Source organism: Pecten maximus, chromosome 14, assembly GCF_902652985.1.
Source record: "Pecten maximus chromosome 14, xPecMax1.1, whole genome shotgun sequence".
NCBI classification, from domain to species: domain Eukaryota; kingdom Metazoa; phylum Mollusca; class Bivalvia; order Pectinida; family Pectinidae; genus Pecten; species Pecten maximus.
Genome location: NC_047028.1, coordinates 27,649,418 through 27,937,775, shown reverse-complemented (window position 1 = coordinate 27,937,775; position 288,358 = coordinate 27,649,418). Strand labels below are relative to the sequence as shown.

Sequence of the window (288,358 nt, the reverse complement as noted above, 5' to 3'; positions counted from 1 at the left end):
TTATGAAAAGAGAACGAAGAAAGTAAAGGATTTCAATCGGAGACTGCACAGACCGGTGGAATTATAAACGACAATGGAATCGGAACTCCTGCGGAAATGACACAGTTGAGGTTTTATTTTTGGGAGAGGCAAGTGTGTAACGTACACACATACGTATGAATGCACTGCGATCAAGGTCAAGTGTATGCAAAGTAGATTATAATGTTCAAAAGTTCGAATCTTCTTGGCTTCATTCCGACAATTTTTGACGTTATAAAATTATTATTTTTTGTTCGTAGGTCTTAAATAGGCATATATATATATATGGACTAAATGTCATTTATTGTCAAAATAATAACAATTTATTACACTCTGTCGGAGGTGTATCATCTTTAAACTTTGTAAATGCTTTTATAACTGTTTGTGTATCTGTGGTTTCTTAGACAGTTTTAGCTTATAAGAAGAATAATAGCTTCCAAACCAACAATCCTAATTCGAGAACAGCCATTCTAAGTTAACAGACGCAATTGTCATTTATGTTTATATATCACATATAAGTGTATATAATTTCTTTTATTTGAAACACTAGAAACTTCGGTTATATCGGTAAGCTCGTCACCACAGCTGCATGCAAGGAATTGGTGCATTTCGGTAAGACCATGGTAATGCTTTGGTCTTTCGTGTATCATATCTACTAACTAGCTGCCTTCAGTAGGTCCTAACCACTGCCTGCCTGGTCACTCGTACTCGAAATAGTTATCACCACTAATTCATTCATTTAATTGCCAACCTGTGCGATTCAAGATTAATGTGTAGGTATACAAGCAATAAATGGAACAACTCCTTAGTTATTACATGGACTATCAGGTACCAGCCATCACGATCGCGATAGGAGGCAAAGTTCTTGTTGATCAAATAGATGCGTTATTTTGATTTGCTGACCAACAGGAACTTGACATGACACAGTCCACTGTGACGATTTACAAGTTCGGGAAGAATCGAGGTAGTATAATACCGTTCAAGTTTGTATTATGCATTAAGTTTGGTGTTGTATACAAAATCAGCGATCACTGGGGCTGGATGAAATTAAGAATTTTACTCAAGTTTTTGCTAAAATTCTCATAATTTCCCTTTGCACTTCTCTAAAGCCCTGATCTTCTCTCTAGCATGTTATTCCTAACCGAGAATTATCCCTGCGACATATTGATTACATTCGTTTGAATATTATCCGTGTTTGTTCAAATAATATGACATGTATTTGTAATATTGCACAAAAAAAAAAAAAAAAAAATGAAATAAAACCAGATTTTGTTATGGAGTTCTTGTCAATGTCAGTTTATTTTGAATTTCATTTACATGAATCTTCCACTCGGGAGACTTACACAAATATCGTTTCTTGAAATTCAATTATGGGGGTCCGATATCATAATCCAAATGTCTGCTGTAACGCGAATATAAAAATAAGTAGAACATCATGGCGATTAGTGGTACTCCGAGTACTTAACGATGATTCCAAACTATATCTTCCTCAGTGAAATGCCGTAACGTTACTTCAAAGGGAATTTTCGTATAAAATTCACCATTGGGAATATAAATGATCTTGCCGTCGTCATAAAGTAAAAAATGTCTTCATCAGCAGAAATGATTCAAAAATTCTTTGCCAATTTGTAGAATGTTGCACTTGATTAAAGTTGGAAGAAGAAGTTTATGATTCATCATTGGTTTCTGTGAAATATACTTTTTGTCGCCAAGCATTAATAACAGAAAGCCATAAATCGATGTATGATGAATCAAGGGGAGACATTTTGTCTAATGTACAGATTATTATATAATTTCTCTGTCGTGCTTTCAACGTCACGACAGATGTTGTTCTGAAGTACATGCATATGGAGCTATGTACTAATCTTAACAATTTTTATTGTGATAAAAATAATCGTATATAAAATAAAATAGTATCCAGTTAAGTGGTAATGTTAATCAGGATTAGCAACACTGATGTTTAGCTTTCAGTATATTGGGAGTGGGACTATGCTTCACCAGTTGTCAGTATAAAGTGACCCGGACGGGGGGTTCTATTGGGTGTCTTCGGCGGTATGCTTCAGCAACACCGAGGGCGCTTTGTCCATGAGTTCTGTGAGCAGTACATCAAGCCAAGTTTTGACTAAACTGATCAAACTCTAAACATAATGACACGGTCAAGGTCGCAACTCGTTCACTAAAGACAATAACGATAACCAAATCTCAATTGGTCTCCAAGTCCTCTAAATAGGTTCAAATTTACGATTCAGGATGTTTTTCATACAATATAGAAATAAACTAGCTAATCCACACAATGACCACAGTTGGAAAACACAGACAATGAGGTTTTCGTCAGGGCGACACTTGCCGATGTTCGATTTAAAATTGTCATGCCATATTCCTAAGCCGATGTTTTATCCGAGGGTGTTAACTTTGGGATAGAATAGAGGGGGAGCAACGCAAATGTAGATCGATACTAGTTTTAAAGTAAAACAACCATTAGTCGGCATTGAAGTATTTACATAAGGGATCAATGAAGTCGAAATTGGAAATAATCTTATTTTCTGGGTTTTATGAGACAAACCTGTCTTTTTACGAGGCAGTGGTGTCTAAAGTGAGCTTAATGGGAGGGTTTGAGCCAATTAAACTTAAGACTTTAGGAACTATATTTTCTCTCTCCAAGGGTTTAATAGTGATCATCCCGTTTAACTATGCTCTTGAGAGGGGGATTTAAGGGCGTTGTAAACAACATTCTGTCCTAAATACAACTAGCTCAGAAGGCTACTTTGATTAGGAATTGATTTTTTCCCCAACACCTAACAAGAGCCTGTCCATTTTTGTAAGGAAAACATCACAATGTTAAATACGTTCCCTTTTGCGACGGAGATACATAATTAACTTCCCGAGTGCTAAATTTTAAATGTCTTTCCTTAGGCCTGAGATTTTCGCACTTTCTGTAACACGTTCTACGGTGACATACCACAGATGTCTATGGCGGAATATATATATGTCGAAACCTCCCGTATTGCATGAAATGTATGACAAATTGTCATTATGCCATGGTGCCTTACTCAAAATAAAGTGATGACGCGGCCCTTGTTAAGGTATGTAGAAATTTGAAACTTGTAAGCTCTATTGCAAGTGTTTCGAAACATGCAATTTTGATTGGTGCATATGCTTGACATAGATCAATGACTGATATGTTATTATTTTCGAGCATATCTATCATCATTTGAAAGTTTGGCGACGAATTATTTGTTTTTGTCAGTCTGTAAGATGTGTTATAAGCATTAGGTTAGCTTCCAATTACAATAAGCCTATCTGGTTGACATGATCTACTTGTAAATCTCAACAACAATACACATAAAGCCTTGGTCTAGATATTTATTGGGCCGTTCTAGATACTTACGTATGCACTGCTATTTCCTACGGGTATTGTGTTTCATTGTTGAAAAACAGTCCAATTTACCGTGTTACTGCGTGTTACATCAGGAGTGTGGAGTACTAATATAAAGTAAACATTTTGATTTCCTTTCCTCTAACAGAATCATCGCATAGTTAAATAATATTATACAGCACATGTGTTTGCAAAAGATTCAGTAAGTTCCAGAAAATTCGTTTTTTGTTTGTTTTTTGTTTGTTTTGTTTCAACTGTATTTTTTATCCCAAAAATGTAAAGTAATAATAATTAAAGGTCTTTCCGTCTCTTCGTAATATAGAGTTATCTGCTCTTGCGAGCATATATTAATTGTTGTGTCATTAATTTTCCAACAAATTGATGACGTTACTCTCATATATAATCGACAGAACAAATTCCTGCACATAAGAGCAGATAACTCTGTATTGCGAAAAGACGGAATAGGGATATATTCACAAAACGTACCATCTTCAAATGAAATCAACCAACATATTCATATCTAGATATTGTGTTAAAACTAAATGGAACTGTTTTTTGAGTTATTGATAAATATATCAGAAAAGGGACGTTTTATTAGGAAATAAAGAAATATGTACGAACGTTTCAGTATTACCTCCCTATTTCCTTATGCTGTACAAGTCATGTTTATTTTCGCAGTCGTTAGCATGTTGTTGGGTGTCACGCACCTTCCAGGTATCGTATTAAAGTCTGATGCGCTATCGAACGCTATTAAAAGCGTCCGTCAAATACCACATCACTCACAAGGAAAGTTCTTTTATAACTTTTTTTCTTTATGACCTAAGCTAATACACAAACAGAATTGCAAATAACATCATCTATAAGTGTAAAATTTTGTGACGTCAGCTTAACAGTCATGTCATGTATGATGTCACATATGTTCGAAGGTTACTATTTTATTGTCGTCGTAAGAAAGCGCAATGTTCTCTATCCTATAGAAATCTGACATTTGCCTTTAAAATTCGATTTTTCCAAGTATGGTACAGTCTAAGTGTAAACGTTTACAACTCTAACAAACACGTCAGTCATATTCATCTGTTTGATTTAACACGTGATATGAAATCAGACGTGTTTGAGTTTTGCTGATATGCCTCGTTGTTCCCTTTTCACCGCCCTAGTTATCATTTGAGCTTGTGACTTACCCTGGATTTGACCTCGTACTTTATAGCAGGTGTCTTCGATGAAGAAGTAGGCGATCACTTTTTCAGAGCACCTGGTCTTAAAATCCATTGTACTTTTTTTCCAGGAGTCTGCAACAAGTATATTTTATTTATATTTTGCCCCCTTTTAATCGATTTTGACTTTAAATTACTGTTTCGTTAGTATGGCGGTATTTTTTGTTGTTTAGATAATAGCATACTTATATACAATCGAGATGAATGAAGCAGGCCCTGAAGCACGGTGTGTGTTTTCATATCCGTACAGTTGTTTGGTAAACACCAGCTATCAAAATCAGCCAAGAGGAATAGCAGTTACAATAGAGACAAAATGATGACTATCCTGCATCGGTGTCTGGTTTAAATATACCTACATATATAAGCTGTGATGGGGAACGTTACACTAAGTGACCTCATCAGTCATTCCCAGACTAAAGTTTCTCATTGCTGTCTCTGATAGCTAAAGTTATCTTTGACTGAATTGCTATTTTCTATGTGATCTATCTTTTTCGTCAAAAAGACCCACATAGCTGGCGCACTGGCTCGAGTACAGATTTAGTCGCAAAGGTTGAAAAAAGTTTGGCTATAGTGTAAGATAGCTTGTCCTTTATGCAATGTTTATTTGACATTTTTGGTATAGGTAGTCTAAATTCTTTTGTACCTAAAATCCGCGCACGAAATAAAAGACGCTTTGATGAATGATGTGGAGCATTGCCAGATTCATTTCAGGTACTATTTGTATGCATTGATAAAATACCGATGTTAAAATTTGGCGTCAATGCAGAATCATCAAGAGTGTTTACATGACATGACTATCACCCTGCATCAACAATCACGTGTTTGTAATTCGACATCGGGAGCAATATTCGCGAACATTACATATCCTCCTTTTCGATAATTATGTACATACACACATAACCTTTATCTTTCTTTTATGATGAAAAGGAGGAACTTAAAAGTCAGGTTATGCTAATATTTATTACCTCCTCATATGATCTTCGTGTTATTATCGGGGAAATCAAAATGGAAAGGAGCGGTAGGGTCTAATTATGGGACGGATGAGGTTAAATAGAATGATATCAACATACATACAACGCATAAAATAAAAGAAGACATATGCGCATGTTCATACAAGTTTCTAAAACAAAAAACCTCATTGAAGTGCCATGTGCTTTGCATGTAGTTCTGATAAAGATTGACAGAATGAATGCAATCATCAAAACGAAAAACCGAATATCCTTAGCTAGCTAATATGCGAAACTCTTTGCCATAGCATACGGAAATATATCTTAATCTTATATTATGTGTATATAACAGACATTTACAAATATAAGGTGTTCATGTCACTGATCTGCATAAAACATCAAATTAACAGCACGTGGCCATTATCATGGTTGCCATTACCACACGTTTACGTTGACTGCATTATCGTCATTAGGAGAGCTTACCACCAACAGACATATGGTTTAAACATCGCTTCAGAAAACCAATACAGTAAAACCGATGAAGGAAACTGTTTAATTAAAAAAGACGATTTGTGTAAGAGTTTAAGTTTGAAATTAGGCCAATGTCTTAATATATTTGTTTTAAATGTTAATTATACCTTAACTCGAAATGAGCTCCAAAAACAACTGATAATGTCCAAGAAAAACAGGTACATTTTGTATATATATTTATAGTGCCTTATGTCTACAAAAGGAAACAAATTCCCTACACTTTTCAGATATACAATCATTTGTCTAAAAGAATGTTTTTAAAAACCTACTCAAATCTACTAGGATTGCAACCAGTTACACTTATTTTGTTCAGGAACAGTGTCGTTCTAGATATGTCTTTAAATTAGGAAAGTATTTTGCAACCTTTTCTTTTAATTAGACAAACTAATTAGTTTGAAAACATGTTCTGTTCAAAGCTAAAACCTACTAGGTTGTAACTATAACACTTATCTTTTCATGCGAAGTGTTGTCCTAGACATACTGATGTATACTATGCCTTTCTAGATTCCGATCTTTATATCTAACGCAAGTTAGGAGCTTTACTTTGTGATCTTTAATGGTTATCTTATCACAAATCCTGTTGTCATCAAACCACATCTTGAAAAAAAAAAGCTTTTACCTTTATTTTCATTACCTAGAAAAACCAAATAGCTTGAAATGTAGGAAGTGTCATCAAGTACCACTGGGTAGATTTCCAATATGATGCCAACGAATGTCATAACAATTGTCATGAATCAGCAGTGTAGCAACACCTTTGCAACGAACAACGTTGTGGAATTGCGCAAGAATTTTATGATGTAAGTGATATATGATGTAACTAAAAATGACATGCATAAGGTTTCACCAACAATCCAGCCAGTTCTTTTCTTTATATGCTTCAGCCAATATGCATTTTGCCTGATGAACCATGGAGCAGACAGGAATGAATATATTTGATAATCCTGTAGCTTTTTTAGCGCCTGACTAAATTAATTGGTTTTTAGATTTTCTGCTGTCAGATTTAAACTACTGAATAAAGGTCCATACCAGGAATTGTACTATCTTGGTAATATAACTTGAATAACACAGATATTTAAAAATTGCTGTGAAAATCTACGGTAAAACAGTAGACAGAAACAAGACATTTTGTTTTATAATTACTTCTTCAAAGTAAAAAGGTGCTTTTGGTTTAGCATCCAAAATGATTCGCTGCTAGCGTCCTGGTTCATTTTAAACTAATGTCACTGAATTAATTTAATCATCTGTCAAAAATATTGTATATTCGGAATAAAAAAGCAATTTTTTCTGATTAATGACATTTTTCAGCTATTGTACCTAAAATGCAATATTGAAAATGGAATACCGACTTAGAAAGTCATATACCACCGAACTTGTCATATGACTGTCTTTAGGGACTTGCCTCTCTATTGTTGCTTTAATTGGACCTCGCTTCAATATACAGCTGACTTCAGAACCGGAATAGGTAGTAATCGATGACAATGTATTTATAAATAGCGTGCCCTACTAGGGACCAAAAGTATAATTGCCGTTAGACTAAATTACACGCTATTTCGATCTGCTGAAGAAGTAATTGGCATTAAAGTTTCAACATTTTCTAGAAAATCGTTTCAAAATATGTCCAATGTTATATGCAGTAGCATTGATATACTACGCTGAGATGTATTCGTATAATTATAGGCGTTTACTCCTCGGATGGTTATCGGATTGCCATATACGTCGGCTGCTTTTAATTACAGTGCCTTCTTAATTACCATAAAGGTACTATGTAATATATAGTAAAGATACAAAGGGAAAATTAGAATTAGGTCGGTTTTATCGCTTTATCACAGCATTTAACGACTTAACCCACTTATCCACAGTGAGTGCCATTTCGTAGCCATTCCACAGAAATCGATGCTATTTCGCAGGAACATTGCTTGACATTAGAATGGGCAAGTTGTATTTTTTGATGAATACATTTCAGTGCTGTGCGTAAAACAAGGATTACAAACACCATTTTGAGCATTTTGCTTTAAAATTGTAGCCAATTATGAAATAAATATGAAGTAAAAACGTAAAATCAAATTGAAATTTACATTATAACAAGTTAGCAATGGTTTTATGCGTAAATTAATAATAACACAGATTATGTGTCAACTTGGTAATTTGTTTATTATTATGATATCCATTCCATTCATTTGCGTTTAATAATATCACTGGTTTTGTTAGACTTTATCTGAAGCATAGATATATAATACCTGTTTGTTTCCGCGTTCGCATCATCACATTAGCTATGGTCATATGATGACAATCTCCGCCAATGACGGGACAATGACGGTTAACATTCGCAGGATGTGACGTCACAATACGACAATTGACGTTGCGTATTGATTTGAGAAAAAGAATCCCATTTAAAACCAGTAAAATTGTACATAAAACATGTTTTAAATAGAAGTACCATTCCTGCGAATGGTACCATGCCGCCACACACTGTAAGGTTAAACTGACTACGGAGATTCCAGTATTTAACCATATTTCTTTAATGGAACGTACCATTGCCTTCGTCAAAGACATACATTTCTTTTAAAACAATTTGTGATATCAATCAATAATTATTTAGATTTTCCACTACAATGTTTTTTTTATAGTTTTTTTTATCATTACAACAGGTTTGGTCATGTAATGACGGTTTCTAGCTATTATGACGTGACTTCTTTCGTTCTATCTCAATACAACGTCATCATGTGTTCATGGTAGCACACTAACCCCTAACGGCACATTACAGTGACAACAATGGCATGATTGCCGTCGAGCAGAGAGTTGTAGCAATCCATATCAAAGACTGCGGTTTGTCTCAGTTAGGTAAGAGCCATCAATTTTATCCGTTGGGCGGACATATACCACCGAGGCCAAAATCTAAGTTTTCCCAAGAGAGTTTTAAAGAGGAAAAGTGGACGTATACCACCGAGGCCAAAATCTAAGAAGGCCAAAATCTAAGTTTTCCCAAAAGATGTTTAAGGGGAAAAAATGGTAGCTGTATGTGGAAAAACAGAGGGAGCATGTAAGTCCGCCATTCTGTGATTTGTACCACAGATTTATTTTGGCGCCCAAAAGCAGAAGAGAAGGCTGCTTAAAGTAGCTTACAGAAATGATTAATTTGTCAAAGGGTTTAAGGTATAAAACAATTTTGATTATGCGAATAATGTAGTTTAAATGCAATGATTTTATTTTTTTTATCTTTAGCTCATCCCTGATGAATGCAAAACAAATCAGGAAAGTTAATCATACAAATATAGATGTTATATGTGCACAACAAAGCAGTTATACTCAAAGGGCGGATGGATCATTTTTCACTGATACCTAATACCTAGCTCTGTTCTAATTTCGAAAGTTTCGGAAGTCAGAATGAGTGATAGTAAGATCTAATTTCTCTGACAATATTTACAGTTTAACTCGAACATTACGACATAACTACACTGCCTGTTGTTCAGAGCTGATATTAACGTCATCTATCATGTCACGTGATCTTCAATTTAACGTTTTGATGGGATCGATTAGAGCACGCGACAGACAAGACCGAGTACACTTCAGACACAACGGCGGGGTTGTCGAACTTTTCACTGCACTTCAAACTATGAATATTAGACAGGTTTACACACAAATATACAAACATGACAGAATAATTACAGTCATACAATATGATATGTCATTAACTACAAAGTTGCATGCACGCATTAAAAATGTAAGTTGTTTTACATATCAGCTTGAATAACTTAAAATTAACTCAAACATGATGTTAGTCCTCGGGGAAAAACAATATGGCATACATAACCTTATCATACTCATTGTTAAACAATATATTTATACACAGCATGTGAATGGACAACAACTGTTGGAAAGTGTTAAAAAAACATTGTGAACCATTACAATATGGAAAAGTATTCCTCAAGCATAAAACTTTTTTTTATTTAATAAATATGGATTTTTAACTCTTGTAGGTAATCAAGAGACCGCAAAGAAATATATGTTTTCCGTTATATTGAGTTTAAATATATATATGCTGCTATCGTTTTAACACAAGTACTAGTTGTATTGTATTTAAACTTCAATACACCTCTGGTATACAGTTTGTGTATGCAAGTGTCTATGAACGTTGTCTTTGTTTTTTGTATCATATGTTGAAAATTTGAATAAAAATGTTAAATAAATGAAAAAAACAACAACAACTTAAACTCAACTTTAATTGTTGTGCTATCATATATGAATAATGTAAGCTAGTCTCATACATTTGGTGCATTGGCATACAACTGCGAATGTACCACGGCTCTTCTCGTAGAAAATAATGTGCAGAAAAAGTACAATTATTAAAATCATTATTTAGCGAAAGTCTTCGAAATCACCGAAACGGGAATGTCGCCAAAATAAGTGCATTAACTGTTTTTTTTTCAAGGATTTTGGTTTTCAGACTGAAATGATTAAGTGTAATATGACGTACGTATATTGTAAGTCACCACTCCTTGCCCAGGGTCGCGTCGTCCTTGCAGTGACGTTGATACTATAATTAACCTTGACGTATCTGATTAGTGATGTACTCTATGGGGATTTAAATTTGCAACGACCACCATGGATCTACTTTGGTGTTGTCATAATCTGATAGGATTGTTTCAGAGAGGTGAATTAACGGCGAAATCCCACAAGCGCACTCTCACACATTCATCAAGTCAGATTTTGTGCAAAACCTTGCTCTATTTAAAACATCTTTTATGGTATTTGTGATATCTAAAATCCGATCAATGTTTTGGTGGTGCCATACGCCAAGCCAAATATGACTAACAGGATTTCGAAGAAGGAACACAAACCGTGTGTGTGTTAATGATAATTTCTCAAAATTTGCAAGCTTGATTTTATCGACTGTGTTGAGATTTATTCGTAAATTTGCTGTCTAAAGCAGAAGAAAATTTCGTCCATGACAAGCACAATTTATTGCAATATAATCGTTTCAACAATAGAAGATATACGTCAATCCTGCCCTTATAGAAGAGTAGCCCATTACATACACATCAATTATACCTGCGAACACCAGAGCGCTTTATTCTTGATAACGCCAAACCGATGATTCCTGATACTCAGTTCAGTTATAAAGACAGTGGTCCAGGATTGATTTGATTTGTTTGGGGTTCATGTCCTTGCGGCAGCTAAGGTCATATGAGGATTACATTAGAACATAGTTGAGCCACTCAAGGAAGCTTACAATTAGCACGATAACAAATAAATACATACCCAGATAATTGGTTTACATTGTATTTGGTTTATTTTGTTTAACATCCTATTAACAGCCAGAGTCATTTAAGGACATGACAGGTTTTGGAGGTGGAGGAAAGCCACAGAACCCGAAGAAAAGCCACGGGCCTATAGTCAGTACCTGGCAACTGCCTTACGTAGGTTTCGAACTCGCAACCCAGAGGTTGAATGCTGGTGATAAAGTGTTGGGATACCTTAACCACTCGGCTATGACGGGATACCTATGAGAACCCACAGATTACATTATACCGACAATGAATAAAGATATCCATTACCTTAACAATGTTATTTTATGAAAGAATTGGCAGTTAAGACAATACAAGTCTCTCATGCTGCAATGCCACCGAAAATAACGCGACAGCGCACACCTACACACAAGATAATAATACATTTTAATATGAATTACCATTTTAGAATTCATAAGCAGATTGCAAGGAAGCAAATTCATTATGTTGGTGTTCCTGAAGTTAGGGCTATATACTTGTATCTGATGACACCAATGCATGATGTGTAAGATGTAACTAAATCGGATATCTACTTTTATCCTCCTCTTGCAAAAGAATTTTCTCTTCATATTGTCTCTTTTGGCACTTCCTCTACTGGATTTTAGTTGGGAGATCGCCTGTGTAAGGAAGGGTTTGGTTACTGACCGCGTGGCCTTGATATCTCCAAATTTTAGAAATGGTACCTGGCAATTCTTGTTGACTTTCTATTATACATAGGGATGCAAAATGAAAGAATGCAACGCCATTCCTGTCTCGGTAAAATAGGCCAAGGGAAATGACAGGTCCATGTGCCTGTGACATTACAGTGAATTGATTATTGTCTTCAAAAGTAAAGATTGTGTTGATTGGACGATTAACACAAACCAAATGATAAAGGGAACTCTCACATTAGGCGCCTACAGTACTTCGCACATGCAAGTGTTTTTTCTCTCTCTGATTATCTGACCTATACAGGCTGCGATAAGTTCATTCATGCGTTACTGTTTCAAATATTGTCATTGTCGCCTCGAAAAATCGTAATAAAATTTAATCTTAATAACAATTTTAAATAAATTTTATTTAGTTTACAACAATTGTTTATACTCATATCAACTTACATATATCAGTCTTGTTGGCCAGGATGGAAGTGAACAAAGAGTATGACTGTAATAGGAAACAAAGTACTCGTCGAAAACACTTGGTCTGTCCGGTGACCCCATACATATTCACATCCGATCTGTGAATCTACCTCCCTCCGGCTACCAAGTGTGTTACCACTGGGTCGAACGACCACCCATATTCTTTAAAAAGTAACAAACTGCCAATACGACAATGTTGACTATTTATTTGATTACTAAATTAAGACATTTTAATATGTTTTTTGGAAAGTCCGATATGACCCAAACGTTCGTGTTTGTGTCCATATTACTTGTTTGGTATACCTTGCTGATCTTTAAAAGATGTATACATTATATACAAACTATAAAGTAAACATTGGTAACTATACAAAATATGCAAAATATCAGGATTTGATATATAACATTAAACGGGATTTATACTTTGGATTTATCTGTGTTAACGAAAGCAATACTATAAAGATATGTTTTAAACTTTTGTCCATACTTATATGAAAACACAATGAACGGTGGAGACAACAGTATCAGTAGGCTATATACAAAGTATTGGAAAAATGCCCAGGAAGTCGGTCAGAAGATTATAGAGTGTGAAGGATGACTTCCATAAATCATGGAATGACCGTAACGTACAAATTAATATGTCCGCAAGACGATTTCTTGTTATCGACCGTTTTAGTGTTAACGCCATAAAACACCACATTAGCAGAGTCCAATGTCATCGCCATCTGTGGGAAGAAAACAAACGATTATTAGCCATTACCGGCGTACCCCTGGGATGGCCTGTGAAATTCTTTAAAAGGTCTTATGATTATATGGTTTCTGTTATTCCCACAAGGTGTAATGTCAACGTGTGAGTGCGGGAGGTATATTTCTGTTTTCACTCGTGACATCTAACACCAGACAGTATGTAAAACACCAGAGCATTCCGATGGAGTGATGAACGTTCGGGACACGTTTCTACAGTTTCGTACATTCGAAATGATATCTTAGCTTTGGAATAAAACTGTTTAATGACATAATCACTGTTATAAGTGCCCCAAAGATCACAAAAACAATGCGAATGTTCAGTACTAGTAATAACTTTTGTCATGATATTAAAAAGAATTACATGAAACTGTTTTTTTTTAAGCAACGCTCAACTCCTCTTAAACCTTATCGTTAAGTCCCGCCTGCTCATATACGAGGTGTTCAAATTTAATATTCATCGTTTTTTAATTGAGAGGGTGTATTGTCACGTGTTGTGAAAATATTTACTCGTTAGTGAAACACATTAAAATTCATTATTGCCACGAACACATGTATTATCATTGGCCGTGTGATGCTGAAACTGTTAAATTGCAATATTAAGAAGCAATCAGACGCAATTATCACCATGGATGTCTCGCGAGGAGACGTGCAAATATCTAAAACCCGGCACGCGGATTTTATACCGTATACAACAATGTAATGACGTCAGGGCAACAATACAATGCCTAAAAGGGGATTGCTCTATCACACACATGGGTGGGGTAGATAATAGCCATCTGATGTATCAAACAGTTTAGATTTTAATATTACAATTGATTTGATATCAAACGTCAGCCAGACGTTATTAATGATTTAACGTCCATGAAGAAAGACAAACGCGAGCAATTGTCATTGATTAACTAACATGATTTAAAATGATAATTGTAGTGATACAGTGAACTATCCTAAAAGAAGTTCATCACCAAGCAACAACTGCATTTGAATAAAAGTCCTGAATATATTGGTGAACATTGTAACCCTACCTTCATCATACCATTCTCCCCACAGATATTTGTGGTAATACACTGAAATAAATATGTTCCTTCAGAAACTAGTGATGGAAAAAAAAGACAAAGAAATGTGATAACAATTTAATGGTTATAATGATACGAATGTTGTATGCAAAAATTTGTGGTAATGCATCACTGATATAATCACCATGAACCATATCAATATTATATTTCAATAGAAGACACTCGACCACATTGATGATCGCGATTCATTTAGTGATCCTAAAACCAAAATGCTCTTCACGTCATCACTGTTGAAAACTATTCCTGTTTTTACCGATGACGTTTGACGGTTTTCGGTTCAATGACGCATCTCCGATCCTGAGCCATCAACTGAGGAATGTCTCAACGTAACCTGAGCCAAGGTAAAACTTGGAGCTATGCTATTTTTAAATATAAATGTCCGAACTATTGCGAAATAAACGAACGTTGGACATCCAAGGTCAGCTTCTCAGACTAAGTACCAGACAAAAGGCCATGGTCACATAAGGCTATCGTCATCATGGTAATTTATGGTTATTCCATGCCCAGGGTCAGACGTTGCAATTGTATTTTAGTATATTGTAATTGCATTGCCTACTATTTCGAAATCTGTAATTGAATAGATACATTTATACCCAATATATGTAATTAAAACTATGAAAAGAATGCTTAATTTCCATTTCTTACTTACGATTACGTCTAGTTTTCTGGTGTCTGTTTGAGGTTCAAATAAGTATTAAAGAATATCATGCGATAAAAATCAACAACTACAATGAAGTTATTCTTAAGTATGATGGAATAGTTGAAACATCACGGTATGTGTGATGCAATATGACTAGGAATTGTCATGAGTATTGATAATTAAATAATTGCTTGTTGTTATGCATTTTCAGTGCTAACAGGTTTTGACAATTCCCTTTATCACTGATGTTTGAGGTTACAAAAGTTGACGAAAATGATTGTTTCTACATTTTAAAACGATTAAAACAGACTTTTATTTGATTTCTCTAAACATTTCAGTATTTTAGGATGTTTATCTCCCTGGATCAAATGTCTGAGGCGTGAAGCTACACCTCTGAATACGCGACATTTGCACACTCTTTGTCATTAGAGTACCTATCTAGACCTTATATTTCGAAAATTATTACTCTACTAACACATTTAATGGAATTTTGTATTTCACTTAAAACCCATATTTAAAGGGAAACTTGGAAACGGCAATTACTGCAGAAGATAAGCGTCCTAATGTGAAATAATTATCCATTAGAATGTCTTATGTGAACAATTAGCAACAGTTACACGGTTGTAGAATTTAGAAATAGCGGGTTTATACTACACCTTTGAGATTTACTTTTATCAAACACAGAAACATACAGCATTATAATTCAACCAGTCCTAATTGATATGTTTAATATGGCACAAGGGTTATTTATTCTAGGACGGCCATTTCTGCTGTTCCAGGCGTAATATGATTTTCTGCCTATGATTTTGTCTTGTTAACAAATGCATTATTTCCCTTGGGCCTGCTAGTAATGATAGAAGCACTTTGCATGAACATTGTTTTGTATATATAATTATAATTTCTGATAAAAACAAAGTATATCACGAGAGCCGATGCAGTTCCACTAAAAAGGAATATCAACAAAAGACAATAGAATTGTGTCTACTTTGCTAATATGGAAATACAAACTAGATGAAATATATTGTAACGCGCATTTCCTGGTATGGAAAAATCTGCAATATTTTTTGTTCGCAGATTTTTTTTTAAAATTACCATGTGTTCTGCCGCGGATGCATCAACAGTTTATGGAGTGTTTGTATTATGTTAGATTTTAACACAGAAGCGTGATTATACTGAAATGCTGACTGAAATTGTAGGGCTCACTCGTACTTATCAGATAATGAAACGACTTTATTATAAGGCTAGAAGAATGAAAACGACAACCAATTTTCTTTGCTCATAACATTGAAACATAAACATGAGGTAATTACACGTGTATTTCTACCCACGTGTAATTAATTCGGGATTCGAGTAATAAACTCGACTCATACATATCATTAAGGTATTTAAATTTTTTATATTGTGTACTTTTCCTGAGGATGTTTTGTTGCTATTTTACGTTTTGTTGTACTATAAAGTGAGAGGTTATCAGACGCCATTTTCTTCCTTTGTCATCATAATTTCCGTTTCACATTGCATTACACTTCCTCTGTTACGAAAACATTTTGATAAACAATTACATATGCTATTGCTTTTTCTTCTTCTTTATAATCAAATGGGATTGGACTTTTCACTGATGAAGTATTGGCAATGCCAAATATTCTTAGTGGTATAAATTATTGTATGAAAGCTATGGTAGTCAGTCCCAATTTGTTGTAATTGATTTTCTCTAAAATGCTTAATGATTGCTAAAATGTGGCATAATTAAGTCGAACTAAGGCACAGGTTATGCTCTGTCCGGTAAGTGTTTTCTACAAATCGTAGCTATTACATCAACATCATGAACAATCCTTTTCTTCTACAATAAACGTTTCTTGTACAAAATATTTTAAGCCAAATACTATCGAATCGAAACATTATGGTGATTGGAATACATCTTCTGCAGGTGTTGCTTCCGACATTTGGAATATGTATTTTCTCTTCGTTTTAGATATCTCATCATTTCCACCTTATTTTTGGTTTTTGAAATGACCGGCCGTCTGCATGAAGATGTTATGGTTTCTGTCTTCTAATCTAGACAAAGCAATGTCTATTTCATTAGAGGAGACAACACGTTGAGAATATACCAGATGTTAGGAGGATTGGTGAGTCTGCTTTCAGTACAACACGACTTGGTAGGGTTTTATGAATTTCGTACACTGGTTGTGAAGATTGAGTCAAAACCATGATAAAAATATTTTTGGCTGAAATGTCAATCTGCCAAGGATAACCTTTTCGCTGTTGTTTCCTTTAAAGGTTACCTGAGCTTCTCCAAGATATAATAATCTGTTATCGGTTTATTTAGATCAATACCATCACAAAATCACTCAAATATTTTATCAGATATTCAAAAGATGCATAATCATTTAAACGCGTTTTAATATCATTTTTTCTGTTGTGATAGAACGCATATGTAAAACCTCCCACAAACATATCCATGAATACCATTGCAATACAGCAAACGAAATATGTATGTGGGATGTTGGCCTCTTTTTTTATGAAAACTTTTTATCTTATGCCGGTTGATATAATCTCGAAAAATGGCTGGTCTCGTTAAAGTTAAAAAATATCCAAATACAGACCTTCGATGCGATATGCAGATGGCGTACTACGAACAATAGAGTTTGAAAAAGTGATGCTTAAACTAAATTGGGACTGCGTTCAAAAATAGTTGCCCGCTCTATACAGACATAAAACGTCACCTGTTGATGGTCATATATGTAGAGTAGACTGGTCCAAGGCTGTTAAGAGCCCCCAAAAACCCACAAGGAATTAATTGTCCTCAGTTCCACCAGGTCCATAAGTCAATAGTATTTTTAGATTTGCAAGGCGTTAGCGAAACACTTGTCTGAAAAAAACAACATTATAAACCCAGATTTAACTTTCTTTCTGAACCTCCATTCCCTTCACTCTGTGGTCAGTTGACTAATTTGAAAAAAAAATGGCTTAAGTCTTTTAGGAAGAGTGGCGTTTTAAGAACTTAATTTCCCCTTGGATGATCTACATTTTGCCATTGCGGTTTAAACCAGCATTTTATTTCTTTAAACACATGATTGTAGACACCCATCGGATAAGTATATCAGATCTTGGACAATTTAGTAACAACACAATTCAGCACATGGATAAAACAAAATGATATATTATCTTAAAGAGCGTCTTATCTTAAAGAGTTTCTTAACATCATGTTCTTTGTTGGCTTCCTGAAAAAAGCAACACAGAATATCGAAATAATTACGAAAATATAATTCGATCTGGTTTAAACGAGGGCAAAGTATAACAAAAAATATAGATTTCCATCGAGTCTACAGAAAAAGTACAAGCAGAAGAAGACTAGATGTTCCGGACAAGAGGAAGCGCTCGTTAGTTAGTTTCACATTTTATTTTTTCCCGCTTACTTACAGATTGATCGATGGAAAGTTATGCTGGTGCCGCTTCTGTCCTCCTGCTTTGCCGTCACCCACAGGACACCTGCATCCTTGTGCACCTTGATATAATTCCAATATATGTACATTTATTTCATTATATTTCAAATGTTTTCAATATCCGAAATTTTGAAATTGATGAAATAATTGGATAAATGGACTCGCAATGTATGTATATCTGATCTGACCCATATGGATTTATTTAATAAATATACATACTATATACGTTTTCTCTGAATTCATATTCAAAAGTGACATTAACAAACGTGTCTTTTCTGCCATTGAACTTGAATTTAGAAACGGACACAATATAATTATGACGAGTGAGGAAACTTCAAAAGTACGTTAATCGCTATTGTCTATGCGAATATGTACGAACAGAACATCTCTGAAAGGGTTTCTTTAAACATTAAAGGGGATTTTCCCCCGTGACAAATTAAAATGAACAAAGGCGTTGGAATGTCGACAATACTTTAAAATTGCATTGTTGTTGGTAGAAGTACGAATTTAACGGACTTTCTTCAGGTTTAATACAGACTGTAATAATACAATCCACAAGGGTAACATTTTCATTGGATAATATGTTCAAGATCATGATATTGTGAACAAGCATTGAGAGTTTCCCCGAATTAAGGTTGATGTATGTATTATATATCGTATTATACGTCGGTTGTCATAGAAATACAAATGTCACCATGGTAGAGTCACGTGTTCTGTGGACAACAACATGAATAGTCCGCTATACATCTGGTCACAGGAATGTCGTGGTGTCCATTAAACGACGGTATTACTCCCAAATGTACAATTTAATTATGTGTCTATGCCTTGCCATATGTATTACAAAAATAAAATCTGCCGTGGAATGAGACAGGTATTCTCATTCCAATTAACAACGAATATAAACTTACGCGGATACCTTGAAAAGTACAAAGAAAGTAGTATCAGACGTTCTGTAAGGACATACATTATCCGCTTAATAAACCCCAACACACCTGCCAATCCCTCGTAAATCTAGATCAAATCTGGTAATAGCATGTTCTCAAAATGAGAACCGGGGTTGTGAACACGTCAAGTTTCGTATCATACAATGTAGGTAGTACACAACGAAGACTTACATTTTGTAAGTAAATCATCTCTTTAAATACTGTTTTGGGGCAAGCCCGTGGTTATCAGTAATAGAAATATCACAAATTGGAAATAAGGGAAATGAAACCATACAATCAACTGTCCCTGGTGGTTATGATGTAAACAAATATCAATGTGCATGTTGATAGGAAAGTCTGCAATACCACGTTTTCTAGAAGCATTTAAGTTTTCGACAAAACTGTTTTGTTATCAAAGCATCATCAATATATATATATATAATACAGTTGAAATTTAACTCTTTTGCAAGGTATTTGTTACCTTTCCTAGCCTGATAAGCTCTTCGATGAAGGAAAATCAAACACTTTGGCTAATGAATGGGGAATTGCACAGTTAATTCCCATCTTAATTATCTAAAATCCCTATAATGTTTCACCTTTTGCGTCTATGAATTTTCTGATTACATGTAAAGGAATGTTTTTCCTTAGGTGTTGATTGGGATATGGTAGGGTACTGATTGAAATAAAAAAAGACAATTTTTTCCTGAAACGCATGGTCAAAGTAGAACAAAAGCCTTCAAAAGTCACATTCCGTGAATAGCACTGATGAAACATATCCCAGAGAGACATAATTTCCGGCAGAATTTACGACTCAAGGGGTTGTTGTGATTTTCTTTTGAGTTCAAACACAGCACTGACAAGAAGTGGCATACCGTCAGTTTTAGTAAAATAAAATCCGTCCGTTTGCCCCATGCGAAGTAATATCTCTGACAATTTATACTACCCACCTGTTGACATAAATGCTACCACATTAGACTATATCTTGATAACATAAGGACAACTAAAGACATGTTGCAGAGTTGAGGCTTGTTTGAGCAGGTCTCACGTTTTATGCATTTAATAAGTGTGTTGAGTCTTATATCAGACTCAGCTGGTTTGACATTTGGGCATATTGTGTTTATATTGCACTTGTTACCTGAAGAGACATACTTATGAGTTGGGCTTGCTTGAGCCGGTCTTATTCATTTGTTGTTTTCGAGAACAAGGTATCTTCATACGGTCTAAGTATCACTGACGCTATTCTCAGAGAAATATCATTTGTTGAAGACATTAGCATGAGTGTCAGTTATCACATTTGGTTGATTGAGATTTCTAAAGAGTGGGATTTTGCAAGTAGGAGGCTTGCTTGGGCCGGTCTACCCTTTTTAATTCTGTAATCTAGCCTTGTGTGCTAAATCAGTAAAATTTAAAAAATATGTAATACATCTGTCGAAGGTCCACACAGAAAAATATGTCAAATTTACGTGTTTTGCCTATACAGAATGGAGTTCTCGTTTAATGTAATCACAATTAGCAAGGTGTTGCGTCATTGCAGCATTGAGCTTCAGAATCAACTGGTAATTATCGCACTTATTGAATTGGTAACGCGTTTAATTGTATAGCTTTAAACCTTTATTGAATAGATATCATATTATTGTTTCACAAACAAAGATTACATGGAAGTATGGCTGACCTAGTAAGTATATTGCACTTGTTAACTGAAGAGACATACTTAGATTGGGGCTTGCTTGAGCAATAACAGCCATGAAAGATGACATACCAATGTGTCTGTGGAATATATTGGATTGTCATTAAATGCGGTCATCAAGTTGGAAAATGATTTGTTTTTTGTATTCTTTGATGTCCTATCGAAAGCTACTGTCCTCTTATGGTGCCTTCCTAGTGTACAAGATGTATGCGTATGGTGAATGTGTCTGAGAGTATGCAGTAGGCTCTTGTTCTTTCTCCTTGTGAAAACGAAGAACTGATGACGACTTTGTAGTTCTGTCTCAATGATGTATGCTGCCTAATGAATTCCGCCCCCCCCCCTTTTTTTTATCAGAGGCAAGACATCAACTAGCCAACCATGTTTTAAACGCCACTTGTTTATACAAATTTTGATCTTGTTTGTACGACTTTCGGTTTCTTTTATGCGACCTTTGGTCTCGTTTATACGACTATTGATCTCGTTTATACGACTTTTGTTCTCGTTTGTACGACTAATTCGTAATATTTTAACTTGTAACGTAGTGCGCCTTTTGAACTCATTTTTACGACTTTTAAATTCGTTCGTATGGATTATTTACATCCGTTACATCCATCTTCTTAAAATGGCACGATCAAGCTTTCGTACCACATAACACATACAAAAAATAGTGTATTATCTATAATTCTCCGCTACTTCATATAACAGTTTTACTTTTTTAATTGTTTTTATTGATTTACTTTAAGTAATCTTAAGAAAGCGCATTGGGTTTTGAGAAATAATGATCACATACGCTTCTTTGGGATGCTTCTTTTTTGACCGGGGTGCCCCTACTGGTCGGATATTGAGGACATTGTACGTTAGTCGCCTACGGAAGCGACAACAGTGAATATGCTGTCTTCGTTTTCAATGCCTAGTGACAAAATGCTGCTTGCGTATATGTTCATAACTTTCGCGGGAATGCGACGTTTTCAAATATGCTAATATGTGCCTATAAAACATGGAACAGATTGACAATTGACAGGTAATCTCAATTTTTTTTTCTGTATTTGAGTCTTATCTAAATGAGACAGATATTGCATTGATAAAACATCAGCATCAAAGACATATCGGAATGAGCTCCCAACTGTACTGGCCGACTTGTATGATATTTCATGAATATCAGAATTTCCATTAATATTTCTAAAATACATGTCACATGGTGAACGTGTGACCTGAAGTATTTAATGTTATTAAGAAAACAGTAATATTGGTCCTGATGGCATATTATACCACATCTCGCTGTCTTAACTTTTGATAACATGTCGATATTTCTACGTCGATGAGGCGTAGAGTTCATCTTTTCCTTAAATTGTATCTTTTATTCATTTAGATTTTCTATCAAAACGGCGTATTGATTTCTGGTATTTTTGCTCTATTACCGAAAATAACTAAAACGCAACAATTATATATAATTCCATTTCCGTTTGCTTGTAACTCATATCCAAGCGATGATGCTTCCGGCAGTTAAGGCATCTAGTCGATAATCAAGATTCCATTCTGCTAAAATGTGTGGGCATCATCAGTAACATGTTTAAACTGGATTTCAATCGACATGACAAATTGCTGTGTGTATCAGTGCATAAGCGGCATTCCAGATTCTAATTGCGGTTGAAGTTTTTGGTTAGTTTTCATAGGGCTTGTTAAAACTATGAATGGCATATTCCGGAAATCAAAAGCTGTATTTTTATGTTATATTTTTATAACATTGTCGTAAAGTACACATAAATGTACTTGTGGGGGTTAATATAATACATGTATATCCCGGGTCATCACTGATTGCTCATTCCTGCCCTGCAGGTAGGGCGTAAGAATTGTACCTGCTGCCCCCATTGCATGACCGTAAGAGGCGACTGAATTTGGGATCTTATCTTTTCTCTTCTTTCTTACAAACTTTCTTCTTCATAATGTCTCCCTTGACAATGCCTCACTTTTGGCCTTTAGTTGAGCGTTCGCCCCTGTGAGGAAGGCTTTGGGTTCTGTCCCCTGGCCGAGACATACCAGAGTCTTTACAAATGGTAGTTGCTACTCCTGCTTAGCGCTCAGCATATTAGGAGTGGGACGACTGGTTCACCCGTTGTCATTTTAATGTGACCGGGTGGGGTGTGCTGCTGGGTGTCTTCGGCAGTATGCTCCAGTGAGGTAGCACTATAAATCGGCAAAAGTCCCAGCCTACCACAAGGAGACTTCACACAAACATACCGCAGCCTCCCAAAACACACATACGCACTCACCACACGCATACATGTAGCACGCACGGGATGCCGTCCTTAAATGACCTGTTAATAGGACGTTAAACAAAATAAACCAAACCAAAGCAAAGATTGCTCATTGTTCTGGATATGACTGTCTGGACTGTCATCGTAACTGCAATGAAAATAAATAAATAAATAAAAAAGAAAAAAATAAGGTTACCTTTAATAAGCAACACAGTCTTCGCACATTATATGAAGTGACGTACCCGATCCTTTGGCTTACACATGCGCTTCAATCTTCCTCATATTGACCCACGCGCTTTATAATAAATTGTACACGAGAAACAAACAAAACAACAACAAAACCACACACATGATGCGTGAAATCGTGACTGTCGTTACAGTGGACACCGACACATGATATCCCATGTGATCAGAGTAAAGACAAATGCACGTGTGGGATAAATCTATGGTATATATATGTTTGTAGTTGCTCGACGTTCATACCAGATTTTAAAGATGGATCCCGCCATCTGATAGATATTTTCCGTCATAATAATAATTGACGACCGAAATATGCTTTTACCAGAGGGGGCATCTCGAAAACTTTCAGAAAGCTGCAAACATGTTTTAATCTCAAATTGAAAGGTTGTTTGAACTGTGAACAGGAAATGTTTCGATGACACGTGCTACATTAACATGTTTGCAACGAGACGTCTTAATACGGAACAAATAAAAGACGCTGAACATATCGATAGAGATTTTTAAAATGTTAAAGCAGAATGCATTCAACTGTTTTCTGAAGTGTCAAAACTGACTCAAAACACAAAAAACACTGAGAGTGAAATAATTAAAACAAGATACAGTTTTGTGTCCGTCAAACGGTCATCGGGCAAGCCTCGTCCGTCCACACATCCTTACGATGCCGTTCCCAGAACACAACTGTGCGACAAGATCGACCGCATTTTGTACAATTGGTTGATTTATATTGATGAAAATCAAACAGAAAACCTGTGCATAGAATAGAAAATATGTGACCCGAGCGACAAATCATATCTTTTTCTGTTTATTGACGGGGAAACTGCATTAGTATAGGTCACTTCAAAACATGTTCCGTCCTCGCTTTTAGTTTTAGTGGATACTATCATTATTTTAATGATAATTTGAAGCTTTATATAGCACTATATCACAGAAACATAGCCGTCTTAGAGCAGTTTTCAAATTATAATTCGTGTTTATTTGGCCTTTAGCAACCAGTCTATACCTTTCCCAACTCCCCTGGGAGCTGCCATTTCGGCGTTCACATATTACAAACGACATTTCTTGCGCTGTCTTTCAACGTACTCATTAAGAACAGAGTCGAATTGAACACAATAAAGTAATGCATCTTGTTCAAGGATACAACACAACACCTCTGCCGGGACTCGAACTTGGGACCTTTCGGTCATGTAGCCTTCCATACTACGAGCAGAACTTCGTGCCTCTTTCCGGGAGTGCGGGGGTCCTGCGACTAATCAATCGTGACGCCTAGTTATTAAACAAGAACCACCCTATGTATGTTTATATGTATGCTGTTTGTACTTGATATCCATCAGACTTAATCGGGAAATAACACTTAATGTTTGCACATATACTAGGAAGAGAAAAATGCTGTTCTGCAATTATTTAAAATGCATTTCTAAATTGATATCAACCACGTAAATAATACAAATCGTTAGTCTTTTGTGTGCACATATTTGCGATAGATAATATCTGTCAGTAATTTCTTCAAACATCCACAGTGATCATGAGCGCACATCGCATATTGTGTAGCGCTGTGCAATCTCACCACTCAAACCCAGCGATGTATAGATTGAAAAATCATATGTGATACAGAAAACGGCAACGTATGCAAAACATCGTTAAAACACCAAGCTAAAGAACAGGTATTGATGGACGTATAACTACTTTATATTCATAAATCTTCGATAGAAATCAGATTTATATTTTGAAACATCAGGACACACTGGCTAGCCTGGTACGGCTAACACCGCGCTACACGACTTTAATTGCGCGTCCCGCAAGGCTTCCGGCGGCTCGCCGACTATCACTGCTATCACCTTTGCCAGCATAATACATCCTAATTGAATTTCGGAGTTCTGTCTTATTCATTTCAAATGTCAATTTTGAAGTCAAGGCAAAAAATCGAATATACAAAAATGGTTGTATTAATTGGCTAGAGGATATAACTTGGGAATTAATGCTATGACTTTTCGTCCGGGTAGACAAAGGCTGGGTCACACACATCCGGGCTATTCAAACTGACATACATCCGGGCCTTTCAATTCCATATTTGCGTCAGTCAGGAATAAGCCGATGGTTGCGACAAGTGAGCGATACAAAATTGGCGTTAAGGACACAGGCTTAACAAAATCGTTTTGTTTATGTGCAAAATAACAATCTATCCAAGCGTAAAATACCCAGACTGTACTTTGTGAACAGGATTTAAGATCGCTTCATTTCCTTGAGAGAAAGTAATTTCAGGTAGGGCATATTCACTACCCTATGTTTCCATAGCATGATTTTCAAGCGACGACACACTTGGAAATCTATCTAACTTCTCAAAACTCGTTTTTCCTAATGACTCCATTAAACGACCACACGATGGCCTGCAGCTGACAGTTCACCCATGTGAGGAAGGCAATGTTTCTATCCCAAGACTGTGGCAGACCAAGGTCTCTACAATTTGCATTGCTATAGCGATGTATATATATAATTATACCTACATCAGTTGATAGAGCTAACACCGCTCCTAGTTCTCTCATCCGGGTAATCGGTATAAACACAGATATGTAGCACACGTGACTACGCCATGTTTAATAAAAGAGTAATACGCCAATTTGAGAGAGCAGTGGATATATGTCGTTCTCTGCAATAGAAAGCAAGGAGCTTTACACGGGATTGTCTCTGCTTGACACTCGACATGAGCAAAGGCTGCATAAAAGCTTTATTACGGGCCACTCAACATAGACTCATTATTGTGTCAGTATAATGGACCGAGAGGAATATGAAGCTAATGTTCCTGTGACACGGCATTTCAGTGATATCACACTATATCACGGGCTATTCAATAGGCACGGCTTTAAATGACATATGTTGTATGCATAGCATGTAGCCATAATAACGTAGGTAAAGACTGGTATCCCATGATCCTTTCGTAATTGTTCTTATTTGCGCATGAGCCGAAAAGTTCAAATGTGAGTAAAGAATCTGACCTTGAACTTGGTGTTTTAAACAAATGAAAGGATTTATGGAAATGAATAAAAAGTATTGTTTGTAATTGAGACTGGAAGTGATTTCAACATTACAGTACGTCATGTTAAAGCGACATCACGGAAAAAGAAATATGTTAGACTATTTTTTTTTATTATCAATATTCCAGATATACATATTATTTATTTTAAGTGTATCACCTAATGAACAATAACAATTTGACTTTGTAAAACATGTGAATAGATAATTATGAAAAGGAAAATATCTCGCTGTTGAACGACAGTCTGGATATGCAATTGTTTGCGTCATATATGATAACGCATGAGCACAATACACCAAACACATACAAACAAAAATGGCTTCCCAAGTGAAACGGCTGCAGTTGGAAAGGGTTAGTGTGTCCATTACAAAACAAAAGAGAGCCAAATGGACAAAAGAAAACCCTAGAATTTCGCCAGTGAATTAAAATGCAGAGCATCTTCAAGCAAACCACAGTCATTATGACGATGCGCGTATCCTGTCGCACTGTTTGCAAGTACTCTACGAGGGCTGATTGATAAGTTGTGAGCCTCGCACTGAAGGAGGTACTCAAGGATTTTCTTTTCAAAACTGCCACATGATGCTATCGGCACTGAATTTAGATTGGGTTTTCCGACTAAATCGAATGGTCAAGCTGGACATTGGACGTCTGAATGAATATCAGGGTAGCATAGCAACATAATTGGCAGTGTATAAGATATATACAATCAATTAAAAGTGATGTTTTTACAATGACGTCATTTTAGCGTCCTTATTATATATCAATGCATATCGCAGAATAGAAAATGATAATTCCAATGCACGTGTGATAATAGGACCGCCATGTTTGCATACTTCGTGTTAGATGATATATTGTATTAGGAAGTGTAACTATTTCCTGTATTTTTAGATTAAAACAATATTTATTGATATTGAGGAGATATTTCAAAATCGTTCTTTTTCGGTATAGTGAATGTACAGATAACTTTTGAGATATCTTTATCTTCAGTGGTTATGCACGCATAATGTCCGCGTTCAGGTATAACATTAACGCTAGATTTAAAGTTATAAATGGCTATATAATTTAGTATGACCGTGATGACAAATTTTCATATGATTGTATTGCAAATAATCATATTTTAATGTTGTTTGAATTGGTAAACTACAGTAGAGATATAAATCATTGTTTCATTTAATTATTAGGTAACCTCATGGTAGTTACATTTTGTAGCTCTTGACTTATTTCCCTTTTACTTGGTAAACAGTGAATCCCCCGTTCATTTTTGAAAGCGTTTTGAGTTATCCCTCAAAACAGCATATACTATTGATGAATCAGTCTATTTTGATACATAGAAACATATCAGAACGTTTTATGTTTGAAATATTGTATTATGTGTAAACTATTAAAATATGTGTAAATTATTATAATATGTGTAAACTATTATATAATGTGTAAACTATTATAATATCTTTAAACTATTATAATATGTTTAAACTATTAAAATATCACAAACTTTTATATTATGTGTAAACTATTATATTATGTGTAAACTATCATATTATGTGTAAACTATCATATTATGTGTAAACTATCATATTATGTGTAAGCCATTATACTCTTTTTAATATATAAAAAAATGTACCATTTATGTATCTTTAAATGAACCGAATAACATCTGGTGGAAAATCTTTAAAACATTAAACCTTTTAGACGCTGGTGACTTGATGAAGTTTTTGATTCCAAATCTAATTAAATTCATTCAAATTCTAGACAAAACATTGCCGCCAAAAACAAACAATGTCGATACCGGAAGCTGGTCTGTCATTTGTTTCCGGTTTCGTTTTATACCAATTTAGACCAGTTAAATCCGCTTCACGAGAAAGCTTGTCGCCTCTGCGGGGACCCGTCTGCCTTGGAAATTGGGCTGTAATTAATGAAACGTTGATAAACGTTGGAACTCCATGACAGTAATTTAACCAGTCAAACGTAAAATTGATAGCATTAAGGTTTTGAGAATATTGTCTTCCTTCCAACGAGTGAAAACCGTCGTGAAATTCGAGCACACATGCTGAAAATTGAACAAAATAAATTGACAATTATTTCATGTAGAAATACTGTCAAGTGGAAATTTAAAAAAATGGAAAACATAACGCAGATAGTTCTAGATTAAAAATTGGATTGGATTTAATCGATCGTGTGTAGCCAAATATCCTACGCCTTCGTTTTTGTTTTAGTTGTGCGTCAGCATTTCTACATTATAGACATATGGATTAATGTAAAACAGAAACATTCTTTGGCACCGAAATTGGAAGGATTGAAGTCGGCGTGTCCTAAAAAGTACGTTTATCTTCAGCATTAGAAACGCTCAAAAGATGCGTTCATACAAAAGATGAATCCAACCCTTACGCAAGATTGAGCATTTAAACCCCCATATCAGTTTCTTGTATATATATATATAACAACAGATTACGGAGTTGGCTTTCCTTTGGGAGAAATCATGGATTTTTGATGACCAACACCACATCGTAAATGGAAAATAAAATAATATCCATGTCAATATTAAAGGTTGTTTTTGATAAAAACATTTTTATCCTTTGTTACGATACGATAATCGCATTAAGTTCTTCTATTGAATTAAAGAGATTTCTTACAGCATATTTACCAGTTCTAACACATATGACTGTCGATGTTCGCCTAGTACATACATACTCACAAATCTCTTCGGTTATGGTCACAGTAAACACTTCGAATGGAGGATAGTATTTGAACAAATGTCACACAAGATAACCTATTTTAGTGCAGCCAGAGATTTTATTAAAATTCTTGATACATCTGTATTTCCCCCCTAGGACTAATCAGCGATGTTACGGGCTCTAAGTGTTCATAACTAGGAGTAGAGGAAGAAAATCACAATAGCTCTTTGTATTCAGCTTGACGTCCTTAATGCAAACGATGTTCTTCTAGACAAATTATTGTGGTAAATCAGCGTTGCATCATCGAGGATTCAATGCAGACATCTAATTTGGACTCTAGTTTTCATCTTAGCAAATTAACAATGAAAGATCTCTGTTGAAAAATCGTGCTTTACGTTAAGTTTAATGTGTGTTGTTTTTTTTAAAAAGAAAGCTGAACTAGTTAAAAACAAAAACCTGAAAAATGTTCTACTCATCAATAATCCACTGGAGTAAATTACCACACCGAGTGACCTGAGAAAAAGCAGAAGCGTTGTTGGACACCAAGTGGAGAAGTCAGATGATATATAATGCATTTGTCAATCGATCTCTAATCGTACGTTATTAGGACACTTTTGCACGTGACGATGCGTCACAGTCAGGTGAGAGATTCATATATGATTACCTCTTTAACTATTTGGCAGGTAAGACGGCGATGATAAATGAAGAGGGAGCCAACGGATCATTATAGCACCACTCTCCTCATTTATCTATCATTTCTAATTTTGTCGCCATATGCTTGATGAAACACACCAATTCCAACACATGAATGTCGAGATGTATCAGCTCGTAACTTACAAATACTGCCATGATAGAAATCGCTCGCGCACGGGAACAATTTAAATAACGACAAAATTTGACATTATCGCTAGATTTTGACATGCGCCGTGAACATTTAATTGACTTCCGGTAAGTCAATGAGGCTTTACTTAACAAAATTGCTGGGACATGGTGCAAAGACAATTAAGTTAAAGATTTATTTTCGATTTTCATTAAATGCTTTTGATAAAAAAGAACAAATACTGAACAATGGGAGGACGACAAGGTTTGGCCTAGCATTGTTTTGAGTAGCAGTCTTCAGTGAATTGGTGAGGTTAAACAGCTCTCTTCCTTTATATATAATCCATATTAAACATTGGGACCTTGCAGTCTGGTTTAACAGATGTATGCACTTTGAAATATATTGAGGATATTCTGAACCTTAACGACACACTGACTCATACACGGATCTACTATTTCATTTTATCTTAAGACGGATTATAAGTGATATACTTGTGTCTAATCCCATTTGTGTTTTGACAATGAAATATGTTTAAATCAAATTTTATCTCCATTCACACGATTAGACACACCTAATTTCAACGTAAAGAGAATGGGCCCATTTTATGAAATTACTTAGTATGTATCGTTTATTTAATTTTAAAATACTAAGCCATTTGAAAAGTAAGAGGGTATGTTTGTGATCCGACTACACTTGGCCAATGCAGTATGGGTTATAAGTCCTTCAATTCAGCTTGAAATTTTCAACTTCATCTTAAAATCTTCAAAGGGCAAACATGGCGAAAATTAAACGGGGACGAAAATTACCAGGTATGCAATATAGAAACTTTCACATGTAGGACGCCAAGTGAGTATACGTGTGTAGCGGGACTGGACTGGGTCGATCATCGGTGACCAGGTAGCTCAATTGGTAGAACATCCGGCTAGCGTTCGGAGAACCTGGGTTCGAACCCCGGTCTGGCCGCTACATTTTCTCCTCTCCTGTTGCAAAATTGGCGCCCAACTAAAATACCCACGGTGGTGGTATAAGGGTCTCGTGTGTCTTCGAGGGCGAAAACTTGGAAAAAAGGAGGGAGGTGTGTAGCGGGACTGGACTGGGTCGATCATCGGTGACCAGGTAGCTCAATTGGTAGAGCATCCGGCTAGTGTTCGGTGGTCCCGGGTTCGAACCCCGGTCTAGCCGCTACATTTTCTCCTCTCCTGTTACACGTGTCCCTGTTCCGTCAGCTCCGGTCTTTTGGAAGATCTCGGCTGTTTGGCACTGATTGTAAGAGTTATTTCCCAATGTGTGGGAGTTCTCGGCTGTTTGGTTCCGTTAATTAGAATGAGTTCCGGTCTATGGGAGTTCTCTGCAGTTTGGTACTGTTAGTCAAAGACGTTTTCGGCCGATTGGAGTTTTCAGCTTTTTGGTATTGTTGATGATTCAGTTCCGGTCTTTGGGCATTTTGCGCTGCTTGGTACTGTTGTTTAGAGTCAGTTCCCATCCATAGGAGTTTTCAGCTGTCTGGTACCGTTATTCAGAGTAATTTCCTGTCTATGGTTGTCCTCAGCTGTTTGGTACCGTTGGTTAGAGTCGGTTCCGGTCAGCTCTTCAGTTCTGTTAGTCTCAATCAGGCTGTCAACTCTAACGGGCGATCTCCACTATTTTGCACTGTTGGTCACGGTCAGCACCGAATCTATGTGAGATCTCTACTGTTTAGTACATGTACTTTCTAGTCATCCTCGACCCAAGCACTTAGGTATCCTTGGTTTAGGTCAGCACTGGTCACACCGGAAGTTTCGGCTGGTTGTTTTCGTTGAAACTGGCCACCTCCTCCTGAATATAACTAATAATTCGCTACTATTTCTAGGGATATTTTTTTGCGTATCTGGCCGTTTTATGCTTTGTTGGAGTTAGATGTGCCTAGATTTATTTAGCCGATCCCCGCCCCTTCATAAACCCGCATTTCTTCCTAACTCTATGTAGGATGATGTTTATTTACGGATATGATTACTGAACAGTTTACATAATGTCGTCATATGATTTACGGCGGCATTCCTCAAGCTGTATGAAAATGAAAAAAGTCTACATACGTCCCTAGTGCAATTGTTTGATTCCGATACAGCTGTTAACATCAAGATTAAAATTTCTCTATCTAGATCACAGAGTGGTTTTTGACTACAGTGACGTTCCAAAAGTATTCGATCACGTCATACTATTTCCTACATTTTGACCAATTTTCATTAATTTTTATTGACATATGTATATATATATAGTTCAAAAAGATAAAGAAATTGTGCATTGTTTACATATATAAACAAAACAGATTTAACACGACAAACAGTTGCAATCAATAAGGCTATTAGCGCTTTCAGATATATATAGGGGATATCTAACAGTATTTTCAGTAATACCAAATATATTTCACGAGTAAAGCTAATGCACTCTTGAAAAAACATCAAGACATCAGTCTCACTTGTGAGATATATTTGGTATTTAGATAGTTAGATAGTCTGTTTATTACGTTTTTAAAGCATAAACTACCGGGACAGCTCTTTATTTCCCCATTATCGATTGTAAACAGTGTTTTGATTGGTCAAATAAAAAAAAGTGATATTTTTTCACTAGTGCACACTACCACTTCTATAGCCTCAATACGTTTTTATTTCACTGGTAAAAAATGTAAGAAACATAATTATTTGCTCATTTCTGTATAGTATTTGGTAAGCTTTCTTTAGCTGATTTCAAGAGATATTACATGTCATAGATTTCAAACTTTAGCAATTGTATCGTTAAATAAGGGGAAAAAAAGAAAAGAAAAATGACGTCAAACTTTTTTAGGTTCATACATTCAGCTATTTTAGGAAATCAAGCATCGGGAAAGTATCTAAAAAAATAAGTGAAAGAGAAACCAATTTGCGAATAGTGTGTGGTATTTTAAGAAAACCCATTTAAAAACGAAGTCATAAAATTCATACATAGTAAAAACGTTACGTGACCGAGTACTTTTGGCACATCAATGTAGGTTCATCCCACGCATGCTGTCGCCAAAAATCTTGTAAAGCTGTCATGATAAGCCTCCGGAAATGCCATGTTCATAAAACGGATAAAACGACTCTTCTGCTATGGTTATACTTTATAAACTGATTGTGGGATGTAGTGATTTCAGAATAAAGGGACAGTGCGAGTCGTTTGTGAATTAATAGGTAACTTGTAAGTATAGTGTAGAAATAGTTTTGTCTTCTCTGAACTACATACCGGTATGACTGGTATATAGTCTTCAAAGGAACGTACTCTTCCGTTAATACAGAAAGCAGGTCACTATTCATGGGCACAATACACCTGAGACGATGTTCACGAATGACGATTTGATCTTAAAGAATGTATTCTTTACATGTGCATTCCAAGCATTTATTGAAACCATGGAATAATCAATTTTTGGTTGATAAAAAAAGATACGGCATTCATACGGATACTTGATATGATTGAACCAATTCTTTTGCTATATATATGCAAATAATCGGGATGAGATTTTTTACAAATTAAATACCGACAGCTGTATCTATGTCTATATCGGCTATGTTTGTTTTCGGTCGACCACGATAGTTCGGCATCAAGTTAATGTTACTTTTTATTCACAGTTGACCCTGATAGAATTTCAGTATAGCAACTCTTATCAGAGAACAATCGGTGAAAGGACATGTAATCAGATGTGTGGAGACAGCAACCTGGGTTGTTTACACGGCGCGTTAATGGCCGGAAGGAACTTCGTCACGTGGTTTTAGCTTGTGATCGCGTGAAATACATGACGGCCATTTTGTTATCTAAATGATAGCCGGAAATGAATTGTCGATGGCGCGATAGCTTATACAGAGGGTCAAAAGTCGGGCGTTACTGGTGTGAAAACTCGTACTTTTTTTTAGCACAATCAAGATATTAAATTCTTCATATAAATGTCATGGTTAGGAAAAGGGTCATACAGTTGACATATTCAAACATATTAGCATATTTAATATATATGAAATAAAATACCGGGGTTTTCGTTAAACAAATAACTTTTTATTGACTTATATTTCATCCAATACATCGCAATATATATACAAGTGTCATTTATATACTTTACTTACTCCTTAACCACATTTTCAGTGTTGGGAAAGAAAATGCCTGCCGTACCCCAATGTATGATCATACAATATCACTTCTGCCAGTTCCTACGAGTCGATTGCTTTCCTCGTTCACACACCTGCATCCCTTCCAGACCAAGGATTGGCTTGCATGATGCAAAATGTTTAGGATACACTAAAGCATCCTATATTGTAACCGTTTGTCTTTGCTTAATATCGCCTTATTTATGATGACATACTTTAAATTGTTGTTTAATACAAGAACTAAAATTGAAGCAACGCTACGAATTCAGCAATATTACTTTGTTGAAAATAATGGGTTACCCAAACACGAAGTTCTGCTCGTTCACGACGAAATCAGTAATACTATTTTGTTGAAAATAATAAGAATCAAAAATTGAAGTACTGCTAGTATTATTGATCGCCACGAAATTAACATACACTATCTATGAAAACCTTTTAACCTATCAACACTGCCATCACTAAATACATTATTGGAGTTGTGGACAAAACATAAATAAAAACGACGAGGTACTAAAAGTGGGCTTGTAGTGGAAATATCAATCTTAAACTCATTTGTTCTATCAATGTTAAAAAACAACGGCGTTGGTGAAAGTGTTAACATGAATGGCTACAAATAAAAACATATTCGCTTGAGTTGCTCACATGATAAATCTAATGTAAAAAGTATCTTCTTAATTGGACGAAGGCGTGTCCTGACTTATTTCTGTCAATCATCTATCTTAGAAATGTCAATATTTGTTGGTATAATTTTCTCGTATAATTGGACATTTTCTGTTACTTTGACAGTTTCGCTTTAGGAATGCCTCTAATTGTTTGAATGAGTATTTCAGCATAATGATATTTCTGTTAATTGGCTATTCTAATTGGTCGTGACACATTTCAGCAAGTGTTTCCGTATTTATGCCCAGTGTTTGAACTCCAATTCCGTAGCCACTTTCTCTGTCCAAACGAATTATCGCTCTGTTGATGATAATTGTCTTCTTTTTACTCCAGATATTTACTATATGATAAACCCAATTGACACACTGAAATACAGCACTAGAAATAACTGTTGTAAGCATACCTCGCTAATTGATGTTTTAAAATTGCAGTGTTAGAGTTCACCGCTAAATTGAGGGTATTGCTTTGAAACACATCACAATTTGCAACATTTTATTTTGAAGAGTGTAAAAAAGGAGTGTGTGTGTGTGTGTGTATTAGATAAGCATATTTCAATGTGTCTATATTTAAATGTTCGTATTGATAGAAGAGCATCTTTCAATACGAATATTTAGTTAAAGTTGAGCTAAGATAGCTGAAACTCTAGCATACCGCTCCTTCAGCCATCTAGGTCTCTTAAGCGACGCAGGGGCCGTGGTGGCCGAGTGGTTAAGGTGTACCGACACTTTAACACTAGCCCTCCACCTCTAGCAGTTCGAAACCTACAATGTACACGTGGGGCAGTTGCCAGGTACTGACCATAGGCCGGTGGTTTTTCTCCGGGTACTCCGGCTTTCCTCCATCTCCAAAACCTGGCACGTCCTTAAATGACCCTGGCTCTTAATAGGACGTTAAACAAAAACAAACCAAAACAAACTTAAGCAATGCTAAGGAAATGAAGTCTGGGAGGCGATTTAGGATACTCGAAATGGGTTCAAAGTAATATCCAGATAAGCTTGGAGAAGGGGAATATCACCATAATTAAATACATTGAATAATATTCAATATCGGATTGTAACAGAACATAACGTGCATGTGTCTATTCTTAATCGCGCTACAAGTAAAATTAATTAAAACATGGCATTCAGGTTATGGAAAACCTTGTCCACAAGCATTTGTTAGTACCTGCAATCTCAAAATATTGTAGGGAAGACACAAGTGATCTGAGCATTTTATTTGAGAGTTACAGGTATACACATGTTCAGTAGATCAAGATAATGAGTAGAAGTGAATCAATTCATGTAGATTTTTCGTCTTTATACAACTTTTCATTGATGCAAAAGGTAAAGATAAGTGAAAACAATTTCTGTTTGCGGGTATCAAAGCATATGTAGATCACTGACATGCTGTTCTCGATACAAATAAATGTGTGATGTAAAACTCGTGTTTCTTAATTAAGAACAATTGACTGTTTTTTTGTAATATACTAACAAAGGCGTGGGTTTCATAGGGCACTTAACCTGCTTCTAATATTCCAATGACGAAAGTGAGTCGAATGACCCAGATTCCGTACATGCATCTTGGCTTGAAATGACAAATGACGAATAAAGGTTTTTTGATCATGGTGTCGATAATGAGAAAAGAAAAGAAATCATCTTCAATTGAGACGTTTTCAAGACGTTTTGGCGCCACATTCAGATGAATAACTCTCTTTACCGTAGGAACACGATGAGTTACATAACGGTTTACCGCTAAAACTACAATCAATGGAGCTATCCATTTGAATCACCTGCAAGTAAGGGTAATATAATTCTAGTCTAATGAGAATTCAAAAGAGACATCGTGTTTCAAATGTCGTAAGCGAACAAAACACACCGAGAAAAACGAGTCTTGATAATATGTTTTAAATGTTTGCAAAATTACTCCCAGATGGCATTTTTGCGTCTCACAATGAAAAACAGTATGTTGCAATTATTTTTTGAAAAGGGAAAGGCTTTGGTATGGACCAACATATATATTGTTTAGATAATATTTACGAATCATGTTTAGAAATATAATTAACATAGATACAAAATGTACGTGTATTACAATTCAAATATTTTACGGGATAGTATTTTGTTTTGTTCTTTTGAACCCACATTAGAATTCTGCATTTGGCCTACAATGCCAATTTAAGATGTATGCCAACTTTGAAGATAAAGAAACTTCGAAGAATGGGAATGTATCAGGGAAAAAACGGAAACAAACAAACAAACAAATAAACAAAAAACAAAAAAAAAAACACACACAAAAAACATCTTCGACAATTCCTATAATATCATTCTAAACTGCATCTTTGTTAAATAATGTGTATTGTATTATCATCAGCCGTATTAATGGATGATTTAAATAAACACGTTTTTGTTTTATAAAACCAAGTACGTTGCTGAACTACTATTTTACCATCATGAAACATACCGCGTCATAAGAATGACAACAAAGAATTGAATGTATATGGTCTTTTTTTAATTATTTTTAATTTATGTTCACGGAAAGAAAAAGAGGAAACCGGAGAGAGAGAGAGAGAGAGAGAGAGAGAGAGAGAGAGAGAGAGAGAGAGAGAGAGAGAGAGATATAATCGAAAACACGTCATTACACACCCACATGTTTGAGAAGGACGTATTGACAAATGGTGATGACAGCCCTAACCCACGAATTTTGTCTTAATTCCTATCTGCGCCCTCACCCGCGCCACATAGTGAAACAAATTGTTGATATTTATTTTATGACCTACCGTTTATATAGGTAAGTGTCAGATATGCGTTGGTAATTCCATCGACGATGTGTTATTTTATTACTTTAGAACTTAATCTGATGTATGCCTGGATGTGTGTCGTTAAGCAGATCCTCAGGGAAAGTCATTTAGCCTAGCCTACATATTCTACTGGCATTCAAAATGTATTATTTTGAAAACTTAAATGGACATTCCTGACAATGATTTGAATATATAAATGTCGTGGTATACATGTTAATTGTACTCTAACGAAATTACATCAATTGCAGATGCAGGGCCGATATAAGCAGACACCCACCAGTCTCAACAGCACTTGCAAAGCTTTGCATTGCGACTAATTGCAAACGACATGCTGGAACAACTTTAAATATCAATGGTTAACATACCTCTTAAATCATAATGTTATAAATCAGCTGCCTCAATAGTCTCTGTAATGTTGTAGTCGATGGAGAATTGGTTTCACTTGTGAAGTTCATTAAGTAAAAGTGTAATCAACTTAACACTTTGTAAGTAGTGTATCGCTAGATCGATGGTATATTGCTTTACAAATATTACCACAGTTTGTGAAATTTGCTTTTAATTAAAGTTTGTACAAAAACACACGCAAGATACTGTATTAGCATCTTTCAATACAAGCTTGGAGTTAAATGCCACAGTATTTAATTAGCTCAAATCATATTCCTTAATACAAAAGAGTAGTGTTTGCGTAGTTTAAGGCGTAAGTACCGAAATGAAAGTTTCCATAGACATTAAATATGTCTGGTTGAATACATACATTGGACAAGTGGAAAGAGTTAACGTGATCAACGGTACATTTCTACTTTTTAAGAACGCTTGTACATCATCTAATGCAATTTTGTCATTATCTAGAATGTCACCGATACAGCTGAGACCAAAAGAACAATACAAATGGCATGTCTAAACTATGATTATCCATTCATTCCAATAACGTTTATTTTAAATTCGTCTCCCTGTAAGCAGACTATCGGTTTCCCGATTGTTATCTATCAAGGCAGATGTAATTATTGTGTTGGACATCTCGGATACATCCTAATTAAATGTCCGCGTAATTGTCTCCTGATATTAGACATTAAATTACACTCCGGTGTCGAGTTACCAGAAACAACAAACGGCCATTTAATATTGCGAAATCTTAGTCAATGAAATACTTCGTCGCCGTCATTAAGAAGCTTAAACACAATCTATCACGACATAAAAATTGGCAAGAAAGAATTGTTAATGGAATTGAATGACAGGCAGAGCAGTTCAAGGTCAAATGGGATCAGCAGAAGAAGTTTAAGTAAATAACTTTGATCTGCTCAATGTTCTTAGAGTTAATAGTATAAGCATCACGTGATTTCGAACATTAAGCGGCGGTAGGGTTTTAATAAAGTCTTGTTTGAATGGAATTCGAAGATGAATGCAATTTATCTGATTACGCGTAGCTATGTCGGTTAGATTTATTACAATGAAAAAACCCCGGCTTCCTGTTGATTTGGTAAGTGGTAGTATATATCATGGTTACTATCAGATCTGTAAGATGGGTTTTTAATCAGATAGAAAGAAAAATGGAAATGGAAAGAAATGTATAAAAAAATGATTAATTCGTGGATCTTAAACAACGTAAAATGTATATCCATTACACATTGCGTTGTCGATAATAATTATATATAAGATACACAATGACTTTCATAAAAATTACATTTATTTTTCTCCTCAGAAATATACACTTAAAAACGCTAAATTCAATTTCATAAAAATAGTATATTATGTGCTTTCCAGCTATCTTTGTCGTTACCCTACATGTATCCGTATATTGGCATGTACAGATACACAACGGCGCCATCTTTTTCATGAGCAAATCATTTTGGAAGAAATAATTTAGATTTAGATTATATTCCAAACGGTTATTTTTTCTGTTTCAAACCCTATTTCATGAAAAAAACGAAATGCAAGGATATATGCTCCAATCGGGACACTCCGTGATGATTTCAGCAATAGGTTTTAAGATGGGGCTGGTATAGGTAACGCCTGTTGTCCAATTCCCTTTGTGCTAAGATCTGCGCAATAAAATATCCTGTAATGGAGATGAAAGAAAATGAAAGTGCTACATAGGCTACAAACAATCTTCTTATTTCAAATCTATGTTTTAATATATCTATTTCCTTAAATTTTCATCAATAAGGCAATTAACATTTCATGACATAAAATGATTTCTTTACTTTTTACATCAACATAGTAGAAAAGTGTGTATCTTGATAAAGTGTTTATCATAGTAAAGTGTACATCCTAATAAATGTTTATCTCAGTAAATTGTTAAGCTGCTTAAAGTGTTTATTTTTTATTTAAGTGTTTATCTAAACGTACATATATTACAGAATATTAGAGTATTACCAAATACTAAAAGAGGAATAAAATATACTTAAAGATCAGACATTTTAGTTAGGTTTTAATTATTTTTTTCGGACAATATATCATTTTGCGAGCAATTATTTTCGTGAACTAATCATACTCACATAATTAAGATATCATTTAACTACCAAAGTATGAAATTATAAATATCTAACATTACGAGATACATGTACGAGATATATATTTGTGTCGATATTTAACGAAGTAATTAACAACTATTTGACTGCCATATTCTTAATGTTCTTCCTACATATGTACATGCATTTCAAAATTGCATAATGGCACTCACTAGTTTTGGAATGAATTAAATTTCAGGACTAAAAGCACTTACAAGATCTAGGAAAATAGGTCCCAAGTAAAAACTGTTTGCACTTATTTGTTTTAGAATTATAAATTCATGGTAAAGAAGATAATTCGTATTTGATAGAATCCCATATCAGTAGTAAGATACCGAGTGATTGTCATATCTAAGTTCAATGCCCTGATTCCCCGTGTATTCAGGGCCGCGTTGGCCGAATGGTTAAGGTGTCCGGACACTTCATCACTAGCCCTCAACCTCCGGGTTGCGAGTTCGAAACCTACGTAGGGCAGTTGCCAGGTACTGACCGTAGGCCGGATACTCCGGCTTTCCTCCACCTCCGAAAACTGGTACGTCCTTAAATGATCCCTGCTGTTAATAGGTCGTTAAACAAAGCAAACCAAACCAAACCCGGTATATTCGAAATCTGTTTTAATCTGTGTACAAGCATAATTAACAGATTACTTTACTGATTCATAATATCTTCCCTTTCATCTTTAAAAGGCTTCCCTTCTCAAGTGTGCACTGAAATCCTAAACGTAATGGAGCCGAGCTCTTTATTCCAATGTCGGCATAGAAGATGCTGCATCCCACAGTTAACAACAGACCGAGTATAACTGCTGAACAAACTATCCGATATTCCACAGGTGTATGATCAAGCGGCGCAGTGGAAACACATTCGCCTGCAACCTAGACGACCGGGTTTCGATTCCCATATCGCACGTGAAAACGTATGGGAGTCACCTGTTCGACCACATGTGTTTTCTCCGGATACTCGGATTTTCCCTCACAGTTAGATCCCTTGCGAATATCCATCCGGAAAAACAAGAATGATTTCACTTGTTTGGCAAACGACGGATATCCATAATGATATGGTAACAGCACTAGGGAAAGATGTCCCTTCATATTCTAAAGTGAAAAGGTGGGTGGTGGAATTTAAGCGCGGCGGACAGAGACTTGAGGACAACCCCCGTCCTGGAAGGCCTGTAGCCCCAGAAAAAGCTATTTCAGGCATTCACTTTCAGTCCGATGGTGACGTTATGCATGCAGTGGATGACTTTCTGATCACTTTTTAAAAAAGTTGCATTGAGGCCCTTACACATCAACTGGAAAAAGTGTATAGATACTGCAGGGGCTTATGTTAAAAAATAATACAATGTTCCCGGCAAAATTCAAATCCTTCAATATGAGGCTCACAACATATCAATCAGCCCTCGTATAAACAAAAATTTGACTACGTCCACAAAGACTCGTATTTCTGTCTAATCTTCATCATGGCATCCCTTGCTGAAATATATTCCGCTATTTCCTATCATCACTTCAGTCAATTGCTAATAGAATTCGCCACATATCCGTTTACACATTCAATCCAATGAATTCCTTATTCAAATCTATACATTTCCTCTTCGAGAAGCTCTCCTACACAGTTCTAGTTTCCTTCCATTTAGTGTCAAAATCACTCGCTTAACTTTTTTAGCACTGCCTCATAAAAATGGATATTGCTTTTTTGTTACCATTGCTCTACCAAACTTAGCGCCTCTTCCATTCAACTGCTGTATTCGCTTTGGCAAGTGCAACATTTTTGTCCAAATTTGATAACCACATAAGCTCATTTCTTCCTGTCTGTTTTTTTTAAACTATTGCGAAATGCCATTTAAAGTAATTCCCCTTGACGTTTCTTTACTATCTCCAATAATCTTTTTCTATTTCGCTCAGTCTCAAATCCTATTTAAAGTGATCTTTCCTTCCCGTGTAGACAGGACAAAAAATGTCCATGCACTCTACAATAACACAATAACTGTGTATCCAGGCTTACGTGTACTTGGAATCTACCACAGGGAGATGTACTATTCAAATTTACATGCACATGACCACCATTCTCTTAGAAACATTACTACAATAATATAATCACAATGCACGTGCATTTCTGTAATACATTCTGTTTAATCAGAAGAGGCGCGATAGAGGTGTGTGAGAGAGAGAGATAGGGGTGTGGGGTTAGGTTGGGTTGGGTTGGGGGTTGGGGCGGGGACATTTGGCATTTACGTGTAATTGTAGAATTCTTTAACAAGGCGCCCACATTTAACTAACATACCATACATTTTGTATCAGAAGAGGTACTCTGTATCCTCCCATGTATTTCCTGGATAAACCCTCTTAGTTCGATGAGCGATTTGAATGTGTTATCAACATATTTCTCTTTCGTACTTGCATGTTTTATGACCGTCTTTTTTCCCATTGTTGTTTGGCACTTTTTGTAGAAAGGTTTTAAAAATAATATACCAATACATCTATCAATTACATATATAAGGTAAATGTGCACTTTCGCCATTACTTTCAATTCCGGACACGTTTTGTAAATCTCAATATTGCAAAGAAAACATGTAAACAGATGAGTAATTTTGTTTTAGCGATCCACCTCTAGGGAACGGTTAAAGAATTGTGTATACTTTATATAGCTAGAAGTAAGTATTATATGTTTAACACAGACTAACCCTTAGTGATGTTACTGCTTTGCCAGATATTTTTTTAGCAAATATACGAAATCTGCAGATGTTGTGATTTTAACCAAAAGGCTGTCGGTATGATTTACAGAAACATTGCGTGTGTCGGCTTTTATATTTCTACATCCCTTTAATATATCGCGTGGTATGAAGCCACTGCTGCCGATCGAGACAATGCAATATCAAACTTAAATTTAACAATAATTTGAATAAATTAAATAGCACATACTGTCCAAATGTTCGCAGGGGTTACAGAGATACGGAATCTTGGCAGATTATCACGACATCTTACGGTTATTGAATTAGAAACAAATGTAAATCTGAACACAAATTTCCCACATTATTGGCGTCAAAGCCCTGGTGTGATTTTTAATTCCGTTTTATCCACGCCTTGTGGTTGCTATCGCGATCACGAAGGTTCCTGCCACTGCAACCCGGGATTCGCGCGCCAAGATCAAAGAAATCATCGTCCTCAAGGATAGCTGGTCACGAGCACCGACTTCATTCAAACATTAACAGTCTCTCTTTATCTCAGTTGCCAATGTGTCAAATAAGTGAGACATTTTATTCTTTTGTTTACAAAAAATAAAATGTTATCTTGATGAAGCTTAAACTGAAATTTCTAATAATGTTGCCAAAGTTCAGGAACAAAACAAGTTTAATTTCATTGACACAAATTGAAATTAAATATAAACTCTGCAATTGCCATAACTAGTATGTCCATTCATGGTGGATATCAAAGACTTACATGAACCCTTCTTCCATTGTCTCATTTTCTACTAGTTTCTTAAAGCAGATTATTTCTAATATCAACGAAGACATGGTCGGCATCATGAGTTTATCATGACAGGTAACGAACATATTCCCATATAATTTAATTCCAATTCAAAAAATTGACGATATGTTGTCTTTAAATAACTTGAACTGTATTGACCATGCTGATCTGTATACCCTACTCGACATGCGCATCATTAAGTACGTTTCTACACCATATACTAACCTTTATCGTTACCGATGAAGAAGGATGACTAACCGACATCTCATTGCTAGTAATTATAATCACTCAAAATCTCATCATGTTTAATACATTAGAGCTCACAAAACTCGCTTCTGTATGTAGGGGCCGCGATGGCCGAGTGGTTAAGGTGTCCCGACACTTTATCACTAGCCCTCCACCTCTGGGTTGCGAGTTCGAAACCTACGTGGCGCAGTTGCCAAGTACTGACCGCAGGCCGGTGGTTTTTCTCCGGGTACTCCGGCTTTCCTCCACCTCCAAAACCTGGCACGTCCTTAAATGACCCTGGCTGTTAATAGGACGTTAAACAAAAACAAACCAAACTGTATGTACGTTAAGAAATGCCAAAAAAGTATACAGGGTCGATGCCTATTATCGCGACGAACATATTACCGTGATGTAACAAGGCACATCATATTGCGAGCGTTTTCATGGCGTCTTTTTCAGCGATTGATAATCTGCGTCAAAGTAAGTATTTATTTACATAACAAAAAACAAAAGCTTATGGCCACATTTAAATCAATACTAACCTTTCAATAACCTGCATCCATCTACGACAGCGTAATATGTTCGTCACGATAATAGGCATGGACCCTGTACAGGTGATAGTCAAGGAGCACATGTTGAACGGTGTACATTATTGCTACCCAGCATTATGTTTTGTCTTATGTAACCCAAGTTAAACACATTGCTTTCTTTGATAACAATTTCGAATTCTGATAATGATCGAACTGTCATGCTCCCTCCGCATTGACTACATACCGATGTATTCCGAAATGTATATGGTTTTCTGTGGTATATATAGCATGTTGTCAGACGGATATGCCTGAACACATGATGTCGGAATATAAATGTTTTTTTCCAAGTATCCTTGTGATTGCCAATCACGCTACTGTTGGAATATATCTTATTACAATGTACATGTATTATTGTGTTTGACTTTCAATGTCTTACGTATAAGTGTAACCTGTCTTGTGTTGGATAACCTATGTTCTATTACAGATTGTGTAATAGTATTTGTATTTGACCTAGATTTCTCCTCCGGCATCGTCTTGTATTCTTTGGTTACAATACAAATATATGCCCTACTTTCATTGACGTTCAACTTTCGGTTTCAGGAACTATACCATCATTTCCCTTGGATCTACAACAAACACGACGACTTCATATTCAACCTTTACTTCAGAAAAAGATATTCTCATGAATATTAGCTTGAGCAAAATCCAATTCCAAAATGATATATAAACACAAAAACATCACGCTGAAATACAACGTCCAAAATGTACATACTAATGCACTACGAATTTCGCCAGGTACAAAGCTGAAAATCAAAGTAATTCACTTCTTAACAAACATGAATATTTTTTCAATGTTTGACATCTGTAGCGTAACGTAATGTACAAAATACGACCTTGGTCGACGGACTTAACCACAGCTGTAAATAATTTGAAATATCAAAGTTCACTTTTTGCATCAATTTCTGTTCCGCTACCATCGGAATCACAACAACATCAACAACACGAGAATGCAGACAAAATAAAGTTAGAATCGCTCCATTCAGAAGTCAGGCACTGCTAGTTGTTTGAAATCGAATTACGCTAATGCTTTTACCAAAATGTTTAAAACTGATTTCTGTTATTGAAATGGTTTGAAATAAATTCGTTTTAAAACTCATTAAACTCTAAACACGTGTCATAAATTACAAAAAGAATGCCAATAGAAATGCATAGGCACGACGTTAGAAATTATTGTAATTACTACATTGCATTAGTGTTTAAACGACGAGATGTACAGATGGCAGGGAACGCCTGACACACCACGGAGATGTGGTTCCATGTTATCTTTCGAAATTTCGTGATAGTAAGAAGGATTCGGATCTACTTCTTGTATACTGGATTCCTAGACCTACTAGCATTCCTTATAAACAACGTTTTATTGCTGGCTCGAGTATTTATGCAACAACGCCTTCATTACTACCATCCTTAGTAAAATTAAGTTGGGTCTGCAGTCATGTTTTGATAATGTTAACTCCAAAAAGGAAATGAATTGAACATATTTTTATGAATATATAATACAACCGCGCTTAAAGAGCGGCTCGCCCATCAAAACGTGTGATCTTTCTACTCTTTAGACTACCATTCCCTGTTCAACACTTCAGAATTGCTTCGTTCTCTTGTAATGCGAGAAGGAGAACGATAATATAACTTAATAGTTGTGAACTATACGGAACATGACACTCGGATTCATAGAACATAAAGCGAAGATGAAATCTTGAGAATGATGGAGTTTCTGATCAACATCTTTATTTAGTTCCAGATCTTCCAACAGGCAATTAGCATAACAATGGTAGCAAGCGTTGCCCCTCTGTTGTCTGACATGTTTTTGTTTTCATACGAAGCTGGCTATATTGAACAGCTTATCAGAATAATGAAGGAAGGTAAGTTCAAGTCTCATGCCCTGATCGCCCCAAGTTTCAAGTTTTATTCAAAACGTTAGGCCATTGGCCTGTATTAGTACAAACTCGAACTCACGGTCTACGATAGCTAATCGCCTAGCCAGAAATGCATGCAGCGTATACCACCGTGCCTGACCCTGGCTCCCAAAAGGACGTTTCAATGGCGCCGTGATGGCAGTGTTAACCAGGCATGATCTTAGTGACAAGATGTTTATTAAATGATATGAATACCTTGATTGCAACGTCAGTATATACATTCATGGATACGACAGGAAATTGAAATCTTTAATCTTCGAGTAAGAACACATAGAGTATATGATACATTGTGTTAATGAATAAATAAATAACATAGAAAGACAAATGACAAAGTAAGACAGGTATCGAACTCACAATCGGCTGGTCAGAAATACCCGCAGCTTACTCTATAGCACTGCATCAAATTTACGTCCTGAAACAGTCAGTTTCAATGGCGCAGTGATAGCCGGCCCGATATATATTAAATTTATGTATTGTCATTTAGGAAATCATTTAAATGTTAACTTTGTTCAATTTACAACAACTACGCAAAACGTCATATCAACTTATATTTATCACGTGTGCAGGCTCAAATAGAAGGGCGTGAGAGGTCCTACCGTTGAAGGAAAGTGGATTGCCCGATGTTATCCAACGTGGCATGTGACCCCATACCCTTTGACGCCCGATCGCGGAATCGCACCATGGACGACTACCTGAAAAAACTTGTGTTTTACCATTTTACCACGCGATAATAATAACATGTTGTCAGACATTTACTACATTATGAAAAAAGAAAAGTACAAGGGTACTTTTATCATCTTTCGTATGCATGCACGTTATCAGAATAAATCTAATATAAACATAAAAGAATGTATCTTTCATCATGTAGTCTCGAGCATGGATGTATTTGATGTTTTATTGGCGAGTGTCTGAGATTACCCATGATGCCTCATTTATGTAACGTCATTATCACTGGATCATCAGACCACATATATGTTTTATTGATAACTGGTGATTTCATATCGGTATAAACAGCTCTTCCAAAGCCTGAACACATTTCTACGTTTCTGAAGCATTGCACAAAATGACACCATTACTTTCCAGAATGGCTGTTAACGTAACAAAAATGAAAAGTTATCGTGATAATGGATAATCTGATAACCGTAGCTGTACAATATATACTAATCTTTTCGTATTAAGCATTAAACACATCAACAAACTTTCGCAGATCAGAACAATGAGAATTTGAAGCATCCTTTTATCTGCTACAGAAAAAGCGTATGAAAACAGTGTTTTGCGCACTTATATCAACGCGAAATAAAAACAAACGCTAAAATATAAACATTTCCAGTGCGCAGATGTATGTTATATTCCCATGGTAATGTAAAAATATTTAATCCGAGGCAAATTTGATTGTCAATGTTTTCTACTGTATCAAATGTACATTCTTTATGCAGTATGATGTAAATGTTGTATACACTGCTAATGTATTAACGAATTTTACAGACTTTAAATGTAAACTTTATGTATTTTAGAACGATTGTTGAATTTATATTAATAATAATAATTAATATGTTGGCCCGGATGGAAGTGCTCTAGTGGTCTTACTGTGGGAGGGAAACCACCACATTCAGGTGGCAATCGAAAGTCTGTAAACTACCCTTATTTCAGACTCTGATATTTCAACTCAATAATGATATATCTATATGGTATATATACAACTAAAATATTTTTATATATGCCGAAGTTGAAATAACAGACACTAACTGCGTGTATATGTATACTTTGTTTGGGTGTTTGAGGTGTTTAAGGTGGAGGTGGAGGAAAGCTAGAGTACCCGGAGAAAAACCATCGGCCTACGGTCAGTACCAGGCAACTGCCCCACGAGGGTTTCCAACTCGCAGCACAGAGGTTGAGGGCTAGTGATAAAGTGTCGGGACACCTTAACCACTCGGCCACCACGGCCCATTATAATGAATCATAAATTTCCCCGTTTTCACTAACATAACCACGTTGGTACATATGGAATGTCGAATATCTATCGTAGTTTCTTATTTATCTAAGTGAATGCGCATCACTTCGAACAGCGAGAGAACACATTACAGAAGAGAGCGGTGATGATGTTGTTTTAACTTATGACAAGTCATCTTGTCATTTGTATTTCATAAAAAGACATAGCGTCACCTTTTTTGAAGTATACAATGCTAGACCTCTGTAAATGTGGCAATTTTTACATGTCGTTAATTTACTTCATATTTTACACAATCGTGAATATGAGCAAATATTTTTCGGAAGAACAACATGTGAGCTGTTCAATGAGTTCAGGGAACAGTAACATGTGTTAATTGATTTTGTTTTACTGATTCCGTGCGTTTCATTTGATGGCAATTGCTTCAGGTTTGTTCTTTTAATGACTTGACATCTATATATATATAGTACTTATTTGCCTTTGCGTATCTTTTATATGTCTAGAATGTTGGTTAAAATGTATCAAGGGGTAGCTAAAATGGTATGAAATCAAATAAAGACATGGAGGAAGTATATCTTGTCTGCTGCACTTCACGACTCGAATACCCAGAAGATGGATACGTAGTTTTTAATATAGAAAGGGGCACATGCGACATTCAAAATTAATATCCCATATGGACTCGTTTTAAAGCTACAACTATGCTCAAAAACACTTATTTTTAGGATGACAGCGTAAATTAAAAGATATCAAATCACAAGGGCAGTCAGTTTGCATGTAGATTCGACAAATAACCAAATCAGAAATATTTACTGAATGTTCTTGTAGACCGATAATTTTTATAAAATCTTTAATTGCAATTTTATTTATTTTTTATTACAAGAAATGGAACGCTTAATTTCTTCCGTTGGTTGTCAATATAAAACGTTTGTATGCGTGTGTGTACATTTATGAGAAAAAGCATGAAAATGGGGAATCATTTTTTTTCTTTCCAAACTTCCCTCTTTTGCAGAATTTATAGCATGGTAAATTGAAGACAGCAAATTCTTGAATAAAAAAGGAAGTTGTTGCCAAGACGAACAAGACAATAAATAACTGTGAAATTAATACCAGTATAAGTAGGATTATGTACAATGATTTAATGGATGGATACTAAGAATAAAAATGTCAGGTAACATATACATAAAAAGACATTTGAGGGGAGTAAAACATTCCTCCGATATCTCTGTTTCTCTTTTGTTATGCTATTTAATTAAATAAGTATTCATATAATAATCCGAATTTTTATGTTAATGACCGTAGCGACTAAACAACAACTGTTCTGAATACATAATGACAAAATTAGATGATCTGACCATACGGGAGCATTGTAAGATGTTTACTTGCCGAAATATAATTCCAATCCAAACCGCCTCGCAGCTTCAGGTCGCCATCTTTGTTAAAATCAAAGCATCTGTGCGTTTTGAAGAGTAAGTACTGCAAAGCTTCTAAATGATCTTGCGATACAATTTTTAAGATAATAATAGAAACGAAATATGGATTTTAAAATAATTTGATTTAAATTACTTATGCTTTAGATTGGCAAATAGTAGCAATTATTTACAATGAACTTTAACGTTGTACTCAGTACTGATCACGATGCTTTTATTTAGACGTTTTCTATTTCTTTCGCTTCATTTCATTTAAAGAATTGTTTTAGATTTCCCAGTAATTTCGCGGGAAATGAATTTGATGACGTAGGAAGCCCACATGCTATAGAATCAGGCATCTATAGTCGATAAGTGGAGGTTTGGAGTGGATAACACTTCGGTCCATTAGCTTAGAACGTGACCCAGAAAACACGACGATAATAAAAACAGAAGACCATTGAACATTACCGGATTATTTTCGCAATTTTTGAGACACCATTGTGCTAAATTACATAATAAAAAAAACACACACACACACAAATATTGTAAAAGCTTATGCTTATGTTATAGTTATTCGAAAGATTTATAGGAAAGTCATTTAATAACAAAAACTGTTTATATACTAAACCATGCATAATCAATCCACATACAGCAGTTTCGTCCTTCTACGACTCGACATCGAGACTAAAAAATGTAGAAATCGAGTAGAGACATCAGTGATATGTGAACAGAAATGAATTGTTATAAATTAAAACGATTACATATGTACATTATGAGCATTGTCATTTGCTGCTTGCTTTTAGTTTGGGTTTGGTTTTATTTGTTTAACGTCCAATCAACAGCTAAGGTCATTTAAGGACGGTCTCTCGTGTATGCGACATGCATGCGTGTGGTGAGTGCGTATGTGTGTTTTGGGAGGCTGCGGTAGGTTCGTGTTAAGTCTCCTTGTGATAGGCCGAACTTTTGCTGATTTATAGTGCTACCACACTGAAGCATACTACGGAAGACACCCAGCAGGACACCCTACCCGGTCACATTATACTGACAACGGGCGAACCAGTAGTCCCACTCCTAATATGCTGAGCGCTAAGCAGGAGTAGCAACTACCAATTTTAAAGACTCCGGTATGTCTCGGCCAAGGGAAAGAACCCAAAGCCTTCCCACCGGGGGCAACGCTTAACTAAAGGCCAACAGTGAGGCATTGTCAAGGGAGACATTAGGAAAAAGACTGTTGTTAAGAAAGAATGGGGGCGGCAGGTACAATTCTTACGCCCTATACCTGATCGATTATCTACAATGCTTTTCAGATTCAATCGATTATCCATATTTCTATTTCATATTTAATCGATTATCTATATTTTTCTGGATCTAATCAATTAGCTGCAATGGTTATTTTAATTACATGACTAACAACGTAATGCTTATAGATGAATGTTGTAAATCGTTGCAAAATTAATTTAATCAAGTTTTTAACATTTTGAAAGAAGGCAAATCCTCGAGATTCAAAAAAAAAAAAAACCGCAGCGTTTGCTTGTGTGTATGTTTCTTTTATTGACATCCGGGCAATTTCTATAAACGTCAAATAAAAATGATGGAGAACTTTTACGTTTGATTGATGGTATCTTATTGGCAAGACTGTATACGGTTAGGTAACGACGAAAATGATGGAGTGTATCGCATATTGCAACTAATTCTTTTTTTTTTAAATTGGAAATATGTCTTGGAAAGAATCCTAGGTGATGTTTTTTAACAAAGGAATTCCGTCATGTTCATATTCTGATATATCTAGGGAAGATAGAAAAAAAATGTTAGATCAATCAACATTTTAAAATTGTGCAAAATATTGCAATTGATTTTTTATCACAAATTGTTATGGCGTGTATTTTGTTTTCGTTGTGAGGGTTTGTTTGATTGATGCTTCAACCTCTTTAATCTAAAAAAAATACCATACTGCCAATATTAAAGAATTCGCCGTTCCTAAGGGAGATTTGGCCATTGCACTCTTCCTCTAATCAGGGCACTAGGCGCAAAATTTTGTAAATGGTTTCCAAATCTCAGATAAAAACAGCTGAGAATGACAGAGGATTTTAACAGATCGCGAATTCTTGATAATTACAGGCATTTCGATACATTACTTTTATAAGTTCAATCAGTATAGAGACTTGGTGAAAATTTACATTTACTTTTCCTTAAAGCGCCGGCTTATCAGTGAAGCCATTGTAAAGAGCCAGTTGCACTTTGTCAAGCCGCGTCCTGGTCCAAAACTGTCAGCATAACGGCGCAATGAGGATATCCTATGGTAGTGTTGAATTGGTAAAAAGGAGAAATATTACTTTTTGTGATTCCTCAGTTTAATGTATTTGTGTACTTGAAGCGTTGATTTATTTGTTTGCAACTCAATTTCCATTTATTTTCAAAACTGCGGGAAGACTTCCATCTCTGATTTCATCCAGAAATCGATTGTGTAGCTGTTGATGTCTCCGTTAGCGCTCAGCGCCCTTGCCGACAGAAATCACCCATTTATCTTATTCCTCGAACTCAATTTGAGATGGAAATAATACGTAAGTCTATAGTGATCATTGTTAAGTGGGGCAAATCACATCATCAAAGGTAAAATAAAGTCTCTGGTTTCTGTAACACAAGACTAATTTCCTTACCTACTTCCGATCACCTTCCATAAGTCTGAGACCCGATGATATAAGCTGAACAGTTATAGGCCTCTTGTGGTGGTGCCAGTGTGTCTAACTCACACAGTAAGATACGATTTTATTCTAGTTCGGAGTAAAACCCCTTAACTAAATGCAAAGTTATTAGTCCCAATTTTGTAATTGTGCTATTCTGTTTCAATTAAATTACTGTTCAGTGCTTATATTTTGAGTTTTTATTTTCGAATATTTCGGAATACGGGAAAAATCAAATGTATAGCTCGCGAATAAAGCCTCAATCGAAAATGCATCGACCAAAGATTGATATTGGCATGAAATTTACAATGAAACGGTATATATAAGTATCTTGACTTGTTTTTATGCAGAGATCTGGTTTAGTTTGGTTTGCTTTCTAATTGTTTAACGTCCTACCGACAGCTATGGTCATTTAAGGACGGCTTTCCCTTTGTGGATGGTACATGCGTGTGGTAAATGTGTGTGTTGTGAAAGGCTGCGGTATGTTTGTGTTTATCTCCTTGTGATAGCGCGGAACTGATGCCGACTTACATTGTGTATAGTGCAACCTTACTGAAATTACCTGACGACGATGTCCGTTGGAAACCTGATTTAGACTGCACATCATTATTTGCAACCGTTTTATCTCTTTTCAGTGAAGACTGCAATTTCATTCATAGATTTTATTCTGTTATTGTCATATATAATGTAGTAAGATTGTTCCTAAACGACAATTGCTCTATGGTTTCCAAAGGACATAAAAATAAATCCGAATATACTTTATATGATAATCATTATACATCAGCAGGTTAAATATTATATTAATTCGTTAAAATTCTGCCTAAGACAAAGATTAAGAATTCATTTTGTGATGAGTGGTCACAAGAGTAGAATTAAAAACGAAATGTATAAAAGTAATTCGAAAGGATTTTTTTTATATATCGGACATACACTATTTGTATTAACATGAATTACTTCATAGGTGGTAGAGTGATAGTTTACTGTGCATAATATAAGTGTCTTTGTATTTGAAAAATAGTAAACGCTAGTCAGAAAATTTAAAAATAAAAAAAATGAAAGAATACCTTTTTGTAACCAGTATTCATTACCTTTCCTCCATAAAATTGTACTTCAGCAGCATTTTGTCGCTGTGTGACGTCAGACGCCAGGCTGAAATCAGAGGCAATACATTATGACTGACTACAAGTTCTTCCTCATAGTTTGAGCCCATGCAGGGGCGGGGAAAGAACATGCCCGCTGGTCCCACACCATGTCGTAAGAGGCGACTAATTGTGAGGGCCCGTCTGCGTCTCTGTTCAGGGGACATTGGATAGCCAAAGAATGAGGCCTACTGTATCTTACTGCATGCTGATCGTAGAAGGCGATTTAAAAGGTCGGCACCATGAAGAATACGTTATTTTCTTCCGTGTCTTTGATTTGGGAACATTGATGTACAAAATTGATCTTCTGTGTCCATTGCAACACTTGAGATCTTAAATATTTCCTACTTTTTTCACTACTGGTACACTTTCTGTTTGTTTTTTACTCCGTGTCTTTATGATATCCGTCCTCATAACGATTGTTTTAGTAGATGAACCCGTTAATGTGTAGACCATTTTTGCAACAGTCGTGGATTATACAAATGCAACATGACGTCATTATGGATATTTACCAGTTGTACAGCCGGTAATGTTTACCTAAATAACAAAGGTATTTGTTTATTCTTTAGATTAATCGCAATAGAAAGAGAACAACACAAGTATACCAAAGACTAAACCAGCGAAAATCATCCTTCCCATAATATCATATTTTTATATAAATCAATCTATGTTTATCATATTAACGGTACATGGGGTAATATATATTAAAAAAGTTATAAGAAAATAGGAAGTCTATAGTCTCGAGCTTGTTTGATCCATAACAAAAACATTGAAACAAATGTATGAGAGTTCTATGGAACACAAAACACATAAGGGAAGGACAATAGTTTTTTTCTATATCATTTTCATTACGAAGACAATTTGGCCTGAAGGAAAGGCTTTCCTGTATTGCAATCGCTTAAGGATTTGACGTATGGAGTTTCGACGACTACAAATTGTTATCGTCATCGCCAAAATGACCAGCGAACGTATGTGAAAGATTTTTATCAAACCGATATTATATATTAGTCTACACCATACATGTCGATTTGGCTACTCTTTGTTTCAAACCTTAGTGTGTAAGCAGGTATAGCTTGCGATATACGAGTAACCTTCCAGTCACGGCGTGTCTATATAGCTTTCATGTTATGTCGCTTGAAAATTGTGCTCTCTCTGCCAACCCTTTTTGACATATTCAATTCAAGGACATGATTTAGTTCTGCGGCATAAAATGAATTTGCTGGTCGCTTAATCTTGACCTCGTTTCATATAACGTTAATGTCTTCCTTTCTCTGTGAAGGCAGACATGTGGAGTGATTGCCCAGTGATTCCTTTGTCGTCACCCTAGATATCATTTTGACGTTTACCGGATTTTATCCATATGTCGTCGATGAAACAGAAGACGCTGTCTCTACTGGAACGCCTGTTTATATTCTCCTTGTATTGTTTCAAAGTCTTTATGGAAATCTATATAGTAATTGTTTTTATATAATGTCGGTATTGTTTTTGGCCCTTGCATCTGCATGGTGTCATAATGACAGACCACAAATCCCCTTCGTTTGTTTCTCCTACGAATGAGATAAATCGGAATTCTTGCAAATGATTTTCATATACATTCGGATTTCTGGGACGTCATTTTTGAATGCTTCATCTTAAAGTCTGTTAGGGTACCGTGGCTGTTGTGATGCCACGTTCGCGCTGTATTCTCTTAATTGTTGTGGATATTCTGTTGATTTAGGGAATAGCTACATGCCCTTCATTCTATTTTCCCTTAAAAATGCTTTTCCTGCTCTTTCTCTTTGTTTTCGAAAACATGTTGACTGATCCTTTTACCCTCAACTTCCTGGTATAAAGTGTGGTTAGACTTCATGTTGAAGTACACTTAATGTATTTGTCAGATCGTGTCTGTTAGACCAACTTTGATGTTACCATCATATTGTTTTCGCAAGAAGTACTTAGAAATTACATAGTGCCAATATTTCTTCCTCACACGTAAAGTTTATGCTATTGATGGAATGTTTTCTGAGGCATTTACTGACGCGCTGCTTATAGATGTTGTTTCAAAATGTTAAATATCCATGATGTTTTGGAATTCGAGGACTGATTTCTAACGCAGGATTTGGATTTGACTATAAACAAGTCGTTACATAAATAAATATGTTGGTGTTGTTCGACTTACTTTACCTAAATCAAATATCATAGATCATGTTCTCTTCTGCATTGTCAAATTACTTATATAAATCTACACTTTTTATTAATGTTAATTTTCCAACACGTAATGAGTTATCACTAAGACATTTGTTGTAAGGCGTGGTGTCATAAGGCTGATGAGATAGAATCCAGATTATGTGCAAGCTACTTTGGTGAACACTTCTACTGCAAACTGTATGAAATATCTGTTATGTCGCATTGGGCAATTTTAAGGAATATAGGGTCATTTCATGAGCTTTACTATTAATTTTGTAAGTGAGTCAATATTATCTCAGCTTTAATTGTTACTTTTACGTAGATATATCCGGAAGCGGTCTCTGGTTTTAGTTGATATTAAGATATGAAATATATGTTACCTTTTAAACGAGAGAATCGATAAGGTTGTCTGGTCAGAGGCGTGATATTTCTGAGGACATTATAGTGACGAATCTGAGCAATTTTCTCTGTTGTTACAATTTGTTATTTCGGGATGACACATGATTAACATTTCTGATAAAGATAGTAAAGAAATAGGGATTTCTAGCATATACACCAATATTTCTGCTAATATGATAAATGGTGACAATATTACTCCAACTGAAGAGGTGCGAGGCATAATACCAACCTATTCGTATCCTATACATTATAATTTAATCTTGCTTTCAGCACATATACATGTAATCACTGACTTATAAATTTATGTTATTAGGTCATAACATAAAAAGTGATGTCATAGTATGTAACGTCGCTATTGATTGGCTGAAACAGCGGCGTTATGATTTAAAGGATAGTTGGTCTATGAAAGTAGATTTCAATATGGATTACATTTAGTAACACATGAAAACTATAAATCAAATGAATACTTAAGTATTCATATTAATCCATTTTTTATATAACGTCTATATATACATGTTTATGCTATGTTTTATCCTTATTATGGATAACCCATCGCAATGCTAAAACTGAAACATGATTATATACAGTGAAGGAAAAGGAAAACAAATGCCATTTAAACACTCTTTCAATTAATCAATATTCACAGTTAGTAATTAATTATTAATATACTGTTTCTAATAAATATTTTCTTTCCGTTCTTTGCTAACCTATTTATTTACTTTACTATATATTCACTCGTCTTAATGATTTTGTGGTTAACCTAGAAATGTATGTGAGTGTGAAAGGTTGAAAAGAGAAAGGAACGGAGTATAAGCCACCGAAATGTTTGAACATTTTATGAATTATAATAAGCGATATTTTCAATCAAATACAGTATGAAAAATGCTTATAATAATTAAAACATGCTAAGAGCATAAATGGCGTATGTATTTAGAATGAATGCGAAAGAAACAACCTGCGAAAGGACATATATTTTATATATATATATATGATTTTGTCTGAACAAAAATTAGTTAAAAACAATCCATTCATGAATTCATTAAGAATATTGAAATATTAAACTTAGCAAAGGTTGTTTGCACAGGGATTCCTGATAGAGCAATTTGTATGCGTCGTTGACGATATTTGATAAAAACAATCGAAAATGCTATCAATATTAACAATATGTTGGTCTGAGAAACTACCATCCTGGCCTACGAGTGATTTAAGAGTCACGTAGGCTTATTTGTTTGAGCTATCGTCATGACGTCAGAGTGACCAGAGAAGGGTTCCGTCTGACCGGAATTACCGACAGGGTACCGGTTTGAAGATTGCTTACCGGATATTGTCGAGAAAGATTCCCCCGTATCGCCTCTGGGACCTAACTCTGACCGATACTGTCCAATTAAAATATAATTCATCACACTCTAAAAATCTAGATCGTCGCCGTGAGCCTAGAAGCGAACCTCTATACACTTGGCGCAAAAATCGATTCTCAGAACAATGAAACAATGGCTTTCTTACTTGCGAACGTTCATCTTTGCAAAAAATCTTGATCACAGTAATAACTGATATCTAAGCTCATAAAAACCTTTGATAGAAGAAGAATCTGTCTATTGCATGACCTCAATGCGATAGAAGCAGGACTTCAGAGCGGCCTTCACCCATTTTATCATCATATACATCTTACTATAAAGAAAAAAAATATATAGTGTCAAACAGTTCTGAAGATAATCTAGTTCACTATACTCTATATCTATATATCACGCGATATACATGCTTGTGTTGAGTATGTGTATTTGTTTAGGGAAGCTTCGGCATGTTTCTATTTGTATCCTTGTGATAGCGCGATACTGACGCCGGCTTTATAGTGCTATCTCACTGAAGTATACCACCAAAGGCACCAAGCCAGACAACTCACTCGGTCAGATTATACTGACAACGGACGTACTAGTCATCCCACTGCAAAAATCATGAGCGTTAAGCAGAAGTAGCAACTAACATTTTCATAGACTCTGTCTATGTTTCGGCCAGGGGACATAGCCTAAAGCCATCTTCACAGCGGCGACATCTCAACTAAAGGCATGTGAGGCATTGTCAATGGAGATATTATAAAGAAGAAATATGATTTGAATAAAGAGAAAAGATAATATTCAGAATTTAGTCGCCTTTGATGATAAGACAGCGGTCTAGCAGGTACAATTCTTACTTCCTATCTACGAATTGTTGCATCCTCAATACCAATAAGAACAAAAGGCAGATACTACATTTAACGTTACCATATTAGAAATGCGACCATTGTACACGCCTTCAGCTTCAACGTACAAGTTAGAGTGTCATTATTTTTTTCAGGAAACAATTCTTATTTTAACGACAAATTAATTTAAATATTGATGTTTAGATTACAAAACTTAAAAAGGTTCACGCTTAATGCGCATGCGTAATGAAAAGTACCTCCAAGAACCATTTTATTCTTTAATTCTACATTTTAATGATACTGTAAAATTACGACCCGCGGAAGTGCCTCAAACTGGCTCCGATTCCATGAACGGTAACGTACAATCTTCGCATGCGTGGCGGCCATTACGTTTTGTTTCACGCCAAATTTTTATTTCGAAACAGCCCGTTGGGCGTGTTCACGCTAGAAATGGTTCGAAACAGAATCACCATAACTCATCCCTGCAGTGAATAAACCCGTACTGCGTCGTTGGCGAAACAACAACGAGCTAATAACATCAACGTAAAGAAATGACAAAATACCGCTGACGAGAGAAAATATTGTTCTGTTTATTTCAACCCCAAGAGGAAGTACAAAAGTCTTCAGATCATTTAATCACATGGTATTTAGGAAAAAAATAACGTTATCATTATCATGTTATTTTATCCTCAAAATAAAAGAGCTTTGACCAGAAATAGTATTCCTCGGCGTAATAGGTCGTTTCTTCCTGCTATTGTACTATAGACAGCAGTGAATGAGATTTACATAGTTTCCATTAATATATCTTCACAACATATAGTCAATCCCTATGCATCTTATCCTGCGATATACACAAAAATAGTATATTTGCCAAATATTATCAGCTATAGACAACTCACAACACGTGCAAACCTGGGAAAAGATATCATTTTGTGACTACTGACGGAGCTTTTAACAACACAAAGCTTCAGGAGATGTAGGTTAATGTAGACCAACCCGGTTTAATTTTGGGAATGTTACTTAACCTTAAGTGTCCATGGAGTGCCGACGATAAAGCAGAAGACTCTTACTAGTTCGTAGCCCAAGGTCTTATTTTACTTGTACATTTTCTTTTGTCCATATATTGCCCGTGTATCAGTCCTGAGTTTGAATGTATATTGTACTAGCAATATGTATGTATACAGTATGTATACTATATGTAAAAGGATGAATAAAAAAGATTTCAAAACTGAAAAACAAAAAACAAAAAAAAAACAAAAAAAGAAACGACACACACCATACAAATCTAGGCCAAATTTGGGTCACATTCTCAAAATAATATTTTCGGTGGTGACAACGAAATAGCCAGATATTTCAAAGACATGCTTATAGAATACGAGAAGCATACCTAGCTAAAATGTTAAGAATAATAAAAAAAAATCCATCATTTAAATTTTTCACCGGCATTTTCGTTGATTAAGTAGAAAAGATTTAACCTCTCGGTCATCTGGTATAATTTTCACATAATGGTCGCGCACAGGAGTTTAACTTCATAATTTAAATGATAAGTATGGCTAACATTTATCATGAGGTTTTACGTAAGTAGGTAAGCTTGTGATCTTGGCTGTATCGAACATTATTTAGTTGGACAACTAAAGCGATGTCAAGGTGACTAGTATTAAAATGGTTCATTCAAGCGACGAGCCCTGAATGAAATTAATATCTCAGGAGAATTTTTACCGTTGCTCTATCTCATCGACAATCTGCTGTGCTATTCAGCATCAGCAGCCTACGTTAACGGCTATCACTCGCCATGCGTCAGGTGAAATAGCCCCACCGTAAATCACAATTGTTATCGAAAGATTTTTCTCAGGAAGCCATGTTGCAGATGACCTTGAGCATTTGTCACATGAATTATATTATGCTAGAGTAAAGACTACGATTGAAGACTGCTAGACCTTTCTTCCTCTTCAAATAAATATGGATTTTGTTTAAGCTAATCAGCCCATAATTCCTAGCCTAACATACAGATACTCGCTGCTACCAACTGATTGTCAAATTGTCGCCAGTTCTGTCTCAGACTAATTATGGTATCATGGTTTGATGGCTGCTGTCATACATTGACAAGACTTAGATTTGCATTAGAGGGTGCTGTCGGTGAAGCGTTATACACATACCATTCCTGAACACCTGGTTTAGTGTCCTGGAATCTTTTCAATGTTCTCTTAGTTGATGAATATTTCGTTCATATCTTGCTATATTTTGTTTCGTTGTTTCGGTAAGAACTTCAGTTAAGTTCACAAATCTTTTTTGTTTTTTTTTAAGTATTGTTTTACCTGAATTTTTGACATTTTGAAGCTGATGGAATGTATCATCTGCAAAACTCTGAACACGCTTAAAGCTAAAGCACAAAAACCAAAAACGACAAAGGTCCTAACACTGCTCGCTGAGTAACGCGACCCCCTCCCCTACCCTCCAAGTCTTCCAATATTTGACGTTGAGAACACTTTTATTAAAGATAATTTGACAAAGCACCTTTAATATATTGTTCAAAATATCATCTTCTGCCATTATTAATAGTCGAGTATATGGCATGGCAGAAAATATAGTATAAGGAATTAAAAAAAAAAACTTGCACAACAATTGTCTGCCAAAGGAAATAATTTCAGAAATATTACGTTACATTTGTTTTGTTCATAAGATTTCGAGGGACGGATGTTGATTGAGATCATGGGGAATGTTTATGGTCATATCACGAGATTATCAGGGAATGTTCTATTATCTTGTGTGATCTAAAATCAGGCGTAACTGACGTTTGATTACATCACCTTAGCTCTCATTCTAAAATTATGACTTAACACGGTTGGACCAAGGTGTACATGGCGGGTGTCGTCAACGGAGACACTCGCCATTCAGGAATATGCACAGGTCTCTATTAAAAATCAATTTGAAGTAGATTTCTTTACATGTTTTGAAATTGGTATTCTTTAATATTTTTATTAACATAAGCGGCCACTGAGGTTTGGGTTGTCACCTCTCCTAGAAATTTCAGTATAATTTCGGACGAAGTATGGCATAATTGCATATGCATCAATAGTATCTCGTGTAATTTGCCGCTAACAGATTTTAAAACAATTTTAAACAACGGTCGCACGTTGTAACTGATCACATGCCTGTTGTTGATGACTATCTTGTAATATTGGACACTGTCTTTACTTTGCAGCATTACAGAAAGAAGGCTGATATCAAACATCTTGCTCTCCTGTGACGGCAATACTCCCCTTTTTCGGACTAAGACGGATTGGTCTATAGGGGGTCACATCTCGTGGTGTGTCGGCTGTGCAATTTATGTGACATCTTCAGGAATCTCATTCATCACAATGTCGGTAACCATGTGTTTTATAAGCATCAACTGATGACGACATCACTACATCTTGACATTGGCGCTAATTATGTCATACATTTATGTGAACCCTGTATTCAATAATTAGTTACAAGATAGAAATCCTGAAAAGGTCGTGTAACGTCCAGAGGGGGATATTAACGTCATAACAATAAATATGACATAGCTTGCAATAAGCTGAATAATGAACAAGTGTCTATTTGGTTACGCTCGTTGGTTGACTAGCAAAACATGCGAGAAATTAGAAGTCATATTCATTAGCTTACTTGTTAAGAAAATGTATTCAGTTTCACGAAAGTTATCAAGTAGTTTTACGAAGGATATCGAGCTTCACGAAAAACATCACATAGTTTCACGAAGGTATCCAGTTAAACGAAAGTTATCAAGTAGTTTCATTAAAGCTATCCAGTTCTACGAACATTATCACGTAGTTTCACGTAAGGTATCCATTTTCACGAAAACTACATACAGATGTATAGTCATTTGGGCTTCTGGTCCTTCTAAATATTCGAATTTCCTAGATTTCACCGCCTGTAAATTGAAGGTACTAAATCATGCATCAAGGGTATATATATATACATTGTATATACACACACCAGCAGCAGAGCGTTGACATAAATTCATTTGCGACATGGACGATGATACAGCGGTAGCCTCGCATGTAATTTTCACTTATAAATAAAAAAAAATCGTATATGGCCAGTGCTTGTCAACTTATGATCGGTCAGAAAATTTTAACTATCTGGTAAAATCTCCAATTGCATACATCACGACCAGTACTACAAATCCCCACAGAAATCGAACGAAAACGATCCCAGACGTGCTGGCTTCGTGCTTTTTCTTTTATTTACACTCGAAAACACTACGAGTGGAAAACTTTGATACATATGCTATCATTTAATAATGCTATACAGGTTATTTGGCTGCATCGCTATCGGAAGTATCATACAACGCTTTTTTTTTTTTTTTTTTTTGCATTTAATCACCCTTACCAGGTGAGCATGCGCCATTTCAAGGTTGTATAAATGTGGGCGGAGTTTTATTCGATAATTTTTTTTGCTTCCAGCGGTTTATTACACATTATATAGTAATATGAATTAAAAGGACGATGCTTTTTGTGGAATAACTGTAGGTCTTATGAGTTAAACATGCGATGGCGAGGTGCATGAACTCGTCATTTCTTTGTTTCCAAAAGAACATGAAATTATTCGATGTAGTATACAGGGTATGGAAGTACATTAAACAATAAGATGTATTGTGCACGTTAAACTTTGGTTAAGTTGGTAGGCTATGTATATCAAGGAACCAAAACAATGTTAGTCTGGTAATAACATGATTGTGCATTCAATGGCAAATTATTGCGTTTCCTTTGGTAACGATATCGGATGGCTGAGAGTAACTACATTATGTCCGATATTTCTAATGGCGACTATCGTGTGAATCTTACATTTCGTTGGACATGCGTTGACAACATCAGAATGGTACACTATACACATCCGTTCAGCATTAAAACAATAATCAATCCGTTTAAACTTTTACCTGCAAAAAGGTGATAACTGCATCGCTACTAGTGTTAGATATGCTGTGTGATAATGCACACATTTTTCGTCAAGTATTGAATGTTTAAGAGCACAAATACAGAGTTTAACATGTCTCTATATGTCTTGTATGCAATTTATCGTTGGCTCATGAATTTCATATGAAGTGCGACACTTTAGCAGACAACGCGATTGAATCACATTCCTGCATCGATACGTTCTTGTAAGATATGCGACAGAGGCATATTACTCAGTCATGTGAGCATTGCACATTGGATCGCAGATAATTCTTTGAATATAGACTGTCATAAGTAAAAAAATAATTGATTCTACGAAATACTCCGTAAATAATCAGAATTATCGTGGGATCTGTATCTAAACTATAAGTGAGTATGGAGTCTTAAGAACACAGCATAAACCGGTGAACAATAACAGGTGTACCAAAATAGTTAGCGTCTTCTAAAAAAAAACTATGACGACACACTATGAAAGTCGACTCAAATAAAGGTATATACAAGTTCTCAAATAGAGAAATGGGGTAGTGACAACATAAATCCAAGCGTAATTAGGAGAATAAAATACATCGTATAACGTTTAGGGGAATCATATCATCAGTACATTTAAGGATTAAGTGGGAGGTCTTAGAAAAGTTTTTTTTTCTACATGTTCCAATAAAATCTTCTACATAATAAATTAACTAGAATACCAATAGTATTTATAAAGACTATTATCCAGAAGCTGAATGAGGTACGTGAACTGATATGTTTAACTAAAATAGCATGCAAAATTTTCACAAAATCTTTAATGTAACCAACATTGTCAACTCGAATTGGTATAGCTGTAATCAAAGTCTTTATTGTATACTTCTTTGAAAGCTTACCATATTTATATACTTTCTACAAAGTCAAGTTGAGGAAATTTTAAAAACAGGCAATTTTTTTTTGGCCTGGCAAATATGCCAAATGCACAATTTCCCTAATCAACAAGATTTGCTTATTATTGGTTAAATTTTTGCTATATATCTTATATATGATTATTAGTTAAATGAGGTAGTAATATACATTTTGCAGATTAATTTAGGGTTGAGATGGTTTTCATATAGCAAGAAATGATAGTGTTTTCTGACACCCAATGAAAGTCTTAAAGTAATGTCTTAAAGAGTGCGCCAGAGTGATGTCATTATTCCTTCACTTTTAAACTTTAAACAGGGGTAAATTGTGTATTAGACATGTTTGACATTCTAAAGAAGTAATCTAAGGCTTTTGTTAATTTCTCAAACTAATTCTGTAGGAAGAATATATAAATTGCAAGGTTTTAAAGAAGTATAAGGTAAAGAATGTGATTACAACTATATTAATTTAAGTTGACAAGATTGTATTCATTTTAATTTTAGTAAAAATTTAGCATTTTTCACTTCACTAACTTCATGTATGTCAATATGACATAGTTTGTATCAAAATAACAGTACATTTATGCAATGTAAATTGTTATATTGATTGTCAAGTTTAAATTTGTCTGTGAAAATATGAATCATTTTGTTGGGATACCCCTTAACTCAACTTGGCGTTATGCAAGGAGATCCACTAAGACTGTCAGAAGTAAAAATGATAATAATAATGAATAATCATTTGTGTGATTATGGTTCATTTCCACGCCTCCACAACCTCTGAAAAAAAACAAAGTTGGGGCCAAATGCTGACCCCTCCTTTGATTAAACGATCTCTGTAAGTGTTAAGAATCCAGAATACTCTAGTTCCACTTCTGTGAAACATAATATCTCATGATAACTTGGTTTTAGTTTATATCTCTTGATGTCCTTTCAATATATATTATATTCACTGTATTCATTTAAAGAACCGGACGTTATAGTACTAATAATGATAGTAAAGAGTTTTGCATAACACTTATATCACAGGGTCCAACGTACAATGCAATGTTATTATAAGGATCTTCGTTATCAATAATTTAGGTGTGAAATGTGCTACTAATCTTTAAGGTTGTACAGTATAGCACTAACATAGATACCTAGCATTCACCCTTGGGGAACAAGGATTATGTGTTTGAGGATTAAATCATTTTTGCAAACAGAAAAACAGTATTTGCAGACAAGGTGTCGTAATCAGCAGGTAAACTCGTGTAAATGTGACTGTCATACAGATCTTAAGAGTGATTTTGACATTGTTATCATGAAATAAAAAAAGTGTTTTCTTTTCATTTTGGTATTTATTTTTTCATCTTACAGATAAATGAACCTAAATCCACGATTCCATCCAGTCTGAAATTCAATGCAGCTTGTAATTATGCCACCCCTTTCTCTGGCGTAGCCCTCTTTTCCAAAAACATCTACTAAATACTATTAAGTATCTTGAAAATTCAATTAAATTGCATGAAAGGTAAATCTCTTAACATAATCAATATTGCATTTATCGACATTCACTACATGTCCACCTTAGTCATACTGAAAAATAAACCAGAATTATATTTAAAGAGTTTTGCGTATGTCATTCCAGTTGCACTGTTGCAGTTTTTACTTGAGATTGAAAGGTTTCAACGCAATGGCGATAAAGGAAGTGTAAGAAGTTACGAGAGCACTTTTGTACCAGGAACACGGTGAACTGTTACAATCAAAAGTCTTGTTGAAGTAGCAAATAGTATCCACTCCCTCGTTGGCAAGTTTGACATTCATAAACTGCCTACTTACTGGAACACAAAGTATCCATACGGGTAGGTTTTAATATGTTATTTCTTTGTTTTTCTCGAACCTAGTTTCCAAAAGGCCGCAAGAGCAGTTTGTCAAATTCTTGTAAGTATTTGATGATCTTTGTTTCTTCAACTTTAATGTGTCATTTGGCGTTTTAATGTCTACCTTCATAGGTTTTTAATGCCTATCTCTATAACAATGATAACGCTGCCTATTGTAAGAGAGCGATATTATTGTTTCTACAGTGTATCATCAAAGGAGATACTGAAAAAAGATCTATACTGCATATCTTAGGGTTACTAGGGCTACTTAATTTCCACATGCAAGGTACCTCCGTCCAGTGGTTTGATAAGTGTATATAACCTGCGTAACATAGGGGTGACCTGCTTTTCCATATAGTTTTACTGCTGTTACAGAAAAGATAAACCGCTAATATGATATTTCATAATAACACCGAGGAGGTACTTCAGAACTATTGTCATGCTGGCGGTAAGTCCCGATACTTAATCTCTATGTCATCTTCTAGAGTACGGACCTTCATCTTGATCCAATGATGATGTCCTTGTGTTTAAAGAAGTACAAATAACACGTTAGGAAATCGTCGACGATCAATCAGAATATTGAGATGTTTCACCCCTATGCCACCATGCCCTTACTGTAATAAAAGAAAAATGAAAATTACTACGTTATTGACATAAAAATACATTTTCCACCGCTTTATTGGGAAATTAAAAAAAATATATAAACCATCTTTATTGCTAACTAGAACAATACATAGGGTGGTGACAGATTCAACCAAAACAAACCACACATTGTTGGTAAACTGCTTCACGTGAGGGCAACATTCACATGAAATTCGTCTATATTTTGGCATTCGTTTAGGCGCTCTTTTGTTGTTTTTTTTGTTGTTTTTTTTCTAATTTCACTTTCTGGGTTTCCATCGGGTGAGGTGTCCTGCTGGTTGTCTTCGGTAGAATGCTTCAGTAAGGCAGCACTACAAAGTCGGCATCACATTCGCGCTTTAGACAAACAGAAACATACCACAGCCTCCCAAAGCACTGTTTAGCACATGCATGCATCTCACACACAGGTGACGCCTCCCTTACATGATCATAGCTGTTGTAGAACATTAAACAATACAAAACTAAACTAAACAAAACAAAACTAAACCAAACTAATTTTAATGTCTGCAACATCATATTATGATCTACACTCATAACAGGAAGACTGACAACAGATATGATTGAAAACGGCTACCAAAACTGGAGACATTGGAAATGTATTATATACACAAGAGTCAAAACCATGATTAAAAAATAATAAAAACAAGTGCAGATAATGATAAAATTTAACATACTGTAATATTGTCTTCTGTAAACAAAATGTACAATATCCTCTAACCAAAATAGGGTTTGCCAAAAATTGTCTAACCCTTAAGGCTACTTCCAGGAAAACAATATATAACAATGATTACAATAGCTCAACTAGCTAAAATAAGCTTTAAGGGTAGGTAGAGGGTGGGATTTAAAAAGAAAATGACAAAAAGTCTACGCATCCAAAATGGCTGCTGAATGAGGAAGGGAATGCGGCCCTAAATGCTATTGACCAATCAGTGACCAGCCCTTACATTAATCCGATGAGCTTGAGCTCATCAGCAGCCAATAAAGAGAAAGCAGCGCGGGCTGTCCGGACACATTACAACGTACAGACCGAGTACGTAAACATTGTAACAAATGATTAATATCAAATTTTACCAAATAAGGATGAAGGATGAAATTTGAAGAAAAGTAAAACTAGATAACTTGTTAGGAGCATACATTAAGCTAGTCATTTAGCTACCTTTTACAGTATACGACAAAAGTCACATCTTACGAAGCGTACAATGTAGGGAACGGGTATATTTGTTAAGGACTAACCGCAGAGAAGGACCTCTGTCCTACCAATCCAGACATAAATGCTTTCCGATAGCCATACGCGCACGTGTATTATTATTCCCGCAAACCATCAACATGCTGCACTCTTCCAAAAAGGAGTATAAATGGCGCGCTTATTCTGAGTGAATTAGCTTTTGTAGGCGAAACGTTTACACATGCATGCACTTTTCTAAACAATTCCACATACCTGTATATTCTGTTTAGACTATTTTTGGTGAATAATTGATCGCCAGACATGAACTGTTGTGTGAGTGACTACATAACTAGATGATCTTACTCCAGGTGTTCGAAAAGCGACCAGGTAAGATGTTTGTATATGGTGACAAAAAAAAGATCATCAAGATTATCATTCCCTAGGCATTTTCTCAATTTCGCTACGTATATGTATCCCATAATTAAACGCTGGTTTGTTGACAGTAAAACAATTGTGTTTTATGCAATCATTTTGTTTAAACTGTGTTTTATTTTTCAATATTCATTTAACAATATATATACAACGTATAAAGTATACAAGAATATACAAATTCAGTATGCCTGTGTGTATTGGTGCCAATCATGAACAATTTCTTTTGTCAACAAAACTATTACTGTGGACTTGACAAGTTCATATGTAAAATATCATTTAGAATATAAAAGTAAAACTTAATTGGTACTTTAAAGACTGGATGTGTCGTAAAGTTAAAATACGTTTTATATCGATGACAAAATCGATAATCAAGGTCAAATACTGCAAAAGCGCTTATATTAGCCTACTCGAATCTTAGCATATAAACGGATTTAGACAGATAAGCGCAATGGGGAATTAGCTTACCAAGAATACCTGCCGTAGAAAGCAGTATAAAGAAAGTAAAAGTGCACTGATTAGTTAGTGGAAAAAATTGCGTAAAAGTACAATTAAGATCACCGCCCAAATTTGAAGGTACGTTTACAGCCCAAATAATATCTTCATCTCAAAATTCAGCATAAGTTGTAGCAATTGCAGACAATAAGTTTTGTGAACTAGCTGTGTCTACAGTTGGACTGTATCAGAGCGTTTACGTTTGTCCATTAATCATCTATTTATCTTCAACCTTGGCATCGTGAAACACAAACTGCATATTCCATCGATTGCAGCAAGTAAATAATTTAATAATGAGTGAGATGACGGATGAAAGAACCGTAAAGCTAAATATGCAATATCAAAATGCATTTTTAATATTACGAATGGATATCGGAAAATTAAATATATCGACTTTATTACGTCCGTTAAATATCAATAACGCATACAACGATTCCAAGTAGTTTAAATGTTATCTGATATATACAGGCTTTAAAATAATTCCTAGGGGGAACTATTGCTAGATCGTCTGGGATTGCCTGCTATATTGAAGGCGGAATAACCGTTGATTAGAAGTTTATGGGTCCAGTCAGAGTGTGACACGTTTCTTTATCACAGAAGCATGACACTCAATAAAGTTCCGTTGTTCTATAAATAGATCTTGACAGAAACCGTCGAAAAGACCGTGCAGGTTAAATTGAAAAAAAAACTTTGCAAGGGGTCCCAATTAATACTCTCGTTGGTTGTGTATTATGTTGTGCATATTCAGAGGAGCGGTCCATCTTTGAAAAAAGCGTGTACTGGGTACATGACACGTATATCAGTAGATTGGCCACGAAATGTTTTTGTGTCCCTTAAGGTACTTTGCAGGAGTGTTTATCCTATAGGACACGTAAGATTCTCTGAAAATGTTAAAACCTGCAAAAACTTTTAATGCATCGCATGACAAGTCGGTAATCCAAACAGCACTTTGAGATTAATCATTCATAAGCGAGGTGACTTAAAGAATATGGAATTCAAACCCCAAGGCTTATTGTTTACGCGCTTATATGCCTCTTAGATATCTATATATATATATATACACACATGTAAATATATCGATTCCACGCAAAAGCGCAATTGCTACATTAAATTAGGAAAATCCACAATGCTTCGTATATGCCTAGTGGTAATTAGACTTCACGATATCTACGCCACGTAATCCCCTCGTGAACTGCAAAAGGGCATGTCATGATCGAAAGCTACTTTGAGTTTGCAGTATGTGTAGAAAAAAAAGGAAGAAAGCATCTTCTGATGTTTTTACGGGAACAGAACGCCTCAATAACCATATAAACAAGCTTACGATATTTAATCTGTAGATATTATTTTACGAATTTGCTAGATCGATTTACAAACGTTTGCGAGGCCCTGATTGTATCACCAAACAGTGTGAAATATTCGTGTACATTTTAAAATCGACAAGAATTAAGTCTAATGAAGCAATGTTTGTAAGTAACAGGGATTGGCAAAACACATGCGGGGAGTAGTGTTTTACATACGACATATGCAGTTATTACAGGCTGCCTGTCGTATATTGATTACACTGCATCATATGTAGCTGTTACGGTACTGAAGCACTCGTCATTAACCCCATGCAAAGCGTCAAAACTGCGGAAATCCGTAACAGAACGTGTACATGTAGTGATACCCACAATTAAAACATTAATATTTCACATTTGGACAATTAAGAAGACTCACATTTGGGAAATTAAGAAGACAAAACAGTAAGGATGAATATTATACAATATTCAAATGATTAAAACTTGTATACAAAGTTTAGACTATTCACTAACAGTATTTACCTTGCAGAATTTTACAAAAAAAAAACATACAAGTCAATAACATTATACATATATACATTCAAACATAGTTTATTTTCGCAACTTTCCCGGCCTCTGATGTTGTACGAGATTTCTCTGACGACTACAGAAGGAATCGGAAGAAAGATTAACAAACATCCGAGATTATGGCCCGGGGTTCTTCAGTGCTTCGCGTTAACTGGACTGTACAAGTGGAACTCGAAACTGCAATTCCCATGGTTATCAGCGGTGAAAGAGACCAAGACAGGAAAGGAAAGACTATGACTTTGAGAGATTCCACGGATGAGAAAGCAGGAATGGAAGTGAAATCGGGAAGAAAAAGACAGAGGCAGAGCGCGGACTCAGGCTCAATGACATTGTGGGGACAGTGAGTATAGGAAGGCAAAGACTATGCAGAGTGCAGTCGCCGAGATGGAAAGATGCTAATGCAGAGGGAGGAGACAGAAAGTAATGGGAGAGATCAGGCAAGGCAATGGAGATGGGGATTCAAGGCGCTTGGACTAGATGGGACACAGACGAGAGGAAGATGACATGGGTAGAGATCAGAAGATACACAACATGGCAGCTACAGTTCATTTTCAGGACTGTTTATGATGTGCTTCAACACCGACAACTCTTTACAGTTGGGGATTGGTTGACGATCCTACATGTCATAAATGCGGAAATCCAGGAAGCGTAGAGCATTTCCTTTCGATAAGGCCGATACACGTGGAGACATGACCAGGTGTTTTGGTAACTTGTCACAAACTTGAGATGAAAGGACATGGGGCACAGAAGGGACCAACATTCATCCGATTCCACAAAGAGGGACATACACCATCGGGAACAGCAAGGAACGACAACTTATGGGTTATTGGAGGTTCAGAAGACTGGGAGGTGCGAGTGGATCGTGGCGGTAGGAAACTAGTTTTCCCGCAGATCGTGGAGACAACACTGCGACAACACCAGACATAGAATTATTATCAACTAGCAAGAAAAACAACTCATGATGGTGGAACTGACTATGCCATTGGACACGAGGCGTGAAACAGGGCAGGAAAGGAAGAAGTACAGGTATGGAGAGCTGACATAGGAATGTGGCAGAAAAGGCTGGCAGGCACGCAACTTTCCCATGAATGTAGGCTGGAGAGGATTCCTGGCTGAATCATGCTGGAGGATGTTCGTAGCCCTCGGCATCATAGGAGGTGTACGGAAAATTGGTCAGAGAGTTAGGTCAGAAAACGGAGCGGGCATCACGATGGCTATGGATGCGGCGTGGAGAAAGTAGCTGGAGGCCAACCGTAGGAGAATAGGGATTGATCACCCCTGCTGATCTACCATCCAGAGAGTTCCAGGACAGGGATTGAAACCCTCGACGATGGATGGACCTGGCTAATGACGACGACGGCTGTATTAAGGTACTACTACATAAATAAACGTCAAACGTTGAATCCTGGACCATGATTCAATCATATATACTCGTGGGGTACACTATTGCAAATCACATTAATGTTCTCCTCCCTGACCATGTAGTGGAAGCATTTTTGTAATCGCTTCATAACGTCCTACTACAATGTAGCCTGCCCATGTAAAGAGTTTGACACCCCTATTCAAGCGTCCATTAACTATCCCGTTATCAAGGGACAAATTTACGACAACAACCCAGAAAACACACTAGAACAGGTAGTGCATAAGAAAAACACATGTTGATCAACATTCGCAAAGCGAAATTTTAATTCTGGGCAAAGCATATATTGATGAAATGAAAAGTTAGAGCAAACTGGTAAGCATCTGGATAAATGAACCTAACAATAATGCTAAAATAGCATGGCTATCACTAGGTACAAGAATATGTTATAAGAAAAAATGTCATATGAACCTCATCGTCACAACTATACATGCAGCTCTCAATTTGAGATATATTCATAATTAAAAGGTGCGATACCATGTCCATTTCTAATTGCTTGGAATAATTTCTGTACTGAAAGTCTACTTAATCTACCGAAGCAGGCTATATTACACCGGAATTTTGTCTCACCTTTCCCCCTGTAGCCACATACCTCGTACTTCCGGTTTTGTCTCCATTTTCACAAAGTTAAATTCAGACCAAATCAGGACCCGATGCAAATTCTCCTGTTGCATGTGAGACATGCATAAGCTTGTGATTCACCTTGAACATTGCAGGAATGCTTGGCAAGGTTTTGTCGGGAGAAAGATGTTGATCAGAAAAAAAACATTCTTTGTCGAAAACACGTTATGCTGGCTCGCATGCTGTTGGCAGCTGGGTTTTGTCGTGACTGACTTTCCATGCGAAAGATACATATATAAGTTTGATTATATGTGAACCAAGGCCAATAAACTTCACTTTCCGATCGACATATTGATACAAACACAAAATCAAAGAGACACTCTTACGATATTCAGATTTGTGCAGAACAATGTCGTTGAGAAATTTATAGGTAAAGCTGTTTGTTTATAATGCTGTGTTGTGCTGTTCTTAACTAAATTTAGTAAAGTTTTGATTTGAAGTCTGAAACAAAGGCTGATATGGTCGCTGTCATTACAGATACTTGGAAATAACGAGAAACAAAAAAGAATTATGATTATATATCATTGTCTGTTTTAATAATTTTGCTTGAATGTGCAAACGATACCCTGGCTGGCTCCCTTTCACCGAAACAAACAATTGCTGCAGATATGAAGGAATATAGTTTTTTTCTCTTTTTTTCTTTCTTTCTTTTCCCCCCTTTTTTTATTGCTTCCAGTTCAATGTCTTATACTTGTCATAAGTATTACAGATATCGATATTGTTTTGCAGTTGTCGATAGTTTCTTTATTTGTGAGACAATTTTAGTGAAGAAAATAACAAGTATCGGCGTCTAAATGCTTTGAAATTTGAGGAACAACTCTTGACGTCATGTTCTAATGAAAAAACGCATGACAATAAAACAATGCCAGTTTGAATCGGACGCTCAATGTTGTTTCAGTAATTTGTGTTGATACTGGATACTAAAGTTACTCGCAAATATTTTACCAAATATTAAGCCTGTGATGTTTTTAGTCTTTTGTAACAACACGTCCGCTTGCTATGACATTTTACGCCGACATTTCCGGCGTATATATAACACGTAATCCCTATGGGATCCGCTCATGGAAATGTTGATAGGTTATTGCATCGATGGCAACAGCATGTGGTGTTTAGCTTTCCTCTTTGGTTAGAGTCGCGAAGATATAAATTATTTATTGACGGAGCCAAAACATGGTGTTCATTTTCTCAAAAGTGTTAAAGTGACGAAGTCAAGGTTCATCGGCTTGACTACAATGTTGTGACGAGGCAATAACCAGACATGTAGTTCTCTGGTGTGTTTAAAATAGCGAGGTCAAAACGGGAAGGCCAGATGCGCCCTCGTCGTCATAATTATGTCTGGAAATCTGTAAAGACAACAAAGAATTCCATCATAATAACGAAATTAAAATCAAAATTGGAAAATCATTTAAACAGGGGAAAAATAGAAAAAAAAAAAAAAAAAGATTTGCAGGGACATTTCTAAGAGATACAAAGACAACTAGACCAGGTATCACGGGGTAATAAGCGTCTTCTGCTTAGCCCCGGTTATCTCTACTTTATATATCTCTATTACTAATACCAAAGCTTATTAATGATTTTGATTTCGGAAATTCTTTACATTTGTCCACCACGTCCTCGATTATAACGTAACATTCTTAAGGTTTTTTCATCTTCCCGACACAATGTTAATGCCGTTTTCTCATTTTCCAGATTTTTTATATATAATTTGATAGCAAAGATACGTATTCTAAAATACATCAGCCTATTGGTGTCGATATTAGGTTTTTGTGATATTTGCTTCCTTGACAACGGCCGTTCAACAACACTCGGGAGAGATTAATTATTTTTATGTCAATTCGGAATACTACTATCTGAGACCCGACAGCGGTAATTTGATAATTTGATGAATATTTGACATTAGATTGTCAGAAAGGCGATACTAACGGGGTTTCAATATATTTTTAACAAATGAAGCATAAGCGAAACCATGGTTCCGATTGTAATAACTTTTATACATCACCATCTAATTCACAAAAATAAATGTCAGTCCTTTTTCATTTTCTTTAATGCACCAGCTCTCGGATGAACTGTAGGCGAGATACATGCCAGCTATTCTATACACCAGCTAGATACCCTATACCTATAATTTTCGCCAGTTTTTTCGACGATTTAACGTTTTATTCATACATATATACTGAGGAATTATTTTAATGTTCCCTGTGTAAACTTAGCACAAGGCCTTAGGGGTAAATGGTTTTTTGAAATAACGAAAGCAATTTTAGAAATAAAGTTCAAGGAAATCAATATTGCAGCTCACGAGCATCACTATTTTGAGACCTTTCTGAGAAACAAATCAATCGCACATGTCATTCGACATAGGGTTAAATTAGTACCTAATACAAAATTTTGTAATACTAATCTTTGCCAATTAGTCTTACAGTACTTCTATCACGAACCATGGTTCCCTGTGTAGGTCGAATTAGCGGGAAAACGACGATAACCAAAATATATGGGAAATTCTCTAAACTCTTCAAATTCGTTTTTCCGTATTCGATTTTTCTACTTTTGTATAATTTACCAATATAGTATTTTAAATAATATATAAAACAGCGATACGCGGATGGAAGAATTTGTTCAATATCTGCGCGTAAACCTTACGAACGGGCCTTCCAGCACAAAACTGGGTAGTGACTGTCTTGCCTTCGGGAATTCTCGTCAATTATCCATGTTGCCTAATGTTTTCCGTTCGATAATTTGTGATAACAATAGAGACATGTGTATTATCTACACTATCATGCGAATTCTTATCTATGTAATTAACTTGATTTTCTGGCCGTCTCAGAAATTCGTCACCTCAGTCTCGGTATCGTGGTATCTTGCGCTCTAATGCCGTGTGTTCCAATTGTCATATTTGGCAGTGGAAAGTTTAAGCAAACAACTCATAGAACTTTGATGGTTTCTGACAATTTTTATTGTTATTCTTGCAAGAAAACACACATTTTCACTTATCGTATAGAGATGAAATAGACGTTTTTTGTGTAAACAGCACCACACATACCCCCGTCAGCTATGATTCCATATGAAAAAATAAGACATTTATAATCTTATCAACGGAGACGCACCACATCAAAATAATTAAATGCACTCAAAATGCCAGATCGTTAAAAATTCATTTAAAAATCATATTACAGCTACAATTCACACAACGGCTACTAGATTTACATCTTTTCAGTCTGCATGACGGTTTTATGTTTTATGTAAATAGTCTGTGATTTAAATATGGAACGAAATGGAAACCTCTAGTTTACTAGTTTCTCTACAAACGCATCTATCCAAGTCGGTAAAACAAAGATGCGACTCAGTTGTTTTGGTTTTTGTTTTTTAATAAGGTGGTAATTTAATATTCGTCTACATCAAGGTAGGATTCACTGTAACCTAAGCTAGTCGGTAGAAAGTTTTGAGTATTATATATCTAGTCAAGATCTCGTCGTATTTTTCCTGAAATGTTTGGTTCCTATTCGAGCAGGTAAGAGTTTGTATTTTACAAAAGTAACCTGATTCCTCTCCAGAAAAGTACTTGAGCGCGATGTTGTTGTTTTTGAGTTCTCTTTTTGTTTGTTTGTTTGTTGTTGTTGTTTTTTTTCCCCCCTCAATGCAGTGTACAGACTGTTCATGGATGCGTCTGTACTGTTGTACTGTAGGTCTCAATCCGAGTCAGATTCAGATTCAACTGCAGTATTTGTTTCTCTTTAATGGATATCGCGATCTGGTATATTTCTGTAAACAGTTTCCTTCTATTGAAGTAGTGGCGTATATTTCCCAATTAGAAAAAAAGAGGTTGTGTTTATGTTGATAGTGTAGATGATTCAGACTCATTCTAGATCGAATTCAGAAAAGTTCACACGATCCCTGGACAAAATAATGGTACGAGGTTAAAAAAAAGCACATACATGTTCGACGTGGAACTATTTCACGTGTCCACCGAAAATTAAAAGATGTACCATTTCATGCTTTTGGAAGCGGTTCTGGAAGCTTCCATTTAAAGCTACGGGGTGTACTTTAGGAAGAAGAATGAATTCAAGACATTTCATTACATTGTTGGGAAGGCATCCAGTAGCTCGAATTCAGAAAGGCACATGATCCAAGGACTAAATATTACTTTTCCTAATCTTGGTTACAATATATATGTATAATTTCATTAATTCGATTTTACAAAGTGAAAAGTGCGAACAAATTCAGAAATTGAAAGCATACTTATAATGGTAGAAGACATATACTGAAGTACATAGTAAGCATATCATTTCAATCCACACAGGCGAAAACAACCGATAAAAAATAGTTGATAAATGTATGTGCGTTTTTGCAGAACCGTGTCCTGCCCTTTCCTGACGTGTGTGTACCTTTCCGGTTATACCGCACTAGATACTGTTGAATTGGCTGGTAAAACCTCTGACACCCTACTACTAAGCTAAACCGCTGGCCAGAGTGAGATGTCATACACAGTCGAGCTTCGTTATCTCGAATTCTGATTACTCGAAGACTCTGCTTAACTCGAAGTAGAAAAAAATGTATATAAAATATACTCGGTAACCTCATGATGATGATGATGATGATGATGATGATGAATTGTAATAAGCGTTAAACCATGATATAGTCAGGACGATATATAAGTACAATATGATAAAATGGCAACATCAAAGCTACACCAATTGTCGTTACTGCTTTTGTTTTATATATGTAAACCAGGTACGAACAGCATTTTTCAAGTTATGTAATTTAGGGTGATTTAAGTAAAAAAAATAAGCTTAATTCCTTGTAATTTTGTTTTTAATGGCTTATGATGTCTTTCTGACATCATAACTACATTTGGTGTGTCAGATCAGTTATAATGAAAGCCTCCTAGCATTCCGTATTATGTACTGTAAATGTTCGTATTTTTGAGTACTAAAATTTTGGCGCCAAGCCCAATTTAAACAGATTAGCGCAGTGATATATCGGTACATCTATCATAATCGTCATGGGAAACAAATGTAAAAAAACTCCATTTAGTGCAAACATATTTCAGCGGAATGCTTGCAACGCAAAAATCGCTAAAAAAAGATTTCCGCTAAAATATATACGTTTACAGTATATATTTATAATTAAAAATAGTTAAGGATGGATGGTGAAAGGAGAAGATGAAAATTTGTACCAAATGCTGACATTAGTTTGTATTTTGGTGATAATTAATATTTTCTATTGTCACATGCAAAATTATAAACAGTTGAAAACATTGGTCGATAGTTGGTATACAGACGACCCCCTGGGCCACAGCTGCCTTTATCACTATCTGACTTTAATATCAAACCAAGAAATCGGCCGGTGACTAGATTGGACACAATATTGTGGCACACACGTATTTGTAAACTGACAGCTGACTGGTTTAACAACAATTACAATTGTATCTGTAAATTTAACAACTCTGAGGATAGTCACACGCTATCGGTACATCAACAGTCTATAGGAATGTTGGTGACATCACTGCGGGGCTGTCACAATGTGTAATCAAGATTATTGATTACCGAGAGAAAATAACAAATTTAAAATTCAGTGTACGTTTAACGGTATTATAGCAAACCTCAATATAACGCATATCTTTACTTCTTATGAATGTGAAAGGAAACCCAGTCTAAATTTATTTTGACGTATTCTTGAAAACGAAAACGTACACAATTCTGCATATACCTTTTTGTCACATTTTAAAACCGAAAGTCCTCAATGTTATTATCCTATGTTCTACTGTCAACAACAAATAACTCTCGAAATGATCATAATGCGGTGACATACAGAGACATATAGAAACAAAATTGTTAATTAAAACTGAGCTAACCATCTTGTTTCCCAATATCTTTAAATACTAACTTTTAAAATACTACGTTGATCTTTTATTGACATCACGTGACAATATCGTTGAATATATTTCTTATCCACCTCGATGCATTATTTAATGTAATTACCCATATTTGTTCTGATGAGCGCATAAACATTTATCACATGATCAAATTAACTAGCAAGCTTAAATTAATTGGTCAACGCTGATGACGAAGCAAGCAATTGTGGCAATCACGTGCAACGGAGAGCTCTATCGTACGACACGCATGCATCATCGGTTTGCTGAAAAATAATTCATGCACGTGCACAGATTATTATCTGATACTTGTTTGTTACATTTAAACCAATGAAATGTATCGTTTCCTTGTTGGTATGTGATGACTGAATGAAATCAACTACTAAAGCAAAACGGAAGATTTTTATGAAATATAAATACATATACAAGTACTGTGCATGTTTTACATTCTTTAAAAGATATATGTAGCTTTTTGTAAATACGTGTATGTAGCATATAGCCTTAAGCTGAAATTCAGTCATTTATCAACTTGAACCTCTAGTTCATTATTTCAATAAGCATCTCGAATAATTACGAGGCTCATTCCTGCAATAAAGACCATTGAATCGAATCTTTGAATACCCGTCTTTATTTCGTTCACTGCCATTCGTCGCACGCAATGAACCTCCTTAATACTCAAATGACAACAGTGTGGCCTTTAACATGGATACGTCAGCCATGTTTACAGAAAGTTTTCATTACACCGAGAAAATAAAAGTGTTGGGGACAATAGTTTGTCAGTTCCGCATGACTGAATTCCGGAGCTTTAAAGCTCTGGGTTGATTGGCCGATTGCTTCCTGTCATTGTCGTCTGCTCAGTCAGGGTGTAGAGGGAATGAATAGCCGGTTCACACCCGGTCAACAGACAACACGCCCCCCGGGATGATCCCCATAGACTACTAATGCGTTTATTTGTACTGTCAGTCCAACCTACTGTGGATCACATGTGGATCTCAATAACAACTTACACTGTGTAATTTTAACATTTTAACATACAGTTATATGTACATGTACCAGCTACGAGGACATATGTGTTGCGAAAATAAACATCATCAAACGAAATCATTTAAATTGGAATCATATAGCAAGCCCGGAGAGTATCGCCTAACCACTGCTGTAGAGGATCGTCTGTGATCGCCTGCTGTCTCTGTGTGATGTGAGGGACGCCCGGCCGTTCAATGTCGCTTACAGTACGTTTTCTAATAACGGTATCGCCACACATCGCTTCAAACAGACGCATTTGAAAGTTCGCTGGACTTCTCTTATACCTAGCGTGGATATAGATCCAGACGCTAGCACGCGCGTAATGTACCTGTATCTGTGAATGTAGATATCCGATGGTCTTTTTCTAAACGGCTTCTTTTAACAAAGCAGCCGTAGAATTCATTAAAGGTCTACTCAGCAAATAAGCGTATTAAGACTGTCGCGCGGCTCGAACCGAGAGCTACATTATTACTAATCAAGGTATTTGAAGAAGTACTCCGAATGTAGCCAGGTTATAGGCCTATTGGTTTCAGGATTGGCAACACTAGGGGAAAGTGTTAGGCAGAGAATTAGGTCCGTACAAAGCGAGTTCTTCCCGACGCCGGGAAGGGTCGATTTGGCTCGGAATTCCAGTCGGACAAGTTTGTGTTGTGTGGTGCCAATCAGTTCATCACTATGTCCGCCAGTCATCCATCGTGTAGGTGAGAATTAAAAAAGGCTTCGGGGGTATAGACTATCTACTGATGTCTTACTTTGTGTTAACAGATCTTTACACACGGGGCTGTCACTGATAAGGCAGACTTTTGTACGGTGACTGATCGTTATAGCGGCATCTCATTGGGAACGATTCATCCCAGGGCACGCTGTATCCTCAAAACAGTACATTATATGTATACAGTCAGTATATTGCTATAGGAACTACAAGGACGACCATTCGCGGATCAGACCATTAATTCTGTGCTGTAGCTTTGGAGTGTTCCGTTGATAACTTAAATCAAACAATTTTATACTTTCTATTCTCTAGATCAATTTCTGTCGTTAAATCTTGCAGTCTGACGTTTTGGGTCACATCGGTGATAGGCTGCATCCATGCTTTAATTAAAGCTAATGGGATTTACAACAACGATCAGCAAACACCGGCACAGAAAGCGAATACAGTGACAATGTGTTCTTAACTGGATAGTTTTATGTTCACCTGTATCTAAATATCACCGAGCGTATTCAGGTAAGATGTTTTTATTAACTCGGCCTAAGATATAAAATGTGTTTCATTTTGCCTTCTTTCCCACGATGGTTGAATTCCCTGGTTATATCGCTATGGCTGGATACCCATGGATGTAGTATGTAATAACCTGCGTTTGCCTTGTGATACAATTATCGCCATTCCATTGAAATGCTTCCCTGTTATAGAAACTGTCACCCCAGGCTCCCGACCTAACGTCAGGGACCTATTTACCTGTACTGTGTATACCGGGTAACAATGCATACCTGTAACGCCTATCTTAGGGGCTCGGTATCTTCATTGTTTTCTCTCTCTATCTTCAAAAGAAAAGACCTCATGCATACGAGATGAAGAAAATGATAAAAATACAACGTATCGATTGGGATTTCTAGGCTAATAAATAGCCTTATACATATTTGTAATCCGAAAGCGTGGTAAGCTGCCAATACTGATGGTTGTACCTCAGCTCCACGGTTGAACGGTTTTAAGGTTTGGAGACTCCAGTATAGGTGGGAGGACAACACAATCGTGTACCTGTAATTAAATCAACTATCCAACAGGTGAAACTGACCTATTTTAAAGAGAAGACGTTTAGTTCGAGAAAATTACAATGTTTATCGAATTCCAATTTTTGAGGGTTGGCCATGGAAACGCCTCTGTGAGTTTTTTTCAATGCACTGTAGATAAGAGTTTACCATTGTCAGTGTTAGTCGTGTCCTAGATTCTCCCCTTTTGTTATTTCCTGTTACCTACATGTACATATTACTATGTACTGTATATGTTTCTATGGTAATGTATATGTTTCTATGGTAATGTATATGTTTCTATGTACTGTATATATTTCTATGGTAATGTATATATTTCTATGTACTGTATATATTTCTATGTAATGTATATATTTCTATGTAATGTATATGTTTCTATGTACTGTATATATTTCTATGGTAATGTATATATTTCTATGTATTGTATATATTTCTATGTACTGTATATATTTCTATGTAATGTATATATTTCTATGTACTGTATATATTTCTATGTACTGTATATCTATGTACTGTATATATTTCTATGTACTGTATATATTTCTATGTAATGTATATATTTCTCTGGTACTGTATATATTTCTATGGTAATGTATATGTTTCTATGGTACTGTATATATTTCTATGGTAATGTATATATTTCTATGTAATGTATATATTTCTATGTAATGTATATATTTCTATGGTAATGTATATATTTCTATGTACTGTATATATTTCTATGTACTGTATATATTTCTATGTACTGTATATATTTCTATGTACTGTATACATTTCTATGTACTGTATATGTTACTATGGTAATGTATATATTTCTATGTAATGTATATATTTCTATGTAATGTATATATTTCTATGGTAATGTATATATTTCTATGTACTGTATATATTTCTATGTACTGTATATATTTCTATGTACTGTATATATTTCTATGTACTGTATATGTTTCTATGTACTGTATACATTTCTATGTAATGTATATGTTTCTATGGTAATGTATATATTTCTATGGTAATGTATATATTTCTATGTACTGTATATATTTCTATGTACTGTATATATTTCTATGTACTGTATATATTTCTATGACAATGTATATATTTCTTATGTACTGTATATATTTCTATGTACTGTATATATTACTATGTACTATATATGTTTCTATGTACTGTATATATCACTATGTGGGTGGGAGGTGATAATCCTTAGATTTTCCCCATACATGTATGTGATAATCTATATGCCTTTCTTATTTTGCACCCGTATTATCGATTTTGATTTAGAAGTTTGCTTTCCTGTACATGCCCGTATTTCTATAATGATTATTTATGGTACTTTTTTGTTATACATATTTAATACATATCTGTTCCTATGATAAGTCCATAGTTATATGGTTACATGTTTTGATGAGAGACACTTGTTTTAAGATAATTAAAAAAATGTTACAGTTAATCATTATGCCTTTGATCCTCCCTGTATTAATGCTAATTTTTATTGTATTTTATTGCATAAAAGATAAGAGCATTGATGTGAAACTGATTTGAATCAAGTGGCATTAATTAGTCCTGTATAGAAGTCGAAAGATATGCGTTTAATAATAATATCGATAAGTGACACACATCAGCCGGAAGTTGTGACTATATTTTTGTATATCACAGCTAGTTTTTGAATGGCATGTGTGAGTTTAAGGAATACACTTTGTTTTAATTTCTTGAGACAACGAGCAGTATTGAGGTTCGGAGTGTACGAATTGGCAATACAATCGATATTTCACTTTTGATACATCATATGTAATGATATATATGTACTTGAGGGGTTATACACTGTTACGAACAAAAAGAACAATTCGGCTATACTTCAACGAGTTATCGTAATTTTGATATAGTCAATGGGACCCCTCGTCTCGATATATAACCGACTTTCTTCGAAGTAAATGTATCTAGATGACCTTTTAACATGCCGATTGAAAAGGTTGGCCATTACATCAAGCACTTGATCCCAGATAATGTCAATGTTTTCCTATATCGGAAATATGCGTCAATTTTTAGTTTGGCGACAATTGGTCTAACATTATCACGGACATACCCGGAGTTTTTCAAATGAAAACTTATTCAGTAGCATGTGGTGTTTTAACACACTTTTTTGTTGCTTTTCTTCATTGATCAAGTATCAACAACAATTGTTCGGGCAATACTAAGAAGTAGCGATTTTGACTTTGTGGCCATGAAAACTCAGATACTTCTTTACTTTCCAAATCCACCAGAATATTTAAAATCGTTGAATTGGAAGGATTTTTGACTAGCTTTATCAAGCTACTATACTTAAACTCTATTTGTGAACACGTACCGGTTATCTAGAAAGGCTTTGGTTTTCTGCTGTATCGATAGACAGGTAAGGGTTTTGGGAAATCGATGAAGCTGAGTTGGTCCTGTCTAGTGGCTTACACTGTACAGCTTCCTCTAATAGTGGCGGTACAGTTAAACGTTAGCCTGGGCAGATCAGATTCGTGCTGTCGTTTATAACACATAACTGGTTACATCAATGTATCCCGCCCGTGTCTCTACCAGAGGAAATATAAATCGCAGTATGACATTCTGACAAAAGATTAGGGGATGATCACCATATCATGCAATTTATGATACATTTGAGATCCCTATATTGTAGCTCAGGACACCGTACGTCAGCGCCGTCACAATCTCCATTGTTCACAAAATATGCATGTCTGATAATACCTCATTGAAGAGATATGGTCACGTGAGAATTAACGTGATGTCACAAGGCGCAAATCACGTGCATGTAATTAACAAATATAGACAAAGCTCCAAGACCTTGACATTACTTGAGAAAAGTATATCAAACCTCCTCATTACATCAGTACAATGTCAAATTTCGACTTAACGGAAGTACTATGGCAAATCGCGACATTACGAATTACATTGACTGATCCCGAAATTATGATGGAATTAAAACTGACTCGCTTTAATAGTATTGATACTAGTTACATGAATTCCACGTCAACAAGATAATATGCATATCACAATATTATGAGAATGGTGATGTCAGATCTCGGCAAAACGAGTGTTACAAAGGTAGAAATGTATATAGAAAAATATCATAGAACTGTTTTGTCAGTCTAGGTCCTTATTTGGACTACTACGTTATACTTGTGATGTATTCTTATTTTGGTTGGAAAGAGTCGACAGTGTACATTTTATTATGAAGTAGTTTTGGCAAGGTTCTTGTACTAGTTCAGTCCCTATGACCAGCTAGCACACGCTGCCTACTGTAGGCAATGTATGGTATATCATGCCAAATACAATAGCTCAGAGAACGGATACGATACAAGTTTGATATATTCCAAGTCTTCCAAAGTCTGGTCCACATGCTCTCAAATCTAAGACAGATGGATTCCTGAGAATGTTCTGGGTCCATTGAGAGATAGCATCGAGGCGTTGTGAAAACCAGTGTTTGTTTGGTACATGACATATGTTGTACACAGTAACACGGACAAAATTTATCCTCACCATTCTTGAAAATTACTTTTGTGTCATGATCGATGGCTGAAATTTGAATTGCCTTATGTTTGATAGTATTACGGTTATCCCAAAAATATTGAGTCAAAACAGTATTGGTTTAGTTGTGTTAGAGCTCGTCTGCCTGACGATCAGTCCCTAGGTTCAACCCTATTTGAATACGTCACAATAGGATGGCCAAACAGACTGGACCACCATCAACATGTACAATTTGAAGGTGGCTTGTACTTATAGTCAGGGTCTAAGTACGTACTAAACTGCTAAAGAGGCTTGGGTCGTTAGGTGTATTGTAGCACGTGCCCAGGTGCAGTCACACTTTACACCACCAACTTCAAAGCACGTCATTACGTATTAATTGTCTGTCTTAATATTTGATAGGAACTTAAAGGATACACCGAATCATCTGGTGTTAGATAGTGGACGTCAGCCACAGTTTCGTATCCGGGGCGATTGCGCCCACAATCGCTTAATACACACCAGACCAAAAAACAGCAAAGTATTTGCATGGTTAATATGAGTTAACGAACAATAATTATAGGTTTTGTTTTACGTGGACATTGACGTAGGAAGAAGTAATTTGTTAACTTTAAAGCACTTAAACATAGCTACGTCATCGTCTCGTTGAAGACGTGGACATTTTTCTGTGTAACTGTATGGGCCGTTGTGACAGGATTGAGATAGGATTACCCCACGAACGGAAGATGGAAACCCGATACAGGTATCGACATCATTTGAAATAATCATGTAAACAATACTGCTCAGTCACTTAAGTATTATACAAGTATCAGTTTTGGTTTGATTTTAATCTGCACATCATAGACAAGGTCACAATATCGAGAGCTGAGCGGTTCAACGTGTTATCTTGTGAAATGAGATTCTATTAGTTTAATTGTTTAAACATGCAAATGTATCTATCTTAGGAAGTCATTGTTTTAAGAGTCTAAATGTATACAACAAGAGGTTTACTTATTACATAAAATAGCAATAACCCGGATGCCGAGGCGGACTGCTAATTTGGGGGCAATGTCGTTGCCAACGCGATGGGCATACAGGAATTTGATCGGGAAGGATTTATGAGCTTTTTAAGGAGAACTGGGATATTTTTAATGCTGGTTTCATTAACGTACCACTCTCGGATTATATCTGGCACTGTGTCGCATCTTTGACCCATTAAACACACAGGAAATGACAATCTTGATACAGCTTAAAACATGGAGCTCGTTCGTCTCAAAAACGTCTCCTTGGCATGGAACCGGAAATGGAACTCTTCTATGTCCTCGATAAGTATTACTTGTGACTGCTGGAGAACACTGAGGCAGAAATCAAAGGACAGTCGTAACACGGAGGAATTAATTAAGGCGGATAGAAAGTTATTGCCTTTGAAGAAAGATGGTCGTAAAATGTCTAGCTGATATCAGATATTTTACATTCGAATGAAAATACGAACCAAGCACTTCGAAGTCTGCTCTGTCTTGAACAAAGGAGGATGTGACCATATATGGTAAAAAGAGCGTGTTGATATAACAATAGCAATGGCATACATGGACATTTATGGTCACCATGGAGAAGGAGGTTATGTGAGTCTCGGATATGGACAGTTAATAGTGAACTCGGCACCTGTCGGTTGCAAATTTTCATTGAATGAACGAATAACCTCAAATTAGTGTACAAATACATTACTCCTTCCAACGCATTTTGCGTTAGGCGATGCCCGATTCTAAGTCTGTTGCAATTATTGACTGTCCTCAAGTGCACTTTATTTTTTCATGAACGTTACGCCTACAAGTAGATTTCCGATGAACGAAATATTAAAAGAATCGGCTTAAGCTTTTAGTGCCAAAATATTTCTGATGAAATATGTAAGACACGGCCATGGATCAGTCTTTAGGGAATTGGAACCAGACCCTTCACGGAAGAAAAATATAGATCTGCGGGTATTTTGAGGAACTCCATTTGTGATGGCGCGCTAATTAATGCTCAAGAGATTTAAGAGGAAGATTTGGAAAACAAAGCACTTAGTAATATGTAGCACTAGGAATAACGACTCAGATTGGTGTTATATATAAACAGTTACACGATCGCTATGTAACGTTATCGCATGCATTCTCACAATAACTTTGTTTCTTTATGGCTTTGCATGTATAATACAGCCAGTCGTACATACCATGAGCGTCCTTAACGCATAGTTTATTGTCTTATACAATAGAAAACCCGTGATGAGATTCCTGTATTAATTTTCGCTGATCCTTAGAATCTAGTAAAACTGAATCACGATGACACGTATGGTTGATGGCTCCTCAGCCTCGTGGCCTTCCGTAACATGATTCCGTAGATGTTGTATTGCACCATTTTCCTGGATCAATAATGTTTCTTACCTTTGCGATGCCTCAGTATAATATCATCTGAGGCACAATGGCAATGCTTTTTTTGTTTCCTCTTTTAATCTATGGTAAACTATGTACATAGCTGTATCTTTGACAAGGCGTGTTGGTGTTATGATAGATTTTGACCCTGTGTGATAATGCTTTTGTGTGAGTTGACATTATGTGTTGACGCTGCTGTACTTAATATTCAGATTGAGTATTTTTAATCTGCTATGTACTATAGTGACCTTGTGTGTTAACAATGTGTGTGTTTTGACCTTGTTGCTATTGTGCATCTTGACCTTCTGGGTTTTTTCCTGTGGTGTTTCATGACCTTACCTGTCATAGTTGTGTTATATCTTGGCCTGCCTATTGTTCCAGTGTGTTTGACCTTGCGTGTTATAATAGTGGTGTAACCTGACCTTGTGTGTCATTGCTGTGGTATATCTTGACCTTGTCTGTCATAGATGTGGTTATTTGACCTTGTGTGTTGTTGCTGTGGTGCATTCTGACCTTGAGTATCGTTGTTGTGTATCTTGACCTTGTGTGTTAGTGATGTGGTATATATTGATCTTGTCTGTCATTGATGTGGTTATTTGACCTTGTTTGTGGTATTGGTGTGGTGTATTTTGACCTTGTGTGTTGTTACTGTGGTGTATTTTGACGTTGTTTGTTGTTGTTGTGATGTATTTTGACCTTGTGTGTTGTTGTTGTTGTGATGTATTCACCTTGTGTGTGGTTGCTGTGATGTAATTTTACATTGTGTATTGTTACTGTGATGTATTTTGACATTGTGTGTGGCTGCTGTGAACTATATTGACCATACCTGTTGTTACTGTAGTATATTTTTACCTGCCTGTTGTTGCTGTAGTATCTCGCTGCCTTGAATGCTGTCGCTGCGGTGTATTTTGACCTTGAATGTTTTCACTATGGTATTTCTTGGCCTGCTTATATTGCTGCGTATTTTTACCTTTCCTGTTGCGTGGTGGTGCTGCCTGTTTTATTTTTGTATTAATTTGTTGCCTTGAATGGTGTTGCTGCAGTGTGTTTATTATTGTGTGTTTAGTCCGTGTTGTATCTTAACTTGTGTTGACACCTATGGTGTATACTGTCCGTGTGTCGTGTTGCTTTGGTGTATTTTTATATTATGTTTTAATGCTTTTGTGTATTTTGACAGTTTTTTTTTCTGTCGACACGAATCACGTAGATTTCTTCATTTTTTCTTATTTTACTAAGTAACTAGATCGATGATTTATTTGAAAAGGCCTTCAAATCATCTAAAGTTGTTATTTTCTCTCTTTGCAAGATCTGTAAATAAAATACTTTAAATTTAACTAAATCATATACAGATGTATACATCTTCACTATGTGCGAGTGTCATATCTTCAAGTGTGTGACTTACATTGCGGTTTTTGAAATGTAAAGGGCGTTTAAAATTTGTAGATTACGTCGCTAAACTAAGCAAGCTTTCTTCCTTGAATTGCTGAATATACTAAATGTGTCTCTTTTTTAGTGCAACTGTTAACGCTGTAACCAACTATGAAGGGTTTTACTGTATGAATGACATCTGCATGTACAGATTCTTACCTTACAGTTCTGTACCACAAATGGTCACTTAAAGACACCAAAACGTCTACAAGTAATAAAACTATTCCCGGTCTTCGTCACCCGAGACATGATAAAAATGGTACTTGTGGCAGGGTTACACGTTCGAACTAAACTCCAGAAGAAAATTTCATCTTTGATATTTAAAGAATACTGAAAAGAGATGATAAAGACTTTTTAGAGTTGGCCACATAACGCTACTTAATATTTAAGGAGTAGCACTGGAACTTTTTTCAGACATTCCTTATTAATTGGCCACAAACACGAGCGTCTGGCACTACGATCGAAATCCAAGGTTTATAACTCGATATACATGTGTCATCTATTTTCTGGGAATGTGAAATCGAAGGCTTAGTAATTGCAATGTTTAAGATGATAAACGTTTACAAGTCTGCTAACCACTGTTGTATTATGTACATCTCTTCCGATCGCTTTGATAAGGCTTAAGAGTATCATGTGGCATCATGAAGGACAAATTGCTTGGAGCTCTTATTAAGCTCCTTAGAGGTCTCCAAATGAGAGAAACAGTATATCAGGCCAGTAATTACCACGTTTTGTATTTGTCTAGAGGCAGAGAAATGATTAGCCGTAGGCATTTGACTTTGTAGCGATGAATTCGCTAGGATTTTTTTTCTAAAATTGTATATTTTAGACTGAAATCTCTGGATATCAACGATGAGATAATTAGTTGGTAAGCTATCGGGTGAGATTACTGGATCTTTGTCGGTATTGTTTTGTTATTAACATCAATCTCACACAGATGAAAAACTAAATAAATAAATAAATAAATAAACAAAAAATAATAAGACAAGAAATACAAAAATGAAAAGCAATGCTATTTAAGGATTTCACTGGCCATCCGCTTGTACCCTATACGGCCATCAATAGGAAGTGGACTCATATATGCAATGTACATATTTGACCCTTAAACCCTTACATGACAACATACAATGTTGTTTTTAATAAATTTGGATTAGCCATTGATAGGTAAATAAAACAGGATGTGTATTTTCAGTAAAATGTCGCCATTATTCAATAAAGGCGTCTACACAGATAAATTGACATCCACTCACAGTTGAATTCGGGGAAAAGGATATAAGACACATTTATAGCTGTATGATCTGCTTGCATTTAACTATCTGTTTGACAGTGGTCTTATTGTAGTAAATTCACGATTTTGTCCTCAAGGGTCAAGGGTAAGCGCCATTTTACCAGCAGATAGTATATACAGTATCCGTTATGGTGTCTGTATCGTGAAGTGAAGAAGGGGACGTATCCAACCTTCTGGAACCTCCAGACAATTAGACTAGGCCTTCCAGTAGAGATAATGAAATGTTTTTCTGTCTAAACCAGTTAGCTGGCAGTAGCAGACACAAGTCTCGAGACCTTACACCTACTGTCAAAGGACTAACACAAATGACCCACATAAACTGACCTGTTTCAAAACCGATGTTTGACCCACATTTACTGAGCTGTTGGTATTCTACAATTATTACTTAAATGATAAAGAAAAATCGCGGACCACTATCCCTCACACTTGCCCGAAACATAGACAATACCAATTTTGCCGACGTGTTAGGAATGGCATGGGGATAGAAACCCCTATGAATTATGCATGAACTAAATGTTATCACTGGCGCTTTTGCAGAACCTGCCGACATTTTTAGCGACCTCTGATTTCGATGTTATGTGTTTTAGTGGCAATAAATACAGTTAATGTCTGATTTTATGGGCATCAGCCTGTTGACACTATGAGTAAACACACATAGTTATTTTTGATGACCAATACTTCAGTAATTGCTATGGTAACCGTGGACTCATTTATTTCTCGGAGATTCGTTAGTAATGGTCAGTCAACATCACTAAGTCGTTACTTTTTCAAATAATAAAACTGAACCCAAGGTGAAGGTCACTGGGATGGGAGATAGTGTATCCCGTCAGACAGATTAATAGCTCTTCCTGACTCGTTTTATGAACAATTGTCTTATACTTGTTCCTAGCTAGGAGATAATTGCTATCCTCTGCCCGTTTTTAGTCATTGATTTTGTCTTATCCTCCAACGTCTGGAGCCAAAAAAACCCGGACTTACATTTAGTGTTTTTAATTAAAAGCTAGTGATGGTACATCAGTTGGTAAATCGGTTAATGAAACCAGTAATTTCTAACATCAAAAGCGGATATCTATGTCATAAACATTTAGGTAAACATAGATATTAAACACATGTTTAATTGCATTTTACATCACCCTGGGTTCGTGGTAATAAAACTATTAAAAGAATAACCAAACCGGATGTCTAGATCATAGCCTTTGAGGAAAATAAACGTTTCATAGATATTTCTCCCTTCTTTTATGAATTCTAAAATTTGACTACACTGTCATTTTTACCAACTCTTAGTGCAATATTGTGTGCTAGGGACATTATTTGGAAAGTTAGGAGAGACAATAGAAGAAAAATGAATACAATTCCGGATTAATCTATTCCCGATTCCGCTAAAACCATACCGAGTTTAGTGCGCATACCTCCACTCCGAATCGATTAAAAGGAGAATAAATAAAATTCCGGATTAATCTGTTCCCGTATCCGATAAAACCGCACTGAGTTTAGTGTAGTGCGTAGCTCCACTCCGAATCGACTAAAAAAGATAAATAAAATTCCGGATTAATCTATTCCCTTATCCGATAAAACCACACTGAGTTTAGTGCGTACCTCCACTCTACGAATCAACTATGACGTCATTACTACAGATATGTAGGTACGGTGTTTCTCCTTTAATTATTTATAAGGTTTCTGTTTTTATGCCAATTATTCCAGTAATGTTTGTTAAACTTTAATTACATCGGGATGTTAGAGCGAAGTAAATCCTAAACGCTGTCGAGATAACACACCGTTCCTACTGATGGAGCTAATCGAATTCAAATTAGCGTTTCTTTGATGTGGCGACCATGTTGGAATCTGCACTGATGCATACAGCATCATGCGTTACGTAATTTGCTTAACAAAGAAGTAATCGACCAGGCTGTTCTTGTATTAAAAAGGTACAAAGTGGTAGAGTATTAACTGGAAAGACACAGCAGAATGCTATGGTATGTACCTGTATTGGCCACCACCCGCTATGAACAAATTGTTTGATAGCAATGACCTAATGAGCATGGGCGATGCTCTGTATTAAATTCCTGTGAATTGTTTTGTTCAGTTGTGATTACAGCCTTGAATTTCTTTCGCAGATAGGCGGTTTTAGATTACAAGTTAAATGGAAATGTATATTTCTATATATATATACATAATATTTATATACATTCGTTGAAATACATGTATGTATGCATTTGTTCAAACTGGGTACTTATCTGTATCGATATACAGCAAGGACGCCTTTGGAAAACGAAGCTGTTTTACCACATAGCATATGTACACATTAGATTTCTCCTTGTTCCAGATTTGTCATATGTTTGTTTAGAACATAACCAGACATTTCATGGTCTGTCTCAGAAAGTCCAATACAGATTCATATTACCGAATTTGCATAACTCCAAGGATGATCGTTAACGGAAAGTTAAATTAGACAGCCTTGTGATTGTAATATCTATTTCCGGCGTCACAATTACCTTCTAGAGGTTTGGATGTCTTAGGCAAGATCGGCGGATATTGCTAATGTGTTTTTGAAGGAGACCAAGTTTCTTGTGCTTATTCTTCAAACGTAGAATCATATTGTAAATATTGATCGTTTTTTGTTTCAAGGTATATGTGTATTTAGATGTACCTTGAAACAACAAACGATCAATATTTTAGATAGCTTCCGGGTAGACATTGCCCTGGATACCGCAATTAACAGAGTAATCCACTATTCTAACTAAATATCCGTTATTTTTCTATCTGAGGTTCATCAACAATGGAAACTGCGATGTTTCATGAACAATGAAATCCATGTGATGTAGATAATAGTATACAGCAACTAAAATATGGCAATGAGTTTAAACACTGGTTTGAGAAATACAAAAAAAATCACTATCAGCATATCGACATCAATAGGAATGCCATTCATGGACACATGTCCTGTTTGTTAGAGTACCGTTTATATCTTGAGCTTATTAAACAACTAAATTGATTAGTATCAGTTTGATCCTAAATGAGCAACGTGTCATTCATTCATTCAAAGACAATTTCAGTCCCTTCAGGGACTTATCGTCTGATGATGGCTCCCTTGTCCGATATGGTTGGGTGCAAAGCCACGACATCATTACAAATAGACATCTGTCGACTCTTTTGGTCAAAGTGGCTGATGTTTTCACCATAAACAATTTTGTACTGGAAATGTACTGGTCGTTTGATTTCTTCACATAAAACATGTGAGTGAATTGATATTTTATGTATCATCATAACTTTTCTATAATCAAAGCCACTGATAAAATCAGGCAATCATGAATCACCATATTCTCATTAAACTAGAGGAGCTATTACATATTTAAACATTTTTATAGCCTTTTCTATCCAAAATGCGATTATCTTTAAAGGGAAATGTCATCCAATCTCTTCTTCCATATATGGCCTGATTTATCACACGCGATTGATATTGGTTTCAATGTCTAAAAACTTCACAATTTAATTTAAAATAAAGCACTCCTATATATATATATCAATGTTTGTCTTCAAATGACGTTTACTATTATTTGAAACAACGACACCATATAGACAATTCATTTATACGATTCCTCAACTGTATCCAAATAAATACTGCTGTAGGACAAAAAAAGTGCGTACAGCCATGTAATTGTGCACTTTGTGTGAGAAAGCCTTTTATCAGCCTTGTGTAACGTCAGGGAGATCTAGTGATACGAGGGGATTGTTCGACTGGCCGTCGAATAGTGTGTAATAGGAAATGTCACCACCGATAGATCACAATACCCTCTCCCTATAGATCCTATCTCACAGCTATACAGTGATACCGTATGTACAGTCGCCCTGTCTCCCGCTATAAAACAATTCGGGAACAGTATTTATTTGTACGGCGAATTTGTTCCTAATAATAAGATATTTTCATTATTTATTTTACTTTGTTTTTCATCGAAAAAAAAATGTAAAAATTATGACTATTTTTCATCCCTCAGATCAGGAAAATACTAGAAATGATGTCATATTTGGAAACAACTTAAGACAAATTCATTGTAATATCCATGGTAATACTTATTTCAGTTTCTACTAGAAATAGGCTGATACTGAAATAAGAAAAGTAACAATAAGTAATTGGATTGATATTTTCACCACAAACGATAACATCAGTTTTAATTAAGTTCTATGGAATAATACTCCTTTCCTACAGTCAGAATGTGTCGACTCACTCTCACGAGTAGTTGGGCTACTCTAGGCCATATCAAGTAATATTTAAAACAGTAGAAGTTGAACAAAACTATTTGTAACTTTGCACTCGTACGTGCCTAAATATTGCCCGGTTAAACTGGGGATTTGCGCATGTGTATAGATAAGATATGATACCATGTATATCAGCCTGCTCACGACAATTCTGCTTGTTTACGACAACAAAATGTGAATATATAATGAAAATTCTAAAGGTTTCTTCATAAAATATCAATTGAGTTTTTGTTTGCTATAATGACCTAAGACAACAAACAAACGAACGATAAGAGCACATATACACAACTTGCCAAATATGGGCATTGCAGATAATTGGCTCTACAATGTAGATAGTATTATCTGTCCAATTATTCTAAAAATAGTTCCCGATGTAGAGTACTGCGTTAGGGAACATCTTGTGACATATGTAAGCGGCACCTTAGTTGACATCATGACCTTCATTGTATGTTCTAATCGAGTTTAAATTATCTATGACCTGTTCTCCGTGGCTATGGTGACATATGGCTTAACGGTACCATAGTGTAACGACTCAAGGCGGATCTGACCTTGTCACCTTTAACAAGTAAGCTGCTCTGATCATGTACGTCATGGCGCTGGACATGGATAGACAGGATTTATATTGGTCATCTGATCACCATTGGGGACATTTCTAGCAATGAAATGAAATAAAAATGAAAGGCAAAATTGTCTTGAGGCCTTCAGCGATAGCACCACCGACAATTAGAGACTTTTACTAGAGGGGGCAATCAATGACTGTGATTCATTCTGAACCATTTCGATATCAGTTTCTGAATCATTATAACTGCTGAAGGGAGCCTAAGTTGGAGCTATTTATCGCAGTGTCACGAGTATACCACGCTATACAAATTAAGATTCTTCGGTGAATAATTTAGATCTGAGATGAACTTTGTTTGACTTTGTGAGGTCGCTTAAATCTAAATAATTTAAGAAGTACTTGTCGATATGTCATCTGAGGGTGTTATATTTACGATTGCAAATTGTTATATACAAATACAACACGACATTTACTGATAGGATTGAAATAAAGATATACAAGATATTAGAAGATTTCAAGTCAAGTTGAGATTTAAATACAGTACAGCCAAAATGAATTTAACCGCACATTGCAGCATTTTCGTCCTTATCATTCTCTTCAGTGATGCCAAGGACCTGACGTTTTGATACTTACAAGGCGAGTGAAACCTCAAAAATGATCGAAAGAAACGTCAAAATGTGGATAGGGAGGAAAAAAGACCCAAAAGTCAATTTTGATAAATTTCACTATAGAATTTTGAGCATTTTTCAACTTTTAAAAAAGGTCTGCTAACATTGTTCACCTCGGAAAATTGTTATCTTTCTCCTTGTAGTTATAATGGTCTCTGTTCTATCCTATCGTTTTGCCCATATTTATCGCCGCCATTTTGTCGGGATAGTTGTCTGTTTCATTCGCATATTGATATTCTCTGTTTGTGTCTATATACCGTATATCGGTTGCTAAGATAATTTTGTTCACTAACTTATTTAGTCTCAGTAAGATAATTTGATCCCGTTCAAATTGTGTAATTAATCACGACTTTTAAATTAACAGGTATGTTTAAGGAGATCATTAAACCTTTATTAAACCTGTATTATCATTTGCTTTATGTAAGGGGGAGCGGTGGCCGGTGGCCGAGTGGGTAAGGAGTCCCGAAACTTTATCACTAGCTCTCTACCTCTTAGTTGGTTTTTCGCCAGGTATTCCGGCTTTCCTCCACCCCTAAAACCAGGCACGTCCTTAAATGACGCTGGCTGTTGATAGGACGGTACACTAAATAAACTTAACCAAATAAACAATAAACTAAGTGTAGTATGTATACAATTTCGGTAGATCAGTGTAAACATCAACATTTTAATCATGTCATCTTTGTACATTACTCTTATATGTGTATGCAAGCATATAACACTGAGTTCCAATAAGACGTCAGACATTTGCAGTTCTGCTGTATAAGTTAACAGCTTAATTAGATTTCCGTACCTATCGTAACGCATTAGGAGTATTAGTGTACACGTATACTTCAAGCTTATCGTGCACATAGAGATCAATATCAGTCTGACTCAGAGCTACTTAGATACAAATAGTACTGTCTCCAGGACAACAAGATATCTGGTTTAGATGAAAAATCTCGAGCTTTAATGTTTAAATATATTTTCCCGTTTCAATAAGTATGAATCATTGACACTTTGCTATAGGACGTGTTTCCTGTTTCACAGCTGAGAAAGTAAATATCAATAAATGCGTGGTTATTGGTTTATCTGATCAGAATATATTAGTATATCCAATTTAAACGAATTTTATTCACTTACTACGCTGTCAGGATTATGGGGATAGTATTTTAAAGTGCAACTCCACAAACAAATTCAATTCAATATTCAGCATGAGTTTATTTGTTTGTTTTGTTTGAGAAACATTATATATTATATGTATAAAGAAAACAAACATAATAACGAAACTGGATGAAACCAGTGCAAATAAATAATAGGTTTATGCGAAGAATATTTTCCAGTGCAAGGATCGTAAGACCATACGTTCCAATAGGGAAAGCGTCAAATGCTTCATCGACACCATGCCATGTAAATGTAGCTCTAAAAAGAAACAAAAACCGATGTAATAACAAAACTATGATTCAAACTCATAATCGATATATCAAGGACAAATATGAACAATTCTTTGAGACCCATGGAAACGTAAAAGGAGAGTAATCGTAAGAGCAGGTGCTTCGGTAGAGAATTCGTCTTCTACTCCACCGACGGCACCCGTCTTACAAATGTAGATCAAATCTAGGTTGGTCGGATGGCACAGTGGTAACACACTTACCTTTCACCTAGGCAACCGGGAACACATCTAACTACATGTGTACAATCGCACAAGAAAGTAGTACATGCATAACTAACAATAGATGTACATTTCATTAGCTCGTGTTATGTAACGAACACTATCAATACGCAATGTCTAATAGGTTCTGAAGTTGTGCGTAAGAACAATATAATTCCGATATCTTCCCAGCCAGCAATCATCCCAGAATAGGATGAAACACCCATAGACACTCAATCCAATATTGTCAAAGTGATAATTATCGGTGATACTATAATATAAAAACACCAATAAAGTGTTATTGCTTCATCTAATCCACAGTACAAATTTCGCCTACAGAGTATTAATCTGGTGCTTCCAATATCCGATACAAACTATAGCAGCAAATCTCATCTAGATCAAATCAATTTAGGTCGCCAAGCTTACAGATTTATTTGATGAAGTAATATAACCCACTTCTGACAAAATGTTATGATATCATCACAGTTGTTTAGTTTGTAGCCTTGGATACCAGAAGATAAACTTGACAGTACATTTTCTTCGTCTACCGATACGAGTTTTATACGACCTCGCGAATACGCTTTCTGTAAACGGGGACATTTACGCGAGAGGGAAATTAACGCTTGTTACGCTGACTCCTTTTGACCGCGAAAATATCCCCAACGCGTAGAATTTGGATATTAATTTTCGTATTATCGAGCTACAAAATGGTAAATCGTTCGCGAAAAAAAATCCAACGTGTTTAGTTTACATATCGAAATCGCGAAATCAACCCCCTGCGAAAATAACCAAGTTTTCAGCATGCAAAATCGCCTGCTCTTTGCAAATGCTTAAGATCACATACATTTTGACACATTGATAGACTTTATCTTCTATATGGAAACTTGTTTACATTTCTACTTATCCTTTTAGACAAACCAACGTGTCTTCCATTTCTTTTAAATGATATTTTGAATCTTAAATGTCAAAGTCTTGTATGAATTAGTTATATACTATATACAACGATTTCATATATGCCTCGTTGTACACAAATCAACACTATTTGATTAAACCTTTGATGTAAAATTCGCTAATATGATTACATCATGACTTTTACCTAAATGATAACTAGATTTTGTTATTTTTATTGCATTTCAGGTCGCTATAACTACCAGCAAAGATAATACATTTGAAGCTAATGTGACGTCAATGCCTTTGAAATACATTTCTGTCTGTGATCTACATTTAAGGTAAGCTTTAACATTATAAACGTACAATGTCAAGCTGACATCAAGTGAGATTACTTGTTTGTGTTTCAGCAAACTTTCTGAGTGAATACATGATAGTGTTTTTTATTTGCGCAGACAAATACTTTCATCACTGTCAGTATTTTCAAATTTCAAATAAAAATGTTTTGATTTGTAGTTGTGTCTGGTTAGAGTTAGGGTCTACATCATTGCATTTGTCAAGTCTGTCTATTTTTGTATAGGGAATGATTTCCATAGAGTCACAAAAATGGAATTTATAAACGTGATCTATGTGGAAAGTCTCAGTCTCAGGTATAAATTATACCTTATTACTTACCCACCTATTTACGACTCAGCGATTATAACTAGTATTTTGTTAACACCCATCACTACATATATAAGCAGCTACGTAATCTAAAATATTCCACAAACCTTGCCATGTCTGGTGCATTTACACCGTCTTTCAGCAAAAAGTACAACATAAATTAAGTGTTGTTCGTTGTAAAATATTTATAAGTATTTTGTAAGAAGACATTAAATGGCACACCAACTATACCAATATATTGTCATTAATAATGGTTTGGTTTGTATCGTTGGATGTCGTCTTATCAACAGCTATGCTCATTTAAGGACGGGTCTTACTGTGTGCGAGATACAAACTTGTTGGGGTGAATGTGTGTGCGTTTGTATTTTTTGGAGGCTGTGTTATGTTCTTGTCTACTTGTGATAGCACGAAACTGAAACCGTCTTCATAGTGCCACCTCACTGAAATATACTGCCAAAATCACCCAACAGGACACCCCATCAGGTCATAGTATATTGATAACGAGTCACTGGAGTTTTAAAGACATAATCTATATGCAATTATTTATGCTTAAGCGAATCATGCACACATACGACATATTACTGATTTTTGTTATTAATGTGTAGGTCTTATAACCAAAACCCTACTAACAGTTAGCCCTTAGCATTTCTGACGAGTCTATGAAGGATGCAATTCTCTTATGCTACAGTTTAAGTCAATCTTGGCTGTATTGTATAAAAACTCAAAATTTGCTTGAAGGGTGCTAAATCTTGTCTGTCTTTTGTAAACTTGTATAATCATTTCATATAAAGGTTAGATTCATTCTTTAAGACTGTCACGTAATATATATTTTAATTTAATGTTTATCAATATCACTAAGTGAACATTGGACGTCTTAGAACATAAACATTTACACAAAAAACATTATACAGATGCTGCATTAGCGTGCTATGGGAGACTATATATAGTTAGTCCGTCAGCACGCCATCAAATATGTCAGAATGTTGGGTTTGTACAAATGTATCTCTGACTGTTCCGCTGTACTAGGCCGTCACAGGATGTAGTCGAAGTCACGGAAAGTAAATTGTACATCTCTCCCGAGCCGCCTATGGATTTAGGACAGGATGTTATTATGCAAAATAAATGTCTCCCTTGAAATTGTTCTTATCACGAACCCTCAGTCTTAAGTACTAGAAAATATAGTAGTTTTAGGCTTTATCTAATAAAATTGTCAAAATTCTTTCCACAAAAATTCGTTGAAATGTAAATTGCTTTGTATAAACCTGTCGTCAGCGGAGTATCTGTCTCGATGGAAGCTGTTTTTTCCAGTATATGTAGATCATTTGAATTTTATCTAATAACGGAACATGCAATTCAGCTGAAATTCTCACGGAGCGCAACTTGAATAAACTCACCAATTCTCCGACTTTCAATTACCAATATACGGAGATAAGTTTCTATGTTTTTTTTTTTAAATAGCCATTGATCACATTCAACTTTCCTTAAAGGTATATTTTTACTGTTCCCTATATAATCTCGAATTACTGTAAAGCTATCTATTTTCTCGCTAATCTTATCTTAGCGCAGCCTTACGCTAAATTATGGCTGTAATAATTGAGGCCGCGGTGACCAAATGGTTAAGGTGTCCCGACACGTTAACACTGGCACACAACCTCTGGGTAGCGAGTTCGAAACCCACTTGGAACAGTTGACTGGTACTGACCGTATGCCGGGTACTCCGGTTTTCCTCCGCCTTGAAAACCAAGCTTATCCTTAAATGGACATGGCTGTAAATAGGACGTTAAACAGAATAAACTAAGCACTAAGTGAGGTTTCTGAATATTGTTAAAGCCCGACCAGAATGACCTGTCGTGTGGAACTCAGTTTTACAGACGAGTCTATAGTCATTTAGGGGAAATATGTGATTGTATATATACATATATATTTTGTATATATGTTGATTGCTTATAATGTAACAAACCTTATCATCAGCTGCATCATTTGTATTTATACTGGTCTAGATTTAGCGATAAAACTGTTAACATGTGAACAATTGATCACATAGTTACTTGCAAATGTGTAAACCAAGCATCAAAAATAAATGATACAATCCCTGTGTTGCCAATATAAAATTGTAACAAAAACGAATGGTCCAAAACAGCACCCTGCTGGACACAGTAGTATTCCTAATCAATATATTTTGTCAACACACCTGCACACAAATGGAACTAGCCACTTTGAATATTCCACGAAAAGGTCAACGCGACAGGTCATTCTGGTTTGACTATACCTATTGCAGTTACTGTGAGAGCTATGTAAATATAAGTATGCGCTAAAATTTGAATGCGCCAAGATATATACGTTTGTGGCACTTTACTTAATTAACTGTTTAGTCCTCGACGTTTTTGACTGTTTACTGAAACATTAATATATAAATTATACACTGATACATACATTTACGATGCAGTTCTTTTGATATAAGCGAAAAGCAATATTATCAATGCAGTTTGCTTTGTAGTTTACCTGATGAATAGCAATGAGTAAAAGTACTTTAATTCTATGTTTCTTCTAACATGTATGACTTATTGACACAACTAGATAGCAAAACACTACTCATATCAACAACATCGTATGAGGAAACACGCTAATCATATAATTGGAGTGAAAACGTAAATAGTCCATGTTAATATTCTAAAAGTATTGATATTGATCATTGGACATTTTTAATAAAAATGGAAATATTTGGTGATTGTAAAACAGTTTTAAAACAGCATATACCTTAAGAAATTACGAAAAACATATTAGTTCACTTAAGGAAGAAAAGCAGAAATAGGTTCTTTTAAGCTATCATGACAATGCTTGGCGGTTGGTTAGTTTTTTAAAAGAAAAAAAAAACATTTAATTGTAGTAAGGTCAACGTTATATAATTATTGGGTTCAGAGGGTTTCAGTGTGTATAACGATAACAGAAGCAACAGTATGAATGAGATTTATGCGTGCAATCGAAAGTTTGGTGTCACTCTTGTGGCAGCCATATCAGTCACCGGAGGTCAGTAGTTAGAGAAAATTGCAGGTCCGGAACCGTGTAATTATTTCCGGACAAGTAGCTCAATACAACGTTCTTATTCTAGTTTCGTTGGGTTAACTTGCAACATCGCAGATTGCCAGATACAACGATACACCTCCTGTGTCCATACGCTGGCCAATAAAGAGAAAGGGGGAAGGTAATTGTGTCAAACAATTGATAATTGACGTGAAAAACAATAGAAAAAATGCACACATTCACGTTCGTGTTAAATGTGAATGTAAAATTAGCTATCATATTTCATTACCAACGCATTATAGAGAAATTATTTTTGTTGGATAATATTTGGAAAATGAAACATCATATACCACAGTTAAGATACTCCTAAGCATCAAGACCCTACAAGCCGCCGATGGTAGTAAAGAAAATCGGTAAATATTGTCTGCATTTATATACGTTTGAACCCGCCGTAGAGCAGACATCATAATAGCCACCTATCAAAATTTCTGACCCAAATACCAATATGATTGATATTCGAGATATTTTTGTTCACCGATGCATGATTTTCATGTTTTCATCAAAATAATACCAGGACTTCTTGTTAACTCATGCGTGGCCGCCGCAGGTTTAAATAGACGATCGAGGAGAAAATAACTTTCAATTACGTACGTTTATGAGCCGGGGGCATATGAACGACTAGTAAACACCCTTTTCGCATTAGTAGAGACTTAAAGGAACATGGCAGGGGTCTTCAGGTTGTTACATACAATTATTGACAGAAAATGGCTTTTTAATTTGACGGTTGTTTCTTATCGGTGTTAAACTGTGATATTAGCATATAGAAAATGTGTCGTTATACACTTAGAACAGAACTTCCCCACACTCTTGGCTGACTGGTAAATGTACAGAAATGTAGTTATAATACATACCTATGGGTAAGCACGTGATTTAAATCACTTTGGTATAGAATATAAAGGGCCATTATTACAGTTATCTAGCTTCCGTTAAAATGGATAGTGACGTTCTACATTTATATAGAAAGTGATGGGTGAAAACTAAGCATATCATTTTGATTGATGAGTAAATGTTTTGATTTTCGTTTTGTTTACATAATATTCGAATATTACTCTTCTAATACAATGTAACATTATTTGTTCAATGTCAACTATTCCATTTTCTGAAAATGTTAGTCGCGTCCGCCTATCCTATAAAAAAAAATTAGAATTAAAATAAATGTTGATTTCAAAAACATTTTGAGTATTTGCATTAGAATAAAGGGAGCCCTGAAAAGATGCTGATCCGACAATATATGTTTCCTAGATGTTTTTGTCTAGAATTTTCATATTTTGGTTCCTAGCATTACACGAGAGCCCAAAGAAAACTATAAGACGTTGCAAAATTAAACATTTTGCATTCAATATTGTCATAACATACTACAATAACATTGTTAATGTAGGTCTATTGCATAAAATATGAGATAGAACAGAATGATTCAGTCCCCAAATATACCAAACTTCACGTTAATGTTTTATTCCCAATAAGAGCATACAGGGGGAAAATTGTCTCATACTGCCCGATACAGAGGCATGATTAATGTGAAGAGATATAAGAACAGAAGAAGGGATTAAGTATCAACGTCTGTTAAAATATGTTTGAGAAGACGCTTGCACAACCTGAACACCTGGTCTTATTTCTCCGTATAGTTTTCAAGGATATCCATGCGAATCAATATTGTGTTTGTATTTTACACTCCTTGGACAGAGATCGGGTTAGAATGACGGTTGCGTATATCAGAAACATTATTAGATAAATACCTCATTAAGAACGCATTAAACACTATTTGAACATGAAAGCGTTCATTTCTAAATTATCTCATCAATTGATTTTATTATCATCGACTACTTTGGGTTTAATTACGTCTGATATAGTTTTATTATACATTTGAAGATTCTTTGATGAGATTAAACCACCTGCAAGACGTGTTACAGTTAATTTGTAGCCATTTGTGTAAACAATAAAATGAGATGTTCAAAACACATTAATGCGCAAAATGATATATCCCTAATTGTATCCAAGGTCTGTTTGTATGTGTATTGTACTGTACCAGAACCCAATTAGTTTTAACAGGACACAAATAATGATACACATTTCGAGGAACTTCCTTAACTGATTACAATTGATTCTGTGATGAGCCTAAAGTGATTAATTTGTTTTAATTGATTTATTGGATAGAATGGATAAATGCTAGCAGGAAATAGATTAACTATATCAAATACTTATGTCTAATTGTCGACTATCCTTATATTTGAAATTCAATTACAACATTTGAAGTGAGATGTATGCCCACAAGAACGTTTGGAATCTGCCCGATGTGTCCTTACCCCAAGCAAGCCGATAAACGACAATGTTAACAAAGAAGGAAAGCGCTTGTCAGAACGGAATTATCCTACAAGCGTTTACGACACTCAGAGTCGCGATGCACTAAATACCGAGATGGTATCATTATGAGGAACTAATGACACTAACACAAAAAGCGGTTTGTCATTTTAGCATTAGTTTGCTAAAGCTTGATGACATCTTTATGCCGAGCTAACGGGCTTTTCTAAGTGTGCACAGTCCTGCCGAAAGCAGTAATTGTAATCGGGAAGGATTTTATACACTGTTCCCTCCTCTGCATATTCCAGTTGAGTAATTTCTGATGAGGATTCTCATTTCGCATATAACTATGTTCACCGGATTCCTCAATTACAATTAACAGTCTTAAAGAGGGTCTTTACAGGATCACCATGGCCATGTTAGCCTGAATACCACATCATTACTATCCGTTGTGTGTATAATCACATTTAGTACGGTACACTTAGATACAAAGCCTTGAGATTGTGTTAGAAATAATAGCAGCAGAAATTCTAACCATAAATAGTTGTTATACTCCCTAACTTTTGGAAAAATGCCGAAAACATGAAAATGTTATCCTGTTAACCCTTTGTTACCCTTAGAAATGAGCTGTAATTACAACAGGGAGAATTGACCGATGTTTCGATCCCTACATATCCAATTAAGCAAATAATCTAACCTTGCCGATACAATTTGTTATAGCGGGAGAAGTCACGTGCAGTCACGTGCGTCGGTCGACACGCCCTTTCCGTACGACAGTTCACGAGGTTGGATTTACTACATGTTCTGTCCTTCGCTGTACAAAATCTGAGCGGTTTGCCCTCACGCGAAACGTGAACTTGGAATCGCTTGCTGTTCATTTATTTGAGTGTTACAACTAGGAAGGTGAAGGTCACAAGAAAAAAATATGCAAATATCATCAAAAGTTGCCAAGGCTGTCCAAATTCCAGGCCAGCGATCAGTTGGTTCTGAAATGATTTATCAATTACAAACTTGTCTTTTTATTATTATGTTTATTTTTTAAATTTTGCAGGAATTTTTTTGAAATGCCATTGATGAAATGACATTCTGTATAGGCTACTTTTTAACATTCACGCCCTGTGTAATGGTAGAAGGAATGATTTATCCGATTCTTCGGTTTGATAGTGAGATTTGTTAACAGTAATTTGTGTGATTCTAGTATCATAACATTTATCACTCCAGAAACGCTGATGTAATGGTACCGTTATTTATTTCAACTGGATATTTCATCTGTCAAATATGTGGAAGTAACCTTGGAGTTATCTCCCTTGGTGATACATTTGTTTTAATCTTTCTAATCTCATTACTGTAGCAATAACTTATTACTTAAAACCAAACGATGAGGCTGGCGAATGTCGAGTGGAGATGCAGTCATTGCCAGATTGATACACTGCAGTTTGTCCTATGTGTTTGTTCATGAAGGTCACGGAGTAATTAAATGACTTAACATTATATGTAATTTATTTTGGATATCATGACGTCATGCAGCAGACAGCAGACACTATTTGTTTGCTGAATTACATCAATTTGTAGTATAACTAATTTCCGTCTACAAATTTCCCATGGCAATATGAAGCTCAATACATTGTATGTATGATGTACGGTCCTATTGTTACATACACAATGTAAAATAAAAGAGAGAGATATATTTCCATCATTATTCACACTACCTATCGACCCGAACAATTTTTGTAATGGGCATTATGCATATGCGTTGTGAAGATTTTCTATGTTTGGGAATTATTTTTGCAACTAATTTTGCTCTAACAACAATCTATAATATAATAATATTTGTTTAGCTAAATGAATACGTGAACTTATCATAATTAGTTGAAAAACCATTCATACCTTTATAACATCATAACCAATTACCAGGCCTTCACAATGACGTTTATCTTTGCTGAGAATTTGGCCTGGTTATTTCTGATTTATTAGTGGTTTTAGTTTTATCCAGAAACGCTAGTGCAGCAACGTCACGATGCCTTTTAACTAAACAAGCCTCATTTTCGTTTAATCATTAGGCAGCTTATGAGACAAATCTGTTTCTATTGATGAGGTTTAAGTGGGTTTTTTAGGTAAAATCCTCACGCATTTCCATTCTATGCTGGGATTATGAATATTAATTAATGTTTCAAGGACAGACTGATCAAATAGTTGGAAAACAAATAGAAACCCCTATTATCGCTTCTGCAGCCTTACGACATGAATTCCCAACCTCCACTCGGATGTCATCTAGCTTATTGTTGGGTAAATATCAGAACAAAAATGCATTATGTAATTGCCAGTGAAGGCTATGTCAGATATCCGAATGAATCAATCAAAATAAAATTGTTACATCGTTACAGAATTACTACAGAGGCTTGTTTACGAACTCTGTACAATGATTGACACATAAAATGTTACCAGGGGACTGATGATGTTTAGAGACCATTTGTTGCATGTCGTAGTGAGACAATATAGGAGTTGGCTACAATACCGCACCTGCTATTGTTAAGGAGATACTATCTAAAATAAACATCCTCGCTCTCGTTACTTGTCCATACGCTCGTTCGTGACAGTTGCCAGTTGACTCAATATTCCGTACATTATACCCGCGGGAAACAGTGGAAGATCTCTTAGATAGGACACATTGTTTGTCCAGGATTACGAAACCTGAATAGCACAATATTCGCAATTGTTACCAACTGTCTATATAGGAATGTGGCAATCCGACTGATTCAAGGTCAAGTTATGTTAATATATAGAGATTTAGTTGTGAATTGATTTTCAAAAACATCGCGTACCATATATTTACCTATATATGTCTTCCGTGTGTGGATGTGTCTACATTTGTAATAAATCTAATAAATCGACTTTCAAGATTGCAAAAATGCTTTTTATCTTCAAAATATATTAGAGAATTGTCAAGCATATAAAAAACAGCTTAAATCAGGGCAATCACAATCACAAGTTTTATGAAATATTGCAATTCTTCTATGCCATGTATATAACTCATAACATTATAATTCAATTCTTCTAATCTCTGTTGTAATTTTCAAGCCTCTGTCCCGTATAAAAACAAATGGATTGCCTTAGTACAATGCTCGTTTTGATAACTTAGACTATCGAAGACTACAATAACAGAAAAACCACCCCTTCCCTGCGGTTGTTTCAATGGGTAGGAGCTTCAATTCACTTTGAATTTAACTTAAATCCGACGCCTCTGGTTTCAATGAAAGAATCATCCATTGTCAGGTTTAAAGTACAATCCTCCCTCTCGTGCAAATACAAAATGCACATGCCACTTCCGGATCTTGAAGCCGCTGATACGACGTTTTATGAGCAACAAGAATGATACACATAGGTCACAAGGGACTCGAACAATCGCAATATGCTGAATGCTTATTCAATAAATATTTCTTTATTTTTAGTTAAATCTACTTAGAACAGCACAAGATACAGTCATTGAGCAATAAATATGTCAGAAAGCATTGTCTTCACATAAAAAGTACTCTAAGACTCTAAGTCTTAAAGTTGCACCGTCTGCTCTTAAATGTTGCTGTGATTGTTTTAGGTCGGTATGATTGAGATAAACCACTGCACTTTAACGCGAGGATGTTATTGTTGAATCGCTCGAATCTGTAACATTTTAGAATAAAGAGTCTGGAAATCCATTAACCAAACCAGATGTAGGCGGATATCCATATTAAGGCTTGATATAAGTTGTACTCGTAACCCATATAGGGCCGAGTATACCTTATCAATTGTCTTTTACAAGCAATATCACTTTAAACATTCTCGTTACCATGTATACCATTTTTCTGCATCCCAACCATATTTTGACATTTCTTTCGGTCTATATTTAGTTTCCACAGTCGCTTCTAAGATATAATTTCTTTATGCCAATCATTGATGCGACCTAGAATGTTGTATAGGTTGTATGATGCAGTTAAATTCAATGTTGGCTATATCTTATCTAACTCTCAATTGCTATTGAATGGTACAAACAGCCTGTGTATCTTATGAAGAATTCGTCCATTTGCTATGATATAATATATATATGGTAATGATTGAGTTTGAAGATAATTAAGCTTTTCTTGGCGTTTTTCCATACTATATTAAACTGATTTGTACAAATTGAAATAGAAAATATAGGTGCGCTACAGAACAAGTCTGACATACTAGGGTACTTCTTGTGATATAACATACCTGTCAGGAACATAGTCCTATTCATGTATTCATGTGAAATGTACGACAATTAGATTGATGTACTAACGTCCATGAATGGGTTGATTCGACTAGTTTCTCAAAGACGTGTTCCCAGATACCACTGTTTACGCAACTGAATACCCTGTATGTCCATATGCATTTAACGGCATTCAAAGATGATAGCTCTTTGATGTCACCGATGATGTGTTCCTCAATCCTTGGACACTTTTTTCACACGGCCGTAACTGCTATAAACAATCAAGCGATTTTATCAAAAACATTCTTTTCGTGGAATAGTTGATGCTTCAATAACCCATGTTAATACTAGTAGAAGTGGTATTATTCGTAATTATCCTGTTATGTCAATAATTTGAATGTCAGTTGAGGAGGTGGGGATCTCGGGTAAAAAACCGTCTGATACTGCCATTATTCTTATACATTACACGATCGTAGACAAGGCCAATATAAAGTTTAATATTGAGACAAACGAGGCAATTAAGCTTTAACTCTTTGAAAGGAACAACATGATTTATTTTAATAATCAATTAATATCAAGGTCAGCTATATACCCCTTTTAACTAAACCATTATGATGTCAAGAGGTAAGAAACAAAGACTAATACACTTGTATTTTTTAATGTCCGGCAATAACCAATGTTCCCCTTATATACCTTATATACAAACAGTCTAAGTATGCCAAAATGATCTGTATGAGTGAGCAAACGTTGAAAGCTCGCTGTATGTTTATGAGTACTTAGGGTAAGCGTGGTATGTATAATGAGGCAGGTTATATTTGGTCTTAAACTGAAGTTGGTCGAGGTATGGTCAGGTTGACAAATGATGGCCGCCAGGTGTCGCACTAACACATCGTTTAATTATACTGACAAGTAGCATTTAACAACATGGCACAGCAAAACGTTTCAGGCGATGTTCTTGTTCAGATTCGGGTGAAGACATCAAATCTTTAGCGCATCTGATAACGAAAAATAGCCTACAGCATTGCGCATGCGCACACCCAGAGTTCTACATCCAGAATATTCGACTGATCATGTATATTTATTTGTCGACTTTCTGTTTTAATTTCGATTTCAATACATGTAGCATCACATACATCATTTTCTTGAAAACATTAAGTTACTTGAATGATTAAAATACTTTTTAATACAGCTTCTGGCAAAGTCATTCTTGAGAAGGCATTTAAAAGATTGTCATTAAGGAATGTTTTATCGATAAAATTCCAAACCATCTAAAGTATTTACTTAAGTCGAAAATCTCCTTAAATGTAAGACTAATTGATGAACTCGGCATTGAACGGGATGATAACACTTACTCTGACAAATGGCTGTGCCGATCAAAAGCTCATGGAATTCCAAGAAACAAATCTGATGTGTATGTGGCGAAATTGACAAGTATTTGTCATTAAAATAACGTTTCCATAAAGAGATGGAAATAAACCGAAAAAGGATTTTATTCGTCTGATTCATAAACAGCATACTAACCCAAAAATAATACATATCTGGATAATAACGAAATGACGTTTTGATGTAGTTTTCTTATGCAGAGATCTTTTGATGGTTATCAAGTGTCATCTGGGCTCCAAGAATCTGCCTTACGATTGGTGTGATATCTGAACGGCGTTACCTGATTCAAAACAAGCCCATTTGGCTGTCTTTGTCTTCGGTTCTCAACGGATGACATTATTTTTGCAGCAGCAAGATTATATAAGCGTATGGGAGTGTCTGTTTGTCGCAGTGACTTGTCTGATTGCTGTATTGACTTACTAGTTTGACAAGATTACCTCATCTGGTTGTCTGAGGCCCGATAGCCGGCCTCGTAACCTCAGATGAATATCCGATGTGCGTGATCCCTATCCGTGTTTGCTTGTGTTTCTCGTGAAGCTGAGAAAACGGGCCGGTCTGTGTTGTCGTGGTTGTATCCATGGGCAAGGGTTGTATCCATGGGCAAGACACTTTGATGTAATTATTCCGGGTGACATGCGACGGGCCTCACGTATGTTGCTTAGTGTGGTTGTCACAAGCTACTACAAGCAGACTCCGCCTTTAAAATGACCCTGTCTGCAAGTGGTTGTCGTAGCTACGTGTTTGTCCAATCGTGTCAGTATTATAATGATCGCAAGAAATGGACTTCTCCTCGGAAATAAACCTAAGTCTAAATCACTTTATCATAGGCGTTGTGCCAAGGTGTTGACATTAGGTGATAATGACGTTTTGGAAAAATTAACATATACTCATATATATATTCAATATATACTTTGTTTATTTATTTATTTATTTATTTGCATTTTTTCTAAGTCAAGAATATCAATCAATAAGCATAATGTGCTCTCTTATTCGTGTCGATAAATATGTAATTATCATATCCACATCAACGGTAAGACGTGGAAACAACACTGTAATTCCAAACTCATATCGATAACACAACATTAAATGTAATGAATGAAACGCAAATTTACGTTGGGACCTCTGAAATCATTAAAGCGGAATAACAGAATAATAAAGATATATAATGTTCCGGAAGATATAGAGTCTTCTTACTTATCGACGATACCTGATAATTACACTTTCTCAAAATAAGACCTTAGGGGGATGAATATAGTAACTATGTTACAATCTTAATAAATATCTTTGTCGGATAAAAGTTTAATGAATTCCATTCTGATTAAGTTATGTTTCAGACTCCAAGGTGCTCGATGCGAAGAGCAGTACAAGGTTGCATGTTCTGTTTTGCTGTTAATCGGGTATCCTACTGTGATCTGCCTACGTCCTTTGTTGGTGGGCTTTGTCTTTGAATTATCTGTTCGAATTGATAAAAACGATTTGTTTTTCTTTTGGATATTTGAAGCAAGACTACACTACGGCAAAACTACAGCATCAGTTCTTATTTACATACAGAGACAACATTTTTCTTTTGTAGATTCCCAGAGTTGACAGTGATATATTTCTTCACTAAACTGGTATTAATTGATCTTTCTGGCTTGTCTTGATTATAGTGCACAAGGGACATATTACAAGGAGTGGTGTTGACTTATCTCTGTAAATGACTAAATGCTAGAATATCTATTAATTGTCATAAAAAGTATTTTTAGTTTGATTAATAATATCCTTGGAATATTTTCTTAATATGGAAAGGAAATAGCGATGTTAAAACTTGATCACCACCGTTAACGATTGTACTCCCTAAACGCCACCTTCTGTAAGATTTATATATGTTGGGTTCGCCATCATGGAACTTCTATATGATGTCTGGCAGACAGCAGAAACATAATGACAGGCAGTCCTTCAAAGGAGTGACGGCAAGGCAGTCTGAAAGAACATTAACAGTTAAAGTCACTCTAAAAATAGTTTTAATCGGCGTCAATCAAAAATCACGTTCGTTAATTTTTGTCGATGATTTTAGTAATTCATATGCATATATTATGAAGTTTTATTTCTATTGAGGATATGTATTCAATCTGCGTCAATGACACTATTTTATCAAGAGGTGTCAAATGCATGCAAATACGTGCCCGTCGAACATATCATATGGTATATTAGCAGTCATTGAAAGGCATGTATAATTTTGATTTTATAGATGATTAATCGATCTATATCTGCAACTAATTTTATAGCAATATCTTGCAATCATTTTGACAGTAATTTGCGTCATGGTGATTGCAATTATGCATACCTACAAGAAGATCGAATGTAATTACGAATAACCATGATAAGTTTATTATAAAACATTACATTTTGATTATTTATATAAAAAACGCCATTGACCTTTGCATTTTTTGTATCGAAATGATATACACAAGTTAATTAATCGATCTCGAGATCAAGTAACAGCAAGTCTGTCATGCGACGTGAACACGGTTTTAACGACTGCCATAAAAACGTTGTTTATATTCACGCCATCACCTGCAGAGCACCCCTATGGACTCGGGGTCAACAGGTCAGATTGTCAGGTCAAGGTAAAGGTCATATTCGAAAGAAATAATTGACCTAACATTACCGAAGTATACTTCCCGTGGACATATATTCTTGGATGTAGGTAATATGGATACTGCATTGTCGAATTGGTCTATTATGTTGAGTTAGATATACATATTGCACTGACATGTGTAACCTTATCTGAAATATATCTTAGCTAGTTTGAGAGGGGTTACAGAAATACTGGTTGTTATATTTGGAGTTATTTCGCTAGTAATCACAACTTTTACCCTGGTATGATGAATCCAACATGTATTCGAAAACAAAGTTTGTTTTAAAGTGATTTTCTCGTGAATGGTATAGATTATAGATTTTGTTGCCATTTTGACTGTGTATAATAAGACCATATTGACAACATTTCGGCTAATGTTAACATCATGTTATAATCAATTCATCCAAACCCAAAATCCAATTCTGAATCATTAATGTCCAAGGGCTCGTGTGTCATAAATTGTCAATACTTCTATCATAAACACTTAATGCAATTGACTTCACGTTGCCTTGTCCTAAGGATAAACAAGAAAAACACGCAAATATTATAATTATTCGTGATTTATTCTTGAGATAGTATTACAAACTAATGAATTAAGCTTTACTCTATATCTAAATTTTCCGTTTGATTTGTGCATTAGGTACTTGTACAATTTTTTTTTATATTTTAATTATTGAAATAAAAATCTGAAAAGGGTCACAGACTCATTATTCCAGCAGACATGTTACTTGAACGTTTTTTTTTTTTTTAGTATTTACCTTACTTTCTCTAGAAATTCTTGCCGCGGTCGTTTTTTGAGGAGAGATAATAATGCCTGTTTGGGTATAAATTTGATTATAATATCAGTTGGCGGATATATCCGATTGTAATGTTGGTGATGGTCTAAACGCGTCGGTGATTCGATTTAAAGTGTCCACAAGAGGGAAATGTATGTCTGGATGAGAGTGACAGTTTCAGATTAAATCTAGAAGTCCTGCATCTTCATATACTGTATATGCGAGGAATGATCTCTTGTACTGTTTAAGCGCAAAGCTGACGTTGATGAATCACTTGTGACCTCGGTTGTCACAATTTGTCTGCAGAGGTCGTCACCTGTCGATACTTCAAGGTCACGAGAACGCTTGCACGTGATTGAAGGGTATAATACGATCCTTTCATTTAACTCTCCATACGATGACGGTGACAATGCATTTACAGACTGTTCGTTCACAGACCGGTGGGTCAGAATCATGGTCAAAGAGCTACAGCCAGATTGTGGCTAGTTTCGATTTCAGGGTTTTAATTAAAGTTCATCTCCGTGATAAAAATTCCCTTTCATGAATCGTTATCTGTAGCGACCTTTAGCTCCAGTGATACATTGGGCACGTGTATTTGACTGGCTATTCTCATGCCGGAGGTTATTCAGACCCGAGAATGTTCATTTCCAGGCCTCAGGTATATATTCTACATTTCATCAAACTCACAATAACCACGGCAGGAAACATTCAATCGTATGATCTTTAGTTTAACTAAACAATTACAATTTTTAAACCAGTCTGAATTAGGTTTTTAGATCAGCTTAATCTCAGTTGACCTATTGCAATCGTCGTGAGTCGTCCATCGTAATAAAATTACATTTTCAACTTCTCCTCATTAACCAACAGGCCCATGGACTTCGTATTGGGTCTGTAGCATGCTGGGATTAAGGGTCACCAAATTTATTCAAATGCATGACTTTTGCCTTCATTCAAGGCCACAGGGTTAAATATGCTTACATTTTTAAATATTCCCTTTATAACCAAGAGGCCAAGCGATCTGATGTTGGGTTTGTAGCGTGCTGGAATGAATGACCTTGACCTTCATTCAAAGTCACATGAGTTGAAATGCCAAAATCTTTTAATAACCGTCTTCTCAATAACCAAGAGGTCCAGGAACCTGATTATAGCCATGTTGCATGCTAGGATGAAGGAGTACAAGTTTGTTCAAACGAATGACCTTTGTCTTCATTCAAGGTTACGGGGTTAAATATGCTTGAATTTAATACCTAATGTGGCCGTTAAAGTCAATGGGCCTTCTGTTACAATATAGATTTATCTATATAAAAAATGAAAGTTATAAGATATATAGCAAGCCTTGTATGGCGCCACTTTATGTAAAGCACGGGCACGTGGCGGAAACGCGCCACAATACACGGATAATGACATGTTTGTATTGTACTTTGGAGAATATATGACGCTGGTCATATATACATGTAACATCAGGAAACTATCTCGAGATTTATCGAGGGAGCCTTAATGTACATGAACAAAGCCAGGTTTAAACCTTCTGTTTAAGAATTATAAATGTGTTAAAATGCGTGTATATTCAGAGTTTTTACTTTTTAAATGCTGATACAATAATATGACTTCGGTATTAAGGAAAACAAGATAAACAAACGCAATGCACATACACATTTATTTTTTTGCTTTTAAAATAAAATTTTCAATGCTGTCTCTGTCGTTACCCTGACTTTGACTCTGCTGGTAGAACAGGGATTACCGCAATGGAGAACATGGTTCGAATCGTGTTAGTGCATTAGGCAGGGATGTGTTTCCCCGTTATATCACACATGCATACGATTGCATGAAAAGCAATGATTTAAAAACGTCAGTGGTTGGTTAGTAATTCTGACTAGGATTGCTTTGCGGCTTTGCGGCATAGACATGACAACGCGTCTAGTGGAAAATTTATACAAACGAATATCGGAACGAACTGTGAATTGTATATATGTTGAATTTATCAACACCGGTTAACAGGTCTATGCCAATGCAGACAGTATTGATAGATGTGTTGAAATGTGCTTTGGGCAAAATATGATAAGACCACGGCCAACTTGAGATGAACATGTCGTTATCATCGATCATCAGGTATCGATCAGCATGATAATCGATACCCTCCTGAAAGGGAGCTGCTCACGATTGTTTTGTGATTTCGTATCCCATTCTCAGCACATGAATCTGGCACGTTATAAATGGGATGAGACTGACCTTTGACACGCGCATGAACAAGTATCTGTAAAGATTTATTAGACATTTATTCCCAAATTGCATTTTCTTTTGGCATAAAAGAACTTTATCAAAGAAGCCATCCACTCGCTGTCAATACATCATGTTAGAATGACCTGCTGACATGCACTGAAGGATTTGGCCGCAAAAAGTCTGTACTTACTGACACGTCAAATTTCTCTACGACGAGACAAAACAAGTGCACTTTGCAATTGAGTACATATCGGTCAAATTTAAACGTTAGATTGGCGCCTGCTGCATTAATCGATTCTGAATCACAGCTAGAATTAAAGAACTGTTAAATTGTGTAACTGATCACTTTCTCCTTGTTTCCTTATCCTTATTTTGCATCACCAACGTTTAAGTAACATTAGGGATCGATATAATTTGAACTGATGTTTTCATTCAAGGACGGCAAATGTCGGAACTATGCAGAATTGTTTTTTTCGGTAGCTGCTTTTCTGATGATTCTGAAGAGACCTATTTTCGATCTGCACCCCCTCCCCCTCCCCATTCATACGTGTATATATTTTCTAAATGTACGTCTTCGATTGCTTTTGTTAAGCTTCCTGTTTATGTCTGTTGGTTCGAATCGTGTTAGTGCATTAAACAGGGATGTGTTTCCCAGTTATTTCACACTCGCAAAGAATTCAAATATGATTTAAAAACTGAAGTGTTTTGTTAAAATTTCCTGATTGCGACCAGATTTGCTTTGCGGCATGGAAATGACAATGCGTCTCGTAGATCATTTATTCAAAAAGAATTTCGGGAAGAACGGGTGACATAGTGAGTCCGTGGACACAAACACGTGCTATTTTAGGCAACGACTTGTGATAAAGTGTAAGCATTATAACTTGTATCCGTATATGGCTAATTTAACTGACTGGTACACGTTTTTGTCATTGTTATGCATAGCCGTTTGTGTATTTCCTGAATTCCAAATCAATTTCCGGCACGTGGTAAGGCTGTCGTGCCAAAAAAACGATCCTTTCATTCATAAATCGGTATTGTCTGTATCGCGTCCACAACTTGACATTTTTCTGTCAGGTTTTTATGGGTTAGGGGTCGAGATTTGATTGATGACCTTGGTGTTGTACCAGATTTGTTTCAGTAGCCAGACCGACCTTGTTATAGAAACCAAAGTGCCATTCACTTGCAAATGTAGTTCTATGACTTTAGGATGGCTGTGGTACAGCTGACCAACCGCAATAAGCATGTTTTAGTTGTGTTCATAGTACAAACATATTTGCACTCTTTGTAGCCATTGTTTTCTACTCTGCAATCATTTTCCACTTCGCAGTCGTTCTAATACAGCCTGGATATTGTGAGGATTTTGAGTTGGAATTTAGATATTTGACTCGATTGATCCTCCATTAACGTAAGTAAACGTTTAGTACTTAGATTGTCTTTAAAAGGATATCATGACAATGAAAGCGATAGGAAGGAACCAAGGGCTTGCATAATTGATATGTTTAAAGTTAAAAATCCGTGACAAAATGGTTTAGTTCTTTCCAATAGTTGATGGAATGAGTATTTCAGAAAATATGTGTGTTGCTTGGAAATGAATGCTTTCCTGATCCCATTACATATATATTGGAACGAACAATTTGCGATATGTCGGAGTTTACTTAGCCTGCTGGTTGAGTGATGGTTACGAGCGGATTTCCGTAATTCTTTTGTCTTCATTTATTTACTATACAGTATGGCGACAGTAGATCTATTGGGAGTTTTATTTACGTATATATCTATAGGCGCTCCTCGTCATTGTCACAATAAGTCTGGAAGCGAGACAGACACCAGTAAAACAAGACATCAAAGAGGCTTAATTAATTACAGGCTATCCAAATGAGATTTATATACTTACAAGAAATACGGTTGAGCATTCGTAGATTGAAAAATGCATTTGCAGCGCTGAAAAAAAGGTGAACTCTCTCCAACTTCGTTTGATACATTTTTCTTTCTGATAACAGCATTCCATCTCACACTTTTATAGGATTATGTAATTTGCTAAAAACAATCAAAGTGCTTAGTTTCACACATAGAGGTTTCACATATAACACATTATAGCAATTTTGAAAATGCTGCGACTCATGATAAAAACAACCCACTTCTGTAGTGTTTTTTGTTTTTTGTTTTGCAATCCGGACCGTGTGTAATGTATATTATCAAAGACGAGCAGCTGTTGCCATCTGTCTGTGCCTTTCTTTATTTTCTGCCTAAAGGTTTACAATTGGGTGTGTGTGGGGGGGTGGGGGGTGGGGGTGGGGGAGGGGGGGGGGGGGGTGTCATAATATGCATATAACCGGTATGGACATGGGATTTTGATAAATATTTAATATTTGTACACGGTTCTCCTAAATATAGTTAGCGTGAATGTACACATACGTGAAGGTACACATAACGTGAATTTTACGTGAAAAATCCCCAAAAAATTCACGTGAATGTCACTTTTTGGGATTTTTCACGTAAATTTCACGTTATGTGTACCTTCACGTATGTGGCTTAATGGCTTTAAAACTCTCTTATAAAGATATTGAGTTGTGAACCAAAAATATTTCATATTTTAAGGTGTTAAGTGACCTTCCAGACTTGTAATGCAGACAGTTCAGTCAGTCGTATTGCGGTAGTTTGAATGCCAAAAGAGGAAATATTGAGCGTTTCGGAAAACCGTACGGCGTATCAGACATACACGATGCGCAAGATGGCAGCTTATCTTTGTCTGTATAATTCCAGTTGGTGTGATTTTGTACACGTTACTCCGCCAAACAAAGGCTGACAAAGATATAAGGGTCGATAAAAATGATAATAATCCTCTATGGGTATATGTGAATAGAGAAGGAGGGTTGTTTTTCTATCGACCCTGATAGCTTTGTTATTTTTTTCTGTTTATATTTAGATGTACGGCCATGTACTGTTCTGTACTTTACAACAAGGATCAGCTAATTTACATAATTCTCGTTTCCTTGGTTGGCGTGCACGGTAGGCGCTCTGTATGTTATACGTGATTCTCATCCGCAAAACACTTTATATGTAAATATATATGTATATATATGTAAGTTTAAACCATTAAGTACATCTCAAGATAAAGTTATTGCTATAACATGTATTTTATCTAAAATTAATACCAGCCTAGTAATATATCCTTTGTCAATCCCGCAAGGTCGTATCACAACTCACCTGTTAAAATTTTACCTGTATCAACAATGTGGCGAGTATACTAACACCGCTTTATCATGTAATGTTTATTATTTACTTGTTATTTACATGTCACAGTCCGGTCAATGTTACCTGCTGACCCGAAAAAAATATTTTGTTGACGAAAAGTGTCCTTATACTTACAATGTATAATGGATATCTGTTGGAATATTCTCAAGTATAAACATTAAAAACTATTGATGAGTAACTGAAATTGCTATTTGAAAAAAAATGCTAATTGGTCATACAGTTATAATAACATTAGAATTTTCATTTGTTTATAAATAAAAATGTTCCTTTACTGTCTTAAGAAAGCTTTAGATACCTACTGGTCTCATATTATAACACAAAAACAATGCATTTCTTTCTTTTTGTTCAATCATAAATATTCTCAGAACCAATGCACGGTCCCCATGGGACATACAATATATCGTATTTATTTCACGAAAATAGTAACATTGGCGGTAATCATTTCTTTAAGTCATGCAGTGTATATGAGTATAGTAACGGATATCGACACTTAAATCAATGAAAAATGAAACTTTATATGTCTTTAAAATACACCAGAAATGAACAATTCTTTGACTGGTTGGGCACATATGGTATGATTATACCGCGAATATCAAATCAACATTTCATCTTTAATTTCAGAAATGTTTCGCCACGTATAGGTTTGATATATCTTAGTATCTTTACTTCTCTCTTGGGACGAAGAGATAGCCAGGCAGCCGTAGAACCTGTCGGTGTCTGAAGTGCGAAACTAACTATGTCCAATATACTTAGGTCTGTAAAGTAGCCATCAACACGAATAGTTAGAGCTATTGACATGCGTACTCATGTATCTAGTGTTTCCATAGAGACCAATAAATCAGACATCGCACGTGCTACCTGGACAGCTAATTAACCCCAAATATTGTTAAAAGGTAAATCTGTAATTATCCTATCGACAATCGTTACTGGTATAGCCAAGTTAGTCCTCATGGGGAGACATGCTCTAGAATTAAGACCGATTAAAGACGAGTGGTTTTATTTAATTACATCTAATGGCTGAAAGGCGAGAGGTCCGAACCCGGGTGACAGAAACCATAATCATTTAAATTATCGATTTTCTCTCGCTCAATTGATTGATGTGTAACATGCACGGATACCCCCGGGGATTCCAGATCTGTAAACAAATGTCATCGGTTAGCGAGGATAAGTGTCAAATACAAATGAACATCTGTATTTAATCGTACATGTGAGGGACTTTTCATTTTTTTCCATTTAATGATTACATTTCGATGAATTTGCAATTTAATTTCATGTGCACGCGATATGGACGCCTGATGCATATCAGCATGTATTGTTTCCATAGCAATATATCTAACTCTTGTTCATTAGGATTCTACCCAGATCATTATAATCACTGAAACGTTTCGTTTCTATTCCGGATGCTTTTGTTATATTTGGAAAAACATGAATTAATCGGCAACATGGGCAACATTGAAAAACAGGATTTGGAAGGCAGGAACATGTTGTTCTTGCAGACGGAGATGCAGATTGTATATACATTGTAGCTTGTTTAGTGTTAATCTAACAAGGTATACCGTTGTTTATTTATGGAAAGAAAATGAATAGATCTGACTGCTAACAATAAACCTATTGTCTTCGAAAGGATTAATTTTTTCAAAGTAATGTGTTTATACAAACCGTTTCCTGCCATTTTGTGCAAATTTTCATCTAAATTAGCCGTGATGTAGTGCTCCAGACAATTGCACAAAAACCCGGATATTTCTACCGGAAATTGTCCAATGGAATAGAATTGAAAACAAATAGCATTGTGCGCCTTTGAAAATCGAAAACAAACGTAAAATATAACTAGTTGGTCCTTGGTCTCACTGTATTTAGGGGAAAAATATTTCTTTTTGTTTCTTACCTGTAAAGATCAAAGCGACTTTGATCCAGTTCTAATGTTTCTACATTAGCTAACCATATGTCGAAGCAATTATACATAGTTATGTTCTTTTGTATCATCAGGCATCCAGATTACGTTATTTCTTAGTTTACATATTGGGAGACATGTATATTCCTATCCAAGTCTAAACACCACGAAAAACATTTAAAGATTAGAAAGAGAGAAATGTGTATTTAAAAATGTCGAAATAGGGATCGTGTTTGATATCTTTATTACAGACTCGTATCGCCTGATTCTGAAATCCCTCAACATTACCCAGTTTCCTATGAATAGCAAATATGAAGCATTTGTCAACAGTTGTAAAGATGAATTGTTTCCACGAATCCACATTTTACGATAATTACGCAAAATACGTCATAATGCTCCCAATAAACACATAAAATTCGACAGATCTTTACATAACCATATCTCAAAACAGTGTTTTTAGGAAAGTAATGTTCTCTTCAGACCTAATTAAACTACGTTACCGGCATTGTTAACTTGTAATAGAAATCGTCATTAGGTTCTCTACGTAATCCTGAATTAGTCCCAAACATGTATTCGTGTGATGAAATGCTGTCAGAATGTATGATTATTTTTTAAAGCATCACTGTTTTAAAATACCACTGTCAGCATTTCTACGTCAGCATTTCTTTTCGAGAGAATGAATGTGCCTTCCCTTAGCATTGTTTCAGTCGATGAAGATTACGAGGGTAGACATTTTGGAGGAAGTCAGTGATGTTTGTCGTCCTGTAGCAAACTGAAGCAGATTTAATTTGCCACATTTTACAATTATTGGTAATTCTATTAAATGTGTTAGTGTCCATCAAATTTAAAGATGTTGGCTACACGCTGCAGGATACCACTGGATTCCCGATACCCTACAGCTGATGGTGTGCCGAGATCAATGCCTAAACGCTAAACTCTAAGCTGTCGTCTGCCTCAACCCAATGATGCTTTGACTTTTGAAAAGCAATATGTCTTTAAGTCGCTGTGGTTCATGTCAAATCAGAACCTCGCTGTCATATCTTCTACAATCAAAATCGAAATTGCGCGACTTTGCAATTTTTCGATTAGCTGCAGAGCGTGCGCGTTAAGGTCGCCGTACCTGATGTACCTGGGACCATATGCTCAAATGCATGGTTGAGAAGACAGCCAACAACATCCCTGTTGGATACGTTCACCTGGATACTTGCCCATGGATATTTCATAATGGATAAATCGAGTAGATGATGGCGTGTTCAATTCACAATAGGTGTGAACGTTGATTATGTCTGGATGTTTGAACCTTTGTAAGGTAAATGATTGTTGTTGGTTATATTTTTGTAGTAAGATGTGGATTTCTGTGTCACTCGTTATATATAGTATAGTGCATAACATACAAATTAAGTACTAAAAGATGTTGCTTACTTACCAACAATTTGATTGGCTATGTTATTGTTTAAAGCCTTGGGATAGTCCATATCCTCAAAACAAAAGTATTATTTTGGCATGTCTTAAACAATGTACAGTGCAAATTTTAGATTGAAATTATGAAGAATAATGTTTTTTCCCTTTGATCTTTGTTCTGATAAAACATGTCTTTATCTTTCTACGCATCATATTTGTAGACTTGCTGTTATATGTTGAGAAGAATGACTCTTCCATTGTTTACATGTAACCCGACATCCTTTCGCTCTTACTCAGACTTTCATCAGAATGTACAAATTAAGCAACTAACCTTTAACATCTTTCGTCAATATATAAATATATTTGAATTTGATGTTTATGTTTTTCTTTGTAATATACATATCTATTTTCAAATCAAACAAAATTTGCAGCGATACACAGACATCGTATTTACCTATTATAATCGGCACTTAATGTCACTCCCCTATAATATTTGGACAGTTGTGAATGTTAGTTCTTATTTTCTCGATTTTCACGTCATAACTGCGACACATTTGGCAGCAAGTGTCACTAACGCCTGCAATGGTAAAATAGTTGTATGATGCAGCGTTGTTTGTTTCTGGTATACACCGCATATACTGCTTATTTACGTTTAACAACTCACTTATTTGACCTTCACTTCACAGTCGTCTGAAATACACTAATTCAAGTTTATCGTACGTGTATCAACGCACTTACGTCAATAGTTTGTCCTTTTATCATCTCATCGGACGATTAAACGTTTACCAGAGAGAAACAATCGCCTTAAGATAATGTTATAGTTTTACTGAAACTTACTACTCTAAAGATGTAAGTTTACTTCCGTGCAGTGACCTGTACGTGCGAGATTGTTCAGACCCTTTAGCCAGAACAAAGATGAAAACGGATATGGATGGGTATGAATTAAACGGTGTGTCAAATGATCTTTTTTAATGTCAATGTTTCGTCACCAAAACAGATCAGTCTTCATCTAATATCCCTGAAAACATAAGTTAGACCGTAAAGTACTTTCATTTTAAATGAATCGTCAACTTGTTATTCCAGAAATGTCTGTTCAACCGAAACGCTGGCATCAACTGAAGCGATTCATTACTAAAAGGAAAGGAAAAGAACATGTGATTCGAGAATAGTCTGACTTCATAAAATATTGTATAGATTTTCCTTGGAAATAAATCTTTATGTGCAATTGATGTGCCTGTATCATTAACTAGATATAAGGACAATTCAAAGAAAAAAACAAAATCAAAACAAAAAAACAAAAATCAACAAATAAAGTAAATAAATAATTAAATAAATACATTTAAAGTTACAGCGTACCTGTATATCGCTATTATCTGCATTTCTCGCAATGTCTGATTAATGCAATGGCTTATTTTCAACAGACATGTTTTCTATAACATTTCACGAAAAAAAATCCATCCATTGACACGTTAAGTCGCATTCAGAACATAATCAAATAAACTAGCGTTGGTCTATCAGTCTTTCATCTTCACCGGTAATTAAAGGCCAGTATTTTCTTTAATTAGAGAGAATTCCATGAAGAAATTTTGGATGAGACTTGATAACAAACTGTTGTGTTAATTAAATCTAATTAATTATATCCAACTCAATTGTATTACAAATTAATAATATTCTCATGTGAGTTTGATTCTTTTTTTTAAATTTTATTTATAACCTTGCCTTTATTTATTATCATGTCTTTGTTGATAATCTTAAGGTCTTATCGTGATTCTATTAGGAAATGGATTTATTTAAATAATGTGTAATGGTCGTTCGTTTATTCTATAGTTATATTACTGTCAAACATATGTTTAGAACTGTTACATGTTCTCATGAAACAGAGCGCATGATAAATTTAATTTAGATCACTGCCTCTGCTTGGGATCGAACCCGGAACCTATAGCTTACTAGTCTAATGCTAAACCGATCGAGCTAAAGAGAAGATCTCTCTAGCCGAGCGGTATATTGCGGCTAGTATTTACCAGGGCTACACACATACAAATCAGATATAATGGTGATGATAACGTTATACTAAATGACAAAAGCAAACAAAAATAACACCTTTGTGATCATTCTAAAACATTTCTTAACAGAATAAACTGCATACCAAACAGTGACGTCACTAATGTAACCTCTGACATAAGTCTTCCCGCCTTTACAGTTTAAGTTTGTTGGTGAGAGTGAATGCCTGCGGTTCTCTTGCTCCTCGATTGGAAATGTCACCTCACCAACGTAATTAACCAACAAAGTATGAAATATTAAATTTCAATCGCCCATTCTATGTATCGTATCGCTGTCCTCAATAAGGTTGTGACTGTCCCTGTGTCGCGCTATACAGGAGATATAATTACAACCCGTTTGAACTTCCTCCTCGCCATTGACATGCTAATGGCTGCTAAGCTGTTTTATCGCAGAACTCGCATAAAAACGGCTACTAATTCACTTAGGCACTCAATGTTGAGTCTTTACGATGTTGGTGAATAATTAAGTATCGTTCGATCCTCGTCTGCGCCGTAAAACAGGCTCAGATATGGATACCATCCAAAAATTGTATCCTGAGCGGGTTTTGGAACGTACAAATCCTTCACCGGGCAATCGCCCGTTCGGTATATATATATATATATATATGGATCAGTTCTATACTTGGTATACAATTTACATATTATGGAATGTAATATCCAAGTGCAAGTCAATTTTTTTCGAAATAATTTGCAAAATATTTTGTACGGTACTTTGAGAGATAAATGTCATTTCAGCAATTTGTAAAGAATTGGTCTATATAAGAATTAATTCGTTTTGCAAATTTAAGCTCAGTTTTATATACGTTTAGGAGACAGACAGTGGGGTTGTCTCTATGCCTCAGACTACATTGCAGAACGCATGGAATATTTTAACTCCTGTCTCGCATCTAAAAAATGATGTTAAATAAAATATGAAATCAAACACAACAATGGCATAATATTGATGACATCAGTCGAAATTATTTCAGAACAGAAGTTCAAATTGTACAAACACAAAAGTTATGAAATATGCTGTAAAATGTTGTCATTGCTTCAAATGAGTTACAGTTATTTACGAACCCCCGACTTGGCATGCGCAATAGTGTGATAAGAGACCCCTTCGCTTAGGAATATATGCGCTCCAAAATGTTATTTACAAATCCCTTTGCAGTCTGTTATATCATAATTGTACAATTACTTACCGAACCTATACCCAGATATGATTTAAAACCGTCACGCAGCTTTTATCAACCCTACATACCATTCTATGAAGAATATATGTTAATATGGTATTGTATGCACTTTTACGACATGGCGTTTTCTTCTATTATATTATGTATCTGTTGTTGTCTCATTCTCGACTTGGCTGTTCGCATCCTGATGAAGGGACGAGTCACAACGCTCCAAAAACATTATTTACAAAAGACGTTACGTTAAATCTATTGTCTTAAGCGGCAGTATGTGCATATTTATGATAGCATGTTAAACGTTAAACAGACCCGTTCAAATATAACCCAAAGATGCACTTATCTCGTTTTTCTAGCAAGTTTTGTTTCCAGCTTCATTACCGCCACCGTTTCTGTGTTACCACTTCAGAGACATAATAATTGATTGGGTGTTTGAACAGTCTCTTAGCCAGACACTTCCTTGCCCGTAGTTGAATAATAATTAGCTTCAAAACTCGTGACTATGAATTTTTGGAATGCTCGCTGCATACCTTTTTGTGTTGAAAAGATTTCGTATTGTTATGTTTGAATATAATTACAAGTAATGAAATGTATTCAATATTCATCGACATTCTTTTTACAACACGCGCCTGACATGTATTCGTCAATATGAAAGTTGGCAGTTAAAAACTGTACAGATATAGCTCGATTGTGATATTGACAGTTAAATACTGAACATATATAGCTCGGTTGTGATTATCTAGATATAAGTATTGTTCTGATGACAACTTGTTGTAGCTAAATGCATGCATTTTATATTTCTTCAATGTTTTCGGCTGTTGGTTATGACCAACGTAGCACTTGTACTTTAAATCTCAATCAAGAATCTATTTCAGGGAGATGAGTTCAACTCAGTACACTCTTCATTTAAGTTGTGAAAAAATGCATTGATTACATGAAAATACATGCGTGAATGTGATTGTGACTAGGTCTGTCGTGATTTCTTCAGATTCAGACAGCCTTGTGGCTAAAGACATCCATGCTCTACTGCCGTTGTGTTATTTCAATGGAGACAGCAATGACATAATAATCCAGAGGGGTTGTTTTAGAAAATGACACAGATCTTCCTTGGCGTTGATACCTTCTAATTTCTATATTTAATCAGAATCTTCAAGGTTTTTTTTGTTAAAGCTCTGTTACCAATCCCAATTCAACAATATTGTCTAAAGATAATGAAACAATTATAGTATGGCGGGGTTGTTGTTGAAGAGTCACATAGCTAAGAGAGAACTTCCTGTTCTCTGATGTTAATGTTTATTATACTGTATTAGTATTTTCTCGCCGTTTTAAGTTTTGCTCTACAGGGAAATGACTGGGGCCAAAACAGCCAACATAAGGCACTGTGGGCTAATTGGGTACGGTGCGTTCGATGACCGAGAATCTCAACATTAGCGGTGCACACTAGCTATAGTATGCTAACCATTTATTTCAGACAGTTGATTGGATCGATAAAGGAATTTAGCAATTAATAAGGATACAGTAAATCTTTAATTACTAGTCGATTAAATAAACATGATTTCTGCAACATAATAATCTTTTGACAATCACCATCAAAGAAGGCAATATAATCAGTGGCAAGTCGTAACTTACTGGGACGTCAAGATAATGAGTGACGGGATTTAATCACGGCCCGGGACCGTAAAAACAAAACCTTTATAAACCAACCATGAGAGGTGTATATCGTCGACACAACCCGAGACCGTGCCATGTGGCGAGCGGGAAACATCGATGATACAACACAAGCACGACCACAGGGAATTCTCACTATCTGAAGAATCAGATATGTCACAGCTTTCGTTAAACAAACACATGTTTTTGGCGCACAGACACAGACAACAGTTTTGCATTAAGATAAAAAAAAAACTAAACTTTAATTATGTATGTTTAATGTTCCTCGTTGGTTTGACTGATTTGTTTATTCGACACAAAGATACAGATTTTATGATAGAACTGACAAATTGAATTATTGCTTTTTGAGTTGTTGAGTCAGCTCTCCTGGCTACACGAATACCAAAGATGAATCGGGACCCAACGACCGTAAGCACTTTCAAGACCGCAATATTGTTGGCAAGTAGGATGAGTTCACCAAGTACAGTAACATAACAATAGAATTTCAGAATGGAAATGTAACCTTGATGTTGGGCTTTGTTCATGCATTTTTTTTAACTAAACACTATTTCATTAATAACCATTGTTTGTTGTCTACAAATAAATCATGTTTTACAGATCTATACACGATACCATGGCATATTTACGATCGTAAATTCGTCAACGACTCTCTCCAATGAATATTCAACTTCCTACTGGTTCATCAGTCAATGGAATTTTATGGGATTTATATAGAATGTAGCTTGCTTACATGTGGGTTTTTTTTTTATCTCAGATTCCGTATCAAGTCACGTTTTCCTTGGTGTATGTTCCATATGCATGTTTCTGTTGCCTGTATAACAGTAGCGCCGGCAAACATTTTGTATAAGCGCGGATTGATCGCTTTTTGACTTCCTAAAATTTACCCTGAGCGTTTTAAATACCTAAGGGACAAACTCCGGGTGTCCAATATCAATATCGGCCAGTCTGTGTGCGGACAACGGTGGAGAGGCCTAACGATACTGACGACTGGTCGAGGAACAATAATCACACTTTTCTTGTGGTCATCCATTGTTGTTGTCAGTCGGTAATTGTCAGACATTCTCGATTCCAGACGTCTTTGTTACCAAACTTCCCAATTTGTGTATGCGGTTGTAGACGGCCGTAAACTTGTACTTTAGAAATGCCTTTATGTATGAAAGAACCGATGTCAGAGCTCGGAACCAAACGGCGAATGAAAATCGTTTTTTTTTATTTATTTTTTGATATGATAAAGGTAACTAAAATGTGCTATGTATATAATCGAATGGCATTCAAAAATATTAAAACTACAGGGCAAGCGTGCAGCTATACAGATCAGAGACATGTTTGCAGCGTTTCAACTTATTTTTACTAAATCAGCCGAAATGTATTAGCCGAATAAAAACTACTGATGAATGTGTAAAAGTTCATATTGTAAAAGTGACAGGTATAAGTTAATCTTGTAAAAATGGAGAGTATGAGCTCATATTGTAAAAGTTGAGAGCATAATTTCATCTTGTAAAAGTTGAGAGTATAATTTCATATTATAAAAGTTGAGAGCATAACTTCATCTTGTAAAAGTTGAGAGTATAAGTTCATCTTGTAAAAGTTGAGAGCATACTTTCATCTTGTAAAAGTTGGAGACTTTAAGTTCAATCTTGCTAAAGTGGAGAGTTCATTTCACCTTGTTACAGTAATTTAGACTGATAGATGCCTGGGTGTTCGCCTGGAAAGCGTGAGGACACTAGTTCGAGTCCAAGCATAGGATGATATTTGTTACATGTAATTACTCCTTCTTGTAAGAACGTATGCGCGTGTTAAAATATGTCTCATTGTTAGAAACACAGAAATCAATACTTTTAATCCCGAAATTTAACGGTATATGTCTTTCTGCTTTACTAAAGTGGGCGAAACGTCTCTTTTTTGTCATGAATGTCGCAGTACTAGACACCAACGCGAACGAAACACCTTCGTTGTATGCGTGGGTCGATACCTACACCGGTAAATTTGCGATCTATACGAATATGTCGTCCGTCAATTCGGTAGCTGAACGCCTTACAATGTCGGCAACTCATGATTGCAAATCATGTCTTTATGCCTTTTTTATTAGATGCCATTCCGTTCATATTTCACAGATTTAGGACCCTGGTGTCCAGCTTAAATTGAAGCACAGAGCTATATTTATCGGTAACAAGACAAGACTAATTCACATATGTTGGTCATTTCAAGCCGTTATTCGTCAATAGACGAACGCCGGCAATTCTTGTTAAAGCATTTCATTGCCCTATTGCGGCTAAAGTACATGACTGTAGATAGAATTAACGAAATCTGGAGATACGTATATAAATAACGAACGTCAGACAACATTCAGTAACGTCACATGATCTGAGAGGAAATCCTGGCATTTGTGTAGAATCAATATGGCTGCATTTTCTTGGTCTGCTTCACCTGTATGTCTGTTGGGCGTCGTTAGGCCTTTATAGACAAATTGTTTAATGGTAGGTGCTCTGTTTAACTGCCGATTCTCGCCTGATGCTGACAGAGCTGGTCTTTGATAAGTAATCCTTATTCTCAAATAGATGAGCCATGTCATCGTTATATACAGTGTCTGCTTGGACATAACTTGATTTCTATAGCTTTTGGTTATTTGTAACTGTTTCAAATACGATTCTATGTTCGGAGCATGAAAATGTGACAGAGGCCATACTTTTATAGGGATATAAATCGTATGACAAAGGTACACTAGATGTCTGAAAACAACATAGCTGCCGATCGGGTTGAAATCAAGGTCCAAAAATATAGAACAATGGAAAGATCTTAAGACAAGGAAAGCGTATGTCGAATATGGAGGTCCTATCTCATACGGTAAACAGACCTTGACCAAGGTCAAAATTGTTTTAAAGTGCACGGTCAAGGTCAGCAGGTCAAATTATATAGTATCAATGGAAAGAACTTTTCTCATGCAACACACACATGAAATATATAAGATGTGTCTTCTTTAGTATTGACACAGCTCTGTCTTATAGACTTAAACGTAACTGTCTACGGTCGCCGCCGACGTCGGGGGTCTGCCAATAGCTCTCCTCGCCCTCGTCCCGGCGGGCTAAACTGAATTACGTGTTCATAAGCTAAGTCAATTTATGAACAGTATGTTAGCGACATGATAGATTATCAGCACGCGGTGTATAGTAATAAATAATTGTACTTGTAACACATAGTGTATCTTCACAGACAAAGGGTTTCATTCTAGAAAAAAAAATTCTCATCTTTTTCATATATATCATAGTCACTACATCTTGGAATCATGATAAAACCGAAGGTTCGCAGTAACTATTTTATACAAGTACAAGCCTTTTCGTAAATCTCTAGGCTAATACTTGGCCATTAATTCTTGAAGTCTATGCTGTCATGGTTGTGTCCTTAGGCAAGATACATTATCCTAATTGGTCCAGAGGGCATGCGACGGCCTTCAGTATGTTGTTCAGTGCGGTAGTCACTAACTACTACAAGGAGACCCCGTTATTGTCGCATGAATATCATAGTGAAGCATATAAACAAAAAAAACGAACTGTATTGGTGCCCTGTCTCTTTTTGGAATTATCAGGATATAGGATTGAAAACGTATACTCTATATGTAATTTCCATTCATAATATATGCATGCGTACATTTCAGAATTACACATATATACTTTTTTTTTAATTTTACAAAACAAATCAGTTGTCGAATTTCTTTTCCATTCTAATCCATAATGCATTGCGGTCTCGTCCATGAAGTGCTATGTGAGGGAATGTGTCTCCTTATAAATGCAAGTTTTAATTTTTTGCTGATAAATATATTTACAAGCATGCGTTAGTCTTAGTTCAATGTGCCGTCCTTTGTAGTAATGAAGCCTCTGAGCATGCGTCGATCATCATAACACAAGGACTGCGAGCTTGAATTCTTCTTAATGATTACACTATACCACTGTTGTTGTGCAATATTTAAACATCTTTGACATTTAAGTTAAAATGTTGCACTGGAGTGTATATATTTGTTATCAAGCGATCTTACCTCGATTCATCTACAATTAACACGTATTCCCGATGACAGTGTGTGTGTATGACTCATTGATCAAATAGGACAATCTAATCTCGCAAGATGAGAAAAAAATGTGACATTTATTTTTTTACTATTACTTCACTGTTGGTCTTCCGTGAGAAAGTCTTTCCTTACTTCTGTTTTCTGGATCAAATAGATGTACGTACACTTATCAATTATATAAGTATTCATTAAACAGCTACAGGCGAACCTCATACTGTAGGGCAGGCATACTTATTACCACTCTACTATCGAGGCAGGATATTATTTGAACAAGGAGGGGTGACAACCTGTTGAATATCATTTATATGTAAATATCATTCATACTGCGTACATAGCGTGCCGAACTATAGGAATTTAAAGTCTCACATTTCAACAGCCGGCTGTGAACGGTATGAGTTAATACCTGTGTTTATTTCTCACACACAGGTAAAACACAGGTAACAGACACACGTGGAGTATATAAAATGGACATTTCCGTGGTCATCCTTGGACTTTTTGCTGCATTTCTCCGGACAGTGGACACAACAACTACAGGTAAGACATATATTTACCTATCTTACTAACGTGCTTACAGGTTACGCCTGAGCGGAGGCCATTTTGAAGGAAATCTGGTCTTTCTGTCCGTTTGAGTCCTTGTTATGTACAATACTAATATGTGTCACACACTTTTGTATACAGTGTGTATGTTTGTCGGGGAGAAGGAAGAAATGGGGCGTCTGAATTTACTAAACAAGTAACAGTAGGTTTAAGATTAAGTACAACTTTTATAATGTAGAAAATGATGTGTTTTTATTTATACTCTGAAACGTAAAGCTAACTGTTGTCTTTATAAACGGTCGATGATAAACACTTATTGACAGTCTTTAGTCAAATCATGAACTAAGCCTATGTTGTTATTACAGATTTATTTAATGTATATTGGTTTTTAAAGGACTAATGTCATAAAGACTTATGATAAGAAGAATAAACGTTTAAAGAAATGTATTCATCATCAACTTAATATGGGTTATATCCTTACTAACACCCCACCCCCTTCCCCTCAATCCCCCTCTCCTTCCGCGCCCCTTTTCACTCCATACACAAGAAAGCACAATCTAATCCTTTCTGGTAAAATGTATCAGCAGAGTTCTATCTGTCCCAATTTACATGGTTGCAAGGAGTGACTATAGTTTTTTGGATCTCCTATCATTTTCTAAACCTCCCGTTCCCGAGTTGTACCCAGAGGCTGAACGGAGCACTGGCACCTGGGGGGGTGGGGGGTGTTCTGTCACCACATTGTCATATTCTAAAGCCATGAACAAGATGGTCACTTGGTGCCCCCTTGTCTAATTCTAAAATTAATATGACGGGAAATTAGCTGGTTCATCCCTACGCCATTCTAATACACCAGTGTAGATTGGGATCCTCATATAATATGTGACATTGGGCGATCGAGACCGTTAGACCTACACAAACAAACCAATTAGTGTTGACGCCTTTCTTTACTACGAATTGCGTAACAACTTTTCAATTCTTTTATAGTTGTATCGAGTTAATGTGTCAAATCTGCTTGTTATACCAAAAACTTTGTCCTTGACCTTGAAAAAATCTTATGTTATTTTCCACATTACTATATATACTGTACAGCTATATCCAAGGCCAAGAATCGTCTGGTTGACTTGAAAAAGTGTTTTAAATATTTAAAGGACGTATTTTAGTTCAGAATTTGATCAAAATGAATATCCTTGAAAATGAAATTAAGTTCTGGTGTTTTAGGTTCCCGGGGAAAATTCCTATAATAGGGTTATTTGTAAGGAAAAGTAGCTGTATTGAAATGCAGTAGTAAGGAAATTCGATCGATCACCTGAATTGACTACAGAGGCATCGCTGAACGGAACAAAAGTATTGAGTAGACTCCCCGACAGAATATTTACTTACAAGGACAGAAAAGGTTCCCCAATATTATTGATACTCTGGTGTTAATTTTGTCAAACTTGTGATAAACTGAGGGGATGATTCATTCTAATTCCAATAGATTTTCAGTAAATGTGTAACATGTTTGTTTCATTTCGTTCGTTTATTTAAATTCATGCTGCATTATAACAAATGAAATGTAGACATGAAGATGGTACATTGTAGGAGGGCATCATCCCCATGAACGTGCCGTATCATTGAGTAACATGGGCGAGCTTACATATAGTGTACAGAGCTGTGTCATGAGGCCTAGAACTAAACACTATTCAGTATCATGATCACTCTTATATAGGTATTAAAACCAGCTTATTTAACAGATAAATACGAAATGTAAATACTTTTGATCTAAACCCTACTATTCCAACAGCGTGCTCGGTGACATTTTTAAAGGGACATGTTTGTCAATAGCTATACGCTAGAACGCGCTGCTGACACTTCATTAACGGCGGAGATTCTCAGCACGTGGGTAAACCCCTGCAATGACCAATGTCATTTTTTAAAGTGTACATGTTTGTGAAATTGACACCCGAAAACAATTTCGTCGGGCAAATTGATGTGACATACTTATCTTAGCAAATCAATAATTGAAGAAAACAAAAATAATAAAATGAAAACTACCATTCAGCGACATTATATAATTTCTATAAATAAGTGAAATGTATCCGTGTTATTTATACGCTGTATATATCATAGGTTTCAGAGTCATACGAGTTTATTTATTATACAGAAAGACATCCAGTGTTCTACAGTAAATCAGACAACATTTTAGACGTATCGGGACGAGGTCGATCCCTGTCTGTAGTGATAAATGTCTGGTGATCATCGCCCGATAAAGTTCAAGCTCAGTTACATAGATATTAAATGATCGCTTATCTCCCCTTGGTAACATGTCTACAGCACTACGTCACGAGGGGGTGCTGTATCGACTCTGCGTTCATACATGTACGAGGCATAGGCATTCGAGTGTGATTATTATTTCTTTCCATCATGTGACTAACATAGATAACTGCTTTGGTGATGCACAATTGATGCATTTTCTTTTTCTCGTAATTCGTTTACTTTAGACATAGACGACCATACATTTAGTTAAATTTATCTGCAGAGTGCGTAAAGTGGCGATACATTTAATTTGGTTAATTTGGCAATATTACTTATCACAAACTGTCTATCTTTACAGTCTCGAGAACGAATATATGAAGTCACATAATTTACGTCTTCATTCATTTTGACCAAATTAAGACCTGCTATCAGCTATATCATGATCTTTTCTGATTGGTACGGTTTTATTACAATGTTAAACAAATTATTCAAATGTAGATTGAAACAGTAACCGGAAATGACATCATGATTACAAATCGTCGCCTTGCATCTATGACAGTGTTCATTATTATGTCTCGTGTGACATGCTAGCAACTGACACAGCAGACGGATCTGATCTCTACCGATAAACGTCTGCAATCCCGGACCGTTATCTGACAGAGGGACAGGCCTGGCTTCAGTTACACGGATTTCTATTGATTTCTTTGTTTTGTTGTTATTTGTAGCGCCATAAATAAATACTAGTCAGATCAGGATTTGTTTTCTCCTTGGAAGACACTAACGAAATAACTTGTCTGTGTAAGTGATTTATATCGACATTTCTCACACCAATATCAACCCCAGGGCTTGACTTAAGATTCACTTATAAAAAATATATGGGCTTTTTTTTCTTTATCACCACAATTAGACGAACAAATTTTATCTCTTCCCATTGAAAAACTAAACTAAAACAATACAGACTAATACTAAAACAAAATAAGACATGACTGATGTCTTACTCACCTATGACAAGATGCATTGGTTTATATTTGACATAGCAAAGCTAGACCATGGTAACACACTAGTGAATATTGATGAACGAGAATTTAGGCAACAGAAGATTCGTGAATCCTCTGTACAAAGTCTGTCTTTAACATTGACCGCCTAAATCGTCCACAAGTTCCATTGAACAACATTGGTTCCAAGCCTCCTCATCCATGTCTACCTCTAACTGACGTCAGTATGATCATGTTACATGTACGTAGTACGGGGTCTGCCATCTCTAATTATTCCTATACATATGGCCTTTTACGTAAAGTGTCAGAATTGAAACACCCACTTGGTACCCTGGAAAGGTATTCATTTTTCGTTCATATATGATCTGAGATTCATTACTTTCCGAATACCTATGAGTATATCTATTAAAAATTAAATATTGAAAGTGATTTTCCCTTTGCGGTTACATCTGTCTGACGTACTAGCTTCACATGATCCTGGCAAACTAGCTACATTACCTCTGTGCGCTTAAGCTTTTGGATCAATGATTTTAGACTTCATGTTTTTGTACCCTTTAGTAAAACAGTGTTTCTTCTGAAGGTTGCTTTGACCTTTTTATGTTTTCTAACATCAGCCTTTCGTTTTAAAATTGCTTAAGGCCTTTTTCCTGTTTTCCAGCCGGTGATCAGACAATTTTATACTTGCACTTCTTTTTATGCCATCATGATTAAAGAAATAAACAACACCAAACCATTCTGGCTGTACATTTCGTTCCTATGTTTATTCATCGGCTATGTAATTTTGTCGTTATGTCCTCAAGAGGGCGCGTTGGCATTTGTTATTGGTGCATAAGAGATGATAAAAAGTTAAAAATGACTGAGTGTTCCTTTCATCGACAACATTGAGACATACACTTCTCTTCAAACGACCGACATTTTACAGCATTACGAGTTTATGGCCACACAATCCTTCAGACTTGATGCAGCAATAGAAGATACATGATTTTATATCCGCCGTTGGCTGAATCTTTAGAGATAAATGTTATGTTAACATATCTCACCGCATGTTCTCGAAGTAAATCGGTTTAGAAGACTCCTGCCGTTAATTATCATCTTGGAGATTCTGGTGTTAATGACAGCTCATTGACCATACCAACTGGGTATCTCGCACATACAAGAAGACACCTAGGAGGCCAGAACACCAAATAAAGTGTGATATAATGCATTTATATGATGTTATATAACTTATTTATATTCAATAGTGTTATATACCTAAATTTAATCCTATCCTACCATAATTACTTGTGCTATATCATGTATGTTAACGTACTTCAATATTGCAAGGATTACCTTCTTCAAATTAGCAGCGTTAAGATAATTGTCAGATATTGGCTGACATATTCTGATAATATTTTCAACATGATTTCAAAAAACAAACGAAAACAAAATCAATATATTTATTTCAACTATATGTATGTAAGTTTGAGTTAAACATTAATATTATATTCTGCGCTAAGTACATTAATTGTCTTAGGTACCTACCACGCACGTGTCGGTATACGTATGTAAACAAATGTGTTATATCCTAATCACTGAAACCTCAAATCCATTTAAGTTTGATTGACAGGTAAATTGTATGAAGACTATACATTGTTGATAAGGTCGTAAGAGGACAGCCACGGCGGTACATGTAAATTATAGCCCGGGTAATTGAGACGGAAGTGTTGGCTCTATAAAAAGATACGTTTGTAAAGCGAGGTGTAATATGAACCTGTTTGCGGTGATTTGTGTTTTAAAAAATTGCTCTATCTGATAATTAGTTCAAGCAGTAGAGTGTATCGCGTCAACAAAATGCGGCTTCAACATCAAATTAAAAACGGTTTTCTGAAACAAAACAGAAAACAACAAAAACGGCTATTTCATCTCGGAAGATATATAGTTCAAGAACCAGGATGACTTTATACAATCCAATACCAGCCGGGATCTAAAATATTTTTGGGATACATCGTGGTATATATGAGAGACTTGAACACGAGCAAGATATAAAAATAGGGCTGAGGAACGCAGAACCGGATCTTTCTTCAATGTCTTTATCGGGAGCTAAGAAGAAATATAAAATTGGACATGTTGACTTGTCCCAATTTTTTACACTAGCTTTCTTCTCAAGATGTTGTTCTTCTTGTCCTCGTTTGACCCTTGCTGTTGTGAGAACGCTAAACCCGTATAAACAATACTAAACGATTTGATTTGACGCCATGAATCATTTTAAGATGGACTAATATGTCTAGCAACCATATGTTTATTTACTACCAATCGTCTCATAAAATTACACTTAATTTTTATGTTTTGGACATATTCCAGTGGTGAGTCGTTTAAATAGGAGTTCACAACAAGAGAAAAATGGATTTACATGGCTTGATATTTTAATGATGAAACGAAGGTTACGCGAGTTAAATCCTCTACAATATTAGAAATACCATACTAAACAATGGCTATCTGTGTCTTGTTTACAATTACTGATAAAATTGTGACGGACCTTTTATTGGTGAATTTGTGATAAGTAGGGGTACTTACATGATCACAGGGTTGTTTGGAATGTACTCGTAAATAGCTTGCTCAAGTGGTTTGTTGACAGTCATTAGGCCCCTCCAGCACACTCACGCGGTATCGAGTGTTGCAATTTACGAATTCACCGCTTGCGTGAAGTAGCATTTATTAGCCCCGAGTATGGGTCACTAACATGCACTTGCGGTCTTCGCAACACCTCTGTTTGCTCGCCATTAATGACCTGACTGTGTTTCCAAATTCCTCTACATTCCATCTGTCCCTGTGTCTTTTTATCAGTTTTTGTTCTCTCTTCTCAATAGACACCAACTGCAACATCGTAAGAGTTTGCGTTTGAACAGAATCGTGCTTCTCTTAAACAATCTGTTCTTCCGTACTGATGACAACGTATTCCGTCTATTTTCCTAAGTTGGGTGCTCAGGATTTCTTTATCAATAGCCTGCAACATCCGGCCATTTTTCACTTAGAATGGCCTACAATAAAATGATCTGTTATTGACTCTAAAGATCTAACTCACACGGCTGATGCAAAAACTGACATCTGGCATGGAAGAGAACTTCCAGGAATCAATTAATTCTTTATTTTTATTTTTCCTCTGCACAAGGTCATGTAAATAGTAAACAGAAAATTACTTACCTATCTTCATTATTTCACTGTTCAGTTTTTTAATTACAAAATGAAATTGAAGCCAAAAAGAAAAAGAAGGTAGAAGGAAAAGGAAGAATCTTATGTGCTTAACATTTAATATGGCTTGACAATGATTTCAGCTTATCTAGGAATATGAGTCTTTATTTCGTTTCTGTCTGTCATTTTGTTGTTTATTTGACAAATAAAATATTGCTTGGAGATAAAGAAATAGATACACTGTATATAGATATTTGTCTATTCATATATCATATACATATTATAGTTCCAAATGCTTTCTCGTTCAAATGTTCTATTTTTAACACATCGAAACAAGTCACAGGTACGATCTATAAACTATTTAACTTCCTTTAAGTATACATAAACATTGTCAGAAGTAAAACGAGAGAACTTTCACATGGGCTTATTTTCTTTAAGAATAATTTTCATCAAAAGCTGGCAAACATTTGAATATAAGTTTATTCATGACAAATGTCCTTAAGGTACGCCATGATGTGTAAGCGAACAAATACAAACAGTTCAATATCGGTAAATACACTTTTGTCGGTGTTAGTAATAGATATAATTAAGACGCTCAATATTTGACCTTGCTCGGAATGTTCAAACTTAGTTCTCACAAGGTGTTGGTAGAAAGAGTAATCAGACAGCGATATCTTACCTGTGCAGGTGCAAGCCATTTCATTTCCATCCAATTTTTAAATCTGCGTTGACATTATGTAGGTTTTTGTTCGAGACGTTGAATTGCCGATTTACCGTCTGCTATTATCAAATGAGGTGAATAGAATACATAATTGCTAAGATACTCACTAGATCTTCCAGATATTTATGAGAAAATCCAAAGAATTGTATACGATAGCATGCCAGTGGCTGTTAAATTGGCAACGAGAGTAATTATTCAGGTTTTTTTTCGCGAAGGTATAACGTAGATCAAATGTCGAGGACACGAAGTTCTTACATCACAATTGAAGCTAAAGAACAATGTCTGTTAGACAGGTTAATTTGCAGCAGCACATTACCATACTTCGTTGTAAATTATATAGAATTACTTTCAAATTCTAAAAGGTAAAACTTACAAGCAATATCTTTCTGCTGAATGCTAGAAAACATATAACGAAACAAAATGTAGTACCAATAATTCAACATATGTTACGGTTTGAGGACTAGATACAAAAAACAATTACTGTAGGGCTGTGGCTAAGGTTTCGCGGTCGTCCCAGTCGGAACTATTTCGCCGGTATATATATCTTCGCACGACACCGCTTTTTTAGCATTAAACAGTTACAATGCAACAGAAGAAGCGTTTACAATTTTGTGTGTGCGTGTAATATATATATTAATGAGTCATGGTATAAATATTCGCCGGATATTTAATTTCGCGCTATATTTTATGACTGAGAAGATGGCGAAATTAAATCTCCACGAATATGACTTATTATACAGTATGTGATAGAAATGCTGCGGTAACATTATTTGATTTTATTTTGAAGTATTGAATCCGCTCCGTAAGTCGATTTCTCTTAGCAGACTATCTTGAATTACTTCCTAACAGGCTGTTGTCCATTTGTGTGTCATATACTCAGCAGAAGGTTCCAGTGCATGCCTTTCATCATACCTTCTGATTTCAAATGTTTTTTGGATTGTGTTGTATATAAAGACTACGTCAACATATTCACACTTTCAGCGTTTTAAGTATTCAAAGTATTTTACAAAAAGAATTTACACCATTCATGTTAATTTTATAACCTAGTTGTCAATAGTAGCAATAATCTTTCGTTCATGAACTGAGATTGTTGAGAGTTAAATTAAGGATTTACGGCTACGAATTAAGTATGAAAAAGACGTCCTCCACGTGATGACGTGTCACTTAATTGACTCTTGTCATGTGGAACAGGGTAAAATCTATTATAAATTTCATTTCAATATTTTTCGATGACATCGGAAGTGCTTGTGCATATTTTTACGATCAGCTGGGACATTTAATTAACAAATTCTGTCTCTTTGAGAAGTTTATGGGAATGCATTTCTAGTCATTTTAATTTTTCTCATCCTTGCCACATAACATATCATGTTGAAATGATATTTCCTATCATTTCAAAGATTGATAACGGTAGACCGCTTCCCTTACAGTGAAATACATGTTTTATACTTTGTTTTCTACTAATACCTCTTGTAACTCTAAGATCATTTGGAATTGTTATTTTGCATTGCTTATAAAATTTGTACTTTCATTGTATAAATTTGCTAAAGAAAGCACTGTTTTGCAAAAGAATACATGCAATTCCTGTCACTTTTACGCTTGAATCTCCGCTTGAAATAATATAAAAACACATTTGAATCAAACGCCTAGATGTTCATGACATTTCTCTGAAGGCGAGTACGGTACCGACAATGTCGCTTGTGTACCATAACCATAAATTGCATATACGGCATCAGATGCCATTTCAGTCGATCAATGCTAATGGGTTCAGGATATATGTATGCAATCAAAATATATGCTCATTAACAATTCAATATTATAACATCAATGTATACATCACATAATAAAAATCACAAACCACACACGTGACCTAGGAATAAACATACATAAATCAACATATACAATTTTCGAAAATTACTGAACCTGAAAAGCATTTTGTCTTCAGTGCGTTTATGAGTAGGAAACATGTTACATATTTATCAGGCATGTAGCAGAAACTATCTGTAATCTGACATGACCTTAACATGCTGACAACATGTATAGAATAATAGATATTCTCAACCTTACTGATATTTTTTCGAGGTTCCGAAGCTTTGTAAATACTGACTCTGTTAACCTTTCCGCATACAACTAAGTGGATTCCTACATAGACGTTCAATAGTTATGTGATATAGATATAAAATATAACAATATTGTATTTGACGAAGAAGATTTAATTTTGCATTTCTGATATTTCCTTTCCAGTTTTTCGAGTTGGAGTTATCTGTAAAGTTATCGTATCATCTATCGTTTAGGGGAAAAAACACATATTTACTGCCTTTACCTCCTGTAGTTCAGCGTCCATCTTTCACCATATTCCCTTGCTGGCAGTTAATTATTTGGAGTTAATGTTTGGTAAGCTTTCCGTTAGTGACTTATTTGGCAGCTCAAGTGATATAAAGGGTATTTAACATACAACCTCCGTTGGTTCAGTTCCCCAGTTGTACTCTAAACTAGCTGACGAAGATGTTTAGAGATGTTGATCACCATCTGTTACATGTTTACGTTCACAGGGCCGGGTAACCGGTAGTCAATTATAACAATAAACAGACTTTTATTTCTCTTTTTCTATCAGGCTAATTTTCCTCTAACGATTTCGATAGGATACAAATCTGCCAGATCGACAATTTCCAAAGAAAGAAACAAAAGTTATGACATACTCATTCATTTAAATTTCATCAGAAAACCCTGTAATAGTTTGCGGGAAAAAACGGCATTTTTTCTGTACAGTACCAATGATGATATAGCAAGGAGTATATATCGTCTTAATTAGTTTACAATAGTATTCTGCGTTTTATTTAGATTTTTCTTAATGTGAAATAAACTCTTTTATATAAAGGGGACCTGTTGTTTAATTGCTATAGTATTACACTGGCACCGCTCGTTGTGATTGGGGATGCAGTTAATCGACATTTTTATGTTATTTAATTTATTGCATTATAGTCTAATTAGTAATAAATGTCAGTCTAGATGATAATTGTTTTCTGTAATCGGAACAATTTGGATGTAAGTGAATTTTAGTGGAGCAAATTCTACAATATAGCATGATTATATGGATTACCTGGTTTGTTATGACATATTAGCATTGATTTATGATACTACGCTTCTCATTTAAAGGAAAGGTTAAATTAATCTCTGTTAAGCGTTTTACAATTAAATTGTGGTACTGAAACTTCATCTATTAATTGGCGATTCAAAAGAAAGACAAAGAAATATTTCTAGATTAATTTAAATGATTATGAATCATATTACTAAGCAATTTTTTGGAGATTATGTTTTATATGTATTATATATTTGAGGATGACGTGTTGCATTAATTGATCAATTTGCATATCAAGCAGCACTTTGTAGTCATAAAGTGGCTATATTCGTCATTAATCAGTTTTTATACTGGTTTCTGTGCATATATTTTGCGTGCAAGATCTACTATCAATCACATCACTTGTCAGATTCTTGATGGCTTGCATTTTGTATGCCTGTACGTAACGTAATGACAGAAGTGAAAAATCATGCAAAATCATGTGACTCCATTGAAAAGAAATCATGTGGATAAATTTAATCTAGAAATCAAACCCTAACGGTTTAAACGGAAATATCGTCGCTGTGTCCGATTGTCGCACCACAAGCGATGGCGTGCGCATGCAAGAAATGTGCGGTATTTGATGTCAATATGCCGCATCCAACCGGGACTGTGACGAAGTTTAATGCTGGCTTTTTACACACGCCATACGTAGTCTACCACACTAATGAAGTCATCCATACAGCTCCGGCAAAAGCCATTATCGCCAAGATTACAAGATTTAGGGAAGGAGTATTGTCATGTTAGAATTAATTTCGTGAGGCACAATTGAGAAATATTCTTCTGCATATTCGTTATGAAGCACGTCACACCTTTCTACGAGCGATACGGCGTCGGTTACCGCAACAGTAATGAATTTCTAAAGCATTAAATGTTAAAAAAATGAAACTGTTACATCAGTTATGACTATCGCATGCTATAATTGAAGTTAGTTTCCTGACATAGATGGAAGACGCCAAGTGATCAATGTCACCCGCAGACAACTGCTGTAGTCACAAGAAAGTCGTTATGAACAAGAATTATGTTATCATCAGAAAAATACACACTACTGTTTCCATATTAAAGTCACCAACACAATATAATCATTAGCTCAGACTATTCCTCGTGTAGTGGTAATGTCTACCAAGACCTTAGATGTCCTATCCCACATCACCCTAACGACCTTGAGTGAGGGACCAAAGTATCGCTCTCTTTATGTAGTAAAGTAACTCCTTGTTAAATGAAATTCAATATCAACATTTGACAGTAATGACCTATCAAAAGAGTCCATTCTATCGGCTGTGTGTCTCTCTGTTCAGATGTGAGTGAAGCGAAGGCAAATTACGTCGTTGCGTTTTTTGTACTTTACAATGCTTTTATTAAGGAATTCTCAAATGTTATCTTGTTACTGGAAAACAGCAGTAGCGCTACTTGTTATAAATATACGCCGTCAAAGATTATGCTACACATTTTGGAGTTGTTACTTTTTTAGTGTCCATCTTAATATGGAATATAATATAATTGGTTTCTTTTAAGGATGATACATGTTTTATACACCTTGTAAATATGAAGTTTTTGTATGAAAAACATGTGTAGAAAACGATTTTAAACAAATATTTGACTTTTCAAAACTCAACGACTATGTGCTTATATGGTAATCAGCCAGGAATGAAGCAACTAGATATCATCAATGTAAACTAAAACCAACCGAATGATTACATTCGAATGTTTGTTCTAATTAGTATCTGTTGTACTGGGCCAATATGCATTGTATGCTAATAAGGTCTATGATCTGTCATTATCTGCCAGATGCACATTGACAAACACTAGTGTTAATCTGCTAATGGTTGTGTCTAGCTTACAAGTAATGTTAACCTAATTAAACCTATTTCATGTGATCTGTGTACACCTTTTCTTGTTTTCCTCTGATTGCACTTTATGTAAAGCGTTGAGGAGGATTTCCTGTATTAGGACAATTCAGCCTCCTGCAAGTTATACGTCAACAAACACAGATTTTCTGGTGTCAGTTGCAATCAATTCCGCCTTTTCGCAATAAACATGCAACAATTCTGATTAGACAGTGAATGACTTAATTGCACAAAAATAGGATTCCGTCTGCATCTTATCCAATCTCAATTTGCAGTATGCATATACAAAATCACGATTGTGAATTCTTTCCCGTGACTCTGTCAAAAGTTTATACATGAAAAAAAAATACTAGTTTGGACACAGAATTTTAAGCAAAGACAGTATATACAAAATTTGTTGACGGCTTGTTTATTGTATGTCTTTTTTGTTGTTATTGCAGATCCATGTTCCATTTCGTCGACAGGATATGAAAGTTTTATAACTGATGTACCAGAAGATACACCCGTTGGTATGTAACGATACAAACATTATCTTACATTATGTGTCATCATCATTAACAACCAAAATAAACAACATCTATTACATATCCCATAGGATTAAAGCGAAAACGACTAAAATTGGCAATTTTAAAAGCGGGGATTCCCTTCCATGTTTTCTGATGAATAGATATTGAGGAGACCAAAATGTACCTTCTTGTCCAAATGCAATGATGTTTTTTTATCTTTTTTTTTGTCTTTTACTCTTCGCTATTTATTTCAATACCCTTTCTTCTGGTTGGTTTCTCCTCGACGTTCGTCCTCATGTTACCCCTGCTGTTGAAATGACAGCAAAACCCATAGAATGAATAAATGATTAGCATACAGTATCTTTTGATTTGATGCAACACATTTGATGTTTACATATAATACATATACTTTATTCCAGTCAGTGGGTATGTTGTACTAAAGCATAGAGAAATATCGCGTTTGAGTTTTGCTTTCTTGTTGTTTAGATTCCCCATTTAGATATAGCATATACAATATCGTTCTTGCTTAAATTAACATCTCCTAGCAAACAATTCATCTTTCACTTTGACAATGCACGAAAACAATTCTTTAAATTGTTTCTTACTAATTTATATATTTTCGATAAATATAGTTATGTAGGTTTTGATGTACATACATATATTGCTATTATTTTGTTCTTCCATATTTAGGTTTTTGTTTTCGTTATTTATTTATTGTAGTATAAACAATTAAATCTTGTATTGTAAAAGGTTCTGTATTGGGGAAGCTAGATGTCTTAGGCGGCCCTGATACAGTGAACTTGGCTCAACAATCCAACAATTATCTCCACCTGGATCAAGTCAGCCGGAACATCACTCTCCAGGTGGCGCTTGACACTGATCAGGGTACCGGAACAATTACCCTCCTAGTCGACTGTCGCATCATAAATGAAATAGATCTACCACCGGTAAGTGAGATACTCATAACAATGTTCAGGAATATACATGTGTAACCTTCAAATTGCAATTTATTATATAATGTTCACATAAATCAAATCAAATGATACCTGAGACGAGCATTTGACATTTCCCCCTAAAAAGCCATGTGTTGAGTGAATATATACATGTGTATATGTTACTTATATACATATTTGAAAAGGCATTTATAGTCTGAGTCAAGATATCACTGTCGATTAGACACGAACACTGGTTGCATTTTCGGATTCAGTTGATGTCATTCAATACATTAATGCCAACCGGGCATTTATGGGATTGACAGCACTTGCGTCAATAAGTGTAACTGTGCTTTATTATCGTAGTAAGACGAATCAAAGAGGATGTCAGTCATAAGCATATTGTATATCATTGACATGATTGACATTTGTATCGGTATACCTTGTAAACTAAAACAACATAAATAACGACATAATAACGAAACCATCATTTAATGTTAAATTGATTAAACACTGTCAAAATTAAAGGTCTCACACAACTAATTCAGTCAATCAGTTACTGTATCACTTGAACCAATTCCATGAGGGAAATGTGTTTCTTACGTTTGTGGCTGTTTTACTAAGTAAATGAATATGTTTTGATGTATATGTGTTCTAGAGTATGTGTCTATTTCTTCATCGCCATGACAACAAGGTCATATCCGGGTTAAATTAAAAATTTCAACGAGAGATTAGGTGGTGTCCAAATGAAACTATCAGGTAAATGTAAATCTAACAAGCATATTAAACATTTGTTGTCCTATCGCAACAGGAAAGAGACTACTTCCAAGTGAGATCCCGATGTAGACCGTTAATCATTTAGTGGTAACAAAAATCGCGATAATAGAAACATTCCCATGAAATATCGAATCAATTGCGACAGGATAACACTGAATGTAGAGGATGCAAGCATGTTGCTACCTAGAAATGGAAAACTAATAATTGAAAAATTGAAATGATTACGCTAATCATACAGTATAGTTGTAAGCTGTAACTGTATATTACATAGTAAGTTAAGATCATGATAATAGGCTGATGTTAAGGAATATATTAATTATTTAAAGATAACACATATTCAATCAACTAATATGTGTAATTGAAGGATTTTGCTTGGTCTATGTTACCTGTTCTATTGAGCTCTTCAGTATAATCAGCTTCCTTTGAAAGCATAAGCAAGTCAGCCGACAGAGGGCAAAAACACGATCTCGTCTTCGGTGTGTTTGTTTGAGACTTGCGTCGAATTTTTTATAAAATACTCCCCTGTCTAGTTCACAACTAAGGACGGCTTATGTGAATTTTGATTTATTTATTTTTCGATTTATTTATTTATCTATTTATTTATTAGGAAGTAATATATACGACGTCAAGTTCGATCAAGCTAATAGTTTCTTGTGAGAAACCTGATTACGTAATCATGATGTGTGTGTTCTTATCTGTCATTCTGTAAGAAATCCTGTTTTACAGAACTGAATTATTTCATTCCCGGCTCTTAAAACTGCCGTGTTCACTCATTTCCGGGGAGATTTACATCATCTGAGTTAGCTCGAAACAAACAAATTTGCAGACAGACTTAGATATATCGCCATTTATTTCTTTGCCCTGCTATTTTATGGCCGGAGTGGATAGTGTTACCCTTGGTTTTTTTCTGTCATTATAGAGAAACAATTATAGAACTGTAATTTGTAGCGTGGTTGCATGATGTTCATATAAGTGTCAGGTTTGATGTGGTTATAGTATTTCTGTCAGTGTTATTCCCGTTTAACAGTAAAAATTTGAATTAAATCTTTCTGAGAAAAATATTTGGACCGAAATCAGAGACCCTTGACTAAATCCAGTGGAAGATTGAAAATTAAAACGAAGCAAAAAGTAGTCTGAACAAAAAGTTACGAAACTCGGTAAAAGTCACTATAAAATTATTTAAGCAACATTCCTATGTCAATTCTGAAAAACCATGAATACACCTCTTATCAAAACCAATATTATTTCAATGTTCCAAAAAATTATCCTTGGTTTTCAAAGCTAGGTAGACGTGATGATATAATACAATTAAATTAATATTTTTCTTGATATACTGAGAGTCTAAAGCGGAACTAACGATTTGCCAGCAATCAAATCGTCGCAGTTGTCTTAATACATACAACACAATCAACAGGGTCGTCGTTGTCAATAGACATTGTCGATTATACGTTTGTTCTTAGCTCAATGTTGCCTTTTCTAATCCACTTGGTTGGACCTCGGGAGAGATCGAAACCTAATTAGCTGACCGAAGTCAAAAGGTTGTATAACGCCCGGATCAACCGAATAACGGACCTAGTCCAATAAAACAACGATAAAAAACATCCACGTGTAGACATATGGTAATATGGCGAAATATCGAATCGGTAGACGATCACTTCGGCAGTAAGTACGATATGGTACACTGTTTTATTTTTTAACATAATTCTCACATTTGTATCACAACATAACAATGTTACTTAATTGAAATTAAAAGTATCCCAACAAACTATTTATCGAGATAACGATGTTTGCCCTAACAACTGATGAATATATTGAAGCTGCGGAGTACCTTTTTGGGAAAACAACGATCGAAACCACGTTCAGGACATTTATAGGTGTATTATTGCACTGGTACTTGACATTGGTTAATATTCAATTCCATTCAAAGTTTTCTGCCTAAATCGTCCCTATATCTATATTTCCCGTGGAATTTATTTTCGCGTTAATACGCGATGGGAGTAAATGGCGAATTCAAATTCTCGGCGAATCATTGTACGAAGACACCTATAAATGGCGACCAAGGTTATCGATAACAAAAGCCATTACTACGTGTAGCTCATCATTCGCGAAATTAAAATCATTTCTTGACCAGTGTTTTTAAAGTCATGTTTTTCGCGAATATGTCTGAAGAGAAATTTCGTGAAATAAAGAATTCGCGAAGTAGAAAATAGTTACAGTATTTGATATGTAGCATTGTTGAGTTGGGTTCCACCTAGCGTTGTGTTGACGGGTCGTCCATCGCTTGCATCTGTAATCAAGAGAAAAGTTCCAGCGTTTGCGTGTCGGCTGGCACTTTATCACGTATTGGCAGTCATGGTGCTGAAAAACCATGAACATGCTGCTATAAATTACACGGAGACCCAGACAGCTTTATTTAAGCGACCTTCTCCTTCACCGTCCAACTATTTCACTTTGAATACTTCTAGTCTCGCCGTCAATTCCCTTTGATTTTTAGCGACTCTAATTCGGGCAATAAGGATGCGATATTCCGTTTGAACACCTTTATCGCTCTCCCTACGTTTGTTTTACTGGGGTCGTTATGCTGGTATTTACAAGTGTCATGGTATGTCTGTCTGAAGCGCAATTGGATATTCAACTGAAGGAGTTGACGGAATAATGTCCTGTTCAGTTTGTTATTCAGCTTTAAAATCTTGTATTTTACGCCAAAGTACCGATATTTGTAACTCAAATTCTTACTGTCCCTGCTAACACGAGTATCAAATCGTATACAAGCGGTCCTAATAGTGATACTTAACCCGTCATCAGCAGGGCAGATTTTTTTCTCCCACAACCAAAAGTTATTGACAAAGTACTGCAAATACAATTTGACTGTAACATTTCACCTCCATTAGACATCATTGTAGTATTACGATTCTATGTTACAGATACCACTAACTGTGAGGGTTATTTTAGAGGATGTCAACGACAATCCGCCAATTTTCTCCAGCTCGAACTACATCGTCAATATCACAGAGGTAAGATTATATTGTTACGTTACACTCGTTACTTTTTACATTTTACATTCCCTACATACCACAGAAGAATGCGATTTCTCGGCGACTAGCCATGATAATAAAATCTGGGTTAGAGTTTAGTTTAACCAAGCTTTCTTCGTAGAAGAAACTTTAAGTGAAAACCAGGATGGATGCGGCAGAATCAATTCTTTTCTAGTTTTTGTGGCCAGTTTACGTACAATCGTACACACTATTTTGCATAGGAATTATCAAAATATAACGTATCTAATACTTTATAAAGTATAATTTTGACGAAATCAAATTTAAATATATTATAATATGCAATTAACGCAATCATAATTTATCGTAATTCTCCTAACGCGAAAAAAAACCCTTAAATGAGGTCACCCCTCTAATATTTACTTTTACAGTATACAGAAAGCATGAATGTAGCTGATTGCATGATGATAATCTAGGGGCCGCGGTGGCCGAGTGGTTAAGGTGTCCCGACACTTTAACACTAGCCCTCCACCTCTAGGTTGCGAGTTCGAAACCTACGTGGGGCAGTTGCCAGGTACTGACCGTAGGCCGGTGGTTTTTCTCCGGGTCCTCCGGCTTTCCTCCACCTCCAAACCTGGCACGTCCTTAAATGACCCTGGCTGTTAATAGGACGTTAAACAAAAACAAATCAAACCAAAAAATGATGATAATCTCAATAGTTTGGTTTAGTTTGATTTTGTATTGCTTAACGTCTAATTAACAGCTAGGGTCATTTAAAGACGGAATCTCAACACTCAAATACGTCAAAGAATACAGACATAATAACAAAACCATAATTCTAATTTAAAAAAAACGATAACAAGTGGGCAAAATATGGACAAAAATATAGATTTGAAATGTTCAACGAGACTAAAACCAGGTGTTCTGGAAGAGTAAGCGTCTTCTGCTTCATGAACACACCCCGTCATACCAATCTAGGTCCTGACAACACCCATCATACCGATCTAGTTCAAATTGTGGTAGGTTCGTGCTCTTCATCGACAACACCCCTCATACCAATCAAGGTCACAACGACACCCATGATTCCAATCAAGGTAAAATCCAAGTAAATTTGTTTTACCAAAATTTATATTAATTCAATTTTCCAGGACACGGCCATTGGCACAACGGTATTTAACGATGCTATAGCGACTGACGCTGACCAGCGGGGTGGTGGTAATGACCAGATATCGTACAGGATACTGCCCGGACCGAACTCAGACTATTTCGATATCGAGTACCCTCTATATCCCGATATCAAACTAAAACAGCTCTTCGACTACGAGACGATTAAATCTCTCACGGTGGAAATAGAGGCCAAGGTGAGTTTCAGTCGGGTCACTACTGTTACATGTATATATATTAAACAATTAAATTGCGTTTTTTCGTTGAAGTCAAGAACTAATGCTCATAATATACTTTGTGGTTGTTTAGTTTAGCGGAGGTAACTATGTCGCGATTGTCAAAAGTAAGAACTAGTCTACGTGGATATCAAATTTTCAAGCAACTTCCACTTATAATCATGACATTCAAAAGTTAACGGAAATATATCTATACATTTTTGTTTATATACATGTATTATATATTCCAAAACGGTTTTTCATATTCGATCTATATTCAATGACCGCGAATATAGTGAAATTATGTTCCCCGCGAAAATTACCAACTATACAGTAAGATATGTTATCCTTTAAAAACGTAAATAGGTCAAATAACTATACATGCCGATCCCGATGAAATAGGAAATACGGCCTTACTGGTGGATATGGTTGGGTCCTTAAGTATTGCTATCTAACTTGTTGAAAGAGTAAATTGGTGGGGGACTAAAATAAAATTCAATTAAAATAAAAAAAAGATATCAGTGCTTTCAGAGAATTTTTTAAGGTCATGGACATGTATTGCTGCGACTTGTTTCTCTGTGTAAAACTATCGGTGATAATGATAACCATTGCCCTGATGGATTTTTTATTCTTCTGACATTGTCTCGTTTCCTGAAGTCTTTTGTTTTAACGAGCTTTCTATTACCTGCAACTTCGTTTCCAAAAGTATCAAAAACTTAACTATATCTCATAATTACATAGTGTTCTGTTGTCAAATTAGTCTCTAGATGGCTTTCCCTTTTTCATTGCGCGATTGAATCTCATAAACGAATACTTACTTGCAAAGGTTATAGGATCACACGTATATTTATTCTCATATTTATGCTGCACTAATGGTATAGCCAACTTTCAATAGTAAAAGTTAACTGGTAATACGAAAAGAAAGGGAAGGTTCTAATAGGCAGCGGATTTTTTTAGTAAGGGGAAATCAATTGCTGTAAGACATAAATGCCCTCGCTGCCACGTTACACCCCGAAACACAGTTTGGTGAGGATCGCATCAGCAGTTCCTGAGATTAGCTAGATACATTACATCGGTACGGAACGGGACAAAACGGACCATACATGTGTAATTTAGCCGTTATTTGAATAAATATTAATTAGCAATATGATGTTGCAGTTTTTATATCAGTTTTTGCCTGAGTATACTGAGATCGTTTTGAAGTATAATGAAACGTATCAATTGTATCCGATCAATCAGTCGCAAGGAGACAGGATATTATGGGTGAAAAATTGTCGGCCCTTGTCCAGTGTACACGTCCACAAGTATTTATGTACGCGGGGAGTCAAACTGATACACCTTCTTCTCAAATAGAAAGAAAGCTCTCTGTGAAGATAGTATCGTCAGTACAGATTATCAAATAAAATAACCTACAATTAGCTGTCTAATTAGCTTTTTTTCATGATATATTTTTTTCATTATTTTAAGGACAACCCCGTGCGTGGTGCCAGTATGAGCAGTAGCGCAACTTTGACCATCAATGTTGTTGACGTTGATGACCTGAATCCTACTTTCACTTTCGATTTCTACACCGGAAATGTACACGTCAATGCAACAAGGGTATGTTAGAATGGAAACTAAGCACTACAGATTGTAATGAATACTGACCATTGCGCATGCGTAATATGCTATTCTGTACCATAGAGTGTTTGTTTTTAATTCCCGTTCTTTACATCTTTCTTGTTGGTTATATGCCATACCATCATTACGTGATCAGACAACAAACGGTCGATCGGGACATATTGCGGTATTTAGAAATGCACTTAAAATGTCGAAATTAATTAAGTATTTTTTTAATTATTTAGGGTACCGTTGTAACGATATACCCTCCAATCAAAGCTCAGGACGAAGACCAGCTCAATACTCCTGTCATCTATTATATGCTAGGTACGTAGTGCTGTTAAATATGGATTTTTAATGGCAAGGGGAGATAACCTGATTAAATGATTAACTTGTCAGTGACGGTGAAAGTTTTTTTCTCTTTCTTTTGTCTCAGAATATGTTTTATAAAATTCTTGTGTAAGTTTTTAAAAACATGAATAATCAGCTATAGTGTGTTCAGTTTAAACATTTATTTACTCTGCAGATATATTTACAGATAGATAATGTGTCATATCATACAGAATCAATATTTAATTATTCATTGCAGATCCGAAGAATCGCTTCATTATAAATGAAATTACAGGAAAGATTACTGTAGAATCCCAGCTGTCAGAGACGACATACTCCGCTGTGTTAAAGGTAGTGTTGTGTAAAGCTCCCTTCATTATGAAGTTCTACTTTTTTGAAGACAGAAACAAAACTCATAATAATGCTACTTTTTCGTTGTAAAACTTGTGACTTCCGAAGTAGAAATCAAATACTTGAGTCAGGCTCTACACATATATGTATCACTTGTGTATAATTGATTCAAGCTTGAAACAGATCCCTGTTTTGATATAAAGGGAGATAACTCTGACATCTCTTCACCAGGCGGTCCAGCGTGACAACCCTTTACGATACGGTGCAGCCTTGGTTCAAATTGTTGTGTCGGGCTACAACTCCAGTGACTCAGATGGGCCGTCTTTCCAACAAAATTTATACGAAACTACTATCTCCGAGAGCCAGCCTTCCGGAACTACTGTCATGACTGTCCCGGTGAATGTTTGTAATTCGGTACGTTTAATATCTTATATATTAATGAAAGCCAATTAAATTAATTACAAATTTCCTTACGCATTAAATTGAACAATAAAATTGGTGTGATGCATTTGACAAATAGTATGTCTATTGTCTGTTCTCCTAATTATTACATGAACTGTTTGATTAGTTGAGTTCAACCTCTACTTGACGTATTTCAGATCACAACCCTGAGTTATACTATAATGGAAAGTATACTGGAATTCGCTGTAGACCAAAGGTAGGTCATGTGTAGGCGTGACAGTGTGGTGTGATGGCTTGTTATAGCGACAACGCCTCCGTACATGTACTTTAATCTTTATATTAAATATACCACGATATACTTATTTCATTTTAATATGGAGAGGTGATGAAAAGAGGTTTAAAAACCTAGCATCCCTTTTTTCGTGTACCTTTAGATAATAGTATGTGCTTTTGATATATGTTATATAGCAAAAATCTATAAAAAAAACAAGCTGGGTTGCTTGATGAATGCAAGAGCACACGCATGTAAGCACTCTTTCGTTTTGTTTTTGTATTTGTTTTTGTTTTTTTCTTGTTTTTTTCACTTTTAACTGATAAATCTCACCAATTTCATTGGTTATATGTCAGTTATGAAAAGAAAGGAAATAACGATAAACGAACACTTAATTATCGTTAAAAAATGAAGTAGGTGCAGCTGTTTCATCTTTTTTTCCCTTCCTTTCAAAATTGCGGGTTTTTCTATGTTTTAGGGGAAACATATTTTTAGTAAAGACGCTTGATTATGATGGTCCCGACAAGGAATATAGGTTTACTCTCCAGGTGTCGGATGGTATACATGTAAGTATTATACGTCTTTGTATTCATGTAAATCTTATGAGTATGAAAGAATAAAGACAGAAAGGTAGAACCTGCTTTTAAGGAATATAACTATTACTGGTACCGTTAATGATATTTAACGATAATGAAAATGATAAAAATAGCCAAATTATAAATAAATAAATTAATCAAATAAATAAATAAATAGATAAAAGAATCAATACAAATCATTGCTGCTTGACTAAAGCATATCGATAAAAAAAAAAGATATAGAGCTGGACATCAATGTTTGGACATAAATACAACTACGCCAAATTTGTCTGTCACGTGATATGTGCTTTTTGTGACCAGGTGGCGTCAACGTCTATCCACATACGGGTCCAGAATGTGAATGACAATACGCCGGAACTGAGGAATGACGAGTATTCAGTGGAAACTGAACGAGTACAGGGAGCAATCATTACTGTTATAGAGGTATGAATTACATAAAGTATCGAAAACGATACTTTTTTTTTAATGTGAGAGGTTAGAAAATAAAAGCCTTCCACCTACCTATTTCTTACAGAATGGTATGTTGGCTGTAGGATATTTTCTAACTTAATTGGAACAGCATTCTGGTTGTGTAGGCTATATGTATAAACCAGGCTCTCATTAGCATATGTAAACTAGCCCTGATGTTTATATAAAGTATCGGGATATTTAATCACCATTTAAGGTCATGCGTGTCAAATTAGGTCATTTAAAGTCTTGCCAGTAACAATATAAACATGTTATTGTGATTTTCTCTCTCTAGGGTTCAGACAAGGATGCAAACACACAACTGCAGTATCAACTAAAGACATTCACGTCGTAAGTATACCAATTATCCTCACTTATATATACGTAAAACTCATACAATATGGATATTGATAAGATGTTTTTCATTTCTGATCACAACTGAAGTATTGTTGGTAAGATTTTTTATTCATGCCATTATACTATTTATTTATTTCTTCATTTATCTCATTTTATTGATTTTCGTTCCTTATTAGATTTGTTATACATGTACGTTTTAATATAAACTTAGTGCTACTATGAAAATGTGAAGAGTGGTTTTGGCTGTTTGCATATTTCTTATAAGCATTTCAGACAATGCCGGATGGTAGAGACTTTTTCCCTTTAAAGCTATGTTGTTGTTGTCGTTGTTGTTGTTATTGTTGCAAGTAAACAACAAATACGACAGTAATAGATAAATTTGAATTTCTTATATTGTCAAGAATGTTGAAAATTGGAAAAGCAGTCCTAGTTTAGAGACATTTTATATAACAAAACAATATAGATAATTAACGTTACGGCCGTTCCTCGATTGAATATATCATCATGCTACAAACAATTGATTAAATATTATATTATTTTAAAAAAAAACCTGATATTATCTCCAAAGTAAAACAGAAGCCTACATAATCTAATTTTAAGCAAGCATGACATTTCATTTTCATTTTAAACGCTTCAGTGTAACTCTTTCTGTCATCAATTCATTATCTTTTTTTATTTTGAGTTGCAATTTCCGTTTTCCCTTGATGTCCTATTGTTTTCTTCACACCCTGGACTATAGCTACGGACACCTTAAATTTCACACTAGGGATGATTTAGTTAAAACGAAAACAATCAACTGTTAATGGTTAAGATTAGGCTAGACTAAGGATTAAATACGTGTGTTTACACTGCCGAAATGCTACACTCTGGTCGCCCTTAATTACGTCTGTGTATGCGTGGCGTTACTCGTTACCCACATTTAATCGGCTGCGTAAAATAATCCGTGTGTTTGAATAACGTTTGCATACATATACGGTAATAGAAACACTAGCTCTCCGTCACAATCTACATAATCTAAGTAAAGGAAATAAGAATCATCAATTTTAGAGTTTTAATTAGAATTAAATTTCATTTCTCATATAATAGATATTCCTCGTTTTCTTATTAAATCATGCATGATTAGAAAGATATCAATTTTCGATAATGATCATTATAATGTCAAAACAGTAGATGGGAGTGATTTATAAATACTTAAGTGATATTATAATGTCAGGAAAGGTAGATAAGGTCATAAATAAATGTTTTATTATAGAGTAAATAAAATGTACAATATATGGTATTTTTGATTTTCAAAGATTAATGCTTTGCGTTTGACAAAGATGTTTGACAACTGGTATTGTAATTAATGACTTATTCTCGATAAAGCGTTTTTTTTTTTTTTTTTTTTTTTGCATTGTTGATATTTTTCATTTGGGTTGTGGTACGTCAAGGTAACTAACACATTTTATATACAGGTTGTTTGCAATCAATTCCGAGGGAGACATTAGCATCACAGCATCCCCGGATGAACTATTGGAAAACAGTTACCTTTTAGTAGTCAGTGTGTCTGACGATGGTATCCCACCTCGATCAACGGTTGCCCTGGTAACGGTGAATTTCCCGCCACTTGATGGTGTTGGTGTGGTTGGTCCCCAGGACGAAATGGCAGACAGAGGAAATGACTTGCTGGCTATTATCATGGGCGCTGTGGCGGCTGTCCTCTTCGTAATTATCATCATCCTCATCGTGTACATTATACGAAGGTGAGTCTAGCTGGTGACACTTCAGAGATTGTTTATTAGTTACATTCGTAATGCATGGCTACGAAGGGATGATATAATGCATTGATAGTTCAGTCCCACCTGTCGCTAACATTTTGCTATACTAATGCAGTAAAACGCTCGTGATAAATGTTGATAAATGTACTATGTTGTATTCTAAACGTTAAATCATGAAATTACGTCCGTTAATCGACGGGCGTTTAAGAATGACTCTGAACCTCTTTTGAATTTGACCTACTTTGAAAAAAATGACATACATGAACTATACATCATGCACCAGCTGATTCAATTAAATCTATATCATAACAGAAGATGAGCTGAATATGTCAATGCACTTACATATGCGTGCATGCATACCAATTAAATAAAATTTGTTTCCGTTGTTATGATAATCCAATAGGTATTCATCAAACATTTGTGTTCTATCTTTTTGTAGGAGAGTGTCGTACACTGACGAACAGCTAACCAAAGCGAGATTACAGGACGGCCTTGACCCTAAAGGGTTGACCTACAAACCAGGCGATCCCGTCTCCTGATCCAGTAGAATTAGACATGAAATTCGACGGTGACCTTGAAGAAACGTCAGATATCGATGGTGCTACAACCATACAAGATAATCCTTTATCAGACGATAGGATGAATTATGGATTTTCAAATCATTCTAACGATGGAAGTGGTGAAATTCAACTTGATACTGCTGTGATTCCATATGGAAACTCATTTCACAATTATGAAGATCGTCATACATTCCAAAATGGGATGCTGAAAACATTCCACGTCCCGGAGGGCAGTAGTAGTGGTGAAAGTAGTAACAGTGATAGCACAGGTGATAGTAACAGGGGTCTGATGAAGATCCGGCCCCACAAGTCGTCATCCCTATCAAAAGGCAAGAAACTTTCCTGGGGTGACAGCAACGACCGAGGGAGTTCGGAGGTAAGTCAGGACGATAGTCCTAGCATAAGGTACCAGGAATTGTCTCCTTGCAACTCGTAATACACAATACATGTGCAGAATCAGGGTTTCTAATGTCGATGTTGTTTAAAGGAACATTTTCGTAACTTTGCATAGGAGGCAACTTACGTGGCACCATGCAGGGTCGTAGGTTTTTTTTCTCTACTAAGGGACATTGGAGATACCAATATTGATATGCCGGCTCTTGTCATTTCACCCTTATCTTTCCTCTTCTCAAATGATTTGTATTTTATTATATATCGTACCTTAAGTGGCTCTTCTTGTTTCGTTAATCCACCAAACTGTTTTACATATTTCCCTATCAACCCTGATGTATTGCATACGATATTATAGTTTTACCATATTTCTTATTTACATAATTTAGCTGGTTAGCTAGTATAAAGCGTACTTCAATCTTCTACTGATCGCTGTAGTTAAACTACATGTACGCTTGAAAACAGCTGGGATATCTCCTGATATGTATTGCTTCAAATTGAAAGTTTCTACTAGCTAGAATATTTAAAAATTTGTAATTATGCATATTCTTCAAATATGATTTTATTCTTACGAACATTGTCATTTTATTATCAAACTGAACTTTCAATCTTCTTTCAACATGATTTCTATTTTTCTTGTGCTTTCAGGAAACCCTTCCAAAAGAAATGAGAAAATCCAAAGAAAAGCCAGAGATTACAGTCTATTTCTGATATTTCTCCATGAAGACTTGTTGGTGCTGTTTATTTGTGCAATATAAAAAACTGTCCATTGTTTACTGTGCATAATTTATGCTGTTGAGGATGAAATTCCGGAGAATTATCCGCCCATTAAATCGTGTGCACTGCCAGACCTTTAGAAAGCCTTGTGATAGCGCACACACAACCAAAGGATGGTTGTGTGCCGTGTAAAGTCACAAAATGCATGTGTAGTCACAAAAAGGATTATATCTTTTTCGAAGTGATGGTTTGTCATTTCAGAGCACAAGTACTTTTCTGATTGAAATGATGGAAAATGAATTCCATGGTTGCGAACAAGAGAGGTCCTACTCTACTTCACATTGCTGTACAAGACTTTCCGTTTTCGGATAGATCTTGGTAGCGGCATAGAAACGTCATATTGGACTGACTGCTGATTAAGTAGAGTATTTTCGTACTTACTTGTATTTAGTTTTATACAGAGAGCACAAACTTGTTATAAAATCAGGTATATATATATTAGGTTCTCTTTAACGGCCCAGATGTAATTAACAACACAGGACTATGAAGTTACATTACGGAGACAATATGTAAGCAGTGCTATTGTTTGTAACGTTACATTTACCAGTGTATTACAATGAGGATACCAATGGTTACAACAGTGTTTATTTGACTTTTGTGGGTACTGTTCATCGAGCCTAATCCTATGAAGGACGAATCTGCATACCAGTATGTGTATCTTATAAACACTTGGAGGAGGTTACACTTATATCGATAAGTATTGTCATACATAATGCAACCAATACCGCGCACGGAACATCATTTGCATGTATGAAAGATAAGCTATCAAATACTATATTCATCAAACCGACGCTATCACATGTAACAACTTATATACCTAAAAAAGTAGAAATTTGTATGTATTCCAAATGTTGAAGGGATGCCTTTAATTGTGAACAACGGTAATGGACAATTAATATTATTGGCATACCTATGTAGTGGAATATACCGATGCCAAATTATTCAATATCGAATCATCAGTGAAAAGACGCTTGACGTGCCTGCAAGCTGATGTTTGATTACCTGGCCACTATTCAAAATTTAGTTTTTCGCTGGGTGTATGAATGTGTTATATATGAGCTTACTATGCAAATGCACCTGTAATGTACCTGATAATCATCATTTAGTTCTGGTATCACTGTAAATGATTTCACATACTACTGGTTTAGGCATTCATTCTGTTATAATATTGTATAACATTCCCTTACGTATAAGATTCCATCATGTATATTCTGACATCACATGTATACTGCTGTTCGAAATAGAGACACATCTAGATTATTATCATGCAACATCTACCGTCTTGTAAATCATTTTTTGTCATTTTGTTGAATCCAATCACGATTGAAATCCATTTTTTTTTCAGAATTCTTGAATTAATTGAATGTCGGCCCCATTAACTATTAAAATGGTATGTAAACATGGTAGCTCTTCGCGTTGTTTCATAGGTTCAACACAGGTAATGACAATCTATAAAAAACATGTTTTTCTTGGATAGGTTTGAATAGCAGGAAACAAAGAACATTTTGTACGCATCACAGCAAGAATATATTTTCAGTAATAAAACAAAGGAAAGAAAATGTCAGTCGTTATAGAAAGGTTTTTGTATTGTAAAGATGTCAGTAGTCATGCCATCGGAAGGATTCTTTATACGTAAGTTTCCTATATATACAGGTGCTAGTTAAAACAAGTTTGATGCTAAATCCAAAAATGCGTAAGTTTTATAGAATGATACTATGCTGTTTCTTAACTTTAACGAAATATTTATATAAAAAGGGGCATTCCTTCGTTTGCACAGTAGAAACATGTACAATTTCTATTGATGAAAGCTATGTATGATTAAGGATTATATGAGTGGTTGTGCCTACTAGTAATGAAATTAATGCCGAAATGTGCAGAAAATGAAAATCGTACACAAATACGGTCTGTCTTTACAGTTATTAGTGATTCTTTGGAGTGAATTAAGAATTTTTAGGATTTAATACTTGAAGAACTTTGGCTTATCGTATTAATGTGAAGATTGGATCATTTACTACTTGGGGAAAATGCATATCTTCGATTAAGTTCCATTTGAAACCTAAACATTATTCAAACGAAGGAATGCCCCTTTGACATATTTGAGACAAAGGCTTACTGTTTGCGGACAACGCAATGCGTATTAAAAACAAGTGACAAATAGTTTTCGCTATTATAGAAGATAAATTTACTAAATTACAACAGCTTGTCAAATAGAACCATCAAATCAAATCGCAAATAGAAATTGAGCGAGTTATTGCATACACAGGAGACAGGCTTTTGCCATTCCCTAGTTTTGGCTGACAAATGGGATTAATTCAAAAACATTTTAAACATTCCCATTTACGAAGATTTTTATACTAAAACATTATTTCTCTATATCCCTATATTCCACGAAGAAATTAGATTCTGTGATACTGTAGAATTTGAAACTCAGCTTTGGCATATAACGTTTCTTGAAACATGATCACGTGGCTGGTTAGAATCAAGAAATAGTTATAGTATTTTGAAGTATTGCAGAATAAATCTTTTAGTAAAGAACGTATAGTTTTTCAGAGACAAGACAAAATTATCTAGCCAGACTCGTCTTCTTGTTAGTGATAGATACGAGTTAATTACTTTAAGAAATGTGGAGAAATCATCTTGAATGCCTATGATTAATGAATTGTCCTTAGGATGTGATATTACTGAATTAAATAAATAGATACATGTATGTACATAAAACCAAACGTAACAACGAATACTTGACTAATGTATTTGTTTCAGGTAATTGAGGGTTTTTGTTTGTTTTTTTTTAGTTTTAATTGCATTCAATCTTTCAATATTATTGAATCTTAAATTCGTTTCGTGTCATTGTTTTGTTATGAAGGAAATATTCTTTGTTCATATTGTCAATTAATTGTGCGAGATATCCGTAGTAGAAAATCGTGCTTGTTATTTAAGAATATTTATCGTCTTTCGTCTTATTAATTACAAAGCTCTTAACGTTGTAGAAATAAATATGATTTTGAAATATCTTTAACCGTTTTAATAATAAGTAATGTTTTCACCAATATTTTATTTTAATATAATTTCTTTTCCATTTTTTATAATGTGCCCTAAACATGTACAATGGGCATTGCAATTTTTGTTTGCTTTTCTACAGGAATGTTCTTGATATCACGTTGACAAAATAAAATTCCCTTAGCCATTTGGAAATTGTAACGGAACATGTCATTTTGAAACCGATTATTAAATAAAGTAATATTTAAAGTTGTCAAAATAATTGTCATATTGGTATTTTTAGCCGTACGTGTTATAATTAAACTGATGAGATTATGTTATTGGGATGTATCGGGGAGGAAGATGGGGAAGAGGGAAAGAAAGTGGGAGAGTGGGGAGATTGCATACTGTTATTGACTCAAATGGAAACGTGAAAGTTACGTTACATTGTACAACTTGTCATGTTTTAGGAAAATAAATTTAATACAAAAAGATCATTAAACTATCATATGCGAAATATAGAAAAAATGATATCGCATTTGAAGTTTAAATAATTAGAGATAATTTTAGAAATTTTCTAATGAGTTTTCGGATATTCTGTCTGATCTGTGGGATAAATTCCCATGGTTTGTTGGAAGTATTCATATCATATGTCGAAGTGTATTCTTGTTATTTGTCAGATTTATGACGAAGCATTTACATTTCGTCAAGGATGTCAACACCGTTTTGTCAAATATCATTAGATTACGTTCATTGTTTCGTTAGGCTTACCTGGTGTTGGGTACTATTGAATAAATATCAAGTTAATATCAATGTAGATTTGCAGAATCTAAAATGATATGTTAATACACTTTGGTGTATTAAGTACCATTTTAATGTCCATGTTTTCTGTCATTTATCATTTAAACTGGAACTAAGGTCGTATCATTTTCATCACAATGTTGCTATTTTTTCATCTTCGTTATCATTGTATTAGGTATTAATCATTGTTCATTATTGAAACATTCCGTATGTGAAAACATAAAATGATATTACAGATCAATTCTAGATTTTATATAAATCTTTCTTTTTTAATAAACAGATTTGAAACAAATGCTCATTGGAGTTTGTTGTCATGTACAACCATTTACACACTGTATATGATATGTACACACCTCCTTCATTGTCATATTGTAAATATTATCAAAGCATTTCAGTCCAGTTGTGTATTACCTACCTTAATCGAAACTTCCGCTTTTAACAGCATTATATATACACAATGAGTTGGCATCAGGAAGTTAAAAAATTGGACGAATGCGTTTATTTTGCATTTTTGTTTTGGAATCTTCTCTCTACTTGTCGTTCCTGTTTCTGTTGAATCGTATTCAAGTCGTGTTCAATTAGCTTTGTTGTTTCTTTTCAAAAAGCTTTGCTCCATAGATCATACTTGCAGCATCATCCGCATATCAAGAATGCATCAAGAATGTAAGCAACACATTAGTCAACAAACATAAATAATTATCAATTAAGGATCTTTGGTGAGGTCAGTATGGTTTCATACCGATTAGGTAGATTCAAATATTGACTGAGGGTGAAGTCTGGGGTCAATATCATAGATTATACCAAGTCTGTAAAACACCATAGTGACCGAGTTCAAAGTCATTCGGTATTTCTAAAACATAGGAACGTCAGGTTAATATCACAAAATGTTGACCTCCGCGTGACCATGTTTGAGCCAATGAGAATTGAGGAAACATCAGACCATGTCTGAATTATCTAAATAACAACATCAAGGTATTAGATATACTTTTTATTATTAGAAAATGCTGCCATGGAAGATATATTTACGCAATTATCAAGTACATGTATTTATAATACAAATGCTTACATAATTTAGCTTTTTCATGAAGCAAATACTGGGCAGTAATATTACGAAACCTCAACTGAAAAACATCATAAAGAATAAGAGAGAAGAATATTGAGCAGTCTACATATCAGTTATATCCGTTGTCACCAGGTTTCGTTGTATTTTTTTCTAATACACTTTTTTACAGAGTTCAAAGAAAGATAATGTTCCACGTAGATCAATAGTACATTGTTATTGCCACTATTGTGTCACAGTTGTATATATATATATCTGCTTGATTATAGGTAATGTAATCACATACTCCATCACTTCCGGATATATACATGTCTTCGGTAAGGTATTCATAGGTAGATTGTTGATGAATTTGCACTTTGAAGTACATTACGCAGACTTTTCAATATACGAAGAACTGATTGGCCTTATTATTAGATCACGTCAAGCATCCGCAGGTGGCATGCAAAACAAAACGGCACCATGTGAATATCGTGGTTCCTGTAATGTACATGGCATAATCTGACACGATGGATTGCTCAATCGCAATCTATTTAAGTCGAAATGCCCCTCTGCAAGGTCATCTGGATCATGGACAACTGTCGAATAAACCAAACGCCCTACCTGAAAGAGACCATGAAAAAGAACTTAATATATTGTAGTTTGCACTTGAATTGCATGAGAATTGAGAATATTGTTTGACTTTATCAAGTAGGACGCTGGCGTATTAATTGTGTTATCATTACTTAAGTAATGACATAGCCATTAATGTTGCCATTTACGGATATAGGATATTAGCTGTAACTAGAAACATAAATTATTCCTTATTTTGACAGGAAAATTTGATAAGAGGGTATCATATTAAACATCTATAATTCAGTAGTTATAGCAATTATAAATTAACTGGAAAATGATATAGTTTGGGGGAAAGGATTGTATTTAATCTTTTGCTTTGAGACGAATCTTCTCAGCAGATGGCCATTAGCCTTATCCGCAATTCCGTAATTTGTAATTTTCTGTGACCTTTCACTGGGACTTCAGTGCAAAATATTTTCGTAGCTGAAGCGATAAATAAAACAACTCACAACTTACAAATGAAATGAAAATTGTTTGTTATGGTTAGTGACATTCTCGACGTTTATACAATGTAAAACTTACCTATCTCTTTTCATATCCATAAATACTCCATTTATTTTTCTTCCATATGTACAGTCATGTGTCAACGGATTTCCTGAATAATAACCGAAGTTGCTATTGTTACATGTATCGAGGGTATATGTTCTTTTCGTTATAAAATTATAAAATGTGATTGAAATCATAGGTATATGCATGAAAAATATTCGGATCACTGCGGGTCCTTGAAATTGCTCAAAAGTAGCACTCTAAATAAATTCCACACGATATTTCATTTTGAACCACATCCAATAAAAGATAACTTTAAGGCAAAATAAATTTCGTTCCAACTTTATAGTTTACCTGCAGAAATGCTTAGCCTCATTATTTTTATGAAATTAAATACTTAATAGTTCTGTATAAATATTTTCGGTATAAAGTTATATACTTACTGTATTTCATATTCCAATTCATTCTTTTGCACAAAATAGCTTCCACAAATTTCTCAGTAAAACATCAAAAATAAACTGCAATTTTAGGCTTTCTGGCAGATTTCCTCATGTCCTGGGGAAGGTTTTCCTGTCGCAGAAAAATAAATAAATTGTTTGGTAATTCGCGCATTTATAACGAAAACATATGAATACTGATACAAGACATATTATGACAGAGATCGGGCATATCATGTTCTAAAATTAATTGTAGGTGCTTATCCAATTATAACTAAATATTTCAAATGCAATACAACAACGTCCCCAGACGAACAGTGTATTGCTGTTTTAGGAATCCATTTCAGATCATGGAATTTTAGTTGACATTTTCCGTTTTAAAATCATATCTAATTATACTTTCGGATATACCTTTTATCTGGTGCCGTGAAATGTGGTATATTTTGAAATCAAAATCAAAATCCTCAAAATTAATGTAATAGGCCCTATTGTAATAGTTCCAGGTTTTCATTATTAACATTACAATCGTTTAACATTTTTTTTCCAGAACATAATTATCTTTTCATGAAACCTTGAGACACGTTAATGAACAACACTAACTAATGTGATTACCTCCCAGTCGTATGAATTAGTCCTGTCAATATCGCCCCAGGAAAGGTTGTTAGTCCGACAGAGGGATGACGAATGAGGAGGCCGAACCTTCATTAATCCTCGGTTACTATCGCCTGTACTATCACTACTCTCACCACTACTGCTGCCCTCAGGAACATGGAATGTCTTTAGTACATCATTCTGATAAGCCCTTCGTTCTTCGTAATTGTTAAATGAATTTCCATATGGAATTACAGTTGTGTTTATTCGAAGCTCATCATTTCCTTCTTTAGAGGTATTCGAGAACCCATAATGCAATTTTTCTTCTGATAACGGATTTTCTCGAATGTTTGTTGGTATATCTATATTTGGTATTTTCTTGACGTCACCGTTTTGTTTTATATCGTTATTATCCAGATCTGAGGATGGTTTGGCAGGCTTGTATGTCAGTCCCTTGGGATCCAAACCGTTTTCCTGTCTCACTTTCGTCAGTTTTTTGTTCGTGTAGATCATTTTCCTGATTGTAAAAAAAGAAAATTACGAAGCGTATATCAGTTTATCTGCAATATATGATAATGGTAGTTCATAATAGTCAAATCATATTTAAGAAAGAGTGAAAAATCGATATAAAGAACGTAAACAATCAATTCTTATTATTATGTAAACCTTAATCAGATTTGAACTGATTTTTTATGGCATTGATTATGCTTGCCAAAATATATACTAGCATACGGAAAGACACCCAAAACATAATTATTAATACAACTACATATATAAAACAGATAACGAATATTATGTAGAAATAATATGTAATCAAGTTTATGTGATTCACAATCTATCTTCACGGTTTATGGCACCACTTGCTGAAACGACTACTTTATTAATAACATGCTGGTGGTACATTTTGAGGTTTGTTTACTTCGTGAACTCACCAACGAATTATGTACACGAAGAGGATAACGACGATTATCAAAAGGACTGCTGCAACGGCACCAAATATAACAGCAAGTAGGTCAGTCCCTCCTATCGCCAACAGGCCCTGTGACGCAAGCATATGACGTGGGAATTTGACCGTGACCAGGGCAACTGTTGACCTCTGGGGGACACCGTCATCCGCGACGCTGACCACTAAGAGGTAACTCCTCTGCTTTAGCTCATTCGGTGAGGCGGTTATACTGATATCCCCGACAGAGTTGATGGCGAATAAGCTGAATTGAAACAAAATGACAAATAACATTAGGACCAGCTGTATCAATAGTATCATGAAAGACAAAACTGTATTATCATTAAAGTGTAAGGCAGAATATATCGCATTACTACAAATGTAGGCAAAAATACAAAGCAAGCTACACAGACAGGACAAACTACATCGGAACCGGCAAACATTTACTGTAAAACTCGAAATTAATATTCCCTGTATAAGTTTGCTGCTTTAGTGGTATAAAATATAATATAATGTAATAAAGTGTTATGCTGCATATGGGATGTCGGTGAATTTATTTCCAGGAATTCTCCAATTGTCTGTCAATCCCGTAAGGTATTACTAACAAACAGGTCCTTTTATAAAGTACCCCAATGTATACAACAGTATACCACTACAGTCATAGCTAAAATGGAGACAAATATACATCACAATGTCACGTTTAATATATTGAAGGTACACGTGTTATCAACTGTTAGATTTAGAAAATCCCATTTGATTCCTTGAATGATAAGTGGTCAAGACAAATGTTCTATAATGGATTAAAACATCTTCCACTTACGATGTATGCGTCCTCAGATGATACTGAAGATGCGTATTTGGATCCTTGTCCTGCCCCTAGGTTAAATACAATATAACAATCATTTTGCATTCTAGTTCATCATGGTGTTTTAATATGACAATGATTTAGTGTTACATTATAAACTTACTGCTGAATATGTAAGATGAGTAAGGTCTGAGTATCACAGACATATGTAATAAGATCAAAATGACAGTTAAGATGCACCCAAGTGAATTGTTCAGGGTGAATATAATGACAGTTATTATTTGATAGTGCTACGTGCAAACACAGAACAATTAAATCAATAGTTTTAACGTTTTAGCTTTCCATCAAATACAGTAACACAAAACTCACAGTAAAAACATATATGTTGAAATACGTAGTCTATGCCCCGATAAGATAGCCATACAGATATTAAATCGTGATGCAGCTGCATTGAATTGTAGAACATTGATTAAGTTCGACATAATCATTTTAAACTCCTATTTGATCAATACACGGAACTTTTATTTAATTTCATGTATACTATACCTAAGCAAGTAATACCCAATAAATGAAACCCTGCAATATATAAACTAAAGATAAAATATCCTTGCATTTATGTAAACTAAATGATGGAGGGTGCATTACATTAGGAAATAAACAATAATTATTGTTTGGTAGATTGAAATAACGACTATTCCAATTGACAAAAGATTATCTATTTGACGAATACATAATTTGATAGATATTGAATATGTTATCAGTCACACTGCTAATTATGTAGATCAATTTTATACCTCAATGCCAGTGACGAAAGCACCTTGAATACGTTCTGCTACCACTGTGAATTCCGAGTTCACTAGCTGAGGAGTGTTGTCGTTTACATTGGCTATTCGGATATGTATAGGCGTTGTAGCTCTCTGGTATAAGAAACGTAAATGAGATACGTCGAATAAACATTGTTATTTTGTAGCCTTTTGTTTAAACACCATTTGCTTTATCATACAAATAAGCGTCTGTGATTTTTTTAATTAAACAGATTATCTATGTTAGTGTCTGTTGGCAGGATAGAAAAATACAAGAAAGTAAACATATATAGTGATCATTATTGCCTATTCTTAAACCCTTTCATATACCACAACACGCAAAAACAATAAAACTTCTACTGCATAGCATGAAATGTTCGTGTGTATTTTCTGTCGGGGTTTGTTGTTTTCACAATATTTCCTGAGAACAAGCTTTCGTGATTTACCCATGCAACAAAATGTAACAAACATACAAACAATATTCGCGGTTCTATAGCAACCATGAAAACAACACATTTATACACAACGAAGGTTTCGTGATATACAATATTCCTTTCAAAATTATGCCTGGATAACCTGTGTGTGTCAACTGATGGGGCAACTGACATTGATTGTTATCTTAATATAGCTCGCACTTTTTTTTTTAAATCAGTTCTAATATACACATCTATGTGGTTATTTATCAAACTAACAAGAAAATCAAAGTCTTACGTCGACGGTTTAAAGAAATATTATATTCCTAAAATCCATATATTTACGTGTAAGACATTTCTAAAGACAACACATACTCTTCAAAGTCAGCCAATTATCCCATATTTACTCATAGCGAAACGAGCAGGGACATCTTACGACTAAGCTTGATAGTTTCTTAGTTGAAATTTTCCATTTCTAGATAGTGACATTGTTGTTTCCCCAACTTCAGGTGTTAACATGTCTCAGTTGTTTCAATATTCATAGACGTGTTCACGGTATCACGATTTCAGTGACAGATGATGAATACTTAAGGGGAAATTAACCACAAAAAGATTCGAGAGATGCAGGTTGATGAAAACCATTTGGAGGTTCTATGGTCGACATAGTCACATAATTTTAAAATATTTCGTTTCTTTGTGCGATATGAAATCAGACGTGTTCAATGATTGCTGTTAGCCTAGGCCGGTGGTGCCGTTATAGATAAATTGTGGTTAATTCTCATTTTTGAAACCTCCATTGAAATTGCGGTTGTTGTCCATGAACCAGAACGCCTTAACCCTACTGGAACAACCAGCCGTATTATCCTTCAACATTTTTAAGGGCATTCATGCAAATCTTTATGTTCATACTGCTCTCGATTATTCTTCTATTTTGTGTTAGAATTATGGTTTCGCTATTATGTCGGTATTCTCTGTGTATTTATTCCTATCAATTGTAAGTAAACATGAACACTTTGAACCTTCCAAAAAGCTCCGCGTGTGGTAAATTTAAAAGTAAGCATGGATACATGCCATTGAACGAATTGGCATCGTAGAGTCATAGAACATGCATAGCGTGCAGGAACATGTTTGGAGTTTCCTCATTACACAAACATGTATGTTACGCTGACATAACAAGTCTACTCTTTTGACACGCATACATTAATTTACCAAGACTGACGTGGCAAACATTGGCACATGCAAAGAACCAATTGAAAATTAAACAACCCAATGGTCTAAATCACGCTGTCTTACATTATATATCCATATTGCAGTTGACAAAAAGTCCATCCAATTTCAGATTCATTTACCAGAATGTATTCATCAGCGATCTATTTTTACTTAATAATGGAAAATATAATAAAGAATGAGAAACAGTATAGAAAATAGCAGTTACTGCGGCCATAGCGTTGTTCGTTAATGGAAATTCCCTTTTTTGTCTTTTCCTTTCACGTTGTCTTTTGATTTAAGGTTAAACAACAAACACAACAACTCACTCACTCACACATCATTTAACTCTTAACGACTTGAAAATGCAAACAAGCTAGGCAAAGAAACAGTCGTACATGCCTGATGATTCCATTATTGAATACCAGTTTAAGTTTTGAAAGAGGAATAATTAATATATTAGAATTAAAAAAAATAATTTCGAGGCATAATTATGAAATAATGTGCATATTCTTCTGTAAATTATATGTTCATCACAGCCATATATTCCGCTTTGAAATTAAATGATTGTTAATGGAATCCCGAATCAGAATCACTAATCGGCATTGATATCTTCTTGAGGTTTGGTTCATTACATGATGATCATCACTGATACATTCCTGAGAATATTATCACTGACACATTTACAATAACTGATAAACTCCAGCAATATGTATAACTTATATGCTTATAATCAGTAATAAATTCAAAAGATCTGTATCGCTTACATGTTTGCCGTCCGTCACTTCCAGAGTAAATCTATATTCCCTGTGTGGTCCATCGTAGTCCAGAGATCGAGTTAGGAATATGTTTCCTCTACAAAAAGCAATTTACACCAACGTACTAAAACACTTTGGCTGACATACCTTACATATATCCCAAGAGATGATACTAATAATCACGTAGATATAGTCATCACGTACCTAATATAAAAACCATATATAACTTCCCATTAAATTTGGTTCATATAGGTGTAACTACACGCCTGGGAGGTAACACACTACTACCTTTTACAACCTTAATGTACATCCTGATGCAATTCGATATAGAGCGTAAGAGTACTACAGGCATTCACGCCGAAACATTATTTACAAAAAAAAAAAAAAAAAAAAAATTACCTCTGGTCGACTGCAAACTCTGCTATGCTTTCTAGTATGTTGAAACTCAAAGCACCCGCCTGTTAACAGTGAAGAGTCGATATTACGATATGCTTGTGTCAATAAAGAAAAACAAAATATTGTGGCGAAGACCAATGGATGAACGAATACTGTTAACTTATTTGCAATTCAAGAAAAGAAATCCAAACCTATATCTTTTATATAAGTGAATAATGAAGCGCAAGAATCCGCAAAATATTCAATGAGTAATTATTCTAGCCAATGAGTGAATCTTGCTGTCAATGTGTGATCGTTTTTGTCAACAATGTGTGCTTATACCATTTAATTAGTTAATATTCGGAATAATATTTGGACATTTTGGTACATGCATTCACAAACTAGTCAATTTTTCAACATGTTAAAATGTGCTGAATATAAAATGACAATAAGGGAAATGAAATAATGTTTGGACATTGTAGTCCATGAGCTCACATTTAGCTCATTGGTTAATCAACGATCTTGTATTCAATGGGTGATTGTCGCTAAATATATTCTAAAAGTACTATACTGATTTCGAAAAAGACCATTTTCGTTAAATTATAAGTGTCTAGTCTTGACATTTGAGCATATCATAATAAAATCTACATGTGTATAGATCTACTTTTTTGTCTTGATGCATACCTATTACTGTCATTTTTGTCATGTGAATTAATTAAGAAAACACTATTTGCATGCAGTTATAAGTATGATTTTTAAAATGTATATTGTAATAATAAGGGTCATTGTAGATGATAGTTTCGTATTCTATATAAAATATATATTTGTTGAAATCACTTATTTGAGCAATCCGATACGCTTACTTTGATTTTAGGGCGATTGAATGAGTCTTGAATATATTGTGTCTTTATTTTATAAATGGTTATTAATGACTTTGACCTTCAATTAGCAACGTGTATATTATACTTTTAATTGGACGATTGCATGCGTTTGTGTTGATTTATCTGTGATGTGCATGCATCCGTATCAAACAATTTTCCATCAAATTTTCATACACACAATATCATGCCTGTTGAAATATCCTAACTTATTTTAATAACAATGTTATGGATTTAAAAAAGTAATAAAACATGATCACTTACAGGGTTCCTCACAGTGACTGGCACTGTCAAAATCGTGGTTCCCGGTGGCTGGCTCTCCGCGATTGTAGTTTCGTATAAATTTTGACGAAAGGACGGTCCATTAGGTAGCGTTATGTTCAGCCCTGCGACGCTGATTTGTATAAGTGCAATCCCATACCTCAAAGGGTTGTCAATTTGGGTTGCCTAACAAAGAATCATACAAATATAATAAAATATTTGTCAGATATATTTTATTATATGATGTAATTTACGTGCATGATAAATACAATTGAATTATATTTATTGAAATCTTTTTGCCTGGAATTTGAGACTCGATATCGATATATGCATACCTTAATAAGAGCCGCATATGTGGTTGCGGCTAGCTTGGAGTCAACGGTAATCGCCCCACTCGTCTCGTTCATAAGAAAGCGAGAACTCGGATCTGTAATTGGAATAAAACATAAATATCAATTAAGTAATACATCAACATTCTCCGGTTTAATGATCAGCATTAGGTATACATTCCTCTATTCTAATTGTCTAAGACATGGTTACGTGGAGGTAAATATTTTGAGACGCTCACTAGCTGTTTCGTTTTAGAGATTTTTTGACGATATTTTGGTGATGACTTCAGAATGCCCAAATGTAGTTTTTCTGTGAATACGATCAATATTATGCAACTCTATTCTTTTGCAAACAAGTTGTATATCTAATAAATGACCTCTGATTCGGTTATTATGGTGTTATCCGACTTGAAGAGTACAAAATATAGTGGGTTGTCTCTGGGTTAATATTTCAATCGACCAGTTTGGTATAACACCATAATGACCTCACCGAAGATCCATAATTGATCAATATTACTACTCACCGTACATCTGGTATAATCACAGTGGTGTTGAGCTGATCTTGGTCCTCCGCTCTGATTGGAGGAATGACATCAACCACGGTGCCCTGGGAAATTAAGGTTATGAGAAACATCATGTGACAAAACTTTTTATAGAAATTACTGAAGAAAGTCAAATTGGTGTTACCGAAATAGTTTTAAATACTAATAGACTTAGCAAAAGTGTAAAGGTAAGGTACAATAAAAAAACAACGTCTCGCAGGCTTTTACATCTTTCGTATACAGGCACATTAGGACAGCAGGCGGTTGATGTTGGTTTTTTTTTTCTGAACTGTTCATTGTCGTGATTACAATAGGATGTCAAGAGAAACAAACAATAGTTAAAACCTAATAATCTGCTTGAACATCAATGCACATTTCTAGAAATGCCGGTATTTCTTAAATATTCGAACACTTCACTAAAAATCGTGATAATTTGAACTGAGAATGTTGCTGCCATTTACAAATACCGCCCGATTTAAGACTCGCTACATGTTCTTCACCTGTTATAAAAATCTAGCATAGAAACCACAAAATGAATCCAACGCAATATACAGTTCTCTACACTAAAATGACGTGAATACTCATAACGAACACTTACCCTAGTGGCATTGATGTTTACCTTCCCGTTATAGAATTCTGATGTGAATGTTGGAATTAAGTCATCGGTGTCGATTACATTGATGGCCAACGTGGCGCTGGTACTCATGCTCATCCCACGTATCGGATTATCCTATTGCAATTAACGCAAAAGTGTTGATTACGTCCAAGGTATACAATGGATTATAAAACTGAATGCCAAACAATTAAGTTTAATCAATTCCTCTCATTATGTATTATACATTTTGTAGATCGTTTTCGTTCCTAATCACAAAGTAAAACCTGTGTGTTCTTTTTTTGTCATAACTTTTATAGAGGTGGTTTGATGTATGTTTCATCCTTTTAATTATTGTATGACTATCTATTTAACAAAACTCTTGACCTTAAGCATGCATGTTATAACTGTACGGCATGACATTACCTTTATCTTTATACGTGACAATGTAATTTCAAAAGGCAAAATCAATATACAGAAAAGACATATTGCTTTCATTCTTGGATAAGGGCACATTTTAAGGTAACCAATGGTAGGCATATCGCCTTTTAAAAATATGCTTTTATCGTGTTATTGAATCCTCTTATCAAACGTTTGACATTTCTGTTGACCTAGTGTGTTGTCTTCGTAACCTTGCAGACTTAACCTGTTTTTGGCTTTAAAGTATCTCTCTCTGAATTTGTATTTGATGTTTATTTTTAGAGTGCTTTTTGTTCAATCCTTCTTGATAGCAGGTGCAAGGCACTTCTGTTAAGAAATCATTTGGCTATTTCAATTCTATATGCATATATTAGCATTTTGTGAATAGTGTTGGTCTTCTTTCTACGAATCAGCTGTTTTGCTTTAGTTCTTTGCTTTCACGGAAAAAAAATAAAAAGAATTATACACAATGCCATTAGATGAACTGTCTGCAGGGTTTGACAATTAACTACACATGCTGCATGATTAGTTCCTGAGATTGAAAGTGATCTTATGAATAAATACCTTCGCCTCAATGACGACTGTCATCATCTTCAGAGTCTCGAAATCAAGTGGTCTCCTGATTTTTATATCGGGATATAAGGGGTACTCGATGTCGAAATAGTCTGAGTACGGACCGGAGATTATTCGATAAGAAATCTGGTCATTTCCACCACCTTTCTGGTCAGCATCAGTCGCTACAGCATCTCCGAAAATTATTTTCCCTAGCGCAGTATCCTATAATATAGAATACAGCCAGGCTCATATTACATAGATAGGTCGTCCTGAATATTTTTGTTTAAACTTGAAGATTTTGAAAATTCGTAATAAATTCCGAAAATTAATTTCATTAAAAACAGATTAATTATGATATTACCGGAAATATTGTCACTAAATATACTGATCACTTACTTCAGTAACGTTTATGATGTAATTAGAATGTGAGAAGATAGGTGGATTGTCGTTGATATCTTCCAGAATAACCCTTACCATCAGCGGAATCTAGAATTACAAAATACGGAGATTAAGCATGGACTCATCTTATCATCAAGACGATTTCTCACTCAAACACCTCAGCAATATATAGATTCTTTAAACACAATTCATTCAATATTGCTTTTCCTATTTGCATGATTGTTGGTAGAAAGGATATTTGGGAAATGGGGTTTGATAGGCATGAGGACCCAAGTCTGAAAAGAGTTGTTGACCGGTTAAACATTTTCAATTTAATTTGCAATTAGATATATGAATTTTTTCATATCTTAAACAATCAGTCATATCGAAAGAAGCGACCTTTGTAATTTTATCACAGATAGTTCACACTTTATACATTCATGGGTTATGACATTTAATACATGTGTTTCCTAGTGTGTATATTTGTATATTCTGCTTCTACGGGTATATTTTCTTAATAGCTAACTCGAATATATTTTAAGTTACTGATCTATAACATTAAAAGCGGAGTAGTCTCTATATAAACCACGAGAACATTTCGTTTCCTCTTAATTAATTAATTTATTTGTTTGGTTCCATACCATAATATATATTCAAGTTAATCCCTATAATCGAATCTCCTATACACAATATATGAGAATATTTTCTTATCGAGGTTCCTTTTAGAAATTAAAACGCCGGCGCATTAGCTAACGCCTTTTTATGTTCAACAAATGGAAGATAATAAAAAGACCCTAGGATGAAAACCAAGTTTCGAATAATGAAATATCACTGTCATAATGATATCGTTAGCATATATCATTATGTTCGATGCCTCCGAAATAAGCACATACTGAACAGTATCATTGCTTCTTAATTTTGCTAATTCTGATATGATTATATAGTATTTTAGTAATAGACACTTATATGTACGACATACCGATGGCGAGTTGGCTTCCTTTCTGATGCTACACTCGATTTTAAGAATGATAGTACTTGTTCCATGATCTGTATCGAGAGCCGTCTTAAGGGTGATATTACGGCTTGCTTGATCAAGTAAGAGAAAATCGTTTGGTTGTTGGGTTAACTCCACTTCATTTGGTCCTCCAGATACTTTCAATTTACCTAATACGGATCCTGCAGCATGAACAACAAGATATTGTTATTTGTTTTGCTTGATATAATATGCTTCATTAGTACGTTGCAGCAATAAATAATACTCAAATGCAATGGTGTTTGTATTCAAACGACACAGAATATCGATTAAACAGGGGTAAAATACAAACAAAACATATAGATTAACATAGAGACAACTGAAAAAATACAAGGATAAAAGACCAGGTGCACCGATAGATGAAGCGTCTTCTGCTTTTTCCACGACACCAGCCATACAAATCTAGGTCAAATCCTTGATAACCCATAATCTGATATGAGAGTTATGATGATGATTACGGAACCACTAGCCATATCATCAAACATCAAGCACACCCTACTTCATACCGCATAAGGAAATAGAATATTTTAAATGAGATCATGTTATCGACCATACAATTTGTTCGTGATATCCATTAACTTGCCTCTCCCATCACCTTGTGATGTCAATTTTTCTGTCATCATTCGATATCTAAGTGAAAGTAAATCTTGTATGGTTATTGTATGCATACAATTAAGCAAAACACACTTATTTTCAAACAACTGTATGACACCAAAAAATCAATAAGGAGGGATAACAAATGTAGGTAGCAAACAATAAGCTAGATCCTTAACTAGATACCTACCTACAGGTGTATCCTCGGGAACATCTGTAATAAAACTCTCGTAACCTGTCCGTGGAATTGAACATGGATCTGAAACAACAAGAAGTTGTTTATTGAATGTCTACCGTTTTATTACGCCGTAGGGGAAAATGTCGGTCGAATTAAAAATATTGTAGATATAAAATTTTACCTGAATAGTACCTTAATTTGATTGTCTGTGTACACTGAAATCTATGTTAGGAAGTAAAAACAAAACATAAATCTTCTTAAGTGGAATTATTACGATTTCGGTCACATTTGGTATTCTCTGCAATTAATGCCTATGAATATATCACCTGTGATATGTCCATAAAGGAATATGTGCAACGTTGTTATATTTTTAAAGAATATCTACACCATACACATTCAAAATACCTTTATGTAAATCCAAACAAAACTGATGAAAATTAGTTGATAAATAGTGTTCCTTATTTGAACGAAATTCGAGTTATTAAATTTTAAATTGGTTAATTTCAAGTGAAATATCATTGATAACCTTTGCCTCTGTACACCTGACACCGATATACGAAGGTACACTTTAATGTTTCTCCTTTATCTGTGAGTTACGTTTACTCAGGTATGTATTTTCCAGTGATCGTCATATGACTTTCATAAAACAAATTGCGACAAAGATATAGGCTACCGAAGTAGAAGTCATGCGAAGTCCATGTCAGCGTCCGCAAAATAATGTATTCGCGAATATGCCTGAAGAGGGAAGTTCGCGATATTAAGTATTTGTGAAATCCTTGTGATTAATGTTACCGTTAGTTAAACACATTATTTTGTCAAAGACAACAAACCTGAAGCCAAAAGAGTGACAGTCTATATCTGTAGCATCGATCATGGTAAGATATGCCAAAGGTAACAGAGACATCGTTGAAGATATTTGATTAAATTAAGTAAAGTCCTTGCGATAGTTTTTCTACTGTAGACATTATGTATTAAAGATTAGCTTGCTGTAATTTTCAACATAGAGACAGTGAATTCATTTCCTGCGTTAGTTTCCCATCCATACTAAAACATAAAAAGGAACGAACAGATAGAAATATTAAAAATAAAGCAGACAATGTTGTTTTTGTCCCACTTAAGAGGCAGAGTTTTACAGTTTACTCGAAACAATTGCAATAAAATTCTTGGTGCACTAATGTCACTTTACACCTTAAGGTGACATGCTGTGTAAGCGGAAAACGACTTTGATATGACGTGTCAAAAGTTAGGTGACACTTGTGGAAAACACTTAAAAAGTCCAGCATTTCAACAACTGATACTCAAACAGTAATAGATCAATTTCAAAAGCTCCGATTTATATGCGGATAACCTAAATACAAATGTCACAACAGTATATTAAAAGTGAATTTCGAATAGAAACATTTTGGTTGTGTAATGTGTAACATTATCGTCGCCCCTGTACTTAATGGAAATGAATCGCGAAAGCACCTAAGTTGTCACGGATTATATATTAAGTATGGTATTATAGTCTCTATTTAAAGTAATCTTCCACAATTTGTGAATCGATGGTGATGTAATAAGATATATAAGAGACCAATAAGAAGGCATTAAATGAAATCCAATTCTTTCCAAATTCACTTTTAATGACTTATTCCTTTTATCGGCATTATCGGCAATTTAGAAAGTTTGCTTTCATGTGGAATATATACTATTTCCTGTGACTGAAATAAAATGTGTTATTCGGATTAAGAAGGCATCATATATTTTGAAACACCCTGTACAATTGTTATACGAATGGATAGGATATAAGGGAGTATAGCTATGCTTTAGTTTCTCTTACTTTAAAATAAACTTGGATTGCATTGCGGACACCAAATATTAAATGCACATTGTATCATTAACCAGATCGCCATACCTTTACCTCACAAGAATATTACTGCAAATTATTAAATCGCTCTTTCTTGCATAAATACAAAAATAAAATATATGCTTTGTTTGCAATTTTTTTTATTTTTTTTTTTTTGTTTCTAAGTTAAGAATCGCCTTTAAAGCAAAAAACTCCAAAGATTGCATGGATGAAGATCATCAATAAGACTTCTGAAATTTGGTTATTTTTATACCATGTGCTGATTTGAATAAATTGTCAAAATACGAAAAGATTTTTATTTTTTTTCAAATGTCACAGGGAAACTCAAATCCATTTGTAAAAGTTGTCTGAAAGGTGTTAATGTTGCTTGTACATTATATCACTGCGCAGACGCAACAATATGGAAACATAATGGCACAGTGGAAGTTTTGAACTTTTTCATGAACTGCATACCGTTTATTCTCACTCACCACTTAAATATAAATCAATTTGGATTTAAAACATTGCTTTGTCAGCAACTGGTGTTTATGTTTTCAAATAATTTTCGACACTTCCTTGTTGTATTTATAAATTATTGTAAAATAATTAGTACGTAAACGTGTGTCCCTTTGCATTAGATAACACGGAATGACTATGTAACACTCCATCCTGCCCTTTACACGCTTCAGCCATATTTTTTATATTATTGCTCAGTTTGCCTTACAACAGGCGAGAATGAAACATTTTATGTCACATGCAGTTAAAATGTAATGGAGTCAGTGTTTCAGAACACAAAAATACCATGTACTATGCAACACAAATTTTAATTGATTTCAACATTAAAATTAAGGCGATGATTATAAAGTTTTGTGAAGTTTAATGCTTCCAAGAGATCCGTTAATTGTATCGTATTGTTTTTATAATTAAACACACATCAACGCAAGAGAGATATTATTTAAGTTTGTGTCATTCCCAGTAGGCTACAGCGAGACGTTAATACGTTTATCACGTTCTCCTCGCAATCACGCGATCGGTAGTGTCAGAATGAATGGATACAGGAGCGACATTTCCTGTTAAAGTGCACTGTTTAATCTTCAGATTAACAATATTACCTCGGATAGCGTTACAAGCCGGCAGCTTTCCCGGCAGGTGGCCAGCATGACATTTTCGTCAAGCTAGGATTCTCGTGAAGAAGTCGCGCACACAAGCACAATTTTGTTATCAGAGTAAAACATATAGCATTTATTTCTATCGTAGAATTGGCATGTTAGAGCTCTGGAACATTTCTCTGTATTTGAGTATATTTTTTGATGTATGGCAATTAAACGACTTTTACTACCACCAACAAATAAACGCAGCTGTTATTCGGGGAAAAAAGGGGACAACCGGATCAGAGAACACATCACTAAAACAAAAAATAAACCATGATCTCCCTATGGAATCCGGAAATCAGGAGACTGCGTCACCATGATATCACAAATCAACTACTACACTTGTGTATCACAACATTAAATCTTTACGATAATTCAGAATTTCTGTATTTTAAGTTCGTATAAAAAAGAAGAGAGGAATGTTATGTCAAATTCAATCGTTCTGACCGTATAATTGGGGGAAACACGTTGAGACCATTCGTCAATATTACTGCATTTACTTCGATATTGTGTGACATATATATTGCAATCTTATACTTATACTAATATTGAAATCTGTGATTGACAAATTTTGCCCTTGACTCACTGTTTATCAGTGATACATCAGCGCATATCATGTTAAGACATATGTACAAGAAGGAATGGATAATTGATAAAATGTTAAATCGCTAGTATTAACAAACTACGATGAAAATGTGATAATGACGTTTCTAGTGTGAATGATTTCCTGTTTATAACATCCAAGTATATGCTAGGCTATCAGTCTGAGGATTTAGGCACCAATAAACTAAGGTCAATGTTTTACTTCACAATGTGGCTACACATGTTTTACGTCAGGAGGTTGGAACAATTGTTATGGCATTACAATAGTGGCATTGCTTATTTATGATAATCATATCCCTGATTCAAAAATGAAAAACCTATATCGCTATTAGATAGAGCCAAGTAAGGCGATTTTGACATGAAAGGAACTCCTTTCTTTTGCACAGAATAATACCTTTCCATATAATCTAGTTTGTATTTAATCGTTATGGTTTAAAACAAAATTAAAGAACTCACGGCTTTCCTTGCTTAAATTCATATAATAGTAATAATCATAGCAAAAATATATAGTATTTAAACTAACTATAGTTGGTCATTCAATCAAAACGGGCGTTACTTTGTGAAAATCGCATTTATACCACCAGATAATTCTTAAAGACATGTGTAATGGTATCAAAGTCCTATATAAGGATACACATTGTACATTTTGTATATCTGTTCTTTTTAGAATGTAACTCTCCTAGGAAATAACTAAAAAAGTTCCAAACTTATTTTATCGTTAATTGAATCATATTTATAATTCAGAAAGCACTGGCTTTGTGATATCGAGCGAATATCGTTCCTGAGACATTTGCAAACACTTTAAATCCTTAAGACTGACGAACAAGATGAGTGATAGTCAATGCAATTACAATGTGTATGGATACTAACCTCTTGGTAATAATTTCCCTGTTAGTCACTGCAGGGAAATAAATGTTGATTATATAACCTACTATTGTCACCCCAGAGATAAAGGTGTAATGAAATCAATTAGGTCTTCTTTCAGTAAATAATGATAGAAAACGGAATCTACGAAAGAGTGGATCAATAGTGCAAAGGTATTGATTGTTTATTTGTTTGTTTAGCTTGCCTTGGGTTTTACTTTATACATCTTAGTTGTTGTTGTTTGTTTGTTAGTTTTAATTTTTTATTTATTTTTGTTCTTGTAAATCGGCCAAACTTTTCAATGCAAAAGCTTCTGTTACTGCGGTTGTCCATAGAATTAATTTTTCCTGGAAGGTAGAGGGATGTCAACACAAGTGATCAGGCACGTACAGTAGGTTGTAACCATGTTACGTAACCACAACAGATCCATCTAGTTCAACAAGGTCAGCTAATGCAGGATGCCATTGGGGATTTCATGCATTATTGTCAACTTTTAACAACCTCCCTCGTCACCAATGACGTCGCATTAAGTTCCTCCTCTAATCGACAGCTAGTAAATATAACACCAATTACCAACGACGTGTCTACACAAGGTGACGTCATAAGAACGAACGCATTACCTGGCTCCTCTTTCCTGAGACCCCTGACCTTTTGGTGAGTCTGATCAATAAGACCAGGCATTATTGTACAATAGACATGGAAAATAAATGGATGTGTCTAAAGGCAAGAACTTCCAATATTTCACGTTCGTTAAAAATTTATTAAATTTGAATTAAATGTGAAACCATATCTTGAAGTCTACCTTCAAGGACAGAATCCATAGATTAAGGCATATGGAACGAAAATTGGTAATTGAGCACAATAACGCACACACGGGAACAGGACTGCAATGACACAAACAACGGCGTTCGAGTTCGAGAGCGCTTGAAAATCAATGCAGTAATAAAAAAAGAATTATACAAACAACAATCGTCATGCGAGCACCGAAACAAGCAACAGTAATCAAGAAAGAATTAATACAAACAGTAACATAGACAGCTTCAACACAAACAACAGTATCCAAGAGAGCATCGACATAAAAATAGCACTATGAAGAGCATCAATATAAGCTACAAATACAAACAACAGTAGCAAAGGTACTACCAATACAAAGAACAGTTTTTTAAGAGAGCATCAATACCAATAATGGTAAGCATGATAGCAGCAGTACCCAAACACTGTTTTTAAAGGCAAAAAAAATCAACTAAGAATGATAACTTGAACATAATTTATGATAACAGAACGAACAGAAACGACAGGAAACTTGAAATGACCAAAAATAAAAGAGAGCAGCGACACACAAAATATGAAAGAATAATTTCAATAACTGAAAGAAACCTATTGGAAATCAGAATGTAAATGACACAAACAAAAGCCAACATGAGAAGATTTTATCAGCAGTTTTTAGGTAACTGTTACCTAAACAACAGTACAGAGATACAGGACACATGAACAACATATCCTACAAATATTGTCATGATTTAAAAAAAATAGGAAATACAAACACAAAAGCCGTTAAATAAAATGTCCAACAAGGAAATCAACCACGTGAACATTTTCTGAAATATGGTAATCATTTGAAGTCCTGTAGTTGCAAAAAATAACATCGACATTTAGGCATAGAATTGATTTATGTCTTGCAAAAAAATCTTACGGGGCATTGTAATGGCCACCAAGAGATCAATCTCACACGATAGTATTCATATTTACCTGAACAATTTCAGTGAGTACATAGTGTCAAAAACGTTCGTCTCTGGTTGTCATTGGGGATTAAAATATATGTGCAGTCTGGGATACATCCGTTTGTCATTCCATTAACGTAATATAAACATAACCCAACATAGATTTTCTCCAGTGAAGTCCAATATATTATTGAAATAAAATTCTATTTTATTTCAAATTAAAACATTCAGCATTGGTAAATGAGTCGGATGGAACTAATGTACTAACCTATCGGAGCATGATAATACATATCTGTAAAAGAGCACCAGGTTGCTTGCTCTTCCAGACAATGAATACGAGACATACTAGGTGAGAATAATTTATATAACTCTTCAGGGAAACACGTAGCAACGTTGTTAATAGTTTCTTTCAAGTAAGAGGCACTTTCTTAAGTGGCAAAATAACGACTATCTTAAAAGGCTTCGTTTTAGGAAGGTAACACTAACATGCGTGAAGCATTAGTCATAAATAGAATTATGATTTTTGTAGAACTCTTGACCCAAAAATTGGTAAAAACATTTTGATTACTTTTATTAATTTCTGCTACTTTACTTATAACCTTTCGTATGTGGTAAATTGTATGAATAGTAGGGGATATAAGCTCTAGTTGCCTCGGGCTCTTCAATAAGTTATAGCTGTGTTTTTTCAGAAAAAAAAATATCTTTCAATAATTTTTCCTATTTCACTGTGAATTTGGCAATGTTTGATATCTATTTTTGGACCTTAATTTGTTCCATTTGTTCCACATGACCAATGTTTTATTTCCACTTAAAATGGTTTTGTCATGAACGTTTATTGGTAACTGAATGAAAAATATAGAGATCAGTCAGAAGGAAACAGCGTATTTCAGTAGAAGAATAGCAAACACCGTTTTACTTGTAGATTAGAATGCTTTATTGGTAATTGAAATAATATATAACATGTACATTAATGGACTGCTTGTATTGATATACATTTATATTTATGTTTGACATTTGACACTATTCATATTACTTGCTCTGATTTGGAGTCATTGACCTAGATTGGCATCTTGGATGAAGCAGAAGACGCTTACCCTCCCGAAACTCATTGTTTTGTGGATTTTGATTGAGCTGTACACTTTTGTTTAATGTCGGTATTGCTTTTGCCCAGGGGCCGCATAGGCCGAGTGGTTAAGGTGTCCCGACATTTTATCACTAGCCCTCCACCTCTGGGTTGCGAGTTCGAAACCTATGTGGGGCAGTTGCCAGGTACTGACCGCCAGCCGGTAGTTTTTCTCCGGGTACTCCGGCTTTTATCCACCTCAAAAACCTGGCACGTCCTTAAATGACCCTGGCTGTTAATACGACGTTAAACACAAAACAAACAAAAACAAACAAAGCTTTTGCCCAAACGTAGAGTCATTGAATCAAGGGGAAACAAAAATGAATCTATCGTCCAAAAGGTATCAATTGAATGTAAAAAACACATAAACTTCATAAAAATACATGTTTTATCAACGGGAAATAGAGCATAACTGAACTGGTACAGATTCCGCTGGTCCACGTTACTTTTTACACTAATAGCAATTTGTTTTCATGTCTGATATTTCACGACAATGTTGTCCAAACTCATTCAGTCTCTGTATAACATGGTGATTTTTTATCTTGATGAAAAAGCATTTTATAAAACTGTAACATTAAGTTGAAACTGCCTGTGAAGTCGTGATATGTGTCGAACAATTTAATCTTAATTAATGATTCGGTTATGAAATGATTATTATCATCAATGGACATTTTGAAAGCATGCTTTTGTCGATTTATCTAGCCGTCAATCTTCTCCTGTGATCGCGTACCGTCGCACTGACAGCAGACAGCCCCAATTACATCACTGTGACAGGAAGCTAATAGAGAAACCCGAAGCTATCGGACTTAATTTGACAAAAGTGACCTAATCAAATGTCAAACTGAAATATTCACACGTCACTTGACATCAGATGAAATACACATCAACAAGCTATATTGTTTTGTTAATCAATAGTTCATATTGATGGTTTTCCCATGTAGGGATGCCACAAGCAACCCACTAGATATGAGAACTACATTTTGTATCCAAAACGAAGTCAGTCCTAAACGGTAGATCTAAGGTAAACAAAACAATATCATATAGCTGTAACGTCCTTCAATGACTCGTAAATGATGCTAACGGCTAAACATATTGATATCCATGAGGCGACAGAAGTAACTTAAAGAACGTCAAATCTGGATGGAAACTGCATGTAACATCGTCAGTTAGCTTTATTGGAAAACCGTTGGCACTGTTTAATAAATACAATATTAAAAGTTTCTCGCGGTAATCAACACTATGTTGGTGGAATGCGTTTTCGTACGCACATAGTTCATACCGTCTGTTTGTACAGCAAGTACATACGACATCTCATGAATAATCACTCTAAGGACATATAATCGAAGGTTTCTCAAGATTATCTCACATTAGGTCCGGATGAAGAAACATCAAAATAACACATTTTGTTATCAACGAAAATTTCCTACGATAAAATTACTGCTGATGACACTTATTGTCGTAGGTTGCTTGATGTAACATTCTGGTTGACATGTTATGGGTATTTAAAATCAATCGTAGCCACTTAAATAGGGGTAATAAGTCTAGCAACTGATAGTACATCAGAATGGTGAGCTGCTATGGGAGGTTCAGTAGAAGAATGTAGCAAGACATGATTTTGAGCTTTGGCATTTCGTTTGGTCATGTTGTTATTTAACTTAGTGCTATAGGGAACAACCAATCAATTGAAAAAATAGACTTTTGAAACATCCCCTGTATATAGAAAGTTGATCCAGGGATAAAATATCTGGCAGCCACTGATTGGCCAGTATGTTATGAAGAAACAAAATAGATATGTAGCCTGATAGGTAACTATCCATAAGAAATGTTGATATAAATTTTGTAAGTCCGATTGAATTTTTCCCCAAAAGTTCAGGTAATAATAATTAACAGGTAAACATTTCAGAATGTTGAGAATTTTTTAAGAGGCACTTTTAAGTGCAAAAATAACGAACTATCTTAAAAAGGCTTCGTTTTAGGAAGGGTAACACTAAAATGCGTGAAGCATTATCATAAATAGAATTATGATTTTTGAGTACTCTTACCCAAAATTGGTAAAATCATTTTGATTACTTTTATTAATTTCTGCTACTTTACTTATAACCTTTCGTATGTGGTAAATTGTACGAATAGTAGGGAATATCAGCTCTAGTTGCGTCGGGCTCTTCAATAAGTTATAGCCGTGTTGTTTCAGAAAAAAAACATCCTTCAATAATTTTTCATATTTCACTGTGAATTCGGCAATGTTTGATATCTATTTTCGGACCTTAATTTGCTCCATTTGTTCACCATGACCAATGTTTTATTTCCACTTAAAATGGTTTTGTCATGAACGTTTATTGGTAACTGAATAGAAATTATAGAGATCAGTCAGAAGGAAACATCGTATTTCAGTAGAAGAATAGCAAAACAAGTTTTAATTGTAGATTAGAATGCTGTATTGATAAGATAATTGAAATTGATATATAATATGTACATTAACGGACTGCTTGTATTGATATACATCTTAACTTATGTTTCATATTTGACAGTATTCATATAACTTATTCTCATTTGGAGACATTGATGATGAAGCAGAAGACGCTTACCCTCCCGAAACTCATTGTTTTGTGGATTTTGATTGAGCTGTACACTTTCGTTTTATGTCGGTATTCTATGTTGCTTTTGCCCAAACGTAGAGTCATTGAATCAAGGGCAAACAAAATGAATCTATCGTCCTAAAGGTATCAATTGAACGTAAAAAACACATAAACTTCATATAAATACATGTTTCTGCTGACGGTATTATCAACGCGAAATGGAGCAAAACAGAATTGGTACAGATTCCGCTGGTCCACAATACTTTTTACACTAATAGCAATTTGTTTTCATGTCTGATATTTCACGACAATGTTGTCCAAACTCATTCAGTCTCTGTATAACATGGTGATTTTTTATCTTGATGAAAAAGCATTTTATAAAACTATAACATTAAGTTGAAACTGCCTGTGAAGTCGTGATATGTGTCGAACAATTTAATCTTAATTAATGATTCGGTTATGAAATGATTATTATCATCAATGGACATTTTGAAAGCATGCTTTTGTCGATTTATCTAGCCGTCAATCTTCTCCTGTGATCGCGTACCGTCGCACTGACAGCAGACAGCACCAATTACATCACTGTGACAGGAAGCTAATAGAGAAACCCGAAGCTATCGGACTTAACTTGACAAAAGTGACCTAATCAAATGTCAAACTGAAATATTCACACGTCACTTGACATCAGATGAAATACACATCAACAACCTATATTGTTTTGTTAATCAATAGTTCATATTGATGGTTTTCTCATGTAGGGATGCCACAAGCAACCCACTAGATATGAGAACTACATTTTGTATCCAAAACGAAGTCAGTCCTAAACGGTAGATCTAAGGTAAACAAAACAATATCATATAGCTGTAACGTCCTTCAATGACTCGTAAATGATGCTAACGGCTAAACATATTGATATCCATGAGGCGACAGAGGTAACTTAAAGAACGTCAAATCTGGATGGAAACTGCATGTAACATAGTCAGTTAGCTTTATTGGAAAACAGTTGGCACTGTTTAATATATACAATATTAACAGTTTCTCGCGGTAATCAACACTATGTTTGGTGGAATGCGTTTTCGTACGCACATAGTTAATACCGTCTGTTTGTACATCAAGTACATACGACATCTCATGAATAATCACTCTAAGGACATATAATCGCAGGTTTCTCAAGATTATCTCACATTAGGTCTGGATGAAGAAACATCAAAATAACACATTTTGTTATCAACGAAATATTCCTACGATAAAATTACTGCTGATGACACTTACTGTCGTAGGTTGCTTGATGTAACAATCTGGTTGACATGTTATGGGTATTTAAAATCAATCATAGCCACTTTAATAGGGGTAATAAGTCTAGCAACTGATAGTATATCAGAATGGTGAGCTGCTATGGGAGGTTCAGTAGAAGAATGTAGCAAGGCATGATTTTGAGCTTTGGCATTTCATTTGGTCATGTTGTTGCTATTTAATTTAGTGCTATAGGGAACAACCAATCAATTGAAAAAATAGACTTTTGAAACATCCCCTGTATATAGAAAGTTGATCCAGGGATAAAATATCTGGCAGCCACGCAGGTACAATTCTTACACCCCCTACCTGCAGGGCAGTAGGTGGTGACACGTAATTGCATAACAGCAATCGTTTACCCCTTTGACCTATCCATACACATTCATCGACAGAAATAAATCCTTCTTCTATTAAATCTGCTACCACCTTGTATCAATTCCCAGCAGAGGTAAATACAATCATCTCTGCTCCCAATAGTGCAATATTCTCATTCAGAAGAGAAGCACGGATCGGACATAAATCGTAGATCGTCTATAAATGTCCAGATACGAGCTGGTGTCGATCGAAACAAAGAGCGGGTCAAGGTTTCTATTGAAGCGCTTTAACACAGAGATGGGCATCCATAATAATTTGTGTTTGGCGTTGCATAATGAAAATGACACTGTTTTGTACAAAAAATGTGGTTGACAGTATTAAGTGTCATTTGTGATTCAGTGGGAATGGGTTAGTGTCATTCAATGCTAATGATGATTCAAGGAATTGCACACAACAACTTAAGCGAAATTCACCCAATTTTCAAAATGGCTACATGGGGAAAAAAACTGAGCTGAAGGACCCAACTTTTTTTTATTTTCGGTTACGTTTTATATGAGACCCTAAACTGTTGTTATAAACAAAAATTGCCATATTGAATCCAAGAATTTAATGATATACTCCAAAACGTTAACACTAAAGTCTATGGAAAAGCAATTGGTTGGTTTGTCCCTATACTCATGAAACGGGTTGATTTTAACCTGTATGTTTACTTTAAATATGGGCTGATTTAAACCACTTATTCGATGCATTATTGATACATCCTTTTTATCACTGATTTAGTGTGATAAACCACTTATACTAGTTTGTTACAAATAGATATGTTGTTTCTAGCAGCTAAATAGTTGGGTTCAAAATATGCTTATAACAATAATCGTAGTGTTATTATCTCATTATTGTGTTACCTCTGTATTATGTTGATCTACAATGTATATATTGCCCCTGATTTAATGTGAAAGACATGTGGTAAAAATAAGAACTGTGAGTTTTAAAGATACATGGTGATACTAACTGAATGGTATGCATGTCATAGTTACATACTGTACTTTTTTGTTGCTAAATGGGAGTGTTACAGACGCGTTTATTTTCTAACTGTTAAGATGCATAGTGATGATTGTAACTACCATGTTGGACTGTTTTAGGTATATATGTTAATGTTCACTGTTTACTGTCAAAGTTCCACATGTTGATATGCATATATATGCTTTTGACAGTGTAATTATCGCACTAGCATCTTATAGGTATAGTTTGTTGAATGTTCCTATGTTGGTATTCCATAAGCAAGATAGGTCATGCACCGTGAAGTATTTTAGTTCATTAATGCTATTTACAACCAGCTCAACCTTGTTTTATTTTCTTTTATCGAAGATGTGTACGTCATTACAACAACGAAGGTCATTTGAAGACCAGTGCCAATAGACTATCATCGGGAACAAATGGGAACACGTAGGTGTCCAAAGAGAATATGGCGATCAAAATGCTTGAAATGAAGGTAATAAAGCTATTTGATTGGTCGTATAGCCTATAAAGTAGATAAAGAAGAACAAGATAAAACGAATCAGAAGAGTTCCGTATGGGTAACGTTTTATGACTTCGCATAGACATTTAGATAATCGAGATTTTCACGTAATCCAGAGTATATGCTATGTCGTAAAGTGACACCTGTTTGGCGATTTAAATGAATTCAACAATCCTTACCACTACCAAGTTACAGTCTTCGTGTCACCTCGCAGACATGACAGATGCAAAGTGACATATACAAGTTTTCAGGAACAGGTAAAGCAAAATTAGAGTCACCGCTTACTTAGGTGGTGACGTTTGGTTTGGTTTGGTTTATTTTGTTTAACGTCCTATTAGCATCTAAGGTCATTTAAGGACGGCCTCCCATGCGTGCGACATGTATGCGTGTGGTGAGTGCGTATGTGTGTTTTGGGAGGCTGCTGTGGTATGTTCGTGTTAAGTCTCCTTGTGATAGGCCAGAACTTTTGCCGATTTAAAGTGCTATCTCACTGAAGCATACTGCCGAAGACATCCAGCAGCACACCCCACCCGGTCACATTATACTGACAACGGGCCAACCAGTCGTCCCACTCCAAATATGCTGAGCGCTAAGCAGGAGTAGCAACTACCATTTTTAAAGACTCTGTATGTCTCGGCTAGGGGACAGAACCCAAAACCTTCCTCACAGCGGCGAACGCTCAACTAAAGGCCAAAAGTGAGGCATTGTCAAGGGGGACATTAGGTAGAAGAAAGTTGTAAAGAAAGATGAGAAAATATAAGATCTCAAATTTAGTCGCCTCTTACGATCATGCAATGGGGGCAGCAGTTACAATTCTTACGCCCTACCTGCAGGGCAGTAGGTGGTGACACGTAATGTCATAACAGCAATCGTTTTTAACCCTTTGACCTATCCATACGCATTCATCGACAGAAATAAATCCTTCTTCTTTTAAATCTGCTACAACCTTGTATCAATTCCCAGCAGATGTAAAATACAATCATCTCTTGCTCCCAATAGTGCAATATATTCTCATTTCCAGAAGAGAAGCACGGATCGGACATAAAATCGTAGATCGTTCATAAATGTCCAGTTACCGAGCTAGTGTCGATCGAAAAAAGAGCGGGTCAAGGTTTCTATTGAAGCGCTTTAACACAGAGATGGGCATCCATATTAATTTGTGTTTGGCGTTGCATAATGAAAATGACACTGTTTTGTACAAAAAAATGTGGTTGACAGTATTAAGTGTCATTTGTGATTCAGTAGGGAATGGGTTAGTGTCATTCAATGCTAATGATGATTCAAGGGATTACACACAACAACTTAACACCTTTCAATACGAATTGAAGAATTTGATACAGTAGACACTTAATTAATTAATCTCAAAAGCACAGTTGTTTTGTTATTCTAGGACTTGTCAGTGATATTAAGGACCTAAATTGCTGATACCTACATAAATAAACATAATAAACATGTCGAAATGTCAACATTTATATATGATCATTATTTTTTTGTTTTTGTTTTTTTTTGTGTGTGTTTTTGTCTTTGAACAAAGCACTAGTAAGTTTAAAATAGAGAGAGAAAGGAGAAAGAAGTGAGTTGATTGATAATATCATGAAATGTAGCATTTTAGTTTGAAATATGAGGAAATTAAAATGCTATTGAGAACAATCATTTCCATCCGCATGAGATACAGATACATCAGATCGACTTGGTACACGGTGACGATGATAAATGTCTGCCTGATAAAATCAACATGATAAAATATCAACACTCGGTACAATCGTAGGAGTTATAAATAACCTCCAATCAAATTTCAATTCATGACCATCCCAAGACGCTCATCACTCCAGACAGAGATCATCTCACACACATCTGAGGGATCGCTTGAACGCTACGCAGCTGATACAGATCAACCAGCAATCGGACTTTTCCTATAGTTACCTATTCTAAAAACAACAACAATGGCGCTTTCTTACCATGTGTTCCCATAAAGCATCTGGAAATGAGATGTCTCCAAACAAACAAAGAGTCCTAATTTATAAATGGAATAGTAATTTATGATTCAAATTCATTAAAACGAATTCAAATTATGAACAAAATTCAATAAACATGAAGATCCTGGAAATTACGAAGTTATTAAGACCAGCTGGTCATAAAGAGTAATCTCTTCTTTTTCATGTTCAACACGTCATGTACGTATTCAAAATGAGAACCGAGGTTGTAAGAACTACACAAGCATATACGAGCACGAACACGAGCAAGGGTAGCTGCATATCACAGATACTCGATTCATGAAATTTCCTAATGCCATCACGATATCGGCCATAATTTCTGATGATTTTCATATATTTATAAGAACATCTATATATGTTTAGCACGTTTCACTTCTGTAGAGTGGCTGTGTAAGTAAAAAGAACTACACGTCACATATATTTTAGTTATACACAATGTTTGTTTGTATAATTTGATTATTTCTAAGTAATGAAAAAGATAAAACAAAAAAGCATCGTAGTACAAATTAGATCGCAACTAACACATTAATTTCAAAAAGGCACAAAGGTAGGACCCAACATACACTGTGTTGTGTGATAGGTATATATCTTGAAAAAACAGTGACATTTGTTTTGTTTTGTATTGATATGATCACATTTCTGAAGACGTTACTCCATGGCAACACCTTTAGATGTCGCCATTATTTAAGATCAGCATCATCGATACGAAGTAGGAGATATACAAATCAGATCAAAATTCTATACTTACAAAGATGCGTATTTTTGACAACAATCAACATACTCAAAGTGAGATAAAAAATTATATATCAGTTATTCAATCTTAATGTTTCAAATTAAGAGGATATTATATCAATAATATATAAACAACATATCATTATGACTCCAAACGATTTGTTGAAATAGACTGTTCCAACAGTTTCAAAGAAAATTATCTGCAGCGTACAATTGGGTTTCAACGTACGCAGGATCCATATTATGTTAAATTTGCACTGATTTATATCAACCACGTACGAATACATTGTGAAATTTAGAAACTTTTGGAATACCAATTTCCGTCACTGAACTACTAAATTAAATCATTGGGTGACTGGATTAACTTAAAGTGTCAGACGGCGTATACGGCTTAACTAATGTGTTCTACCCCTACATAAATATTTTCTTTAATATTCATCTAGATGCTCATGACGGTCCGTTATTGGTTTAACAAATAACGAAGTTTAAATTTTTAAAACGTATTTTACAGAAGTCAGACAATCCATTAATAAGGTTGTTTTATTTTTTTTTATTTTTTTTAAGAAATGCGATTACTACTAATATATATAACATTTCCCAAGGACGCGAGGAGCTCAAGTCTGCGTCTATTACGTTAGAAAACGGTTGAATAAGTGAGCTTCACCTTCTCTGTAGAGAATCGACAATTTATTGGAAATCTATTAAAGGGTTACACGTTTCCGTATATAGAGAAAGATAAAAAGAAAATTGAAAGCTATAAAAAGCTTACAGACATGAATACAGATAAGAAACCAAGGAGTTGTCTTCGAACATGGATGGTGCTTTGGAAATAACAAAATATCACAATAGATTCTCAAGAAAGAAACCATTTACAGAAATAAAACTGTAATCTTATGAACGGATATTGAATAACGAATCGTAAGTCAATATCGAAATACTTTTACCAGAAGGAATACATGATTTATTACCACAGCTAATTTGTAGAGCTAACGATGTCTGGTTTTCGTATATGAAACAGGTAACAAGCTTACTCAGGTAAGAAAATACAAAACAAGGTGAAAAAAGTCTACATACTTGATTTTCATATTCACGCAAACAGTTATTGTATTCCTGAAGATACAGATATATGCCATTTTAACTGATAAACACCTATAAGCAATATGAGAGGTCAAAACATTTTTTTATTAAAGGCAGTACTTTTAATATGACCCAGCTTTTGACGTTTTAATATTTTATAATTCAAAACCGAAAGAAAGAAAGATAAGCCACATGATGATATGCAAATGCCAAAGAAAAAAAATCAGTCAAAATATTTCACTATCAACCGTAATTTCTGACGTATTGTGCGTAACATTGTATAGTCCGAACGGCGTCCAATAAACAATGTATGTAAAACTTCTACTGATAGTCCGAACCAGCAGATAATGTCGTCGTATGCGATAACAATCTCGAATAAATCTATCGAATGTCTAAGGCATATACCGTAACGATACATACATAAATAGTGATGTTGACCTTTACTTTATCAATATGAATATGAATAAAATGACATCCAAATTTTATTTATATTGAAATAAAGATATAATCCAAACACTCCCCCAACCCCTACCCCACCCCATAAAACATAGCATTAACAAGTCATGGATCTAAAACATGTTGGTGCGGACTATACCACGGAAGAAAGTATTCTTTATATGGCGGTCAACAATTGCAACGCCTTAAAATAAAATGCGTCCTCTCTCCCCTTCTCTCTCTCTCTGCCTAACATTCCTACCTGTGGCGTCAAATGTCTTGAAAATGGAGGCAAAGAGTCCAAGAATGACCACACAAATGTCCATTTTGTTTCATGCCCTGGTAACTGCGATCAGTATTTTCTCTGCAGATAAGAAGAAAACACAAATAAGTTAACATAGTCATGTTAATATTGGAATATCAAAGATACTGTGCCACTGTAAACAGAATGTGAATGGGGAGAGTATTGATCAAACTTTCTTGATTAATTTGACGTCCGATGAACAAAAGATATCGGAGCAGGTATGACTGTATTTCTCACAAATAATCACCCACTGCCACATGTAGTATGATGCAAACGGGTAATTAAATCCCCCATACTGCTTTGGCTAGGAATTCAAATTCCTTATTACATTTTCACGATAAAGTAACAAAGTGTTGAAGCTAATGTATGTTTGGAATAAGTGCGTATGCATTGACGTACCGCATAGGGTAAACCTTTGCATGTATTGAGCAGTTGCATGTTACGATACATACGTATAGGCAAGCAATGTTTTATTGATAAAATTTTCCTTAATTGAAAATAATTCAATTTCTTTTGTTCTTGTTTTTCTCTCCGAGACAGTGAACGGAATGAATAATAAATTCATAAATAAACCTTCATATCCTATCACGCCAAGCAAGCAATTGGTAAATAAAAGCTATTATGTGTTGAAGAATGACTGAAAGTTGCCGCACTTAAAGACACTCTTACTATTAAATAGTCACATATCAAGAGTCAAAATCATATTCAGTATATAGTGTGAATTTGCAAGAAAAACATGAAAGAAGAAAATTAAAAGTCTTGGATAACAAACACAATTAAATATTTATTGTATAGTAACACGGACATGACTATTAATAGATACATGAGTAATGGAAAAAGATAGCATATACCGATCAGGCATTGTTGTGTATTGTTTACTACACGTGTGCGTCCGGGTTAATATTTTTTTCTCGTGCGCTTTCCCGCACGCTTGATTATGTAACGTTACACTTACATGAAAAACGCTTAAATGACTCAGTAGATCACAATATGACAGATAAAATCACTCTGATTCCGGCACCTGAGCTAGAAAGGCTGAAATGAATAGTCTAAAGAAAAACGTATTTAGCTGGAAAGATAGACCATGATCTTCTTCTTGATCCGACAACAAGGTCGTTTGATAAAGATTATTTGGCAGAGGTTGATAGGTTAGCAACTGAAAGGTAGTTAGCTAGCAAGTCAGCAACCACAAGAAAGTCGGCGGGCAGGCCAGCAGCCACTATACGGGTACTTTTGACGATATAAACAAATAATAAGCATTAGGTAAATAACAAAAACAGAAGTCTAGGTGGCCAATAACAACAAATCGTGATATACAGAACGTTAGAAGGTATATACTGCCAGTCACTAACTACAGTCAGTGAAATACACGTATAGTCAGAGCGTCAGATTGTATAAAGTGCTAGTCACTAACTACAGTCAGTGAAATACTCGTATATTCAAAGTGTCAGATTGTATAAAGTTCTAGTCACTAACCACAGTTAGTAAAATACTCGTATAGTCAGAGTGTCAGATGGTTTATATTGCTAGTCACTAACCACAGTCAGTAAAATACTCGTATACTCAAAGTGTCAGATGGTATAAAGTTCCAGTCATTAACTACAGTCAGTGAAATACACGTATAGTCAGAGAGTCAGATTGTATATATTGCTAGTCACTAACCACAGTTGGTAAAATACTCGTATACTCAGAGCGTCAGATTGTATAAAGTGCTAATCACTTACTACAGTCAGTGAAATACTCGTATAGTCAGAAAGTCAGATGGTATATACTGCTAGTCACTAACTAGTCAGTTAAATAATCGTATAGTCAGAGGTTACGGGCCGAGCCAACGATTTTTGGCAAGGACTAGTAAGTTTTTGTGTAAAATCAAGCACTAGTTCTAGTTGTAAGAGGATTCTATATTAATAAAGATCAGGTGTGAACGATCAGCCAAACTACTGTATAACTATTATATTGTTGTTTTTCATGTTCCTGTTAATTTTAAAGTCTTTCTAAAGAAGTTATGTTTATATACATTTGCATCTTTTGGCTAGTCATTAAGCAGGAGCTTGTAGAGTTACGGACGGTCCCATTTTTAAACGTCATACATGTTATGTCAGTTCTAGCTCTTGAAAAATGCGAATAGAAATGTAAAGGATAAATATACAACTGTAGATTCACCTCTGGTTTGAGTTCAAGGCTGAATTGGTTTTCGTGTACAGATTTCAGGAGGATACAATAAGTGAGTAGTAAACGCGGGTTCGAGGTCGAAAGGTTTCAAGTTTATTTTGATGTTGTAGAGTTAGAGGCGGGCTCGAGGCCGACATGTCCCAGGCGTGCTTTTGGAACATTTAAGTATTCATATCTTGTGTTATTATGACGATGATATTGATGCGGGATCTCATATCATCACTTAATTATTTTTTTCTTTATTTATTTATTTCATTATCTTTTTTTACCAAAGGTTCAAAAGATTGAAGACCAACTTTATTGTTATTGTAGATAATTACGACCTAACTGATCTAATTTACAAGTATATAACGTTTTCTTCACATAATATCTCTTAAATGTTTATAACAGTTATTAAGGAATTATTTTGTCGCTTTGTTGATATTCCGTATATGGCTATTATGTCGCTTTTACGCATAAGCTGATCCTTACAGATAAAACATAAGATTTTTAACTGTTCTACTCTTTGTCCAATTCGCATTAGATATCTATATCGGGTCCTAACATGTTGCCTTCTCTTTATCTTTACCAAAATTTACAATAGATGTTGAATGTTGACGGTTAGGTAATGCAAGGACATTTATGTGATTTCTCACATATTTCTCCCTAGGAAATGAAATACCATTGTCTTTAAAACATTACTTGTGTACTAACATGGTTCAATATTTGTGACTCAGCAAAGAAAAGGAATACACGGACAGACAACAGTAATTCCATTGTCAGTATAAAGACGTGTCAAACCAATGAAACAGCGAGATAAACTTTCAGTATAATTGAACAATAAAGTTGACCTCAACCTATCATTGTAATCAAATGGCTGCTGTCGGAATAGCAGCAACAAAGCACCACAACCGCAAGCGCCACCACCACTAACAGCAACCATAACTACAAAAACAACAACAGCCAAAAAAACAACAGGCAAAAAAAACACTTTTATTGGCCCCGTAATCGGTGTTTTGGGACGAAATCAGAAATGCCATCAGTGTTTTGGGACAAAATCAGACATGCCATCAGTGTTTTAAGACGAAATCAGACATGCCATCGGTGCTTTGGGACAAAATCAGACATGCCATCAGTGTTTTGGGACGAAATCAGACATGCCATCTGTGTTTGGGGATAAAATTAGACATGCCATCAGTGATTGGGGTTGAAATCAGACATGCCATCGGTGATTGCGGTTGAAATCAGACATGCCATCAGTGTTTTGGGAAGGTATCAGACATGCCATCAGTGTTTTAGGGACGAAATCAGACATGCCATCGGTGTTTGGGGACGAAATCAGACATGCCATCGGTGTTTGGGGAAGAAATCAGACATACCATCGGTGTTTGGGGACGAAATCAGATATGCCATCGGTGTTTGGGGATGAAATCAGACATGCCATCAATGTTTTGGGACGAAATCAGACATGCAACGCGTGTTTGGGGACGAAATCAGACATGCCATCGGTGTTTTGGGACGAAATCAGACATGCAACCCGTGTTTGGGGACGAAATCAAACCACAAGTCTCGTGTTGAGATCCGCCTGTCTTTCTCCAAAGGGTGTTAGATATACTATTATTGCATCCCTAGCAACCACACGATGACTCTGTGAAGTATGTGAGAGAAGATTGACCGTCCGCCTGCAGACGAAATTTTATTGGATGGTATACTTACTTTCTGTCTCATTTTTATGAAAAGCTCAGAAAAACTCAGTACCCATAAAGGTTCTGGACTTGTTTATTCTTTCTATGGCATATAGGATCGTAAATGAGTTCTTTAATTTCATTATATGGTCTAATAAAACGGGTCCTATCAGGCTTTTTGATATTCAAATATAATATTCAAATTTCGAGACGAGTTTCATAATCATAACAACATATGCAATTTAAACAATTTCAAGATAGTTTCTATCACAGTACTCGTAAAAAGTCGTAGAACAAAATAAATAAAAAATAAATTAAATGGTAGCAATTTTGTTGCGCCATTTTAAATCCATGACCTTACGTCATTGTCAATATTATGACTTCACAAGTGATTTCTGTTTGGCACAACAATGAAACGGATTTTCCTAGGAGTTGTGTCACTTTTAACATTTCTTGTGTATGTACCAGGCATATTAAGCTAACGTTTGCCTTGCAGGTCTACGCTTCTCGTTATAGCACTGTTACACCCAGGTGAGAGTGATAGAGATTTTAGCAGGCTTTCGTCCAAGTCTTTATTGTCTGGCTGATGCTGTTTAATTGTATAGTGGTATTAAACGCTTTATATCAAAGACCGGTTTCGCATATATCGGGCGCGAATCAGCTTTAACGGAGGAAGCCCGACATTAGACAATTTGTCTATAAAGGCTTTACGACGCCCAATAGACATACAGGTGAAGCAGACCAGGAAAGGGAGCCATATTGATTCCACACAATTGCCTGTATTTCCCTTTAGATCTTGTATTTACTATTGACAAGCTGGACATTACACGCATCAGTGTGGATTCTATCAATATACGCATTCTTTGAGGTATCAGATTTGTGTACTTTTATCATTGGCCTCCTATACATCACTCTCTTGATGTGATGTACTGGTACTAGCTGTCATATGTGAAATTGTTCGTGACGATTGTTAACGCAATGTTACGATGTAGATTAATAGAATCATACATTGGCCTGTTCCGTGGACATGGATACCTCAAGCTTGGTGCTTGCCAGCTAAACTCTTAAACGAGGGTTAGGATATCCTTGTCCTGTTCCGTGGGCATGGATACCTTAAGCTTGGTGATTGCCAGCTAAACTCTTACAAGAGGGTTGAGATATCCTTGTCCAGTTCTGTGGGCATGGATACCTTAAGCTTGGTGATTACCAGCTAAACTCTTACAAAAGGGTTGAGATACTCTTGCCCAGTTCCGTGGGCAAGGATACCTTAAGCTTGGCGATTGCCAGCTAAACTCTTACAAGAGGTTGAGATATCCTTGCCTAGTTCTGTGGACAGGGATACCTCAAGCTTGGTGATTGCCAGCTAAACTCTTACAAGATGGTTGAGATATACTTGCCCAGTTCTGTGGACAGGGATACCTTAAGCTTGGTGTTTGCCAGCTAAACTCTTACCACGAGGGTTGAGATATCCTTGTCCAGTTCTGTGGACAGGGATACCTCAAGCTTGGTGTTTGCCAGCTAAACTCTTACGGTATATATTGCAAAGTAATGGCCAGTTTAACTCTCACACGAAGCTTGATTATGTTTCCTCACATACCGTATTAAGAATCGTAATAAGTTGTAAGGTGTTGTGAATCTTTTTCATCGCGCGTTCATGCATACATGCGTCTAAATTGATAACGTTATCAATTTGGGACATGGTGATTGCACGTCATAGCGCGCGCCAGCTGTCTAACCCTACCCCGTGTGAGATTGATTTAACTCACCATTAACATACACGGGATCACCTTGTAAAGTATGTAAGACACATATTTGATTCATCGTGGGCGTACACTAAAGCTCTGATTTTAATATAGAACCAATTAATGGTCCTACTGTAGCCGGGTCGGAAGCTACCATGAAAAGATGTCAACCCATCTTTCTTTTTGTAATATATACCGATTTCAAAATACTAGGACTACCAGCTCTACAACTTGAGCCATCCTCAACACCAGTACATGCTTCGTGTTGCAAAAATTAACTACAAGAACATGTATCGTGGCTGTCTCAAAGACATCTGGACATTTCCGTGAATGTCTTCAACATGAGTAATCTGAAAAGAGACCTACTATCGCAGATTGGAGGTTATAGGTTCTCTGTATGAATAGAATGTTGTGAAACTTGCTAAACATCCAAGGATATACGATTCCCTTGCCCTAAAACGGTATCACGTAGAAACATGGTCAGGTAAAAAAACAGTTAACGAATTATCTAAAGGGAAGGGGCTGGGTGCAGAGAACGAGGTAATGTTTTGCTTGTTTTTAACGCATGCAAAGCGTTCCATTTGTGTTAATGGGTTCAAAGAGACCCTTTGAAATGTTTACGCTGATAAAAAAAATAATTCATTAAAAAACATATTTAATGGAATCGATTGATAACAAATTAATCAATGTTTTGCGACCCTGCAATATCATTCCATCTACGCCCCCGCTAGTGCTGAGAAATGTCCAGGTTTATGGAATCATCATATTTGTCATTGGTTTTGCAATAACTTTATTCTTTTACGACCGACAAAGCGTGTTAAGTCATATTCGCTCTGGCTTTGTACAAAATTTATCATCTTCTGATGGCCGAGAGTAGCAACGCTTGACGTGTCCGCTTATTTGTGGCAGAATGGAAGGCACTTTCAAGCTAAGAAGATTCCACAGATTAACCTGGCCTTACCATAGGGATTTAAAAAACACATCTGTGACCTACTTATCGGAGGAACATTCGGAACCGATTTTACGTTCGATTGCTTTCGTGTAAGAAGTCTCCTAGTTTATAACGATATTGATTTTACTACTACCATAGATATCACACTGGTTGCGACAAATCTGTGGGATTATACATGTACATCGCTAGATACATATTAGCTCATTTGTAAACACGAACTATTTGATGGTTATTTGTACAGGATACATATATTTCTTTTCAAGCATTTCTAAACAAGTGCACTAGATTGTCATTTCGGTAGTTTCCATCAAGTATCAAAATCAACAGTATTTAGTTAAAAAATAAAAATGGTTATTTTTATTGTTAGGAACTCAACCTGAATAAAATTACCTCTCATTGCACTGTGTAACTCCATGGCGTAAAGTAATAAGAGATATGGTTTTAATACAATTGTGGGGAGGTAGGCGTCGTGAAAACAAAATGCAAATGAAACGAAAATTATCTTATAAAACCCTTTAGCAAATCTAGTCCTCAATTATCAATTCGTCTGTTTTTTAATCGTTTGACATCTTGTCATCTCTTATTACCCTAATTTAATAAGTCTAAGTTCAGTTAAATCAGAAATATTTTTTTTATCTTCAGTATTGTAATTCGTATTTAGAACGATCATAAATGTTACCATGGTATAGCAAACCATAAGTCGTAACAGTCGTACAATTTCGGTAAATTCCGTGATATTAATAATAATAATAAAATGAAATCTCGCGTGAGCATGAACAGGAAGTTAGTGAGTTGTGTTTACATAGTTGCTAGGGAATCAGGTTCTGCTTGGTTTAGTTGAAGTTGTGCTGTGTTGCACTCGCCTCGAAAAAAGATTGTTTACACTTGGACAAAAAATGAAGTCTATCACATTATTGGATGCTGGTACACCAGCTTGCATTTAAAGTGATTAGAGTACATAATAAACATAAAAACATACAATGCTATTTTGTCGTCTTAATCAAAGGCTATATATAAATCAAAAACCCTAACCTGTGTTAAGTGAACACCTATCTTATGTGACCTTTTTGACCGGTTCCCTTAGAAAGTCACATGAAAAACGTATAAATATATTTGATTAGAATTTATTTCATTCACATTTTTCTTCAAGTTACCGAATGAGATATTATAAGACTTATCTTGACGGAAATATTAAAAGTTGGTTTCTTTTTCCGGATATGTAGTTGGAACACATATGTGTCTACATATCAGATGCACAGTAACTTACAAATAGGTTTACATCCACTGGGAATAGAGTGCGATATTGTACAGATGATGAGTGTGTTAATAGAGAAAAAGTGTATCGAATGTGAATTAATTATTTACCGAAGCCATAAAGGCTGTATTAGGAACCTTACCGAATTACTGGTAGAATTTTTTATGTGAATATCGCCGTAAAACAACTTAGCAACCATTAGCATGTCATCGGGGAACAGGAAGTTCAAACAGTATCATGATAAATTCTCTTACAAAAAAAATACGGAGAAAAATCTTTCCGGAAAACCTGACAAATTCTTTCTCGCATTTATGATTATGATAAGTTACTTTGAACGATGAAAGGTCAATCGAAAGTTCATTGTTTATACGTTGGTCGTCAATTACGGTGCAGTGTTGGCAGTTTTGTAATCGAATTGAAAGAGAACCGCAGGCTTCCATTGCCAACAACAAACTTAAATTGACAACGCGGGAGATTCAGGTTAAAGGTCAAGCTTGTGACGTCATACATTTATATGCATGGCAGTCGCCGATGGGCATGCAACACCGTTTGGTGTCAAATGCCTTGCGTTAACATTTTAACGTTACGATTCCGGTTCTATTAGTACAACTTATATAAGAATGATTTGATTAAAGAGGCCATTTCGGTACAACCTAATTTGGGACATCTTCGTTTGAAAATGGATTCAATTTTGCTTAAAAGCAACCGTATGGACATTCCCAAAATAAGTAATGATACCACTGTGAAAAATTAATATTGAACACCCTTGGATGAAGGAAGGATAACATTTTGGCAAAAATATACACTGTAAATAATATTTACATCAGTTATTGGAACAGTATCGATCACCCTTAACAGTTCGAAACCTACGTGGGGCAGTTGCCAGGTACTGACCGTAGGTCGGTGGTTTTTCTCCGGGTACTCCGGCTTTCCTCCACCGACAAAGCCTGGTACGTCCTTAACTGACCCTGGCTGTTAATAGGACGTTAAACAAATAAACTAAATAAACCAAACCCCTTAACATAGGTTTTGCTGTAGACATATATTCTCAATACAAGTGCAATATCATGAAACGTAGTGATGCCGCACTTATTGTTTAAATCAATAACAATACATGTTTTGAAATAAGTTGATTTCAAAAGTAGGACTTTAACAAATCAGTCAAATGAGGGGAAAAAACAGCATTGAACCAACTAGATGGTTATATTCTGATATTTAACATAAAGAAATCATCCAAATGTCAGAAGCATCGGAATAGCATCTGAAATTTATTTTGAATACTTTGATGAATTACATTTTGAGATGTATGAGAAATGTCTCATATTGTGACATGATCATTTCCCAAATCGATCAAACAAGGCTGTTTATGACAGGACTTGGTTTCGTGTGTATATTGAAGCCTTCAAAAATATTACCCCGTGTGTTGTTTTATAGCGGTAGGCAATGGCATATAGTCTAAAAATGCTTCGATAATGTTATAGCACTTAATTTATTTGCTAAATAAGTCTATATTACAAATACCTTACCTTTACAGTGAAGATATGTGAATGGCTAAGTATCCACGGTAACGATATAGAATATCCTGTTGGTATGTGCTGTTAAAAATCCAAATGTTGGAATATATATACATATATTGCCCTGTTTAAACACCTGTGATCTCTCTCATACCTCAGATCTCGCTTCACACCTGTAGTTCTATAATTAACCTAAAACACTAACACTGCACGCTCTACAGGTGCAAGCTTCTGTTCATACCGCGTAACACAGCACCACACTAGCACTAACCTTAAGAAGACTGCGTCACCACGCTGGGGCTGTTTTCTATCATCAATGAATTGGATACGACTGTAAAAGTTTCGATAGCCTCGCACAGAGTCTTTGTTGTATTGGAGGTCTCAGAGCAGAATGCGGTTACATACTAGAGAAAGTGGCTCAGATTCTGGTAGACATTGATTCCGGTTTGTGGCTAAGCAGTGGATATATAGGACTGGGGAGGCGAGCATGTTAAACGTAGTCCTAGCAGGTGGCCACTCGCTTTTAACCGATGGGCTTATAAATCAATCATCAATAACCGTGAAATACCGTCAGTAAGACGAGTCGATGAACACAAGTTTTAGAGAGCATTACCGGTATTAGTTTGTTACGAAAGCTCTGTATCGATACAATAAAAAACCTCCGTGGGGAATTTTACAAACAAGCGCACGTGTCTCCATGAAATAACGCAGTTCGACTGATTTCCATGTGTAACATTCCACTGAGCTATCGTAACATTAAAATCAGATACGTGAATCGTCTGCGGGCTTCAGGATTTAATTAATTCCGGAAAATTGTTGTGAAATAGTTTAAAGCATTCATTAGGTTGTTACGGTAAATGTAATAATTTCGTATCTAATGGGTTCCATTAGTTTGATTAAACTTGAGTTTTATAGATTGGTTTCTGTTTTTTACAAACTACTTTATTCAAGGATATCAACATGCAATATGATTTTTTTGACGATATTTCTATTTTTGGAACAATTAAAGATTTGATTTTATTCCTGAATTTTGTTTGTTCCCTTAAATAAACACTTTTTTCCTAAATGAAAATATTTTTGTATATGAAACCAAATTGTTAATTATAGAAGACGAAATGTTCAAGAACAAACAGAAAATACTCAAATATGATATATTCCATTCAGATCATATTGTTTGCAATCAAACCACATTGTCTTAATAAAACTGCAACTCTCGAAATCCAGGTTTACTGTTTCCGCCGGAAGTCAACATCTTTCCAGGAAATCATGATAATGGGAACATGTCTCTGGATATCGGGACAAACGGGAAACGCCAATACCTTAAGAAAAAAAAGGAGTGAACAATTTGTGAGTTGAAATCCTCATGCTGTTAGTACAGCGTAGTTGTAAGCAAATAGATTAATTGTAAGCTTTCCTTTGTTCATGTTGATACGTTGTAACGAAAGGTAACCTAGAGGTGAGTGGTTGATATTGAGGAATCTGTAGTGGCTTGATATCAAGCCCTTTCGACAACGGTGAAAGCAAAACATCGCATGAAATATGATGAACATTGAGCAGCTGAAAGTATGGAATAGCGCAATGTTAACACATGTCAGCTGAGTCGAGTAAGATCACTCACTCTGTCTAAAAACAATACTTTAAAACATCCCTGTCAAAAATTTCCTAATTATTCTTCAAAAATTGCAAAATAAATAGTAAATGAAGGAGACTTCTACATTCTCTCCCTCCATTTCTCACTAATTATCACCCCATTTCTACTTTTCTTAAACTCACATTGTCAACAAATAAAATCACTTTATTTCAATTATAATGTCATCTTGTGTAAATATTTGTGTTGAATACTGTTTTTGGGAAAGGGTTTTACATAAAATGGAAAACTTGTGCCCGATCCCTTTGTATATGTATGATACAATAAAATATGTTTAAATCAAAAATAAATCAAGCTCTTTTAAGTTGGCCAATCAACATGTTCAATGTAGGTTTTGTTAGTTAGGGGAATATGACAACGTCAAAAATAATGAACCGATTGCCAAGAAATTTGACATGAGTGATATCTATCTAATCCATTATTTTCTTTGTTGCTATAATCACTTCGCCCTTCAATGCTAATTGTCTCGATAGCTATACTTTTAGGGGTAAAGCATGCAATTTTTCTCTGGAGGTAGCATATTTGAGTGTTTCATATCCCATTCGGGACAGCACATAGTCAATCTATTTATAGAATGTTTCTAATGGTTTTGCAAGATATTTGTCACCTGTTCTGATAAGCTTTAATCAACCGCTCATAAAAATCCACACAAACAGTCATATAAGCAAAAACATAGGTCCACCTTGTTCCCATGGGAATGGTAACAGTCTGTTTGAATATCTAGTCACAGTCCTCGGCAAAATCATTGGCGACCAGAAATACAATCACCTCTGCGATTTCATCATTGAGGTATTTCCTCTGGGGTTTAGTCGTGTGATGAACAATATACGGTCCAGTTTATATTCCAAACAGGTACTTGTGATGCCGTTTGCCCTTCTTAGGTATTACAGCTCTTACAACAAGAGAATGACGGCGTTCCTTATGTTTAGAATTAGGAAAGGCAGTGTAAAAGTGAGCTCCTCGAGCAAGAAATAAAATATTGTATATTGGGATTTTAATTAAGTTTGGGATTCCAATATAAACGAAGTCGATCCGCATCCTTATGTATTTACAGTTGGTACCCCAGTCTCCCGTTACGTTAGTGTTAATCTGGGTTGCATCAATCATCGTATAGATGCAGTCAAGATCACATGACTTGATTGCTTACTTCATTTTGATCAACATCATGAAATTGCTTCGCTATATGCTACGAATGAATAAAACGCAGCGATGATAATGATAGAGAACAATTGTGTTGCTATGACGTCATTTTTGAGCTTTGTTAATCATCTTCATGGCAAAGCATGGCAGTGTGTTAGATTGGTTGCAATTCAATCACAGAAAGGAAGTTGATATTAAAATGCTTCTCTTTCATATGACCATACAAGGAAATGGATGAAAATTTAGAACATGTCTATTTAAGAAAGGCGGAGTTTAGCATAAATACATGTAAATATAGCAATTAAACGCTTGTTAGATTGTATGTTTCGTCAAGATAAATGCAAACTGGGTGACAAAAAAAATAAAATGGTGCCCGTTAGGGTGCACTGAAAATCTATCTATCACCAATATTGCATTTATCTTGACATACATACAATCTAACAAGCGCTTGATTGTTAAATAACATTAGCAGGTTAATTTTCAGGGTTTTAATAGATACCTATCACATGAACGAGAAGCATACATCTGACCTCGACTCTCAAAACATAACATGAAAGTCAAAGAGAAGCCTTACAATGCCTGACGTCTTTTAGCATATGCAGAAACTACCCAACTGTCTATGATCGATAATTCCTTCAACATCAGAAACGATATAAACAGCAAAACCATTACGATGACGATATCCGACGTTTCAAAGTTCTAAAAGATGGATTACATAATAGTATATCAAACTATATTAAATTATTGAAGTTAATGTTGTTATTTTGACATTGCAAATGATAAAGGTGATAAAGAAATGTTTCTAAACCGTATGATTACAAATAATAATCTTATTAATTCAATTTGGTTTACCAAAGTGCAGGCTGGGATATGCTTTATCTATTTCAATACGCCATATCCAACTTAGTAAAGCCAATATTTAGTATTGGTGATCAATAGAGTCAAATCGGAACTGTATTCTGTACAATTTACAAGAGACATAACTGGATGCAGTAGAACTGTAATAAATGATAAGACCTACTTATAAATCAATCAATGTTTCTTTTAGTTAGCTCTTGTGAAATGCTAGCATTGTATCCCCATATCTTAACTATTTTACAACACATTAAAATATACAATTGATACATTTATACGTAAAACCCATGCCATTGTATCCAAAAATACTGATTATCATTTAAAGGCATATCATTACAATCAGGTATAGTCAGTATACATTATTGTGTCTTATTTCAGAACATCTTTCCTTTGGAGATCTCTGTCTGATAGTATTGATACAGTTACTACAAATAAACACTTTAACTAGATTTTGGACTTTAAAAAACAACCAGGTTTTAATTTGTATGTCTTCATCGAAAGCCTTTATCCATAAGGTGAGCATGCGTATCTCGGCAAATGACTGGGTAGTTCAGTAAAGCTATAATTTCGTTAGTTTTGTACTTCAAACTTTGTCGTCTTTATATAAGCTTCTGTATCACCCTGCTCTATCTGTGTAAAGGGACAAGGCTTTCCGAAATTATAAAGGTAAAATATACATTTTTAAGAGAAATGAGTACATAAAACAGATTTTCGTTTTCATAGAACTGGTACCGACGAGCAATGAACATGATAATCAGGAACGTTCTAAGGAAGCTAATAGGTTTATATGTGTATATAGTTCCTTTCTTTAGAGCAATATATAAAGGAAAACGAAATGAAAAGAACTTCAGCATCAGTATTGATCACAGACTAATAGGTCTATATCTAGTCCCTAGTCTCGCTAAAAAACAAAAGGCTGTAGCTCTTCCTGACAATGTGCCCCACCTTAGCATTTTCTTTTGTATCTTTATGATTGTTATACTTCTGCGCCGTCTGGTGGGCGCCTCCGTGTTGTGTAATCACTATAGGTAGTCATTTTGTGTTCTATATTGGTCTCTCTATCATCCGGAATGAATTCGGCCTCTATACTGGCCACCAGTCGTCATTCACCTGCTGCGGAGATGCCTGGAGATTGTAGCGGTATCGACCAGTTAAACTATTAAAGAGCTGCATAATGACTTACTTTCTAGAAAGATTTACCAACATTTATCTTCTCATTCCAACTTGAAATGTGTATTTATTGAGGAATGTTGTGGTAAGATTTTAGTGTATCATCAAATAATGTCCTCTGTTATATGTATATTCTTAAAACGAGAACTGCCGTTGTGAACGTGAAATCAGTCTGTTTACATATGCCCGACTTCATTCTGCTTAAGGAAACAGTTTTTCAACGTGATGATGACATGGGCCATCGTTACCTTACATCTCAAGATACCGTATTTTGAAAGGTTGACATTCAAAAGTATATATCTGCATTAGTGGTCTTCAAATAATGGGCAAACGTTTGAATACATAGTTGTGAGTATTTCTATCGAAAAAAAAATGGAAAATCTACAATAAGGAATTGAAAACGGCATGTTAGTAAACTGTCTATGACGTGTTGAGTGCTCGGTTGGTACAGTAGTAGCACACTTGCCTTTCACCTAGGTTAACATTTACAAGTCGTAGAGTGTTCAAGGCAATCCATCATCAAAATATTCACGTACATGGGACTTGAAGAGTCATAAAAGACACACCAGTCAATAAAACTCAGGAAAAAGATATCACAATTTCGGATTTTGAATGAAAAAAATATCGGTCAGCTCTTTTATCTTTTCTCAATAATGCAAGGGAATAAATTGGTAAATTTCAAAATACAGTAAGAAACGAAGAAAGAAATAAAATCAAATAGGCTTGAAATGTCCCGATTCAGAGGGCTTTGTGAAACATTAACAAGATAAAAATGTAACGTTGAAATCACTTTGATCCAGTCTGTGCACATATGTATCATTGATTTTTTGACTTTTGACAACCTCAATAAACTTTTCAGCATCTCTCAATCTAGACTGGCCACCAGAACCTAAGTTCCCTTTGTTACAAATTGTCAAGCTGAATTATAATACTAGAGTATCAGTCCCTAATTTGAAATTTGGGTCTAGAATCAGACATTTCCTAGAGACCAAAATCATAAAGCTCAATTTTATTTATAATCTTAATATTCTAGGGACAGGGGGCCAGTCTACTCTCAATCTAGCATAGCATATTTGAGTACAAGTTACGTACGGCATCTCACAAACAACAATAAAAATAAGAATAAAAAGATTTTATTCTCGTCACGACATAAAGGAAATTGATTATGAAATCTGGAAATATTTGTAAAAACATGACAGGGAAAGGTGCTACTCTGGAGTAATAAAATATAGCATTGTCACAAACACCGAGGTATGTGGGATGTTCTTTGATAAGAGAAACAGCGCTACATGTGTCTGATAGTGGTACCCGTTATCAATTATCAATCACACGTTTAAATCAAATTTCATAAATGTATTATCGGAACACAATTGTATTTACAGTACTTGATATTTATTTGATGATGGGTCTTTTGCTCCTCATCGTCCAGATTAAGACATTTCCTTTGATCAATTTCGGATTTGTGGTCCTCTCTTATGATCAGTATTTTAGGATCTTAACATTACTGAGGACTTATACAAAGAATAGTTTTATTGTCAATCAAGTTATATTCGGCTCTAATGAATTTAACTCTCAATTTTGTTTTTAAGGGTGCTGTTGCTATGTGAGTTTTTTGTACAGTTCTTTGAGATGACAGGTGTTGGACACTTAGTGTGGACATTTTGAATCCCCGAGGTTTATCGTAACCTGTCTGTCGCGTTTAATCTTTATTTTATAATGACACGGTTCATAATAAAAATATAAAGTTAGTGTTATTTTGAGATATAACATTAAAAATGATTTAACATCTTTCTACAAAAATATGCAATTTGGTGTATTATGAGTCTTTGGTATCTCTCGATCTAGATATTGACATATTACCTATTTCGAAATGTCGGTCGCTCTACAGTATCTGACTCTCAATTCGTTAATTTGTTTTGAAAGATTGTAATGTCTTGTGCCTTTTATAAAATGCATTGACCTAAATAGCATAGAGCCTTATTAGGCCGAAAATAACAGTAAATAATGTCTTTGGAGAAAGGCTGTCTGTAATGCTTCCATACGCATGCAAATTGAAAGACAAGATTTTACCAATAATTCACAAACACCATGACGTAGTATATACAATCGTTTTGTATTAATACGAAACACGTGTTTTTTCTCTGTTATCTACATTTCACATCCTGTAACATGTGATGATATATTTAATGATTATTAGCATCAGTATCTAATTGATCAAGTAAAGCTAGTCATCTAAAAATACAATCTTATCGGCCAATGTATTCATCAGCCTACACACAACCGCCTGCGATTCGGCAATGAATGCAATATTAGCTAATGACATCATATCGGTTTATTTATCTGCATCTATGACTAACAGAATTTACAGGGGACTGTTCTGCGGACATGGATATCTCAACTCGAATGAAAGTGTTTGGCCAGACTCTTACGCGAGGGTTGAGGTATCCCTGTCTACGGTATAGGCTTAATACTTAATAAGAAAGATCTTAAAAAAAAGATAAACGGCATAGTTTTGATGCTGGTGGTTATAACGCTAAACTGATGGTGAAATAAATCAAGGAACTAATGCGTTTTAGCACGGATAACAAAATTGTATCAGTTTCAATCTTAACTTTGTTTCGTTTTTAACTGTAAATCTGCATTTTGCATTTACCGCTACATTGACCAATCACATACTTCATATTGACCAGTAACGCCACCTGTCGCGTCATATCCGGGACCGAAAGAAAATTAAACGGCTATGCCGAAAAAAGATAAACGGCATAGTTTTAATGCTGGTGATTATAATGTAAATCTGCTGTTGAAATAAATTAACGATGTAATGCATTTCAGCACGGATAACAAAATTATATCGGTTTGAAATCATATTTGGTGATAATAAGACTGCATTTTAATCAGGAATATAATTTTATTAATGTTTCATTTGAAAAAATACACCCACTTATTCAGCTTGCATTCAATCTTAACTTTTGTTTCGTTTTTAACTGCATATCTACATTTTGCATTTATCGCTACATTGACCAATCACATACTTCATCTTGACCAGTAACGCCACCTGTCGCGTCATATCCGGGACCGAAAGAAAATTAAACGGTTATGCCGAAAAATAACCAACTGTAAAGTGTTGTGAAATTTTTTCATCGCACTATCATCAATGTACTTGACATGTGCGTCAAAATTGATGACGTTAACAATTTGCGAGGTGTTTACGCTGCATAAAATAATGACGTTACCGTATTGTGAGTGGCGTCAAAGCTTCTGTGAGCTGTCTTTTCAATACCTCGGTAAAGACATGGCTATTGTTTTCCTACAAAAACCAGAGATTCACCTATGAAGTATGTGAGAATTAAATACTGACATTATTATAACTACATATATCTCTTATTTTAAATCAGTTTATACCCTTCATGCAAATATGCATTGTGTCTTCCCCTGATTGACAACATGACAAATATAACTACGAATGGTTACACAATGCCAGTTGTTCAACCTACGCAATACACATGCTATGATGGAGACTGTCGCCTTTAACGCATTTTAGAAATAATGTGATATTTATTCCATTAAATGTAGAGCCTATGAATCAATATTGCAGCTGCTGTCTTAATTGTCGTCTTCTGCATTCAATCAATCATTCAAGTTGAATAGGTGTACGTTCCATTCGATCTTGATCTATCGGTGACAATGCATGTCAATAGGTTATTTTGAAATGATGTATCGGCAGTATTTGAATTCTTTTATAAATTGCTTTTTTGTCGCGCCACAAATGCATTTGATGCATAAATACACGATACATTTTCCGATTAAGATATCGGGGCTCGTGGCAAAGGTCTATCTATTCCATAGCATCATGTCTAGATGCCTCTGCGGTGTCGGGGAAGATAGCGACCTCATGAAACACAAAACGATCTGAGCTTCATCTAGATATCGATCATAAAGAGATCGATGCCTGGTGATAAATAGGTAGAGAATGTATCAATATACATAGGTCGTGGTCTTATCGCCGTTTCCAGTGGAACACACTTCATTTAAAACATCTCAATATCAAATCAGTCGCCGTCCTGTTGACCAAATAGAAATAAATTTGTTTAGAATTGATTAAGTGTACCGAAATGACATCAGTTACAGAACAGCAGCATTGCATACAGACAAATTAACGCCGTGAATCTTTTTTTCATTATCTTATCACAGCTATCCATTTTGTTTTTACTAAATGTATTGTAGCTATACCTCACTGAATAGTTCTGGAATGACGAACAAGTGCAACGTACAGATTTACTGACTAAAGTTATTAACTGACACTTTAGTTTGGTTTTATTCATTATTTAATTGGTACTCATTTGATTAATTCTTATTGAAATATTAATGTAATTCAAAATTATTATACTTTTTCATTATCAGCTTTTAGGTAATATCCTGTAGAAGGAAGTTTTTTTTTGTTTTTTTTTTTAATGCGCGGGAATCGGTAGCGTAATATTTGACGTTGCATCACTTCACAACAAGACAAAGACCGCAATGTTGAATGCGCTACACAACGCCATTTTGGTATTTTCTGCTATTATCTGATACGTTTTGCTTAGGAGACTGTTGACAAAAGAATTGTCTTTAAAGATGTATATGGCAGATGTAGAAGTGAAGAAAACAAACCTTTTATTCCTTATTCACTTCAATTGATTCTGAACCGAAATTTATACGGACTTCGATGCAGTTAATAGAAGCACCATGCTGATTGACCAAAATCAAACATTTCATCACAAGTGATGATAAAAGTAGTAATGATATACATGGCTGTCAAGTAATAATTTCCAATATTTCATTTGTGAAAGTGTAATGTTTAGGCATGATAGACTTTTGAGCTTAAGGGGCATCTAAACAGCAAATCCAGTCAAAACATTGATATTTTGCCATGTCGGTTTGCTCAGAAGTGTCTTAAGCACAATATAGGAGCATTGGTTTGACCAGCTTTGACGTTATTATATGTATAAACGCTGTTATTATTTTGACCTTGAATTGCAAATGGCGGTCGTAAATGATATTACACAAATACGGCATATAAGGAGGTATTTAAAACATCAACAATGCTCTTATAAGACAATATAAAGTATTCTTGGAGTGGCAGGAAGACTGCTTTTATGAAAAAATGTTCAACCGTTGAGTTTGGGGTAAAATATGCCTATTTCTGAAAAAGGCTGCAAACTCACCAGTTTAACAAATTGACTTTAAAATGTTCTTACTATGATGAGATGTCTTAAAAGTATGATATACGAGTATTGTTAGTGACTGAAATGTCTCCCTTTAAGCCATATTTGTGAAATATTATTCACATCCGCCATTTGCATTTCAAGGTCAAAACAAAATAAGTGTTTATACGTACATACAGTAAAATCCGGTCAAACAAATGCTCCTACCCTGTGCTATAGACACTTGTGAACATAACAGCTTGGATATTTTTCAGGTTTGGTCAATTGCGTGACTTAGAATTATTCCATGCTACATCTTACCACAAAGTTACTCTAAAGGAGAAACTGGTATCATCTTCAGCAAATTATTGGTGATTGTAAGACGCTACATGTCCAAACAAACATTTTGGTATATTACATGACATTTTTTGTGCAAATCTTTAGGTATTTATTCGTGTTTGAAATTCAACATTATTCTGCTATATAGATGACCCTTAATACTTCTCAATTCTCTATCACCGTGATAACTTAGTATCGATAGGAAATACCCAATGAGCTACAACTATCGTAAGAAAAGCCAATTACCCAATAGGAATAGCCTAACGTAGTATGATCCTCCGATATTAAAATACAACTACCACAACCGGAATATCCAATCAAACGGAATGTAGATTATGACGTTGTATATCCATACTAATTTTGATACAAACGTACTTCAGACCAATTATGACTCAATTGGTGTTTGATTACACGGTTATGCAAGCCTGCACTGGCTTCTATATAAAAGCACATAATTATATCATATATTTCAGATTTCGTAAACACCTAGGTGTCTGGAGATCGATATCCCCATTGGTATTGAAAAGGTATGGCGTCACCTTCCCGATAATGGGGGTACTCAGATTTCTCCCAGTGAGACCACGACCGCTCTAACAAGTATCCATAGCTTTTTCGCAATTATTGTAAAATGAATAAAGTTTAAATTTACACGGCACATGTTCGTAACTCGCTATCCCAAGTACAATATCATCAGATGGCTCCATAGCTCAGTTGGTTAGAGCGCCAGTCTAGTAAACTGGAGGTCGAGGGTTCGAATCCCTCTGGAGCCTTGTTTATGTTTTTATTTCAACTACTCAACACACTGTTCAGAACATACATAGTAGTAATTTGTGTAGTCCGATAGAATGACCTGCCGTGTTGAACTTTGATTAGCATATTGATTACAGACGAGTTTAGAGTCATTTAGGAGAAATATGTGCTTTGTATATATACATGTATATCTGTTAGTTGTTTTAATGTAACATCAGCTGCATCATTTGTATTTATGCTAGTCTAAATTTAGCGACAAAACTGTTAACATGTGAACAATTGATCACATAGTTACTTGAATATGTGTAAACCATGCATTAAAAAAACTAGGTGATACAATCCCTGTGTTGTCAATATAAAATTTAACAAAAACAAATGGTCCAAAACAGCACCCTGCTGGACACAGTAGTATTCCGAATCAATATGTTTTGTTAACACACATGTGCACAAATGAAACTACCCACTTTGAATATTCCACGAAAAGGTCAACGCGACAGGTCATTCTGGTTTGACTATAACATTGTAACACGATTATTTACACGGCAATCAACGCTATGGTTGGAAAATTGATTGTTCCACCAATGTCGCTTCACTGGAATTTAGACAAACCTTAAAACACAAAACCGAGTTCCGTTTCTACGCACCCGATTCCCTGACATAGCATGATGAAAAACATATGCAAGCCCAGACAACCTCTTGTCAAGAGAAATTAACATATGGACATTTAACTCACAATATAGCAGGCCGGGTGCGCTTCAAACACTCAAAAGGCGGGGAACGTTGCAAAACCTCAAATGACCGAGTGCGCTGCAAAATTTCAAATGAACGAGTGCGCTGCCAATTCTCAATACACAGCTCTCCTGACCAACAGTACACGCGCCTGAAATTAAACACTTAAATGCTGTTATGTAGTTTTCATGGTGTTCTGTTGTTTTTCTGGTGTTTCAGACCAATATGGCTCCTGACTACATAAGTATATGATCAGCGCTCACAGTTGGAACAGCTCTTAATAAATATACTCGACCGTAGGTCTGACGTTAGATTGGAAATCTTTTTTTTTCTGGAGATAGAATTATGAGTGTGTCATATCCCATTAAGCCCAATACACCCTGTTACGTATGTCCAGTGTGTTCCCGCTTTGCCTTATCACCATGTATTCAATGCATGTATTGCTCTGACAACCTTAAATCTACGGCAAATAGTAGGTGACATTCAGGATTTGAACTTTTTGTTTTTGAACGAAATGTATGAATACATTTACAGATATATCCCTTATTTGGTTATATTACATGTACATATTTAGAGATTAACATCAATACCGATGTGAACACGGAGCTTTAACATTGCTTTTCTTATTAACACACGACTGACAGCAAAATAGAGACTAAAATCTATCCCTCGCAATATCTTATTCCAATTTCCTTCCTTTTTCGCTCTTTCGAGCAAATGATTTTATCAAGATTGTAATTATTTAAAGCATCAGATATCCTGTCGTCTGAGCACCTGTCATGTGATATAATGGTTACATCCTGTTGACGTTTTAGACTTGTTTGGTATTCTAGACGCATCGCGAACATGAAGGATTGTCTCGCAAATCAATCGATTAATTAAACCTTCCCTTGACATTGTGTGTGTTCTACGACTAGGTGTACTTTTACCTCTAAACAAATATAATCAAAACAATCCTATCTTGATCGTCAATTCGACTCCTTTGTATTCAGAAATTCTTTGTTTATGAAGGATGTGCCTTGCAATTTCAGAGCCTTATCAGAGAGGTGCAAAGAAAAACGTCTCTTTAGGTATCTGTTTCATTTATTTGAATAACAGTTGATATCGTTGAGTGAAAATGTGTAATCCAATAGATTAATGATTCTTTATTGAATGCAAAAAGTAAATCTTAGAATTGACGAAGGTTGAATAACCATCAACTTACAGTACTAGATACAAAGAACTGATCGGTAACGTGCAGACGAGTCTGATTTCCCTAGCAACGGATGAAAAACAGTACATATCAAACAATGGATAATGAATAAAAGATTGGTCCAGGAGACAGGGAAACAAACGCATATTCTTAGAAATTTAATTTTGAAAACACGTATAGCTATACTAACGATGTTGTTTTCATTATCATTCTTTCCCGGTGACAATAGTGTCCCGTTTAAAATTAAATTGTATCTCGTATGCCATAAGACGCACGGACATGTTTAGCTTTCACGAGCATGGTTTTATTGTATTTTGGTGCGTGCCAATTCTAACGATAACCTCCTATACTTCTTTTTCTAATGCGTGCGTATTTTTTTTTTTTTTTTTTTTTTTTTTTTTTTTTGCGGAGGGGTAGGATGGTTTGCGGATGATTGTTATAATTCATAATGTATATAAAGAGAATCATGAGTAGTAAGGTTTTTAAGACGTTAAAGTTATGACTAGTTATAAGTTTGTTTTGCCAAGTAGCTTAAACATGTGTGACTAAAACTCCCAAGAAAACTATCTTCATTTTTAATGCCACTTTCAGTTTCAGTTGTATGAGAAAAGTATTCACAATAAACCTATTTATCTATTCTCTAATTGCATTTTATGACGGCGTCTCTGAAATATTTTATCATTTGTTTTCATCTAAATAGCAATTAAGTGACAGCTAGTCTCCATTAAGCATCTTGGATAATAATTATTTCCTCTCTATCTGTCATCCATAAAAGCAAAAATGATAATGATATTTTAAGATAAGGAGGTTGCGATGATTTGATGATATCTATCAACAAAAACTGAAAGTCGAATAGAGAATTGATTTATTTTTCACCGTTGTAAAGTATCGAATGATACCCATTGTTTGGCACATTGTATTCATAAAGAGCAGTCCCTATTTGCGAACAAAAACAAAAACAAAATATACCACGCGGAATTCTGGTGTTATGAAATAATTACCCCTGTGGAAAATGCCGAAAAACGTGAAAAAAATAGAAACAAAAACAAAACAGAAAAAAATAGTATATTTCTTGAATTATTACGAAATATTTACTTACTTTTCTGTTGAACAAAGATTGACACACATTCTAATAGATCAGTGATGTGGTAAGAAAAAACTTCAGGAAAACAAATTTGCTTGATAAGTATCTGAAATTAATTTTAGAATTTTCATTCAACGTCCTTTTAAATGTAATAGGAATGTCTTGCAAACATGTACTATGATTTCTATATAAATAACATGAAACAAAACTTACATGATAATGGATAAAGGATCTGGTATATTTGTCATCACTCTTTTTATATTGATGCATTTTATATTTGAATCATTTTTTCAATTTTTCAAAGCCTGATACAACTGAAAGGGTAGTAAAGGATGTCCCTGCCTGATACCCATCACACATAACAGCTTTTCACTATATAAAGCGATAATGCGTTAAGACCTTTATAATGATTTTCCCTGAATAACAAATGCATTCATCTATTGTATTATGATTAAGTTAGCACACTAATTTAAGTCATGCATTGGGTTTTGAATTAAATGGATGTGACATGCTAAACTTAATTTCGTACAGATGAAATCGATTAGTATCTATCCAACGGCGATCCAAATACGTGAGACATTATCATAAAGATAACTATCTACAATTCGGTAATTAGAACATGTACTCAAATGAGGAATTACAATTAAAGAAGACATAAAAACTACGATCTAAAAGATACAAAATCAAATAGTAGAATGATGTTAGTCAGAAAATTTGGTGAAAATATATTGAAAACATGTTTGTTTTCACGTTCACAAAATGTTTCTGCAATTATCTTGCATACAACAGTTTTAATCTTAAAGATGTTACACCTCCGACAGAGTGTAATCAATTGTTATTATTTTGACAATAAATGACATCTAGTCCATATATATATGCTTATTTAAGACCTACAAATAAAAAAATAATTTTATAAAAAATAATTCAAAAATTGTCGGAATGAAGCCAAGAAGATTCGAACTTTTGAACATTATAATCTACTTTGCACACACTTGACCTTGATCGCAGTGCATTCTGGGAAGAAATTTCCATACAGAAGAAAACAAATATGATGGACTTATCTTGATTTAGATGGGGCAACTACATGTATATATATTGCCTGTTGCCTAATTTAACTACAACTTTTTTATTGGTAGGTTTTAATGCAAATAAAAACTAAATAAACATTTCAATATTATCCGTTGCGAAAAATCACGATCCTGTGCCTGTTGTTGCCCACGAACCGAAACGCTTTCTTAGCTTTACCCCTTCGGCCCCATTTCGCTGGATTGATACAGGTGTGATTTATCAACAAGTTTAAGCTGGTGAACTATAAATAGTGAATCTGCAATCACTACATATCACAAAAGAAATCCTAACCATTGATTCAATCTTAGCATATGCTTAGAATTTTCAGTAAAGATGACCGAACGTTACACTACGTACGTGTGTACGTTACACACTTGCCTCTCCAACAAAAACTCAACTGTGTCCTTTTCGCATGAGTTCCAATTTCATTGTCGTTTATGATTGCACCGGTCCGTGCAGTTTCCGATTGAAATCCTTCTCTTTATTCGTTCTCATTTCATAATCTAATTTATACTTCCTTCTTTCTGGAGATGTTAGGCCAACACATGTTGCCTTCCTTGCTTCGCCATGTGGTTCCTACTTTCTGTTTTCAGCGCATGCGTAATCAGTATTTCATTCAATATGGGGGCGGAGCGAAATGGATTTTCTTCGGGACGCAATTAATTTTTTTTTTTTTTCAATTTTAAAGATAAATAAGAAGATGAAACTTTCCGATGGTGGTAATAATGTCAAGTGTTTAACTCTTATTCCTGAAGAAAAATACATACGAGTCTATTCGTGTTTTTAATTGATAAAAAATACTATCTGTTGAAGGTGTAGCACCTTTAAACATAACTGAACATGATGTCATATAGGGATTTTATTGGTCAGGAATAATCTCATGCGGCAATGAAAAAAAAACATATGACCAAATTGAGTTTATGCTGTGCGTTGTATGCTGTTTATGATTACTTGGCTATACTATACATGCATATGACTCGCTTCTAAAATCACGGGGTTTTTCCAATATGCATATTAATGGTGACCTTTGGAAATTTGCATTGCCGACATAAATGTAGCAGATATGCTCTATTGATATGACTACTTGTTCTGCTATTTCGTTATAAGAAACAAAACATAACGGAAATATAAACCCCTGTTTTGTAAAAATATCGAACTATAAGTTCCCTTTGGCTTAAGAAGGGTGACAGTTTTGCTTTTCTGTGTAAACGTTGTGGTTTAATAGATTTGGGATAATACATGTAAAACCTCACCAGTGTAACTTAACAAAATATTATTGATCTTATAAATCCCATTAGACAACCACATAGTGGCTTTGTGGCATGAACGTGACATGTATATTTAGGGTGATGTGCACTTTCGATGAAAGATCAGGTCGATAATTTAAACACGAATGCTACATTTCCTTAAAGTTTTCTGATAGAAAATCCATTTAATATTCACGTTTTCATCTGTAATTATCGACGGGTTTTCGTCAAGATCTTAACTCTCAATGAACGTAGTTAGCCCAGTATAGCATGACATCAATAAAGAAAACAGTATTATTAGTTCCTACTTGTCAATTGCCAAACAAAAACGACAACCGTTTTTTTTTATAAACCATACTGGGACTACTTCGATCGCAGCAGTAAGCCGTATGACCGAAGATTCAGGTCATAACATGAAAACTATTCTTATGATCTCTTGTCTGCAAAATAAATAACCTGCTGGCCCCATTGCCTGATCGTAAGAGGCGTAAAATGTGGGATCTGTTCTCTCTTTTCAACGACCGTCTTCTTTTTTACGGCTCCCTTGACAAAACCTCGCTTTTGGCTTTCAGATGAGCGTTCGCCCATGTGAGGAAACATTTAGGTTTTTGTTCCCTGCACAAGTCTATAAAAATGGTTTTGCGATCCAGTTTAACATTCAACGATTAGGATATGGGGGACTGGTTCGTCGATAGTTGCTTCAATATATTGTTACTCGTTGTCTTCATAATAAGTACATTGATTTTGCCATTGTTATATGAAAAACTAGTCACAAATGGTTTAAAATCGGTAAACTATCATATGTCAATATCAGGCAAGAATTATGTATTACAATTTGCATTTTTCGTATAGAGATAATATCCAGATTTATTTTGCTACGACTCCTCCGTAAGACAGATTGAGGGAGAATGGATAACTGCTCTCGTGACATTGTTAGCTTCAATGTGGTCAATTGTGAGATAAATAGCATGGGCTTCTGTAGAGAGTATTGAAGCATCATTTGGAAGCCGGTATTCTAAGACAGTCACTGTCGTAACCATGTCTGCTGCTACCTTATGATCGTCCTTAAAATAACACCAGTGTAAAATGATTGAAAGGCGGTGTATTTTGACTGTCGGTCCCAGAAGGATGAACTACTTTGGTCGCCTGAAGATAAACGTCATTTTTTTTAATACATTGAGGAATTCCAATTGTCCCAAAGGGTGCAATTGTGCTGAGATTAATTTTGGCATAAAGGAGAGGGAATGTGCATACCAAATGATGAAAAACATGTCCACAAGGAGAAAAATACAAGCATACCGCATTCTCAAAAAAAAAAAAAAAAAAAACAATCAAACACTTCACGCATGCATCTTGTTCAAATAAGAGGCTGTCCTTTTAACCCTATTGCTGTCGATAGAACTTATTTGTCATAATTCTCTTATTTTTTTACTTTTTTCACATATCAAACGATATACATATATGACAAAGGTATCTGCACAAAACATACATACACATTCTCTCACTATTACATGCTGTGATATGATGATGATGATCGTCGTCGTCGATAGAACTTTAAACAATACATAACCTAACCAAATATTCAAATACTGTAAAAGTGGATATTTTCGCGTGTGGAAATTTTCGCTTAGCCAGCTTCCAAAGTGTTCGCGGTGTGGATATTTTCGCGCCGTCAAGATATTTTTGCGCTAACTTGTATCTTTTATATTTAGTATTTTTATGTGTTAATATATTCGCGTGTGGAAATTTTCGCGGAGATTTACTGATAGCGAAATAAGCGAAAATTTCCACACCGCGAATATTTCCACTTTTACAGTACACATGTATGTCATTTATTTTCATTTGCCTATGAAGAGACTTTGAATTAATGTCAATCAAACATGTAAGCGGAAGCGTATAACGTTTTTATCAAATGCATCTAAAGGACAATCTCCCTAATTTGTTCCCAGCTGGACATGATTTTCCTAATTTTAGATAATGTGTACTCTATCGAAACATCTTTAACATGCACTTCTTCAAGACTCCATACAAATCTATATTGTATCCATGTTTTGCCTTCGTTTGTCAATTTGTAGTCAGAATTATGGTTTGGTTTTAACGTTGTCGGGCTCTGTTGCTTTCTCCGGTTCATATACTATACTGACAATAGGAATACTTTAACAATATTTCCGCACATCTTGCAAATATAACAACTGGAATAGATTGAATTATGGTGCATGATACTGGCCTCTCTGCAAATAATTTCCTCAAATTTCTTCATGCGTCGTGTCACTCTAACACAATGAATACAAGTGCAAGCGAACTGAACAAATGCATTATCTTCTGATCGCATGACATGATCAGACAAACCTAATTCCCTGACGGTTTGAACTATAACAAACCAATTCAAAAGTGGTCAAAATAAATTTTGTTCAGACACGTCTTGCGGAATGATCTATACAATCCTTTGTCATTTTTCAATAGTAATGGAAAATGTGAGGATGGAGTATTTCTTATATTGCTATTGTTGCCAAGTGAAATGTACATTGTGGACAGAAAATCAATGTCCATAATGATTATATTTAACAAAAAGTACAAATTTCGTCGGGAGTGTTTTACGCCTTGTGGAAACTAAATAATATCTCTAAATTGATTAAACAATGGCAAATACGAACAAAACGTTTAGATTTGCATGACGACCCCTTAACAAGCCCATTTTTCGGTGAAAAAAAAAACACAACTAGAGGTATATTAACTTCGTAACAACCTCCTGCGCCATAAGTCTGTGATCTAACCTCTTTTCTGGACGCCTGCAAAAACAGCTTTGTATGGCTATTTTAATTGTCCCATTATTGAAGTTTAATAAATTATTTTAAATAGGTCCTTGATAGAAAAAAGAATCTCGAGCCTATAATTTTTGCCCAAGATTGTTAGCATTTTTGTTTCCTGTGTTTATCGCCCCGTGAACAGACAGACTTATTTTGAGGCAGGGTTTCCTTGAAGTGGTTGGTGGTTACGTCACTGAACAACATACGAGGGGCCTGTCGCATGTCATCTAAAGCAAAGAGGATACAGTGTCCTGCTCGATGATACAACCAAGACCGCTTCCCGAGAAACGTAACTGACCCGGGTATGGAATGTCAAACCATGTACCTCGATCTTCATCAGAGATTACATGGCTTGCGCTCAAATCGACTGAGCTATCGCGGCCCCGTTGTTAATCATTCTATAGATAGCTGGTGGTTTGAAAGGATATTGCAAATCTATATTTAGATCATATCGTGCCCTCGTTTTTTGTTAGAATTATCTCGTTGTTTTCACAGAAACCGATTGAACGTGTGAAATCGTGAAGACCGTCTTATGTTGCTGAAAGAGCGAAATACCTGAAATTGGAATACGTGTCCTCAACACTGGTTGCAAAACGATCAATGGTACATTCACTGGGAGTGTTATATATATGTTTCATTCCTAATCGCTTTCTCCTAATATAATACAAAGCACATTATTACCCTCAGATGTAAGCTATATATATTAATAATATATAATGTATTGGATTATGAACAACAGTACTGGAAATTTCATATCTGAAACTGGTCCTAAAATGCCGTAATATATTAAGAGAAACAATTGTCGTTAATACCTTCTCAGGTACTGTCCTATTCAGAGAAATATCGTGACGATCGTATTCAGCTCAGCGCGAGTGAAATGTATTTACACATGAACACTGTTAAAACCCGCCTATCACGAAGTAGTAAACCGGAAGAGTGAAGACTATGAGATATGCCAACAAGATATCGTTAACATTAACCTAATGTTGAACAGGTGTGATACCCGGTCATTGAACTCGATACCATCTGCTTCAGAACAGACACGTAAGAGAGGCTTCTGAAATACCTGCTCGAGTTACTCTACTGTTGATATACTATCCCGTTCTGAAAACGAAAAGCAGTTTAATTCCTAGTTATGTTTCTTCTTTTCAGAATTTCGGCAGATTAATGATCTGAGGAAGGTTATGTTTGCAGCAATTTGTAGCCAATGTTTATTTCATATCAATTTTATGGCTCTGTCCTTGAAAACTGAATTGATGGGATTAGGCTGATCAACACGGCATGGTAATGGGATCATTTTAGTCAAGTTAACTAGCTTCACTTTCATAAATGGCACATCATTTTCCGCCACATTGTAGGGGACATACTTCGTTTGCCGCTTTATTATTGGTGTTGAATATCTCATATGATTGTTTTAGAAATTTATTGTTCTTCAAAATGAGGAAATTAATTGACGTTTTAAAACAAAATTCTTGTTTTAATTTTTCGACGTTAATCTGAGGTTGAATGACCTTCAGTGGATAATTATTATCAAAAGTTTAATCTGTTCCAGGGAACCATTAACAGGAATGGTATTTGTATATGTATAATAGTGTTTTTTTTATTAATATTGGCCATGATGAATCTAAGGTAACATACTTTTTATTGAAGTGGATAAAGTGATTTCATGTGTCACACTTTATCAAATCAGTGTACATATGAAAACAGCATACTTCAAGGTTTCATAAAGTGTCTGATTTAGTAACATTCCCTACTTCAATATTTCATAAAGTGTCAGATTTAATAACATTCCATATTTCATGACTTCATAAAGTGTCAGATTTAGTAACATCCAATACTTCAAGACTTCATAAAGTGTCCGATTTGGTAACATTCTATATTTCCAGGCTTCATATAGTGTTATATTTAGTAACCTCTCATACTTCAAGACATCATATAGTGTCAGATTTAGTTACATTCTATTCTTCATGACTTCATAAAGTGTCAGATTAAGTAACATCCGACACTTCAAAGGGACACAAACAGGAAGGGAATTGTAAAGCAACCCCGGGATTTTCTTCGTCAGCTCTTAACATCATAACAAGATGTATTTGAATTCCTTATCAACTCCTTTTTGCATGATATCTTGACAAGATATCCATGGGTTGAGTGATATTTAACGTGATACTGATTTCTAATTAGCCTCACGTTTCTTTTCAGTTATCACTTTTACATGCTTGTCTGAATGGAAAGGTTGGAGGGATCTCATAATTGATGAAAACAGGACTACCCGGGCAAATTTGCATGGAGATGCATCCGACTTCATAGTACCATTTAACGTCCGATCAGGGAATCCAGCATTTGTATTGACGTCAACGAAACAATGCAATGACGTCACGGAAACAATTCACAAGTATAACGCCATAAAACGTGTCAGCAGTCTTTTCCTACCCTAAGTGATATATTTTTCTAAGTATCACGGGATTATACCGAGAAAAAAGTGGATATTGAAAGGTTTCCTGTTGAATGCATCGCATATAACGAGTACGAAATAATAATATCAATTTGTTTCACGAGTGAAATGCTGAAGTGAAACACATTGGTATATCCTGTCTTACGAGTGAAATGTATGTTAGATACAGCGGGAAAAAGATAGTTTTCTAATGATTTCAGTTTTTTATAAGGTGAAGAAAGAGACAAAGATATATGCGTTGAAAAGCATTAGGATAATTCGATAATCTTTGACGTTATATCATTATGACGTTATATCATTATGACGTTATATCATTATGACGTTACGCTTTGGTTACAAGTAAGTGTCATTTTGAATATGTTGATCAACACAATTCAATATTTTAACCCGATACATTTTGTCTAACAAACTGTTGAAATGAGTTTTTGTATCAAATGCATGTATAACTCAAAAGTACGGTAATATGATATCTTATTCTAATCTTTGAGAGTTTTAGTTTAAAAATGATTTTAGTGAAAGGTTTCAGAAACATTTTACCCTTTCAAGCCGTATGTTAGGAAGCCACACCAGAACGCAAATGGCCATGATGAACGCAATGCATTCCACTTGAACATTAAGTTATTCGTATAATTAGGGACAAAATGCAGTAAATTACCATAAGGAATGATGTTGATGGTTTTGAAATGATGCTTTAAAACGCTGAAGGCCAGATGATATTGGCGTTTATCATTATGATAATTTGTTATGTTTAGACGAAAATTATCGGAAGCTTTCAGCTGACAATAAAACGGCACTGAGCGTGGGTGAACCACGTAACTATGAGTAATTACCTGTTGGGGCTGTCCTCATGGCCATGGCGAGAATATAATGACCCATTTTAGGGATGTTAATAGAGCAGTCGCCGAAACGATAACTCTCATCAAGAAACATAATTGTGCTCTGTATAATACTAAGGCCAATGAACCACGTCCTTGTACAAAATCTTTCCCTTACAGGTATAATTACCGCCTCTAATTGTGTCTATAAAGATGACGGGCATCCTGTTAGATCTTAAACGCCGTGAAGCTGCAAGGAGCTAATGTGAAATAACAAGATTTCTAGGATTGTGTTTATTCCATTGTGGTGAACATGTACGGATCACTTGATATTAGATCGAATAAACAGGTGTTTACCGATAGTGGTGGCTTCAGAACAGTAGCTGTAAATAAACATGCCGTAGTAATGCAATTATTGCATCACACGAGGGTGACTGAACTCTTTTACCAAAATGGATCAGGGACTGGGATGAATACTTGTAATATAGGGGCCGTATGTAATCAAGAGCCAATACTGCCTAATGTAATGTAATGTGTCTTCTTATGTCTCCTTCATAAACAGTAATTTTGTCTTTGCTTTGTTTGTAGCAAAATTAATTTCAGTTTTTTACAAACAATTTTGAACATTTAAATCTGCCTTTTCGACGGCGTATCAGTCAGTATGATGATAGGGGTAATAATCCTCAGCGGAAAATAATTATTATTTAGAAGAAAAATAAGCTCCTGGAAAATGTTAAAATTCAACAGTTTTCTTCGTTAAATTAGAACTTGTTAGCGTAAATTCTGTTTCTTTTCGTGTCTTCTTTTAAGGGGCATCTAAATAGCAAATCAAGCGATATCAGTGATATTTACAAGCCTATAAATCCCCACTATTTTGTAATTTATCAGAAGTAACGTGATCACTTTATCAAACTTGATCGGAAAATGCATGTTTCAGAGGGACATAATTAGCTCATTTGTATCACATGTATTGGATACAATTTGCATGCTGTTTTCCTAACAAGTGGCTAAAGCACAGAATTGAGAGGTTTGGTTTCACCAGATTTGACTTTATAGTATTATAAACCTTTATTTTAATTTGACCTTGAAATACAAATGTTTGTTGAGAATAATATCACATTAATATGGCATATAAAGAGTCTTTTCAAAGATGAAAAAACTCATATTAAACACTATTAAGACCCCTGAACACGACCAGAAGTATTCAACCGCTAATTCTGGGATAAAAGATGCATATTTCTTAAAAGGCGCAAAACTTGAACAATTTGCTTTAGATACGTCCGTATAAGATCATTTTCTGTTGATGCCATATTTTTGTAATATTATTCATAGATGCCTCTGTATTTTAAGGTCATAACAAAATAAGTGTTTCTACGTGAATAAGTCAAATGTGGTCAAAAAGTGTCCCTATCGTGTGATATAGACACTTGTGCGCATATTTTTGAAGGTTTGGTTATTTGTGTGACTTAGAATTATTCACATATACACTGTATAACAAAGTGACTTTACAGAAGAACCTGTTATCATCTACAGCAAATTTTTAGTATTTTGTAGAAACTGCATGACCAAACAAACAATTTAGTATGTTACATGTGCAAAAATCCAACACCATTCTTTTATATAGATGAGTCTCTTAATCGCACCTGACTTCTTGTTTTAAATAATATCGTGTGAACACACTATTTGTCAGACTACACTGTTAGTTATACTCACAATATGTACATTTCATCGATGATATTTATACCTTTTTTGCCATTTCATCAAAAACGTAATTGAATCATGTGATCAATTCCATAATTAAACTCACTGGTCTCTTTCAAGAACCAAATCAACCAATCGCTGTTGTTAGTCTGCACATGATGCTCGAGTATTGTTCTTGCTTTCGAACACGCCGATACCTAATTTGCCTTTGTTCAGGTAAAGTTCAGCGGCTGATGAGGCCATGCGTATGTTATAATAAAAATAAAAGTATATCGCTGATGTATTCACAATCGTCATTAATTAATTAGGTCAAGCAGTTTTTCTGCCTTTGCCTAACATCGGCATGGATATTAGAATTTGTTTGAAGAATGTCTGAATCGTCTTCTCTCAATGTTGTACATTCAAAGGCATTGCCTGCACATAGAAACATTCAATACACATTTTAAAAGGTTTAAGAGTTGTGTTGTCTCGCAAGGACGGAGCAACGGTTGATGCAATGTAGATCAAGTTCTATTTTATTACCTGAATAGGCCAAACAATTATAGATGTGATCAATATGTAAACTATTCTTTAATCAACTTAAGGAAAACGTATAACATTGTATGTTTTGTGTACCACGATATTGATTCACTAGCTAGCAACTACATCAAAGGCAGAATAATTTGAATTCGATTAGCTCCATCAATAGCACCGGTGTGTTATCTCGACAGCGTTTAGGATTTACTACACACTAACATCCCAATGTAATTAAAGTTTTACCAACATTACAGGAATAATCGAGACACAAAACGGGGCACATCAATATTTACATGTAATCAATGACACACGACGTATGACGTATGACGTCATTGTTATCTCTGGATCATACACACGAGATAGTTAGCAGCTTTGAAAATTGGGAGTTAGATGCCATGGAGCAAAAAAGAACTAAACCACATTATACAGATGTTTCGTCCTTCTAAAGCTTGTTAGTCTTCTTTAGCGTGCGTACGTGCATGTTAGTCTTCCCGGGGGCCTTGAGTGCTGGCACTAGGAGGTAATAGAATCCAAAAGTGCGTGCGTGCGTGCGTGCGTGCGTGCGTGCGTGCGTGCGTGCGTGCGTGTGTGCGTGTGTGCGTGTGTGAGTTCGTGCGTGCGTGCGTGCGTGACCTACTGAACAGCCGGAAGAGGATTGTACTCGTTATTGATTGTTCAGTCAAAAACAAAAATGCACTAAGCCCAGAACAAATAGGCAAGTATATGATATGTGTAGATATTTACATTAAAACACATTTCAACGAACCCTTATATCTTTAACTGTCAAAGGTAGTGTTATATTGGCACTAATACCAGCCACTATGTGTCATGCCTATTTGTTCTATTTCCATTTCAAGGTGATAAAGTAAAATATATATGTCATGGTGGCTATGTATAATGATATCATATGTTTTCTTTCAGGCTTCGTTAATAACGTCACATATGTAGGTTCTGAGTTATGTTATTGAATAGGAAATCTCCCTGAATCAGCACTTACATGCAAGAAACAAATATGATACAACCAGGCCACATCCAGCTGTCTTACATTACTTCAATCAAGGCCTGCTCGCCATTTTTTCAGGAAAATACTGTAAACGTATTTATTTTAGTGTGGTCAAATTTTATCGCAAATGCTTATTAAAGCGGATGGGAGCAATGATTTATTAACGCACCGAAAATGCTTACGGTATAAAATATTGTAGAAAAAACTTCCATAAGCGCAATTAAAATTTAACGAAATTCTTCTAGCTAAAAAAAACCTCTAAAATAACATTACCACTAAAATGTGTACGTTTACAGTATGGCTTGATATCAGATTTAACTTGTAGTTTATTTTTGGTTAATTATATATCATGTATAGGTAGGTAAAATGTTTTAGCATGGCCTTGTATTATCAAGATGGTGATTAAATCAATGAAAAGCTTTTACGCTCTCTGTATCTGACTTTAATATTCACAAAAATTGTTTGTAAATATGGACGTCTTCAGAATTGAAACGTGATTTTAACAGAATTAGTCAACAAACTAGTTCCCATTTTTAAGTGCATGTAGTATTGGGCACAACATGCACTTGATTTTAAATTCCGGTTTAACTGTAATGTACTGCGAGACTGCACTGTTAAATGTAGTGCGTTTTAAATTCTTTATCTGCCTCGTCTCATTCATATAACCCTCACAGAACCAAGGACACGGGCGTGTACTAAGATTGGACGTATTCAACTTTCAAAAGGCTATTAGATATTGCGATGCTATTGCTATTATGAAATGACAATTACATAAAAAGCATTTTGTTCCTTATTGTTATTAGTTAATTGAGAATGATTGTTCATAGCATTTTTGATACGTTGAATGTGACGTAACCAGGATTTGACCTAGATTCGTATGGTTGGTGTCATCATGAAGTAGAAAAAAACGTTTATCACTCGGAACACTTGCTTAATTTTCTTTTTCATAGTTCTTCATGCAAATCTATATTTTTGTCCATAGTTTGCCCTCGTATTAATATTTTGAATTATTGTTTCTTTACTAACCGCGGTATACATTGTTGTTTAGGCTTTGCTTACAGAAGGATGACAAACAACTGGCGACATCCATAGCAACTGCAATAGTTTACTTAACTGTTGTCTGAGGGGGCCGTGGTGGCCGAGTGGTTAAGATGTCCCGACACTTTAACCCTAGCCCTCCACCTCTGGGTTGCGAGTTCGAAACCCACGTGGGGCATTTGCAATTACTGACCGTAGGCCGGTGGTTTTTCTCCGGGTACTCGGCTTTCCTCCACCTCCAAAACCTGGCACGTCCTTAAATGACCCAGGCTGTTAATAGGACGTTAAACAAAACAAAAACAAAACATTAACTGTTGTCTGTTACATGTATCATCTGATCGTGAAAGATTTGTCAATTGATGAATTTGTGTCAAACAATTTAAATTCGCTCCAGTACCCTCAACAGCCAAATGGAGATTTAAAAGGCTTCTATTGAAAACAAACATCTAGGTTAATGAGCATGTTGCTACAAATTCAACATTTTGAAAATATCACATTGGGACAATTACCACTATTTGTTTTGTATTGCATGGTGTATTTATGTGGTTCTATAACGTTCGAAGAGTTGTCATTGACGTGATCAGGATTTCAGAACAATACGTGCATCAGCCATGTATTCTTACAATACTATCGCCTATAGTGTTATCAATTCTGTCGGCCATACGCACTTGCTGTACAATCGGCCATGTTGGATTAGAAAACCATCGGCATTGGAGTGATTAACATTTATTGTTCAAACCTCTTCTTGTTATAGGCTTGTAAGCGATGACATATTTTGAAATTGTATGTCTCGTGTTTCTACAAAACAAGCATCGTACTATAGTATTCAATATAGATTTCTCCCATATCCAAATATTACAAATTTGCCTCTCCTTGCGTACTTAGAATAGTCTGATCGGAGACAAATAATCATCGCTTACCTTAAGTGCGTGACAGAGAAATTTCCATCCCTCGGAATGATATTTTTGATTGTCTAACCCTCAAGCAAGGAGGGAAATGGTCATTAAAGATAAATCATAGGTTAATGATATTTGATTGACAGAAATAATTGCAATGAATATATTAAATTGACAAGACCTGTTAATTTATAATAATAAGTCGGCGATTAGTTGGTGGTCCCCCATTTAACAAGATTTCGTTTTCAATGATCGATAAAAAAAAAATGATGAGTTATTTTCTAGCTCTCCATTGCAAAAGATATACACGTGACAGTCCCACGATAAAGCATTGATGATTACATATTTTCAGTCTATGAAATGCAATAAAACAAGCAACAGACACAGGCCCCCTTGTCGAAAACAGCTGAATGACAATTTGTAGGCAAACCAGGTGGTACAAAGATAATCATTTAACTTTAATTAAGTTTTTTTATTTAGTATGGTGAAATCACATCATGTAGCTTAAATTGTGTTATCAACTTCCGGAGTTTATTTATTTTTTTAATCGAACTAGCTTGATTGATGATTCTTTTTCGTTTATCAGTAATAACTAACTGATACTGAGCTGATAAGAAAAGGCAAACTAAATGGAATTCCAATTGAAGTCGTCTTGTAACACAGCCAAACACTTTGATATCAAATATGTGCCCATATCAACAAGAGTGCTTCTCTTGGATTGACTAACATGGTGACACTTGATCAAATAAGGCTTTGAAGATAAACGTTCTCTGAACGTTGAAGTATTCAAACCAATTAACTCAATAGAGGCCTCCTTTGGTGCACACAATACAGTTTATCAAAATAATGGTTGGCATTTGTCAGGTTGATAAAATTTACGACCAGCTTTGTGGTTGACCACGATCAGGTTAGTTAATTAAAAGGACTGTAATGAATAGACATTAAATAGACTAGTTGTTCAGTTGCGACTACACTTAGCGAATCTACTTTCTACCTAAGTAGACATGCAAAAAGAATTTTCTTTACCTTGCATGCACCACCCATATCCCGTTCCCGCTGTCAGTATAATGCGACAGGGTGAGATATCCTGCTTGGTGTCTTCGATAGTATGCCTCATTGAGCTAGCATTATAGGTCGACATCAGCTTCGAGTTATCATCAGGCGACAAACATGAACTCACCACAGCCTGCTAAAACACAAATATACACATATTAACCTCATACATGGATCTAACATTCATTGGATTCCGTCCTTAAATGATCTCAGATTAGTGGATTGAATAGTCATATTTGTTGTGAAGAAATAGGGGAGGTGGGACATAAAATTTAACTATTCATTCCTAAATTTAGTTTTGTTAGGGTAAAATAGGATGATCTAGATATTTGCCCATTAACCAATGTTAGAAGGATCAGTTGTTAGAGCTTGTGCTGGGTTTTTTTTTTGGGGGGGGGGGGGGGGGGGTATCTTTTATTTGGTTTATGGAGGTGTATTCTGCAACAACTAAATACTAGTAGAAACATTTCTAGTGATGTAATCCATATAGACAGAAAATGAAGAGACAACAGAAGCGATCCCTAGGGTACTCTTGTATTTATTACAACCTTGAATTGCGAATGATAGTCTTCAGTATTAACTCGTTGTTATCTATCCAAGAGATAATGGCCAATCCTCAAGCACAGATTTCCAATTATTCCCTACATTTTGAGCTGGTGTAAGAGACCTTGATGGCAAACCCTGTTGAATGCTTTGCTTATATAAAACGTAAACAATTTTTTCCCTCTGCTATTCTGAAAAAAGATTCTACATCTATAACATTGATAAACTGGTAGGTATGCATATATACCCCTCAAGTGGAATCATGCGAGTGTGTCCCTTTTAAAAACACGTGTGTGCAGCATTTTTTCATGATACAGAATAGGCTTCCAATGATAATTATATAAAACGTGTGGTAAATTAAAACCTAAACAATTCAATCTTCTCTCCAACAGTTGTAGTTAACGTTTGCTCTATTTATAATATTTATATTGATCAGAATCCTAACCTTTCATAGATAGCCTGGAAACGCCATCTTATTATTTGCTAATATTTGGTATACATGTCTAGAAAACATATATTTCTTTTTTATAGATACCTGTTTTTCTTTCATTGGAGCCGGCAAAGTATTTTTCAGCTTTTTAATAATTATCAACTTCAGATACATGCAAATATCAATCTTGAAGTTGAAATTGTTTGCATTTTTCACGACTCACATCACGAACTGTTTAATCTTCATATACCTTTTCGAAATACGGAAATCAAAATAGAAGTTCGCTACGCGCAAAGCTGAAGCAGATTATCTGAAATCTGTGATAATACTTTATCGATCCACGCTTGATTAACTCTCAGAGAAAGAGATGTCCTCGGTAAAATGAGACATGCATTCGTCTGCTGTCCCTGACAATTAGTCTGGAATAGGTGACCTCAGATTGATTAAATAAACTACCACACGATGAAGAGAGACTGTATGGGGTAACGCTATGCAAACCTCACAACGGATTATGCAGTTAATCCTATAAATAACTTCATTCAGTTGTGCTGTTACGATATATAAACATAGATGGATCGATATTAAAGTTCAACATTAAAATGTGTATCTGTCATCGCACATCAGCAGAAAAAATGTCTATGGTACATGGATACTGCATATTGGTAGAAAAATTCATCTGAAAACTTAATCGTCTAATAATCTATGTAACCCTTCTAGCTCGGCGATACAACTCGACACGAGTTTATGGTTTCAATGTGTTTATTATCTATATATACATGAACCTGCAATAAAAGATACGAAACTATCACTTAATATATATGTACAGGTGTAGTTTCGGTTTCTATTTATAGCATGGTATATTTAAAAATGCATTTAGACGGAGCTACTGTTATACAGTTATATGATTAGTATACAGGTACTTACCAGCGACCGGAGAGGAAGGCAATACTGTGACAATATAGAATATATCTATGCAGGAGCTCCGTCCTGCTTCGCAGCTAAGTGCTAAGTCATAAGTGAATGGGACATACAGGGTAGACAGGGTGGTGATGTGTGCAGGTGGAACACGTGCAACTCGCTCACGACACGATATACCCGTGGTGACACGGATACATCCAAAACAGCACAAACAAGTGTGACTTAGTGCAATGAGTACACCCTGTTACATATCCCCCCCCCCCCCCACCCCACCCCCCCCCCCCCCCCCCACCCCCCCCCCACCCCCACCCCCACCCTTTCCTTGAATGACACCCGACATTCCCAGGATGTACCCAGTGTTGTCATACTATACTGGTTATCTACATCAAGGGTTAAAGCCACACTGACTATAGGAATGCATATTCCAAGTTAATGAGATATACCTATAGATAGTGTGTCACAACATTGTACTAGTAACAATGAAGTTTAGGCGCACAGACTCAGTACCCAAGGCTATAAGGCACTTATATCAACCATATGATAACTTGTACTCTTTTACAAAAGACAAGGAGATTTACTACATATTTGGGCGAGATGGTTTAAGTTCACCCGGAAAGGTTATCACAAATTCACAAGGCCAATCTCATTGAGTCTAAATGTACCTGTAGAAAGTTGTTCTGGTAAGAACAATATATGTAACATCTATAAAACAACTTAGTGATAAAATACAAACTAGATTTACCTACAACACCTGATATTGAGTGGTTGGGGGGCCCCCTACCTACTCACAGGCGAATAGGAGACATATTTTATAAAACAAGTTAAGGATAAAACCAAGATAAAATTATCACAATTTAGTATTCTACACGAATATTTCATGATCACCTGATCTCATCAGCTCAGCCTGTTGAGAGAGTACCCAATGACCGTACCTATCCGGTGGTTTACGTGTTCTAGTGGACTGTCGAACCACTGGTGGGCTCTGTGTTGGTGCTATGAGGGAACTTCCCTCAAGATCACCGATATCTGAGACTGTTGGATCACTGGTAATATCACCCAGTTCTACACTGGTGTCTCCAAGTTCCACTACACTGACACCCTCATCGTGATCAGTGACCTCAATGGATATAGGTTTCGGGGCAGTACCGGTCAGGGTATGGGGTTTTCTCTCTGGACGTTTCCTGGAACTTTGTCGCTGTACAGGTTCCTCATCGGATTCTGATACTTCAGAACTCTCCGATCCAGAGCCAGAGGACATGTCGATTGGGTTAGGGGGAGTTGGCTTGGATGACCTTGCTTTGCAGCGGCTCTCCTCGATGGGGACATCTATGGGCATAGCATTGAAGTACATCAACATATTCCGGTGTAGGGTCCGTTTACGTCCCTTTCCGGTCTCAAGTTGTACCTCGTATACAGGAATATCACTACTAGGCCTATTGATAACCTTGTAGGGTTCCTGTTCCCATCTATCTGCCAATTTGTTCTTTCCCTTTAGACCGACCTTCCTTACAAGGACACGATCTCCTATTTCGAGTTTTGACTCCCGAATCGACCTGTCATAACGACTTTTATTGCGTGCAGACACCATGGCGGCCTCAGTACCAGCAACCTTGTAGGCGTATTTCATCCTATCTCTAAGCTTACTGACGTACAAGGCATGGTCTGTCGCCCCTTGTTCACAAGGGTCTGTTCCAAGGAAAACATCCACAGACAGGCGAGGATGCCAACCGAACATTAAAAAATGTGGTGAGAAACCGGTGGCATCGCTCCGTGAAGCATTATAGGCTTGGACTAATGGCGCTACATAAGACTTCCAGTCCACTTTCTGGTGCTCCTCAAGGGTAGCCAGCATACCAAGAAGTGTACGGTTAAACCGTTCGGCTGACCCATTTCCCATGGGATGGTAGGGGGTAGTTCTGGTTTTCTGAACTCCTGCGATCTTACAGAGTTCTCTTATAACTTTGCTCTCAAAGTTGCGACCCTGATCACTATGGAGACGTTCAGGAAAACTGTAAAAGGCTATGAAATGTTCATAAAGTGCCTTCGCAGTTGTGTGTGCTGTCTGGTTCCGACAGGGCACAGCCTGAGCGTACCTGGTAAAATGATCAGTTATCACCAGAATATTTTCGATACCACCCTTCGAGGGCTCCAATGTGAGAAAGTCCATGCAGACTAACTCCATCGGTCTCGTGGTATGGATTGGTACCAGCTCAGCCCGCGGGCCTACTGGAGTTTTGCGTCTTATGCACCGTCCACAGTTCTCAACTCTGTCATCTACATCTTTTTCTAGACCTGGCCAGTAAAACCTCTGTCTAGCTAACCAAAGAGTTTTCTCCCTTCCCTGATGACATACATCATCATGGACCCCTTTCAGCGCTAGGGAGTGGTATTGTCTTGGCAGCACTAGCTGTTTTACCTCCTGACCGTCTAGAGAGGTGGTTCTGTATAGCACGCCCTCGTGAAGATGAAACCTTTTCCAAGTTCTCATAATTTTCTGAACATATTGGGACTCATCCTTGCGGTTATTCCCCCTGGGATGAAAACCGGCTCTCTTAAGGTCTATAACCCTGGCAATATCCTTATCCTCCTGCTGCTGTTTCCCCCAATCAATTGTGCTAAGACCATCTTTACATGTAATACTCTCACTGGCCAGGTGAGAGGACAGCTTAGTATGGTCAGCAACACTGTCAATCAGTGGAGCTAGAACAGTTGAGGACTGGCATACAGCCTTAACAACATCAGAGTTACAGAATGATATACGAGAGAGGCCGTCTGCATCAGCATTGTTTCTCCCAGCTCGGTATGTCAAAGTAAAGTTGTAGTTAGCCAAAGCGGCTACCCACCTATGGCTAGTGGCATCCAGTTTAGCTTTACCCAGCACATAAGTCAGAGGGTTATTATCTGTTACAACTTCAAATGTATTTCCATAGAGGTAATCATGAAATTTATCAGTAACAGCCCACTTTAGTGCCAGGAACTCAAGCTTATGAGCTGGATAATTGCGCTCACTTGGTCTTAGTCCTCTACTTGCGTACGCAATGACCCTCTCCTTACCTTCATGCTTCTGATACAATACACCGCCTAAGCCGGTACCACTAGCATCAGTATGCAAAATAAAAGGTTTGGTAAAGTCAGCATAAGCAAGTACAGGAGGACTGATAAGCTTCTCCTTTACAGTATCAAACGCCACCTGCTGAGTATCACCCCAGGTCCACTCAGCTTTCTGTGTACGCTTTGATTTCTTAGACTTTGAAGCCTTGTTTGACTTGACAACCTTTTTTGACTTGTTAGCCTTCTTGGTTAAGTCATGACCCTGTAAAAGCTTATTCAGGGGTTGTACTATCTTGGCATAGTCTTTCACAAACCGTCGATAGTACCCGCTAAACCCCAAGAACTGGCGCGGCTCCTTCAGGTTTGTAGGTGCTGGCCAAGTCTTGACCGCAGATACCTTCTCTGGATCTGTAGCTATGCCATTTTCAGATACGACATGACCGAGATATGTCACTTCAGTTTTGAAGAACTCGCATTTTGATGGTTTGAGTTTCAAGCCGTGCTTGACGAGTCTGGCGAATACTGACTCTAGTCTGTCCAGATGTTCGTCAAAGGTACGGGAAAATATTAGGATGTCATCTAAGAAGATGAGGCATTCCTTCAGATGCATATCACCCATGCACTTTTCCATCAAACGTTGGAAAGTAGCTGGAGCACAGGTGAGACCAAACCCCATTCTATTGGTTTCCCAGAATCCCAGGTTACCAACTGAGAATGCAGTTTTTTTCGATATCCGATTCCTCGACCTCCACCTGCCAATAACCTGAACACAGGTCCAGCTTAGAAAAATAACGGGAACCATTTATGGTATCCACGGTATCATCAAAGCGAGGGAGCATATAAGCATCCTTTCTGGTACGTGAATTTAGCATCCGGTAGTCGATGCAGAATCTAAGACTTCCATCCTTCTTTCGTACTAGTACGACATTAGAGGAAAATGGACTATTAGACTCTCTAATCACACCAGCCTCCTGCATCTCCTTTATATGTTGACGAACCTCCTCATACATGCCAGGTGGTATCTTACGATATGGCTGTTTGAAGGGCCGTTCGTCCAACAGTTCGATCTTATGTTTAATAAGATTAGTTTTACCTAAATCGAACTGACTTTTGGAGAATGCATGTTCCCAATTACCTAAGACCTGGCGAACCCTTAATAACTGTTCCTCGGTGAGATTAGTTTTATCAATATGCACACCAAGTTCTTCAGGTAGAGATAACTTTTCCTCCTGTGATGTTGGAAGATCGGAAGCCAAATTGTCTACTACCTGTACCTTGTTAACAGTACATAATATTGACCTTGGGTTTAAAACCACAGGCTTTGCTGAGATATTACAAAGCTTCACTGGTATTTTGTGAGTAGCTGTATTTTGCTTAATTTTCAGCACCCGAGGGCAAACAGTATACCGCGACGAAGAGTTCTCCTGGTTCTCTGTGACTAGGTCAGTTATTTCCGGGTCTACACCCCGGGCTATTCCATTTATGACAGCAGTTGTATAGGGAGCAATAGTGACAGGTTTCTTACTCAACATTCTCACTGCGAATGGACAGGAGATACTACCCACTGCAGCCTGCCACTCTTCAGGTACTACTGAATCCTCCAATGTTGCCCTCTTAACTAGGCGAATGACATTGGTGCCCAGGATAACAGAACAAGTACTGTTATATTCTGTGTTGGGTACAACCAGCATCAGTACCTGGAAAGCTTGTTCTGCCATAGCCGGAATCTCAACCTCACACTCTATATAGCCTAAATAATTCAAGGTTGAACCATTAGCTACTGTAACATCCAATCCTAGAGTGTCTAAGCTCTGGAGTAGAGGTTTACATTGAAGACCTGTATAAAACTTTTCTGATAGAGTAGAAACCATCGAACCACTATCTATTAGTGCTTTGACCTTTTGACCTTCGACAAAAACAGGACTTTCATTCGACACACCCAATAATCTATCTAAAATATCTTGACCTTGGCCTTTTGACTTATGTTCAGTCCCAGATTGGCCGTTAGCAGAGACTGTAACTAGTTTGGGTGATCTTCATTTTTGGCTTTCCCTTTATTGTTCCACTTACCACGGCCTCTAGACTTGTTGTAACCTCCACGGCCACGACCTTTGTTCTGACCTGACCTTTGACCTGCATCTGCTTTATCACTTGTGGACTGTGAACCAAGTTTGTTCAAAATTTTGTCCAACTTACTTTCAAGTTGAGAGTTCTTCTGCTCTAGACTTTCTAGCTTTTTAACAAACTTATCTTCCATCTCAGTAACAGAAGCAATTTGTGGGTCAGATTCAACACTAATGGCATGCTGGTGTCCCTTTTTTGGCTGGCTTGCACCTGCAGTAGAGGAGATATTTAATTCCTTCTCCACTATTCGAATTTCCCTTAAAAGCTCATTAAAGCTAGTTATCGTGTCATACTTATGACGAGTCTGACTCTTGAGTTTGTCAGATCTCAGGGAAGTCCAAAACTTATGACGTATTAGGTCATTTTTAGCCGACTTATGTAGAGAACCACTCTCTATAGCAGTCTGCAGCAAAGCCTCTAACCGGCAACCGAATGCAGTGGCAGATTCATTGGATTTCTGACTAGAGTTAAAAAAAACTCCTGCATCAGCATTCCATGTGTGGAAATATCCCCAAACAAAGAATCTAATTTCCCCAAGATTTCCACAGGAGAGGCTTTATCACCTACAGTTAAAAGAGTCCTCCTTGCAATACCACGAAGTGACCTCCTAATGGCCTGCACAAGGGTGCTGGAGGTGATATCAGAGTCTCTATTGAGGCATCTGATCTCATACCTCCACTCCGCATAGGAAACATCTCCTTTTAAAGGTGGCTCTTCCCCTGAAAACTGGGGTACCTTAGGGATATATTGAGAATTACCGCCATACATACTTGTACCATGGCCAGAGCGGTCTGGTGGATGTGTTTGGCTTGTACCAACAAAACTAAATTTATGCATAGGCGTGCTAGCAGCATTAGGGATAGGAGGTGGTCCCCCTTCAGTAACAGGAGTAATCCTGTACTTCTCAAGTTTTGCTAGAGCCTCTAACAACTGCTCCTCAGTCAATGTGACCTCGGATTCTACATGTTCTTCCCCTTCCTCCTCCTTGACATTGTCAGGATTTTTGGAAGGTGCTCCTACTACTTCCGCCATTGGAATACAACGGAATAATATACAATATACAAAGTAAATAAATATAAAATCCTGCAAAGTACAACAGGACTATGAATGTCAAGTAAAACTGCACTTGAAATTCAACATATATACTCAATCTACAATTTATGTCCTTGATATAACTATTTAAAATCTCTATGCGATTTCCAAAATAACATCCTGCTGGTTATAGGACTCTGGGTTTGCGTGGCCTTTGTAGGCATTCCACACCCTAATTGAATATGGCGGAATCTCTAGAAATACAAGTTTTACCTTACTAAATGTGGATATAAATTTTACTAATCTATCAATATGGAATTTGCAATAATCAGAACATTCCTCATCAGTACTGTGACTCAAGGAGATGAATGGGCCTCTCTTAGTAGTGATATCACATGTACCTAACCAAATATACAATGTAATTTTGCCATGTTTATCAATAATTCCTGACAAATTTTTAGTGAGCCAGCCATAACTTTGGTCAAATTTAGCACCCGCCTTACAATAAAAATCAAATTTGTATCCCAGACACTCAATTATATCTAAATGGTTCCTTAGTGAAAAACCCTTACTACTTGTTAACAACACTGGGATAAATTTAAGAGAATCTGGTGCATTCAAAGGCTTCTCAAGAAATTTCCCAAGTTTACTTAGACTCATTTGTCTTGAATGACCAAAATATAAACAATACAACTAGTTTCACAGCAGATATATATAAGAGTTTACAATAGTTACACAATTATTATGGTTTATATCAAAAGTTTGGTGTACTTGTGCATTAAATCAAAAAGGAGTGGACAGACATAAAACATGAACTTCAATAGACAAAATACACTAACACATCATGTATACAATACCTCTTTCTCTCTAGTGACTGGGCTGGGAGTGTGCACAGGATACAAAATGATGAATGAGAACAGATGTCAATTTGATAAACTGCTTCACAGGCTTCCCTCACAGGTCCCTGGTAAACCCAAACATCAAGTATCCTATCATTATACACATTAATATATGCCAATACGATAGATAATATCTATACACAATATACAACATAATAATATTTATATGTATAACAAGTTATATTTACGTAAATGTCAGTAGCTAATATCAAAGATATTTTAACAATGTACAGTGTGTAAATGAATGTTATGAATTTATGACAGTCTGAAAAATTATAAATTACAACGGCGCTGAAATGAATGACTAGACTAGAATTTCTCACGATAAATAGTGAATATGGTATATAATATATGAATAACACGAGGTATAACGTTAGATACACTTGCAATGTTCAGTCAACCCCGTCAGCTTCCATACATATAATTTCTAGATTCACAAAAAATATCGTCCTCTGGTCCACCTTGACCTCGCCGAAATAACAATACTCTTCACCACCATCCTCCGTACATCATCCAACACACTGTCATGTAACGGACATCATCCAGGGCTTCGCAAGCTCCGACTCTCTACATTTACAATAACTGTTCTGCACTTATGCGGACATTATAGCCGTCGGACGTAATCCGGCGTTATCCCCCTTGCCTGCATTGTCGACTTCCGTCGTAGTCAATATGGGCCACTGGTTCACCTATAACTTTCGTTGGGCGCCATTTGTAACCCTTCTAGCTCGGCGATACAACTCGACACGAGTTTATGGTTTCAATGTGTTTATTATCTATATATACATGAACCTGCAATAAAAGATACGAAACTATCACTTAATATATATGTACAGGTGTAGTTTCGGTTTCTATTTATAGCATGGTATATTTAAAAATGCATTTAGACGGAGCTACTGTTATACAGTTATATGATTAGTATACAGGTACTTACCAGCGACCGGAGAGGAAGGCAATACTGTGACAATATAGAATATATCTATGCAGGAGCTCCGTCCTGCTTCGCAGCTAAGTGCTAAGTCATAAGTGAATGGGACATACAGGGTAGACAGGGTGGTGATGTGTGCAGGTGGAACACGTGCAACTCGCTCACGACACGATATACCCGTGGTGACACGGGTACATCCAAAACAGCACAAACAAGTGTGACTTAGTGCAATGAGTACACCCTGTTACACTATCAATATGCTGTATATATTGATTTCATCCCAAATCTTGTCGACTTTAATGCTTCTATAGTAAAGCATCTGATAAATATGTTTTTTAAATAACCAGATACATTGAGTTAATACTTCATTGTACATATATTATCATAAACGGCAAATTAATATGTTGCATGTGTTGCTTTCTTAAACGCTACTATGTCTGTGTAAGCTGAATATCCCCTTATTCGTAACTGATAGTATCTATATTGCCGACTCCTTCGTGATAAGATCGCATGACAGGCCGCAATCCCAACGGATTTCCCCTTATTGCTACATACTTTATTGTAAAAGAGCAGATCCCTTAGCACAATCTCCGCAATAGAATTATATCGTATGTCCTGTATACAACACCTTTGATATGACAAATGCAAGAATATGTAAATAATTCAAGCGTTTTTATTCGTCGGAGGACTATTTACTCCACGACAACGCGGAGGAAAACACAATTGGCGAGGTTTGTAAATTGCAATTATTAGTTGTGTTTTTTACTTACATGTGAAAAAGAAAAGGAACAAAGAAACATACTAGCAGCAATGCTTTTACATATAATAACCTGTGATAGCTGCCATGTTACTAACTATTCGAACACATTTCTACCCGTGCTAGAATTTGATTATAAAAATAAATTCAAACAATGTTCAATGCAACTTTGTTATTGATTCGTTTATATTTTAATTGAATTCAAGTCTATTCAAGCAATTGCCAATAATATTTATATGAACGTAATATGATTTATGATGTTAGCCCGAACTGAATTACACTACACTACGCCACAATATACTACAATTCTAAACACAGCATTACATTAGACTTTCCTGCACTACACCACACAACACTACACTAAACTTTCTAATCTACACTACATTTCACATCACTACACTATCTACACTACACTACAATAAATGAAACTGCTACTACCTTACACTACACTACACTATACTAAATCACCACACTATCATTTACTTAGTGTATCTCGTGTTTCATTGCATACCAATTCAGTATTCCTATATGGTGGTTGGTAATTGTGTAACACATTCGTTTTGCACGTATGGCAAGTTAGGAATGATACACATCATCACCGTCTGATACTCTATGTATAACAGGCAGGTATTCGCAGTTGTACAGGAAGGGTTTCGAAAGGTAAACTTTCTTAATTCCATTCAAGGGTGAAACCGTTTATTTTTTGTGACTTTCAAAACTGTAGATGAAGCAATTTGAACGCAAAACAAAATATATTGCAGGAACTATTTTTATTATAAGATATTCTCACTGATAAAGTATGTGTATTTAGTCAAAACGACTCAATTCATATATCATATCTGATATAATATACTGCAAATATCACGTTTGAACACTCTTTGAAACATTGCTCTTCTCAAACCCTAACCACTCTGGAGACGTCAAATAAGTATTTCTATAGGCATAATTCATTGCAATAATTTCAGAGAGTATATGAGCAAATGTATTGCTAGACCCAAACCTTTTTATAGTTTGAAAATTAATTTTTAGTATAATGATAATAATTAGCTGAATGCTTACGGGCATTTCCTTGTAAATAGTTCTTGAAAGATGAATGTTCAATCCGATCTTTAGAGACAGGACTCTGGAACATAAAAACACGTACATGTTACCACATTATATTAATTAAGCATCTAAAATGTCATTCACTCCATGAAAAGAATTGATTTACATTCCCTAGATCTCCTAGATAATCGCCTGAAACGAGTTTGTTTGACCCAGTTTCTTTTATCTTTTTCTCTGACAATACATGTATTTTTTTTTTTTTTTACATTAGCAAGTCAATTATGTCACTTTACACACGATATAGCAAACAGTTAATGCCATCTTAGCACGCACTGGCTCTTAAGCCTTCGGCCTAAAAAATCGAATATGGACAAATAATAAACTCCTTTTGTATTTCATGTTTTCGTTTATGTATCTTCCATTATAACAAAAAATATCAAGTTAATGAACGATATAGAAAAAAGCAAGAACCAGGTCCTGTTAAGATGTCTCAAACTAACAGTTAGCCATGTAACATGCATGAATTATTGATAAGATGTCCCGGAGGCTGTGATAATTTTTTCTAGGAAATATCAACACTGCAAATAAGAAGCACGCTATCTATCTGTCCCATAAACACTATTATTCTAATTTCAATAAGTTATTTAAAGGGGGTAACAAGACTTTTCCTAATTCTAAGTACATATGTTTATAGCAAATTGGCTTTGATAATTGATTCTCTACTTTTGACATATGTATTTAGGCGCATTCAGATTATAGCAGAAAATTGTCTTCATCTGTCATCTGTCTTGGAAAAGTGCAATTATTAATTGGTGCATTAACAGTACATTCTGTAGAAATAACATGCAGAGACTGTAATTAGCGCAATCGTAATGAAGGACAAGCTTTTAAAGCAAAATTGTTAAAAAAGAGATCACCGCTAAAACTTATACGTTTGCAGTCAAAACCGCTAACAATACATGTTGACCATGTGTAGTTTTGCTTCAGATTATCTGTTGTTTGTAGAACTAGCATTTTTCAGTAATGGAACTCATTTGAATAAAGAAAAATGTTGCAGTAAGGTTCATATAGCATATCGTATTAGGTAAAAAGACCACATTTCTGCTGAGCTAGCAATCCTATATTGAACAATTATCAAAGAGTACATCGCCACCAAAATCCAAAGGAATAATAATCACGGCAAGTAAAACAGATTATGTCTTGCAACAGGGATATAATTTAAGATCAATACCTATCCCCTAAAGGAAAAACACCTAACTATGATAACATAATGTTCTACATTTTTGTACATGCTACGCGCGGTATAAATATTTCATATTTTGAGGTGGTTTAGATTTTTCTTGTGTCAGGTGCCGACGCTTCATTTTTCATATATTGTACTCAATTTCAGGTTTTGTTTAGGAGGAACTCACTATGTTTAATGTCACCCGGGAAAACTAATCCGAATCTTGACCTATTTCGAAACGCCTTGTAAAATATTATCCTGTATTTACTCCTGTCCCAGAAGATATATTTTGCACACTTTACCCACATCCAGAACCTTGTCTCAAGAATCATGTCTCCGAACTGTCGAATGAAGTCATTCCTGTTTGTGTGACACACATTCTGATGGTGAGCTTCATGGCATACAAGCTTTCCAGGGGATTAAAAAGCGGAATAGCTCACACATCTAAACCAGTCTCTAGATATCAATATTTAGCATGTACACTAATAGTATTAGTTGTTCAAGGTCTGCATACATGATAACTGCATTGATGATTGTCGTCATTAAGAAGTGAATAGCTGAATATTACAACACAGAAATGGAAACAGAAACGGAACTCCTAAAGAAATAAGAAAAAAATGAAAGTGAAAAGAATGTATATAACGGCAACACATATTGACTATGTTTAAACTATGTAGAAACTGAATTTCTTCATTTAGAAATACAGATAAGTCACTAATACGGAAGTATATCCCCCTAGACAAAAATATGTCACAAAACCTTATATAGAAAGAATTTTTAGATCAACAATGACTAGAAAGGTTGCGATTCAGTTACCTGCGACCTTAATACGTTAAATGTACATTTTGCGATCTGAAGATTTCACTTTAAATACTTACTAAGTACAACCAATTATAACCATTTAATATCATATTATCTTTTATCGCATAACTGACCTGTTCCTCCATTAATTACAGCCATGTTATCAATAAGGTATGACGTCACAATACGTATATGACGTTAGATGATGTAGGAACGCCGTCCAAGTTTTCACGTATATTCGCATAAATATATGTTATGTGATAAACAGAATCTTAGACCCGTGACTGCCATATGGAATTCATTAACAGCGTTCAATACTTTGATGCTCCACGTGTCTTTATCAAATTATTGAACCCGTTTCATCAATTCCATATCACATAGACCTATATTGCTGTGATAACTACAGAAAAAGAAACGTGCCCATGGTGACACAATACAGACAACAGCATTGTCGCTGTCACATTTGAACAATTTTGTCATCCATTTATGAGGATAATCAGTAGTATATCTGACAGGAAACATTGATGTTGTCTTCATATCGTTGCACAGACCAAACTGTTATGATTGTATGAGGAATGACTTGTCAAAATGCGTCAGCGAATTAACACGTCATACATAGAACTTCTCATCCCCTATAATCATATCCATCTTGTTTGGGAAGGTATCAGCTGTTAAATGCCATGTTCATTACAGAATCATATTCGCAAAAAAAAAGATAGAATGAAATAAAACACATTGTAATGATACGATTGGTACGTGTATCCATTGAATGTTTTAAAAGCATAATTAGTTCGTTTCATTCGTGCTTGCAAATGAGTCACAAGTTCACTTCTAATATCTTGTAATGAAGTTGACATTTCCATTTGGGAGATCGTCTATACTTTAGCTCATTAACAACTTATCCTGTACGATATGTCCGTTTAAATTGTATCACTGCAAAACAAAATGAGGGCAACATGTCGGCAGCATATGTATTTCTTTCCTAAATTGAATGTAATCTAAGACCTAAAAATTTCCAAAATGTTCTACAACCAATAACCAGCACAATTTGAATCCACGTTAACCAACCTACACAATATTAACAAAATAGCATCGCACCTGTCACATCTACCTGTTGACCTTAAGTGCCTACATGAGTGCGTACTTTTCTTACATCAGCGTCATATTTCTTCTCTAAGTAATACATTATATCGAGTGTAACGTTAGGTAAGACAATATAGCACACCTATAAAGAACGTCATTACCCTATTTATTGTGATAAGAAAGAAAATACGTTCATGAATTTAATTAAAACTAATGTAACCCGTTTCTATGTTTCGCATTTGTTTCAACTCAAATAAATTCCTGGATTTGCTTGCATGCGATCTTTGTCATTGTTGTCCCCGGTTTCTGTTGAAAATACATGTATGTTTCTCCACACCATTGTTCTTATAGCCTTTACTGGTCGTCTCTGCAGCTTCATATTTGAGATTAACGTGAGACTAATATTCTCAATAATTGAAGAAAATTTCTACTTTTCTCACGCTAGGTAATACTACGGTGTGGCCATATTCTAAAATCTCATTCCAGAACATTACGACTGCCACCTTTGATTACGTTAGGGATTTGATATATGATAAGCTGAAACACTTCTTTGTGCCTTAGTTTGATTAACTTCCCTTTCCGCTCTCCTATACAGGTACAAGTGCGTGACAGATGTACTGCGACATTTATCAGTAACAACATCTTAATACATATACAATGTTTCTTTCGTGTCCTCAAGTAACCAAACCAAGCATAGGGAAACGTAAAGATAATAGTAGTTTCCACTATGAAAGACAACTAAGTATGTGTGTGCGTGACTGTTGCTGTAAACCGTTTTGCTAAATGACATTTGCATATCTGTATAAAGTTACCCTTATCAGGCCCAAAAATTACTAAATCACAACATATGTTTTATACGCATTGTTTCTTCGATGCAACACGTAAGGCAATTGTGTATAATGATAATTTTCCGTTGTGATGTTTGATTTTATCATTCTGCTGTTTTATCACAGTAAATATATAAACGGGTATATTTGCAACGAAAACTTAAATCTTCATTCCAGAATATATTAATTCACCATTACGGTCACTTCTTCAAATATTCATTACATTCCAAGCAGCAGGATTATCTTATCATGATGAAATATCGATAACATGATAATTGTTTTGAATCATATCTTTGTCCACGATACCAATATAGTTCGCTGTGATAGGATACCCAAGTATGTATGCATAAAAAAGTCTTTGGCGCTCATCGTAATTTGGAAAAAGAAGTGTATTATATTATATGGATTACTGAACATATAATAATGTTACTAAAATAGTTATCTTCCGCCAAATGATATTTTGCAATATAGCCTTTAGTTGGAGTCAATACCTGAACTTATCTTCCAAGGACTTGGTCCGAAGTCAATATTTTCTTCTTTTTTTTCGGTTTATAAATCCAAGTATAATCCAAAGCGAAAATTTAAACTGGCTGTATTATTAACACGTTAATCAAGGCTTTAATACAAGACATGCATATACACAAGTAGTTTTCTTCAATAACCATTTTAATGCATGGTGAATTGACAATAGATTTAACAATGTTCAGGATTTAACTTAATAGTTTTACTAATTGCTTAGGTATAGACTTGATTATATTGTAATCGATCGCGACATTTTGACAATTGTAAAAATAGTGGCTGTAGACTCCAATATTCCATCCCCACTGACTTAATCTGAAGCAATTGCTAAGTACTTAAGATCCTCTCCTTTACAAATGTTAACCAAGCGACCCTCGTTATCCAAATATGTGAAAGCCATGTATTGATGTAATGGTATCTTTCCATTTGAAGCACTGAAAGTAATTCATATAGTTATAGCTTTGACAAGCCGTTCATTAGAAAAAAGCACCTAAGTCAATTTGGATGCATATCTCACCAGGTTTTGGCGGACAACATTCATTTCTGTCTCCATTGACTTCTTATTTTGTCAACAACAAAATCGGTAATTAAATTCTTTATATCACCATCTGAAACTGTCGGAAATCAAATATGTCGTCCGACATCTTTGGAACGAAAATCTCAGTAAGATGCATTCGAAAGAAACGTAAACGATATGGTTGGGTTTTTTGCTTTCAGTGAATTGCTCACTCTTTAAGTTGATATCAGTTCTTTTTCTAAACCAACACGTGATCAGATTTTGACTAATCAAATGGGACTTAACATGCGCAACAAATAATAAATCATAGTTTTTCCTTAGAGCGTCATAAACGTGTCAACATTGTGATATTTATAGTGATCGACGTTTTTATATTGCACGTTAAGAGGCATTCTACAATAACACGGAACACTTGTTCGCATTTTGATACATAATTACTAGTCACAGTGGCAGATTTCTGGAAGACAAATTAATCAAATGGGAAATGAAGGATAAAAATGAAGATGGAAATGATAAAACATGTGGTCCATCCCTGTGAAAATGCTTGAATTGAAAGCAAAACATCAATTAAATGCCGATTTGACAATCAAGATAACTTTGAACTTAGTAGAATATCTTTAAAAGTGTTCCCATTGTATGATCGTAAGAGCCATCTTAATTCGGGATCTTTTCTTTTCTCTGTTTTTTCAACTTCCTTCTTCCTAATATTTCCCATGACAATGCCTCATTTTTTTCCCCTTTAGTTGAGCGTTCGCCCCTGTGATGAAGGCTTAGGATTATGTCCTCTGGCTGAGGTATACCAGAATCTTAAAAAAAAAAAATTAGTTGTTACTCCTGCTCAGCGCTGGATGGGGTATCCTGCTTGATGTCTATGGCAGGATGCTTCAGTGAGGTAGCACTATAAATCTGCAACAGTTCCGGACTATCACAAGGAGACAAAATACAGCAGCCTTCCAAAACACACATGCGCAATCACTACACACAAGCATGTATCACGCACGGGAGGCCGTCCTTCAATGACTTTAGTTATTGATAGAGCGTTCACAAAATTATCAACCAAACCAAACCAACCTAAATTTATATTTGGTAGAATGCGCGGCACTTTTACCGTAGTTTCTAATTAAACCAAAGACATGCGCTTGTATCAAGTTAATAGAATGCGATAATAGGACGCACTGGTCATTGTTCGTCATCGGATTTTAATGTAGTCTCTTCTACTGGTCAAATGACTGAGTGGTTAAAAAGGAATTCTAGTAAAAGGCGTTGACCTATGCCCATAGACACCGAACAACCAAGTTAATCTCTAAGACGAGTAGAACTAACAGAAAACAGTTTTACAAAACATGTATGCTTAAGTACTGCATGCAATGTCACGTTGAAAATAAACTATTATGGTATGTATCGTTACGGAGTATTCTGGGAACATCAATCTGCCTAGGGGAAGCTAAGACTAACCATTAGTCCTGCAAAGATTAGAAAATAGAAGGTGTTCGCGATGTGCGTTTCACAAATATGGACAGGGCTTCTTTGCACAAGCCTCTCTCGTAGGTGAAGTGCACTTCTCAAACGTTTGTTGCAAGACCAATTCTAAAAGTCCATTTAGAACATTCAGGTTAAGTGCACTAAGGAAACGCTTTTAACATTGCCATTTCGCTCATACATTAAGGTTTGTGAGGCACAATCCTGATATTTTCTTGGCAAGACTATTCTATAATGACAGCATTTTTGTCAACTAACACTATAGAATTAGTAATATCATCCCTGTGGTGAAGCGAAAACTTGCAATTGTGGTTTGTTTGTTTTTCTTCTTTACTTGATCAAAAACTTTGCTAAACATTTTGCTTCTGCTAGATGCATGCAGATGTATCCATTTCTACAAAAAAGAAATGTTCGTGTGCAAGCCCAAGCTAATCTGTAACATACACAATAGTCAGTAATACACTAACAAATAGTAAAGCGACTGATACTTCGCATATGATATACATTAAATTGTAACATTTACATCTTGTTTTTGTACCATTTGTTTCATATATTATTTGTAGTTAGTTCGTATAAACTGCCTTGTTAACAAGTTACCCAGATTTCTGTAACTTTGAGAAGTTGCAAAAAGTAGTATGCACATGGAATATGTGTTACTAAAGAATGGTTAGTCGTGATCTGATATGGACATATAAAATAGAGGAAACCATTAACTTCATCAACAATATTAATCTGGAAAATGTCGACCAATGATCATACAAACATAACACTCACTTAAACTCGGACAGCAGGTGCCCAGATTATCATATGTAGTGCAGTGACCTCTTACAACCTGAAAACCAGTCAACACCTCGTATGCTTTCTGGCAAACACCCTTATGCAATACATTTAACCTGCGCTCAACAATCTGAATTTATTATCATGTTGAAATACATATCTGTCAGTATTTCCTTGCTGAAATATATATTGAAAGAGAATTTGGTAAAACATTTTACTCAAAGTCTAAGCTTTTATAATGAAACATTTGCAGTATACAAATATGAAGCATAAAATAGGCATTCCTTCGTTGGAACGGCATAACTGCGTTGCACAGTAATTTATCAAATTTATAAATAAAGATGTGTATAGTCATGTAAAAGTTCTGAGGCGTTACGGCACTACTGTAATAGTTCCGACTCCTGAGACCAGTGTATCCTCGTATAGTGATTTTCAAGTTCGTCAACTCTGTGGTTCTGTCTCGACATTTACAGCTGGCTAAAGATCAATGGAATGACAACACAGTTTATAAAGTTCAACATTTTATTATATGAAGATTAGAAGTGATGAAACATGAATATATATACACACAATGCTCACGTAACCTAACTGTGCGTCCGGTCCATATCTCGTATGAACAATATCCACCCCTGTCCCTCCCTGGGCATAAATGTACCCAAAAATACCACGACTATAACATGCCTACAACGGGAAAAGACCACCCGAAATAACAACGGAATTACTGACTATATCATGCCTATTATTGAGAGAAAAATACCACCCAACCCTGGATAATTTAGAGGTTTAAGTCCGAAATCTACTGCATACCTGACTCTGTGAAGGAGAAAGACGAGCCGGCCAGCTACATGTAAGCCTCTGCCAGACTGTCGTATAATACTAAAATTCCCAGCTATATAGCTAAATTTAATTGTATGCCTCGAAATACACGTGCAGTTTGTCCCAAGACTATAGATAGACCGATACCTGAGCGTAGAGTAATGTACAGGTAAGGTGATTATAAATAAACACATACCCCGAACATTAGCCAATCAGAAACGTCGACAAATACAACCGGAAGGGATTCCCCAACGGGAATACCCCGTTTAAACAATATGGACCGATGATCACAACAACACGCACTCTGATTTACAGGATGTAAATATGGTACTATATACAACAGGTAAGTGTTCAAAACCCAAATCTTTTATATTCGCCCTCCCTTAAAAGAGACAAATGCCCTCATTTGGTATAATCAATAATCCAATGGTTTTGTAACACTATATCAACCATCATAACAGCGTTACCCAATAAACATGATAAACCATGCGTCCATGCTTTTGGGAAAAAAACAAGGCCTTTTCCATAAAAACAATTCAAAGTTGACAATTATGACCGCAGTTGTACCAAGACAACAGCAACAAGATGTTTAAGTATAAAAAATGACATTTTAACCATCTTGTACAAAAAACATAACTAAATACCAATTTACAACCCACATATAGCATACAGCTGTACCATGACAACATGCATAACCAGATATATAGCCCATAAGACATAAATGCTTAAAAATATCCCAGATCCAAAGACCTGCATGCATACTTTCTGATAATGGAATAATCCCTCGGACCTTGTCTTCAATATAAGACCCTGAAATTTACCTTACATCTGATGTTATACACAGCAGGTGAACTGTGATCAGCCCCAAATACTCAAATATTAGGCTGCTTACGCTAAAGTAACAACACACGAAAATAAAAATCAATTCCGATATACCTCTATTCCATACCAAAAATATACATAACCCCTCCACTGAAACCAGTGGACAGCACTTCCTGTCTTACAGCTACACATCATACAGAAAAATTAATAATAAAATATTACACAGAAATAGCCAAGGAAAACCATATGATGATATATAACCATGAGTATATACAGTACATGTAGAAATTTTCGTCCAACCCCCAAGAAAACCTATCAAAATGTCACATATATGATATATTTATCATTAAAAAAAGTAAAAAAAATAACTGTTCACTCCACATCCTGTGGAAAACTGGAGAAGTCCCCATCCACTGGGATGTAGCGCGATCCCGCGTCCACCTTGCGGTACCACCGCGCACTGTCACGTAAAATTCCATCCGGGGTGACCTCCTGGTCCCGCGACACGGTGTTCTCCAGCCCCAGGAGTGCAGCGGTGCTCTCCGGGGCTACCTGGTCCCTTACAGACTGTGCCTCCATCTTGAGTTCCTGGGCTCTTGGGGTGACTCCACGCCGGGGCATCCTCTGTCCTCCCGGACTGATGAGTTTTGTGTTGACGTGAGTGGTGCCCGGCTGATGATACCCGAACACTGTCATGGCCTCCGCCTGGGTTTTCTTATGTTTACCGACCAGGTGTCTCCGTATCTGGTTCCTCCTGGTATTCTTAAATGAACTCATAGGACACTGGAACTTATCAGTGAACTCCAAATGGGTCAATGCCCAGTGCCTGGCCAGTAGATTATACCGGGGGTACATCCTGTCCCAACAGGCTACCACAGGACAAACCATCCCATTAGGGTTCAAAACTGGTCGGTCCTCCAGGTCCCCATCTAGTATTGCCAAATCCTCCTCCTCTACCTCAAGGTCCAAATATTCTGACATCACTGTGGTTCTAAAACATGCAAAAATTCAGAGTCAGCATGACCATGATGCTTTTCTTTTTTTTCTAATTTCCATTTTAAACCTATATGGCCAGCATTGTAAAATGCTTTCACCAGAAGGTGATAAAACTAAAACAATTCTGACACCCAATTTATTTCCCTTCTTTTTAAGGACTGAATTTTTGTGGGGGTACTATTCTTCTACCCGTCCTGGTGAACCGTGGAGTTATCTCCCCTGGACTGTTGTCTGTAGCTGGTGGCTGGGATTCCCCATCAGAGCATATCTCTGAGGAGCTGTCACTGATATCAGAGTCTAACCCCACCCATGGATCTGGAATATGAATACCCTGATATTGTTTAAGATGATCTGCATGGACGACTATAGGATTTGCCCGAGGACTTTTCTTTATTTCATAGTTAACATCTGATAACCTCCTAACCACTTGGTAAGGTCCTGTCCATCCCTGCCCTAATCACGTTCTAGTAATGATGAAATAAATATCCTTTGTACAGATAACCGTACCTGAATACCCCGTCACTCCTCCTCTGCTTCATTTGGATATCACGTGACAGTACAGACAACCGTTAACAGATGTTAAGCGATGTAGGTGTTTCGTATTTTTTGTGATGAATATCCAAAGAATAGATCCTTTTTCATCGAGTACTTACGTTATGGCGATAGGCAAAGACAGTATTCAAAGTTAAGAATATCAAAAGCAGTAACAAGTTTATAACAAATCGAACTTACACACTTTCGGACGTGGCCAAGCCAGGGCACAAACATGTGTATCGGGCATGTAAATGAAGGACATAACTACACATTTACTACCAAGATAAGATAAATACACAATATACTCTAATAAATCTTTCATTGTGGTTCGATAGCACAGTGGCAAGTTTACATCATTACGAGTATAGCGGAACTGGACCGGGTCGATCATCGGTGACCAGGTTGCTCAATTGGTAGAGCATCCGGCTAGTGTTCGGAGGTCCTTGGTTCGAACCCCGGTTTGGCCGCTACATTTTCTCCTCTCCTGTTACACGAGTATACCAGGGTGCCGAATGTCGAGTGGAAGCTAGTCTAATTTCTCGTTCGACTCGACCGAGGAGGCTTCCTTCGCCATCCTCTATCTCCTATCTGGTTGTCGATATTTATACGATTTTTAATGGTCTGACTGCCTTGTCGTGTCCTTCTTTTCTTCTCTGTTCCGTTTTCAGTGACCGATAAGCTAATCGTTTACCAAGAAGAAGTAGCTTTCCGCCGTCCTTCAAAATTTTGTGAAATACAGCTACTCGTCTGTGCATGCTCGTAGTGACAGTTGTTGGCGGCAATTAATTGTCGTATTTTTGGTCGAAGTAACATTTTCAATTCTAAAAATAATTAATTTGTCATTGGACTTTGACTGTCGTATTTAGGTAAAGTTTATAACTTTCACTAATTTAGACAATTACAAGATTCCCGTTTACTTTTGTTTTCATAGCATCAAATCATCTTAATCAGTATTTGCCCCCGACCGATACAAATCGTATTGTCAGCCACTAATTTCAATTATCCCCTTCTCATGTTTTTCTACACGTGCTATTATTCCATATTTAATATATTTATTTACAATTCAATACTTCTTAAGGCATATGAAGAATGGTATCGGCTATTGTACCGAAATCAAAAATACTGAAATCAACAACAAAAAATAGACATTTTTTAAACTTTCGTTTACACATTATTATCACAGGTTTAGTGAAATTCTTTTCTAGGATTTATTATAAGGCAATATTTTAGCGGAATTGTAAAACCGAAGGTTAGGGAAATCGATGTAGCAAAAACTAGTGCTGATATTCTTAGGAATCGCCTTGCAAAACCGTTTATAAAGATTTTCGATTGAATAATCGCAAATCAAAAGACATGAACACCAACGCAGAGCTAAAATTCCAAGACATCGCCGGAATGAACGGCTAATGTGGATTATGTGTACTTGGTTGTGTTGCACAGATTGGATTCAATTTTAGAACTCATTTCTCGTGCTCGGATTGTGACAGGTTTGACGTAAAGGCAAAGCATGGTTGATTCTAATACCTATTGATTAAGCACTGAGCTGGCGTTCACTAATTTGTGAAATGGAAGAGGATACGAAATATTGAGAAAAAGATAACAGCCTCAGAAACCAAATGAAAGGCGATCATTTAATCATCCTAATGCAGGGCCTAAAACATAAACATTATATATGCAGCAAGGTAATGTTGGTCTGAAAGGCCAGGAAAACCCAATCTTTTGAATTACATAATTATCAAAGATGAAAGTAAAATATATATGCCATGGATTCAAAATTAGCACATTGTGATAATTCTTACAAATTGCATCCCTCTTTCATGCTTTATAGTTGATGTCTTATAGTGCTTCAGTATAGACCAAATATTCTCAATAGGATTAAAGTCGGACGAAGATCTTGCTAGTAGGTTTTCCGTTGGAACATTCCCTCTGACACTCATTTCGTTATTTACCCTGATTTGGTTTGGCTGTCATTATCCCGTGGAAAAAAACTGATTCCTTAACTGAACATTTATTGAAATGCAGTAAAAACATTATGAGCAATGACATAAAGATAACCGTCTTATGTTTACACCATTCATAATATCATATTGATAAGGGGTTTTCTGATATGTCAACAATAGCAGATGTATAGGACAAATCTTCATCTGTTCAACTGTTATCAACCGATAGATAAATACCTTGACAAGTCGATAATGCCATGTTCCTCACCTCATATGTATACGATATGTTTTCAGATGCCAACGCAATATCATCCAGTGGTATCTGGCAGACGACGATGGGTTAAAGTTATTAGCTTCGAAATTCTCAGTCGAAATGTCAAGCGAGAACAAACAAAAAAAAAAAAAAAAAAAAACTGAAAAGAACGCATTTAGTCGGAATAAAATGGAACTGAACGATTTTAGACAACCTTCATCGTAAAAAAAAGGTGGTTACAGTCCAGCCGAAAATAGCCGAAAATAGCCTAAAATTGATGGGATATCAACCTCGAAAGTACAAACAACGATACGTAAGGAGGCCTCTCACAAATGATGTCATGTACGATAAATCGATACCTATATATCTTAATGACTTCCCAGGGGTTGATTTTGGGGGGAGCTGTGTAAGTTGTTTCCTGTGTAATTCGTGATAAGCTATGCCACTTTTTGTCCCACTTTGATGGACTGTTCAAAACAAATCAAATATCATTTTTTGTCTTACATTTTGAGCAACGAAATATATCTCAACACTTAGCTGTAAAGTTTCCACAAAAAAAAAACGATGTATACAAATAGGTTGGTAACTATTGATACCAAAGTTAAGACTTTGACAGAATTTCTCTTGATAAATATGTTTCAACCGATGAATAATGAATTGATGTAACAATATTTTGTATCTCTGTCGTGAAAATAATTGAAACAGCTAGGAATGAACAAGTCTATCAGATGAAGGTAAAGATTCACGAGTTTTATGTAAATACTTTGTTGTCCCTATATACATTGTATACACTTTTGCTTGTTCCAACCAGTAAACACAAGTAAACACTGAACAAGTAAGCGAATTCGATCCGCATAAGTCACCCAAGTATCGTCTACCGGTAGAGATATTGACATCGTTGTGATGTGTTTATCAAAAACATATGTTGTTTGTTTCCTAGGTTTATATCCCCGTGAACATCAGGGGTCATTTTGAGGCGGGGTCTCCTTGTAGTAGTTGGTGACTACCTCACTGAATAACATACGGGAGGTTCGTCGCATGCCATCCAGTGTCATAAGGGTAAAGTTTCTTGTCAAAGGTCATAACCACGACAGCACAGACCAGTTTGTATCCCAGCTTCTCGAGAAACATGGATAGGGAGCGTAGAACCGTCACCCCAGGTGACTTGGCCGACGCTCTAACCGACAGAAATATTAAGGTCCCTCCTTAGATCATACTTCAATGCACACCAAACTACAAACCAATAGAACAGTTGGAGTTGACAGTGATATTGATACACAGAAAAGCGTATATATGAATACAGTTTTGTTTTAGAAATGCGTTTACCTTCAAACGAAATGAGATTACTAAATATCTTAGACAATTCTTAGAAGTATACGAACTAAAACACTATTGAACAATAATGGTGTAATATCAACTGTAATAATCATACTGTTAATACGAAATCTTTGTAACATTCAAAAATAATAAAATATAAGACCATTGTCATTTAGGTTTTGCCAAGAAAAGCGAAAAAATGGATTTAAATCGTAATAGGAAGATATGCATGTTTGTTGTCATGTGCAGCGAGAATAAAGGCTATGAGACCATTAAAAAGATAATAGACGGTTATAAGGTAAACACTTGTTAAAGGGTATGATCGTACTCGAAACAAGTTCTAAAATCAATTTATGTTGCAAAACTTCTCGAAAAGTCACAGTTTACATGTGACAAAGCCAGCTTGCTGTTATTATTATTATTTTTTTATTATTTTTTTTTTTTGTATTTATCAACAAATACTTTGGTGATCTCTCAAATAATAAGTAGTAATTTCTTTGTTTGTATTTGATGATATTTATTATTATAGATGTTTTTCGTCGTCAACATTGGCAGGTTTATCGAGGTATGTAATATGTTATACTGTGCGAGTATTTGTTTACGCACTCGTTAGGCGAGTGATAGTGGTATTTAAGTACAGTTTGGTCATTAAGGAATTGTGCTAAGTCACCTGGATGATATGTCGGTGTGTTTATACATGTATATTTTTAAAAACAATTGTATGGATTTTAGCGTTAATTTCCAGGCATTGGTCCAGTCGTGATGAGGTTTATGGTGTGTGATTGGTGCTGCCATTGTTGTGAGAGAGCGCAGCTGAGGAGGATGACAGTTAAGAATTATGCCTTACATTAAATGACAAAAATACAAATGTCGGTGTTATGAAGAGTAAAGCCGATATTTAATTTCCGTTTTACGATTGGAAATGAATATATTTTTTTGTTTTGGTTCACATATATGGAGTCAATATAAATCTGCAAAGCTCTATCCGTTAACGCTACCATAAAATACTATTGCATTTAGCGAGACTACTCTGCTCTATGACACTGACAGTAAGCGATACACGCTATCAGCTGACTTATTGCAGTAGTGATTTGAGAAAGGTGTCATTTAGTTACAACCATATCCGGATATCCGGATTGGCTGTCTTGATGTGTTTGTATATATTCAAACAGTTCATGAATTCTTTAGATTGGTAGTCGTTATGACCTCATGGCAATATACAATCGCTCTTACGTGTAGTTATGTGCATGTTAAATGGTCAGGCGTGCCAAAATTGATCTGTTAAAGTCTACTGGTCGAAGGCCAATCAATAGATCATGAATCCATTTGTTACATTTGGAAACTAAGGTATTTCAGTGATGTTATTTGCTCTGCCATCACAAGGCCCTGCGATAAGCTAACCATAAGTTACTCTTATGTAGAGGTAGTGCTAATGGTGTATTATGACCAGACTTTTGCAGGTCATCCATTACCGAACTAACGTAAGCAGTAAGTATTTGTCTGGTGTGTTATCAGATTTGTTATTAATGTGAGGTGGAAGTGTGTTTTAGGAGGCAGTGGTATGCCCATGTTTGTATCCTTGTGATTGCGTTTAACTGATGCCGACATCATAAATGCAACCTCACAGAAACGTACTGCTTAAGACATCCAGCAGGACTGGCTGGCAAAATGCTGACACCGGAAGAACCAGTGGTCCCAATCTAAAAACGCCGAGTATTTAGTTGGAGTAACACCAACCATTCATCTCAGCCTTGAGACAAATCAACAACTCTTCATAAAGGAGGTGAACGATCAAGGAAACATTAAGAAGAAAATATTTTTTAAAAAGCAGAGAAAATATTATATCTCAAATTTCCTCGCCTCTTACGAACCATGCAATGAGGGCAGAAGGTGTAATTCTTCCACCCTACCTGCATGACATTACCAACAAGAACAGCCGAGAATGGAATGTGATGACTCTAATTTCCCTATAAGTTTCTGAGCACAACGCGTTATCATGCATCTACCCACAGTATGTTATCGAACAGTAGAACCGAAAGGAAAAGTAAAATTTCAGCTGTAAGTTGCAACGTCACTGAATGACGTCACGTCTATCATCTGACGTCGAGCTTGGTTACGCGGGATAAATAGAACTTTTGTTGAGAAAAAGAAGTTTTAGGATTAATCTATTATGTAGGTTTTATAGATTTGTATAGTACGTGTAGTATTGCCGAGTTAGAACGTGTTACCATTGTGCATTTAACATAGGTAGGTAGCTGATATATTACCATGTTGTGTGGATTGCAATCAAATCTATTAAGAATATACCCAGAAAAGTATTGGGAAAATTTTCGAAATTCAGTAGCATAAACGAGACATGTTATCTTTATATGTCGTACAGTATTAATACATTTGGTCTTCACCTATGGAATCATACTACAGCCATGCTAGCACAGAAGTATCCAAAGGTAATAAAACACTTTAAGTTCACGAATGCTGTCATGAGCAATTTGAATAATCAAACAAATTACCCGTAATGTTACTGGCTCTGAATTGCTTCAATGGCACCAAATAAAATTCACATGATGGGCTGAACGTGGTGCTTAATGACATCAATTTGAAGAGAGGGTACTTGCTTTGTCATCGGCGAAGAATTTATTCGAAGTATAATCTATGTAAATAGGAATGTTGATTTTAAGTGATTGTGTAGACAGTTTTCTATTTAGATTCTAAGAAATGGTCTGCAGAATTTTGAGACAGACACATTTGATTTCAAATTAAACTGCGTAACGATCAAATAACAATGAACTTAAATATGAGACTACCTAGAAATCTAGCTTGCCGATGGATTCGCAACCTCGTTGAATAATCTGTTTTGCAGTCTAGTTGACTGGTAAACAAATCATAATTTGAACTCAAATTAAAATAAAGTAATTAAACCATCTTTACGAGGTTTGGTGTAAATTCGTTTAATACCCTTTTTACTCGCCCTTTATTGGCCATAATGACCTTTTCAGTGTTGTTGAGAGGCCGTTAAGAATGCAATTATGATAATAATGATGACGAGAATTGATTATGTCAAGTATCATTAATCAAATAATATACTTTTCATTCTGAGGTATTTTTCATTAAAAACACATATTTAGAGATACTTTAAGTCCCTCTATGTACACTTCCTCCGACTCCAAGCGCAATTTTAATATCGATATAGTAAAACAATAACAATAAACAATGATACACAGGGGAAGGAAGGAATTACTATCCAGAAATGGCAAATTAACATTTTAGTGATAATACCTTTCATTGTACAGTCTAGTTGACCAGATCATCATTGTCTATAAATTCTCTTATCTAAAGTCAATACATCGTCATAATATCCAAAGGTGATATTGAGGGATTGGGCAATGTTCCTGTAGGCAAATCTTCTAACAGATTATTGACTTGCCTAGGGGAACAAGCTATTTCTCTAAATCGGGTGTTACTAAAGAATCTCTTTCATAATGATGATTATCATTAGGGCGGTCTGAATAGTTCGATATGAACAAAACTCATGGCGAATCACGCCTAAATGCCGCGTTTGTCAGTTCTCCGTACTTTGCGCGAAGGTTCTACTGTTATTTATTAAACTTCAGCAGACTGATATAAATCCGCAAAAGTGTACACTTCAGTGAAAACGTCCTACTTTTTGTGTTATATTCGATCAACATTCCTTAACTTAAGGAAATCTCTAAGCCTAAAAATCCCCATAGTATTTCAGAATTTAATATTTCTGTGCAAAGCTGTTTTCTCGAATCCAATGATGATGTCCTGAAGCAATAACATACAGAAAGAAGTTCCCGCTAGTTTTTTCTTCTGATAATTACCTTTAAAACGGATATCATAAACAAACCACACGAGGGTAAATTCATATGTCTAGTAGCCATTTTAATTGTGGCAGAAACGGGTCACACAAACTACTGGGCCCAGCTGTTCAAAAAGTGATTAGTGAAAATTTCAGTTCTCCTTTGTTGCGAAAACCGTGAGTATATCATCTTTAAATTATGCCAGTTGGAAGAATTACAAATTACAGAATTTCATAAAGTTTTGTCAAGCTAGATCGACCAGAAATTATTATATCATGATTTGAAAAATGTTGTTAACATAGGATTAGCCTAAAAACCTTTTGAACAACTGAGTCCTGGTTGATGTACAATGTATATGGTATTTCTTTCATTAAAGCTCTTTTTGTTTGTAACTTTTACAAAATAACTAACTCGAGTGAAATTCATGCGGCACATCTGTCGCTGTGAAATGCATGTATGTGTTTATGTACAACAATGAATACTTACCTAATACATATGTACAATTACGTTATAAAATATTTTTGGCAGTGTTTCCTAGTTCTTAAAATAGTACAATGTTGGTAATGCATTTATCAAGATCGGTTAAAGAAGCCGATATTCAAGAATACAATCGTGTGTACCAGATTGTGTCGTAGCATGTGATAAAAGGGAGCCAGTTACCTCTTTAAAGCTCCGTTACAGAAACCAAAGACTCTCTTTTACCTTTCATGCAGAGATTTGTTCCAATTTCCATTGATCGCTACAGACTTATATTTTATTTCCTTCCCGGATAGAGTTCTAGGAGTAAGATAAATGGTTGATTTCTGTCAGCAAGGGCGCTGTGCGCTAACAGAGACATCAACAGCTACACAATCGATGACTGGATGAAATCAGAGGTTGAACTCTTCATGCAGTTTCTGAAAATGAATGGAAATTTAGTTGAAAATAAATACATCAACACCTCAAGTACACAAATAAATTTTACTGAATTCGCCAAAAAAAATAATATTAGGAAAAGTGCCAATTTTCGATTTCAGGAGATAAACTTAAAATATTGGAATACTTTATCACCAACGTAGTAGCGTCAAATAAATAAATCGTATTAAAGCATTGTACTGGTAGATGAGATGATGTTATAGATGCGATAAGACATCTCATGTGATTTCCCAATATCTTATATAGAAATACAGTGTAGGTACTGAGCGTAATATATATATTTTACAATAAAATATAGGAAATGTTTCAAATTCATTTGCATGAAACATAGTGGTACCTGTATGTGAACTGAAAAAAATTTAACTGATAATTATTGCTTGCAACAGAACATCTCGAAGGAATAATTTGCAAATCTTTTCCTGATGTTAGAGATATTAATGCTTTTTGTAAACCTACGTCAATGGGAGATAACCCAACGCATAATTTCAAAAATACAAATATGTATTGAAATTCACATTGCCTATGTTCACAACTTAGTACACATCCACCAAACATACAATATAAGTACATGTACATGCAATTATAAGCATGAATAATTATTAATAAAAGAAAATCGCTAAGCAAGAACTGATTATAAGGTGGCGTGTAGCACGCCACCTAGCGTACACAGATAGCTAAGGTTATCTCCCTTGACTACTTGGTTTGGTTTGGTTTATTTTGTTTAACGTCCTATTAACAGCTAAGGTCATTTAAGGACGGCCTCCCGTGCGTGCGAAATGTATGCGTGTGATGAGTGCGTTTGTGTGTTTTGGGAGGCTGTGGTATGTTTGTGTTAAGTCTCCTTGTGATAGGCCGGAACTTTTGCCGATTTAGAGTGCTACCTCACTGAAGCATACTGCCGAAGACACCCAGCAGCACACCCCACCCGGTCACATTATACTGACAACGGGCGAACCAGTCGTCCCACTCCTAATTTGCTGAGCGCTAAGCAGGAGCAGCAACTACCATTTTTAAAGACTCTGGTATGTCTCGGCCAGGGGACAGAACCCAAAGCCTTCCTCACAGGGGCGAACGCTCAACTAAAGGTCAAAAGTGAGGCAGTGTCAAGGGAGACATTAGGAAGAAGAAAGTTGTTAAGAAGAGAAAAGATAAGATCCCAAATTTAGTCGCCTCTTACGATCATGCAATGGGGGCAGCAGGTACAATTCTTACGCCCTACCTGCAGGGCAGCCTTTGACTACACATATACTCATAAAGATAATTTTCGCACCTTTAATATAACTTTTGATAATATATTTTTTTTCCAGTAATGACTTATTGGTCCTATAACCTTCTGACGTGAATTCATAAATTGCCCATGCCTATATATAGCATTGTGTTTGAAGTCCGTCATTAAATTTGTTCTAGATAGAAATATTGCGGCCCATACTTGGAAACAACCTGACGTGACAATATGGTGAAGAGGGGATGTCTTATACTGAAAGCCAACTTATTTTCGCGACGACTTGATTTCGCGTTTTCGTGCCTAACGACTTTTTCGCGTCGATTTACTGTCATAAAAGGCCCACAGCACCTGTGTTTGAAATTAGGGAGATTAACTAACGTGAATTTTAATCTTCAGAGAAATACGCGAAAATCAATCGAACGCGAAATTAAATTGATTTATGTTATGTTCTTTAGGTTGATCGTACGTTCGTTTTGTTTTTGTGTAAAGGCTGTTCATTCGTTGCGATGACACGAAAGCAACGTTTCAAACTAATGGCGATTATGTTGTATCATTTTTCAATAGCAACCGGCTACATCGTGATCTGAATGTGTGCATTAAGGCTTCAAGTGTTATTCTCCCCTTAGAATCACTAATTAAGATTATGTAATCGGATTTGGTCATTTGCGGGGCCGCGGTGGCCGAGTGGTTAAGGTGTACCGACACTTTAACACTAGCCCTCCACCACTGGGTTGCGAGTTCGAAACCTACGTGGGGCAGTTGCCAGGTACTGACTGTAGGCCGGTGGTTTTTTCCGGGTACTCCGGCTTTCCTCCACCTCCAAAACCTGGCACGTCCTTAAATGACCCTGGCTGTTAATAGGACGTTAAACAAAAACAAACCAAATTGGTCATTTGCAGTGGAGCATAAATCTTCAAGTAATCCAGCTAATTTCGGTAAATTTAAGAACATTCCAAAAGGCGTGTTAAAGCTGCAAGTTTCAATTAACACTTTCTGTTTTCTCAGTTCTCAGATTGTTCAATTATTCTTTTGCAATATGACTTTAAAAATATTGGCAATAAGGTTGATAAAAATGCAAAGTTTCGCGTGAAGATCACTTCAACCAGGATATTGTCGAGTGGAAATCCATTCATTCCAACGAGATCATTCCCATTGTGTCTTACCTAGGCAACAGCATTCGAGCATACATACAGGAATTGGCTCATTTCGATATTCAAGAATCTCCTGATGTAATGATACAGTTATATTGGTGATATACGTAGGTAATTACATCATAGTTTTGATCATATCACAGCAAAGAGGAGCCACATGCATGAGATTACAGAACGTACAAAATATTTCAAATACCGAAATTGGAAATGAAAGTAAGAAATAAAGAGGCAGTGTGTTCCCCTGGTGCAAATAAAGACAATGTGGCATATACAAGTTCGGGGAATCTATCGGGTTATATTTCGTTAAAACTATCAAAAAGCTGAATGTGGACATAATTACGTTTACGAAAGGTTACATAAGCTTTAAATAACATTCTGTATACGCCGTTTCTCGTTCAAGTGAAAAGACAGATTGATGGTTTTTCGCGATATAAGGACCCTTTTATGGAAGCAATGTTCATTTTAACACGACTTAAACTTCTCAAGGACATGCGCGATATTGCGTAGCCTCATCGGTGCTGTATGATAATGTCTCTCCACTAGAACACCGTAAACGTACGTATAATTACCGGTAATATGTTTTAACGCTTTTCGCAATAAAAACATTCCGCTAAATTATTATTATATTGATCACAATCTTTGTACTGTAAATGCGCTAATTTACCATTACGCTTTTATCTTTAAATTCTTGTTTGCGCTGGAATTTGAGTGCACCAAAATATTTTTTTAGGGTATCACATTTACCACTCTATGTCACTATAAAACCTCTCCAACAGTAGTTGGTCGTTACCATAGTTCTGATAAACAGCCAAACGGCGCATTAATATATACCGAGTGAAGCACACCGCAGTTGCAGAAAAATATTAAACAGACATTTTCCTTTTGAAAAACTAGACGGAAGATTTATATTTTGTATTTTCATGATGTTAGTTTACATTAAATGTTTGTATTATATTAGTTTTCTTGTCTGGTTTTCTATCATCTTACGCAATTATTTTTTACGCGGAACAAAATGGTAGAGGTGCTAGTATGCTCAGAGGCAGGAATGGCGGGAAACATGAAATCCGTTAATAATGCGCGCTTCATTAAATTTCCATTTTGTCCATTTGGCATCATCAGCCAATAAGCAGGTCAATGTTTGACAATACTAAGTTGTTTGCTTTTTTTTTTATATTATTCTATCTTCTTTTTAAAGGGTAATTATTTAAATGTGTTGTTTTTTACTTATAAATACGGTTCTGTTTACACATATATTTTCTGTCAAATATTTGCAATTCTTGTCATTCTGACTTATCTACCTACATGTATAGGGAAAATACAATTCACGTGCGACGTTGTTCTGAAACCGTAACATTTCTCTATGCAATGAAGTCATCATTTTATCCAGCTTAAAGAATCACAGTTTAATTGTGTTATCAATTTCTCCAACATTCGGCTTTCTAATATATCATGTAGTTTTGTCTTGGCACGTACCTTCCTAAGAGAATCAAAACAAATATACAATGATGTTTAAGCTATCACTGCAGAAGGAAATGCGATTGATATGGTATGTTTTTGTCAGGCTGATTTATTTAACGGGATACAATACGCTTAGGAAATAATCAACCGATTGTCATAAAAATTGACAAGAGTGACTTCTACGCCATCATGTTGCAAAAATTGATTTGCCTTTCCATGATAATGTTCTCGATGTCTTTTTTTTTTTTTTGAGGGGGGGATGGAGGCTCAAGCATTTTTCTTTTTTTATTTCTTTTTTTTAATGCCATTATTTCAAAATTATGATGAAACAATGCTACAATTCTATGAAAATGTTCAGCGTTTACAGAAAGACCTCTTTTAGGTAAAAATATTTACTTACCAGAAAGAAATTTATTTTTGGGGCATTTTCAACATTTTTTTTAAAGAATGATTTCCTCATGCACGACATCAAATAACCTTTCTAGCAGCTATGAATAATGTTAAATACACTGTATCAGATTATGGAAGAATCATCACATGAACTTACTTACCTTGGAAATGAAAATAATACAACATATCTTTTGATATTTTTCTTTTTATTACATAAATGGGAGTTATCTCCCCTACACATTTGATTACGTTACTCTGTGATTTTCCTGTCACTGCCACACAGGCCACATGACATCATCCAATATATATCAGCGCTCACAGGGGAAATAACTCCTATTCATACCTTACTCAACCGTAGGTCTGACGTTCGGTTGGAAATTTTTTTCTCGGGAGATAGTATTTCATGAATGTTTCATGTCACATTAAAGATCTCTATCATGGATATATTTTATTTACTGCCAAACTCTTTTGTGTTGAACGCAATCATAGTGCCATTGCTGAAAATATAGATTGGCATTTATTACACTACATCGCAATTTCTTTGTCAGAGGGTTCTTATGTTGGAAATAATAGATCAACACAACGTCACATTGAAAATGTAACACAGACGCAAACATGGTGATAGATAATTCTGTATTGTGACAGATTCCAATTATTCAATTAAAATTAAATTTTCTCAAACACATTTAAACCGTGCTCTTAATATTTGATCACTTAAACTAATTTAGTACTTGATGATATACATACTGTTTGAATGTTGGGTCAATTTTACTGAACGATAAATAGGACTCTTAATGGATATTGGAAAGGCTTCTACAAAAACAATAACAATTATATACATAATTTATCGGATACAGTCGGGCTTTTATAATCTCCATAAAACTGCTGTGAAACTATTTATTTCACCAGTAGTCTGTTTTTGCGGGGCCTAAAGTAATCCAAATCTTTCGCTTAAGACAAATGTGTGAATATATAATTCATTACATATATTGTTGCTGTGCTCAAAAATGTAGAAACCACCGTAACAAATAAACAATAATACAAGTTATTACTACCGAATAACTTGAGTTATTTAATCGAACAACATTTGTTTATTTGTTTTTAAATAGCATAATTAAGTTTCCCAAACGAGGGGGGGACTAATTGATTTGATGGTAATTTGAATTACCTCCCTTGTACCAGTTACTAACACCGTTGACCTTTTGTTTTGCACCGGAAGTGACCTTTCGGTTTCATATCGTCGCGGTGTAAAAGAAACCCTCCCTCCCTTTCCCATATTTTAGAATAGTTTTCTGTGCTGGTTTTCTCTTTGTTCCGGACACCTTGGATTGTTGCTGACCTTGTAGATGGTCATTTATGCTGATTAAGATGCACCTTTTGGAGAATTTACCTATCCACTTGTGGGGTTCCATCAGGTTGGACAAAATGTTCAGTGCTCAATCAATTTCGGGACATTTATTTTGGTCTGTATACATTTGTGTCTGCTTCGCGTTATTTAAAAAAAAAAAAAAAAAATTAGCTCTTGGATTTGTTACCAGCTTAACAGCACTTGCGGTCCTTTGGGACTACATGTGGCAGAACTTCGCTAACATCGGTGCAGTGAATAATCATATATTATATTTCATTCACATATAAGTTTAAATAAATTGGCATAATATGGGATGATCATTGGATTCTCCTTGTTCACCAAATGTCTTAATTTTCAGTCAACTTGCATTGTCATTATATTTGTTTCTTGTACTGGTATTTATGCATATTGGGCCGTTATTGACGCCTTTGATTTATGTACTGTATGGGCCGTTATTGACGCCCTTTCTTGTGTAGGCTGTTATTGACGCCTCTTGACTTGTGGGCCGTTATTGACGCCCTTTCTTGTGTAGGCTGTTATTGACGCCTCTTGACTTGTGGGCCGTTATTGACGCCCTTTCTTGTGCAGGCCGTTCTTGACGCCTCTTGAATTGTGGGCCGTTATTGACGCCCTTTCTTGTGCAGGCCGTTACTGACGCCTCTTGAATTGTGGGCCGTTATTGACGCCCTTTGTTGTGCAGGCCGTTATTGACGCCTCTTGAATTGTGGGCCGTAATTGACGCCCGTTTAAATTGGCAATACAAAAAAATAAACACCGTGGCCATTACTATCAGTATTGTGTTTGTTGTTTTGTTTAATAACAAGAATTTTAAGCTATTACTGATAGTTATTCTTCAAATCATCAAAACAAACAACATTTCAACACGTAAATAGAAACCGAAATTCTAACTCAAAATCGAGAATATTGTGCAAAATATAAGCAGAGTTTACATTTGAATGGAGACCGTTGAAAACGTAAAGGTAAAAAACAAGGATGTATTGTGGTAAGTTGTCTCTGCTGGTTAGGTTAATGTTGTTAGTACATATCGAGGTTAGCGGCTTTTTTTACGTCTGTAGTGTACGTAATTCCGTGGTATATGTGATCGACATGGTCAATGATCGTTTTGCTATCTAAATACAATGCCTCGTCACTATATTCATAGGCGATATTAAAGTACTTTGCAATGTTTCTTCTGTTGCCTATTCTGATTATTTGGTTTATATGTGGTTTATTTAACGTCCTACTAACAGCCAGGGTCATTTAAGGACCTGCCGGGTCTTGGAGGTGGCTCAAAGCCGGAGTACCCGTAGAAAAACCACCGGCCTACGGTCAGTACCTTGCAAATGCCTCACGTAGGTTTCGAACTCGCAACCCAGAGGTGGAGGGTTAGTAATAAAGTGTCGGGACACCTTAACCACTTGCCCACCGCGGCTACCTATTCTGATAAGATCTAAGTATGATCAGTCTCATATGAAGAATGAATTTAATAGAAAATAATGGGCTCAGACTAGAATCCTCTATGTCCATATCACAAGACATATATCATGCATGTTAACAATATACAACAGCTTGTCACTGGCGTAATCTTAGATTGCAGATGGTTATAATTATATTACCAACTTATTTTTTTCTTTGGTGTGATCATCTAGCCGTATTTCAAAATTTCTGATAGTGTCTGCATTTTCATCAAATTCTGGAAGACAATTCCATGCATTTACTGATCTAATAGTAAGAGTTTTTTTCTTAATTCAGTATTGCATCAGTTAAGTTTAGGTTCCGAGTTCGAGCGTTAGTATTATATATCAATAAATCAGAACTAACGGTCTTACCAAATTTCTTCTTAATGATCTCAAAAACGTTTATCATTTCCTGTCTGGTCAAAGGTGTTTTAGCATTGTAAGTTTTAATTCTGGTAGAAGTTTAGTAGCTCTCCGTTGAGCATTTTCAATCACTTGAATGTCCTTTAGTTTAAACGAACTCCACGTGCTTGTTGTATACTCCAGGAACGGTCTTAAAAATGCCATTGAATTCGCTTTATATATATACATTTGAATATATAGTTTAAGTTTTGAAAGATTTGCATCAACTGTTATGCCTAGTTCCCTTTATTATGGTATCCTTTTACATGAAGTACCATACATTTCTTCAGATGGAATATTAGAAGCCAGACATCTGACAACTTTTGTAGAAATCTGATCGCAGAATTTATCTGTTCTCGTTGTTTCTGATCATACAATATATTATGTGTCATCAACAAAAGGGGACATGAAGACACTGTATTCTGTGGCATACGATGGATATATATAACTAACAGAGGGTCCAAGTACACTCCCCTGGGGAATTCCGCAGAGTACATCTTGTTGTTGATGCAGAACCATATACTACGCCTTGTTGGTGTATATCGATGAGAAAGTTTTATATCCATTTAACAGCCTCTAGGCCTATGTCATATTTATATATCTAATGAATACGACGGCGATGAGATAATCGTATCAAACGCCTTCATAAAGTCTATATAGATGACATTTAATTCTCCTCCAGAATCTAGCAGGCGTGTCCATTGATCAGTTAGAATTCATATTTGGAGCGTTGTTGATCTTCCGGGAAGAGATCCAAACTGATTTGTGTTGCTGAATTCCTAAGTTTTATCTGTTGTACTACACTACCGCCTACGATATTTTTCAGTAGCCTTGACAAGGATACTGGTGAGACTGACATGTGGATAATTTTCCATAATCATTTTGTGGGCCTTTTTTGTATACGGCTGAAATATTTGCGTCTTTCCAGAACTCGGATGATTTTCTCTCTGACAAGGATTGATCAAAGTTCATCGATATTGGTTTACAAAGTACATCTCGAAGCTCGTTTGATGCTTTATGATACATCCTATCAGGCCCGGGTGATTGTCTACCTTCTATCTCACAGACTCGTTACTGAATAGTTTCTTCATTGCATGCTGTATCTTGGATTGGATGACTCACGGGTCTCCCTGATGATGGTTCCTTAGTGAAAACACGGATGAAGAAATTTATCAACACTTCTTCCAAATCCGAATTGATTCTTGCTATTTGCGATGAATCTCAATCTAGTTCCTTTAAATCTGAAATTCTCGATGCAACTTTTCTTTTGGCATTGATATATTTCCAAAACTGTTTAAGTTGATGTTTAAGATTGAGTGCAATTTCCATTTCCTTTTCCTTCTTTGCCTTCCAGAGCTCCAATTTGACTTTGTTTATGAGTTTTGAATATCCTTTGTATCAATCTTGCGTTTTTGTTTCCATATATCCTTTCCATACTAGATTTGTTTTTGTCAAGTTTTTTGGTAACTTCTCTTTTTAATGCTCAGCCGTTCTTAATATTACACACGCATGCATGTCGGATGCACGGGGAGGTCGTGCTAGAATGACCTTAGCTGTTGATAGGATGTTAAACAGTAATAAACCAGACCAAACCAATCTACATCAGACAGATCCATCCCAATCTACTTCCTGTAAATAAATTTTAATTTGTTGATTCAGGTTGACCCTAATTACTCTGGACGGTATGTGACGGTCTGCCCGTATTTTTTCTGTGAGACAAATTAAAGAGACCCCACCTCAAAGTGACCCTGGCTGTTCACGATTGGTTTGGTTTGGCTTATTTTGTTTAACGTCCTATTAATAGCTAAGGTCATTTAAGGACGGCCTCCCGTGCGTGCGACATACATGCGTATGGTGAGTGGGTATGTGTGTTTTGGGAGGCTGCGGTATGTTCGTGTTATGTTTCCTTGTGATAGGCCGGAACTTTTGCCGATTTATAGTGCTACCTCACTGAAGCATACTGCCGAAGACACCCAGCAGGACACCCCCACATCGTCACATTATACTGACAACGGGCCGATAAACCCAGCATAAAAACAAACAAACAAACAAACCTTCGTTATAGATAGGATCACTTATGATTTTCTTTAGGAACGGTTACTACATGTACATTGTGTATCGTTTGATATATATTGATACCAGTTGTAGTGTCATACATTAAACATTTATATTCAAAACGTGCAGGAATTCTTTCGTCGCTGCACGTGCGTGTCCGTACTGGCCTAGTTTACAGTACATACATAAACATACCCGATTAGTCGTTTATCATGCAATCTCACGGATATTAAGAAACTAGTTCTGTGTTTTCTCTTTACATCGCTTTATTAAACTCCTGTGATTTTTAATTCCGTTTTATCTGTGCCGTGTGATTTCTATATTCCGATAAAGGAGATTCTAGCTAAAACAGCAAGGGACTTTCTCATAGTAAGATCAAAGACGCCCATCGCCTCATGCATCACTCAGCTCTCATCCTGTTCTTGTGCAGAATCAGCTAGAAATCTACTATATCTTATCTCTCAAAGTCTCAAACAGCCTCCTTTACATTCCAAATATCTGAAGATATATTGTTTGATTTTCACAAAAGGATTATATTTATATTTATATTTCTAAGAGTGATAAAATTAAGTTTATTGCGGTAAAATATAGAAACTATGTGTGATGCCTACTCCAACATTCTAACATCAAAACCAAACATAGTTTTCATTGTAAGTTGTCATGCACACAGCTCACAACGTAACAACAATATTTTCGCCATTACCTAGACAAGTGTTATCGCAAACGTTCGGTTAGTGGCCGATGAATCCTCTAAACAACGCATATAGTTAAACTGAATTATAATCACGATAAAAATTAAGGATTCACATCTGTTCCTAAAAATAGTTCTTTTATGATTAAAAACCCAAATGAACGTCTTACACTATCATTCCGTAACCAAACTTAAGTTAAGGAACACCTTCGTTCTCTTGTTCTGAAAGCCAGTTTACAAGGCGTTACAAATACATGGTTGCGAATTCTACCAGAGCGTGTGTCGTTACAGATAAGACTGAAGCATAACGGATATATTTCAAGAATCAAATTTTGATTGAATTTTGGTGTACACTTTTTTTCTTTTTCTCACTGCCGACAACGTCAGCCAACTCGACACGAGGCTAAGTAGCTTATAAGAAAAATGTACTTAAAACTGTGCCATCACCTTGATCTCGTACTTTTACAATAAAAAGTTCGACGTGTTCGATGACCATTTGCATCACAGGGAGTTGGGTTGTCACTACGTATGTTTTTATTTCTAGAATATCAAATTTGGATTTGAATATATTTCTAGGTATTTTTCGTCGGTAAAACGGATACTTTGATACGGATACATGATCTGCTGTTTTGAATTTCGTTCGGGGTGTTATATGATCGTGTACATCCTTCTTTTTTCATGGACGTGAATTTACATTTTGCAAAAAAAAAAAAAAAAAAAAATCAAAAAAAAATCTATATGTTCTGTTTTTAATGATCATCCGCATATTATCTTTACTCTAATTATAATAATCCGTTTTGTAGTAGAAATGAGATTTTTTTTTCATTTATTAATTCTACTATTACTATCAAGATGTATGTTATTCAGTTACATGTATTGCATATGCTGATGGTATTACAAATGGCGTCGATCAAGCGGATATGAAAAATGTCGTGTCTGTTCAATCTCAAGCGTCTGAATGAAGACGATAATTTCAGTAAATCCGATTTCCTTATACAAATATCCGTTTGTTGTTTCTGGAATTATTACCCTAGAATAAAGAAAATTGCCCCGGGATTCGATCAGTATGTATCAGAGATGCCCTGTACAATAATTACATCTGTCTTGATAGAGAGTAACAGACAAAACTTGTCGTGCATATAGAAATATAAATCCTAGGTAAACGTTAGTGGAAGAACGTGTATCATGACTATTGATGTTGGGCTCCTGGGAAATACATTGAGAACTGGTCGACCTCGCCAACAAGACTATGAAATTACATTTTCTCTCTATCGTATATGTTCTGTCTCCATTGCTTATATAGTTTATAATTGGGTGTCATATTAAAGAAAAATGTTTACGAAATAAGGTTTTAGTTCGTGCTAATACAACCTATATCTTAGACATTGCATCATATCAACGTAAAGGTTCAATAACCGACACATAACATGACCACGTGCCATTTGTTATTATATCTTTAACTAAGTTTGTGCTGTATGAAGTCATATGTCTTTGATGCTTGTTGATGTGCCAAGATGTTCCATTGTCACTCCCCTACCCTCATTAGAACTTGTGACTTTAGCTGGACTTGACCTAGATTTGTACGGGGCCACTGAAGCAGAAGACGCTTACTTTACGAAGCACCTGGTCTTTGTACTTAATCAGTAGTTTTCATGCAAATCTATATTGTTTTCATATATTTTTCAATCGATTTTGAGCTTTGAATTATGATTTCGTTATTATATCAGTACTCTTTGTTGATTTTATAAATTGCGTACACATTCTTGACAAGTTTGATAGTTTCGTTTTGCTAACTTCATGGAAAACGACATCATGTCTTTTTACATTCTCATATGTTCTTTACATCATATGGAAATACATTTCGATCTTTAACACTCTATTTCTAAAAGTAATCATACGAAACGTTTACATCCAATATTGTACTTTAGACATACATTTATACAATATGTAATAAGATCAGTCAGTAGTGAATCATCTCCGCGGGGAAGACGACATGTATTTTAGTCAAGACATAGCACAAATCGAAATTAATCTTATAACGACAACAACCTAGGTTTCTTTGATCTAGTTCTATAACATTTAGAGTGGATTAAAATCACTGTAAATCGACAGGAGATTGAAGCCATGCATTTCTTATAGCTGATGTTACTACTTAAAGCCACAGAAAGTTGGATAAAATCGATGATTTTGCTAACCTTACTGATAATAGGTCTTAAAATATCGCTCTCGATTGTGTCTTTCGTGACTTGTTTCAATTTTCCCGTTGCTGCTATTGGCACCATTGTCTGAGCATTATCTGTACATAAACATTCTCTGTAAACAATGCACGAGTTTTTCTTTTTTAGTAAACAAATAATAAAAACATAGCTACATGTACTTTCCATATTTCATTCAAATCATGATACTACATCAGTGCTTCTTGCATAAATCTTACCCATCATTTATTACAGAAAACCGTTTGTTTTATCACAGATTATAAAGGTAGATTCGGGGATGTAGACCATGTTATCGACCTAGCTCATTTAATCTGTGTTGCTAAATATTCTGAGAAAAAAATTTAAAATATTTCCTCGGCACCAAATGAGACTTCCCATCGGTGGTATCAATTTAATCTTCAACTTAGGTTATTTAAGAAATAATTAACGATGATTCGTGTATTATTGCAGGATATACAACGAGGACGAGGATACTTTGCAATTAAATTAATAACAAAGGCCGCAGGCCTGAGTTATTAATTAAAATTGCAAAATATCCGAGTCCGAGTTGTTTATCCTGTAACAATACACGAGTCAAAGTTGATTATTTCTATTCTACCATGTACTGTTTAGTTCTGAGATCGACCTCTTTCTAATAGAAAAACAGCAAAGAAACCCCGGGAAAACCTTGTAATTTATTTCTTGAGTATTGCATTATTTGTTGATGAAATATACAGGCAATACAGTACTACGATCAAGAGCATCTATCATATGGCATTGATTTTGAAAATTAAAAAAAAAAGGATAAAAAAAAGAAAAAAAAAGTGGGGGCCTCAGTAGGATTCGAACTCGCGTCGTGATAACAATATATTGAAAGACTACCCCATTAGCCCACTCGGCTATAGTAACCTTTTATGAAATGGGTGAATATTAGATATTTAAAATTGTAACAGCCGTGACTCACGAGCGTGTATTATTGGCACGAGCGTGGGTTATTAGAAAATAATACATGGTTTTTAACCAATCAAAACTGGCGTTACATAGCAAACGTGGTAGAATAGTTGCTTACCCATGGACAACAATTGGTGTACACCAAGGGTGTTGGTTAAACATTATTTATTCAACTCTAAATTCAAATGGGGATTAATCCCTCATTGTCAATATTAGTTCGTTATGTCAACAGACTGTGTGCACGTGGTTATTGTTTTACTTAACAATGCGAGAGTATGACAATTGCCCTTTGCATGTGTTTTGTTCATATTCTATTTGTTTGGATTCTAGTAAGATAATGTTTGATTCCTTTATAAACTGGTACTACTGTTTTAAAAATTGTGTTGATTCTCAAGACGAAAATAAAGTTATACGCCTTTAAAACTTTTTCCATATGACCTTTTGGCACTCTATAAATAACTATCCACAACATGAGTGCGTACACAATCTAACTGAAAACATTAATGCCCTATATAAAGCTAGCAATTCTGTGTGAGAACACTTGAACCATCACCACACATAAGGCTGTCTAAAATATAATTTGAGTGTAATTTATATTGAATCTATGAAATATTGTATCTTTCATCATAATACTTTGTTATGCAATTCCATTGCAAGACCGGCTCTAAAATATATTGCGTCTATTTTTTCCCTGAAAGCAACATACTATTTATGATATATTGGTAGTATTCAGTTATAGAATAGATATAAAATAGATTAGTCATATCAATTTTTGAACAACACGCACGGATGGTATGGGCAAAAGTTTTAGTGGAATTTAAGTATATTGGCTTTTTGGCATAAAAATGGACAAGTTCAGATATTCAATCATTTTATTTCCCTGAGGGAAATTTTCAATAAAAAATTTAAATGGTAAGTTTAATGGAAACTTCCTATATAGATTCCAACGTCAGACACTGGATGGTCTCTATTCATAAATATTACATTGTTTCATTTTTTCAGTAATCCAACCTGAACTATAAACTTAACAGGTTTTGTCTGACAATATTCGTAAATGCCGAAGGATTGTCTTGCAATAGTTTTGGTAATACTCTTTAACACCTTCCTGTTCGGAGGTTTTGGAGGGTTTTTGTAGGTGAAATGAACAGGTTTTCTAAATCTATTTTTTTATAATTTTAATCTTCCATGTGTATTGATTGTTATATACCATGATAGGGTATTACTCAAAGTTTATTTTCCTTTCAATATTTTTCATCTATATGCGTTTTATGATTGGCGATTGATTTGACATGAAACTTGATTGTAGTTGATGTTGACAGGACACGACACGACACAACAGCTACATTAAACAATAGTAGGTCTTTCAAGAATAATCCATTTTAAAATTTCTTTAACGAATAGTGTTGTATCCTAAATCATTATACCATTAAAGGCTTGGTGATGAAATCTGTGGAGTACATATCATCGCTATATAATTGCTTTATATAAAGTACTAAAACATAATGCCTTTTGAAACGCAAATTATATATTATTAATCGAGATGCAAACGGTATATTTGATATGCAATTACAATGCGTCATGCTGTATCTTTGGCATGACGAAACTAATATAAGCAGATCCAATGCGTACGAATTGAATATAACATCCATGATTGCACATTCTGATATAGCGATGTATTGCTTTCTATAATGTCTTACGTAACATAGTTAAATTTTTATATGTAATAATCTCCTAGCAAGGAAATTATAAAAAAAGAAATCCTCTATAAATTGATTGTGATTTTCTCTATTTTATATCCCCCTTCTTTGCTAATGGCTGGTATCAGTGCACTATTGATAGAGAGTGTCAGTTTGCAAACAATAAAACAAAACAAAGAGAATTCAGCACCAAGCTTATGTTATAATTTTTTGCCTTCAGAATTAGGAATATGAACCAAATAAGTTGTTTTTAGATACTAATCATCGAGCAATTTTAATGTCAAAACAACATTCATAACATCCAAACATATATTATATGAAGCCGTGGTCACAACTTTTGGATGTTCAGATATTCAGTGAGGGGACTACCAGGCATAAATGACGAAAGCGGCAAGATTTTATTTAGCCGTATCGCCTATTTTTCATTCAACTGTTTCACTTTGGTATATCATATTAGCACAGAAGACGCATATTCTTCACCACTTTCAAAAAAGTTTATTGGTACTTGAGACCCCAATGAAATGTATCTTTGATTTGCCTACCAACAAAATATCAGCCATCTGCCTTCTCAACTTTGAATCGTCTTCGCCTTCATTCATAAACGTGTAATGAGATGATTTTTTGCAAGATCCCGATAAGTTGTTAGCATTTTAAATACACGGATCGGATACGGGTTATGAGATGCTAGTATGTTTAAGTGTATTCAAAAGTAAGAATCGTATATGATAAAATTATTTCAAATATTTTCTCTCTTTTTTGCAGGAGATAGCTGCCACTCGTCTTGACTATCTTAAATGAAAGAAAACATGTAGTCTTACTCTTCATGTATATTTTCAATGGCCTATGTGAAAATATATGGTATGTTTTTATATATATTTTGCAAAAGTTTTTTTCAATTATATATATACATATATATACTGCTTTTTCCTATATATATATACTGCTTTTTCCTATACATATACTGTTTTTCCTATATATGTATGTTATATGTATATATATGTACGTTTAACTTCAAAATGATTATTTTTTGATAATTATTTTGTATGACTGTTGCACTCCACTTTCGTCTTTCTTTACCCTCGCCAAAATACAGCTTATATTTTAAGACACTGACCATGTATTCTCTATTTCGTATATATATATACTTTTTTCCCTTTAGATATGCTGTTTTTTCCTATATATATAATGTTTTTCCTATATATATACTTTTTTCCCCAATATATATATATATACCGGGTATTTTTTTCTATGTGTATACTGTTTTTTTCCTATATATATATACTGTTTTCTCTCTGTATATGTTGATTATATACATGATACCAATATCAACATATGCAGCTCAGATTGTGGGCGTATATGTACTTTAAACGGAATATACTGAAGCAATTTGATACAAAAAAATCCTTACTCAGTTTAATCTGACTAACGGCTGTATCGCCCTAAAAAGGAAATTAAAGCACTGTGTCCTTTGCCTGGAATACAAAACATTAAAAAAAATCAAAATGTAAATTAAAAGGGAAAAAAATTAAAACAAAAGTAGCAATATCGTATTTGAAATTTCACAAAAGCAATATATAACAAATCAGTAATCCAAAAATCCAATTATAGAAATAACTAGACACTCTCCTCTTTCCTGAAATAGAAGACAGGAACAATCTTGCGTAATCTAGCCATGACTAGAAATGAATTGGGAATGTTAGTGACTGTGGCGTTCCTGTGCACACGTAAGGCGCGTGTAGTATCGTTATTTCGCAGGTTCTTGTAGATGGTGTGAATATTACTCGGGTCTGGGTGATAAACACTTCCTCTAGCTACCACGTGTTGTTATGTGACGTGTCATGATAAAATTATGAAACACGAAGTTGACATTTATGACTATATGACAAACTCACCTGATTGGCAGATATAGAGTTTTTGAAAGATTGTTCAAAAGACACACAAGATATTACTTAGCACTTTTCAAAACAAATTTAGAGTTACATACGGTAAAGTCAAAATTAATTAAACTGCTGTTTTGTCCTTTTAGGTATCAGAAATGAGCCTAAAGTTATCGCATGAGGCGACCAAAACCTCAAAATAACTTAAAATTGAACTGATTTTAAATCAACTTTAATTACATGCGTATTTTTTGAATCGTATTGCTGTTCAAATGCATTAAAGCGTGACAAGCAGGTGACATATAAATGTGTTTATTTACCAGCAGGAACTTTAGTTTTCGAAATACAGACCACAACGTTCACTACACCATTATAGACAAGTTCACAGCTGAAACCTTCATCACTATGATTGTGATGACTATATATTATATTCAGCCTTTTTGTTCCAAATTATAATATCAAATCTAATTACACAACAATACTTATCTCGCAATCAATAGGATCATGAAAGCCTTTTTGTTTCAAATTATGAAAGCCTTTTTGTTTCAAATTATGAAAGCCTTTTTGTTTCAAATTATAATATCAAATTTAATTCTACAAGATGGGTAATAGTGAGTTTATACAACAATATTTACATTCTGCGTTGCATTTGCCTATATGTCGTTAGTAAACCAAATTGTATTCATGAGACTGTATACTACAATTTACAGTGATTCGGTCAGTGTAGGAACAATGGCCGCCAATTACTTTCGGCCTAGAGAGCTGTCGAATACTAGCATTGATTTACAGAAGCCACAACAAAAGATAAAGCAACTTCACAAGTTATGAGAGTATTATTTTATAATTAAAAAAATGTAGTCACCACAAAATTACCATAAGCGCCACTCTTGATCTAGATTCTATACGAAATAATCAAATTGTCAATGTCGTCACACTCACGGGGGCTCGTTTCGGAATTTTCAGAAATGCAAGACACGACAACATGAAATGTCAATATTTATAAAAAGAAAAATCTTGTAAAAACATCAGGAGCATCAACATGGTTTCCGGTTGTGTATGATACTGGATTTAAGTTTTATGGTTATTCACTGATGTCAAAGGCCTACCTTACAAAATTGAGCCCCTGTGAAGTTGAAAATCGTCTGCTAGGCCTACCGAGTTAGCGACACTGATGTGACCAGTTAGACTGGAATATGTTTCGAACGAAGTATCCTTGGAATCGTTTTCACCTATTTAGAATTTAAGAGCTGATATTCTTCTGAAAATAACGCAAATCCAGTCGATAGAAACATAAGTGTTTCCGAGGAATCGAGTCAGTCCTGTGCAATGCCCGTTCAGCGCCGCATCACTTCTAAATCTTAACCGTATATCATTGCGCAGAAAAACGGTTTCGATTTTAAACAATAAGAAATTATGCAATTGTGAACAATTTGACGATACCTAAAAACGTATATGAAATATAAAATAAAGCCCAGTTTGTACAAAACCTATTCATGTGTTTGCTATTAATAACGTCATTAGGGACTATATTATACCCTCTGAAATTTTTGCTGTTCCGGTATTTGAACTTGATGACGTCAGTGATAGAGTAAGCGGCAAATTTAAACGCGTCATAACCAACGGAATATAAAAAAAATCTTTATGAAGGTAAATATAAGCATTGAACTTTTACCAAATGGTAGTATACAGTCGATATGAATACAATTTGGGTCACAGATAAATAGAATGTCGCCCGCTAGGTAACAGTTCAATGCTTAAATACAACATTCGACTCTCATTATCTCGCAATCAGTCGGATCATGAAAGCCTTTTGTTTCAAATTATGAAAGCCTTTTTGTTTCAAATTATAATATCAAATATAATTCTACAAGATATGGCTAATAGTGAGTTTATAAAACAATACTACATTCGACATTCATTATCTCGCAATCAGTTGGATCATGAAAAAACCTCGAGATATGCCGAATATTCGAGGTAGCTGAATATATTTGGTATATTCACTTCGAGTCAAACATGGTAATCGAGTTATCCGAGTTTGAGATAACGAGGTTTGAATCTATTTATAAACAGTGGTATATTTCAGCAAGCAGATATATAATCCTGTTTGATATAATGAATTATAATAAGGATAAGAACATGTAGGTTGTTGACAAACAAGGGAAAGAGACATTTGTTTCAGATGTATGTTTATGTCGGTATATTGTCATTAATTAATCTTTTACCTATCAGGTTTTAAATTGCATCTAACTGCTCATCAATCTAATTAAAAAAAATAGACTTGTAACTTCCACACCTCTACGATACGGGGCCGCGGTGGCCGAGTGGTTAAGGTGTCCCGACACTTTATCACTAGCCCTCCACCTCTGGGTTGCGAGTTCAAAACCTACGTGGGGCAGTTGCCAGGTACTGACCGTAGGCCGGTGGTTTTTCTCCGGGTACTCCGGCTTTCCTCCACCTCCTAAACCTGGCACGTCCTTAAATGACCTTGGCTGTTAATAGGACGTTAAGCAAAAACAAAACAAACCAAACCTCTACGATACTCTACGATACACTGTACTGAAGTGTATCGTAGAGGAGCGGACATTACAAGTCTAATTTTAATTAGATTGACTGCAAAAGTATACCTGTAATTTCATTAAAATGTGTTTCCTTAATGTTCCATATTATTGTAGTATAATATAATATTATAATTCGGTTGCTAAAATGTTGTAATCCCTGTGTAATGATAAAATTAACCTCAAGCGAAACATACATATGTATTAACCAGTATTTCCACAATAATAGTCGTGAACATTTTGTTATGGAACTCTTCTAACAACTGTAGCAAAGTAGCATGCATCCTTAAATACACCAGACGGTACACTACAGTGTTAACTTATGCAAACGTTCGAAACTATATACAACCTTTAATGTCAAATGGCATGTCATCAATTGTTTCATTTCTGTAGAACAACGAAATATAAGTAATTAGATAAAACAGCTGATATAATACACAACATTGCGTATGTAATAGAAAAGAACACCGAATAATTAGATAAATGTATTCATTGTTTAAATTCAGTTCACTCGCATTGACGTTTGTATATAAATTGTACATTTCAGTAACCTATGGTATGTGTGGAATGTTCAAGGCATGCTTTTCCAATCGATCAGTTTCAGTTTAGAAAGAAATGCTGACAGGACTACTTAATCTGTTAATACATCATGTGCCTTGTGTAATCGACGTGCCTACTGTTTTTCATATTAGGCTAGTAAAATTGTCCTTTGTCAGAAAATACCAACAGTTAGGTAAAATTGAGGCTACAAGTTTTGTAATTTCTATTTCTCAAATTTTCCGCTTGAGAGTACTTGTGTTTTTTGTTGCTGTTTTTTTTTTTTTTTTTTACAACTTTGATGGAATTTCATGACTTTCGCCATCCTTAGAACGACGACAATGTTCTAAAAGCCTATCAGATCCATCCATTTTACGTGTGACTGGCTAAATTACTGTCATGCAGTGCCAAGATTTATCAAAGTTTCATTAATTATACGCCACTCTACACGGCAGACGCGTCTCTGTAGAGGCGACAAGCTTTCTCGTGAAGCAGATTTAGTCTAAGACATTGATCTATTAAAATCAGAAAAGGCCGGAAGTATTGCGTTCTCGACTTCCGTTTCTGGCATCCTTTGTTTTCATGGCGACCATATGTCTGGAAACCCTCGTTTCGGATTGTGTGAATCAGTTCAATTAAATGCATTACTGATATATTGTCTAATCCCTGATTTTCTTCCGACCCTTTCATTTGAAGATTAAAGGAGATACCTTTAGGCATTTGTCATTTATCGTGGGTTTCGATCAGTCAATAATATTGTTCCATTACGTTAACGGCTTGATTGAAAGAAACAATTGCGATTGAAGAAACATGATAAAAAGAAAACAGAAAATAGTAACAGATATTATTTCAGTTCACAACAAAGCAATTTTTCTGAGGGAGATTTACGCTAAATACGCAAAGGCCGTTCCGCCGCGAAAATTTCCTTCTCGCGTAATGTTTTGTGATGTACATGTATGTGGTGTATATGCAACAAGTGAAAAAGAAATACCCGCGGAAATAAGCCCCAAGTATAGTTTTAGCGATTTTAAATCCCCGCTGAAATAGCATCCACGTGAATAATTTATAGATCGAAATCGCAAAATTAAGCTCCCGCGGAAAGAACACCCACGTGTGAGGTACACCTATTGAAATCGTAAAACTAAATCCCCGCGAAAATAACACCCACGAGCATGGTTTACCTTTTGAAATCGCGAAATTAAATCGCTGCGGAAATAACCATGTTTACAGTATACATAAACTTGATCCCGTTTTTCTCTCCTTGAACTATATTTTATTATCTCAGTGTTTGGTATACTCACTGCTACATGTTAATTTGATTAACTTCGTTCACTGAGTTTTAAATATCTTATCTAACTTCAAGCTGATGTCAAATGTGAACCTGTTGAACTGGAAATTGATTTACAACATAATTCGTAAAGTATCATTTTAGTACATAACACATGCAAGAATTCATTTCAGATATACACGTGAATGCCTGTGTCTGCCAATCGTCAAAGTAGGTTAGCATTCAGCTGAATGTCTGTCTGTCTGTAATTAAGTTTTTTTGCCGTGATAAGCGATTTTTTTTTTTTTAATATTTGCCTGTAAATATTTTATTGATGTTTATTTTTAACTTGAATAGACTTTTCTCTTTTGTAATTATCCACATAAAATAACCAAATGTTATGGATCAAGATGTTATTTTCTCGCCCGCATAAGATAAAAATGCCCGGATGTATATATCTGGTCATTATGTGGCTGTTGTTGTCATCATAGCGCAATTACAATATTGTAAAGATTTTTTAATAAGACAGAACTACAAAACTTAATTTAAATTGAAAAGGCTGAGAAAGGTGTTACAATGCTAGCCATCGAGACGCCAAAAGCCGAACAGGACGCCCAATAAACATAATCTGATGTGGTGTTCGTTCGTTCTACGGTAGCCAGTGTGTCTAGGTGTCTAAAATTACAAATCTGGTTTCAATCAAAAGTTGTCTTATGAATATTATATGTCAAAAAGTCTTAAAATGATATTATACAGAACTGTAGTACATCTCTTAATATGTTGTTTACAGTATGATGAGAACATCAATACGTCATTTTTCATAAGTTGAATTGATTAGAAACAAACAAAGCCGTAGGACACAACCTATAAGCAAAAGTAACAAGTAAGTAAAATCTTCTTCACTGGGGAAGCATTAACGCAATGCAATAATAGAATAGGATAGACACACGTTATGTGTTTCCTCAAAGACTCATGTACATAATTCAGTATCAAATATAGATAATACCATGCTGTCAAACAAAGAACAAGGGTAGTAACAAGGAAACCGGCGGTATTAACTACATCATATTTCACAGAAAACAATATACTAATATTGCTTCCAAATATTACAATGATTGGGATGATATAAACCCCGTGTAGTTAACATAAGAGTATGGACTAATCAGTGTGTATGTGCCCCTGTTCGTGATTTTTCCGTCCGTAGCAGGAAAGCACGTCCATAGCAGCAAAGCTAGTATATATACATATAGAATATATCAAGACGGTCGTCGGATTCAATATTGATGGTCAAATGTCGTAAATGATCACTCGATAAAGTACAGGCTATTTTGTATACAACCGCATGAACGAATAAGAGTGAGGAAGGGATTGAGTATACCTGTGTAAGGCACCATTCACGTTTTTCATTTGTAATCTTTTCGTTTGTAATTTTCTGTTGTAACACATCAAAACAGCTGCATGGTAATGAGAAAACAGCAAAAAATGTTACATGTCTTTTACTTTGCGACACAGAACAAAAGAAAACGCAATGATACATAATGAGGACACAATTTTAGCGAAAGTACGTTTGTACTTTGCACTGAAACTATAGAAATAAACAGCAAGAGATAAAGTCTTATTAAACGATTAGTAAATGTTATAAACTGATCAGGTAAATTTGTTTTAGCAGACCAGATGTTACAGGGTAGTGAGCGTCTTCTGTTGGGTCTACGACATATTTTTTTATAAAACAAAATAAACTTTGATACTTCATACTTCTGAATCTCATATTAATTGTATGGGCAAAGCGTTATCGACTATGGAAGTTAAGTTTTTGTGTAGTTTACCAATACCTTTCTGGAAGGAATTCTTAAGACGGAGACAAATGCAATCAGCATACAACCATAATATATTAACACTAAAACTTAAATGGCATATAAATTGCTGCTAAAATGTTCATATTTTAATTGATTCTTTCATTAAATGGATGTTCAATTACTTATTCATCCTAAAATTCCAAAAACAACATGGAACATGCTGAATTGCCACGAGAGAGTTAATTGACTTAATTAAATATGTCACTGTAATAATGCTTTAACACATTAATGATTATTTGAAAGACCTGCCGGGAAATGTCAAGCGTAACTTAAGAAATGCATCTGTAGACGGCAATTTATTTGTCAATGCTTTTTGGATGCTCTAGTTAAAAGCTTCATGTATTGGCAATTTTCTGCAATTATAACAGAAAGCTGACAAACGTTTCCAATCACGATATATAGATAAATACTCTAAAGGAAGAGTTGTTTTATACACAAATAAATCTTATCCGTGATAGCCACCAGAAGGCCCCAATTGGCACTCCTCTTTTTTAACACTTGCCTACAGTCGAGTCGTTGATATCAACGGATCAAAAAAAGAAGTTGAAAGTATCATTCCAAATTGCAAAACAGTTATTTAAATAATCAATTATTTTTTAGAACTGCTTTATGATTGCCCAACAGAGGGAAGACAATACGAACAGAGATTTGCAGCAACTGTTTATTGAAGTCACACAATGTATAGTTGTTCGTATGAAATCAAATAGTATATATTGAATGTAATTTGTCAGACTAATATAAATTTCTGGTTTTCTTGTACAATCTAAATCAGCATAACCATTAAACAATGCCTTACCTTGAATTACAGGAACTATTTCATATAATTACAATGTAATGTAATTGTTGTTTGATTAATTGATTTTATTCAGCGTTTGCAATTCTGGATAAAACGAGAACATATTGCCTTGGACTAACTGTCAACGTGAATTAAATCTATTAAGTCCACAATTCTTAAAAGAATAAGCAGATTATTGACATACCAATGGAAACAAACTTCATATGTAGGTCTCTCTGTTGGCCGACTTGGTTTTTTTCATACGATGATTAAATATTGAAGTGCTTATCAGAACATGTAGCATACACCTTTCAAAGTCCTTCAATTGCACCTATTGTTGCATTGACAATGTGTATATTTAAACAACAGTAACTTTATTGACCATGCCGATCGGATATAGTCTGTAAAATATGCATTCAATGACATTAGCCGCTTACAATTACCTTTACAAACAAAGAAATCAGTAGGGACAACTTATAAATAAGCCGTATGATAAGCATGATGATTTTAATTTTCCAGTTGTTAATTTACCATTTCTAGATAGCAACATCCCTGCTTCAACTACCTACAGTGTCTCTCCCAGTTGATTCGAAATTAAAGGACTTGTTTCCATTACCAGTATGTCACGATAACAATGGCAGATGAAGGCTGATGAAGACCAAGACTTGTATGGCGGGTGTCGTCGTGACCTAGATTTGTATGACCGTGTCGTCGTGACCTAGATTTGAATGGCGGGTGTCGTCGTGACCTAAATTTGTATAACGGGTGTCAGTCGATCAGAAGAAGCTTACTCTTCCAGAACTTCTGGTCATATTCTCCTTCTACCTTTCTGTGTTTCCGTGCAAATGGATATTTTTTTCTTTTGTAATATTCCTTAAAGTCTTAAAAGTGCAATCTTCATAAAGTAGTAATTTGTATGTCTGACAGGATGAAAGTTACTTATAAGTACAAGCAAGTTTTTTCTCATTTAATGCATGCTACTGTTGTTTAATCAATTGATCAAAGGATGCGTGTGTAATTATGCAACTATTTTGCCTGCATGTTGCTAGAAAGTCACATTAATCATGATGATAATCATTCGATCTTCTAAGAACAGTTGATGCACGTTTTACAAACCGTGAGATAAATCACGCCATTTTATGACTCAGCAGACCAAAAGCGTTTTAAAGAAAGATGTTAAAACCCTCAAGGTACTCATACTACACAGCAATTACTGTTGTAAAAACTGCATCAGATAAACGTTTCAGCTAGAATGAGAAAGTAAGCTCCCATAAGACTAGGCGTGAGATTTACATTTTTTCTTCTTTTTTTTCTTTTTATCTTTTTCTTTTTTCACCTTGCAATTTGCGTCATATCGATACATACATGGGCATCCCCATGTGAATTGTGAAGTCTATTAACATTTATTCCATAGGACTGAAAAAGAACGTTGCTTGAAAATTCTTTTATGACATGAAATTAAGGTCAGATCAGAGTTTCGAGTGAGGGAGTAAAGTGGAGGGTAAATTTCGTGATTTTTGATTTTTGGAATCTTTCCTAAAGTTATAATGAATTGATATGTTGAAAATAAAATCAATTGAAAAATAATTAACCCATAGTCAAAACTACCAAACATTTCGAATATGCATTCTATTTTGTGCCTAATACACACAATAATCAAGTGATGAAACTAGACTTGTTGTATACCGATATCGCCCTTCAACATATTGCAGTGCAATGTAATTAGGCCACTTTTGGCATTGGCCCAAACATCGAGGTAAAAATGTTTTCAAATATTCAAAGGTGTAAATCAAGGTGATGACATTGGTCCCTCACTTTCAAACTATTAAAGAGGAGACAAACGCTTTTGCTGAAAATACAAGTATCTAGTCAGAAATAGTTTTGCATAATATCAGGGGAAATGAAGACGTTTACCATTAAGTAAGTTGAAGGTGAAAGTTGAAAGTTTGGAGAAATTTACTTTGTGGACAATGAAAAGTGCTTTGGTCAGTATCAGAAACACCTGGGCTGTGAAATAGAGATAACAAAATGAAATGTTTTTAACTGTTAAGAAGTAATAAGTTAACCGGTGTGATAATATAATTTCAAACAAAGAATACTGTACCAAAAATAAATGATATTTGTTCTGCCGATTCTGAAGTTGTTTATTCACTGTCATTCTGAATCATCATCGCATCATCCTCACAGTTGCGATTACTTAATGCTGCAGATAGATGTGCAATGCCAGGCTGATAAATATATTGTTCTTGTGTGTATTAAGCGCAAAATAGAATATATATTTGACATAATTGGCATTTATGAAAATGGAAGTTTGGAACTATATCATAAACTGTGTTATTTGCTAAGAATATTTTTTTAGAGTTGAATATACATATACAGTGTACACGCATATGATACAGTATTTCCTGAAATTTACTAACCTTGTCAAAAATACATTTCTTATCAAAACAAATCGCAAACACTTTAGTATTATAATAACGGGAACCACAAAGAAAACATAACCATGCTTAGAATTTACATGTCTCTGATTTGCATCTCAAATATTCATTCTTTCAACTTCAAAGACCGCGATGCATTTTCAATTTGATGACTCTCATAAGTAAAAACAATATTAGTTCCTATAGGCGTAATATATATAAACATTGTTAGCTTCATATATCTATTACAAGTAATTTTATATATAGATAGAATATAAAACGTAATGTAACAGGGTGTACTCATTGCACTAAGTCACACTTGTTTGTGCTGTTTTGGATGTACCCGTGTCACCACGGGTATATCGTGTCGTGAGCGAGTTGCACGTGATTCCACCTGCACACATCACCACCCTGTCTACCCTGTATGTCCCATTCACTCAGCACTTAGCTGCGAAGCAGGACGGAGCTCCTGCATAGATATATTCTATATTGTCACAGTATTGCCTTCCTCTCCGGTCGCTGGTAAGTACCTGTATACTAATTATATAACTGTATAACAGTAGCTCCGTCTAAATGCATTTTTAAATATACCATGCTATAAATAGAAACCGAAAC

At 35.5% G+C, this 288,358-nt stretch overlaps 4 protein-coding genes and 1 non-coding gene across 5 annotated transcripts; 2 read left to right on the top strand and 3 right to left on the bottom strand.

Moving 5' to 3' along the window:
- The first annotated feature begins 79,249 nt into the window (after positions 1–79,249).
- LOC117342141 (protocadherin-15-like) lies at positions 79,250–161,603 on the top strand. The gene is given in 19 exon segments (XM_033904153.1): positions 79,250–80,598; positions 97,999–98,090; positions 130,919–131,026; positions 143,551–143,619; positions 144,367–144,563; positions 148,250–148,339; positions 149,467–149,679; positions 151,165–151,296; positions 151,542–151,623; positions 151,886–151,977; positions 152,209–152,391; positions 152,577–152,635; positions 153,129–153,216; positions 153,547–153,669; positions 153,989–154,044; positions 155,505–155,792; positions 156,250–156,334; positions 156,336–156,743; positions 157,406–161,603. Coding segments are annotated over 17 exon segments (2,298 nt in total). The 5' UTR covers positions 79,250–80,598; positions 97,999–98,090; positions 130,919–130,956; the 3' UTR covers positions 157,469–161,603.
- Positions 161,604–162,310: 707 nt separating this feature from the next.
- LOC117342945 (protocadherin gamma-C5-like) lies at positions 162,311–171,881 on the bottom strand. Its single transcript, XM_033905249.1, has 12 exons — positions 171,793–171,881; positions 171,275–171,366; positions 170,943–171,125; positions 169,825–169,883; positions 169,435–169,522; positions 167,040–167,162; positions 166,261–166,316; positions 165,430–165,705; positions 164,519–165,014; positions 163,913–164,039; positions 163,506–163,578; positions 162,311–162,971 (listed from the first exon to the last, which is right to left on the bottom strand). The coding sequence occupies exons 1-10, from the start codon at positions 171,797–171,799 to the stop codon at positions 163,977–163,979; spliced, it is 1,443 nt and encodes a 480-aa protein (XP_033761140.1). The 5' UTR covers positions 171,800–171,881; the 3' UTR covers positions 162,311–162,971; positions 163,506–163,578; positions 163,913–163,976.
- A 403-nt stretch (positions 171,882–172,284) lies between these two features.
- LOC117342946 (cadherin-87A-like) lies at positions 172,285–202,858 on the bottom strand. Its single transcript, XM_033905250.1, has 7 exons — positions 202,660–202,858; positions 193,048–193,149; positions 175,573–175,641; positions 174,735–174,931; positions 173,774–173,863; positions 173,387–173,599; positions 172,285–172,540 (listed from the first exon to the last, which is right to left on the bottom strand). Exons 2-7 carry the CDS (start codon positions 193,109–193,111, stop codon positions 172,307–172,309), a joined length of 867 nt encoding a protein of 288 aa, XP_033761141.1. The 5' UTR covers positions 193,112–193,149; positions 202,660–202,858; the 3' UTR covers positions 172,285–172,306.
- Positions 202,859–213,416: 10,558 nt separating this feature from the next.
- On the top strand, positions 213,417–213,490 carry Trnat-agu. Its single transcript has one exon. It is a non-coding gene; the product is annotated as a tRNA-Thr (tRNA).
- Positions 213,491–236,714: 23,224 nt separating this feature from the next.
- LOC117341840 lies at positions 236,715–237,884 on the bottom strand. The gene has a single exon (XM_033903701.1). It carries the CDS (start codon positions 237,882–237,884, stop codon positions 236,715–236,717), a length of 1,170 nt encoding a protein of 389 aa, XP_033759592.1.
- Positions 237,885–288,358: the final 50,474 nt, after the last annotated feature.

What these genes read in the sequence shown, in the direction of transcription:
- LOC117341840 (XM_033903701.1), bottom strand. Translation starts at nt 237,884, where the DNA reads ATGGTTTCTACTCTATCAGAAAAGTTTTATACAGGTCTTCAATGTAAA.
- LOC117342946 (XM_033905250.1), bottom strand. Translation starts at nt 193,111, where the DNA reads ATGGACATTTGTGTGGTCATTCTTGGACTCTTTGCCTCCATTTTCAAG. An exon ending in CAAGACATTTGACGCCACAG is followed by an intron (nt 175,642 to 193,047) that starts GTAGGAATGTTA and finishes TTGTTGTTTCAG; the next exon opens with ATCCATGTTCAATTCCACGG. An exon ending in ACATCATAAACGTTACTGAA is followed by an intron (nt 173,600 to 173,773) that starts GTAAGTGATCAG and finishes TCTATATTATAG; the next exon opens with GATACTGCGCTAGGGAAAAT.
- LOC117342945 (XM_033905249.1), bottom strand. An exon ending in GAGTTTGCAGTCGACCAGAG is followed by an intron (nt 169,523 to 169,824) that starts GTAATTTTTTTT and finishes TGCTTTTTGTAG; the next exon opens with AGGAAACATATTCCTAACTC. An exon ending in CTAATTCATACGACTGGGAG is followed by an intron (nt 164,040 to 164,518) that starts GTAATCACATTA and finishes TTTCTGCGACAG; the next exon opens with GAAAACCTTCCCCAGGACAT.